Here is a 284,496-nt window from a genome sequence, read left to right as displayed (position 1 = left end):
TTGGATTAGCTGCTGACCTAATAGCTGGTAAGCTACTTGACATCTCTAAGCCTTGGTGCCCTCACTTGTGAAAGAGGGACTCAAAATCCATTTGACGAATGCATTTTGAATGTTTATCACATGCCAGGCACTGTTTCAGGCACCAGGGAAACAAGAAAGGCATGCTTCTTGCTCTCATTGAACTTATCACAAGACATGGATACTAAACAAAAGATCACATGATTAAGGAGTTAATTCCAGTTGTTACAACAGCATCTACCTCACCTCAGCAAATGTTGTGAGGATTAAAGGAGGCAGTTAGGCAAATTAAAAACGGGTGTCACAATGATATTTATTAGTTTTTTTAACAGTCCTAATTGGTATAAGTATGTGTTGAGTTTTAGTCCCCCCTAATTGTTTGCATATACAGTTGACCCTTGAACAAGGGTTTGAACTGTGGGGAGCCACTTAATACATAGATGTTTTTCAATAAATATGTACAGTACTATAAATGTATTTTCTACTCCTTATGATTTTCTTCATAACATTTTCTTTTCTCTAGCTTTATTGTAAGAATGTAGAATATAATACATGTAACACAAAATATGTGTTAGCTTTTATGTTATCAGTATGTCAGCAGTAGGTATGTAATCTGCTCAACAGTAGTAAGCTATTAGTAGTTAACTTCTGAATGAGTTAGAACTTATACACAGGTGTTCAATTGTATGGCAAGGCAGCACCCATAACCCCCATATTGTTTAAGGGTCAACCATATTTAAGTGGTTAGAAGTAACAGCCATCACATGACTTAGACGTGTGTCCCTTATAGCAAATGGGAAGACAAACTTTCCTCTTTACGTTGGGGGCATGGTCTTCCCAACCTAAGGAAAGAAGCTGAACTTGTTGTTAATTGCTATTAGGAGGAACAGTGTAGCATTAACATTAACTAGACCCTCAGTGCCTAACCTGTGAGCCCTGCGCCCACAGGGGAGCGGAGGCTGTGGGCTCAGTTTTGGGAAGGGTCTCTGAATCCTGGTGTGCACCAATTATTGCCCAGAGAATGAAAACGCATTTTGCCCACATATGGACAGGATTGTAGCCTATTTAGATGCTGATGTGATTAATGCAGCATAGAATCCTTTAAATGAATTAATGAAGTCTCACATTATTTTATTACTTATTTCTCAATAAAATCTTATCCTTCCTCTTCCTGGCTTAAACCTTTAACAGCTCTTCACTGCTCAGGATAAAGTCCAAATTCCATCCCAGGCCCTGCAAGATTCTGCTGGCTTCTCTTGGCATCTGCAGCACCCCACCCTTGTCTACGCACCAGGCTCTTACATGAAGGCTCCTCCAGGCCATGGCTTAGGGCCCTCGGCACTCAACGCAATACCTGTTCTGGCATGAATAGATCCAGGGCCCCTGCGTGGGCAAAGATGCTGTCAAAAGAGCTCAAAACAGGAGGCTTGGCTAGAAATAAATGACAAAGATCTATTCAAGAGTTTTAGGATTTGCAAATCAAAAACTCTATGGGTAACACCCAGGGTGTTTCCAAAAAGAATGAAAATTGTCTCTGTTTGTTATAGTAAGAAGCAAACATTTAAGAAAAGTCCATCCTACATTCTCAGCCTGCAGATTTGCTCAGGATGGTAATCTTCCAGGTGTCCAGTGGTCTGAATAATAGATGCTGGGGAGTCTGGGAAATAAAACATTCTTTCTTAAGCATGTCAAGTGGGAATCTATAAGAGTTATGTATAGCAGTGGCACATGAACACTTTTTCTTAAGTTCTTCAGAGGTTTGCCTGTGGAATTTATGTGCACCCAGGCACTGAGGCACATGTGAAAAGTCCAAAAGCTTAAGTTACTAGGCTGGTTAAAGCAAAAATAGAGTAATTTGCTCCTGCCTCAACCTACTTGATTTTAATAATTTAGCAGCTTGGCCATAGTGACTCCATGTCATTTCTTCACTCTTTTCCTCAATATCAACCCTTTCTACAGGCATCATGTCATTTGAGGCGGGCATGGGTCCACTTGGGCACTGAAACCAGCAAGTCTCACCTTGGTTCTCGCCTAGACCACCTCTCTCCCAGGCTTCCATTCTACTCTCTCTCTCCCTCTTTCCCTCTGGGAGTCATCAAGGCCCAGGCGGAGGTGAGATCCCTTAGCTTTCTTCCTCTGTCACTGCTCCATCAATCCTAGTTCACTGCATCCTTCCAAAGATTTGCATAAATGTCATGCTTTTGTTTAAAAGTATGATCCCATTTTTAGTAATGCTATTTGTGGGTATTTCCATGCTTTGTAAACCGATTTCTTTTTCTCACCTACACACACAAACACAAGGCTTTTTTTCATTATTCTCATTCTTATCTGTATATTTGCATATAGAAACATCTGGAATAATTGTCCTTAAATGTCAACAGTGAGTTGTCTCTGAGTGATGGTGTTGGAATCAAATTTATTTTTGTTTTTTACTTTTCTTCTTGACAATTTTTGGCATGTTTCAAATTTATATAATATAGTAAAAGTTCAATAACCAAGCATAGATCAGACTTGGGACATGTAAGATTATTAGATTTCCTGGATTATTAGACTTCTGGGGTATTAGCCTACTGCTATTCCAAGATATCATAATTTCACAAATATATTTGTAATGTACTTCATTAATTTGTTCTTTGCCTTAAGAATATAATGATTTAAGTCCTTTATATACTAAAATAGTATACTCTAGTTCAATTATATTATCAATATAATTAGTTTTAGTAAAAACACTAATTCAGTACTTGAAAATACAATGTACCATGCAGATTATAATTCAGTATGTTGCAGTAGATGCTCTACCTGTGTGGAGTTGATTTGAAAACTGAAATAATTCCTTGCAGGAGGTTTGTGTGCAGCACAGACTCTATCTTTGAAGAGGTATATTTATAAAAAATTTAGAGAAGTTACTTACAACTTAAACTGAAATTTCCTTTTATTATCAAGAGCTTTTACAGCATGCATAAGCATTTAACTTAAATTTCTATACTGTTCAAAACTCAACCAAAACGGTTTACTCGACAACAAAAAGAAAATTCACTTATGCACATAGCTACTCAAAATGTACCCTGAAACAATGGCAGATGGCCACCCTAGAGCTGGCTATGGAGTCGGTCACATCCAAACCAGGGGCTGAAGTTGTATTTCAGCACCAGGCCCAGAAAAGAAACAAAACCAGGTGGGCGACACCAGGATCAGCTGTGATGACTGATGACCCCCTGCCCTGACACTGACCAGTTAGTGAAGACTACAACCCTGAAGGAGCACACCTAGAAAACTGATGAATATTCTGCTAAAACCCTTCCCTCTCCTGAGACATCCCCTAAGATTCCCACCGGCAAGAGAGAAATAAAACCCTCAAGACAAAGCACCCAGTGTGCTCTCTCTCTGAAGAGCATCCCCCCTCCGCCCCCACCATTCTAGCAGGGCAGCAATGGGCAGAGGCAGCTCATCGCAGGCTAGTCCCTTGAACTTGACCCCAAGGCCCCCTTTTCTCTGACTTCCCAGAGAGCTAGGGCAGCCCAGCCTAGGCTATCCTGTTGTTTCTTCAGCCCTTTCTTGTTTTACTGTCCCCAGCTTTAATAAATGTTCCCTCATGATAAAACACACACACACACACACACACACACACACACACACACAAACAACTGTGGTGGATGTTAATAGCTGAAGGGATTTCCATCACATGAATTTACTTGAGAAATTCTTAACTGTTAAACAATAAGGTCATTTCTAATTTTCTGCTAATATAAACAGTTTGCTTACATCCTTAATTATTATTATTATTTTGGTAAAATTAGAGGTGGAAGAAGTAATATCTAGAAGAAATGGGCTTAGGACACAAGTTATAGAGGTTAAGGAAAGGGCCTTTGGAGCTTGGGACTGAGGAAGCTAATGACAACGTGCTTGGAGGTGGAGGGGGGGAGAGTGAAGGGGAAGGGAAGGGAAAGAAAAAGTCATGGGCATGCTCCAAAGACGGAGAGCCCTTAATTACTTCTCTGACATGGATTTCGAGAAGAACCCCTGGGTCAAGGGAACGTATAGTCCCCAGGTGTTTTATATATCGCCAAGTCGCCTTCCGGAAAGGCCTAGCGGGTTGCTCATTCCCGCCTACAGTTCAGGAAAGAGAGTTCTTCCATCCCCACACCCTCACTATCAGAGGGGGCTGTTCTAGGCCTGAGGAACTCTGAATGTGCTCAGATGCCCGGAGACCCTCACTAACGAAAGACTTAGACTACGGTGTATAGCCCTAGAGACTGGCTGGGGGAGGCGGGGCACTGGGCCTTCTAAAGAAGCTTTGGTGCAACCCGGAGTCCAAGTGACTAAACCCAAGATTGAGCCCTGCTTCCCATGCTTTGCTTTGCCACTCGTCTCCAGTCTCCCCCAGACTGCTTCTCGAAGTTGCCTCCACGTAGGGCATGACGGTACCTGGCCCCACACTGTGTTTCGATGGCTCGGTCAGTCTGTACTCCTCCCTCCCAGACATGAGTTCCATGAGGGCAGGAAGCTTCTCTGTCTCGCCCACCACTGAACTGCCAGTGCCGAGAGCAGTGCCGGGCACGTGGTGGCACCTTGTGCAAGGAAGGGGTAGGGAGCTTGAGAATCAGAAGCCCCTGCGGGGTTAACTGGGCACCTCAGAGCCCTCTAGTTTTCTCTCCTCCCCACATCCAACCTGTGCTCAGCCACCTTTTGTCTCTCAAAGCCATTCCCTCCTCTCCACCCCCATGTGACCTCCAGCCTAGTTCATTCTGTAACATAAGTCACCTGAACAGTTAGCTCGCCCCTTAACCGGTCACTTTGCTTCCCATGTGCCCTCTGCCTTAGTTCCTTATTTCTCTCATTCCATGGTTCTCTTTTGAACATAAGGATCTGATTCATAATATCCCTGCTTATAAACCTTCAAGGCTTCCTGTTCTCTCCAGAACCACCAACTCCTTTCAGTGGAGTTTTTTGGGCCCGTCACCACATTATTTTGGCCTTATTTTCTACCAGGACTCTGACAACCCTATTGAAAGACACACAAAACTCATGAAAATTACCCTTGAAGAACTCACCTGTTTTAGCATTTCTCTTTGTGCATGCTCCCTCCGGCGCCTGGGATGCTTTCGCCTCTGCTCTGAACTTCTATTCTGTTTAAGGCCCAACTCAAAGGTCACCTTCTCTATGACTCCCTGTGTCTCTAGACAAAACTCATTGCTACCTCATTTCTCCTCCCACAATTGTGTGTTTTTTTAACCCTTACCAGAGGATATTTTTTCCGTTGCTTTTCAGAGAGAGTGGAAGGGGGAGAGAGAGAGGGAGAGAGAGACACATACGCACATCGATGTGGGAAAGACACATGGATTGGTTGCCTCCCACGCGCAGATCGAGCCTGCAACTGAGGTACGTGCCCTTGGCCAGGGCTCTAACCACTGGGCCAAAGAGGCTAGGGCTCCTCCTGCAATTCTTTGTTTACATCTTTACAAAATGTTTTCTTCTAATGGTATTAGATTCAGTTGATTATTAGTGCCTCACTAACGTCTGTGAATTCCTTAAGGGCAAAGCCTGTGTCGTCTTCATCTTTGTATCTCTTGGGCCCAGAAGCATCCGCCACACAGTGAATGTTTGTAGCAGAAATTGCTAGTTGCTTACTTCAGCACTCATTCATGATCCCACTTGGGGTAGCAATGTACCTAGGTAAAAGATGATATTTCCCAGATTCCTTTGTAGCTGGGTGTGTTCATGTGATTAAGCTCAGGGTATTAAAATGTATGTGGAAGCATTATGTGGGACATCCTGGAAGTCTCCTTAAAAATAGAAGGGAAGCCTGGCGGGGCATGGCTCAGGGGTCAAGCATCAACCTAAGATCCTAGAAGATCGAGGCTCGATTCCTGGTCAGGGCTCATGCCCAGGTTGTGGGCTCGATCCCCAGTAGGGGATGTGCAGGAGGCAGCTGATCAATGAAGACCCTATCATTGATGTTTCTCTCTCTCTCTCTCTCCCTTCCTCTCTCTGAAATCAATAAAGATATATTTAAAGAAAAAAAATAGAAGGGAAATACCCTTCTCATTCTTCATCTCTACGTCTAACTAGAATGCAAGTGTGATAGCTGTAGCTTGGAAAGGAGTATTGAACAACAGGAGATCTTAGGTCCCTGATGACCAGAAAGGTGCTATACTAACTCTGGTTTCCCTACTTCCAGACTTCTTTTACCCTCAAAAGAAACGTATGTTATTACTTTTTTCTGTTATATGCAGCCAAACATAATCCAGACTGATTCAGTAGTCAATACTTGTTTTCTTAATGTGGAGTTACTCCAAATTATGTGATTTCTATTTTGTCTCACCCACCAACAAACTTGGAACAAGATTTACCACTTCATTATATCAATTTATCATCACACTGAAACATTCATTTCTCTGGTCTTTTTACTTGAGTTTTGGTCAGTCTTTATTTTATTAATTGTCTTTGCCTGTATTTTATTAATTTTGTAAAGTTGATTCAAATTTGTCTAAGATATAGGTGGGATAAAAATTATAAATAAATCAACTTGAAATTTAAAGTGTAGATGATCAAAGCTGAAAGCCCACCCTGTCAGGCATGGCTTACTGGTTGAGCATCGACCTAGGACCCAGGAGATCGTGGGGTTCAGTTCCCAGTCAGGGCACATGCCCGGGTTGCGGGCTCGATCCCCAGTCGGGAGCATGCAGGAAGCAGCCGATCAATGACGACTCTCTCATCATTGATGTTTCTATCTCTCTCTCTCCCTCTTCCTTCCTCTCTCTGAAATCAATAAAGATATATTTTTTTAAAAAGCCGAAAGTCCAAGATTGGAGAGCAATGGAATCAAATCTAAATTCTAGAAACTCAGCTCTGCTGTCCCTCCAGCCTTCTCTCAAGGGATTGTCTAGGCAGCCTTCCTCTGCTTAAGGTTTCTCAACATCTTTCACTGTGACACATATGGGCCAGGGCATGCACCCCAAAGGAAGTTGAGTTTTGGTAAATGGGTGTGGCAGATCCTGATAGGAAGGCTGACTAGGGGGAAAAGGAGGTGAATAAGTTCAACTTTGGAAAGGTGTATAAAATCAACTAGGGTGGGGGCACCAGGCCAAGGGATAGGACGTAAGTAACCAAAGATCACGTGGCGAATGTTTTAACTATGATTCTTTCAGTTTCAAGCAATAGAAGATAATCCTAGTGAGCTTAAGCAAAAAAGAGAATTCATTGGAAAACTAGTGGTGTTGTCTCTGGCACCCATGGAAGAGTTTCAGGTGCTATATGTTGACTTCTTATTATGGAAGGTGAGGAATGACTTCCCATAGACCACACCCTGTCACCCCACCCCTGCCCCAACCTCTCAGTTTCCCAATGGATATATTCCCTTTCCTGCACAATTCTATTATCCTCAGAGTTACTAAATGTCTTCCTTTTCACTCACCTGGCTTTCTGTGTGCTTATTGCTAATTCAGTCCCAGGGTGATATAAATCTCTCAGTGTGATCAAACACAGTGGATGTTCCGTCAGTTTCATCGTCTTGAAGAAAGCTCTCCCAGTGCCTCTGACCTGATTCAGTCGGTATGGGCTGGCTGCTCTTCAGGCCTGCTGTTTAGGGTGGTCATTGGGTCTCACTTGGCATCATCCTGGGGACCCTTGTCTGCACACATATTTAAGAGTGGGGCACAAAAAAAGCAATTGGAAACCCCATGTGCATAGGGGATATATGTGGGGCGGGTCAACTGGGGACTTCACTGCAGAGTGATCTGGCTGGGTCCATTCATTGGAAAACCTCTGATGTCAGTATCTGCAGGTCTTTTTCTTGGCTTGGTTGGATTTCACAGAAAAGTTTCTTCCAGTGTGCTGCGCAGAGGGAATGGGCTGCCTGGCAGTGTTCTGGCTGCAGGATGGGGAAAGAGAGATGGTGGCCTCCTCATTTAGTAGATAGGGTGTCCCTACTTAAACACCCTGTTTCCAATGGGACACCTATGCCTTTCACTGTGGCTGATGTCTCCCAGTCCAGAAAACCTGTTTCATCTTTTTTTTTTTTTTAATTAAAAAAAAATGTTTTAAATCAATTCCAGAGAGAGGAAGGGAAAGAGAAAGAGAAAGATCATATGAGAGAAAGAAACATTGTAGGGATTGAACCCACAACCAGGGTATGTGCCCTCACTGGGAGTCAAACTGGCCACCTTTTGTTGCATGGATGATGCTCAGTGGGTTCCACTGAGCCACACCAGCCAGGGCTGTTTCATTTCTTTCTTAATGAAAGTCTCTAGTGTCTTCTGCTGGGGTGGAGGAGGGACAGTCATTCACTAAAGGACAGTGGTGAGGGATTGGGGGTCCAATTGTTTCTTAAATAGACATTTAATCAGTCTTGTTTTTTGTTTTTTTGTGTGTTTTTTTAAGTTTTATTATTGTTTAAAATATTACAGATGTCCCTTTTTCTCCCCAATGACCCGTTCCACCCTGTTCCTTCCCCCTCCCCAGTCCCTCTCCCCACCATTGTCCATGTCCTTGGGTTGTGTATATATGCACATAAATTTTTTGGTTACTCTCTCCCCCTCCACCCACCCGCCCTCCTCCATCCCTCTGACATTCCTCAGTCTCATCTATGCTTCCATGTCATTGAGTCTATTCTGTTCATCAGTTTATTAAATTCTTTAGATTCCACATATAAGCGAGATCATGTGATATTTGTCTTTCGCTGCCTGGCTTATTTCACTTAGCATAATATTCTTCAGGTCCATCCATACTGTCCCAAAGGGTACGAGATTCTTCTTCTTTACAGCTGCGTAGTATTCCATGGTGTGAATGTCCCACAGCTTTTTTATCCACTCGTCTACTGATGGGCACTTGGGCTGTTTCCAGATCTTGGCTATTGTAAACTGTGCTGCTATGAACATCGGGGTGCATATATCTTTCTGATTAGTGTTTCAGGATTCTTAGGATACATTCCTAGGAGTGGAATCACTGGGTGAAACGGCAGCTCCATTTTTAATTTTTTGAGGACCCTCCATACTGTTTTCCATAGTGGCTGCCCCAGTCTGCATTCCCACCAGCAGTGTACTAGGGTTCCCCTTTCTCCACACCCTCGCCAGCACTTGTTGTTTGTTGATTTGTTGATGGCAGCCATTCTGGTAGGTGTGAAGTGATACCTCATTGTGGTCTTATTTTGCATCTCTCTGATGGTCAGCGACGTTGAGCATTTTCTCATGTGTCTCTTGGCCATCCGTACGTCCTCTTTGGAGAAGTGTCTATTCAAGTCCTTTGCCCATTTCTTAATTGGCTTGTTTGTCTTTCTCTTGCTGAGTAATATGAGTTCTTTGTACACTTTGGAAATTAGCCCCTTATTAGATACATCTTTGGTAAATATGTTTTCCCAGACTGTGGGGTTCCTTTGTATTTTGAGGCTGTTTTCTTTTGCTGTGCAGAAGCTTTTGAGTTTGATGTAGTCCCATATGTTTATTTTTCCTTTGTTTCTCTTGCCCTAGGAGATGTATCAGTGAAAAGTCCACTACGTGGGATGTCTGTGACTTTACTGCCTATGTTTTCTTCCAGGATTTTTATGGTTTCGTGACTTACATTTAAGTCTTTTATCCATTTTGAGTTTATTTTTGTGTATGGTGAAAGTTGGTGGTCTAGTTTCATTCTTTTGCATGTATCTGTCCAATTTTCCCAGCACCACTTATTGAAGAGACTGTCTTTACTCTATTGGATACTCTTTTCTCCTTTGTCAAATATTAACTGGCCATAATGATGGGGGTGTATTTCTGGGGTCTCTGTTCTGTTCCATTGATCTATAAGCCTGTTGTTGTACCAATACCAGGCCGTTTTGATTACAGTGGCTTTGTAATACAGTTTGAAGTCTGGTAATGTGATCCCTCCCACTCCGTTCTTTTTTCTCAAGATGGCTGCAGCTATTTGGGGTCTTTTTTGGTTCCATATAAATTTTCGAAATGTTTGTTCTAGGTCTGTGAAATATGCTGTTGGTATTTTCATAGGAATTGCATTAAATTTATAAATTGCTTTGGGTAGTATGCAGTGCTGTTTTTAAGCCCACCTTGAACCTTACTTTGAGTGAGTGACACCTGGTGCCTCCAATATCAAGCCTTTTGAAAGTTCTATGATGTAAATGGGCCGTTCCCTGGTTTTTCACACAGCCAGTTTAGGATTCAGTTGTCTCAAGTCTTCTAATTCAGTGATCACTCAACCATCTGCTTTCCAGCTTCCAAGACTTTATTGCTATATCTCCTCCTAGGTTCGCTTTATTTTTGTTCATTTAATGCCTTTTTATGAATTCCTCCACTGTCATTTTAGTGGATTTCAGGAGGGAAATAGTAATTGATTTTTGTCAACTTTTTGTTGTTGTTTTAAATTTTATGTAGAGAAATATATTTATTCTCTCAAACACTAGTCCCAAAACCCTGGGGACTTGAGCATTAGTCCAATTTGAGCCGGGTGTTCCTCCTAGACCAATTAATTTTGGGAAGGAGGGTAGAGCACCATGATTGGTCTGAGAGTAGACCCCTGTCTCAATCAGGACCAATAGTGGCGGGGGGGGGGGGTCATATTTTACTAACACGGCACCTCCTGCAGGTCATGGAGAAGGGGAAGGGCCATCTTAGGAAAGGGCTCTAGAGGGATGGTCCCACTAGACCTAGAAGACAGAAGATTGAAATCTGGGGCTCTTTTGGTTCTCCCTGTTTTGTTGGTTAGTCATTATGAAGGTGGGAGTGAGAGGGAGGGGACTGGAGGAAAAAGGGCCCCCTCACAGCTTCTGGGGTAGGAGAAACTTCTGAGTCTCTGCTTCCACCGACTTAGATGAGGGAGAGGATGTTCTAAAAACACAAGCTGGCGCAGGCAGAGGAACACTGGGAGGTCTCCGAGAGGCCACCAAAAGGGAAGGCTCCAGGTGAAAACACTGACTTTGAGTACCTGTTGTAAAAGTGAGACCCGCGTTTAGTTGTCCTATCTGCGGTCCCATAGCCCAAGCAAGATAGGCCTGGATGGAAACCATTTAGGAGCACAGTCTGTTTGAGAATTTTATCTGAATGACCTCTCCTGAGAATTTATTTTGGCTTCCTGGGTTGACAGAGATGTTCCCAAATGTCTAATCTTCAGTGTTCCGTTCTTTTCTCTCTATACAGATTCAGCAGTTACATCTACATGGATGTCTCTAATCCCCTCACTCTAGCTTGACCTTTCCAGTAACTCCGGTCCCTCACTTCCACCTCCCTGAGGGAAAGTTCCACTTCGCTGTCTGACCAGAGCTGACACTAAAGCTTATTGTTCCAAACTGACCTCACCATTCTTCCAACTCCCAAGGCTTGAAACCTAGGGATTATTTTCAACTCTCCCTTGGCACACGTAACAGTTAGTCACCACGGCACAACCACCAGCTGCTGGTATTGGCTTTCACATGCATCTTATTGTAACTGGCTGTGAGATGACAGCGGGTGTACAACCTGTCACACAGATCAGGCAGAACGGAACCCCATCTGGGACAGGCTGGCGTCAGCACGGAAGTCTGTCACGGACATCGTAAGTGGCGTGTAATGCCCTAGCCGATTTGCTCAGTGGTTAGAGAGTTGGCCCATGGACTGAAGGATCTCGGGTTCAATTCTCGTCAAGGGCATGTACCTCAGTTGCAGGCTCTATCCATGGCCCTGGTCAGGGCTTGTGCGGGAGGCAACCAATCAATGTCTCTCTCTCATCGATGTTTCTCTCTCTCTCTCTCTCCCCCCTTCCACTCTCTGAAAAGCAATGGAAAAAATTTCCTCAGATGAGGATTTTTTAAAAAAGTGGTGTGTAACAGTGGTGATGGGTTAATGGGACAAGATCAGGGGCGATGGGAGGAGGGAGATAGGGAGATGTGGTTAAGGTCAATGCCAGATTCCCAGGATAAGAAGGGTCAGACAAGCAGGGCAAGTATAAGAATTACAGTCATGAGCCAAGAGCTCAGTTGGTGGGGGCTCTTAGAACAGATCATGGGAGCTCCGACTGGCTCCTGGGGACAGAGTTTTGCTTGCTGGGGGTAGAGTGGGTTCCACTTGGAAAGGCCCAGGCCTGTGGAACTGTGTACTCCTAACACACTTCGTCCTTCCCACCCTCCTGCCTCCATTCCAGCTGACAGTAATCTCTTGCCTGAAATGCCGAGTGGTCTCTTTTAGAAGTCTCACCAGGCTGGGCGTGGCTCAGCGGTTGAGCATCTGCCTAGGATCCAGGCGGTCGGGGTTCGATTCCCGGTCAGGGCACATGCCCAGGTTGCGGGCTCGATCCCCAGTTGAGGGCCTGGCAGAAGGCCACCGATCAGTGAGGACTCTGAGCATCACTGATGTTTCAACTCTCTTTTACCCTTTCCTTTTCTCTCTCTGAAATCAATAAAACAACAACAACAACATATATTTAATTTTTTTAAAAAGCTGGTCTGTGTAGTTAGAGGAGGAATCTGTACTAGATAACAGCCCTTCAAGGCTAGTTTGGCCCGAGTCAGCAATGTTTAACAGAGATACCCAAGGTTACCTGCAACTCTCAGAGTCAAGCTCTGCCATCAGCAGGGAATGAAGCTGACCGAGTCAGGATTAGATGGCAAGAGAAGAATGGAAAAGGGAAGTCAAGTTAAGGGGCATTTGTGGGGGCATTGTGGGGGGACCGCTGGGGAGCAAGACATGGGAACGTCTCAGGGAAGACTGCAGCCCAGTTTAAGGGAGCCAGTTTCGTGTGTGGTGGACAGTTAGTGATGGAGAAGGTGCTGCTCCATCGGAAGTGGGAGGCCTTCCTGAATACAAGTAGGCAGGTAGTCCTGGGGTTTGGTGGGTCCTACAGACCAGGCAAGTGAGGGAAGCTCCTGCTGGTGGGCTGTGAAGGGTCCTGAGAGGGTCTTATCTGGGAAATTTCCTATGCTCATTTCTCCCACTCTGTTCCCCTCACCAGTCTCTCCTTCTCAGGGAAACATCTGTGTTTACAATCTCCCTTAGGACATTGCACAACTGCCCTTTGCCAGTTCTCAACATCCGCAACTGTCCTTCAGGCTCTGTTCCCTCTTTCTGAGTTTCAATAACAACTACCACTTTTGCCCTGGCCAGTGTTGCTCAGTGGTTAGAGCATAGGCCCATGTACCGAAGGGTCAAGTTTTGATCCCCTGTCAAGGGCACGTACTTGGGTTTCAGGTTTGAACCCTGACCCCTGGTCAGGGTGGGTGTGGGAGACAACCAATCAATGTGTCTCTCTCACATTGAGGTTTTCCTCTCTATGCCTTTCCCTCTCTCCCTTCTGCTCTCTCTGGAAATCAATGGGAAAAATATCCTGGGGTGAGGATTCACAAAAATAACAAAACAAAACAGCTACCACTTTTCACTCACTGGTTGCTTCTTGTGAGTGCCCTGACGGGAGATCAAACCTACAACCTTGGCGTATTGGGATGACACTCTAACCAACCGAGCTACCAACCAGGGCCTGACTCTTTTCTTATGACGCTCACATTTAGGTCAGTTGCCTCTGCTTCTGAATTATCTTTGATAAAAACCCTTTATCCCTAAATGGTCTCCTTATATCTGGAATCTCCACCCCACACCCAGGAATCTTTGGAAGTTTCCTTTGTTGAGTTCAAATTCCGCAGCCTCAGCTATAGTGGTAGCTCTCCACAACTTCTTTCCCCAACTACACTCACTTTCCCTGGTGCTCCTGCTGAGACAGCCGCCTCCACCCCCCACCTCCTCTCCCTCAGATCCTTCTAGCCCATTCCTGCTTGTCTGCCCCTGCCTGGGAGGATCTCTGTCTTTCTGTCTTCTACACAAAGCCCGCCTGTCTTTCTGTGACCATTACATGTATTTGCTTCTTATATTGGGATTAGTTAGAACCACGGATTTGTGACTAGTGGCCTGGATTATAATGATGATTCTATTATGCAAAAGTGTCATAGAAAGTCCTGGAATAAAATTACAACATAGTAACCACAGAGGTCTCTGGATTCTGGGCAATTGGTAATGTTTTTTCTGCTTTTAAAAAATATTTTCTTATTTTCTAGGCTGAAAGGTTGAACATGTATTATGCTATAATTATACGAAGAACATAAACTTTATTACGCTTTCAAAGAATGGATTGAAGCTAGGGAGAGGCTGAAGGGCAGGATACTGATCAGGAAGGTGGTGGTTAGGTGAATCCAGATGTTTGGCCTTGGGAGGATCCAGGGGTGGAAAGCACAGTGGTTATAGACCGATTAATTCAGACCTGGGCTTGAATCCTGGTTTTTCCCCTCTGTGACCTTGGGAAGGTTAATTAACCCTCCGAGTGTCTACGTTTGCTCGTTGGAACTAACTTAGCTTCTTTAAGCCTCATTCATTCAACAAGTTTAATAACTACCAAACTATGTGCCCGGCACTGTCCTAGATGCTGGTGTCCAGCAGTACACGGTTCAGACAAATTCTCCACCCTCACAGAGTTTTATGTTCTAAAGGGAAGAGGCAGATAATAAACAACCAAGAAATATTTTATATGTGTACACACACACACACACACACACACACACACACACACAGAGGATATGCCAGGTTGTGATAAGTGCTATAAAAAAAAAAAAAATGCATTGAGCGATCTTTCTATGGAGCGCGCCCTTGCCTTTCCTCACCCTCACCCTCACCCCCCAGGTGAGGTTTCCTTGCTTCTCTCTTTTCCCCATTTCTTCTACAGCTCACTTCTTCTACCTCTGTGACTTTCTAAATAAACTTTCTCTTATAGTTTGGAGAAGAAGAAAAAGCAATGAAGAAGGATCTAGAGCATGCAGTGTGAAAGAGTTGGCTGTCTTAAATGGGGTGGTCCAGGGAGGTCTCATGGAAAAGGTGACATTTGAGCAAAGACCAGAAGGAAATGAGAGAGCCAGTTCTGTGAGTGTCTGGGGGAGAGAACTGCAGGCCTGGAGGACAGCTGTGCAAAGGCCTCAAGGCAGGAGTAGGCTGGAGTCTCTTGGAGCAGCAAGTAGGCCAGTGTGGCAGGAACAAAGTAGGGGGGAGTGGCAGGAGATGAAATCAGGAAGGTGGCAGTGGGCCAGATGACATGGAGCCTGGTAGGCTGCATCAAGATTCAGTGGCGAGGAGTATTGGCAGCAAGGGAAGTCGTAGATATATTTTGAAGGTAGAGCCAATGGGATTTACTGATACATGTTGATTATGGAGCGTGAGTACAAGAAACACATCAAGGAAGAGTCCTTGAACTAGTTTTGGCCTGAGCACTGGTTACTAAGTTAAGAAAGGCTGCAGAAGGAGCAGGGTTGGGGAGAAAAGAGAAGTTTGATTTTGGATAGTGTCTTGGCCTATTAGGTATCCAGGTCAAGGCAGTTCAGGCCTGGAGTTCCGGGAACAGAGCAGGGATGGGAATATGAGCTTCGGAGCTGTCCCCATAGACAGGCAGACCTTAAATCTATTGATCTGGTTGAGGTCATGTGGGTGTGAGCAAGGACAGAGAAGAGAAGGACTGAGTCCTGGGACCCTCTAATGTTTAGACATCAGGAAGACGAAGAGGAATCAGAAAAATATACAGAGAAGGAGGGGTTAGTGAAATAGAAGGGGAACCAAGAAAGAGTGGGGGCCTGGAGACCAAGTGATATGTGTTCACCAGCCGTGACCCCCTGTGCTGCTACTGCAAGTCTTATCAACAGACTACATCCAGGCTTTGGGTGGGTGATTCTATTAGCACTTTATCAACTGTTTCTCTGGAGAAATGGTATCATTATGCTGTACTAAATAAAAAAAGGCTACCATTTAAAATATATATATATATTTCCATTGGTTTCAGAGAGAGGAAGGGAGAGAGAGAGAGAAACATGAATGATGAGAGAGTCATTGATCAGGTGCCTCCTGCACACCCCCCGCTGGGGATCGAGCCTGCAACCCAGGCATGTGCCCCAACCAGGAATCAAACCTGGATCACAGGTCAACCCTCAACCACTGAGCCATGGGGGCCAGGCAAGAAAGACTACCATTTTTTTTTTTTTTAATATGTCTTTATTGATTTCAGAGAGAGAAACAATGACGAGAGGATCGTTGATCGACTCCCTCCTGCACGCCCTCGACTGGGGATTGAGCCCGCAACCCAGGTGTGTGCCCTGACCAGGAACAGAACCTCGATCACCTGGATCATAGATTGATGCTCAACCTCTGAGCCACACCATCGGGGCAAGGCTACCATTTTTAATGGTCAATGGTTGACAAAAACAATTTCACCTGATTTAATGCAGCAGTCATCCCTCACTCACAATTAGGTTCAACTTGACCTCACAGCCAGCTGTGGTGGAAATTCAGAGGGAACAAGGCAATGGAGTATGGTGGGGAGCAGGGCTTGGCTGGAGGCCATGGCTGGAATTCCAGGAAGGCAGGTGGGGTCTGAGATCCCACAAAAGAGCTTTGGTCCCTGGGGAGCTTGGTGAGTCAGGTGAGATCCTGACTCCAAACTAGGTGGAGTGGCCCATCAAGATGGTGACATCTTGAGCAGAATGAGAAAGCAGGAGGGGAACCAGTTGTTGGAACAGATGAGATTTTTTATGAATACACTGATTTTCAGGTGGAGGTCTCCGTAAGCCCTGACCTGCCACACCTTGAATTCGCCCTTCCCTCACCCATCTCCATGCTCAGGACCCCCTCTCTGATTCCAGCCCCCCAACTACTACCCATTCTCCCTCCAGAAGCCCGGCCTTCAGAGTCACTCAAGTCACAGGCCGCCCTGCCAGCCCCTCCCTCCCAGGGTGCCTCACCCCTCTGATGTTCTCACACCCACCCTAGAAGTGAGCCTGGGTTCGCCAGCCAGCCATGGCAGATACTTCCTGTTCTCCGAAATAAATCGTCTCCCCTTGTTCCTGCTGCCTCACTAAACAGGCACAGCTCATACTTTCTGAAGCCACTGCCCCTTCTTATTACCCCGTTTGCTGAGAGCCTCATCGTCCTGAGCACTCTTAGAGCGAGATCTGCTTTGCTGAAGGGAGTCTTTACATAAAAGACAGAATGGGAGATGGACCAGTGCTCACCCCAAAGAAAGGATGGGAGAGGTGGGGGTGGGGAGGAGTAGGGAGGAGGAGGGGGTCACAGAGGAAGCCACCCCCTTGAGCTAGAGAACTGTACACTTCGCATGTTATGAGGGACAATCTCTTTTTGTCATCCAGTAATTTGCAACACTCTGTACAGTTCATGGGCAAGGAACAGAATGTTTCGCCTCAGGATGATTTGCCCCCAGGGGGGCCAACCCACAACCTTGGCCTTCTGAGCAAGGGCATTAACTGAGCTAACCGAGCAAGGAAAGAACGAATGAGGTCAGGCCTGCGGGGCAGTGATTTTGGTGGCCAGGATTGTGTGTGTCCAGGTAGCCAACTTCAGGGCCTTGGGTGCCCCTGGGGGAACAGTACACCTCTGCTTCTTCACTTGATTCAGGCCATTGTTGGCCACTGCCAAGGGGCTACACAAGGCCCAGCTCAGAGTCCAGCTCGGAGTCCAGCTCGGAGTGGGTAACAGAAGAAGAATCCTTGACCCTGGCCTGGAGATGTCCACAGTCTAGTTGTGGCAAAGAGACATTTAATAACTCAAGGTCATTTAGAAGGTGAGCGGAAGATATTAGGGAGGTGGGGTGATGGTGTGGGGAAAGGGGGGTGCCACAGCTCACTGTGTGAGTCTCCTTAACATCTGGGCTCCTTGGCTTCCTGTCTAAAAGAGGCCAATGTCACCTGTCCTCTTTACTTCTGCCTCAGGCACCCACCAGAGTACAGGTGGAGGGCAGGGAAAGGGAGAGAGGATGGGACGTGGGCCTGCTGTGGGAAGCTTACCTCTGGCCACCTCCTGTCCATTCTCAAGGAATGTTCACAGCAGGGGAGTTTCCCCTTCCTTATCCCAAGCAGAAAAGTTAGGCAGGATGTTCCCTGGCTCTGTGAGCTTTGGTCATCAAAAAACCAGTGGTTAATGCGGCCTATCTCTGGAAGATATACAAGAAACTGGTAACCCTGCTTTTCTCGGGGGAGAAAGGGCAGCTGAGTGAAAGGTGTGGGAGGGATACTTGCTTTTCTCCGTCTTACAATTTTATACTTTTTAAATGGAATATCCTGGGGTTGTCATATCTAATAAAAAATACATATACTTCAAACTTAGAAATGATTGCAGTGGTTCTAGGGCTTGGTTCAAGGCTGGGGCAGAGCCAGGAGCTGGCTTTACATTGGGTTTTGTTTTTTAGATCCCGCTTATCTGATCATCAGGGTCTGGAGAAAGGATAGACAGGAGAGTCAACAAACATCTGGAGGGCCCTGCAGGCCAGACCTTGTGTGGCCCTGGAGCTGTGTGTCCCATCTCTAAGTCCTTCCGATGACAAGGGCACACCTGCCTCCCTCCTTGCCTCCAGCTCCACCAGAGCCTTTCCTGCCAAGCCCAGTCGGGAAGGGGCGGGTGCAGTTGGTACAGGGTGTACCTTCCAGCACAGGGCTCTGTGTGCTCACCTGCCTGTGAGCCTGGCAGCCTGAGCTCACCAGCCTCAGACGTTGCATCAGCAACAAGAACTGCTGGGGGGGAGAGGTCATGAAGATGTGCGCGTTGTCACCCAGAGAGGGTCAGGCATGGCTGAGGGAAAGGGCAGGCCCAAGCGAGGATGAATCAGAAGCCGAGGAAGCCACCACCCAACCCTGCTATCAACAGGGAGGCCAGTGATGGCCACTGCCACTGGTCCTGGGCCAGAACTGGGAGGCCTAGTCCTAAAGCTTGCCTCAGCAGCAAGCAGCAGCCCCAACCTAGCTGGTGCCAGCCAAGGGTGGCGTGACCAAGGAGCCTTTGTCTGAGTGAGCAGCTGAGGCACGGGGGCTGCAACTCCGGCGCTCGGAGTATCTCCTCTACCTGCCCAACCACCCCCTGCTTTCTGCTCCCCAGAATGTTTCCAGGCCTCCCCAGGCAGGCTTGATCCCTGAGCCTCTACCTCAAATCCACAAATTCTTCTTCTCTTTCCCCCTAAGAAAAGTTCCTCTGGCCTGGCCAGTGTGGCTCAGCGGTTGAGCATCAACCTAAGATCCAGGAGATCCAGATTCGATTCCCCGTCAGGGCACATGCCCGGGTTGCGGGCTCAATCCCCAGGAGGGGGAGTGCAGGGGGCAGCCGATCAATGACTCTCTCATTATTGATGTTTCTGTCTCTCTCTCTGTCTCCCTTCCTCTCTCTGAAATCAATAAAGACATATTTTAAAAAAGAAAAAAGAAAAGCTCCTGTGTCTGCGTTGGATCTCCAGTGGCCAGCAAGCTGCCCCTGGAAGATCATGCCATGGAATGGGACTAAGGCAGATGAGGATGTGGGAAGACCTTCTGCCACATAAACTCCCAACTCTCAGGGTCTCAGTTTCTTCATCCAGGACCTCCGGACATCACAGCATTGTCACTAAGATCCCCTGAAGCACTAATTAGCTATGAAAGCACTTTGTGAAAGGAGGCACACATGTTACCCGTGTTATGTTGTTATTATTAACTACTTTAGTAAATAGAACCTGAATGGATCTTCATCCTGAGCTGACAATGCCTTGAGGGTCCTCGAGAAGGTGGTGGGGCCCTGACATCCCCACCTGGAGCCTGGGCACCCAGAGGGAGAGGTGTGGGCAGGTGGAGGACGGTCTACCCTTCTAATGAGATAAGGTCTGACCTCTCCCCAAAGAGGAAATGAACTCATATGGACAGAGCCTGAGGGCAGAGGGGTGCCCAGGCCCTCCAGTTCCACTGGACAGTTCTCCCCCGGAGGCAAGGCTCCAGGTCCCAGCACTACTTACAGGCTGCCCAAGCAGGGGAGCAGGGCTGACTGAGAAATGCTCAGTGCCACCCCGCCCCAAGCAGTACCTGCTCTTAGAATCTTAGGTGGCCCTGCTCTGCTTCCAGAAAGAATAGAGCTAGAGACTTAGGAAGGCCAAGGCAGAGGGGAACGAACAGGTGTGTTTTCTAGGGTGCAATGGATGCAAGAAGCTCTGCACGCTGGAGGCAGGCTGAGCTCACCCACCCCCAGCCTTGCATCAGCTGCAGAGCTAACTCCAGGCCCTGGGAATTAGGCAGGAGGCTCCCAGGAGCTTCCTGGCCTTGCCTCTTGCTCTCAGGGAGAGGATGACAAGGTGAAACAGTCAAGCCTGGGCGCCCCATTTCCAGGTCACCCAGCTGCCTCAGCTTCCAGCTTCCCAGGCAGGAAACAGCCTGTGTGATCAAGGGCAGACACAGCTGTGGGCTCTGGGAGATTGCCCAGTCTGCCCAAGGTCTCCCTGCTGGAAGCCTTCCTAAAGTTGGTGGCGTCTCCTAGGTCGATTTGGGGACTTTGGGGCTGGTTCCTCTCTGGCCCCTGACATGACCTCTTTAAAAATGACCCTCTACTAAGAGCTGCAGGGGCTACAGACATGGGTAGGAAGTGTATGGGGAGACTTCCACTGTGTCCTTTCATCTCACTCTTGATTTATTACTGATTCATCTCAGGGGTGACAAGAGGTTCACAGACAGACTCCCGGTTCTGTTTTCTCCCTTGAGCTCAGATCCAGTATTTGAGGTTTATAGCATCCATGAGAGCTGCCTGGCACCTCGTCTGCCCTTGGATCCCTTTAGGGTGCAGACGTGTATTGAGCGGAGGAGAGGAGTCTGTTCTAAGTGTAAGTGCAATGACAGTCCCTCTTCCTCTCCCTTCTTCCCACAGCATCCATCAGCCCTCCTTATGCTCTGGCCAGCGCTCTCCTGCCAGCCTCCTGCTCAAGCCTACTGGCCCCCCACACCCCCACCCGTTTGTGATGTACTGACAGCTGAGCTGAGGGCTGTGGGCAAAGGAAAGGAGACCTCACAAGAGGCCAGAGCACAGCAAGCAGGCTGGGGAACAGGGACACAAGGCTCATGAGAGGCCTAGGGCGTGGGCAAGCCCCAACTTCATGCTCTGGTCTCTTCTGGACTTGGTTTCCAAGTCTCCCTCAATTCCTTTCCATCTCCAAACCTTAGCCTCAGCTGAGGTGGTGCTAGAGAAAAATATGTACATAACCCCCACCCCATCACAGATTCCTCTTCCCTCCCTGGGCCTTAATTTCCTCTTTTTTAACAGGAGGAGACAGGACAAGATGGCCTACAGCCCCCAGCTCAGATGTTGGAGGAGTCTGTGATATCATTCTCTGGCCAGAACTTCCATCTCTTCAGATGATCTCCCTCCACCCACCCCCTAGTTGGTGTTTATTCTTGCGTTTTCGCTCCTGGTCTCTGACGTCTGTCCTTCTAACTTCCAGGCCTGCCTGATCCACTCATTATCCCATGACAAACAGGTGATTCAAAACCCACGTTTGCTTTTATAAACTGTACCTCCTGTGCTATCATTTCATCCAGAGTACACTGCGGAGGGGGCGCTTCTCCCCAAGGAGCATGCAGGAGAGCTGGGTTGAGGGCCAGCCCCGTGGGGCTGAGCAGAGCCTTAGAGGGTGAGGGAGGGGGTCGGGGTGGGAGTGGGGGTGGGGTGGGGGTGGGGGTAGAGATAGAGAGTGAGGGGGAGGCAGGCCAGGCCGTGAGGCATAATCCCAGGCAGCAGTGTACTTGGCCCAGGGCCCTAAGGATCATGGAACATTGACCCTGGAAAGGCCCCCTGAGGTTATCTAGGCCACCACCCTGCCCCTCCCACTGCATTTTATTTGTTTGTTTGTTTGTTAGTCCTCACCTGAGGACTTTCCATTGGATTTTTAAAAATTTATCTTTATTGTTGAAAGTATTACAGATGTTCCCCTTTTATGCCCCCATTGACCCCTCCACCCCACATCCACCCCCCCCAGGCCTTCCCTACACTACTGTCTGTGTCCATGGGTTATGCATATATGCATATAAGCTCTTTGATTAATCTCCCCACCCACTCCCCCACCCCTGCCTTCCCACTGAGATTTATCAGTCTGTTCCATGCTTCTGTGTCTCTGGATCTATTTTGTTCACAAGTTTATTTTGTTCATTAGATTCCACATATTAATGAGATCATGTGATACTTGTCCTTCTCTGACTGGTTTTTTTCACTTAGCATAATACTCTCCAGTTCCATGGATTTTTAGAGAGAGTGGGAGGGAGGGAGGGTGGGAGAGAGACGACAGAGAGAAAAAGAGAGACATCTATGTGGGAGAGACACATTGATTGGCTGCCTCCTGCACAAGCCTGGGCTGGAGCTGGGGACGAAACCTGCGACCGACCCCCTGGTGTGTGGGCAACGCTCTACCCACTGAACCACACCAGCCAGGGCCAACCCCATTTTAAAAATGAGGCCCAGCAAAATCAAGTGACCTGAAAGAAAGTATATATTAATACCAAAAAAGGAGGAAGAATTTGATTTCCCTTTAAAGACGGGTTCCTTTGCTTCAGGAAAAGCTCACTCCTCGGGTTGTATTTTCCTCTTTTTGTCAACGACTCGTGACACCATCTTCACAGTCCAAGCTTGTTCTAAGAATCAGACTTGGAAGCTATGACCCCGAAGTCCTGCTCCCAGCACTCCTTTTTCTTCTCAACCAGATTTGCAAAGTAAAGAAAGGGAAACATCTGGAGAATTTAGATCAAAAGCTATTTTATATTTATTTATTTATTTTTGGTTAATCTTTACCCAAGGATATTTTTTCATCGATTTTAAACAGAGTGAAAGGGAGGAAAGGAGGGAGGGAAGGAGGAAGGGGGAGAGAGAGAGAAACACGGGGGTGAGAGAGACACATCAACCCGCTGCCTCTCACATGTGCCCCGACCCGGGGCCCGGAATCGAACGTCCAACCCAGGCACCTGCCCTTGATGAGGAACCAAACCTGCAACCCCCTGGTGCATGGGCTGACACTCTAACCACTGAGAAACACCAGCCAGGGTATTTTTATTGATTGATTGATTTTAGAGAGAGAGAAGGGAGAGAAACACTGATTTGGTGTTCCACTTGTTTTGCATGCACTGGTTGATTCTTGTATGTGCCCTGACCGGAGATCGAGCCTGCATCTTGGGGTATCGGGACAATGCTCTAACTAGCTGAGCTACCCAACCAGGGCTGTCAAAAGCAATTTTAAAATAACATCAGTATCTCCATAAAGGGTCACAGTGGCCATCAGGGCAGCAGGATCATAGTGGCTCACAATGGAATGCAGGCAAGATCTCAGGATCTCTGCCAGAGGGCCCTGGGCTAGAGCTAGGACTTACTCCCTGCTGAGCAGACCATGGTAGGTAGGTAGGCAGGCAGGCAGCTGGCTCCTCTCCTATCCTTGGCACATGAGGAGGACTCTGGGAGTATTGATTCTGAGAAGATAGTGAGTATGCTAAGCCCTATTCTAGAGAAGGGTTGTTGTTTTTAACAACCCCTGAGTCCTCAGGGAGTGGGAATGAAGGTCTGCAGGGGAGTCTTTCAGTAGGTGTGGAGGAGTCATGAGATGCTAGTTTGGTGCCTGGCACAGAGTACGGCTCAATAAATACTTGTGACTGATGTGTGGTATAGTTGGATCTAGAGCCAGCCAGATAAGTCTGAATTCTGGTTTCAACACACTCTGTGCTTCAGCCTACTCCTTTAATGACCCAAACTTCAAGGACACAGCGCCTGTACAAGCAGGGGCCTTCTTTACAAATATCAGAGACCATACTCCCACTAATTTGGACCAAAAAAGAAATTTCTAGCTCACACTGCTGGGAAGGGTACAACGGCAAAAGCCAGGAACTTGGAGCAGCTCAATGTCGCCAAGGCTTTTTTTCTCCTTGTCTTTGTCTGACTTCTGCAGACAGGCTCTGTCCAAGAGGCAGGGATGGTGGCCATTTGCAGCCCAAGCTCAGCTTTGGAAACGGGGCTTCTCTCTCTCAACATTAATAAATCCATCTCAAAGGCGGCTTTGATTGGCCCTGCTTTGGTCCCAGCCAGAACTAGGTCACATGCCTGGTCCTATGGTGGGAGGAGTGGGTAGTGTTACCAGGAGAGGGGAATGGGAAAGCCAAGTGGGCAAACAAATCAACAACCACAGTACCTGTAATACCTGAAGGTCACATGTATATGTGTGTGTTGGGGAAGCCCGAGTCAGGAGGAGCTCCTGGATATGGAGTACTCAGGTGGGACCACAAACAGGCCTGGCCTATTCACCGTTAGGATTATTATTAGGTATGAATCAAGTGGCTCCACTATATGTCAGGCTCCGTGTTAGGCTAAGTGTATCTCATTTATATCATGTCTCATTCTCACAACAAACCTAAGAAATAGATATTATTGGCCCCATTTTAAAAGTGAAATGACAGAGGTCAAGCTCATGCAAGCAGTGAGTGACTGAGCCAGATTCAAACTTGGGTCCTTTGGACGCCAGAGCCCAGGTTTTCCCCAAAGTCAGGCTGCCTCTTTAGAAACTAAAGCTGAAAGCTTGCTAGATGGCTGCATTGAGCACACTCTGGCCCCAGCAGGTGTGGCCTTGCCAGGGTGGGTAACCATGGCTTCATGCCTTCCTGCTACACACTTCCTCTGCTCTCCCCAGGCCTACAAACCCTTCCGGGCCAATGGAGACAGGCAACCACTCAGTAATATATGGGCTGCTTCAGCAAATGGCATTTCTCCAAGACTTGATCCCCTAGTTGGTGACCCGACCTACAATTTTCTAGAGTTTGGCCTGCTGAGTGAAAGGAAATGGGAATGAGGTGTTTGGAGGGACACTGGCATAGCAAATAAATGAAGGGATGTCATCTCTCACCTGAATCACAGAACCATCTGCAGCTGCTGTTCCCCCTGCCTCTCTGCTGCCCTCAACCCATTCAGTACCTCACAGCTAGAGCAATCCTCGTAAAATACCATTCTTCTTGCACCCACCCCAGCTCAGAGCCTCAATGGCTCCCCTTTGCCCACTCTCATTAGGGCTGCCTCTCAGCCTCCTCCAGACCTTCCCTACCCACCTACCCAACTTCTGCAGCTTGCTTACCCACCACTGCCCCTCACGCTTGGGGAGGCAACAGACTTGGAAAAACAGTATAGCACCAACCATATGTGGTTATTTAAATTAATTAAAATTAATCACATTATTATTGAAAATTCAGCTGCTCAGTCACACTAGTCACATTTCAAGTGCTTTATAACCTCTTGTGGCTACTGTGCTGGACAACATGGATACAGAATGTGCCCGTCACCCCAGAAACTTCTATTGGGCAGCACTGGCTTTGACCTTTCTCTTACAAAGGAAGCCCTAATCAAGAAATGTTATCAGCTTTAAAGGAATCTAGGGTAGATCTGACCTATTCTGTGACTCCACAAATATTTGGCACCTACAATATTCCAGGCCCTGGACACACAGTAGTGAGAGCAGTAGGAGTAGTTGGTCCTTTCCTGGGAGTGAAAAGGCTGTTGCTAGGGAGTGTCCTAAGCGCCTGTGCCCAGGCCCGGGGGAGCCACGAAGGCTTCCTGGAAAAGGCGATATCTAGGCGCAGAGCTGTAGCCTGAGGAGCCAGGAGCCAGGCTGACTCACTCTCCAGATCATGCTCTTTTTGGCATGGGTCCTTTGGCATTCACTGTCCCCACTGCCTTGACTGCTCCCTCTCTCTTTTTCCCCAGGGAGGGAAGGCATGGAGGCTAGCTCCTTCAAGTTAGTCCCCAGGCTGGGACCAAGCGAGGGCCGCCTGGGTCAGGCTGGGCTAAGTGTCCAGGAGAGAGGCCCCTCCCACGCAGGGCCTACAGGGTCAGAGCTGGCCAGCAGAGCTGAGGGAGGCCGTCTTGGAGGGATCCCCCCCTTCTGCTACAGCCTCCAACTAATCCCCTCCCCTCATACACACAGCAGGGCTCACCTTCACCCTGCCGGTGCCCGCTGCCCCATCCTGCTCCTCTTTCTGGTGCCCTGGGGGGGGGGACACCCCTGCAGACACTGTCAAGTGGCCGGTCCCGCCCGAGCGCACGCGCTTGCCTGGGAGAGAGGAGCCGCAGGCGCAGCAGGCCCTGCACCGTGCTGGCCGCTTTCGGCGGAACGCCTCGCTTAGGCCGCCTAACGCGGGTAGCTGGGCAGGGACGGTTATCTCCGCTCTCTCACAGAAGTCAAGGCCCACGCAGGGCGACTGGCCCGCGCGGTAAGAGCAGCAGCACCTTCCACGCCCCACGGCCAGGCCCGGGCGCGAGAGCGCCCTACCCCACCCCGTCGCTCCCCGCCTCGCTGGCATCCCCACCCCCACCCGCCCCGCCCCGGGTCCTCGGCCGCCCCCCCTCCTCCCCCCCCCCGGGCTCCTGCGCCCCGAGCCCCGGCTGGTCCCGCGCCTCCCGCCCGGCCGGAGCCCAGGGCCCGCCCAGAGGCAAGGCCGAGGGCTGAAGCGGGCAGAGTGCGGGCCAGATGTGCCAGCCCGAGCGCTGGGCGGCCGCGGAGGCGCCCTTTGTTTCTGCGGAGTCACGGTCACATGGCGCTTCCGGTACCGGGTGTTCCCGGCGCGGGGCCAGGCCCGGGCGCCCCCCTCCGGCCCCGCCCCGCCCCGCCCCGCCCCGCCGCTGTCCTCCGAGCCCCGCGCCCCGCGCCCGCTGGGCCTCGCGGTCCGCGCGCCCCCGCGGAGCCAGGCTTTTTAATCCTAGGACTGGTGAGCCCAGGATCCGGGGCTCTCCTTGGGGTCCACCTGTCTCCCTGGGGGGCACCCACCGTAAACGGGCGGTGGCCGAGCACCTAACTTGACTCCCATCACTCACGGAGTGGCAGAGACAACCCTGAGCCGCCCTCCCTGCCCCTCTCCGACCACCACCGCAAGCAAAGCAAAACGAAAGCAGCCACGCAGGGGCTGGCCTCCCCCCGCCCCAGCACAGACCATCTAAGGGCAAGCGCCCCGTCTGCGTGCCGAAATGGGGCTGGCTCGTGTTGCTCCCTCCTGCCACCACTCCTCTGTCACTCCCAGGCCTAGCCTGTGCCCTGGGACAGGAGAACCTTGGAGCCTCACGGACGCCACCTCTGCTTCGCTCAGCAAATTCAAGAATTTATTCAAAACATATTTATTGAAAGCAGAATATATGCAGGGCAGCCAAGTCCCTCCCAGATGCCAGCCTTGTGTGAAGCCCCTAAAAGAATATGAGAGGATTCTCTTTGTGTCCCAGCAGCGCCCATGCTGTCCCCGAGAGGCTCAGGTTCCCCTAGGAGGCCTTCATCCAGAGCAGCTTGGAAGGCCCTAGTAGCAGGGTGGACACAGCCATTCCTGAGGGCTCTGCCTGACCCTTGCCTCTCAGCCTTGGAGAGGCCGCAGAGAGCACAGGGTCAGGCTCTGGGCGAGCATGGCATAGGGCCTCGTGGACCCTTTCTGTCCGGGCCACCTTTTGCAATGCCTCTCATCTGGGCCTGCAGGGACTGAGACAGGGATAGGGAGGGCCTGGATGGGTGAAGACCTGGGAGAGGAGAGAGGGATACAGCCGAAGGTGGACAGCTGGATGGGGCAAGGAGCAGCAACTGATGGGGCCAGAGGTGGGTGTGGACATCTGCTGGGGCGTCAGGGCTTGGTGGGGAAGAGCAAGCAGGTGAGTTGCCGGCTGCCACTGTGTCTGTCCACAAGGGGCAGAGGGTGCTGCATGTAGTGCTGGATCATGGCAGCCACAGAGGAGAAGCGCTAGACAGACAGGCAGGGCATAAGTGAGGCCCTGGAGCCTCATGCTGGGAGAAACTTCCTGCGGGAACTGCCAACCTCTGGCAAGGGGGTTTGTTGACATTTTTGTAAATATTTTCCTTCCTGTTTGGTTCATCAGGCTCCACTGCCATTTTGCTACCCAGTTTCAGGCCTGTGCAACTTTCCTGTGTCTACACCCATGGGCACGTTGTTGGACAAATCATATTTCCAGATGGGAATAACTCTGGTGACCTGCCTCTGACCCTGCCCTCCAACATGAGAGCCCAGTGGTGGGTGAATGTCTCTAGTTTGCAGCCCAGCAAGTGCTGGGCACAAATTGAGTCCTGGCACAGATAGGAGTCTGGACTATTTGAGCCCTGCGCTCCTCTCGGCTGGTTCACTACAGGTACAAATGCCCCCACCTGGGCCCTGTGCTGAGACAAGCAGGAGGAAGGGCTGCCCCCAGAGGAAGGTGGACCTCTGGGAAGGTATTCGGGTCACTGGCCATTTCCATTCCATCCACTCCAGAAAAATATAGAATGCAGGTTTTTCCCTAGGCAAGTACTCCTGGCTAGGCCCAGGGTACTTCTCTGCTGTGTCCTTATTGCCCTTTTGGTCCCCTACCTCCGCCAGCACCCACCTCCTTGTGGTTCCTGCTCTCCCGGCCCAGGGCATAGTATTGCCCACCATCTAGCCACCGGATGGGAATGTTGAAAACCCGGCCGTGAAGAAGCACTGCCAGGGTGAAGGGCTGGGAGCCATGAAGTCCTGAGCTGGGGCGCACGGTATAAGCTCCATCCTGCGGAGGAGACCCATCCATCAGCTTCATCTTCCAACTGTCCACCTGCAGCCCTGACCTCGATGGCCATCCAGCTCCCCTCGCCCTGCTGTCCCTGCCTGCTCAGCCAGCCACAGCCCATGAGCAAGAGGGGTTTCTGAGAAGGCGCACCTTTTGGCATTGGAGCAGGGCACTCTCAACAGCTTGACGGTCACAGTTCTCTGAGTACCAAGGCTGACCCAGCAGGCTGCAGTCCTGTACACACACACACACAGGAGCTCAGAGATGTTGTGTGTTAGGGCACTGGATGGGGGTGGGGTGCCGTTATTTGTGTTCACAGCTGTCTTCCTCAGATTAAGTCGGTGCAAGCTGAACAAAGGTGTGTCGGAGCCTGCTACCCAGCATGGTGCCTCACACACATGTTCCTGGCAGTGGCGGACACCAACCCAAGAGGGCTCCTTGCAGGCCTCCACCCCCAGCCCTCTCCCAGCCCCTCCTCACCTCAGCAGCTGAGGTGCTTCCTGTGGGGGCTGCAGAGGAAAGAAAGGACCTCCTTCCTGCTGGAAGAAGCAGATTATAGAACTGAGGTGGGAGGGGATTAGACAAAGGCGGCTTGGAGCCCAGCTGCGGGGGTGGGGGAGGTTGGACAGGGGTGCACATAGGGCTGAAACCCGAAGCAGGGCACCCAGTGTTTCACCCCTCCTCTCCAGGTCTTGGGCTCTAGTAGGACCACCAGCTAGGCCACATGTGACCTCCAAATGAGGGGTGACCTTGAGGTACAGGTCGGGAGCTTCCTGCTTTGCTGCAGACCCTGGAAAATGCCCGCGGGGGTCCCCTCAGGCCTGCTCTCAACTGGAGGCAGAGCTGCAGGGACCCCCTTAGCAAAGTGGGGCATGAGGGGCTGTATAGGTGTGGGCCCCACAGGACTCCCTGGGTTCTTGCTGAAGATGCCTGTACTCACCTTTAGAGCTGGCATTCGCTGCTCCCTGGGGCACAGGAGGTCTGGTCAGCAGAGACTCAGCCCTGCAGGGCTGCTTCTCTGGGCCTCAAGTTCCCCGAGACTCAGTCCCTCCCTCCCTCCCTCCCTCCCTCCCTCCCTCCCTCCCTCCCTCCCTCCCTCCCTCCCAGCTCACTCTCCCCCCCTGACCACCAGCCCCTTACATTCCAAGCTTCCTGGGAGGCTGTGGTGGGCCTGTGGGGAGAAAGTTGGGGAACACAGCTCAGGGTCTTTAGTTCCTTCAAAAAGAAAGGCCCAGGGAACACAGAGATTCCAGGGTCAGGACTGGGGAAGCCTGAGTGAGTGCATCTCTCTCTCTCTCTCTCTCTCTCTCTCTCTCTCTCTCTCACACACACACACACACACACACACACACACGCATGCACACACGCACGTGTGTACACATACACACACCCTGGAGGGCACTCACCTGCGCACTACTGATGTCCGTGGCAGAGGGACTGGGGGCTTCAGGACTTGGGAGCTCAGGGTCCGAGGCAAGGCAGGGACTAAAACAGAAGGCAGGCCCGGCCGGGCTGGGAACAGGCAAGGAAAGCCAGGCAGGCCAGGGAGGGGCCGAGGACAACTACGGGGCCTGCTGCTTCTCTGCAGCCCGGGCTTTCTGGGAATCCTTCCAGCCAGGCTGCAACAGCTGGGAAGCCCCACACACAGCCCTTGCTCTGTGGGGTCCCCTCCCTTGTAGCCACAGTGGGGGTCAACCTGGACCAAAGGTGGAAGCGTGCGTGTCTGAAAGCAAATGGGTGTTGGTGGGGTGGTGAGAAAAGACAAGGGAAGAAAATGGAGTCAGAAGAATGCTTCATGCAGCCTGTAGCAGAGTGAGAGCCTCAGGGCGGATGGATCTGGGCACACTGAGAGAGGTGTTCACCTGCACTGGGCTCACACTCCAGGTAGATGTCCTCACCTGCTTGCTTTGCAGAGTCTGGCACCTAAGATAGAGAGGGGTGTGTGGGACCAAGGATGTGACGAATGAGTGAGAGGGGGGCATCACTGGGGAGGGGAGGGCTATTGGCACTTCAGTCCCCCTCACAAGGTGAACCTCTTTCTGGGGGGCAGCTGGAATGATTAAAACTGCTCCTTTGCCTGGAAGCGGGCACCCCATGAGCACCTTCCACTTCAGAGGTGCCCACAGGCCCAGCTGTCAGAGAATGTGGGTGACCAGGAGGAACTGTGGGCAAGGCCCTCCCCAGGAGCTCTGGGTAGCACCCTCAGGATGACTGACTTATACCCCGCCAGGGGCCTGTGGCAGACAGGGAGGGACTCAGCTCTGGGCCTTCTTCCTCGGTTTCAGGGACATTTCCTGGCCCTCCCAGGCACCGCACCCCAACCTACCAACTTCCTAGCGAGAACCCTAGAGTGTGAGGGGGGATTGAGGGGCTGCTCACCACTCGGGCTGGCACACTCTGCTCTGGGAGGGAAAGGAGAGGACTGTCAGTCACAGCGTAGGGAGAAAGGAATTGAGTGAAACCTTGGCTGGAAGAGTGGAATATCCTTGGAACTTATCTGAGGGTGTCCTCAGAGCCAGCATAGAAGACCCAAGGCAAAGCCACCCTCACCACAGCACCTCTCGTCACAGCCCTAGGCTGTTGCCTGACTTGACCTTTCAGTTGATATGCCAGGCTGGGCCCCAAATGACTGGGCTGTACCAAATATCAAACCCCCTCAAGGTCATGGAGATTTTGAGCGTGTAAAAAGAAATGTGCCTCAGGGTAGCTGTATGACCTTGGGCAGGAGGAGGCTGCTCTTCCAGGGGCCACTTTAAAGACAAAAGCGTGCTGGCAGAGGTCCCTCCCTGGTGTGACATCCAGGGTCTGGGGTCACAGGCCTGCAGACATTTACTTAGGGAAAAGTCTCTGGACAGTGGTGGCAATAATGACATCAGTGGAATCAGACTGGTGGCCAAAGGGCCCTTTTATGGGGGATGACATTCATATGTCTCCATAGTGAGGGTCCTCCTGGCAGAGCAGCCGCCTTTCAGACCTCTCACCGTGGGGCCCCTCCTCTGACCCTGAGAGCACCGCAGGCTCTGCCTCTGTGTGATCCCAGCAAAGCATTTCGTGACTGGGGCCTCAGTCTACTCAACTGCCCACCTTAGTGGGATCAGCAGGTAGAAATGAGGGACAGCTGGGGGAGTGCAGTGACCAGCATGAGACCACCGTAAGGCAGCTCAGCTCTAGCCCTGTGGGGTGGATGTCCCTTCTCAGGGCAAGGGAGTGCGTGGGCCCTGGAAAGAGAGAGAACGTCCCCATTACCTTCCCTCCCAAAGGACTGTCCCTGCTCCATGGCCTGCAGGCTCAGTGCTGCCATCAGCTGTGGACACAATGAGTGGTGAGGGAGAATTGTGTGGGGTGGAGCTGGGGAGGGTAAGGATGCTAGGGCAACGTATAATCCACGCAGCTTTCAAAAAAACCCTGCCACATGGGAGTTAATGTACAAAGGGGGCAACTCTTCCCTTTGCCTCAGTTTTGTGGCTCTTCTTTGTTGTGAATCTCTCCTTGTTTTTCTTTATATTCCAATAAAGTATATGCTGAAAGCAGTAGCTTTCAAAGCCCACAGCAGGGTCTTGGCAGCAATGAGAGCTGCAGTGACTGGCCGCTGAGTGGCGAGTTTCTTCACTCTCCTGGTAGGGACGGGGGTCCAGGGAGGGGTGACAGAGTCGGTTTTGTCTCCCTCCGCCCAGCTCCCCCAGCTCTGGTGAGAGGGGTGAGTCCTGGATGGTGCTGACCGGGAGGGTGAAAGGACCAGGCCAGGCTGGTGGGAGAAGCGACTGTACACAGGGCTCAGGCTTCTGATGCATCTAACCCCAGGGGCCTCTAGAGTGCAGATGTGGGGGAATCTTGCAAATGAGGTGCCTCTTAGATTTAATCACTGGGAAATGGTAGCCTGGGCTGGGGCCGGTGGGGAAGGAGGGACTTGTGGGGAGGCTGTTCACCAACCGTCATGGGCTGGGGCTGCTGTGGCGATGACTTGGATGGGCCCAGGGGGCCAGAGCAATCTGGAAAAGACCCCAAACATTAGGAGTCGCTAGTTTCCTCCCATGTAGGTTCCCATTTTCCTCCCGCCCCCACCTAGCCTCTATATCCACCTCCCCCCCTCCCTGCCCTACCAGCTCATGATTTCCCGACAGCCCCGTCTCCATGGCAACTGAAGGTGGCCAGCTTCCCTGCCCCCATGTGGTCCTGCCTGGAGAGCCGTGGGGGCGGGATGGCAGGGGGCTCTCCTGGCACCCCTATCCTTACTCTGAGTCTGGGCTCTCAGGGTGGGAAGGACAGGCCCCAGGGACCAAGTCAGCCCTCAGGCCTCCTGCTTTCCCACTGTTGCCTTGGTTACACTGCCCCTCCACACTCCTCTCCCTTTCTCAGCTCCCGCCTTCCTTTTCCTTTTCCCTTCCTCCCTTCCTCCCTCCCTCCTTTTCTCCATCTCCCTCTCTCTCTCCCTCTCTCTCTCCCTCTCTCTCTCCCTCCCTCTCTCTCCCTCTCTCTCTCCCTCTCCCTCCCCTCGCTGCCCAGCACAGATGGAGGAGGCCAGGCCTGCACCTTCTTCCCTTGTGGGTACCCTCCTGCCCTGCCCGACCACCCAAACTTTCTGCCTCACTTCCCAGCCCTTACCCAGGTACAAAGAGTCCTCCTGGGTGCCAGGAAGGCGGGCGGGGGCTAGATTCACGGGCAGCGCCTCACAGGGGGGCAGCTCATAGGCATCCTCCTCTTCCTCCTCCTCCTGGGCCTTTGGGAAGGGGCGCTGAGCACAGGGAGGGGTGGTGGCCCCTGCCCCCCCCCACTCCCAACCCCAGGCTCAGCCACTGGACTTACCGTGTGTCTCCAGGTCCCTGGGGCAGGCAGAGGAGGTGGGGGGCGCACATCTGTTCTCCCAACTGGAGAGTCTGCACAGGAGACTGATGAGACTGCCTCACCCCCCCCAGCCCACCCCCTTTCTAGCACAATGACTTACTCTCTCTCCCCAATATAATCAGCCATCTGCAGTGCTACAGTGGGCCTCAGTGCTTCATTCAGCTCAAAGGAACCATTCATGATGGGCCTTTCCCACACTGCAGCAGGGCCGATGACACAGGCATTTTGGAAACAAGGGCGCCTCCCAGACAACTGCCTGTTGCACCTCTGCCAGTCCCCCACCCCATGCACTCCTAATTCCGACCAGGGCAGCTGGAAGGCCAGGCCCCAGTGCCTTAGCAGTGCTGGGCTATGATGGGCACAGGTGGAGAAGAGGCCACTCAGTGGAGACTCAGATTGCAAGGGACCCTGTTCTGCTGGACCCCTCTTGCCCACTGTGTTACTTACCTACATATTTGGGGGGTGGAAGGGGTGGCCCTGACCTGTAATCAGACTATAGTCAACTCTGCCCAAGGGGCCCTTGAGTTTTTGTCATTCAGACACTGCGCAACTCCAGGACATTCACATCTGTGACAGTGTGAAGGGAGCCCCATGGAGTTGTGACAGTAGCCTGGGATAGGGCACAGGAGTTAGAGTCTGGGGCCAGAGCTAGTGGCCTTGGGTACACAGCTGGATGAGTTGGTGCCCAAGGGAAGCCGGTAGTGGGTGAGCCCTAGTGCTCACGGAGTGGTGGAGGGACAGGAATGGTCTCGCTGGGTGGAGGGGAGGGCCCAAACATAGCCAGCACAGTTCCAAGGACGGCTGTGCCCAGGAGAGGGGTGGCGAGGTGTAGACAAGAGAGGAGGGCAGAAGGAAAGCAAGGAGCTGAGTACTCACCGGCGCTTGCTCCCCCTGAGCTTGTCCTGGAAAGAGTCAGGGAGGGGAATAAGGGGGTGCTAAGTGCAGCTGGATGCCTCTCCTTGCCCAGAGTCCTGTGCCCCCAGGGGCGGGCTGGTATGTGCACCTGGGCTGCCCCCAACCAAGTCTCACCATGGCCAAAGCGAAGGAGCTGTGCTTCTCTGAAACCTAGCCTCTGCCACAAATGTCCTGGGGACAGGGGCCCTATTGTTCCCATCATTTGCATCTCACAAGCACCTGGTGGGTGGGCCTGCTGTGGCTTCCGACCCCAGACCAACTCACCCATGCCACTCCCAGAGCCCAGCCCCAGCCCCCACACACACGACCTCCCACAGTTGTGATCTCCAGCCCCTCTCTGCCCCATAGGAGGGAGAGCTCTCCCCTCCAAAAGTGTTTGAGAAGCTTAAGAGAGAGAGCTCTCTCCTCCACACCCAGGCCTGCAAAGTTAGACAAGGGTTCAAAGGCTTCCTACAGATCTCTGACCAATTTCCTCTCCTCCTAGAGGCTCAGACCCGCCTGGGATCAGCCTGACCAAGCCCTTTCCGAATTCACAGAAAACATGACACTAACGGGCAGATCCAATTAATAACAGGAAACTGTCCTTGCTGACACTTTTCTTAAACTCTTTATACCTGCTGTCATTTGCTAGTGAGTTGTGATCAGTGATCAAGGAAATGGAGCTTAGTGAAAAGCTCAGAGATACACATTCATATTTAACTTGACTTCTTTTTCTGATGGATGGATTTGTTCGTTCAGTAGGTATTTATTGAATATCCACTACACGCCAGGCACTGTTCCAGGTGCTGAAGATGCTGTAGGAAAACTAAACAGGCAGGCATTACATGTGTAGTTCCTCAACGGATTCTCACAATAGCTTCACGATGTGAGGACTAGTTTTATCCCTGCTTTTCAGATGAGAAACTGAGTGTATGAGTCAGCTCAGATGGCCATCACAGAATATCATAGACCAAGAAATTTATTTCCTGTTCTGGAAGCTAGAAGTCCAAGATCAAGGTGTCATCAGGGTTGTTTTCTGGCGAGAGCTCTCTTCCTGGCTTGCAGACAACTTCTTGCCGTGTCCTCATTTGGCCTTTCCTCTGTGCGTGCATGAGACACATCTCTGGTGTCACTTCCTCTTATAAGGAAAGCAGTCCTATTGAATCAGCGCCTCATCTTTATCACCTCACTTAACCTTAATTACTCCCTTAAGATTCTATCCCCAAATGCAGTCACATTGGGGGTTAGGGCTCCAACATATGAATTTTGTGGGGACACAATTCAGTCCATGGCACTGAGAGACTGAGAAGTTGAGTGACTTTCCCAAGGTGATGCAATTAGTAAGTGTTGAAGATGGGATTCAACCCAGTGTTCTTCCAGCCCAGAACCTGTGGACAAACAACTGAGCCATCCTGTACCTCATCGAGGATTGGGTCCTGACCCAGCTTTCCTGTGATGGACTGACACATATCGGTACTCACAGGCACCCTTGAGGAGCCCACAGCTTCCAGGTGCTCTGTTACCTGGGTGAGTTTGGGAATTTTGACTTCTGAGAAGTGTGGGGCTAAAAAGAAGGGCAGAGCCTCATGTCTAATTCTGTTTAAACCAAGGAAGGGGAAAACACAAACCAGGGTCATGAATGTAAGACATTTCTATGGCACTGTAACTTCCCTGTCTTTATTATTTTGGTGAGGTCCTGCCTGTTGGCACAAAGGAGAAATGAAGGCCCTGTACTTGCATCTTTGGAGGCCACGGTGCTGGGAGCACTGGGGAGAGAGCACCAGGGTTGACACTGGCCACAGCCTTCAGGGAGAAAGACCAGATGGTTCCTGGCACCTGCAGGCAAAAGGACACTTAAGAAGCCATGAAGAGTCATTGGGGTGGCTTAACAGGGAGCCCATTTGGTGCAGTGGGAAAAAACAGAAAACGAGAACAGGAACAGTCCAGGCTTGGAGTCACGGGGTCTCCTCCTGACCTCCAGTCCCCAGATAACCTTTGTTCCACATTTGGACCATAAGGCAGGGAGCAACTAACCTCGCCCAAGGAAACCTCGTATGGGACCAGGGTCAGCAAGTCAAAGTCAGCAGGAGGCTTTCTGTACCACCCCACTGCAAACAGCAAACTTAATGGGTTTCCCGGTGCATACGGCCTTCACCTTGGCCACATCGCCCTCCATTCAGCGCTTTGCATAGGCAAATGCCAGGACGTGGGTGAGCAATGGGGCCCCAGGCAGGATGGAATCCATGTGACCTCCGTGGGGTCACTGGCCTGGACAGATCAGGAAGAAGGGGAGAGAAGGAGGCCTGCCTCGGCTTTGTGTCCTACAGGACTGCTTCTTGCTAACTGCACAGGCAGCTTGGAGCATCTTTTTTTCTGCATCGTTGGCACAGGATTGCTTTGAGCACAACCATAGCTATTCCCTTGGGATGAATTTCTAGGAGAGTTTCTGGAAATACCTTTTTAAGGTTTCAGCGCCTCACTGTCTGGCAGCATATGACTGCCTGTGTTATTGCCCTTCCAAAGAACAAAGTGAGCCTCCACATTTTTCAGATCTCAGGTACTGACCTCTACCGAGAGCAGCCCATCATTACAGGCCCAGGGTGATCTAAGTCCACCCTAAGGAAACAAACAGCCATCTAGAGGAGTATTTCCTGATTTGCAGGATCATAAGAAGGACTTGTTAAAAGTCTTAGATTCCTGAGATCTTAAGAAGTGCCCTGGCTGGTTTGGCTCAGTGGTTAGAGCATCAGCCTGTGGACTGTAGAGTCCAGGGTTCGATTCCCGCCAAGGGCATGTGCCTCAGTTGCAGGCTCGATCCCCAGCTCCAGTCGGGCGTTTGTGCTCAGAGGTGCCTCCACTAGGCCAGTTAGGCCCTCTTGGCTATAACCTTGGGACATGGTTCCTGGCCAGTTCTCTGGCCCTCCTGGAGGTGCTGTGAGCTACAGAATTCTTTTTGTAAATACTCACCTGAGGATATGTTTTTATTGATTGATTTATTTATTTTTGAGAGAGAAACATCAATCAGCTGCCTCCTGTATACTCCCTGACAGGGGATTGAACCCGAAACCTTTCGGTGTATGCGACGATGCTCCAACCACCTGACCTCCCTGGCCAGGGCCAGAATTTTTTTAATAAATTCTTTTTCAGCCTAAACTAGCTGGGGTCGGTTTCTCTTGTTTTCAGTTAGGAGCTCTAATTTAGAGAGGAAAGTGCAGCATCGGTGAGATACCACGTGGATCCCAAGAGCCTAAACCGTGCAGAGAAGGTGAATGTATCTCCGGGAAGGTGAGACCAGTCAGAAATGTGTCAGAGCTTTATATTTTTATACTCTTGAGACATTTTTATGACAAACATTAACTTTATAATTAAAAATATCAGTCGATACAGATTTCTTTTTAAATTAAAAAAAGAAGGAAGGGAAGGAGGGAGGGTGGCCTGGATTTCCAAGGCAGTAAGCACTGGGAGAATGTCCTGGGGGCAGGTGGGGCCCTGGCAGTAGGAGGCAAGGCCAAGAGCAGGGTCTGGGAGTGTTGACCAGGGAAGCAGAGTAAAGTGCTGAGAAGACAAGAATAGACATAGATTCCCACCCTCCTCCTAGGGGAGCGGGGATCTACAGGGACAAGGGGAAAGGGTGGAGTAGGAGGGAGGGAGGGGAGAACTTTCTCACCTTGAGGTGAGGGCCAGGTAGGTGGGTGGGAGAGGACTGCACAAGAGAGGACGGGGAGGGGAGACCTGGGAGGGGAGAATGCCGCCCTGTGAGTCCCTCAGAATATTTTTACCTGAGCAGGTGGTCAAGGTCCAATTGAACTCTGTCTGTGGTTGGGTTAGTTAATGTCAGGGACAATCCTTTTACTTTTTTTAAAATTTTTTTATTTATCAATTTTAGAAAGAGAGGAAGGAAGGGAGAGAGAATGGGGGGGAAGAGGAGAGAGAGAAACATCAATTTGTTTTAAATATGTTTTTATTGGTTTTAGAGAGAGAGGAAGGGAGCGGGGAGAGAAAGAGAAACATTGATGCGAGAGAGAGAAACATCCATCAGCTGCTGCCTCTCCTACAGGGCATCGAACCCGCCACCCGGCATGTGCCCCGGCTGACCGGGAACCGAACCGGCTCTCAGTGAACAGGACAGTGCTCAACCCACTGAGCCACACAGGCCAGGGTGAACCGCTGATTTGTTGTTCCTCCTACTTATGCATTCATTGGTTGATCACTGTATGTGCCTTGACCAGGGATTGTGAACCCCCATCCTTGGCGTATTGGGAGGACTCTCTAACTGAGCTACCCAGCCAGAGCTGTCAGGGACAATCTTGAAGCAAGGTGCTTGGCAACAAGGAGAGAAGGAGCCCTCCTGGGCTGATGAATGAAGGGGAATGTTGGGGCTAGATTAGCAAGAGCCGGCAGGGTCCCCTCTTCCTCTGCAGCCCACTCTCTCCTAGGCCTGCTGAGTCAGCTACTCTGGTGGCAGCCGCAATGGAGCTGAGGACCGAGGCCCAGGCCAGCTTGCTAGGAGGGTCTCGGGCTCCTGTTCTTCCTTGATGGCATTATCATTTTTTGCTGCAGCCTCAGAGGTTAGTAACAGACCCTCCCTCTACCTCCCTTGAAAGTGGATACGGAACGTGGTGTATAGCTTGTCTGTTTTTCTGGAAGGCAGCACATAAGCTTTCAAAAGATTCCAAGGGTTAGGGTTGAGGTTGAAAGTTGAGGTTGGCTTTCTCTGGCCTCCAGGGTAAAGTACAGAAGCTGGCACCACCCTGCTTCCCTCTGCCCTTCCCTGTTCTGGAACCTTTACTCGACACACTATCCTGTGACAGCTCTGCCTAAGACCCTTGAGTCACTGCCCACCACTCTGAATGGAGACCAAGTGCTTCTTGTTGCCTCGTAAGATCAGGTCCCCACCTACTTCTCCACCCCAGCTCCTCCATTTTTTTCCCTTGGACTCACTCACACACACCTTCTCTCTGTGGTTACAGCATGATTGGGGCCCCAGAGGCCCATCCTGCACCCTCCTGACATAAGGGCATTTCAGTTGGAAGGAATTTAGATCTTTATTTATTTTTTTTCTTTTAAAATATATCTTTATTGATTTCAGAGAGAGGAAAGGAAAGGGAGAGAGAGGGATAGAAACATCAATGATGAGTCATTGATCGGCTGCAGCCCATAACCTGGGCATGTGCCCTGACCGGAACCGAACCCCGATCGCCTGGATCCTAGGTCAACACTCAACCGCTGAGCCACGCCTGGCCAGGCAGAAATTTAGATCTTTAAAGGAGAGTGCTCTTAATGTACAGCAAAACAAAGTAAAAAAAAAAAAAGGTCTCTTCTATATGTATGCTGTGCTTCAAAAAAGTTTGCCACCCCTCCCAAGTTCACTCTCCTTATCTCTGCACTTGGCAATGCCCTCTTCACAGGTGGTTCAAGCACTCTTCTTCCCCCAGACCCCAGCCCTCTCCATCTCAGCTCCTTAGTATGCAGATCACCATAGCTTCTTTTTTATTTAGAATGGTAACTCTAAAACACCAACCTTTTTATTTATTTATTTATTTAAAATATATCTTTATTGACCTCAGAGAGAGGAAAGGAGAGGGGGAGAGAGAGATAAAAACATCAATGATGAGAGTCACTGATCGGCTGCCTCCTGCACGCCCCCAATTGGGGATCAAGCCCACAACCCAGGCATGTGCTCTGACCAGGAATCGAACCAAGATTTCCTGGATCATATGTCGTTGCTCAACCACTGGGCCGCGCCGGCAGGGATTTAAACTTGATCCATTAACCCACTGCCCAGATTCTACCCAGGAGAGAGCCCATGAGGTGTTCCAGTATTTGAGAAGCCTGCTTGAGGTGCAAACACATAATGTTCTATGGCTTCTTTCACCGCTTTCTAGTCTCTAACAGGCGCCTTCTTACCTGGGGGCTGTGCGCCTGCCATTCTTCTGCTGGAACACTCTGGCCCCCTTCTTCCCTCTTCCTTCAGTCCACAGCTTACACTGACCCTCGGCAGGGGTCCCAGACCAGGGCAGTGTGTCCCCCCACACCCTTGGGGATCTCATCACAAACCTACAGGTTTATTTCAGGGCTAGACTACAGACTCGAACTAAACTGTAAGCTCGTTGGACACCAGCCACCAGACCTAGACTGAGTAGTGTTCTGAGACCCTGTCTCTTTTACCTGCAAATAATCCCCTTTTCTAAATGCAGGTGGATCACCAAGGACTCTTCTCTGGGTACCTTTGATGGATCTTGCCTGCACCCTACTGGGTCCTTTCCTCAACTTGCCTTCCTGAGTGGGGGAGAGAGGCATGTATTCCTCCCTCCCCTCCCCAGCACTCCACCCCGTTTCCCTTTCCCCACCCCCAACTCCCTGGCCAGATGTAATAAGAACTTGCTTAGGCTTCCTTCTTCAGCTAGGAGCCCAGGAGCCAGGCATCTCCTAGTCCCGCTGCATCTTTGTTCCTTTCTCTTACACCTGGTGAGCCGAGAGAGACCAGAAAACCGGCCTGGCCTTCTACCTCCCCCTTTAGGAAAGACCAGACACTGACGTTCCCGGATGTGTCTCCATCCCCACATCCTTCCTTGATGGGTGTGGAGGGCCCTCCCCACCTTTTACCACAAGAAAAGCTGAGACTAAAGCAGAGTTGTATGCTGGGCCTCCGGCAAACGCCACCTGATTGTGTACACAAGACCAAAGTCCTCAGTCCCTCGCCCCAGTCCCTGACCGCTATGGGGACCTGAGCAGCGGTTCCACAGGAAAGGGCGATCCCTGGTGGTGAGGAACAGGATAGCGGCCTGTCCCTGCTCCCCAGGACAGGCTGACAGGAAGGGGCGCGGCCTGGAGAACCACCGACAAAGGCTTTATCACCTGTTATTGATAAAAAGCCCTTCCTTCCAACGGCAGAAATCTGTGGGGTCCTAGACAAATGCAAGATTTTAAAAATACATACGAACAATACTAAGGCAAAAATTCAAGCATAATTCCACTATGGAAGGTGTTATGAAAACGATGAATTTGTTTGGGATTTTTAAATGCCAGTTTTAACAAACTTATTGAAAACATTCATGTGCTAAAGATATTTCCGCTAAAATGGGCATCCTGCAGTTGCATCAGGATGTGTAAACGGTGTAGGCCCAGGCATTTCCATGTACGGAATATGGGTGTTCCTGAGTGGCTCCCAAAGTCCTGAAGGGGAAAGAACCCAACTTTTGGTACACAGTACCCTTAGCCACATTCCAGGTAATGACCTAATAAGACTGCCCTGTGACTTTAACTGCACCCTGTTGGCTGTGTGTATATTCAGAAAGCAGGGATGGCGTTAAACGGCTTCTGGCATGTCAGGAGCATGTAACACAGGCTTTTACTGACTCAAGAGTCTGGTGTTGCCCAGAAGTCACGGTTGGATTCCTGGTCAGGGCATGTGCCTGGGTTTCAGCTGGATCCCCAGTGGGGGTCATGCAGGAGGCAGCCCATCAATGACTATCTCTCATCATTGATGTTTCTCTCTTTCTCTCCTGATCCCTTCCTCTCTCTGACATCAATAAAAACATATTTTTTTAAAAAAGAGAGAAAGAGCCTGGCCGGATTAGGTCAGCGGTTGAGCGTCGGCCTAGGATCCAGGCGATCAGGGTTCGATTCCCGGTCAGGGCACATGCCCAGGTTGTGGGCTCGATCAATGACTCTCTCATCATTGATGTTTCTATCTCTCTCTCTCCCTCTCCTTTCCTCTCTCTGAAATCAATAACGATATATTAAAAAAAAAAAAAAAGACAAAGAGAGTCTGGTGCTAAGCCTTGGAATGCAGAAACTCACTGTCAGATCACTGTTGAAGGAGAAAATAGGCTCTTATGAAAGAGCCCAGGAACTGGGGCAGGGGTGTCTCCAAGTTTCTATGGTATCTATCTTTTGTGTCTAGGGGCAGAGAGGCTACTGAACAAAAGGCTGGTTGTCTTAACAGAAATGCTTGGAAAACCAAGCCTTTGAGAACATTCCAGGCAAAAATGGGCTGCTTAGAGACCACCTGATGGGTTCTGACCCAACTCCTGCTACCAAGGAAATCTGATCAGTCTACTTGGCATAGTCTCTCTGAAGTTGTTTCTAACTGTTTCAAGATTAAGTGGAATATTTCTAGGAAGTAGCTGGTCTCAACCTAACTACAGAAGAATAAATCTCACTGACATTACAGGTTCCTGGCTATAGCTTCACAAACTAGGCCTTTTCCTATCAATCTTGGTGGTCAGGGACACAGCAGTATACGGCCAGATCAGAAAGTGTAAAAGTTGAAAAATGGGGTTGGAGACACAAAGTCCAATGTGCTGCTGGCCACTGTGGTGTCACTGCTCCCGATACCGGTGTAACCTGAATCCCCACTTGGGAGCCAGAAATCAGCTGAGAAGAGGCCTCTGGAGAGAGACTGCTCTAGCACAGGAGGGCGAATGAAGTGGGGCCTCAGCACAGCTCATCCCGCCGAGCAGGCTGGACCCCGAGTTCCTGACTTGCACTGAAGGGTTGGGGTAAGTCCCTTCAGCAGCGCCACAGCGGATCCCTGGGTAACCTGGGAAGTTAGGACAAGAGTTCTGGCGCTGGACCCTGAGGTGTAAGCAGAGCACTCTGACAGAGAGCATACTAAACAAGGGGGCGCTGGTTATGACTTCGTAGCAGCCCCTCAGCCTTACCTGCCACTGTCATATAAAGCTGACGCCGATCAGATACAAAGGCCCGAACATCCCAGGACACGGAGGACCCAAGCCTTCTTTGGGCTTCTCCAGGAGACCTGAGGGCCACCCAGGGGCCCCAACAGGCTTAGTTCTGCCTCAGGGTCGGGGCTGCTCCTCCCTCCAGGAAAGGGGGTTCGCTCCTGCGATGGAGGAGAGGTCGGGGAGGCGCCCTCTGCGTCCCTCCCAGGCGAGGGGCCCGGGGCCCCCCCGACCCCCCACCCCCCCATCCCCCATTCCCCTGCGGCCCCCGCGCGCCGGGAGGGCGGGGCGGGGCTCAGGTGCGCGTTCGGAGGGCGGGGCGGCGACCCCACGGAGGAGCGGGGTGTGCAGCGGCGGGCAGCCGGGCTTGCGCGGAGAGGAGACCCCCTTCTCCACAGCAGGGGAGCCCCCACTCGGCGATGGGGATCCCACGGCGCAGGATGCTATCTTCCGGTCGCGAAACTACCGCTCCCGAGGCCCCGCCCCGCGGCGCTGCCTCCTGGGAATTGTAGTTCGCGGGGACTGGGCGGGGCGGGGGCGGGGGCGGGGCCGGCTTGGCGCGCGCGTGCGCGTGGCCGTGAGCGTGTCCTGACCTCGCTCGGGATGGTCCACTGCACCCGGCTTGGCGCAGGGGTCGCAGGCCACTCCTGTGGGATTTGGGGGGAGGTGGGGTCCCCACCCGAGCCCAGAGTGGCGTCATCCTTATTCCTCGTTTCCCCGCGTGCCCTGGATCTGGGCAGGCCTGGCGCGGGGTTCCCAATCCAGCCGGGACCCCCTGGCCCTTCCCGCCCGCCTGCCACCCTGCGTCGTGTCTGCAGGTGGATGCAGCACCAGCCCTTAGGTGGGCAAACTGAGGCACGAATAGGGGCGGAGCCAGCCCCGAGTGGAAAGGCTGGAGAAAGACCGAAGGGAGGCCTTGGCCTGGGCGGCCCAGCCCCAGCCTGGTGGGCAAGGCTGGGCTAGCAGGGGGTCCAGAGCCCTTTCAGGTCTTGAGTGTGTCATCAATGCTGTCTTAAAATGAAGAACACACCTGTCCAGGACGGGCCGGCACATTAGAGGGTTGACAGATAAAATTTTTATTTGCTAAGTTTGGCAAGGAGTTCAGGGTGGAAGAAATATATTGTGAAAACCAAGAAATGGAGAGACCCTGGCTCAGAGGTTTAGTTTGAGAGTCAGGTGGAGTTTGTGTTGGGGGTGGGGTATTTTGTAAACTGTAAAGCCAAAGGCTTGGGTGAGGTGTTATTGCCACTGGAGAAAGGGCTCTGAGCCCTCAGGAGCCCCACCTTAAAGGGGAAGGGACACTTACTATAATTAGGAGAAGCTGGGTAATAGAGACATGGGACCTCTCTATACGATTTTTCAAGAATATGTTTTTATTGATTTCAGAGAGAGGAAGGGAAAGAGAGAGAGAGAAACATCAATGATGAGAGAGAATCATCCATTGGCAGCCTACTGCGCACGCCCTACTGGGAATCATCCCCTGATGGGAATCCAACTGTGACCTCCTGGTTCATGGGTGGACGCTGAGCCACAGCTGCTGGTCTATATGATTTCTTTTAAGTGGAGTGCAAATAGGTTAGAAATGCCTTGTCACTCAAAGGTTACAAAGCCACTTTGTTTTTTGTTTGTTGACAGCTTTATTGACTGTACAATTCAATGTTTTTTTAGTATATTCACAGTGTAGCCATGACCACAATCTAATTTTAGAACATTTTCATTACCCGGGAAAGAAACCTGTATCCATTAACAGTCATCCCCTAAGACTCTCCGTCCCACCCACTCCAGCCCCAGACAACCACTAATCTTTCTATTTCTATAGATTTACCTATTCTGGATATTTCATATGAATCAAATCTTATAATATGTGGTCTTTTGTGACTGGGTTCTTTCACTTAGTGTGATGTTTAAAAATTTGTCCAGGTTAGTCCTGGCTGGTGTGACTCGGTGGGTTGGGCGTTGTCGGGCACTCCAGGAGGTTGCTGGGTTCGATTCCCAGTCAGGGGCACATGCTTGAGTTGCTGACTTGATCCTCAGTGGGGAGCATGCAGGAGGCAGCCAATCAATGTTCTGCTCTCACATCAAGGTTTCTTTCTCTCTCTCCCTCTTCCTTCCTCTCCCTCTAAAAAAAAGAAAAATGAATAAAATATTTTTTAAATGTCTAAGTTGTAGCATGTATCAGTACTCCATATTATTTTTGCAGCTTCTTGTGAGTATATTTTGAAATAAAACTTTTTTTAAGGTATCTAGAGGGTGAGCAGAGGTAGCTCCTTACGTGAGAAATGACTCAGCTGGCACTAGAATTCGATGCTGAGAGCAGGGTGGGCCTTGGGAGAGGAGGAGGGAGAGCAGCCCAGCTCCACCTCTGCAGGCTGTGTGCAGTGAGGGTGGGAGGGGAGGCACGGGGTCCCACCACCTGGCTCTCAATCCACTTACTAAGTGGGTCCTAGAGCAAGTTAGTTTGACCTCACTTTGCCTCTATCTCTTGATTTGTAAAATGAAGATTAGACAATCTACTTTAGAGGATAAATGGCAGGGTTAAGTGAGAAAATTATATATAGGGCAGTGCCTGGCATATAATGCCAGCAGTCAATAATTTTAGCTCTTATCATGACCTTACGGGAGTGATGAGGATCCGCTGTGACCCTGGCCTTGAAGGGTAAACCTGCCCTCTTGTGTCCTCCCTGGGGACCAGTCCCTCCTGCCCCAATCACTCAGGGTCCTTCCCTGCCCTCACAGTGCCCCTCCTGAGCTCCTCTTGGCCTGCTCATTCCTACTGTTTTGGACAGTCCCCCTTTTCCAAAAGGTCACCAGAATTCCAGAGTGTCACTGTCCAGGATGCCTCTGAACACCAAGCAGTGTTTAGAAAATAACAACAAACAGCTCAACCGGAGTGGCTCCGTTGGTTGAGCAACATTTGGTGCACGGAAAGGTTGCCTGTTCAATTCCCGGGAAGGGCACATACCCGGGTTGTGGGTTCGATCCCCAGTCAGGGAGTATGTGGAAGGCAACCAATCGATGTTTCTGTTTCACAATGATGTTTCTCTCTCTCTCACCCCCACCCCCCTTCCTCTCTCTAAACATGTCCTCTGGTGAGGATTAAAAACAACAACAACCAAAGATCTTTCAAATCTTGAGTTTTATGCAGAAAAAAATGGCCATCCAGACCCCTGGCCATTCCTCAGAACTAGCTGAAATGATCTAGAAAGATTCACTGCAGATCAGATTTACAGACTGGAAACATCATGAGTCGATGCCATCAAAGGAATATTCTGGGGTATTGTGACAGAGGAAATGCAACCACTCAGCCTGAACTGTGCTCGGCTGGAGCCAGAGGAGCCAGAAGGGACTCTCCTTGTCTAGCACCTGCATTTTACTGGGAAACTGAGGTTCAGAGAGGGCTGTGTGGCAGGCAGGGAACTTGCTTAGGGAGAATCCTTTACAATCTCAGGAAATTCTTAGCCCTGGAAATTAGTTCATAGCCTGGGTCCATGGACACAGAAGCAGAAAGCTGGCCATCTGGGTGCCCTCAGACGTTCGCTGGAGCCCAAGATGCCAAGCCCAGAAGTCAGTGTCTGATGCTTCCCTGTCCTGATTTCTTTCAACCTGATGTTTGTCCTAGAAGTAGGCGTTTATTAAAAATAATGGCCACTCTTTCCTTTTGCGGCCATCGCTGAAGCGCCAGTGGCCAAAATGAAGTTTAATCCCTTTGTGATTTCTGACCAGAGCAAGAACCATAAAAGACCTTTCAATGCACTTCCCCACATTTGTGGGAAGGTTATGTCTCCTCTTTCCAAAGAGCTGAGACAAAAGTACAATGTTTGATCCATGGCCATCTGAAAGGATGGTGACATTCAGTTGTGCAAGGACACTACAAAGGGTAGCAAGTTGGCAGAGTGGTCCAGGTTTACAGGAAGAAATATGCCGTCTACCTTGAATGAGTGCAGCAGCAGAGCACTAATGGCACAACTTTTCATGTGGGCATTCACCCAGCGAGGTGGTTACCACTAGACTAAAGCTGAACAAAGGCTGCAAAAAGATCTTTGAACACAAAGCAAAATCTTGCCAACTACGAAAGGAAAAGGCAAATACAAGGAAGAAGCAATTGAGAAGTTGCAGGAATAAAGTAATCTTATATATAGCTCTCATTAAAAATTGCTAAAACGAAATAATAATAATAATAATAATAATAGTCACAGCACCTTGCACATGTCCAGGCCTATTTTCAAATTGTCTCCCATAGGTTGTCTCAGTGGATCCCCACAGTTCCCCAAGGTAGGAGGGCTGGGATAGTGTCCTCACTTCATGGGCAAGGACCCTGTTTAAGCAACTTGCTCAAGGTGACAGAGGCTTGAGAAGAACTAGAATGTGGGGATTTTGCTCTCTAATCTGTCAAAATAGCAATTTAAAAAAATTGGAGTGTCTATTACCTGCAGAGTGCTCTGCTAGGTGCTGGGGTCACAAGGATAACCTTACATGCCCCTGTGCTGGAGGAGCTGTGGTGGAAGAGTCACTTTCTTTGGGTGGTAATGGAAGTATTTCATATCTTGGTAGGGATATCTTGGTTTACATAGGTGTTTGCATATATCAAAACTCATTCAACTGTACACTTACGACTTGCGCATTTACTTAAAAAATGTAGAAAATGGAAATGCTCTGGAAGGACTATGCTTAGCAAGGCTTTAGTAGCTGTCTGGAAGCAGGCCAGGGGCTGACTAGGTTGCCCATGGACACAGTTCCACCTTTGTTAGTGGGGTATGGCTGAAAAGTTTTCTCCTGGGGACTGTAGACCCAGATGGTTCAGTGGCCTTGATGCCCAGAGCATGTGAGGAGCACTGAGGAGGGACTCAGGGATCACTACATGTTTCAGAGGAGGGATTTATAAGCTGAGTCTGCAGGAGAGCAGTTGGTCAGAGGAGAGAGGACAAGGGGAGGGAGGTTGGTCTCTAAGCATTCCTCAGTGGAGCGCGGTTTGCCCAGCATCACCCAGACGGAAAGGGGTAGAACCAAGCTTCAAATCGCTTCCCTTACCCCAGGCCCCATCAGTGGGCCTTGGAGAAACTCATGCTGGTTCAAAATTTTGAAGCTGCTTCCCAAGAAGGAAAAAGTCCTATTACCACCGTGTCGGGGAGCCAGGGCCATGCCCTGATTCCGATGCCTATTGTCACCTGACATCTGATAGGGTTTGCCTGAGGCTCATTGGTCTCTCCATTTGGAAGCCAAGGTGGAAGGGCAGATCACTTGCTGTCTGACTCACTCCAGACGCCTGGACTCCTGTGCAGACAGCCGGCCTGTTTTCCTCTGAGTGAAGAGGAGGGTGAAGTGTTGCAGATCTAACACCAGCTTTGAAGCTACACTAGCCAGGGTTAGAATCCTGGTCCTACTAAACTGGCAGTGTGACCCTGGACAAGCTACCCATGTGGACAAAAGAGGGGACATGTACTATACCTGACAAGCTCGGGGAGGCCCCCATTGCAGGCCTTACAGAGACTAAAAGTAACCACATAGGATGATCTCAGCATAGAAATTCCTAACTAAGAGTAAGAGTAGTTACATCCTTGACCAAAATGGAGTTCTTTTGATACCTAAATCAATTCTTGGTGCACGCAATTAGAAAAAGCCAGCTCTAAAATTAAACGGAATGAATGAAAAGCTTATCTTGATTAGAAATTGAAGGCTTCTAGGAGGAGCACAGATAAATTCTCTTCTCTACAGGAAGTTAATAAGAAATTTTAGAGACTGTCTCTGAACTAAAGAAGGCTTCCAAAGCTGCTCAATGCTAACACCCCACTTTTCCCTCTTGTCCAACTGCCCAGCTGCACCCCTTACTTGGTGTCCAGACTTATTCTCCTTTCCTCCTTCCCCTCCTCTCTCTCCTACAGCTCTTCCACCACCGCTCCCTACTGACCTAGAAAACCAGACAAGATAGACTAGGAAAACCCCCCACAAATTCTGGCAGCTCCCTTTAGAGAAAAGCCTGTCTCAGGACAAGGAGTGTCAGCCATAATCGACTCACTTTATATAGGACAGAATTAAGGAATCTACCTAAAAACTTCCCCTACCCTCTCCAGGACCCTGATGGGCTCACAAAGGAATTTGATTTAACTGTTAGAACTTATGATCCTGGCTATTCTGACCTATTCCGATTAATGCGCCTATTGGTTTCTGAGAGCAAAGCAGCAGAATTACTAAATAAGGTTTGCTGGGAAACTCCTACAGACGAGTCTGCTTTTACTGTGAATAGTCAGGTTATCTTAAGAAGAACTGTAGAAAACTGAAATGGGATTTGGAAAAAGAAAAGAAAGCATAACAAGCTTAGGACTGCTCCAAGGACTAGGAGAGGGCATTTCCCCCTCTCCTTACTAATATTTCAGGCAAAATTGAAATGACCATAAAAGAGGAAACTACTAAGGCCCTTGTAGATACTGGGACTACTTTATCTGTTCTTAACCCTACCCTACTAAGTTGCCCTCTCCCAGGGAGTAAATCTTCTGTAGAAATGGTAGGGATATCTAACTAACCAATATCTGTTTTTAAATCAAAACCTGTTCCTGCCCAGCCGGTATGGCTCAGCGGTTGAGCATCAACCTATGACTCAGGAGATCTTGGTTGGATTCTGGTCAGGGCACATGCCCGTGTTGCGGGCTCAATCCCCAGTAGGGGTCACGCAGGAGGCAGCCTATCAATGACCCTCTCACATCGATGTTTCTTTCTCTCCCACTCCCTCCCTCTCTTCCACTCTCTCTGAAAAGCAATGGAAAGAAGTATCACCGGGTGAGAGTTAAAAAACAAAGCAGCTCAGAAGTTTCCTGAGTCTCACTGGATTCCAAATTTTTCATTAATGGCCCAACCTCTATATGTCTTATTAAAATCAGATCAACCTGATCCATTGGAACCCAGAAGGGAAACAAGCTATAATAGCTCTAAAGAAAGAATCCACTAAAGTTCCCACTCTGGGATACCTTAATTATAAACTTTATTTCTTTTTATCCATGAAAATAAAGGAAATGCTTTAGGAGTTTTAACTCAAAAACTGAGATCATCATAGACCTTTAGGATGTTACAGTCAGTAATTAGACTCAGTAGCAAAAGTGCTCTTTCCCCGCACGACAGCCATCTCTGCTATAGACATATATGCAAACAGAAAAGGTAGTTATAGGCCCTTCTTTATTTATGTTCCCCATTCTGTTGAATATCCACTGAGCTGTCATCACACTCAACACTTCTGTGAATCAACTGGCTCTTGTCTTCTGCTCTTAATATTACTTTAACTTGATGTAACAGTCTTAACCCATCAACTTTGCTACCTTCTTTGAAGGATGAAGGCACCCACAATTGTTTGCTTATTGAATCTTCTTGTTCCTAGGAATGGTTTACAGAAAACTCCTGGTAATGCTGACTTAGTTTGGTTAACAGATGGATCATATCTGAAAGAGGAACAGGGACATTATCGAGCTGGATGTGCAATAAATTCCATGAGAGACAACTGAAGGTTCTTATTGACCTGAATATGATCTGCCCCACAAGCTGAATTAATTGTTCTAACTCAAGCTTGTCAATCTGCCAAAGATCAAATAGCCAATATTTACACTGATAGCTGCTATGCCTTTGGCGTAGCTCACAACTTTGGAGTATTGCAGATGCAATGAGGTTTCTTAATTTCCTCAGGGCAGCCCGTAAAGGATGGAAAACAGGTTGCAGAATTATTAGATGTCATACGTCTATTAACTGAAACAATTGGCAATTATCAAAATTCAAGGACACTCTAAAGCAGCACCACAATTTAGCCGACGCTGCAGCTAGACAAGCAGCAATAAGCAGCCAAATTACCCAGACCTGAAAATGTTTCTTCTTCCTTATTAAAGCCACAAACAAATGAACACAAACAAAACAAAACCAAACCCCTCTCTTTTACAGCTCCCATGGACAGCTGCAAAAGAAGAAAAGAGGATATGGCAACAAAAAGGGGGAATCTTTGACCCAGACAAATAGATATGGTTTGGACCCAATCAAAAACCAATCTTACCTATAGGGGTTCAATTACCTGCACTTCAACATGTACAGGAGCTAACACATCGGGGTCATGAAAAGATGATTTCATGGAGCAAACAATATTACTGGAAACATTCTCCTACTGTAGCTTGTAAAGTATATGGCAGATGTTCTATCTGTCCAAATAGAAGCCTAGAAAATCATTCCACGGATCCCAAGGACATTTCCCACTTCCTTTAGGTCTATCTGAAGTATGTAATTGGATTTCATCCAAACAGCACCATCTCAAGGATACAAATATGTGTTATGAATTGTAAGTTTTCTCACTGGCTTGAGGTATTCCCTTGCAGGAGAGCAACAGCCTTAACAATAGGTAAATTATTAATAGGGAGAAAATTCCCAATTGGGGAATTCCCTCTGAGTTACGTAGCTTCACTGTGAAAATAATGCAATCCATTTTTAACATCTGGACCATTCGACAGCATTTTCATTGTGCTTATCACCCCAGTCCTCTGGATTGGTAGAATGTACAAATGCTCAAATGGTACAACTAAAACTCAGCTAGGTAAATTTTCAGAGGTTTTTAATCTCCCTTGGCCAAAATTGCTCCCTATAGTGCTCCTCAACCTGAGATCTACTCCTTTTGGTAAAACACAGCCTTTTTCCTCATTTAGTCACTGGTCAGCTCATGCTCTGGAGGAAGGGACTTACAAACCAATCTTACTAAAAGAAGATATCCTGCATTATTATCAAGGACTTATTAACCAGCTTACAGAAATTGATAAATTGGTAACTGATTCATTTCACAGTGTGTTCCCGGGAGACGAAGATTTTAAAGACCATAATTTAGAACCAGATCTTGTCCACTGGAAAAGACATCAATTAAAGACTCTCATTGGAAGGGACCTTATCGACAGACATCAAAGGCTCTTCAAGAACAAGAATGTGCTGCCAACATCTAAGGCAAACAGCTATCCCAAGATCAACAAGGCCCACATGCCCACAAATTGATGTTGAACTTAGAAAAACAAAGCAAGCCCGGCACGTGTGGCTCAGCAGTTGAGCATCGACCTATGCTCCAGGACATCGAGGTCTGATTCCCTGGGTCAGGGCACAGGCCTGCGTTGTGGGCTTGGTCCCCAGTAGGGGGCGTGCAGGAGGTGGCCGATCAATGACTCTCTCTTATCATTGATGTTTCTATTTCTCTCTCTCCTTTCCTTTCTCTGAAATCAATGAAGACATAGTTAAAAAAAATAAAAAATAAAAAAAATAAGTCCCTGGCCAGTTTGGCTCAGTGGTTAGGGTACTGGCCTGCATACCAAAGGGTTGAGGGTTCAATTCCCAGTCAAGGGCACGTATTTGGGTTGCAGATCCCGGGCAGGTTGGGGCACATATGAGAGGCAACCAATCCATGTGGCTCTCACATTGATGTATCTCTCTCTCTCCCTCCCTCTCTCCTTCCCTCTCTCTAAAAACGATCAATGGAAAAAATATCCTCGGGTGAGGAGTAACAACAACAAAACATTTGTTTGATTGTCTTTACCTGTCTGATAATATTAGTCATAATAATAATTATAATTGTTCTTTAGGCTTTCCTCAAACCCCATTCTTATATAGGCAAACTGTTAATAATTGCTGAAAGTATATAACTTTTGTATGATCAATAATACTCTTTTATTTCTTTTTTTAAATGTTATTGTAGAAGGAAGGAAAGGGATATGTGTGTTTTTTAGAGAAGTTAAGGCAAACTGAGGACAAGCGAAGTTGTAGAAGATTAAAGCTAAAGAAATATTGAAAAAGGAATTTTATGTATAAATGCTAGAGCCCAGTTACGGGAATGTGCTTACCCCCTAACACAACAAGGACTACTAACTATGTTCATTGAGATGGGAGCTGAAGTGGCTATTTTTAAAAAATGGCCTTCTATAGTGGCTGCTGAAACTCTTACTGTCCTCCTGGCCTCTGGAAATTTGTACATGGTCATTGTAATTTACACCTTTGTGTTTTTATATCTTTGGGCCTCATTAAACCTTAAAATTACAGTTCCCAATTGTACAACTGAAAGGAATCCAATTAATAATGAACAACACTTGAGAGCTTCCAATGAGAATTAGGCAGGCCACATTAAAATAATAATCATCACAATAATAATACTAGTAAATGAGAACCCACCTCATGGTCAGATTGTGAAAACTAAAGAGGTGTATGGTGTGCCCTCCAACTGCAAGTAAACTCTACACTAGATGCAAAATACAGAAAAGTGAGACAGTTAGCAAAACTTGGATCATGATAACTTATAGGTAGAAATGATCCAGAGGGTTTTTCTTAATGAAGGCCCATGAGACCTGACTGCCTCCCATTTACGTGCCTTTCCCTTTGGAGAAAAATTCCGCCTTGACTTCCATTCAAGGTTACCAACTTGCCCTATCCCCAGTGGTCCACTATTTCAGCAACACAAATGACACTAAAACTTCCTGGGGACAGTGGGACCACATTATACAACCAAGAGGTTGGTCATTAATGTATCCTTCAAATTGATTTATTACCCAAAGGGGGGAGTGTGGACGAAAAATGGGCCACATACTAAACAACAAGCTCAGGGGAGGCCTGCTTGGCAGGCCTTGCAGACTCAGAGACTGAGAAAGTAACCACACAGGATGATCTGAACATAAAAATTCCTAGCTAAAAGTAAGTCATGGCCTGTAGCTTCCTTGACCAAGGTCAATCTTTACCCTAAGTTAGCCTGTCCTTTGTCTTTTTGCATCTAACATCACAATTCCTTTGACATGTCAGAATAACCTCCAGACCCCTCAGGGCATACCTATGGCTACCACAGCTGAGACCACAATAACCCCTCATTGTTATCTGGTTCCCCAAATACCATCTCTATGTGCAGTATATGCCAACTATCCTGTTCCTGTTATAGGCAATCAGACATGAGCAGAGCAAGGACAATGGGTCAGGTACAGAAACTCACCAGGGAAGAAAGCCCTGGATGTCTATCAAGGGGCAAAACTGGGAAAACAAGAACTTTGCCCCCAGGGTAACCTAGCCTCCCCTAGAATATCATGGGCCATGTGGTTTGGACCCCTGACCTTTTCCTTCCTAAAGATAATGTCTAGGTCTCAGTTATATTTCAGCTCCAGGACCCAGAAAGCAGCAAAACCAGACAAATGACACAGTGGCTCCTCAGGACCAGCTGCATTGACTAGTGACCTCCTGCTCTGGCACTGACCAATCAGTGGAGACCAGGACCCTGAAAAAGCACACCTGGAAAGCTGATGAGTATTCTATTGAGACCCTCCCCCGAGACCTTCCCTAAGATTCCCAAATGCAAGAGAGAGAGAAATATGCTCAGGATGAAGGACCCAGGGTGCACTCTCCTCCAGGGGAGCATCCTCACACCATTCCCTTTCCCCTTTTTCTCTCCAAGGGACCCCAGGCAACTTGCATCCAGGGGAGCAGTGGGCAGCGGCAGGTTGTTCCGGACTAACCCCCTAAACTTTTCTCCAAGGCCCCCTTTTCTCCGACTTCTCAGTGAGCCAAAGCAACCCAGCCTAGGCTCTCCTGTTGCTTCTTCTAGGCCCTTCCTTGTTTCACTGTCCTAAGTGTGTTTCTGCTGCAGCCAATAAATTCTTGCCTGCTTTGCTGCACCTGTCTCTTTCTCTCTTTTTTTAAAATATATCTTTATTGATTTCAGAGAGAGGAAGGGAGAGGGAGAGAGAGAAACATCAATGATGAGAGTCTTCATTGATCGGCTGCCTCCTGCACACCCCCAACTGGGTTTGGAGCCCACAACCCAGGCATGTGCCCTGCCCAGGAATTGAACCTTGATCTCCTGGATCCTAGGTCAATGCTCAACCGCCGAGCCACGCCCAGCCCGGCGCTGTACTTGTCTCTTGACTAAAATCTTTCCTTCAAGAAGACAAGAACTGAGGCCTTTCTGTCTTGTGGGTAACATACCCACCAATGTAAAAGAAGTATGTGTCTCTGTTTTACTCATCCAATCTCAGCGATTTCCCCGCGGTGCTCTCCCACCTCCCTAATCTATCCCCCAATAAATTTCATGGAACCCCACCCCTTACATCTCCTTTGATTCTAGTGTATAAACTAAGCTGTAAAACTGCCATTTTCTGGCTCGTTTTCTCAACTTGTTGAGATTTTGCTTCCCAGCAATTGTCGAAAGTGTGGCTCCAATAAACTCATGAAAAATCTCTACAAGTTTGGATGTTTCTTACATTGCCATCTACCTTCTCTGAGCCTCCCGGAATCTTCATCTCTTAAGCACAATAAGGATGGTGGGTGGGAGGACCAATTGAGACCTGATTAAAGCACAAACTAAGTGGTGCACCTTCAAGGGACAGTAGTTGCTACAGCTGACCAAAGGCCGGGGTCCGCGGGCTGGGTCGCGGCCGTCGCAGCCCTCCCGCTACCTTTTCCCCAGGGCACGGCGGTCTCAGCTTCCCCAGTACCCGCCGCAACTCTACCTTTGTTTTGGTGCCTGGGACTCAGGAGGGAGGCCCGGAGGGACAGGGCACTGGCCCGTTCCCAGCAGCGCCCCCAGGCGGCTCGGCGGCCCGCCCCTCCCGCCCACTCACTCCCAGGGCAACTGCTCGCCGGCGTCCCGGGAGGGGCGGGGTCTGCCGGGCGGGGCGGGGCTGGCGGGCAAGTAGCGTTTTGGGGATTGTCCGCTGGCCCCCGGCTCCCCGTTTAGGGGTGGGAGGGCCTTGGCTGCTCCAGGGCCGCCTCCTCGGGGCGCCCCGCTCCCCCTCTCCTTATTGGGGCGCCCCTGCATGATTAATCGTGCTTCCTGGCTTCCCGTGAGGGGGGGCGGGAGGGGGCGGGTCGGTGCTAAAGAAAGTTTAGACTTGGTTTGGGACAAACTGAGCATTCCTGCTGGGGGAGACGGACAGGGAGGAGACCCGTGAGTCCAGTGAAAACAAGTTTTAGAGTCGTGTTACCAGGTAACGCCGCGGGCGTGTGCGCGGGTAGCTGGAGGCGCCGGCGATCCCGGCTGAGCGAGCTGCTCCTTTGTTTCGCTGTTAGTTTGCAAACCTCTTTTTTTTTCTCCCTGCGGTGAGTGGGCTCCCTTTAGCCAGGTGATGCTTAAGTGTGGAGAACAGTGATTCCCACTCATTCTTGCGCCCCGGGTGGGTGCACAGGGGCCAAAGCTAAGAGCCACCGAGGTTCTTGGCCGGTGCAGACCCGGGTGCGGGAGGGGGCTGCGGTGGGCGTGGGGGCGGGGCGATGGGAGGCGACCCCCCGCGCCGGAGGAGGGGGCGGGGGCTTTGCTTCCCAAGATGCGGTGCGGGTTTACTGGGGTTCTCCTAGGAAATTCTCAGGGTTGAGAAGAGAAACAAGTCCAGGTTAATTAAGCATCTATTCTGTTTGCTCCTTAACATACGATCTCATTTAACCGTCGCATTTATCTTTATGCTCATTTTACAGCTAGGGCGCTCGGAGGCTCCTGGAAGTTAAGTCCCTTGCCTCAGGAAGCACAGCCTGTAAGTACTCAAACTGTCCAACTCTTTCCACTGTACCAGTTTCTCTGCCCACCCCCTGGTTCTCCTGGGGCAAGGCCCTGCTGGGGTTCCAGCCCAGACTGCCCTATTCTTAAGGCCAGCAGTTTGGCCACGGAGACACTCAGATGCCAACTAGAGTTTGTTTCTTTGAAGAGAACATTTAACCTCCCATTTTGCTCTGGTTCAGAAATTTTAGCACATGCATTTAGTTTTACTGCTCACGCCGCTTCTGCTTGGGTGAGGCCTTGACCCGGAGGGCTGAGCCTTATCTCTAACTAGCCTGTAGACCAAGCCCTGGTCAGGGGCAGGCCGTGTCCCCGCCAGGCAGGCCAGCCCTGGCTGAGGAGCTACGGGTGTGGCTGTGTAACTGGGTGCTCACTTTCTCCTGGAGCACACATGGACTCCCCTTTTTCCTTCTGCATGGAGAAGGGAATGGGAGCTTCGCTTGCTCTGCCTCCTGCTCCCCGTGTGACCGTGGGCAAGTCACTTGTGCTCTCAGGGCCTTAGTTTCTTGGAAAGTGAGCAGGAGAGTTGGACTAGACGAGCTCTTGGGTCCTATGATGTGATGTAGGTAAGATGGTTGCCCCTGGGTCGACCCAGAACCACACTTATTGTTACCGCTGTCCCTCAGAGGGCCTGGCGAGGAGACTGTGACAGACAGTGAAGGGCTGGTGAATGTATGAGGAGCTGACTGAAGGCAGACTTGAAAGGCCTGAGCATGCCTTTCAAGTATAGAATCAGTTCACGACATGGACACATTAATTACCTGTCTGACGTGAAAAGAAAAAAAAAAATGCATTTGAGGCAAGGAATACGTGCAGTCAGGGGCGGAGAAAGAAAAAGAAAAAGTCACTGCAGAGGCAATGACCCCACCCAGGAAAAGTGACTAACCCAGTGGAGGCTGGCACTGGGCAATCGGGCCTGCCTGCGGCTGGTGAGTGGGGAACAGGGCTGGCCAGTGGTGGCTTTCCTGTCTGTGTGGCTCTTCTCGCTGGTCACTGGCTCAGAGATGCCGACCTTGGGGGAAGGGCTGGCAGCTCCCTAAGGCTGCTGCAGAGGCCCCCCCTCCCCCCCACCAGCCTCTCTGTGGGTGCCTCTCTGGGACCAGCCCAGCCTCAGCTTGAGCTGGGGTTGGAGCAGGGGTGGGGCATGTGGGTGAGGCTGCCCGGAGGAGTCTGAAGGAAGTGAGAAGCTGGGGTGGGGCAGGCTGGAAGGAAGCAGAGTCTGGAAAGCAGAAGTGGAAGCAGAGCTGCGAAAGGGAAAGGTAGGCTGGGCAGTGGCTGGCCGAGACCCTCTTAGGTGGGCAGGTGAGGGCTGGCTGCCAGGGTCTGGAAAGAGACTCACATTCTGGAAGCCACTTTGTCCAGGACCAGGTCTCGCAGCCCACAGTCCTGGCGGCTTTCTGCCAGGCTCCAGGTACGTTACCCAGTCTGAGCCTCACAGCTGCCCGGAGGACGATGGGTTGTGGTCACGATACTGATGAGTTCCTGGATGGGGGCTTGTCCTGGCATGTGAGTGGCGATGCCCAACCTCCTGACAGAGGCCACCACGCCAAGTGACTGGACTCCAGAAGGCCCTCAGCCAGCCTGGAAGTGCATTCAGATTTGAGGACACCTGTCCCTAAGACTGGACTGTGGTGTGACTCTAGAGTGGTTGGGGGAGGGACCCAAGCAGGCCAAGCATTTGAATTCCAGTTCATTATTTTACAAATTCAACAAGACTGCTGCTGAGGGTCTGCAGCTGCCTGGGGTGGGGTTGGGGAAGGGAGATGAAGGTGGAGTCAGGGAAGGGTGGGGTCCTACTTGGTGTCAGGGAAAGAGCACTGCTGAGGAGTCTCTGGACAAAGCCTCTGGACCCAGCCCCCGAGAATGACCTTTTCCCAGGTTGGGAGGATCTGGTGACATTTTGGGAGAGGGGTAGGGACTGTTTCATTTCACAACTAGGGACAAACGGACTGGGAGGTAAAGGGACCTATTAGGGATCAATGGAATCAGGGAGCAAAGATACACCAGAGGACTTATGTCATTTTGACCGCTTTCAAGCACTGCCTTAAATGAAAGCATATCAGCAAGCCCCCCGCCCCACCTCACCCCCTGTGCCCTCAAAGGCAAGCTCCAGGGCATGCACCCCCCTCCTCCCCGTCCCATGATAGTCTGACTGGATCCCTAGTCCTGCTTTCGGCCATAGCTGCTCTAGCCTATCTCAGCCTGTTGAATTCCTGTGCTCTCAGGCTCCACCTGGCCTAATCATTGGAGTCCAGCAAGTCCAGTTAATCAGACACACTCTCGGAGCCCCTGCAGGGTGTCAGGCACAGTGCAAAGTTCCAATTCGAGTGAGAGAGGCAAAATGTAGTCCGTGCCCCAAAGGCCCCCTAGTCTAGTGGGAGAGGCAGGCAGGCCCGTAGCTCACCGTACTATGGCAGAGGGGGAAGAAGCAAAGGCTGCTACGGGAGAGGTACGTATAGAAGGTGCTGCCTTGTGAGGAAGTGAGTTCCCCATCACTAGAAGTATTCAAGAAGAAGATGGATGCCCTGACTGGTGTGGCTCAGTGACTAGCGCGTCGGCCAGCACCTCGAAGGGTCTCGGGTTCGATTCCCAGTCAAGGGCATGCATCTGGGTTGCAGGTTTGATCCCTGGCCCCGTTCGGGAGGCAACCAATCAATTTGTCTCTCACATTGATGTCTCCCTCACTCCCCCCCCATTCCATTCTCTCTAAAAATCAATGGAAAAAATATCCTTGGGTGAGCGTTAACGAAAGATGACAAAGAGGAAGGAAAGGATGGAGAGGGATGCTCCTGAGGGACTGTGTGCCTGTATGCATGAGAGGCGGACATGGAGTGGGGTCTAGAGAGCATTAAGGTCCTTCCCAATGCTGACAGCTGTGATTCTGTGACATCCCCCACCCAGAGGAAGTTTGTCTGCGGTTCAGCTGGTTGTGATGGCTCCCTGCTTTATGGCCCCCTCCAGGCAGACCACAAACCACCAGTTATTGTTCCTCATTTCTGTGCCTCCCCCTTCCAAACCCCACCCCATCCTGCCCAGTGCCAGGCTCCCAGCATAGACCTTGAATGGAATCGAGTAGAGCCTTTCAGGGGCACTCGAGGATTGCAGGACTGTCAGGTATGTTCCCTCCCTTCCTCTGGTGGAGACAAGAAACTGTCAGGTCCTGCTATAAGGGACCCTGCAAGCAGGGACTGAAGTGTACGCTGCCAGGTGAGAGGGCTGGGAGAACTCCCAGAGAAGGCCGAGGCCACTGAATGTCCTCGAGGGTTTCTTGGACAGCTGGGACTTGATGTGGGCCTGGGGGTAGGGGTGGAGGGGCTTCGATGAACATGAGGAAGGAGGTGTGAAATGAGGCTCAGGAACTGTGGACTTGGGCAGAGGGGCTGAGAGGGACAGGAGAGTGAAGGGCCAGATGTGAGGTGGACCCTTGCTGTTGAGAGCCTGGAGCAGCAGGCTGAGAGGCAGGGCCCTGATGGGGCGGCAGGAGTGTGAGCTTTGAGTGCCTTAGCCTCACCTGGAATTTCTCAGTCTGATTTTAACTGGTCTGCGGTGTGGCCTGGACACTGGGATTTTTTTTTTTTTTTTACAGCCTTCCAGGTGATTCTAATGTGTAGGCAGGTGTGAGACCCAGTTCTGGACAGTTAACTGGCAGAGTCAGAATCACCTGGAACATACATTCAAAGTGCTGGCGCACAGGCCCCACTCTCAGCCTGTGGAATCCAAATCTCCAGGCTGGGGTTTGGGAAAGCCCTGTTTTTATAAGATCTTGAAGTAATTCTAATGGGCAGCCAAGGTGGAGAGCCAGGGTGATGGAGCAGGCAGCCAAAGTCCTTTCATCAAGACCCTGCTGCTAGATGGGCCAGGTACAGAAACCTGGGTACAGAGACTCACCAGGGCAGGAAGCCCTGGATGCCTAGCAAGGGGTGAAACTGGGAAAACAAGAACCTTGTCCCCAGGGTAACCTATCCTCCCCCAGCATATCTGGTGGTCATGAGGTTTAGACCCCTTGAGCGGTCCTCTCTAAAGAGAACATCTAGGCCTCAGTTGTATTTCAGCTCCAGGCCCAGATATGCAGTGAAACCAGACTGGTGGCACCCTGGCTGCCTCAGGCCTAGATACATTCACTAATGACCCCCTGCCCTGGCATCAACCCATCAGTGGAGACCACAACCCTGAAAGAGCACCTGGAAAGCTGATGAATATTCTATTGGCACTCCCCTGAGACCTCCCCTAAGATTCCCACCTGCAAGAAAGAGATACTCTCAGGACAAAGGACCCAGTGCTTGCTCCCCACCAGGGAAGCATGCCAGTGCCATCTCCATCCCTCGGAGGGGACCCTATGAGACTTGCAACCAGGGGAGCAGTGGCAGTGACAGCTCATCCAGGGCTTACCCCCTGAACCGTCTCCAAGGCCCCCTTTTCTGACTTCTCAGTGAGCCAGAGCAGCCCAGCCTGCGCTCTCCTGTGGCTTCTTCTGTGCTCTTTCGTATTTTACTGTCCCAAGTATATTTTGCTGCTCAGTGCTGTGTAGCCCTTCCCTTTGGATATCCCCAAGCCCTTCTAATAAATTTAATTTTTCTTTATTCACCGTCCTGCGATGGCTACTCAGCCTCCTCGTGCACTGTCACCACATTAACCTTTCACCTGCAGTGGCTCTCGGAGGCCTGGAGCCCCCGTCTGTGGGCTGCCTGCTTTTGAGTTGTGGCCTGAGCTCTCAGATTAGTAACTCAGAATGAAAAACAGCAAAGCTGACAATTGGCCCTCTTGCTCACACCATCTCTGTTCCCGGCTCGCCCCACTGGCTTAGGCTAGGGGGCCTCAGCCTCACCACGTCAGGCCTGAGTCACAGGCAGGGCTGTCCAGAGCAGGGGATGTGGGCACAGCATGTGACTCTCTGTGGGACCGAGAAGTGTCACAGGTTCCCGCTCCAAACCTCCCCCTCACTGCCTCCCTTCTTTGGGGAATTGTGGTTCCAAAAATTGCCTTCAGCTGTGTTGTAAGTGAAGCGTGGAAAAGGAAAGTCATAATTCACGTGGTATTTTACATCCCTTACCACTGCTCCTGTTTCTCTGTTTGCTCCTTAGACTCAGCACCCGCTGCTTTTCTACCCACCTCCCCCAAAGATTTTTCTTTGCTTCCCCAGCCCCCAAGAATCTCCTGATGGTGCCAATTTGCTTCTTCACCCTGAAATTCCCAGGCCCATACCCTGCACCGCTGGGGCTCACCTTGCAAAAATGCTGTTCTGCGCACAGCGTGCATTGTATTGCAGTACTTCCTGGTGTGGGCTCTGCATTTTAAGCAAAAAAACCCCCAAAAAACCCTCTAGTAATGGGAACATATGAAAGAGTAAAGCTGTAGCTACTGCATTTGCTGAATTTTTTGTTTTATTATTTTTTTTAAAAAGTTTATTGATTGATTGATTTTAGAGAGAGAGGAGGGGGGAGAGAGACATTGATTTGTTGTTCCACTTATTTATGCATTCATTGGTTGACTCTTGGATTCTTGTATGTGCCCTTGACCGCAGATCTAACCTGAAACCTTGGCATTTCCGGATGACACTGTAATCAACTGAGATACCCAGCTAGGGTGCATTTGCTGAATTTTTTAAATTATTGATTTTAAAAATCAACATATATAAATATATATAATATAAATATAATTATATATATAATATATATAAAATAATTGATTTCAGAGAGGGAGAGGGAGAGAGAGTGAGAAACACCAATGATGAGAGTCATTGATCGGCTGCCTCCTGCACGCCCCCTACTGGGGATGGAGCCCACATGTGTCCTGATGGGAATCGAACCATGACCTCCTGGTTCATAGGTCGACACTCAAGCACTGAGCCACGCTGGCTGGGCAAAATAATAGTTTTTAGGTGCTTGCCTTTAGCATTTTTTTCCTTGAAAAATTTTTGTCCAACAAATATTGCTGTCACTGACCTACAGAATAAAGATGAAGTTCATGATCCTGGCATTTGACGGGAGCTGGGTATATAGAAATGATAGCTGATGCCTGGGAATGGGTGAAATTCCTCAGAGGGGGTTTGGACTTAGAGAAGGTACTGAGTTTAATGTTAGCTTTAGGGGGTTTTTGTTTTTCTAGGTTTTGTTTTTGGTAGATGCCTTTTATCAGGCTAAGGAAGTTTGCTGAAAGTTTTTGTTTCTTTTTTGTTCACTTGTTTGTGCCTCGAAAGTTCTTGTTTTTAAAAAAAATCAGGAATGGATGTAGAATTTCGCTGTCTTTTGTGCATCTGTTGAGATAAAAAGAAAGAGATAGTTAATAGGGTGTATTACATTGATTGATTTTCACAAGTTAGGCCAGCTTTGCATTCCTGGGATAAACCCCATTTAATCATATGTTTTATCTTCTATATTATTGAATTCCATGTGCTAAAATTTTGTTAATATTTTTTGTACCTAGTGTTCATGAGTGATACTGGTCTAGTTTTCTTTGCTGTAATATATCTGATTTTGTTATATCAGGATAATGCTGGCAGCAGGGATAAATTGAGAAAAGCTTGTTTCCATTTTCTGGAAGAGTTTGTATAGAATTGGTATTACGTCTTCTTTAAATTTTTGGTAGAACGTATCTGGACTTGGATATTTTTTTGGGTCCGGGGAAGACTCTACAAGTACAAATTCAGTTTCTTTAATAGATATTAGAACTGTGCAGGTAATCTACTTTCTTAAGTGAACTTTCATAACTTGTATCCTTCAAGAAACTTGCCCCCATTTTATATAAATTGTTGAATATATCAGCATACAATTTTTATAATATTTTCTTTATCCTTTTACTATCTGTAGAATCTAGAGTAATATCATCTTTTTTCTGTACTGGGAATTTGTCTTTTCTTTTTCCTAATCAATTTTTTTCCCCCCCAAATACCAGTGTCAACGATTTTCTCTTTTTTTTGTTTTGTTTTTGTTCATTTTCTATTAATTTCTGCTCTCATTTTTATGATTTATTTTCTTTGATTATTTTGGGTTTAATTTGCTTTTTATTTTTTTATGGTGGAAACTTATGGCATCGATGCTAGACTTTTCTAATATAATCACTTACTGCTTAGAGAGCTGTATTCCAGCCTCATGCAATGCCCAGAGTTACAGGTCCGGAAGCAGAAGAGAGGTGTGGCTCAGTGGTCACAGCATGGCAAAGACACTGGCCCAGGAGCCAGAGACCTGGTTTTCTCTAGCCACTCACTAGCTGTGTGACTTTGGACTTAGGCTCTCTGAGCTTCAGTTTCTTTGCCAGCATAATGGAGCCAGGGATAATCTCTTGAACTCTTGGAGATGAAGTAGCTGGTGAACAGGAAAGCACCTGGCCACCTGGAAGGGCCTCCCCAGACCAATGTGAAGGGTGGTTGTCATGACATTTGTAATAATAAGGGCTTCTTCTGTCTTTCCAGATCCGGAAACAGCATGTACACACCCATCCCCCAGAGGTAGGCTGTGCACCCCAGCCCCTCCCCTCCCCTCCCCTCCCCTCCCCTCCCCTCCCCTCCCCTCCCCTCCCCTCCCCTCCCCTCCCCTCCTTCATTTCCAAAGGCCGCCTCTCCTCCCAGTACCCTCTCCCCATGCCGAAGTCCCCAGGCCCTGCCTAGGCCCGTCTGCTCCAGGCCACTCCTCCTGGGCCCTGGCTGCTCCAACCCCCTTCCTCCCACAGCAGTTCTCCATTCTCGGCATCAGTGCAGGACCCTGGCCTGCACGTGTGGCGGGTGGAAAAGCTGAAGCCGGTGCCCGTGGCCCGCGAGAACCAGGGCGTTTTCTTCTCGGGGGACTCCTACCTGGTGCTGTACAATGGCCCAGAAGAGCTCTCCCACCTGCACCTGTGGATAGGTGAGGGGCTGCAGGGCGGGGGAGGGTGCGAGGGGGGGTTGGGGGGGGCCCTTCCCCGCAGGCTGACCTGGGTCTCACGGGCCTGGCCCTGCCCCTTCCCCCGCCCCAGGCCAGCAGTCCTCTCGGGATGAGCAGGGGGCCTGCGCTGTGCTGGCCGTGCACCTCAACACCCTGCTGGGGGAGCGGCCTGTGCAGCACCGAGAGGCGCAGGGCAACGAGTCCGACCTCTTCATGAGCTACTTCCCGAGGGGCCTCAAGTACCAGGTCAGCTCGCCCTATGGCTTCTCTCAGAGCCCGCGCCCCTTCCAGCTGGTTCGCACCCTGCAAAAGGCCCGGGTGTCCTGGGGCTGGGTCCTCTGCCCCTCTCCGCCCCTCTCCCAGTGGGATGGGGTATGGAGGGCCCCGGGCCCCCCGCCAGGCCCTCAGGCTGACCATCTGGGCTGCAGGAAGGCGGAGTGGAGTCAGCGTTTCACAAGACCTCGGCAGAGGCCACCCCAGCTGCCATCAGGAAACTCTACCAGGTGAAGGGGAAGAGGAACATCCGCGCCACGGAGCGGGCGCTGAGCTGGGACAGCTTCAACACTGGGGACTGCTTCATCCTGGACCTGGGCCAGGTGGGTAGGCAGGGAGGGACTGAGCACTCCGTGTTGGTGCCTCTTTTTTTTTTTTTTAATATATTTTTACTGATTTTTAGAGAAAGGGAGGGAGAGAGAGAGAAACATTGATCTGAGAGCGTAACATCGATACGCTGCCTCCTGCATGCCTCCTACCAGGAATCGAGCCCACAACCCGAGCATGTGCCCTGACCCGGAGTCACACTGACAGCCTTTTGGTGCACGGGACAACGCTCAGCCAACTGAGCCACACCGGCCAGGGCTTGGCGTGTCTTTTGAAAGGGCAGGGACCAGGAGGCCAGGGAAGAGGGAGAGAAGCTGAGAAGCTGTTAAGTCCACTCCAAGTGGGACCACTCCGGCTATTAGAAACAGCTGTGTGTTCCGGACGGAAACCTCCCTCTGCAATCTGGCCACGCCTCTAACACCGGAGCCTGCCGGCTACCTTCTCTTAGAGCCACTGTACCTCTGGGTTAGTTGCTGCCTCGTTCATTCATTCACTCACTCACTCACTCACTCACTCACTCACTCACTCACTCACTCATCCTTTCACTCAGTGAATCATGGTGCCTGCTCTGAGCCAGCACGGGGACCACTAATGGCTCACCTTGGGGAGGCAGCTGTGTCAGGCCTGGCCTGTCACTTGCTATAATCCATGGCAGGATGTGATGAGGGCTCTAAGAGAGGCAGTGACACGTGCTGGGGGAGCTTGGGCTCTTAAACCTGAGCCAAAGCCATTGTCCCAGGAAGGCGCCTTCATGGAGGGCAAGTGCCATTCCAGGCCAAGGGACAGGTGAACGGAGGCACTGAGGTGGGGAAGGGTGTGGACATGCATGTTGATAGCAGGGACAGGGTGGGGAGAGGTGCTACAGGATCGAAAATTACTGAGGGTGAGACCTCGGTTATAAGGAGACTGACTGTGGTCTTAGGAGACTGACTGTGGTCTGAGGAGTCTAGATCACCTCTTGGGCTGCCAAAGATTTTGGGCAGGAAGATCCACCCAGGGGCTTTTTGGAAGGAGGCCTAGAAGCAGTGAGATGGAGGCAGGAGGACCAGCTCAGGAGAGATGAGGGCTGTGCCTGGCCAGGCTGCAGGTGTGATGCTCAAGGATGGCATTCACCCATTCACCCATGCACTCATGCATTCATTCATTCAATAAATATTTATTTTATGCCTAAATAGGTGTCAGTCTCTGTTTTAGCATTGGGCATACATCAACCAACAAAGCAAAGCAAAACAAAACACTCCTGCCCTAAAGAAGCTTACTTTCTAGTCAGGGGAGGTAGATAATACGTGAGATAGAGACGTTGAAACATAAACTGATAAGCAGTGTGATTAAAATAAAGCAGGAGGGAGACCGGGGTGGGGGGGTTGGGCAAAGAAACACTCTTGTAGGGTGTTGTCATTACCATTCTCAGAGAAGCCTTCTTTGTTTAACCTGGGCCTCCTGCTTCCCTTCAGAACATCTTCACCTGGTGTGGTGGAAAGTCCAATATCCTGGAGCGCAACAAGGCTCGGGACCTGGCCTTGGCCATCCGGGACAGTGAGCGGCAGGGCAAGGCCCAGGTGGAGATCGTCACTGACGGCGAGGAGCCTGCAGAGATGATCCAGGTGGAGGGGAGGGGATGTTGGGGTGGGCGGCCCCTGCTTGGAAGCTGCTGAGAGAGGCAGTGATCAGCTGGGGGCATGAGGGCGGTTAGTGGAGAATTGGGCGGGGGCATCTGGGCCACTGCTCAGGGCTGTAACTAGTTCATAGGGTGCCTTGGTGTGATTCAGAGTAAGTACCCCTGTGGGTGCCTGGCAGGTGGGGTGGCCTGGACCCAGACCTCACTCCCCTCTGCTGGGTCCCCCTTGTGCAGGACAGTTTGCCTCACCAGAGGCAGTGGCCCTGGGTGTAATGGGTTGGGAAGGTCTGGGACAGGTGCCAGCAATCCTTGGAAACCCGGTCTGCCCTGACTCCTGCAGGTCCTGGGCTCCAAGCCTGCTCTGAAGGAGGGCAACCCTGAGGAAGACCTCACAGCTGACCAGACCAACGCCCAGGCTGCGGCTCTGTATAAGGTGGGCATTCCGGGCCTGCCCTGGGACCGGGCAGGGGGTGGGAGCCTGGTGCAGCAGGGGCTGAAGGGAGAGGAGAGAGCAGTGGGAAGTTTGGACCGGGCACCAGGGTGTTTACCCAGGGCTAGGAAAAAGGGGAAGGCGGGGAGTGGGCGGATGTGGGGCCCTCCTCAAGAGAGAAATACTGCTTCACTTCCCGCCCATTCTTGGAGAGGGAGGTTTGAAGATGTTGAACTTTACTTTTTGAGTTCTTTGCATTTATTTGTAATGTGGAATCCACTTAATTTCCAAATGGATTTGGGGCCTCCAGGCTGCAGTGATGAGGGTGATGGGAGGGGTGGGGGCTGCCTAGGATTTGCTCGTCAGAGCCTCCCTCCCTGTCCCCTCTGCTCCTTGGGCCTGGGCACTGAAGTGAAGTGAGGAGCCCACTCCTTGGACGGAGGTTAGGACTGTGTGTTGGGGCAAGGAGGGTGATCCAGCACTACTCATCTGTTAACCTAAAAATATAAAGGCCTTTTAAACTGAGGCAAGAAGCATTTATTTGAGGTCAAAAGAATAGCTATTTGGGATACACTGATTCAGGCAGAAGCCCAAATAGTGTTCCGATTAGGAGACAAAGGGTGTTCATGAGAAAGGAAAGGTGAACAATTACATCAATAGAAGGAAGGTATTTCTGTTGGAACAGATAACACAGTGATGCTAATTGTGAATGTTTTTCATCTTCAGTCTTGTCATCCTATCTGCTTTCTTGTTATCTTTGCACAGAGTTCTTTGAAACAGTGTTGCTTAGGCCCAATCTAAAGGTTGCTTTGTCCTATTTAACATTCCAAAGGTTTGAGGTACATGTGCAGGCAGTTCCTCTGGGATCTCAGCTTCAGCTCCATTACAGTGGCTGTGTTTCTATTATTGTGACACATTCTCCCCAAGGTCTCTGATGCCACTGGACAGATGAACCTGACCAAGGTGGCTGACTCTAGCCCCTTTGCCCTCGAGTCGCTGATACCTGATGACTGTTTTGTGCTGGACAACGGGCTCTGTGGCAAGATCTACATCTGGAAGGGTATGTGAGACTTCTCCACGCCAACCTGAGACCTGTGACAGCTCTGACCTCAGCAGGCTTTCAAAAGACGGCCTCTGGGACCTGGATACTCCAGACCTGACCTCCAGGCTCAGGGTTTTTTCTCTTTTCTGTTCCCATACCCTAAATTCTAGGCAAACGTTCTGAAACTCTAGCATGCCTCAGAATTACCCGAGGGCTGAGGGCCTGTAAAAACAGATAGAACCGCTGATCCTGCCATTCTGCCTTGTGGTGTAACAGAAATTTTAGATACATTGATTCTCACTTTATGCTGTGGGTAGAACTGGTAGAACTTGTTTTTCCAAGAGATTGTTTTGTTTGGACATAGAAACACTTGTGCAGAAGCCTGTTCCTTGGTCTGACTGAAATGCTGAAACAGAACTGTGTCTGAGTGACTCAGGGAGCTTCTCCACACTTGGCTTTGCATGAGCATGTCTTACCTCCCTGACCAGGTTATAAACTTCTTTTTTTGTCAACCCTCACCCAAGGATATTTTTTCCGTTGCTTTTCAGAGAGAGTGGAAGGAAGAGAGAGAGAGAGGGAGAAAGAGAGAGAGAAAAAAACATCGACATGAGACACACATTGATTGGTTGCCTCCCGCATGCACCCCGACTGGGGCCAGGGATTGAACAGCAACCCAGGTACATGCCCTTGACTGGGAATCGAATCTGAGACCCTTCAGTGGGTGGGCCACCACTGTAACCACTGAGCCACACCAGCCATGGCCAGGTTATAAACTTCTTGAAAGCAGGAACCATATCATCTCTAGTGTCCTGATGGTATAGTATATTTGCTCAATAAATATCTGTGGGGTCAACCAGGGCCAAGAGAAATTCACAGCCCCAGCCTGGTCAGGAAGTGTTATGTGTTATAAGTGTGGCTGCCACTAGGTAGTAATACTGTTGCTTCAGGGAAAGGCCGGGAGCAGCAAGCAGCCTGGAGGTTTCTAAGAGTTAAAGAGTATGTGTGTGTGTTGGGGGGGAGGGCTTGTGCTACGGGGGTTGCCTTTTCCCTTCTGCCACAGGGCACCTTCCCATGAAACCGATCCCAAGCATGGAGGGGGTTGTAGATGTCCATGGAAGTGTATTTAACCCCAAGCAAAGAATCAAACCATTTAGTGAAAAGAAACCAGAGGAGATAAAACAGGAAACTCGGGAACCAGGAAGAGAAGTATCTCGAAGGTAGCTGGTCAAATCACAGAAAGGATAGAGCATGTTAATTTAGATATATTGTAGCTAACTGGATTTTATAGCCTGGTTCGAGTTGTTACCAAGCAGGAACTTGCTGCCCAACATGCAAAGAAGCCAATACTGTGGCTTTTGAGAAAAGAAAAAGCTTTATTGGGAAGTGGACCAGTAAGGAGACAGGAAACAAACCTCAAATCTGCCTCCCAGATCAGGGTTTGGGGTGGTAAGGGGCTAGGGATGGACAGGCTGGTATGTGGAAGTGCTGGCAGGGCAGGTTTCAGTTGGAGGCTTCAGCACAACAGACCCTTTGATTCTGAAAGGATTCTGATGATCAATTTCCGTTCAAGTCTCAGCTTTTTGGTTCCATGAAGTTTGCTTCCTGGTGTTATTGAAGGTCAGAATTCTCTCCTCTGCCCTGCTCTGGCTGCATGACTTAATGATTTTGTTTTGTTGTCCCTGAAAAACAACTCAGTATCTTGTTAGAAAGAAAGGCCAGTTTGAGCTGGTTCTGCGGCTACAATGTTAATGAACAAATTCAACTCAGTGTGAAGATCATGAGTCAGGCTGCATCCCAGCTAGTAAACAAAAGGGTACCGAGAGGAGCTGTACAAATGCAAGGCTCCTGTAGGCAGCAAGAGGTGGGACAGCGAAGTGAAAGGAGTATTTCAGGCAAGGCCTCCTTCCCTTAGCGGGAGGCAGAGGTCTTATCAGGAAGATTACCTCCCTGGTGCTGACCAGGAAATTCTAGATGATTGGTTTAAAAATTCCACTCCTGGGAAAGGCTGAAGCTGCAGTATCAAGTCTTGGTGGGACTTACCACAAGTGATTCCGTTTTGGGTCTGTTTTTTGCACTGGAGAGCCAACCACAGTTTAGAACATTGTTGCCTTGGAAAAATGCCTTAAGCTGGAGCCCACTGTCTTAAGGGACTGCCTACAGGAGAGAATGGATAACTCCAGGGTCTTCCTTACATGCTCTTAGTTGGCATAACTGTTAGGCCTGTGTCTGCTACCTGCCATTATGGGAGTAAGATTGGAATAAATCACATCCTTCGTCCTAGTCAGTTGTACAAAGGCTTGTTAACAGTATGGCAGGCTCAGGAGGCCTTGGTTCTAACGTCTGATGCCAGGAGAACACTCGTTCTCCTGAGTATCCCTGGGCCCTGGTCTGAACAGGAGATTTTGATGATTAGAGCAGGCAAAAGAGCAGTTTTCATCTGGCTCGAGCTGCTAGGTTGGGAGAAGTCTCACGGGGCTGACTTCATACCTCCAGAGCTCCTCAGCATTCTTAGTTGCCAGCTGTTCTGTGGACCCCCTTCAAGTTCCTCAGGAGAAACAGCATGTGGGCTAGAAAGGGTTCCTGCTCTTTTGAAAAATCTCCTTCCTATGATCCAGGGCGAAAAGCTAATGAGAAGGAGCGGCAGGCGGCGCTCAAAGTGGCTGAGGACTTCATCTCCCGCATGCAGTACGCCCCAAACACTCAGGTAAGGAGACACCCCGTGTCCCTGACCTTCCTCCTGGGGTTCTTCCCAGGGCCTCCTGCCCCTCACAATGGACATGAAGGACAGGAAAGCCTCAGGCACAGTCAGGAATAGTCAGGCCTCCCTACCAGGCCCACCCATTGGGGAAGCCCTTCTAGATCCTTAAAAATTTGTAAGTGTATGTTATTTTCTAAGAGGATGTTGGGTAGCACTCCCCTGGGAGCCTAGGGAGCCTGTGTATCTTTGGACAGCTTGTGCACTTTTGGGCCATTGTCCCAAGCTGGTACCACCCCTTCTCGCCCCAGCACGGGGACTCCACAGGTCATTTTCAGGGGAGCTGATAAGGCTCATCTATAATTGCTGCATCTATCAAACTGTTCACCTATGTCCTGGAAGCAGTCTGTTTCCTCAGCCATGTCCCTGTAATCTTGCTCATCTCTTGTCTTATCTGGAGGAGCATCTTGGCCTGGATGGCATGTGGGCTCAGGCCTGGTACCCAGCACCCTCCCCCATGGCCTTGCCCTTCCCTGGCAGAGGCAGAGGTGGCATCCTTGTGAGCAAGACTTCTCCCCTGCTGCCCCTACAGGTGGAGATTCTGCCCCAGGGCCGTGAGAGTGCCATCTTCAAGCAATTCTTCAAGAACTGGAAATGAGGGGGGCATCTTGCTGCGCCCACCCACCGCCTGCTTGCTCTTCCTCCTGCTGCCTGGTCAGTGCCCAGGTGCCCCTGCAGATGTTCAATAAAGGAGACAAGTGCTTTCCCCACTTTCTGCCTGCCCCGCCTACTCACCTGAGCTGATTCTCATGCTGGGGTGGAGTAGGACCCAGGTGACAATTCCCCCTCTCCAAGGGGCCAGAGCTGGCTTTGCATGATTAAGGCAGAGGGGCCAGGAGTCCCAGTGGGCCTGGCGGGTACTGCTGTGAACCCAATAGGGAGGTGGCACAGCGCCAGGCCTCAGGATCGTTTTCAGACGGGTTCAGATCAGTCTCACGTTCCCAGCTGGGAGAAGGTTGTGGCAACAGGCCTCTCTGTTCGAGCCAGCATTTCCTCAGCTGCCCTAATAAACCATTGCAAGGCACCTTCCAAGTGACGGATGCTTGCCAAGCAGAAGTACCACTTTTCACCCTTGTGCAGGAGCCTGGTTTGTCACTTTGCAGGCACATTGTGTCGTGTGTTACTAGGCTGGTGAGCCCAGGACCACTGTGGGGCTGTAAGAAAAGCACAGGAGTCACGGCTTCTCGTTCTCACTCTGCTTCCATTCCATCCTGGGCAAGTTGCTTTTCCTTGTCTAGGCCTTAGTTCATGCTCTTGGGTAATAGGGTGCTGGCTGGAACATCAGAGGTTAGATAGCTAAATAGGGGGAGAATGGAGTAGCCCCAAAGCAGCCCCATCCTGAGGCCATGACCCAGGGGAACAAGAGCAAGCGGGGGGGAGGGGGGCTGTGTGAGCCTAGACCAGAGTCTGCGAGGCCTGGCAGGGCCACGGCTGTCCTGACCCACCCTCACCCTTGGGCTCTCGGGTGTGTGGATTCTGAGCTCTGACGTGCTTGACCCTTCCATCCCAAACAGGAATTCCGATCAAGTTCATCTTGTTGATTTTTTTTCCAAGGGGCATAAAAATCAGCTCTCTGGATATCCATCTTTCTGCACAAGATGCCTACACAGAGCAGGTACCAGGCATGGTTGTTTTAAGAACACCACTCTGCCATTTGACCAGAAGCTCCAGGGATGGTTTGTAAAAGGAGACTAAGGGCTGCACCAAATCCCTGGTTCTGACATTTTTAGGGTTGTGAAGCGTTTTAATTCTCCCATGAAAGGCCCAGGCAGGCCTTTCCCTGCCAAAAAATGCAGATTAAGATTTTTGCATCTACTTTCAGAGGGTTTAGACCCCCCCCCCAACAATCCATCGACAGAACCGCAACTTAATCCCTGGACGGTGTCGTTGCTGGTGTCCTGAGGTGTGAAGCTGTGCGCACTCTGCAGTCTAGAGAGCTTTTATACAGGGAGATGAGGGAGAAAGGGCCCCTGCAGAGCCATTGGCCTCCCCTCCAGCTAGAGGCCCACCTGGCCCAGGCCCTGGCTGTGCATTCACGGTCTGCTCTGCTAAGAAGCCGCCTGGTATCAGAGCAAGTGAAAGGAATCTGCAGGAAAGGAACCCCTGAACCCAACACCAAAGTGGAGGCTGGGCTGCTGCCTTGCTGCATTCCAGCTGCACCAGTCCCCCTGCCATCTCTGCTGGTCAGCGAAGCACTTGGATTGGAGGAAGTGAGGTGGACCAAGGATTAGTTCAGGTTGAGCAAAGATGACACAGGCAAACTGCAGGGTCCATACCAGCCCCCACCCGAGGCATCCTGCTGACAAGTACCCTTCCCTCCGGGGGGGGGTCGGGGGGGGCGGCTGTGTGCCATCCCCACCTCTGTGCCGGCCCTACGTCCAGAGAGTCAGACTTGGAGAGGCCTGCAGGGGCTAGAGTGGTCATCCACGGCTCTACTTGAGGGCAGAGGACAGGAGGGCAGTGTAGTGGGGCTCTCGCCGGCCCACTCCCCTCCCCAGCTCAGGATACCTGGAGGCCCTTTTGTGAATGGAGCAACAGAGCCAGCTTCCCCAGAAACAAATGTAGGAAAAACCCAATGGATGCTTCACACTAGTCAATCTTAACAAGAGCCAGGGTCACTTCGCCCACTGGCAAGAGTATCCAAGAGTCTCTGGACCTACAAGTGCAGGTGGATACCACATGAACTCAGGGGGAGTTTAGCAAGGGCAGAGCAACCTCTCCTGGAGCCCATGACCAGTGCCTTCCCCCGGTTAGAGTGCCTGGCTCTAACAGGGCCCCAGGAAGGCACAAGGCTTGTCTTAGAGGAAAACACGTGGCACCCTTAACCCAGAACGATTATTTTATTCAATAACTGCTGATGAGTGAATTTCCTCCTTCCCTCAACCAGGCTAGAAAAACATCTGATGGGAACTGCACGGCCTCCATGGGGGAAGCCCAGCTGGTAGGCAGTTAGGTCGGCAGCAATGGAGACATAGCCCAAGGCCCTGTTCTGTATCATACACAGGGGGGAGGAGAGACTAGAGAGATGAGAGTGGGATAAACACAAGGCCAGAAACCCCACAGGGGCCCTGATACTGGCCTGGTGGGTGGAGGAGAGGAAGGCAGTCCCAGCTGCGGCCTCAGGTATCTTGCTCTGGTTCATGCTGCCCCCTGTTGGCTGCTGCCACTGCTATCATATCCCTTCAAATTCTAACTACTATATGTCCCTGTCTGGTCCCTGTCTTAGGACCACCAGGGGCCTGAAAGCCCTACTTGGGAACATCCTTCAATGTGGGGGCATGTGGAACATCCTGATGGGACTCTCCCACCTCACAATCCATTCACTCTCATCAAGATAACCTGGAGCCCAACTTGGTGAGCTATAGCCCAGCTAAGATGACAGCAAAGTTCTTGCTCTGGAGGCAGATCTGCAGAGAGTGGGTCAAGTCTAACTGCTCCCGATGTCTCATGAGGATGAGGATCCTTGGTTCCCCAGACCAGGCCCAGGAGCTTCCTACGTCCCTTCTGCTGAGGTGTGAAGGGGCTTGGCCCAGCCACGGTGTTCTGGACACATTTGCCATGTGCCCTCTGAAACCCCTGTGGCCCAGCCCTTCAGTCTATCAGTCAGCCTTGGATGATCAGACCAGCCATGTGCCTTCAGATGAGGGTGGCGGCAGGTCACACACGCCTGTGAAGGTGAGATCCTTGGAGTGAGGGGCTGGTGCCTCACAGCACTTCTGTGCTCCCAGCAAGGTCTGTGCCTTTGATACTCCAGCCAAGTAGATCTCCAGGGTCTTGAGCAGCCGCCTTGGGCTCTTCTTGGCCAACACTTCCAAGTCTGGAAAAGAGAGCACTGGGAACACAGTCCAGGACCTAGCAGCTCTAAGGAGTACCCCCACCCCAGATCCTATGAAGAAAAGGTGAAGGAGACTTCCAAGATGGGGCGCTTATCACAGAAGGAGATCAAGGAACCAGAGAGACCACACACACTACCTTGTCGAGGGCAACTGCGACTTTGAATAGTCTACTGTCCGACCCAGCTTTTGATTCAGAAAATACGATTACCGTAGGTTTAAGTGCAGAAAGCAGGGAGAGGGTGGCAGAGAAAGGAGAACTAGCTCCAGAGGGTGGGCTGGAAGGGAACTGTAGCCAAAACCAGCGTAGCCACCACTCTGAGGTCGCTGGGCCTGCAGACACCAGGAGTTCTGGAGCTAGGCCTCCCGGGAGAAAGAGCATACCTTTGAGGACAAAGCCTGAATCTAAGATGGTCTTCTGCTGTGTCCTCCAGACATGAGCGAGGTGGAGGAAAGTGGCGGCATAGAAGCTGTTCACCACTGGGATCACCTTCTGCTGCCGATTGCACTCCCTGCAGGATAAGGGAGGTGATCAGCTCAGCAGTGGACAAAGGCTGACATTGGACACCCTCCCCAACTATTCCCCCAGGGGAGCCATTCCCCAGGCAGCCTTTACATCTGAGGTCAGGGCTGGGGAGGAGGGATGGGCTAGGATGCACCACTCGTACTACTGGTGGTGCATGGGGACTTTGCCTAGTGCCCACAGAAGCCTGCAGGTGGGGAAGAAAGCTGGGGAGAATGAGACACGCAGGGAGGGAACCAGGCTCTGCTGGGTCCCTCTATTCAGCTGGTGGGGGGGGTAAGTGTGGGGACTCACCTGGAGAGACACTCCTCTCTTAAGGCCTGGATTGCAATGCGGGTGATATTCACGGACATCAAACAGAAGGGGAATTGCTGGAATGGAAGTGGTACCAGGTCAGTGGCAACCTATGTCTTGCCCTCTGTGTTTCCCAACTTCCACAGCCTAGCCTGGCCTGCAGGCGATAACAAGTCATAGCCCAGCAGTAGCAATATTATGGATGCTTATACTTGATTTTCACAGGGATCTTCTTCCCATCTTACAGATGAGGATACTGAGGCTTGGTGACCTTAAATATCTTTCCTGCCCTAGCTGGTTTGGCTCAGTGATTAGAGCGTTGGCCCGTGGACTGAAGGGTCTTGGGTTCAATTCCGTCCAAGGGCATGTACCTCGGCTGCAGCCTCAATCCCGGGCCCTGGTTGGTGCGCAAGCATGAAGCAACCAATTAATGTCTCTCACATCGATGTTTTTCTCTTTCTCTCCCTTCCACTCTCTCTGGAAAAAATATCCTTGGGTAAGGATTAAAAAAAAAAAATCCTTCCTATGGCAGTGCAACCAGTATTCCAACTAGGTTAATTCACTCCAAAGCTGGTTTGCATAACCCCTGGGAGAGCTCTCCTGCCTCTTCAACATCCCGACCCATTAGCTCTCCTTGGCCTCCCCCAGAGCTACCCATGTGCCACCCATGGACCACAACGAATGCCCCCTGGGGTTAGGATGAACACAAGAGAGTGAGGCCCAGGTATCTAACTAACTATATAGGTTCTTCAAATCTCTTCCTCCCTTCTCTAGGCTTCTGGTTATTTGACTGTTCATAAGTACTTCATCCCGAATCAGACAGAGAAGGTGCCAGTAATTGGAAAGTTAGCCTTGACTTGCTGGCCAGCCCATCTCTCAGTAACAGAGAGGCTGAGAACCAGCTGTGCAGGCCAAACTCCTGAGAGGGGAAAGCATGAAGTCCAGCCGGGCACTTCACCAGGATGAGCCCCAGGCTCCCTTGCAGGGTCCACCTCAATGCTTTATTTTTAGAGGACCAAATTCCTTCCTATTTAAAAACAACAATGCACACAAAAGTAAGCAAAGGAAAGCTTTTTGCAGGGAATTTGCAGATATTACATGTTTGCACTGTTGCACAAGGGCATCCACTGAGAGTGACCCACAGGTCACTGCACTCCGTAGCGTAGAACAGGAGTCAGTCTCTTCATCCCATCTACTTCCCCCAGGAAGAAAACTCATTACGTTATGATGTACTGTGCTGCTGAGTATGGTAGCAACTAGCCACATGTACCTATTTAAATTAATTGAAAATTAAATAAAATTTTAGCCCGGCTGGGCATGGCTCAGCGGTTGAGCGTCGACCTAGGTGATCGGGGTTCGATTCCTGGTCAGGGCACATGCCCGGGTTGTGGGCTTGATCAATGACTCTCTCATCATTGATGTTTCTCTCTCTCTCCCTCTCCTTTCCTCTCTCTGAAATCAAAGATATATTTAAAAAAATAAATAAAATAAAATTTTAAAAGCAACTCTTAGTCATCCTAGCAGTATTTCAAGTGCTCAGTAGCTACTTGTGCTTTGCTGCTGTATTGGACAGTGCAGATCTTGAGTATTTCCATCACTGCAGAAGGTTTTGACAGCACAGACTGAACTATAGAGGAACCTTCTGGTTCCACAAAGATTTTTCTCAGGGTCTTCCATGTCACCTGGATTCCAGATCTTGGCCTGGCCACCTGCTAGCTGTATGTCCTCAGGAAGGCAACCCAAATTCTATGAGACTCAGCTTTCCTATCTCTCAAAATCAAAAAGGAAATACACTTTGCGTTAATACAGTGGGCCTGAGACTGCTGTCCTTAGAAAGGCCTATGTACAAGGTTAGCCCTTGGCTGGCATCTGGGAACTTGGATTTCGAGAGACTCTCACCATTCCCTCAGGATGACTCACTGTGCTTAAACTCTTTGTGCAAATAATATAGTTTATGTTAAACACCTGCTTTCCCTCTGTGATTCTGCAATTCTGGTATATGCTAGACAGATGGGGCCTGAATGACCAGCCCTCAATAAAAACCTTAGGTACTGAATTTCTAATGAGCTCCCCTGGTTGGCACCATTTCATTTGTTGCACAATTTGATGCTGGAGGAATTAAGTGTGTTTTGTGGATTCCACTGGGAGAGGACTCTTGGAAGCTCACACCTGGTTTCCTATGGACTTTGTTCCCTGCACTTGTTCCCGTTGCTGATTTTGCTTTGGCTGTACTAAATCTAACTGTGAGTACGACTCACTGCCAAGTCCTGTGAGTCCTCCCAGTGAATCAGAACCTGGGGGCTCCTGGGGACCCTGATACAAGTGCCATGCTGGATGGAGTCAAGGTGATAATCATTACAAAAATTCTACAAGATAGGTTTTATTATCTATGGTTTACATTTTCTATTATCCCACAACCTACCTCACAGAGCTGTTCTAAGGAGTAATTTAGACCACATATGCAAAATACTAAGCACAGCACCAGCCTAAGTAGGTGCCCCTGACTAAATAGGAATGGCATGTTTTAAAAATTCTTGTGCTGCCCTGCTAGTGTGGCTCAGCGGTTGAGCATCAACCTATGATCCAGGAGATCGCAGTTCGATTCCCAGTCAGGGCACATGCCCGGGTTACAGGCTCGATACCTGGGTTGCAGGCTCGATCCCCAGTGAGGGGCATGCAAGAGGCAGCTGATCCATGACTCTCTCATCACTGATGTTTCTATTTCTCTCTCCACCTCCCTTCCTCTCTTTGAAATCAATAAAGATATATTTAAAAAAAAAAATTCTTAATGGTAACGGTTGAAAATTGCTGCCCTAGACTATTCTCAATATGGCAGCTCATAGGATCCATTTAAAAAATTTTAGTTGGATCATGTGTTCCAAGCTGCTGAAAACCCTCATTTTGCTCAGGGAAAAATCAAAAGTCCTTATCATACCTACTAAGCACTACATCATCTGGTCCCTGTTACCCTCCAACCTCCTTTCCTACTGCATTCCCATTTTTCTTCTGCTCCAGCTGGCTTCCCTGCTATTCCTTCACATGCCAGACACACTGTCTCCTCAGGCCCTGTGCTGTAGCTGCTCCCTCTGTATGGAATACTCTTCCCCCAGAAACCAGCTTGGCTAACATCTTCACCTCTTCAAGGTTTGGTTTAAGTCTCGCCCTCTCATGAGAGCTAACCTTGACCACCCCATAAAATACAGTACCCCCCACCCCACATTCTCCAAACCACCCCACCTGTGCTTTTTCCCTAGCACTCATCACCTTCTAACATATCCTATAGTGTATTATGTGTTATGCTTACTGTCTTGTCTTCTCTGCTGAAAGTATCTTTGTCTTTTGCTCACTGATGTGTCTCAAGCATCAACAGCAATAACTAGCACAAGAGGTGCTGAATATTTAGTTAATGAATTCCAGGTCTCACAAATCTGGGAGATGCATGACAAGAAACAGGTCAAATTCATTTTCTAAAATGGAGGGACTACCTACCACCTTTTACTAACTGGGAAAACCATCAAACCCAAGCCCAGAGAGCAGGCCTGGACAGAGACTGAGGGCTACAGAAGCCACTTCTGGCCTGTCAGTAACTCCACGTGTCACCTGACCCTTGGAGGCAAACATTCTTCTATGGGGCACACAAAGGTGGACTCTCCTCCTTCAGGCTCAGGTATTTCCTCAGAGAGGGTGGCGAGTAGAAACACTAACATCACAATTGTGCCCAGTGCTTTTGTACATCATCTCCTTTAATTTTCCCAACCATCCAGCTGAGGTTTCCATGATTTCCATTCAAAAGATGAGGCAACCGAGGCTCTGGGGAATTGAGGTAATGCTTGAAACAAATGCTAATGAGTTGTAGAGCTCAGATTCCAGCACTGACAGGGGAGACCATTCTTAGTTTGCCTCAGCCCTCCTAGAGCTCTCAGCAATTAGAGATATTTACCCACGAGGCCCGCTGGCTTCTCAAAGAGCCCTGTGCCCAGGTCCTAGCTCCACAGCCCTCTCTGCTGGCTTTCTGCCAAAGCCCCACCTGGATATGGTGATGAGACAGGCGGAAAATCTCCTGGGCCATCAGCAAGGTCTTTGAGTCCATCACCAGGTACAGCAGATGCAGTAGGGCAAGGAAGCCTGCTCCTCTCAGGTCTGTAGCTGGATTTGCTCCTATAACAGAAACCATAAGGAAATTGAGGGTGATGGGGAACAATAATGAAATTCCTGTGAGCTTCAATGACTTAGTTATTGGCCAAGTGGAGAGCCTAGGCTTCCTCTGACTGTAACAAGATGCCCCTTAGCAGGGCAGTCAGAAAAGTGAGGCTTTATTCTTTCCTGGTGCTATGTAGCCCCCCATCCACTCTGGGAGTGTCAGTGGAAGTGAAGTGGATGTCAGTGGAGGCTACATGGGAACAGTAATGAGACACCCCTGCCCTTCCCAGCCAGTGGTATTAGTGGAGGCCAAGTGGGGTAACTGGGTTTCCTACCTGGCAGTAATGAGGTGACACCCCTTCCCCCCTGGCTCAATATCAGCGGAGGCCTGCTAAAATAGAAGACTTAAAGAAGATCCAGAGTCTCACTACACAATACCCAAAATGTCCAGGACACAATTAAAAAATCACTTGTTAAACAAAGAACTAGAAAAATCTCAATTTAGGTGAGAAAAGACAATCAGTAGATAGCAACACTGAGATAACAGAGAGGTTGGAATTATCTGATGATTTTAAAGCAGGTGCTGTAGGCAGAATAATGGCCCCTCCAAAGATGCCGGTCCTCATCCCCAGAACCTATGTATCTGTAATGTTGCAGGCCAAGGGGCAATTAAGAAGCAGGTAGAATTAAAGTTGCTAATTAGTAGATAAGAAGATTATTCTGGATTATCTGGTGGGCCCAATGTAAAAAGTGAAAGAGGGAGGCAGAAAAAGAGATATGAGAACAGAATCAGGCTCAGAGAGATGCTATGAAGGAGGAATGCAGGCAACCTCTAGAAAAAGGAAGGGAAACAGATTCTCTCCTGAAGTCCCCCAAAAGAATGCAGCTCTGCTGCCACCTTCATCTTACCCCAGTGAGACCTGGTTCGGACTTCTGAACTACAGGACTAACCAATTTGTATTGTTATAGCTACTAAACTTGCAGTAATTTGTTGCAGCAACAATAGAAAACTACCATTGCAGCTATAATAAAAATGCCTTTGGTAAGAAATTACTAACACACTTAGAAAAGAAATGAAAAACTGAAAGTCTCAGTAAAGGAGTATCAGATATAAAGAACCAAATAGAAACTTTAGAACTAAAAACATAACTAAAATTAAAAACTCACTGGATGGGATCAACAGCAGAACAGAGATAACTGGAAAGAATCGGTGATCTTGAAGATGGAACCATTTAAATTAACTAATCTGAACAACAGAGAGGAAAAAACAAAACAAAATGAACAGCACCTCAGAGATCTATGAGCTATGGACAGCGCCTGTGGGACCTGTGGAACAATAACAAAAGACGTAGCATTTGTGTCATCAGAGTCCCACAAAAGAGGAGAAAGTGTGGTGATGAAAAAGTACTCAAAGTAATAATGGATGATAATTTATCAAATTTGGCAAAAGACATAAACGTACAGATCTAAGAAACTAAGCAATCCCTAAATGGAATAAGCTGAAAGATATCCACACCAAGCAAGACACATCATCATCAAACTGCGGCAAACTAAACACCAAAAAAACAGAGAAAAACAACTTAACTATCAGGCAGAAATAATTCAAATGGCAGGAGCCCATGAAGGCCAAATGGAGATAGCACACTTTTCAAGTGCTGAAAAAGAACTGTCAATCTGGAAGTCTATATCCAGAGAAAATACCCTTTATGAGTAGGGGAAAAATCAAGCCATTCTCAGATGAAGGAAAACTAAGAGAATCTATCCCCAGTAGACCTACGTAAGAAAATGGCTAAAGAATGTTTTGAACAGAAAGGAAATGATAAAAGAAGGTATCCTGGAATATCAGAAAGGAAGAACGAACAGTGGAAAGAGTAAATATATGTGTAAATACAACGGACTTTGCTCCTCCTCTTGAGATTTTTAAGTTGTTTAATGGCTGACACAAAAATCAAACACTCATGTGATTTTCGACATATACGAGGAAATATTTAAGACAATTACATATGAGGGAGGAAAAAGGGACTTAAGCATATTGTCAGTGCCAACAGACTGTCAATTAATTATGGGCATATAAAGTTTCCTTTAAAATTAAGATATTTTCCTATTCTATGCAAGTATAATTTTGCATGATTTTGAAAAAAGGTAGCACAATCCAAAAGCAGGTGAAATCATTTTGTTTCACTCAAAAATAAAATAAAATCAATATTCATCAATATTAATGGAAAAGAGGAAAAAGAAAAAACCAGATTTCAAATCATATCACTCAATGGCTTCCACCTCACTTAGAGTATTTTCCAATGGTCTGCAAGACCACAAGTGAACCTTTCTATTGCCCTCTTCTCCACTTCAGCCACACTATTTCTCTAACAGAGTCATGCTTGTCAGGGCTTTTGCATTTGCTCTACCCTCTTCCTGGAATGCTTTCCCAGACATCCTGTCTCATGGTGATGGCATGACAGGGAGACCCTGGGATCTCACTCTAGTCCTGGAATCAGGGGTCCAGAAAAAGAAGATGAACCGTTCCTCTCTTACCCTGAAAGCCCAGATCTTCCCAGTGATCTCCTTGGAGGGCACAGTCAAACTTGGAGCCAGTCAGCTTCTTATAGATGGTCTGGAGGACTCGGCCATGCACTGGGTCTTGGCTATCCAGGCCACCTGCTCCAAAACACACCCATGCTCTCTGTTGGACTGCCCTTCAGGAGAGGACTGAGTGCTTCTCAAGGTAGATCTAGACTGTACTCAAGACACCCTGTTCTCCCAGACTTTTACCCCTCAGTTCCTGCTCCCCACGCCAGCATGGAAAATGCAAGACCCTTGGGTGAGGCTTAGTAACAGGGTAGGCAAACAGTGCACTCTGCCTGACCTCATATGCAGCACCTGCTCTGTTGCAGCACCAGTGCACTCACACTGAGCAATAGTGAGGACCAAGTCCCTTTCTTCACGGAGACCCTGGTGGAGCTTTGGAGGACCGAAGAGGCAGTGCCGGAGGGCAGCAAGCCCAGTCCTTCGAATTGTTGGCTGGATTCTTTTCTGGGGAGAAAGTTGCAGGTAATGGGTAGTGTGTAGGGTTCACCTGCTTTAATGAACTTGTCATTGGGCTGAGTACAGAGACCATTCTTGCACAAAGAAGTAGATCCCCTAATTAAGTGGCTGGTCTCCAGGCCAGGGAAAGAGGGCAGAAACTATGAAGCATCTCTGGAATCTCTGGAGACAGGCTCTCCCAGCTCCCAGGTTCTTTGTAAACAGAGAGAGATGTCCCCAAGCATAGGCATTATCTGTCAGTTGTCTACATTTGGTCCTTTGGGCTCTTCCAGAACTAGCTATTCCATTGACTGGCTGTGGGGAATCCCCCATGTGGTCCCACAACCACCAGACTAGGTTTCTCAGCAGGGCTTCTTCTGAGTAGCCTTTGTATGTTTGTCTCTGTCTCTTTTCACAAAGGACATAATTTATAAAGTCTAACAGCATTCTCAAATTCCAGGATGAGAGAGCCAGTGGGGATGGGAGTTTAGTGGAGACTTTTTATGGAGCTAGATACCTCTGAGGGGAGCTAAAGCCTCTGCCACTACCACAACCAGCACTTCCTAAATCAGGTCATGTGGACTTATTGCTAAGGGCCACTGCCACCTGCCTTAAAACAAACTTGGGTAACTTCTAGCAACCTGATTCCTGTCTTTTCAGCCTCTCTCTTGAGCCAGATTAAGGTAGAAGATCTGAAATCACATTCCTCTAAACTCTACTGGTTACTCAAGATGTTCCAGAAAGCTTGCCAGCTTTTATTCTCAATATTCTTTCTTTTCCCAATCTTACATATTTTTTACATTCCTAGGGAGTTCCTGATACCTTGAGAAAATGGAAGATTTTCCTACATTAGCCATGAATTAATTACTCAGCTCTCTGGGCAAGCTGTCTTGCTTCCCCAAGGAACTATCTAGCATTTGATTCCAGACCTCCCCATCCCTAAGAGGGAAGAACAGGGAGCAGCTATGGGGACCTCTGTATGACAGGGCCACGGGAGATCTGGGGCACAGTCCCAGAAAGGCCATTGGGGCTCTCCATGAAACACAGGTCTTTGGCCACCATGATCCTGTGCCCCACGACCTTTTTTAAGTGAGGTAGCACCCTCAACTGGAAGCTTCCATCTTACTTGCCCAGTGCCCTATCCTGGTGGGATAGAAACTTGGCTCCTGGGAAGAAGGTGCTTTGCTTGAGATACCGAACCTCTCTACTGTCATACCTTGAAGGAGGAGAGGTCTACAGTCTGGAAATGTTGCAGGGCTTCACTGAAGGAGATCAGCTGCCCAGGCTGGTCTGAGCTGGTCTGGTTCCCTGTGGCAAAAGAGGAAGACACCCCAGGATTTGTAACAGTAGTCACTGTGTCAGCAACCATTCACTGAGGCCTTCCAGTTGTCACCCCTAAGCCCAGAACTGGCTTCCAGCTATCAACATCAGACACCCAAAGCTATTACAACCAATCCTCTTTCAAGAGGCTGGCGTAATTTGCTGGGCCAACTCCCTTTTCGAATTGGGCTGTTCAGCAGCTTGAGCCGACGTATGCAGTGAGCATGGATAGATCTGCCCCTCAGGGTTCCCTAAATTCCACTCATCTGTGAGGGGGCAAGTCACTGACTAGAGTAGGTACCCACATAAGCACATGCCACAGGTTTGCCTAGAGGTCTTTCCTAATTTCTACTTTGCCCCTTCTCACAATCTGTATATGAATGACCCCCTCTCCATTCTTTGTTCCAGTCCACAGGGAATTAACTTGTCATTTAACAATAACATCTCTCCAGGGCTCAAGCTAGATATGGGTTCTAGTTCTGCTTTCCTATAACTCTCAGAAAGGGATGTGAGAGTTTTCATCAAGCCCTCAGAGCCTTCCAGCAGATGGCTTCAGCCCTCAACTCCAGGGATTTCCTTGTAGAGTGAACAACCTGCTCAACCTTATGCAGGGCCCTGGCTCCTGCCTCCATCCTTATACCTAACCTCATCACCCTACAGAAGCTGACCCAGGCCAACGTCCTCCCTGTCATCTCTCAAGGTCGGGTAGATGGCAGCCCTTCCCCCATGGCATTTATTCCCATTTCCTCCAGAATGTCATCTTTGGATTTGGAAAGAGATTTTATTCAATGTCACACAGCTAAAATAAGAAGACTCAGGAAGTCTGTCTCCTAATCCCAGTCACAGAAACATGAGCCTCACATGTGGACAGTACCTTTACCAGTAGCAGATTGTATGGAGATAGTGCCATTCTTGCAGTTACCTGTCTCTGGCTGGATGCTGTTCACAGCTTCCCATTCTTCTTGGGCTCTGAGCACCTCTGGGCTCACAACTGCAACAGTGAGGAAAGGAGACCCTCTGAGATCTGGGTGGTCTGGGTTACTGTCAGCTCCCAGCCTTATCTGCCTGCCCTGGGTCTTGCTGCCCTCAGATACCCTCTTCACACAGCTGCCAGAGTGAGATTTTAGAAAGGGAGATCTGATGTCCTCTCGTGGCCCCCTTGGTCAAAACCCACCAGGGATTCTCCATAACTCTTAAGGTATAACCCAAGTGTTCACTACAGTATCTAAGTATCTTCACAATCTGGACCCTTTATACCTCTTTAGCTCTGTCCTAGGACATACAGAATAGCTAAAGTTTTTCTATACTTCCCACCTTCAGTGCCGTGGCACAGACTGCTCTCCCTCCGCTGACTGTCAGTACCCCAGGTGCTCTTGCCATCAGTTCCAACCCCTTCTGGTGTAGCTCCTTCTCATCCTGCAGTTAATTCTGATTTCACCCTCACCTGGATGCCTCATCGCAGTGTTGTGACTATCTTTCCCACTGCACTGAGCTACATGAGGGCAGGGCTCTCTAGAACCTAGCATAGTGCCTGACACATGATACTTGCTCAACAAACATTTGATGAGTGAATGAAAGCTCAACAAAAGGGGGGAAAAAGCAGAAGAAAAACAGCTCTCTATAGCCACTACATGGCCCTTTTCTCCAAACCACAGCTGTTGCTCTCTAGCCCAAATTGCCAGTGGTGTGTCCTGTCACTGGCTTTTCCCATTTGCTGTGGAGGACTTCAACAAATAGTGGAAAGGATGACTGGACTTCAGTTAAATACCAAAAATCATGATCCCTCCAGCCTCAGTGGTAAAGCAGTTTAGGACAGTTCCTCTCTGCCTTGAACTCTTGGCTGAGAACATCACATGACAATACACTGTTGTGAAAATATACTTGCTAATTAAATGAAATTCTATCAAAACCTCAAAACACTACTGGGTAATGAGGAAAAGAAAGCAGCTGGGAAGCAGTAGCTGATAGTTCCTGAAAGCACACTCTATAGCAGGGGTGGGGAATGTCCGGCCCTCAGGTTGTATCATTTGGTCTGGCCCAGCCAAGGCAACTGCAGGTGGGACTAAAAATTCAATAAATTCAATTAAATGTTTGACCAAATATAGCAGGCTAATTTTTAAGTTGATAATTTTGTATGGCCCATGAATGATGTTATAAATATCCAACTGGCCCTTGGCAGAAAAAAAGTTCCCCATCCCGGCTCTAGAGTTTACAGTTCATGAATGTTTCATCTCTACCACTTACTAGCTCTTTTCCTTTGGGGGAGTTACTTAACCACCTGTAATCAATCATGGGACTCCTGTGACGATGATGTAACTCTTCGAATTCTTTGGGGAGTATGTGGCCCAAAGGAAAATGCTCAATACATGTAGCTAGTGTTGAAGACAGAGTCATGGGCTTGGGTCTAGCAGCGCAATGAATAGTGGCGGCAGATGAGATGGGTTCAGAGTCCTAAATGTCTGGACCTCTGGGAAATTCAGTCTTGCCAGCCGCAAACTCTAGGTGGGGCAGCAGACACAGAACCTCAGGGCTTCCAAGATGGATAACTTCAACAGACTACAGAATACTTAACCATGAATGGTAAAAAACAAACAAAACACTTCCCTCATTTCCCTGCATGCTGGACCCTTGGGAGATAAAAAGGAGGGACAAAGTGGCTGAACAAAAAGAGAAGAGTGGAACAGCAGCAATGAATGCTTAAGACGCTAAAGAGGGGCTCCTCACCCTTCATTTCTCACTTACACCCAGGTTTACTGACTCTTCACACTTCAGATCCTCATTACAAGCAACCTGACTGATCTTTCACCCCACACAACTCACCAACAAATAACTCGATCAAAGACTGTGATCAAGGAGCAGAAATGTCACCAGCAAGGGTGTAGAAATTTGCTGTGACAGCAGATTAGTCAACCGAAAGTACAGATCTCACCCTGGCCAGGTAGTTCAGGTGGTTAGAGTGTCATCCCAATACTCCAAAATTGAAGGTTCAATCCCCAGTCAGGGCACATACAAGAATCAACCAATGAATGCAATGGAACAACAAACTGATGTTTCTCTCTCTCTCTCTCTTTCAAAAAATCAATCAATCAATAAAAAGAAAGTACAGGTCCCAACTAGCAATTGCAATCTGGGGCCTATAAACTGGAGACAAAGAGCACAAACTGTGGAAGAGTGTCTTTCCTTTCCTTTTGGAACCAGGTAGACTCCTTCCCCATCTGAAGATGATACTTACATGAATACTAATTTCCACCAACAGAAGATTATAGAGGCAAAACGGAAGTTTTCAGGATAATAAACACATTAGTATGGTTCTCTGTCTTTTTTCAACTGCCTCTTTCTTTAGGCTCTCTTCCACTTATTCACCTAGTAAACATCACTGCTGATTTAGTCAGCCTACTGCTTTAAATTAGCTGAGAGCAATCTCAAAATAAATTGTAATTGTTTAATACAATTAAAAATATCGGGCACATAATGCCAGTGGTACTGAAATATAAAATATTTTTTTAATTTAAGGTAACAAAATGCTATTAAAAGACATTTCATCGACTTCCAAATAATTTTTCTACCTTGGAATATTTTTAATAAGCCCCCTATTTTTGGAGATTAAAATTTCAGTTTGCAGAATGTAAAGATAACAATACATATCAACAAGTTCTCTCCGTGATTTACATTCTGCATGCTAAGCCCTTGACATTATCTCATTTAATCCTTTTAAAATCCCCATCATACCTGTTCTGGTACAATCCATTCTACAGATGAGAAGTGAGGGTTAGAAAGATTAACTAACTAGCTGGAGGGTGAGAGCCAGTACCTAAATCAAAGCTGTATGGCTCCAGAACTGGTGTTTCTGAATTGGTGAGGGTGTCTTTCTGTGGAATGAGCTTTAAATATACAGGGTGGGGCAAAAGTAGGTTTACAGTTAAGAGTACTCGAAACACAGAGTTTATTCTTATATTACTATTTATTGTATTATTTTTGCATACAAACAACTGTAAACCTACTTTTGTCCCATCCTGTAATATAGGAAAGAACCATGTAAAGCAGATAAAATAGGGTGCTTTTTCAAAGCCTTTTTGCATATACTGTCTTATTTCATTATTATTGTATCTTTTTAAGGATAAAGGAAGTATTACTATTTCCATTGTAGACACAGAGATTATATGATTTGCCCAAAGGCACACAGTAAGTCACTAGCAGGGCTAGTGGAGCTAGATTAGAACTCAGATCTTGTGACTCCTCCAGGTTGATTCAAATTTTCCCTGAATAATGATAAATCTACAAAATTCTGTGGGACAAGTAGTGAGAAATTCAAATGATGAATATCAGGTCCACAGAGAGCTCTGACTTGGGCCCCACCCAGGCTCCAAGGGCCCTGAAGTGGACCTTACCGCCTGTTGCCCATCCATTAGCTTCTGTTGTCAGGGACCGGAGGACGCTGTGGTTCTTCAAATCCGAGATCTGCAGGGGCAGTGATCTTTAGTGTCAGGGTAGAATCAATGTCCCCCCAACCACACAAGCACATCCTACCCATTGTACTGAATGTCCTTCAAATTGGAGGCCAGAAGGATCTAGTCTACCCTGATGGGTAGATTAAAGCCATTCTTAAAGAGAGGCACCTGGAAAACTTCAGCTATGATGTAGAGGTTGGGTGATGTGGGGAAGTATATGCCTTCCATGAATAGTAAACTATCAAAAATTCACACAACTCAGCTGAGACTGTGGTGTGCCTTTGGTATTACAGTTGCACCTTATATTCTGCTTCACTATAGCAATTATTTTATTAGAGGTTGTTTTGCTTGTTTGTGCCCCACACCCCTTCTCCTGAGTGTGAGCTTCTGGAGGGCAGGATCTATGCCATCCTGTGTCATGGGTTCCTGGCACTACACAGCAGCATGCAACAAAAACTTGTATTGGCAGAGGTACTAAGGTGTGGGCAATATGTACATGAATTCCTCTGAAAGCCAGAAGAGCACTGTTGTCCTTGTCATATGGTGGAGAGTTCCCAGCAGACACACTATCAACCTGAAAGACAAACCAGAGTCAGGTTCCCAGGCACATGTCAGCCCCCAAAGATTACAGTTTAAATGTCACACCTTTTCCCAGTACCACACACACACACAAATGGATGAACTCCTAAGAAGTTAACTACAGGGAATACTACAAGGGAAAGCCTCTGTTTAATCTAGTTTTAAGAAAAACTGCAAAAAGATGAGTTAACGTTATCTCAAAAATCTTATACGATTTCCTGGCTTTGTTAAAGGTCTCAGGGCTCTAAATAAGTGAAGTTCAGTGAGGCAGTTCCCTCACTTTTGGCTTTTTTGCTCAGCCAAACCTTTTCCCCTATTAGAGCTTAAAAAAGCCACCTGGCCAACTTTTTGCAACTCATATCACCAAAATAGGGCTAATTTACCTAATACGTTAAAAATTAGTCCTATAAACCAGTAAGGAAAAAAAACCCAACCCAGTAGAAAAACAGACATAGATATGGACAGTTTAACACAAAAGGAAACACAAATAGTTCTTAAACATATGAAAAAATGCTCAACCTTACTCATGACAAGAGAAATGTCAAATAAAACTACTCTGAGATAATATTTTCACTTAGGATATTATCAAAGACCAAATACTGGAGAGTAAATTGTTACCACCTCTATAGCTTGACAATACCTGACAAAATCATACATGCTTTGTACATTCTGGGCCTGCAACTGCATTCTAGGATTCATCTAACAGATATACTCATTCATGTGCAAAATGAAATGCTTACAGTGTCATTCGTAGTAGTACTGTTTATAATAGCAAAAAGGTAAAAAACCCCATAAATGTCCACTAATGAACTAATTAAATAAATTAAAGCATATCCACTCAATGAGAGCCTATATAGACATAACAAAGAATAAGAAAGTGCTTTATGGACAATATGAAACAATCATCACAATATATTAAGTAAAAATGCAAAGGGCTGATTATATACACTATTTTACCATTTGTATTTTTAAAAAATACATAAACATAATTGCTTGTCTCTGCAGAGGCTATTTCCAGAATTACACCCAAGGAAGTAGTAACTTTGCCTCCAACATAAAAACTAGGTGGCCAGGGAACAAGGGTAGAAGGCAATTTTTTCACAGCATATCCTCTATACTTCTGAATTTTGAACTATGTGAATGTATTATGTTCTGTAAAATACATAAAATAAAAAATAATAATTAAAGAACAGTAACTAATAAAGGAATCATTGCTTAAGCCAAGGCCCTGGAATCCCAGATTATCCCATTACTCTAATCCCTCCTACGAATTTTTGCTAACACTCCTTAAATTCAGTTTTGATTTTTTATGCCTGGAACACAAGAATGGACACCCTAAACACACCACAGCTGAGCCAACTCCTCCATACCGGCCTCATGATGCCTAAGCACTAGTGTTTCCCACTTCAATCCAATGAACACACTGTTGCAATTCTTTTCACTTCTATTCCTGGGGTCATGTCATTTTCCTCTAGAATACACACCCACCTCCAACTTCTCTGTGTCCTCTGTTCCCTTCAAAATTAGTTCCATCTCCTCAAGGTGGCCTACCTTACCAACCAGGGCTACAATGGTCTCTCACTTCTCTAAGTCTGAAAGCCCTTCTAAATGTACCACAAGTTTCTCTGCAGCAGCCTATCTCCCCAACCAGAACCTGCTGCTTTGAGCGTAGGGACCTTCTCTTACACAGTCAAACCTTGGTTCTCAAACGTCTCCCATCTTGAACAATTCCCTTCTCAACCTGACAACCCTTTCACGCTGATACCTGTATGATCAGCCACACATCTCTCAGGCAACAAAGGAAAGAATGAGAGAGTATGAGTCAGTTTACCACTACATGTTGTTAACATCTCAGGAAACTGTGTTGTGAATATTTTCATGTTTTTTTGCTTTTGTTGCTTATTATTAAATTCTCATTTTTTACTATACATTTCATGTCCTTTTTGTTTTTAAAGCATTTATTTATAGATTAAACAGTACATTAGACATATACTGTATATAAGAAAGGTTAAAATGGAATCATTTTGGGATCTGGGATGGACTGATTCAATTTACATTATTTCTAATGGGAAAAAATGATTCCATTTTCAAACAGCCTTCTGGAACGAATTAAGTTCGAGAACTGAGGTTCCGCTGTACTTCTTTTCTATTTCCCATATTCATTCACATAGTACTAATTCACAAAGTATGTTATCAAAAATATTTGGTGATTCATCATACTGAACAACTCCCTGCAGGGATCTGTGTACTCAGGATTCATTTCATCCTTCCTTCTCCTCTCCAGTTCAGTCCCCTCCAGGGTCCAAAGACTTTCCTTTCGAAATACAGTTCACCTGTCTTAGTACAGTGAAGAAATCTTCCTGGGCACCCAAAGCAAAGGCTTTGTCCTAGTTCCAGCCACTAAATCCCACAGGCTCCATTTAAAATACATTTCTGGTCAGGGCACATACAAGAATCAACCAATGTGTGCATAAAGGAGTGGAACAACAAACTAATGTCTCTTTCTCTCCCCCTCTCTCTCTAAAAAGAATATATTTCTGGTAAAAATCATGGGAAAGGTAAGGTTCACACAAAGACAGGTCACATTGAAGCAACAGCCCTGAGGATAATCAGGCCCAAGCAGTGTGTGACAGAAAGGGCCAATAAGGTAATAATCCAAACTGATGAAATACTGTACAAATTTCTGGGAAGATTCCTCATTGAAATTCTCCTTCCACCTAAGCAAATTCAAATCCAAATCCCATAACCCACTTAGAAAATAAGCTCTCAGGAAAGGCATCGACCCAGAGGTGAAAAAACTTCTTCTAATAGAACAAAGAGAATGATAATGAGGGTTTTTCCTAAACATTTTTCTAAACATAAAGCTCCAAATTCTCTTGATATATGCTCTTATTACTATTAATGATGTATCCCAAACCAACACCTTTTTTCCCCAAACAGAAGTGCTTGCCCGGCCGGGCGTGGCTCAGCAGTTGAGCGTCGACCTGGGATCCAGGTGATCAGGGTTCGATTCCCGGTCAGGGCACATGCCCGGGTTGCGGGTTTGATCAATGACTCTCTCATCATTGATGTTTCTGTCTCTCTCTCCCCCTCTCCTTTCCTCTCTCTGAAATCAATAAAGATATATTAAAAAAAAAAAAAGAAGTGGTTGCTTACCTGTCCATCTCGTAATTCTTTCTCACTCTGGAAAGAGCAAGATTTTTCACTCATGACTCAAAATCATTTGTTCAAGTGAGCTATGTCCTTGGGCTCAGAAAGGAGTTTAATCTCAGTCTGAGATTAGATGCTATGGGCAGAGTCAGAGATCCAACTGCTCTACTTTTGCCTTCCTTTTTGGCAGTCATTCAGACTTAGAGCAAGAAAACAGTCCCAATGTGCCATCACCAGGGTGTAGGAGGTTTCTGTGAGCACTGAAAGAAGTCCCTGAGGTCTTGGTGCCTCCGCCCTTTAAAAAAAAAAAAATTAAAGAGAAAACTGGTTTCATCATTCAGTTATGCCTCTTGAGAAAAACTCTTAAAATCTTTAGGCAGCTGTAAATTTATTCTGAATAAATAAACTGCTTTAGCCAAATGCCTACCTCTTACTACCCATGCCACTGGATGGAAAGAAGGGGACCCTGCAGGAGTCTGAGGGCTGGATTCTTAGTATCCACAAGGTAGCAGCACCACTGTGAGTGGTGGGGTTCTGTTTCTGACAATGAAGTTAATGGGATCTGGGTGAGCTTATCAAAGGGATGAGGATAATGAGTGGCACCTTGAGGGGTGATCTTAGCTGAAGTGCTCAGGCTTGGGTCTGGGGGCTTATAATACTATGTCTGGTTCCTATGACGGTAGAAACTCAAAATGCAACACAATGCCTAGCCTTCTTCAGTTGTCACCAATATTGTACATGTTGCAGCTGCTTAGCCCATTTGGCTTAGTCTTTCATTCCACATCCACCTTAGGAAGAGGGCTGGACAGGCCTATACTTCATCATGGGGGAACTGGACCCATGGATGTGTCACAACAAAAAGTCAGATCAGCCCTGGCTGGTATTCTCAGTGGTTAGAGCATCGTCCTGCACACCAAAGGGTCTTGAAATCAATTCCCGGTCAGGGAACATACCCAGGTTTTAGGTTCCATCCCTGTTCAGGACTTGTACAGGAGGCAAGTGATCGATCTCTCTCATAAATGAAAAAAGAAGCATATCCTCAGGTGAGGATTTTTAAAAAGCCAGATCAACCCTGGCCGGTGTGGCTTAGTTGGCTGAATGTCATCCCATGCACCTAAAGGTTGCCAGTTTGATTCCCGGTCAAGGCACATGCCCGGGTTGCTGACTCAATCCTCAGTATGGGGCGTGCAGGAAGCAGCTGATCTCATCTATGTTTGTATCCCTCTCCTTCCGCTTTCTCTCTAAAATCAATAAAAACATATTTAAAAAACAAAACAAAACTGCCTTTGATCTGGGCTTCATATCATCCTCCCTCCATTATTTAAAAAAAAAGCCAGATCAGAATAGACAGATGGCCTACACACAACTGACAATCATACTTCACAGACTAGGGTGACTAAGGAAGGAGGGTGTCATCTCTATGAGCCCTCCACTGTGGTAATATTATCTGGACTCCCTAAGAACTGGCTGCCAGTCACAGACAGGAATCTTTGTTGGGGTAGGTCACACTGATTCCTCAAACCAAGAGCAGGAATACTTCCAGGCTCTTGGACTGGGCATCTGGCTCACTGTAATTTAAAAAGGAGGGCAGAGCCCCTTACTCATGGCACTTCAGGAACCAGCTCTCTCTCACTATGTCCTCTGGGGCCTCAGCATCTGTTTCCCTTTTCCCCCTCCTCCTTGACCTCCATGACAGCAAAACAGTCATACAGCGGCCAGCCTTGGGAAGGTGACAGGCAGGTATGGTGACAGCAATCTCAGGAAGGCCCTTCCGTTACTGCGCACGAAGTGAGTCACGCAGAGAAGCACGCGAAGCTTTACACACCTGCTAGCTAGCGCCTCCCTTGTGGCTGGAGCACCGCTGGGGGCTTCAATAGCGACAGTTACTGTCTGTACTAGAGAAAGAAAAGAGCAAACTGTCAAACAAGCGAGTACTCGAAGTTCTTAAGTCACTCCCACTGGACTGGAGGAAACGGCCTCCCTAAAAAGAGGAATCCTTTTTAAGTGATTTACGGTGCCTCCACTTTAGGGGTTCCATCACCGGTATGATTTTCTAACTGCTTGCTGGAGCTTAAACTCTCTGGATAGGTATTTAATTTAGAAACGGAGTTCATACCGCAAATACAAATGCGTATATAGGTAGGACAGTTCCCTGATCCTCTCTCATCAGGCTCGTCGCTGGCCGGCCCCGGTCCCCTCACGGCCCCCGGAGGGAGGTGCCACGGGGACCCGCCCCCGCCGCAGGCAACGCCATTCCCGGGCGGGGGGGTGGCGGGGGCGCGGCCAAAACTACTGGCCAAGTTTGGGGGCACGGGGCCAGGCGCTCGCCAGCTGCGATGCGCACATCTCAAGAGAGATCTCCATCTAGCAAGCCAGCCGGCCGGCCAGGCTGTGAGGAGTCCCGACGGACGTGTTCTGTCCGGTGAGGAAAATTGAGCAAAGCGACTTGCCTCAGGTCCTCGGCCGAGCGCGGACCGGAACCCACGTCTCCGGCCTCCCCGTCGGGGTTCTCTCTCAATCCTGAAACTCCCAGCCTTGCCTCGCCCCAGGACCATCATTTGCACCCCACATTCCCCCTCCTTAAGGGCCCCGGGGCTCGCCCGACGCGCCCCCAGAGCTCCCAGAGCTTTCCCACCGCGGTCCCGCCGCCGCCGGGCCCCCTGCGCGCATGCGCAGCGCCCTCCCGCGGCTGTTCGGGCGGAAGAGCGCACCGCGCAGCCCGGCCGGCGCCGCCCGCTGCCGCCCGGCCGTACGGAGAGCCGGGAGGGTCAATCTGCGCTGGAGTTGGGGCTTCTGGGCGGACAGACCAGTTCTGCTCGTCGGGCAAAAGGGCAAAGGGGCAAAGCTGCCCTGCCTCCCGGCTGGGCAGGACTAACCAACAGGGTGCAACCAAGGCCACAAATCTGGGCGCCATCGGCGCGAACCCAGTCGGCGGCCAGGCGCCATGTGGCTCACAGTGGTGCTGCTGCTGCTGCTGCTGCTGCTGGCCCTCCTCAGCAAGGTGTACCTGGGGCTGTTCTCAGGCAGCTCCCCGAGTCCCTTTGCCGAGGACGCCAGACGGCCACCCGCGCCCCTGGTGACCGACAAGGAGGCCCGGAAGAGGGTTCTGAAACAAGGTCAGCGGCAGGGACCTTGGGCTCTGAGGCTGCGCTGGTTTGTGGTTTCTTTCTGGCAGGGCGAGGTGCTGTCGGACCTGGGCCTCAGTTTCCCCGAATGTAAAATGCTGGGAGGGCTTGATGCACTTGGAGGCGCCCCGCTTTAGTGGCGGCCACCCACGAGAGCCTTTGCCTGGCCGGGCTGGAGAGTCGCGCCCCGTGGACGCGCGCAACGTCCTCTGCGCCAAGGTCTTGAAGGTCAAGTCCAGGCCCCGTCTTTCTTTGTTTTTCCCCCAAGCCAAACTCTCCAGCTTTATTAAAGATACAATCATGGTGTTTCAGACAAGACATGGGTAGATAGCCCTTACAGTATACAACAACTTTCAAACTCCCTTCTTCGATGGACTACCGAAACCAGAAAGCTGCTATGAAACCCAATGAAGTCTCTACCTGGTGCTCCGAACACGGAAAGTTCAGAGTGACGGTTGATTTTTCACATTATGTTGTTTAATAACTTAACAAGCCGACCCTGACTTTCAGGAAATGGAAGGAAAATGGCAGAATTACCCATCTCTAGATCCCACAGTCTAAAAAACTGCTTTTTTGAGGGACGCCATCTCAATGACACTGGAAGGTCCAGATTGCCCAACATACTGGTAACCAATTTTATTGGGTCAGGTCCCAACAGGTCTGTGGGCTTAAGGGAGTCAAGCCTATGCTTAAAGTAGATGGGGGGGGGGAAATGACATAAAAACAATTTTTGTTTTCCCACACTACAAGGGGTTTATGCCAAGGTGGCTAATGTGTGTCAACATCAAGGGATCCCTCCTCTCAGGAAGCAAGAGGAAGGCTCTCAAAACTAGAAGAGAAAGGTGCTTTTTCCCCATGTCAGTCCAACTTTGGAGACGTTGTATTAGTACTATATGTCCTTCACACCCAAAAAACAATGAAGTGTTCTGTGTGCTAACAACATCGCTTAAAAAAAAGGTAAAACAAAATTCTGCATTTTTGTAAAACTTGATAAAAAATAGTATTTCAGACTATAGAGTCAGCGGGAATACACAAAAATGCACACACTTCACTTGGCATCTCCAGCACCTTCAGCTTTCTCTGCCTGGTCTGTTTTGGCATCTCCATGTTCTGTAGGATTTTTCCCAACCTTGCCAGCATCAGCTTTTCCCCTTTTCCCTGTGGGTACCTTCTCTCCCTTCTTTGTTAGGCTTGGCCTCTGGCTTTGGAGGAGCAGGTTTAGCCGATAACCTTCTCTGTGGCTCGTCCTTCATCTGGGCTTCATCTCCTTTAGCATCCCCTTCAGCCTTCCTCTGGGCTTGATGGTGATGGTGGCGGGACTTACAGTCGTGGGGTCGTTCTCATCTCTTCACACTGCTCCAAAATCTGTCATTTTATATGACAATGACTGTTGCCCAACTGAAGGGGTTTGCTGCTTGGGTGTTTCCACCCAAGTTGTCGCAAGGTAGTTTTATTTACTTTCAGCAAGTAAAGGAGAGGGAACTCCTAACCAACGCCGGGCCTCACCTCTTCTCTTTGGCTGTAGGCGCCCACAGTGGCAGAGTCACCTCCTACTGCAGTCCAGGTTCCTCTCAGCCCTCTAGCTTCTAGACTCCTAGAGAAGATGGGCTGAGAAGGCCTCCCCAAGGCTTGTCCCCCTGTTCCAGGCAGGTGGGACTGAGAGGCAGAGGACAGGTCCTGGATGCCTTGTTTAATAGTGTGACTAACATGCCACAATTCAGACCCAATCTGCTAAAAAGAGGTTGTGGGCGGTGTGGCCTCCCAGCACCTGTCTGCCTTCCAGCTCACACCTTAGCAGTGCCGTATTCTGTTCCTCAACTTCCATAACTGCCTCTGGCTGTGACAAATCACTGGGCTGCTCCACCTGGCTGCTTCCACAGCAGGGCAGGTGCCTGGGTCAGCCCATTCCACCACCAGTCAGCAGACTCCCAAAGCCATAGGGGCCTGTGCCCAGGCTGAGTGGGGGCCACTCCTCAACAAGGGGACACAGCTTAGAAGCACCTAGTCCTGCCTGTGGATGCAGAGAGCAAGTTCTCTCACCTCAACCTGCTCCACGCCTAGCTACCCACAGCTTTGGAGGAGAGAGGGGGAGCTAATAGACTGTTGCTCAGAAAAGAAGCTGAGGTCTCAGGAGTTTTTTTGACTTGATTGGGCTCTGACAGGAGGGAATGCATGACGGCACCTCTGCCCAGAGTCAGTGATCTCAAAACCATCCTTGCAGATGAATGGATGGAGAATACTTTTTAAGACCACTCTAAAGTCATACTTAAAAAGCAGTTTGTTTCCCTGTGTCATTTCCAACCTCCACACCATGTGGCTGGGGAGCCCAACCTTACTCTACCTCCTTCATTTTTCAAGTGCAGTGAAGGGGACTCAAACTACATTTTGTAAAATGTAGTTTTTCAACACTCCTAGGGTATTTGGCCTGTGTTACTACACCTTTGGTAAAATTTCTGAAATCACACCTGCCAAAAGAACATCTGTTTATATCAGTGAAACTCTTTGAAGAGATGAGGCATGTAAATTTTTTCCCCTTTTCATTCAGAGGAAGAAAAGCAGTAGGAATTCAAAACAGCTCATTCAAACAGCTCATAGATAAAACCAGTAATTCTTTCCATATACCTCCAAGCAATATATCTTGAAACCATTAGCTAAGACTAGTTCTGAGTTCCACAGCCAAACCTCAGTGAAGGTGGTGCAGCCTGTCTGATGGGAACCTCATTGTTGTTGAAACTGCTGGGGTGCCATTCCCATTTTTCCTCATGAGTACCACCCTGGCTGCAGGTGCTCCAAAAAGTGCACTCCTTGGATGAAAGGAAGCAGGTTAGGGTTGCAGAGGAGAAGCTTATATGCGGTTAGTAAATGCTGAACCCTAGGAAGCAAAGAAGCTGACATTAGAAAACAGTGCCTCCTGAATCCACAGCCTAAAGCAAGGCTGCCTTGGACAGGGCAGGCAGTTTCCTACAATTGACCCATTTGTTATATTAATTTGTATAAGCACTTAATTTCTTTTTTTAAGAAAAATATGTTTTTATTGATTTCAGAGAGAGGAAGGAAGAGGGAGAGAGAGAGAGAAACATCAGTGATGAGAGAGTCATTGATCAGCTGCCTCCTGCACACCCCCTACTGGGGATCACACCTTCAACCAGGGCATGTGCCCTCACCGGGAATCGGACAATGATTTCCTGGTTCATAGGTCGATGCTCTACTGCTGAACCACACTGGTCGGGCAGCACTTAATTTCTTTAGGTAAATAAACAGAGCTCTTTTTATCCAGTTCTGGAGGATGCACCCCAAGGGCTGCATTCGGGATTGAATTTGAGTTTCCCATAGCTGCACATTTACATATAAGTCAAAGCAAATGCACAAAGAGTACCAGACAACCAGACCAGAGATCATTATACAGGGACGTCTTGGATTTTCCCGTAGGTGTTCCTCAGTCCTCCAGAGTTAGACCTAGATGGGGCCCTGAATCCAGCTTCCCGGAGGCAATTCCTGCCCAACCAATCAGAAACCAAGCACGCACCAGAACTGAGACTACCTTCCGACAAGCCTATACCCAAAATGGAACAGAAACACTAATTAAAATAACCCCAGGGGCTATTTTAACCCCAGGGACTGACCCACCTCCCTTCCAGAGCGCTCAAGGAGACAGGGTCAGGTGGCCACTTCCCTTTGCTGTGGAGGCAGGCCAGGCAGCTGTTCTGGTGGTCAGCACTGAGCGGGAGTCCCCTATAGAACAGATCCTCCGTTCAGTGGGGACACCGTCCAGCAGGCCTCAGATGAGCTGCCACTGCTGACTGCTTCACTAAGAGTGCACACCAAGCCAAAAGGGAGTCCCTTTAGGAGAGTTCCAACTGGAATCAAATTTGTCACCATACTCAAGGGGTTTGCTGCATACTCGAGGGGGTGCTCGTTTCAAGAATGAGATGTGGTTGTCACAAGGTGTGTCTCCTTTAAACTATGTTGTGACAACCATGTCTCTGACTTGAATAGAGCACCCCAAGCAGCAAACCCCTTGAGTTACTAATAACATGGCTACGTTAACAAGAGCAAAGAGACCTTTCCCCTACTTAGCTCTAAGACCTTAACTTTTTCACTTACCTTTCCACATGCACCCAGGGGTCTGGGGGAGCTTCACAGAAATCTCTTTCAACCTGTATAGGAAATGTCATTTTGCCCACTAAGTGATTTGGCTGATTATGCCTAGACCCAACTCATGGTTGAACCCTGGTTCTGACACTTGGGAGAGGCTCAATGGGGTGCCTCAGGATCAGAACTTGCTCTTCTATCAATCAGGGTACCTCCTCTGTCAGCTTTAAAACATATTTTGGGGTTCCTCTTAAGGTTGAAAGAAAGAGTTCTGCTGCTTTTTTTAAACAACGGATCCCCTGTTTGATCTCCAGGGTCCCTGTCACTTGACATTTTTAGAATTCTGTGTGACACACCTTGCCTCACAGTCAGAGACTGCACTGTCCTAAGTGGAAGGACTATTAGTCTGAACTTCTGAGATCAGAGTTGTAGCTTGGACTCTTGTCACTAATTTACTGCACAATCATTAGCAAGTCATTCCACTTACCTGGGTTGGTCTAAAAATGAGATGACTAGTTTAACTCTTTCAGACCAAGTTGTGATCTATTAGTGGGTCATGAAATCAAGTTAGTGGGTTGCAACTAGCATTTTGAAATGCAGTAGAATAGAAAATACCAGACATAGTTCTGGTAAGTATGGTATTATGAAACTTTTGTTTCAGGTATTTTATATTATATACTAACATATACTCTGGGTTGTGATATAAATATATTTTTCAATGTAGGTCTTTCTAAAAATGTTTGAAAAGTTAGAAGTTTACCAAGTTCTCTTGCAGCTTGAAAAATTTCAAATCTTATTCTTCAAAAGTGATCTTTAAAGAGCAGACCTTGTGTTGGAAGTGCCCATATGGTACCTCCTGCTGTCCAGTTTGTCTCATTTAGGTGCTGCCCTCCTCAGCAGTGCCTCCAGACTTCCCTGAAGTGAGGAAGTGCTGCAGTGATTTCTCAGAGTAACAGCCTCCCAGCAGCTCTGTCCCGCCCAAGCCTCTACATCTGGATCTTTTTAAAAAATATATATATTTTTATTGATTTCATAGAAAGGACAGGAGAGAGAGAGAAACATCAATGATGAGAGAGAATCATTGATTGGCTGCCTCCTGCACACCCTGTGTTAGGGATGGCGCCTGCAACCCAGGCATGTGCCTGGACTGGGAATCAAACAGTGATCTCCTGGTTCATGGGTTGACACCCAACCACTGAGCCACACCAGTCTGGCTGCATCTGGATCTTAAAGATCCATCATCATACAACCAGGCTGCTCCGCTGTGCCTGAAGGCCCCTGCATGCATTTTCCAAAGATAATGGGCTTGTGAATGGACAGTTCTATGAGCCAGCAGCCTGCCCCACAGCATTCTTCTGTTTCCCAACTTCTTGTTTTCTTTCTTCCCTAGGTCTCTCTTTGTCTGCACTTAAGGTTCTCAGCTTATATTATCAGCTTTCTGTTTTTATTCCTATCATAGTGTACTGATACATACTGTCTTTGAAACCCCTATGTACATACCAACTTTGGTTAAGTCAGTTCAGATCAAACCAAATCACTTTGTTTAATGTGCTTGGCTGGTCCTGAGCATGTCCCAGGTAAAATGTTTGTGGTATTCTAGTAAGGGCCTCTGTGCCAAGCTGCTGGAGACTTCTCTAGCTTTGTACCAGCCAGAGAAGTCTTCCCTGGTTTCCATATATTTGCTCTTTGCTGTCCCTGCCTGAGAGGCCTGCGCTCCATCTCCTCCCTGTGCTGCAGCTTTCTCAGCCAGCCGAGTGCCAGAGAAGCTGGATGTGGTGGTGATTGGCAGTGGCATTGGGGGCCTGGCTGCAGCCGCGATTCTGGCCAAAGCTGGCAAACGAGTTCTGGTGCTGGAACAGCATACCAAGGCAGGAGGCTGTTGTCATACCTTTGGAAAGGATGGCCTTGAATTTGACACAGGTAAGGGTTATGTAGAAAGGGGTTGGGAGCATGACTGTATCTTCAGAAGGCTTGGAGCAGCCATCGTGGGATGGTACTGGGCATTTCTGTCATTTTGGAGGCTCCGTTTTCTCTCTGGGCACCTCTTTCTTTGTCTTATAGCCACGCCCACTGGGAGCTGAAATGGCAGGAAGGGTGGGTAGACTCTGCTGGGTGTGGATTCAGCCATGCAAGACAACCTCTCTCACCTTGCCTCCTTGCCCCCCTTTCCAGGGCTCAATCCCCTTATCCCTAAGACACCTCATTTGTCTCCCCACAGGAATCCATTATATTGGGAGGATGCAGGAAGGCAGCTTTGACCGTTTTATCTTGGACCAGATCACTGAGGGGCAGCTGGACTGGGCTGCCTTGTCCTCTCCCTTTGACATCATGGTGCTAGAAGGGCCCAGTGGCCGAAAGGAGTTCCCCATGTACAGTGGGAAGAAAGCCTACACTCAGGGTCTCAAGGAGAAGTTTCCCCAGGAAGAAGCTGCCATTGACAAGTATATAAAGCTGGTTAAGGTAACGTGGACGTGCTAAGGATCCCCTTGTTTATCACGGACAAGGCTGACCACCTTTGTTAGTGGAGTGACTGGTGAGGAGGCAGGAAGGGAGGAACAGTCATGTCTGTCCGGAACTCAGTCCCCACCGGAGTTGGCCTCTGTGCTTCTGGAGCGTGGGCTCGGCAGCTGCCACTCTCACTCTGGCCTCTGGGGGCGCCACGCTCTACTCCCCAACCAGGCTGGCTTCTTGTGTCCTCAGATTATTACCCTTTTTTACTTCATCAGAGACCAGTTTGGGATTTTTCAAAAGGAATTTGGGCAGGAAATGGAAAAGCAAAAAGACTCATCTGAGTGTAGAATGGGAAGAATTCACAGAGAACAGGTTTTTAAAAATCCAAATTCAGCCCAAGTTCCCCCTGGGGTAAGTGTTGCAGGGCCGCAGCTGATGCTGGTGAATGGAATGGTGATTTGTCACAGCAGTTCTAGAAATGAGACCTGTTCCTCCCTGCTCATTTTCTCCCCCAGCTGGTGTCCAGGGGAGCCTTTCATTACATCTTATTGAAGACCCTCCCACTGCCTGTGGCTCAGCTCCTCAACAAGTGTGGGCTCCTCACCAGGTTCTCTCCGTTCCTTCGTGCGTCCACCCAGAGCCTGGCCGAGGCCCTGCGGCAGCTGCCCGCCTCCCGGGAGCTCCAGGCGGTGCTCAGCTACATCTACCCCACATATGGTGGGTACTGGCCTTGGGCCTTGGGCAGCTCCTGGAGGAGGTGCCACCTCCTAGCTCTCAGTCTGTCTTCCTGAATGTGCTTGGCTGACTGAAATGCAGTAGAAACCCCAGGCCCTCTGGAGCTTATGGACAAGAAGTCTGCCCACCTACCTGCTGCACTCCCTGGTAAAATTCCTTCATCCACACCCTGGATGACTGTCCTTTTCTTCCAGCACTGTCCTCCTGGGTCTTGGCCACATGGCAGTATGCAGGGAGGACATTCCCAGTGGCCCCAAGATCTGTAAAGTACCTCCTATTTGTATGGAGACCGGCCCTCTGGCTGCCTGGGGGATCATTTGGAAGGAGAGACTCAGGCTGCGTGTTTTCTGCCAGGACCATGTTTCCTTCTGAGCAGAGCTGCTGCAGCACTTGCCTCATCGCCCCTCCTTCCTTCCGTAGGCGTGACCCCCAGCCACACCACCTTTTCCATGCATGCGCTGCTGGTTAACCACTACATGGAAGGGGCCTTTTATCCTCGAGGGGGTTCTAGTGAAATCGCCTTTCACACCATCCCTGTGATTCAGCGGGCCGGGGGTGCTGTCCTGACGAAGGCCTCTGTGCAGAGTGTGTTGCTGGACTCAGCTGGGAAAGCCTGTGGTGAGAGTCCCATGTCATGCTTCACGGGCCCTGGGCTGGGGTGGTAGAGACCTGGGCTTCAGGGAAAAGAAGGCTCTGAGGGCAGAAGGTGTAGCAGAACCGACTTCCTCATGGGGGTTAAAGGCTGGAATCTGCCCCAGAGCAGGGCTCAGGGAGAGCGATTAGTCTAGAGGTAAGGAGGACACAGGAAGGAAAAAGGATTGCGTGGTTTGCAAACAACAGTATTTAATCATTTATTCAAAAGATAAGAATAGTTATCCAGTAATCCATGACCTCCTTGAGTGTCTTTTAATCTTTGTCTATAGATTTTAGCACGGAATAGAGGCTCAATAAATGTTTGTTCAGTGATGGATGGAATGAATAAGTAACCTGGGCACTCTCTATGGCAGCATGGAGGCAGCAGGGTACCCTGCCCTCAATCTGTAAGTGGCAGAGTGGGGCCTAGAATCTTGTTACTCTGGCTCAGGTTTTTGCTGTTATCTGCACAGAGAGTCAAAATCTCACTATGGCAGAACTTCATGAGCAGAGGGTCAATGCAAGGAAGGACTCTGGGAAACAGAGCAGGCCATTCATGACTCGTGGGTGTTTAAGAAACATCAGGAAAGGGGACAGAGAGAGGCCTGAAGAAAATAGGGCTGGTGTGACAGTGAATTCACCAAAGGAATCTTTCGAGGAGGAGACAGTGAGTGGGTGACCCAGTGCACTGAAAAAAATCAAGGGAGAGAAGGCCATCAGCGATCTCTGAGAATGCATTTGTAGACAAGAGTAGGAAGCTGCCGGTGGTAAGACAGAGGTGGCTGTCAGTAGTGGGAGATTTTCTCCCATCTTCTTGAGCAAGTTCTCTTTCCAGCCTCTAGGGGTCCATGAAGCAATGTGGATCTATCAGTTCAATTAAATTCAGTTCAGAATATATGTGTATACTTGTGTTTTTCATGTGCTAGGCGGTAAAAGATGAAAATAAAAAGACAAGTCCTAATGTCTAACTCAGGAAATTTCCAATCTCATAGGGAAGGTCACTGTGATATAATTTAACTACCATATAGAGGTGCACGCTAAAACTGGAGGTGAAATAAAGGCTGGTGGAATAGGGAGGGCCTCAGTGGGAAGGCAGAGGTGCTCGAGCCAGGTCATAAAGGGTCAGAAGAATCGAGCCAGAGGTTGGGGTAGGTTATTCCAGGCAAAGGGAACAGAATGTGCAAAGGCACAGAAGTATGAAAGAGCTGAGTATTTTTATGCATATGAAATTAGGTTGAGCCATTAGAAACTGCCGTTTTTATAGGTCAAAAATGGTTTACTATCAGTTGTTTCATATGGTTGTACCTACGGTTTAGTGAGTGGCCAGAGAAGAGGTGGACACACAGCAGGGACCAGATTGTGGAAGTCTGATACAAGGGGTCAGTGTGAAGGTTGGGTTTGGCTAAAGAAAAGGGAGTCCACCCAGGGTGGGGAGGAAGCTAAGGAAGATGAGTGCAGAGCAATTGGGGGACACGCTGAGAGTGCTCAAGGATATTTCACTCATTTTGCATTTTGCCCCAGGGCGTGCCCGTCTGGGCCTAGGTGGCCCGGACGCCCAGGACTGAGAAAATAAAGCGTAGGCTGGGAGAGACCTGTGTGGGATATGAGCCTTTGTTTTCCTCCTGGGGCGCACAGAACCTCATCAAGCCCTTGTGCCTACAGGTGTCAGTGTGAAGAAGGGTCAGGAGCTGGTGAACATCCATTGCCCCATCGTGATCTCTGACGCAGGCCTGTTCAATACCTATAAGAACTTATTGCCAGAGACCGCCCGCTGTCTGCCGGGTAAGACAGGGCTGTGGGGCTCTCCCGAGTTCCCCAGCATTGCCGCTCTAGAGCCAGCTCGCTCAGCCTGGCTGATGCTTTTCCCAGGGTGATGGCTGCCCTTAAGCAGAAAAGGTGAACACACTGGTCTCTGACTTGTTCCCAGCAAGGCCTCTGTGCGGGGGGTTGGGAAGCAACTTCCTTTGTATCACATCACCACAGAGACCCTTTGGTCCTTATTTATCTCTTCATTCTTGGCATATGCACTCCCTCAACCACTTCCCCTCTCCTAAGTTTCCATTCCAAGTTGCCTGTTTCCGGTTTTCTTAGCTCTTGGGTCATCTAATGCTTAGTGATGGTGGGTAGAGTAAGAAAGGAACATTTCTTGGGTTTTCACTAAGTTTGTGGTGTGAATCCTGCTTCCTTCCTTAATTTCTCACTTATTTTGAGTGGGAAGACTGGTCTGACATTACCAGGAAGGGAAGCCAAGCCTGGCGTGGCGAAGGCTCTACATAATTGTTGTGTGCCCTACTGGGAGCCAAGGTAATATTTTTTTCTGCCTCTTTTGGGAACCAGCTCCTTATTGGGGCTGAGGCTGCGGGCGTACCCTTTTGGCTTTCTTCTGTTCCTTGAACCCTATGCCCAAAATCTGGGTGCCAGGCAGAAATAAGCCTCAATGCAGTTATCTCTTCTGATAGGCCTTGTCTAAAAAGGAGAGCCTGGTTTTGCAGAGGAGGAGGGAGACCTATTTGTGATTGGCTCTGGGTAGGACTGTGTGCAAGGCTTTACCTTTGTCATTGCATTTGATTCTTATAGCCACCTGGGAGAGAGCCACCCTCATCCTAATGTTTATGGCTGGGGAAACTGAGGCCGTGCATGTGAAGTAACTTCTCCAGGCCACCTCTCTGAAGGTGGCTGAGCTGAGATGAGAGTGCTGGTACACCTGGGCTCTGGGCCCCCTCTAGGCCTAGAGGCTTGGGGCTTCCAGAGAAGAAGCCTCACTAAAAGGGGCGAGAGCAGGTCAGCCCATGAGGAACAAAGTGGCTCAGCCAAAGTTAGGTGAGAGGTAATTGTTTTGAAATAAACTTTAGGATGTTGTGTAACTAGAAGCTGTTGGAGTGATCTGAGGAAAAGAGTCTGCTGGCCTGGAGGGGACCAGTAACCCAGGAGGGTAAGAAAGGGGTGTAGCTACAGGCCTCTTGCTTGGGCTGGGGGTGGAGAGAAAGGAGCTGTCTAGATGGAAAGGCACAGAGGAGGAGCCCAGAGAGCAGTGGGAGGAGCTCTCCACCCCAGAGTGGGGGCCATGGCTGCTCTTTGAGGAGCTGGGGAAGGTGAGGCGCAGAACAATTTCAGAAGAAAAGTGAGGGCCTGGATTTCGTCATGTGGGAGAGGGTGGGTGGCAGCTGTAATTGTCTCTAAGGTATGTGTTCTAGTGAGAACCAGCCTTCTCATTCCTTTGCCTCACTTAGCTGGGCCTCAGCCAGCATCTGCTGCCAGTGAAGGCCTCCTCCTTCAGACTGGGTAAGATGAGTGGGGTGAGGCTGAGACTGCCTGGCACAGGGCAATGGTGTGGGCTGGGTGGACTGACCAACAGACTTTGCCTTTGGTACTTCCTGCCTCCCTCCTCTCTTCCAGGACCTCTAATCCCTGACACTGTCCTGTAATAGGTCCCAGGGTCCCACTCAGGCCTGCCTTCTCTCCAGGCCACATGCTACCTTTCCAGCTTGCCTCCCTTCACTATACAGTTATAACTTTCACTGCTCTTAGGCAGCTCAGCCCTGAAACAGGCTAATGGCACCAGCCCCCACCGAGCTGAAGGACCAGTTGCCCCTTGGGTGGGGAGTTGGATGCTGCCCCAGATGGATCCCAGTTTGAGAACATTTCAGTCAGTGGCAGGGATAATGCTTAATTCAGAGACCCCAGTGCTGGGACTCCTTTGTTTCTAGCTGTTTGGGGTTGGATATTTCATACTTCTGTGTACATCTCAGAGATGGGAACCAGATATCTGCTGGCCTGTGGGACAGGTAGAGCCATGTGGGGTCGAGGGTGGAGGTGGGATGGTGAGGCAGAGGGAACCTTTGTGAATGGGAGTGCCTTTCTTAAATCCCACTTCTGAGCCTTGGGGAGGTGTGGGATGGTTTGGAGAGGAAATTTTTTGAGTGAGAAAGATTGGCCTCATAATATCAGTAAGGAAAGCTAAGGCTGGCACGAAGAAGAAAGGCTTGGCATATTGTACCTTCTTTGGCACCCTAGGTTATATTTTTCTGCCAGGTATTGGTCCCTGGACCTCTTCCTTGTAGCAGGGGTGAGGGAAAACAGGCTAAGTGGAGGTAGTCACTGTTCTAGGGGGCTTTAGAAGACCTAGAAGGTTTCACTTTTGGGCCCCTGGTTCTCTCTATGCCCACCCACCTGGAGAAGGAGTGCCAGCAGTGTGATTACCCCTGGAGGCCGGGACCCGGGTAATAGGTGCTCCTGCAGCTCCAGGGCAGTCCACTGCTCCTTTCTGTGGCTGTGGAAGCCCACATTCCCCTTCCCTCCTCGTGGCTGGGTGTCTGTAAATCTTACACCAGTTGTCCTACTGTAATTGTTATAATGCTCCCTTTTGCTCTCAAAAGTGGCCTGTTTTAGATTCTATGGTCATGCTGCCCATAGCACTCATTCTTTGCAGCCTTTGCAGCCTCTGTGTGGGTGTCCAGCTTATTTCAGGAAGGTCTCTTTTCCAGTAGAACAGCAGCATATGATTCCTTGTAGCATCCCCAGGCCCTGCAGAGGAGTCAGCACATTCTAGATCCCCCACAAGCAGTTGTTACATGAACTAAGAGCAGCCAATGTCATCCCTCAAGCAGGTGCTGGTGATGGTCCTGGGAACTGGAACAAAGGATAAGAATTTGTAGGAGCAATTTCTGGAAAACTAGTCTGAGTGCTTTGTTGAGAGGTAGGGAAGCCCAGCTGCTTAGGTCCGGGGGACGTCAGATGGCTCTTGCCTCCCTCCACAGTGCTGTTCTTCCCTCTTCCTGGCTGAACCCTGAAACCCCAGGTGCCGGGAATGCTGTTTGCATTTGTTCACCTGCATTGCTGACCTTTTGAGGCCCTGTACTGACTGTACTGCACATTATGACTTGTGTATATTCATTTATTAGGTGGCTTACATTAAAGTTCATACTGAAATTAAGGCTTGTAAAAAAACTACTGTTCATATCTGTGGTCTTTATAGCATGGAGCCCAGCTATCCACTAACTAAGATGTTAGGGGAAGATTACAGGCAGTTAGCCTAAGACAGTCCTGCAGGTGCTGTGAGTCAGCTTAGGGAGGCTGGGCGTCCCCTGCTTCTAAAGGTGCTTAGAGCAGAAGTGGGTGAAGGTGGAGAGTAGGAGTCTGGCGTTGTCTGGAGTGGGTGAAGGTGGAGAGTAGGAGTCTGGCGTTGTGCCCAATTAATTGTTATTTCAACAGTTGCAGTTGAAGTAATGCTATAAAAATGGCCCAGGCGCTAGGCTGGCCGCCGAGGATAGGCTGCAGACACAGCGAGCAGCCTCACTCAGCAGGCTCTCCCGGGGCAGGGCGCCACCTCTGGCCACAGTGCGCGCAGCACTCACCAGCTCTTTGGCAGGTGTGAAGCAGCAGCTGGGGATGGTGCGGCCTGGCTTGGGCGTGTTCTCTGTCTTCATCTGCCTACGAGGCACCAAGAAGGACCTGGGGCTGCAGTCCACCAACTACTATGTTTATTTCGACACAGACATGGACAAGGCGTAAGACGTGCATGTGGGGGAAGGGGTGTCAGCATGAGCCCTCAGCCTGCAGAACCCTGGCTTCCTCCCTGGATGCTGGGGAGTCAGCAGCAGGAGATGGGATGGGAGGAAGTGAGCAAGAATTTCCTCTGGGAAGGGCTTTTTCACACTTAGGGTGTGCCTCAGCTTCATCCCTGAGGGTTAGGGGGTGTCCCTGGGGGTGAATGTCCTTGGGGTGGTGCTGGTGGCTGTGAGGACCAAGGCCTTGGGCTGGGCAGCCACACTCCTCTCACCCTCAGGATGGAGCACTACCTGTCTATGCCCAGGGAAAAGGCTTCGGCACACATGCCCTTTCTCTTCATCGCCTCCTCCTCGGCTAAGGACCCGACTTGGGAAGACCGATTCCCAGGTGGGGCTTGGAGTCCCAGGGGAGAGGGGTGAGGTGGGAAGGAGCTGGCCGCAGTAACCCCGGCTCTGCATCCCCAGGCCGATCCACAATGATAGTGCTGGTGCCCACCCCCTATGAATGGTTTGAGGAGTGGCGGGAGGAGCCAAAGGGAAAGCGGAGCAGCGACTATGAGACCCTCAAAACCTCCTTTGCTGAAGCCTCTCTGTCGGTTGTCCTGACACTGTTCCCACAGCTGGAGGGAAAGGTAGGTGGACCATGTGATGGTGGCAAAAGAACTCTTGGTGCCATTTCTCCCTTTTATTTGCAGCAGGGAAATAAAACTCTGAGATAACTGAACTCCAGGGAAGGCAGGGAACCCACCCAGGCCGTCAGCTCGTTCAAGGAGAGCAGAAGGGGAAGAGATGAGGACCTCACAAGGTCTCACTCCCACCCTGTGGCTGCCTTTTTTGCCTCTCAGGTGGACAGTGTGACTGGAGGATCCCCGCTGACCAGTCAGTTCTACCTGGGTGCTTTCCAGGGTGCCTGCTATGGGGCTGACCATGATCTGGGCCGCCTGCATCCTCATGTGATAGCCTCCATCAGGGCCCAAAGCCCCATCCCCAACCTCTACCTGACAGGTATACCGACTGCCCCATTTTGCCGGGAGCTGAGCCCCTGGGCCTCCCTATCACCCACAGTACTCTGTTCCTGTCCTCAGGTCCTCTGCCTCCACAGTCCTGCACACCGTTAGCTGGGCTGCCTCGGCAGGCTGTGGACCTGAGCCTGATCTGAAACCATCTCTGGGTGCCCTAGCATAGAGGGAAGGACATGAGAACCCTCACCCTCTCCCCCACTTGCGGAACTGCTCATGGGTCTCTGCTCTTGTCTCCTAGGCCAGGATCTCATCACCTGCGGGCTGATGGGGGCTATGCACGGGGCCCTTCTGTGTAGCAGCACTATCCTGAAGCGGAACTTGTACTTAGACCTTAAGAAGCTTGGTTCAAGGGTCCGGGCACAGAAGAAGAAGAATTAGTTCAGTCAGGGATGTGCCAGAGGAATTTGGCCAGGGCTGTGGCACAGCCCCTGACTTAGCCGTATGTCCTTCAGCATTAGTTTCTGCTCAAATGAGCACTCTCATTCGTTTTTGACTTCTGAATGGAGATCTGACCCACAGGCCTTGCACAGATCAGTTCTTTAACTGATACTTTTCCAACTGGGGCAGGGGGTGAGCTTTCACACCTTTTAACATACTAGCTACTAAATTGCCCAGTATGGGCTGATTTGGATGGCCTTAATGTCTCACCAGTAGCGCTCTGTACCCCATACCCATACCTCCTAACTCAGAACAAGCAAACTTAATATTCTTGAAAGTGTTGGTCCAGCTGTCCCAAGGCTTCTCCTCTCATCACTCAAAGTGCCGTGCTGCAGTCTACAAGGTTAAGGAAAAGGGGTGCCTGAAGTTAAAGGGTGCCTAGTGAGGTTCTAGTCAAAACCCAGGCATGGTTTTGGTTATAGTTTCATAGGTTCAGAGGCCTCCAGATCCCATTTTTTGGGGTTCCAATGGCTCTTTCAGGGGGTGGAGACATGCCTGGGATAGGTTCATTGTGGTCGTTGGGGGCTGGAGTAATGACAACACATTAGTCAACAAGATGTGTGCTAGATGATAATATCCAGTTCAGATGCAGCCAAGGCCTTAGGTGTGTCTTCCTTATAACTGGGTTCTCAGTGTGCCAGCACCAAGACACACCCTCATGGAGCTTAGTAGCTGGGCCTCAAGGTTTATCTTTCAAAGATACACAGCAAAGGGTGACGTTGATAGTCAGGACACAGGAGTGGAAAGGTGACACCACTGGAGTTGAAGCAGGCTCAAGAGCATTCAGGCCAAGGGCACAGCAGAGGACAAGTGCCAAGAGGTAACTGAATGAATAATGACGAACAGCCCCGCTACCTCCTAGACCTGGACCATGGGCTGCCTGGTGGGGAGGAGTGGGGCTGGAAATCAGTCATGATCACAACAGGGAAAGCTACAGAATGTGTACAAAGCCCAGAATGGCGTTTCCCGTTTATTGGAGGTTGGATGGGAAGGTGAATGAAGACTAAAGGTTAAAAATAAAATGACCTTTCACTTATGTTAGGCCTCATTTCAGTCAATTTTAACCCAATATTAATAAATTTAAAGATTTTATAGCTTTAATATTTGAAATTTATTTCAGTTTCTGTGCAACAATACAAAATTACATCAAGTGGCATTCACAGCTCAGTAAAACATTAGGTACTGAAAAATACTTATCATTAGACCAAATAAGCTTTAAAAAAAATTAAGAGTTCAAGTTACAAAAGCTGAAAATATAAAACACTGCAAAACAGTGGCAATCTATTAATTGGGTAAACAAAAAAGAAGGGACAGGATATCAACAATCACTTATTTAACACGGCAGATTTCTGAATTAAAGGAATATCTATCAGGCATTATATATACATCTATCAGTGTGAGGAGGCTGGCTTTGCTGGCAGCCTGAAAATATACAGCTCAGACTCCCTTTAACAGAGGAGTTTCTAACTTGGGATATTTAGGAAATTCACATGTGGCTTGTGGAACTAGTTGAGTTGAAATTCAGTCTTGGCTCTGGATATACAGTTCAATTAAACCTGAAAATCTCTTCCTAGGATCCTTACTTACGCCAGGCCATGCCAAACACAACCGTCCCAGTTAAGTCTTCAGAAAACACCTGGCAGAACTACAAGGTCTGGTATATAGCACACTCCTCCCTGTTCAAACGATTCAGCATGTGCAAAGCGTGCTAGCTTTTATCACACAGGTGGCACTATGTATCAAGTTACCCTGTAGAAACAAGGGGCAGGCTTCCTTTTTTTTTTATTTAAATGACATGAACTGGAGAACAAAATGAGAAACACCATCAGGGTAATTTTAGAGGTTTAGAATTCTACCACCAAACATTTCATTAAAAGCCATCATGGGAAAAGAAATGTCGAAGTATTTATAACTAATTGTCAGGTTGTTCTAAGCTGTCTTAGCCTTTTGAGATAAGACCAGTCTTCATTACCCTGGCTGGGTAGCTCAGTCGTTTAGAGCACTGTCCCCATATACTAAGTTGCAGGTTCGATCCCCAGTCAGGGCACATACAAGCAACCAATGGATGCATAAATAAATGGAACAACAAACTGATGTTCTCTCTCACACTCTCTTTCCTTTCTTACCTAAAAAGCAATTTAAAAAAAATTAAAGACTGGCCTTCCACTCCCCCAGAGTCCAGAAATGAACTCTTTAAATATTCTACTCAGTAATAGCAGGAAAACAAGCTCCTCTATTAACATCCATGACAGAACCACAGATTCCTCCTAATAAAAATCACCCTTCAACCAAAGGCTGGGGGCAGGAAAGGAAGCACACAGCTGTTTAGAGAGGGGTGCCTCTCTTGGCTCCCTGGCTTCACTGCCTGCCCCCTACCCCACCCCCGGCTTGAGAGATGCTGCAGCCAGCTCACCCTCATCCACACAAGCTCTAGGAAAACATGCTTCAAATAAACATGTCTTTAAAAAGACAACTGCCCAGGAAACAAGGTTTCCTTTGGTATGAGAGATTTCCGTCAGTGCAATTTCTAAAGTGAAACTTGAATTCTACTGTACTCTTTTTCACCACAAGAAACGGTATTTCTCAGAGGCTCAAAAAGTGGAACTACGTGGACTCTACAATACCAACCCTCTTGGTTCTTGAAACCAACCTTTCTTTCTGCTCTCCTCTTTACGAGCAAAACCCATCAATCAGGGACAGCAACCAATAGCCAGAAAGAGCTGTGGGAGGTTGAGTCGCAGCCAGATGTCTTGGAACAAAGAAAACGTCTCCTTTGCGAGAAGAAACTAAACTCCTGAAGTACCTAAGGAATGTCACTATGTTAGGCAGATGGCACTCCCACAAAGAGCTTGGTTTTCTTGGGGAGACCAGAGACATCAGATACTAACTGCTCTGTTCTGCTAAAATTCCAAAATTTGTGATTGACATTAAGAGCTCTTAGCGTAGAGGAGGAAGAGCCAATCACAGGGTTCGGGAAGTTAGGAAGGTACATGGGAAAACCTGAGCTGGGCCCTGAGGAAACAAATTTTGGGGAGGTAAGGGAAAGAGAAGGGAGAGCAACCATGGGAGGCAGGGGAATGGAGGACAGAGCAAGAACAGAAAAGCACAGAGGCCCAGATGGGCACCGAACAAGAGGGGCCTTTGGCCTGGCTAGGAAGCACAGAAAGACAGGCAGGAAAATGCCCATGTGCAGAGTCCTAAATACTAAAGAGCCTATAAACCTGACTCTCTAAGCCATGAGGGACACAGACAGAAGCTTCAGATCAGGGCAAGCGCTTTAGAAAGATCAATCTGGTCTCTTTATGTACACAACAGAAGACAGACAGGAGAACCAATGAAGGCGGCTCCTGAAAGAGATCCGGGAGAAAGGTAAAATGGGTATGGGTGTGGGACAGGGAAGCAAGGAAAATGGAAAGAAAGATCGTAGCTGGAGACATTTTTTAAAAAATGGATAGGACTTTTGTGAGAAGAGATAAAAATGGTAAAAATTTATAGTTTGAAGTTGAGAGAATTAAAGAGATTGGGCAGTTGAGAGGGGCAGCTTAACCGGTAGAAAAAATTCAGTTTTTAGTGACAACAGGACAACCATGCTGAAATAATCAGCACACGACAGGATGGTTTCTTTGGGAACTAGGCCAAAGATAAAGATGAAGAATGAATGAATTTCTGAGGAGACGAAGGAGTTCTTGACATGAGGACAGTTTGTCAGAGAAATCAAAAGAGGGGAATTTCTATTTGGATGGTTAATAATGTCCAATTCTATCAAGGTCAAGACTAAGTTTTGGTAACAAGCCATTGGATTTGGTGACCCGAACCTATGGAAAAACACTTAGTAGAAAGGCAGGGACCAAAGTGAGCTTGTGAAGGTTATCAAGAGAAAGAGTAACAAGAGAATGGCAAAGTCACAGGAGCAACACTTACTGGAGAAGTTGAACAGCAGACTAACAAACAGGATGGATGGGGGCCGGGCGGGGGAATCTGGGTAAGCATGAGGGTTGGAGGAAAAGTGCTAGTGTAGAGAGGCAGAAACAGAAGACATCTGGGAGGCAGAGGAAAGGCAGGGACGGGGGAGACACAACAGGGAGTACAATAACCATGGTCTCAGGGAACGCGAGGGGAGCCTGACAGATTCCTCAGATTGGAGGAAAGTGTGAGACTGGTGCACACGGAGAGGGAATGATGCCAAGAAGAGCATTCATTCATTCTTCATCTCCACAAACAGGGACCTACAACGAGTGAAAAACTCAGCTCAAAGCCACGAACCGTCTTAAGCAAGGCGGAAGACAGTATGACAAAGAAGATGGCCTTTCTTTAGACTTGATCTTCAACAGCGCAGAATTCACCATATTGCCCTCACTTCCCATATTCTTTGTATTTCGAGATCAGTTATTCTATTTCAGTTTTCCCTTTGCAGAAACAACTCTTTCTAGGCTTTCTGTAGTAGGTTAGCAGGACTAAAACAGACCTACATAAAACTTCAAACAGCAATTTCCAAGACACTGCCCTGCTAGCCCAGGGGAACTCTGTGACTTTCTTAAATTTTAATAACCCCTCGTATGGGATGGAAGAATTGTTACTAACTACCCTTAGCATTTTATATTAGATGAGAGGACAATTAGGTTAAGGTAAAAGAAAGAGTATGGTTAGTTTCTAAATGTCTACTTTGTTTTAGGCAACAAAAGCAAAATAGAGTTTGTGGAAAACCTATTTCATAAAAGGCCTTTGAAAAACACGCAGACCCAATCCAAAACCCTCCTACGTGTTTTCTTGCACAAAGCACGAAGCTACCCTATTTTAAAAAGTTCCTGTTACAATTGTAAGGGAAAAGTGTTTCAATAATCATAACTTTATTTTTCAAAATCTGCGACGAGGACAGTGGCTTTATAGCTTTACTCCCAGAACCCCCAAGTTCAGTTTTATGCCCAGTACAACCAAATGGAAGTTGATTCACTTTGTCTTAATATGAAAATATCATTAAACCATCAAGAACTTGTGCTAGACAGGTGGAACTTACAGGCAGTAAAGCATTATTAAGCTGCTGTTTTGGTTTGCTGCTGAAGCCTTTGAAAAGAATTGTGTGTACAATGTAGTCCTTTGCCCATCAGCATTAACCTTGTGTATCTCTTGTAGGGCACATCCCCCCAAAGTAAGAGGCCCTGGTGAAAAAGTACCTCAAGCTGCTGAGTCTTCTCCTAGATCTGCAAAGATAGTGACAAGTGCAATGCTATTTTCAAGGGGTAACTCACTATAGAGCCAAGAGCCAAGGCCCAAGGCAGGGCAGTCAGCAACATGAGCCTGGGTTCTCCCTTTGGTCAAAGCTGGGTTCCAACATGCTCACTCCTTCTACTCACACTCAGAGGAGGAAAGGATGGAAGACACCAGTGTAAATAACGCGAACACAGGAGTACAAGGTCACTAAAGTGCAGGTGCAAAAACCAAAGCAATGCTCCCACCCGCTCCACCTCTGCCAGCCCGGACTCGCCACCAAACCCTAGAGGGTATCTTTTAGTTCACAGTACTCTTCTCTTCATTTCTCTTGATTTAAAAACAATCAGCAGGGAGGACGAGGTTCTCAAAAACAGGAAAATCAAATCTGAAATGAGAGTAACACAACGCATTGGTAACGTTTGTCTTCTTCCACAGGAATATACCTTACTGCTATGATTTTTTTGGGGGAAAAAACAGAATTAAGACAAACTGGCCTTCTACCATACAAACAGCAATTGATAAAAGCACATAAAATTATTTTTAAATTCCATTTGAAATAAAACATACACTAGAGAGGTCTACACTTGGTGGAGGGAATATGGGAATCTTTGCTTCTGCTTTGTACCATTCTGTATTGTTCTGAATTGTTTACATGAGCATTTTTTTTAAATCAGAAAAAGATTATAATGACAATCCTTAAAATCAATTATCTGGAAAGGTACTTGACCAGGGCTATGCTGTGAAGCTGACCTACTGGGCCAGTCACCAAAGATATTCTGAGGTGAGTGGCTTATTCTATAGCTGATAAGCGCTGTAAGGTGAACTGTGTTCCCTGTAGGAGTCTCGGAACAACTCAGTCGGGCTGCCAGCAACTCTTCACTAATGCCCTTGCTGTTACACAGAAAGGGAAAGGAAGGGTGCATGCTGGCAGCAAGGCCGTGGGAGCACACTGCGCTTAGGGAAGAACCTTACTCAGCTCCTGCTGCTGTGGGGTAAAGGGGGCTTTGCTTTCTGGCAGAGGCATGGGTTGGCTGCACTCAGGAAATCTAGTCGACAGTGCTTAACAGGGCTGATCTGGGAAGCTGGAGGCCTATGTTTCTGGACTTAATTATTTGCAGGGAGTATAGTGCTTTCCTCCCTAACATGTGGTTCCAGAGTATTTGGCATCACCTGGGAACCTCCTAGAAATATAGAAGCACAGGCTTCAACCCACAGCTAGTGAATCAGATTTTGCTTTCTATCACAATGCCTATGAAAATTTGTGAAATGCTGGTGTAGTAAGTACAGAAAGCACAGGATGGGAGCCTAGGGAGTTGCAAGCACAGATCTTGATTTTGCCATGAACTTGAGGTGGGAATTTAAGGGGAGGGGGGGAATCAGGATTTCTGGGGCTAAGTTTCCTCACCTGTCAAGGGAGGGAGCTGTTGTAAAGTACTTAAAGGTCTCTATAGCTCTAACACTACAGACATGTATACATGATGTCTCTACTTTGGGGTCTGAAAAGGGCAGGGGCAATGGTAGCAGCACCCCCAGAACCAGCTGCTGCTTCTGTGCCAGCCCACTGCCAGGCCCAGCTGAAACTGCATAGCCCTCCCATGGACCTGGGTCTTCCTTCCTTACCTTCTGGTCCAAAAGCTGGTAGTCGCTGGCCTTTGGCCGCCGAGTAGGTTTGGATTTTTTCCCTTCCAGGGCAAAAGCAATAATCTGGGGAAAGGAAAAAGAAAATGATTAACAAGTGACTCTATACTGACATACTTCAGTCTCTGAAATCAGAGGTAATCACCTAGCAGTACATTTGTTAATAACTCTGACAGTAAAAAGAACAGTACACTCATGAAGAGGCCTATTTAAATTATAACAATTTTAAAGAGGACAGGGCTTAGTTCCATTAGAATCCTGTATACTGCTAAATAGGAAATGACAGAGGAAAGAAGGCTGTTCTGAGCTCTAGCTTGTGGGAATCTGTTGATTTACTCGAGTCTCAGTCAAAGATCTGACAACTTTTCCCTGGAGAGCTCCAGACTAAGACATTTCTTTTGTTAAAAAACACACAAACAAAAAACCATAAGCAATTCTTCTTTTCTGCAAATGCACTCTTTCACCCCATATTTTGCCTCATCTTAACCTTACCACTCATTTCATGCCTAAGGTTACTTACTCTCCATGATGCAGGATGTAGAATAAGGAACCCACTGTTTTACCTAAATGTCTTCCCTCATTCCTTATGGCCACAGGCCCTATGGCCATCAAGAACTGAACTCTCCAATTTTAACCAGGCTATAGAAACAACTCAATTCTTAGAGCTCAATAAGAAATGCAATCATTTTGTCATTGGAGTGATTGCTAAGTGACATAGATGTTACTTCACACCAAATCCTGCTAAAGAAATAAAAGATAGTACATCCACACAATTTCTGGTCTTTCTTCTAATCAGAAATTCAATTGACTGCAGAAGATCGTCCCTGGGCTCTTTGCTGTTGATGTCAAAGACAACATAACTGTTCTTGCTGCCACTGCAGATGGAAGACAAAACTTAGCAAAGGAAGCAAGAAATGAGAGTGGAAACAGGAAGATAAGTGCTCTAACTACTTACAAACTGTCAGGTACTCAGGTCCTCTGAGGCTGTGAAGGATCTAAGTTCACGATTACAGGAAGAGACCCCCAATTCAGGTCAGTTCCTAATAACATCCTAACTTGGCACCTAATGCAGCAGAAAACAACCAGAGGAAACAGACACGAAAACAAATGATTTCTAAAACAGGCGAGCCCTAGCAGGGTCTGGAAAAAACCTGACATGTCTTGAAATCCCCAGTGCTCACAGGCAGGTAAGTGAAGAATACTGGCCCATACACCAAACATTCAGAGTGGAAGGCATCCCATTCCTCTTCCTAAGGTAACTGTTGCCTTACCTTCCGCTTGTTGTGATAGGCAATATAGAGGACAGCAACAAGAATGGCTGCAGTCACCAGATATGCAAAGAAGTGGCTGCTCTCTGCACTTCCAAGATTGTCCTTATAAAGGTCATCCTTCTTCCTACTTATGGAATTCCAAAGGGTCCCTTCATGGTTCTCCCTTGAGGCAGAGCCAGGGATTTCTTTCTCTTCTTTGGGCAGAGAACCTCCTTCAGGTTCAGAACTGTTTTCCGTGGACTGTTGCCCCGAGTAAGGCTTATCAGAGCCGCCTTTGGTGGGCGGCGCGTCCGCCTTAGCAGGGTCGCCTTTCCCCGGCCGCGCGCCTGGCTTAGCAGAGTCGCCTTTCCCGGGCCGCTCAGTGGGCTTAGCGGGTGGCGCGTCCGCCTTAGCAGGGTCGCCTTTCCCCGGCCGCGCGCCTGGCTTAGCAGAGTCGCCTTTCCCGGGCCGCTCAGTGGGCTTAGCGGCTGGCGCGTCCGCCTTAGCAGAGCCGCCTTTAGTGGGCGGCGCATCTGGCTTAGCAGACTCGCCTTCCGTGGGCCGCGCAGTGCTGCCTTTAGCGGGTGGCGCGTCCGGCTTAACAGTGTGGCGTTTCCCCGGCGGCGGGCTTGGCTTAGCAGGGTCGCCTTCCGCCGGCGGCGCACCTGCTTCAACAGGGTCGCTTTCCTCGGGCCGCGTAGAGCTGCCTTTAGTGGGCGGCGACGTGCCTGGCTTAGCAGCGTCGCCTGCCGTGGGCTTCAGTTTCAGGGAGGACGGATCCTCCTCAGGCGGGACGCTCGAGCGGACTTGATCGGAGACTCCATCTTCGTTCTTTCCATCATTCGTACGGGTAAGCCGTGTTTCGTCGGCTGATGGAAGAGGAGGGGGCTGCTCGGCTCCTGAAAGAGAGAAACCAGTTGGCCCTCAAGAGCGGCAGGCCGGGATAAAGACACCCCCAGAGCTGGAAGAGACGGGGCAAACGGTGGTGGTGGGAGGGTGTGTGTGATGGCGAGGTGCGGGGTGGGACGGGCAGGGAAGAAGCCAGCTCAGATGGACACCAGCCACGGTGAGGAGGCTGTGCCTGGGGGGCGAGAGTGGGATTTCCTTGGGGCGGTCTTACCCGCTGCTGCGACCCACAGCAAGACCAACGCAACCAGCAACCGCATCCTGCAGACTGTGCTTCCGCTGTCTACCGCTCTCGCGAGATCGCGCGCCGACTCAGTACATTGCCCCGCCCTCCCCTTGCGGAAGTCTCCAGCAGCTCCGCCCGGAAGAGGGGAGGGTTGGGGGAAGGCCGGGAAGGCCGGGGAGGTGCGTGGCCTCACCACTGACTTTTCGCTGTGACAGTTCTTCTCGGTGGCGGGACTTTACGGTCCCTTATGGAAGGCGCGTCCACCTTTTCCTGATTTTTTTGCTCCGTCACACCTGCAACAGAACGTCCCTCCCCGTTTCCTTCTTTGCCGTCGTGCTTCCGAGGCAGGCCAGGCCGAGCCGGAGCGCCCCGGCCTGTGGGCCCACGGCAGGGACGTGGCGGCCGGCGCCCCCTCGCCGGTCCTCGGCTCGCCGTTTTAACTTCTCCCTTTCCCGTGGTTCTTTCTCCGTAGGGCTGTGCTCGGGGCTCTCCCGCGGAAGCAGAACCCGTCCAACTCCACGACCTGCCTGCGAAGTCGCCAAAGGTCTGCCCTGAAAGTGCATCCTTTCCTGACCATAAAAGCCGTTCATACAAATGTAGGGAACTTAGCGAACATGGAGAAGTAGGAAACAAAATCTTGGCCTCACAATTCCGAGATAACTACTATAAATGTTTTAGTGTGTTTTCTGTCTTGCATACATTAAACATTTTTTTTTGTGTCAGGCAATACATTCTAATGATTCAAAAAATCAAAACGGATTTTTTTTTTAAAGTATACATTAGAAAATTACCCCTCCACAGGGTACCACTTACATTAGTTTCTCGTGTTTCCATTTAGTGTCTGTTTAAAAAAACACAAATACAGATGTACGTATTTTCCCCTCCTTAAATGTATTTTCTTGGTCTTTTTTCTATGCCTATTCATTTTCTCCCAAACTAGATTCATTGGGTAAATAGTTTTGTGTCCCACTGTTTATAGTAACTGTTATGTTTCTACATTAGTTGTTGCCTGAAATCATTTTATGGACGTTGGCCAGGCTAGGTGCTTTGTAGACCGTGATTTAAAAAAAAAAAAGATAGGACTCTGGCAGGTGTGGCCCAGTGGTTAGAGCACGGCCTTCACACCAGAAGGTCCTGCGTTTGATTCCTGGTCAAGGGCACACACCTGGGTTGCAGGTTCAATCCCCAACGTGTCGGGGCACATTCCGGAGGCAACTAATCAATGCATCTCTCTTCAATCAATGTTTCTCTCTTTCCTCCTCCCTCCCTTCTTCCCTTCTCTCTAAAAATCAATGGAAAAAATATCCTCGGGTGAGGGTTAACAATAAATAAATAAATTTTAGAAATTATAGGCCCTAATGTAATCCAGCAGGACTCAACAAATATTAAATGTTTACACAAATGTGTGTGTGTGTGTGTGTGTGTTCAAAGAACTAAAGTACAGAAACTGAACTTCAGGAGAAAGCACCTTTGAGCTGAGGACCAGGTGAGGTTGAAGGGAAGAGGAGGAGCAGCGTTCCTGGCTGAGTGTCCATGATGGGCAAAGGCCTGGAGGCAGACGGGAACCTGATAGTTTGTGTAAATCTAAAGATGAGGATTGGATTATCAGAGAACAAAAAGAATGGCAGGGGAGAGCCAAATTAAAGAGTAAATGACCTGGGAGTTGTCCAGAACATAAATCTTTATGGGACACAAAAGTGCGTCAGAAAATATACTGGTAAACTCAGACTGAAATGTAATCCCACCAAAAAGGACTACAGCTGCCAGGGGCAATAACATTCCTCTGTAGTCTGTTGAGTACAATATTTGGGTTACATTGCATGCAGTTCTAGTTGAATTGAAGTCCCGAAGACTGTACATAGCATACAGTTTGTTATTTAAAAACCCTTTAACGTGCTTCTCAGTGTTTCTCTGTTGGAAGAAAATCCCTCTTACGCATACCCTCATACTGAGGAGAGAATGAGGATCAGAGAAAAGTGAGAAATCTTTTAACTAGTTATTTCAGAACCGTGACTCTCCTTTGGCAAAAGGAAGTGAATTGGTAAATGAATCTGTATCTAAAAGAAAATTCTTTCCAAGTCCCGTAAATATTTGACTAACATTAAAGGATATTGGTTTAGTAGAGGTATGTGTAGGTTAATGCAAATCAAAATCACAATGAGATACCACTTCACACCTACTAGGATGGCTGTAATAACAATAAAACCCAGAAAATGTGTCAATGAGGGTGTAGAGAAATTGGTACATCTGCACATTGCTGGTTGGGATATAAAATGTTGCAGCTACTATGGAAAAGTTTGGCAGTTCCTCAGAAAGTTAAAAGAAATACCATATAACCAAGGAATTCCACTCATAAGCGTATATACCCCAAGGAATTGAAAGCAGGGTCTCAAACATTATACTGTATGTGAATGTTCATAGCAGCATTGTTTACAATAGCCAAAAGGTGGAAATAACCCTTGCATTCATCAATAGATGGACAAACAAAATGTCACACACACACACACACTCTCTCTCTCTCTCTCTCTGTCTCTCTGGAATATTGTTCAGCTATAAGGTGTGAAGCCCTGACCACATGGCTCTGTTGGGCATCATCCCTTACACCCAGGGGATGCCAGCGGATTCCCTGGTCAGGGCACCTGTCTAGGTTGTGGACTTGATCCCCAGTAGGGGGTGTGCAGGAGGCAGCTGACTGATGCTTTGTTCTCTCTCTCCCTACCCCTTCCTTTCTCTCTCAAAATCAGTTAAAAATCTTTTTAAAAATATTAAGGTACAGATCAGTATGTCTAATTGAAATACAATTTGAGGGAGGGAAAGGGAGAGAAACATCATTGTGAGAGCAGAACATCAATCGGCTGCCTCCTGTACGCCCCCTACCAGGGATTGAGTCCACAACCTAGGCATATCCCATGACCTGGAATTGAATCAGCAACCTCTCTGAGTACGGGATGAAGCCCAACCAACTGAGCCACACTGGCCAGGCCCAATAAAAAAAAACCTTAAAAGCATAAAAAGGAATGAAATTCTGATACACACTACAATATTGATGAACCATGAAAACATGCTAAGTGAAATAAGCCGGACACCAAAGGACAAATATTGTACGAATCTATTTATATGAGGTACCTAGAATAGGCGAATTCATAGATAGTAGGTAGCTTAAAAGTTCTTAAGGTCTGGGAGGAGAAGGGATTGGGGAGTTATTACTTAATGGGTAGTTTCTGTTTGGGGTGATGAGATCTGGAAATCAATAGTGGTTATGTTTGCATGACATTGTAAATGTACTTAATACCACTAAATTGTCCACTTAAAAATAGTTAAAACAGTGAATTTTATATGTATTTTACCAATTTTAAAAAACTTTGTATCTGAGTAAAAAACCTGGCAAGTACTCATAAAAAGAAGGAAGACTAAATTATTTTATCAAGGCTTAAAATTTAAAAAAATTCTGATACATGTGACAATATGGATGAACTTTGAAAAGTTATGCTAAGTTATATAAGCCAGGCACAAAAGGACAAGTGTTTCAATTCCAAAAATAATTAGAGTAGGCAGATTCATAGAAACAGAAAGCAGATTAGAGGTACCAGGCTGGGTGGAGGGGGAACGAGAGAGTTACTGCTTAAAGGTTATAGAGATTCTGTTTGGGATGGTGAAAAGTTTTGGAAATAGTTTGTGATAATGGTTGCAACATTACGCATATAATTAATGCTACTGAATTGTATGCTTAAAATGGTTAAAAGGGCAAATTTTGTTACATATACTTACCATAATTTTTAAAAAGTACTGACATATACTACACAAAATGGATGAACATGAAGGCTGAAAGGAGTCAGAAAGAACCGCATATTGTATTATTCTACTCAAATGAAATGTCTGTAATAGACAAATTCAGAGAAAGTAGAAGTGGTTGCCTAGGGCTGGAGGAAATGGGGGGTGACTTCTAAAGGGTATGCATGGGTTTCTTCTGAGGTGACAAAAATGTTCTAAAATTGACAGTGATGGGTACACAGCTCTGAACATAACTAAAACCCAGTTTGTATACTTTCAATGGGTAAGTTATATGAATTATATCTCAGTAAAGCTGTTATAGAAAAATTAATTGCAGTGCTAGATACTATGAAGAGCAGACAAAGGATGCCCCTCACATCTGGGCAGTTACAGGCAAATGGAAGCTAAGGATTCCTCCCTTTGGATCTATTATTGATACTCACTGGTTGATGTACATTCCGGGCTGGGTTGGATTTGTCTAATTGTGTCAGGCATGTTTTATGTCCCTCTCAATAAGTGCTAATTCTCTCTGCATATCCACAAAAATCTAGCAGGGGGCTTGATTCAACACATGCATTAAAACACTCAGAAAAGGTCTTGCAACTGCAATTTTATTTTCTTTTGTGAAAATAGACAGCTTATTGGGAGTTCAACTTGCTCCAAAAACCCCATAAAAACAAAAAGGAATACACACAGAAGCATGTGAGGTGATGGGGGAGGGACGAGGGTCCTTAGAACTTTGGCAGACTGTGCTAGCACTGAGCCAGGCGACAGGAGCCAGTCCTCGGAGCAGGTCCTGTCTGCCACTCTGGGACTGTGAGGGGGAGATCTGGACTGGTAAAGGGGCGGAACACAGACTTTGTCACTAAGGAAGTGGCAGGCACCTTGAGTCCCTTTAAGTGTAGGAAGAACCGTTTCAGAGGACCTGTCCCCCATCAGAAGCTGGAGGCTGGAGGTCGGGGCCCGCTGGGGGAAGGGGATGCTGGTGGAGACAAACCAGGCAGTGTCTTCTCACATGGTGACAGCCTTACACTGGGCAGAGGACCAGAAGATGAAGGCAGAAGCCCATGGAGCTGAGCAAAGGAGAAAAACTTAGGCGAGATCAAAGGAAATGTCCAGGAATGGGGTCTAGGTGAAGCAGCAACAGGCTAGAAATGGCAGCAGTGGCCGCCGTGCCGCCTGGGTGTGGGAGCTGGGGCACAGGGGACTCGAGAAGAGGGAGGAGGCAGTCTCAGAGGTAGAGAGAAGGGGTCTTTTGCCCAGGTCCGTCCACCACTGCACGCACGGGAAGGATGACACACTACTCTTCAGTTCTCTTTCTTTTAAAGATTTTTTTTGTGGGTTTTGTTTTGTTTTTTAAAAAAGCCTTAAGATCAGCTACTGGTTACATCTACAAAACGTAAAGTGCTGTTGTTACCAGTCACTTTACAGAACAGTCCAGGTGGTCAAATATTGACCAATAAAGTTTCCTTTTTTTTTTTTTCCTCTTCTGAATCATTACTACTCGATGGGTCACTTGACAGCCTGCAGGTCACAGGGCAGCTTAGTGGGCAGACTTGGTGACCAAGGAAAGAGGCTGGGCCTGGAGTACTGGGAGGGCCTGGTGGGCATGGAGCGTGGCAGGGAAGGAAGGGGGAGAAGTCAGCAGAGCTGTGGGCATGGACCCGAGTGGGAGGGGCCGGGAGAGGAGCGGGGGCTGGCTGCCCATCTGGCCAGAGGACGTGGCTGCAGCCTTAGCTGACAGGAAGGCAGCCGAGTGAAGAGCCAGCTGGGCCCGGGTCTCTGGCTTGGTGGTGAGGGAGAGGGGCTGGGCTTGCTCCGAGTGGGTTGCAGCAGGGGCAGCCGGCGAGGCCAAGGCTGCGGAGGGGGTGGCCGGGGAGTCCAGCATGCTGCCATGGGAAGAGGCAGGGCTGTCACAGGGCTTCTCAGGGGGCAGGTACTGAACACACGGCTTCTTGCTTTTGGAGGCCAGAGCACCTAGGGGAAAAAACACAAGAAACAGTGAGCAGCTAGTAGCTCTGGTGAGGCAGAGGCTGCAGAAGAGGGCTGGCTGTGCATATCGTCTCTGGAAACACAAGAATCCTTCCGGGGAGGGAAGTGAGGACCTGAAATTGCACCTAAGGCTTTCAAGGCTAGGCAGCTGCATTCAGGGTGCCTGGAGCATAGAGGAGGCGCAATGCCAAAGAGCACGAAAGACTCAGCATGGGACTGGAGGGAAGACAGCTCAGCCTACCGCACCTTCACCTTCCTCGCCTACATCTCATTTTGGGATGGACCCCACTCAATTTCCTTGAAAAACCTTTAGCTTATGGTACTATGGGGGAGAGTGTAGCACCTGCTAAGCAGCGTGGTTTACTGTGGGTTTTGAAGCACATACATTATTTATGTGTGCTCATATGTAGACAAATTATACGGAAGAAAGGGAGGGAGGGAGGGAGGGAGGGAGGGAGGGAGGGAGGGAGGAAGGAAGGAAGGAAGGAAGGAAGGAAGGAAGGAAGGAAGGAAGGAAGGAAGGAAGGAAGGAAGGAAGGAAAAGAGAAAGTAGAGCAAAGTGCTTTAGCTGGTGGTAGCTCTTTACACCTGTCCTGGAGTAAGCATGAGACGAGGAGTGTGACTAAGTGACTAAATGCTTGTCACTGTGTGAATATCTTCGCCAGGTGTGATTCTGGTGTACATGTTTTTGGTACAAAGTGGCCCCCAAACTCAAGCAAACTATTTCTTCTTGTGTTCGACCAACCAGACACTGTGGCAAAGCTGATTTTCCTGGATCCCCTGACAGGCGGTACGTCGGTCTTGAACATGCCGCTTCCTTAAAGGAATTTCAACTACGTTGTTTTTACCTTATGCACTGATTTTAGAACTTAATCCTCAAATAAGACGCAACTGAAGTGAATTCCAAAGCGCCTAAGCCTCAAAGTGAGAAAGTGCTGGGATCCAATCCCGCGTCCACCATTTAATAAGCACAGTGATGGGGAAAATCCCTTCCCTTCCCTGGGCCTCAGTTGGTCATCTCTACCAAGGGGATAGTAATAGCACCCACTGAGTACACATTGAGGCAGAGGCCCTGGAAACAGCAGCTGTTACAATCCAGCTCTGTCACTGTGTCCGTCACAGACCCAGGGGTGATGCATGGGCAGGTGCAGCTGGGACAGTGGGAAGGCAGAGAAAAGGGGCAGCGCCTCCTCAAGACTCACCTTCTGCCTCTTGGACTTGCTGCTGGGACTGTGTCTGCGACAGCTGCTTTTCTCTCTTCCTTTTCTTTTTCTTACCCTAAAAAATATGGCCAAAGGAAGAGGCCACAGAGACAGAACAACTGGCTTTTCAGGGGGAGCCGCTCAGGTCAGACCCCCCCCCCACCGGGAGTCTCAGAAGTGAGTGAGTCTTCCGGAGTGCCGCCTCGCCTCCCCTTCAACTCTCCCCCTCCCACTCAGGTGCCTGGTCCTGGAAGGCCTCACACTGTCACTGCACTTCAGGCGTGTTTGTCCATTTCTCGCCCTAGAACAGGTTCTTGGTCTTTTTTGGAGGAGTCCTAGGTCCCACTGAAAAATCTAATACAGCTATGAATCCTCTTACCAGAAAAAAGCAAGTAAGAACATACATACAGAACCTGCCTAGTTTCAGGGAATCATCAGACGTGCCGGCTAAGGCTCACGTGTTGGTCTCTGAGCCCCAGGTCAGGGACCCCTGGCTAAAGACATTCTACCCAGTGGGGGCTCACGTGGCTCCCACTGCTCCCTGAAGTGGGGAGTCGAAGGCCAGTCCAGACAAACGGGGGGGGGGGGGGGGGCACAAATTTAAGTCTGTCGTCAGGGCACCAGAACTGTGTCTTTGTTGACATCCTGAGAACTGAGATGGCTTCTTTGTAGAGAAATACAGACTTCTCCCTAGCCTTAAGAGTCCTCTGTCCATGTCGTCAACTTCCCTCTCCCCCTTCCTCGTGCTGATGCTGTCCTTGGGGCCTGAGCGGGCACTTACATAGTTGTCGCGGGCCGACCAGGTCGGGTAGAGCTGGGAGTGAAGCTGCCGCTCCTTCCGGGCCAGTTCATAGTACTTGGCCTGTTCTTCTCGGGACAGGTTGTGCCACTGTGGGGGAGAGGGTCAGAGACAGGAAACAAAGGATGCAGGGGACGCCGGCTCCACAGCCTGGCGGGTGAGGGCAGGTCTTACCTTTCTGCCCAGGATTTGATTGATGGCGGCGCTTTCCTTCAGGGTGCACTCGGCCACCACCTTGGCCCTCATCTCCTTCATGTATAACATGAAGGCATTCAGGGGCTTCTTCACGTGGGGTTTCTTTTCTTCCTCCTTTTTCACCGTGACTGGTGATTTCCTGGGAAGCAGGTCAGCATGTGTCAGCTGTCATCCAGCTCACCAATCCCTGCCCCTCACTGCCACTAAGGGCCCGTGGCTCTGGGGACGGGGGTGCGCTGCGGGCGCTAATCCCAGCGGCCTGTGGCTGTTCTCGGCACCTGAGCCCCTTCTACTTGTAGTCCTAGCCCTCTGGATCACCAAGGCCCTGTCCTATGAAAGGGTTTCCTGATGAAGGAGCACAGGATGGGGATGACGGCTGGATGTACTGGCCACAGGTGATGAAGAGGAAGCGGGGCAGGGTGCTCTGGGCAGGAACAAGGGGTGGGGCTCTCCTGGGCCATGAGGCATGCACTGGTTTTCTGGGTGCCAGTCTCAGCTCTGCCACCAGTCAGCCATGTGACCATGAGAAAACTCTTTCCTGGGCCTCACATTTTCATGTGCATTATGGGTGCACATTTCACGTGCCTATTAAAGTTCTTTTTTAATGTGAGAAAAGATGCGGAATGTCTCAGAGTCAAAGGGAACAATTCCCAGGGGAGAGGACTTGGCAGAGGGAGACTGCTGGGCTGCCTGCTAAATGCCACCAGGAGAGAAAAATAAACAGCAATTGCTGTGCAGAGACTGGTGACCCAGTCTACGCTGCCTGTTACTCACGCGCTCACGGCCGGGCTCAGGCTGGGGGGTGCCGGCTCCTGCTTGACGATGGGGGAGACGATGGCGGGGTGGGGAATCCCTGAGGTGGGCAAACCAGGATGGGCCGGAGCCACCATGTGAGGGGAGAACCGACTGGAAACCAGGCTGTGGAACAGGTAGAAAGGACAGAAGAGGGATTCAGGCTGAGTGCTCGTCACCCAGCAGAGGACATGGGTGGCCCCTGCCTTTGGTGCAGAAGCAGGTCAGCACCTCTGCTGTGGCCAAGTTTGAGGAACAGAAGGCCATCCTTGACCTTGCCAGACACATCAGGAACTACATAGGGAAAAAAAGCTTCAGGGCCACAAAGCCCAGTGTGTGGGACGGAGGGACCAGGGGGGTCGGTTCTAGGGCTCTGAAATGCTCTTAGAGACTGCGGCAGAATGAACCTGTGGGCACAGGGCCCTTCCCACCACGGGGCATGAACCTCATCAGAGAGGTGGGAGGAAAGGTGGGCCTGGGCCTCCTCATTTGCTGCCAAGAGACAGCTGCTTAATGGTCAGAAACGGCAAGGACACTAGCAGACAATCAGTCCCTGAACTGCCACTTCACGTTCACAGCCTGTCCCTGGACTCACCTGGACATTGAGGCGTTCATGGCGAGGGCAGGGTAGGGGTGCCGGAAGCCACCCGGAGGAAGGGAGTACATGGGCTGTCCTTGCCTGCAGGGGTTAGGGGCAAGGAAACCGGGTCAGTATATTGGCGAAAATGGGAATGTGCAGGGCAGGGAAGGAAAGGGGTTGGGACGAAAGGGTGAGGCATGAAGGGCAGGGAGTAGGAAGTAAGGGCTGGGAGGAAGCTGGGATGGGGGTCTGAGCCCTGGGCTCTGGTGAGAGGGCACCCCATGGGGGCGGGGCAGCTGGAGGCACAGAAGGCAGAGCTCAGCATAGGGAAGGGACGAGGGTGAGAGAGCCTTCAGGTTTCCTTACTGTGGGACGAGCCAGCCGAGGGGGTGGGGGATCTGTCCGACAGCTCCAGGAGACAGTGGGTAATACGGGGACAGTTCAGATGGGTGAGGAGGCCGGGGGATTCCTGCTTCCAAAGAGAGATGCGTCAGGCTGTTCCGGCCCTACCGTAACACCTTAAAATAACATCATCTGGGAGGTTCCTTGCCCTATGTCCCTCTGGTGGTCTGGAGCTTGGAAGACCCTCTTTCGTTATCCCTGCCCTCTGCCACCTCTCCGGCTCTACCGGCCTGTTGGTCAAGGACATATTCAGGAAGGTAGGACTAATGCAGAATCTCCAGCTACATGGATCCATTTCTCTCGGCAGGATTAACTTCTAGCTGCTTATACAGGAGTATCCAGAACAGGGATAGGAAATTCTGGACCAGCAGACCCCAGGTATCCAGAGTCATCAACTAACTACCTCTCTAGAAAAGCTGCCTCGTCTATGGAGAAACAAATGTTGGATTCCAAATCCACGTTTGTCTTTATTATCTGTAACTGGTAGTAACTCTTTCTCTAAAGAGGACTCCCCAAGTACTCTGAGCCATGGTAAATGGGAATTTTATGAAGACTACGGCTCCCTGGGATAGACAGGTCTAGTAAACAAGCTAAAAAAAAAAAAAAAAGCTCCACCTTGCTGCCTTGTAGCCTGGCTAGAAGTGATTACTCCACTTGAAATGTGCAGTTTAGGGTCAAGGTCTCACTTAGGGAGGCACAGCCTGCCCTGTGCTAGACTGCAAAGTTAATAAAGATTTTTTTTTTCCCTGCCAGCTTGTTCCACCCCCAAAATATTAAAAGATTCTAAAGTAGAAGAAACAGACAGAGAAATATCCAGTGCTCACTGTGGAGTCAGGCCCTGTGCACTATCTCATTTAATTTCCTTTCACCCTGACAATAACTCTGTGGTGTAGAATGTACAGATAATGTACAGGTGAAAGAACCGAAGAGGCTAAACTTAGTGGCTAAGGCAACAGATAACTGAGAGGTGGAGACATGATCTGGCCCCATGTCAAATGGGTGGTCTGAGAAGAGAAGCCTCCCCCCCTCGGAGCTCTGCATGGGGTCCGGGCCAAGCAGCAGCAGACTCACCTGTCTTTGGATCAATCTCTGGGGAGAGGTGGGTGGGAGGGGAGCCAGGGGAAAAGTGGTCGCTGCTGTAGGTGATGAGGGGTGTCAACGGGTGCATGTGATGAGGGTGTTGAACGACAGGAACTTTGTTAGACTGAAAGACAGAGAGAAAGAGACTAGGGACAGTTGCCAAGGAGATGGAGAGTAAAATCAGCTGATATTTACTGAGTCGAATGTCTGCCAGGTATTTTCCATGCACCATCCCATTCAGTCCTCATACAGCCCTTGAGAGAAAGGGGAAGTCTATTCAGCTGGAGCAGAGGAGCGATGATGCCCACCCTCCAACATACCCTCTTCAAAACCACCCACCAGGAGACCTCCCATAGCCCGTGTCGCTTTCAGATGTATAGACACAACTCCAGAGCACTCAGGGTACTTCTCCCAGTCACCCTTCACTATGCTGACCTAATGACCCGCTGTATCATCTGAAACACTAGCGAATGTAAGGAGTCCCATTATTTTATATAACTATTAAGAAAGAAAAACCCTGGCATATCATCTTCGTATCCTGATTTCAGAAATGTTAAAACGGGAAAAACCTGTGCGTCCTAGAATTGGTAAAGTGAATTAATTTTTTAAATGCTTTAAAGTATCTAACTTAACCACAGGATCTTTCTTATAAAAAACAGCTATCATTTATCTACAAGCACAGGGCTAGGCATAATGCCTAGTCCCTATGATAACCTAGCAAAGCAGCTATGACTGTTACCATCTGAAGGACGAAGAAACTGAGTTCAGGAAGGTTAAGTGACTTAGCCCTGGACACAGAGCTGGTAAATGGCAGAACTGGATTCATATCCCCCTTTATTCTCGTACTACTGGCCACCCCAAGAACCTGACCAAAACATCTCGTTCAGAGAGAAAGAATGGACATACATTTTCTTTTTAAGGTAAATTTTAAAAATAAGGTAAACTGGTTACCAGTAGAGATTTAATAAAGAGATTTGTAAAAGAGATCTGTAAAAGGGATGGTGATTTAGAGGCAGCCCAAGGGCTAGAACCCCAGACTGCTGTCTTATGGCTTGAACTTCTCATTTCACAGATTCCACAGGCCTTTTTCCTTGCTCATGGTATGTCTAATGCAAACTCCGGCCTGTGTACTGATGGTGGCCGTGTTCCGTTTTCAGTAGGCTAAGCAGAGATGAGGGCCAGAGAACCAGAGCAAGGCTGGGTCCCAGGGCCCCTGCGCCCAGACCCAATGTGAGGCTGAGAATTCAGGCCGTTCTGAACCACAACCGCTAGGTGGCGCTGGTACCTGGCCTTGAACAACTATCACCTCACAACAGACTCCTAATGACAGAATGGTAGCGATAAAATAAAATAAAAAATACATAAACTCCATGATGAAAAAAGACGACTAAATAGAAGCCCACCAAAATGTAAACAGTAGTATGTTTGAGTGGTGGAACTATGGGTGATTTTGTTCTCTTTCTGTATTTTCCAACTTTATTACCTACTTAAAATATACACTTACGATGAGCACACATTTTCTAAGAAAGAAATAGAAACTATGTTACAAAGCATCAGGAAACACAATCACACCAGCCTAATCCAGTCACTATTATTGTTTTGGTGTGTCTCCATTCATTTAGACTCCTTGCCCATGCTTTTGTTTACACTTACATCATTTAAAAATACTTAATACTTAATGGCATTCTGAAATCTTGACTGCCCATGTGCTGTTGAGTTTGGCTCTGAAGGAGCAGCAGAGCTAAGTGCAAAGCAGGAGAATGTAGGTATCCTCACTTAAACACCATTACTATTGGTTCCCAGTAGGTGGCAGCATTGTCCAGAGCAAGGAAGGTAAACTTTTCCTTGGTCAGTCTCAGAAGATGTGGCCCCTGGGGCTGGTAAGTGAGAATGGCTCTTTAGGGCTGATTCAGGATAGGCTCTCTGGAGGCTGCCATCCCCCCAAAATGTCCCAGCTCTTTTTCTACTCAGCCGCCTTCAGGGCAAGGATGTCCACAGCATAATCGCAGGCCCAGGGTAGAAACGCTGGGAACTCTCTCCGCCTCACAGTGGATTACCCCAGTAGAAACCACACACACAAGCAAAGGCTAGGGTGTCTACCCAGTAAGGCAGCCGAGGCCAAGTTTCTCTAAAGAAGAGCATCTCAGAGCCATCTTGGACCTAAATCCTTCTGTCTAGTCAAGCACACCCAGCTCTGTCCTAGTTCAAGTGTTTCATATCTACTTCAGTCTGTTTCTAGAGTTGGTTCAAGCCAAAGTTCTTCAAACTCCCACCCGTGAGGAAGAAATGCACCCTCTCTCCCAGTTTAGAACTTACTTTCAAGCTTGAAGTATAACCAACAGCCCTCAACTCCACTGCAGACCAGGAGCAGCCTCTCCTGAACAGCCCCGCCGCTCTCCTCTAGCTGCTGCTCTCAGCAGTTTGTCTGGGGCCCCTACAAAGTTTCCACTGCTATTGTTCACTGACTATTCCCTTTTCTTCCTGATCCTGATTTCAGGGGTCAGAAGGGTAAGGGGTTTGCAGCTCAGGCAAAGGTGAGCCTTAACTCCATGGCATCACTCACAAAGCAGTCAGGCCAGCAGGCTGCCCAGGGAACACACTCGGAGTTTCAGTGGATCGCTAGCTATACCTGATTTTAGATATTTAAGTAACCCATTCGATCTGCATTCAATTGTCTATTTACTGATAGAAGCAACCAGAACTGTTTTCAAGAGTCTATGGTTAAACGCAGGGCTGGGGTGGGAGGGAGGACAGCATGGGAAGGTGACCAGAACTGTTTCTAATGCACCTGGGAGAAGGGTGGGATCTGAAGCAGCCAGAGGCCAGGAGGGGACCTGCTTCCCACAGTTTGCTGAGAACGCTCAACTGACAAGAATGAGCACTTCCAAGGGCTTTCGGGCTCCAGCTGCAACGTCCCTGTTACTCTGGTTCTAATATCTGGGACATGTCATCAGCGAGGCCAGGGGGCTCTCAATGTTTCTGATCATGCAACTCAATCAATAAAAAGTGTCAGTTTGGCCGTGTTCTTCTTGGCTTGTGCTGTTATTAGTATTTTCAAAATAGGGTTTGTTACAGGAATCTTTGAAGCTACTGGTACATTTGCTTTTGGGTTAATTTAGGTAAAACTGAGCAATCTGTAAATCCACGTAGCAGGGATCAGGTAACCCGAAAGCCAGTAAATAAGTGAATTCCCTGTAACTGATCCCCCCATATTCCATACAGCAAAGGCTAAGTTCTTCCAAATGTTTTAGATTAAAACATATGCATGACAGTGTCTCCCCACCCTCACCCCATACCTCAGTAGAACATCCTGTGCCTGTACCCCTTTTTAGAGATCATCACACTCACTGCTCAGAGAACAACCTTCTTTGAACGCATCCCATTCTAGCTCCTAGAAAGTTCTTACTTAAATTCCTTAGCTGTCTCCTTCCTGGACTCATACCTTGGTGTATCACCTCAACAACTGTTCCCCTCTACCTAATGAGAACTCATCAAGTATTGGAAGACAGGCCCTTGTTCCCCAAGGCATCTGTTTTCCTCATATGCCACAGTTTCTGGACTCCCCCCTTTTGTCTGGCTACCTGTTTCTAAATTACCCCCATGTCTCTCTTGAAATTTAGCAGAATATTCCAGAGGGAGCTGGCTGGTTGGCTGGTGCAGAAAATAAGGTCAAAGGATTTACATGTAATTGAAGGGGAGCAAATAGGAACTTAAAGTTGGGGGGGGGAACCCCCACCCAAGTCTCTCTCTGTATACACACACCACCCTCTAACACTGCTTTACAGGCAAAATGTAAACTCTTTACTGATGCTGTCATCCTATTAAAGGAAGGAAATTTGAACATTATGTCCCCTCCACTGAGAGAAGTGGAGAGCCACACTTTTATTTTTGGGTAAATGTGGAGACTGTTTATGCCACAGGGACCAAGCTGCGCGGCCAGAAGGCTGATGGCTGACAATACACGTGGACAGAATCCACATCTGCTAACAGGGCTGGACTAACTGGCCCTGCAGATACTTGATCCAGGACAGCAGACGTGTCTTCTCCACCGGGGAGGTTCAGACTGCATGTGCCAGGACGTGGTCCTTTCCTGGCTAGCATGTGGTTCAGTAAAATCCTTTCTTTCAGGAGCGCCTTTGGCTGTGAAAGTTTTTGTTTAACATACTCATGGTGACGGATGTTAACCAGACTCAATGTGATGATCACTTTGCAGTATATACAAGCATCGAATCACTGTGCCACCTGAACCAAGTGAGCAAGGCGAGAATCACTGCTACTGGGGCAAACAGGACAAATGGACACCGTGGACCTGCCTCCTGACACGATGCACTCAGGACCAACCTCAGAGCAGTGGTGTCCTTGCCAAACTCATACAGCCTGAATCTAAACACAAACATTAGATAAACCCAAATTGTGGGACATTCTCAAAACATATCAGGGTCAGGTCAGGAAAGACAAAGGCTAAGGAACTCACTAAAGGAGACCCAAGGGGAGAGGCAACTAAATGCAATGTGTGATCTTGGACAGCAGTCCAGGAAACAACACTTGGCTAGAACAATTAATTATTGGGACATTTACCAACATTTGGGGAAAAAAAAAAAAATATATATATATATATATATATAGTGAGTTAGATAACAATATGAAATGTTAATTTCTTGATTTTGATAACAGTACTGTGGTTGCTATAAGAGAGTATCTTTGTTAATAGGAAATACATCTAAAGTATTCAGGGTTAAAGGGGCACAATGTTCCCAACTTACTCTTAAATTGTTTTTAAAAAACCATGTGTGTGCGCGCACACGCCCGGGGGGGGGAAGCATGGGGCAAAACTTCTGAATCTGGATAAGGTGTACATGGGAGCTCCTTGGATTCTTCTTACAATTTTACCAGATGTTTAAAATTATTTCCAAATAAAAAGTCAATACTGTGTAATAAGAACTGAAATCAGTACTGGAGGTAAAACAGAGCAGTAACAGGCTATGTGATGAGTTTTGGAATGTTTTTTGAGTCTATACAGGTATACTGCTAAGAGGATAGAGAAACTACGATTTTACAGTGTTTCTACCTAAGAACTGGCCTGCCAGGCGCTCAGGTGGCCCAGCTCAGCAGCTGAGCAGCAACACGGCGTTTCTTCAGCAGGAGGGTTTCCAGGCACTGGGTTGACATCGCTCACAGGACACAATGCTCTGCAAGGCGCTTCTGACAGTGGCCCAGTGCCTAACGCTAAAACGGGGTGCTTACTATCATTAAAGGAAGTATGTGGTCATCTAGAAAACAAGTTCCGAGTGCACATGCACATGAGCACACACAGAAACAAGGTGGAAATGCTGTGTAACACAATGTGAGTTGTGGGGTCACAGGTCTCTTTCTGTGCACTCTGGCATTTCCCCAAGATCTTTTTTAAAAAGATCTAATTTTAAAAAATCCTGAGTGAGAAGAGGGATTGGACCAGGGGTAGAGAGGGGTTTAGAAGGACGTATCAACCTTACCCCAGACCATTTATTCTTCCAGCCATTCAACAAATGCTCCTCGAGCATCTCCTCTGCGCCAGGCATTGTGACAGGTGCTGGGTGGAACAAATGTGAAGAAAACAGGTGCGATTCCTATCTTGGAGTCGGTTACACTCTGGAAGTGTGTCTATTTGTTTTGCAGGGTTGGGCGTAGAGCTCCAGGGAGAGAGTAGAGGGAAGATAGGGGCGGGCACAGGGGGCCATGTTGAGGGGTCTGGTGAGGGGTTCGAGAAAATTTCATTGTTGCTTAGCTTTTAGAGCTCGTTTTGAAGGCATAAAATCCAAGCCGTAATGACACTGAGCTCCATCCCCACACTGGCCCCTTATGACTTGTTTCAACACATCTCCATGAGACGCAGCTTTGTCCTGACTCGCTGAGTCTCGGCAGCTGTGCAGGCTCTCTCCTCCTCCTGCCCTTCTCCCAGGGCAGACCTCGTCTTAGAATGCTTTGAACATGATTCTAAAACAAATTTAATAATCAAGTATTTTCGCTTTTCTGATAAAAAAAAGCGAGTGCCCAAGCTCCATGACTACTTCAGTAACCTCCAAGTCCTGCTTCTGCCTCAGCCTAGAGAAACCGCACTGAGCGCACTGGGATCATCTCTCAACTCCTTCCCCTTCTGTCCTGGATTTGCAACCAGGGCAAAGGTTCTCAACTCTGACAGCCCCTGAGAATCTCCTGCGGAGCTTGTGAAACTAAGATACCACCCCTACCCCAGACAATGAACTCATATCCTTGGAAGAGTAGATGCTAAATTCCACAGGCTAGTTATCTCTATTACCTTTGCAATCCACCCATTTGATCTGGCACCTAACTCAGGACCTCATTGCCCCTCCGTCTACTAATTAAATGGTATTTTAATTGTCTTTCCTTCTCTTAGCACCAGCAGTGGTGGTGGTAGTGAGCTCACAGTTACTGAGGGCTTACTTCACGCCAGGCACAACTGCAAACTCATTACAACGCACTGGCTCACGTTCACACAACTCTAAGAGGTCAAGTCCTTGTCTGATTCCCATTTTATAGATGAAGAAACCAAGGTAAAGAGAGATGAGGTAATCTGCCTGAAGCTGCACAAATAAAGGCGGAGCTGGGGTTCAAGCCCGCTGTATTACACAGCTGCAGCACATACACCACCCTCCCCATGTAGCCCGGGCTTTGCACCTACGCTCACAGGGGGGAATGAGACACTCGGATTCGAAAACTGAAAATGGTGTTCTTTTTCCAACCTGCAGAATCTCAAGTTAATGCTAAGGTTTTATCTCATAAATGTTCCTTAAGCTTTTGAGGCCTGTTTCTGGGCTCCCATATGAGAATGCAGAGTATGATAATATACAGTTTACTAGAAAATCACCCGCTTCGCTAGCTGCAGGGGAATTTATCGCCTGCCCATGCTTCTCCACGCGTGAGGAGCCCCGTAAGGCGCAGCGCTGAGTGCGGATCTGCGGAGCACACAGCTGCAGTGGCTGAGCTTTGCTTGGCAACAGAGCTATGCGCACAGGACCTTGTGGAGCGTTTAGGGACTTCATGTATTTTTGTGTCACACTAAGATAGTAAGTGGGGATGAGCAGCTGATTTATTGAGGAAAAGAGTCTAGAAAGAGAACAGAGGCTTAGGGCAAATAACTGATACTAGGATTACAGAAAGCAGAGGGTTGTAAATACTGCCAGGTGTCACCCGTGCTGAGAAAAAGCAGGGGGAATGATTAGACTGAGGTATTAGGTGGCAACTGGCAAGCTGAGCCGGGCTGCAAGGGACTGGCAGACCGCATGATGCAGGCACGGAGGGGGAAGGGCGAACTCTTGTGTGAAAAGCTGAGCAGGGGTTGCACAGGGAGGGCAACGGGGTAAGGCTCACAGGCAGAGGAGGCCGGACGCAGGTTTCGTATTTTATTTTTCAGAGATGGGTTGGTCTGTGCAACAGGAAGGATGGGAAACTCAGAGCCCATCTGCTAGTTTTAAAGGGAACTCGCTTCCTCTAAAAGTGGGTGGAGATTTTAGACAGTGTGTAGAGACACGGTATGTGGAGGGAAGGGAGGAGAGAGGGCCCTGCCATCTCGGGGTCGCTGGAGTGGGCTGGAGGATGCCACACGATGGGCGATGGGCGGGCCAGCAAGATTTGAAACAGGTAGAGAGCTGTGCTGGGAGGGGACAGCCAGGTTTGGGGGAGGGTGGATGCGGGATGCCCTGTTCTCCACCAGGACCCCGCCACTAGAGGGCGCCTGTACCCTGCGCCTGGCCACCTGAAGGAGGGCTCTGAAGGGGTAGTCACCACCATGGCCTATTCCTGGGATGCTTGTTCAGTGGCCTGCTCATGTCCTAGTGACCGGCCACAGAATCTCAGGAGCACCCTGCCCCGGACGGCTGGTCCTGCCACTCACTGTTCCCTAGTCACTAGTGTCTCCTAGAGCCTGTGTGGAACAGTAGCCTCCAGTTGTCTCCTCAGTGAATGACCATGACAGTTGTCTGAGAACTACGCCTGACATTGCTCTGGCACCGCTCCTGTGAGTGGTCTCAAGATTACCTGAAATCAGAAAGACTCACTGCACCATCCTTTCTCTCTCTATGCATCTCGGCTTTTTTAAAAAATATGTCTTTTATTGATTTCAGAGAGAGGAAGGGAGAGAGAAAGAAACATGAGTAATGAGGGTCATTGATCGGCTGCCTCCTACATGCCCCCTACTGGGGATTGAGCCCGAAACCCGGGCATGTGCCCTGACTGGGAATCGAACCATGACCTTCTGGCTCATGGGATGACACTCAACCACTGAGCCACGCTGGCTGGGCTAGACTCCAAGTTTATAATGAAAAAGTACTATCAGGATATAATCATGTCCTGAGTGCGATGAAATAATATATCTGGGATTTGCTTTAAAACAACCTGGTGTGGTGGGAGGAGGAGTGTGGGTGAAGGGAAGAGATGAACTTTTACACAGTAAAGTTTTTAAAAAATCACACATTCCCAGGTCTCCGAGTGTCAATGGACAGTTCATGCCAGCTGGGCTTCCTTCTAGCTGCACCTGCTATGATTTTGACACTCACTGTACAGTGGGTAACACCAGGTAGCTTGTGGGGTACGTTGTCTTAAGGCAAGGGTTGTTTTTCTTCAGTGGTTTTTTTTTTTTTTAAATATGTCTTTATTGATTTCAGAGAGAGGAAGGGAGAGGGTGAGAGAGAAACATCAATGATGAAAGAGTCATTGATCGGCTGCCTCCTGCACGCCCCTCACTGGGGGTTGAGCCTGCAACCCGGGCATGTGCCCTGACTGGGAATCAAACCACAATCTCCTGGATCATAGGTCGATGCTCAACTGCTGAGCCACACCAGCCAGGCAACGGTTGCTCTTAAGTCCAGGAAAGGAGATGCAAGGTTCCAGGATCATCTCTTATTTGCACTTAATTTCAGGCCATTGCAAGTGCTGAGGAGGTGAGGAGACCTGCTTGGGCCCCATAGCTCCAGCCTCCCAGGACCATCCAGATCACCCTCTGCAGCCTGGGGTAGCCACAGGGCTTGGTAGAAGAGCCTTGGCTGCCCTGCGGGGTTTCTGCTTGCACGTGTCTTACTTCATTCTTTCCTAGAACATCCTGTACTGAACAGCCTCTTCAACTGCTGCCTGCAGCTCCGAGGGAGCAGCAGAGGCTGAATGAGCTCCGACAGGAGAGGAGGCACCGCAGGCAGAGGGGCTCCAGCAGCAGTGGGGAAGGACCAGGGTTACAGCTCAGGGTGCTCATACACTGAAGGTGACCCACCAGACCCCAGCAGCGCCAGGAAGGTGGAGGAGAGGCAGTCACAGATGAGGTGAGCAAGACTGTTCCTTCAGCACTTTCAGGAGAAACAGACTTACCAAGTGTGCTGGGGACGGTGACCTGGTATCCTTGACTGTAGCACTGGAGGGGACATCAAGGAGGGGCCATTTCATCTGCAGGTACTGTACAGGAGACAGAAAACACAAACAGCTGGTGAGAAGAGGCCTCAGGTGCCCAGTGGGATCAGAGGAGGAGCTCTGTGGTTGGGCTGCTGGTGAGTCAGAGACATGATTCATTTTCACCACACATGTTCCTTACTGTCCAAATGGCATCACAAGGCAGAGCATACATGTATAATCACCACTGCCACCCACAGTCTCCTCTGTTATTTTGGTGGAACACACACAACCCTAGGAGTGGCCAAAGTATTCAAAGGACCTGTTGGTGAGGGTCAAGTCCTGCCTGCTGCAGTCATGGGGCAAACAGGGCTGATCAAGGGAGCAAAGGCTCCCAGATGGCGATCCTACCCCATTCGTTTCCATGTCCTACAGCATCACACACTGCTTCCTAAGAAATAGCCTCACCAGAAGAATCTAGTGAGTGAATGAATAAAAACCATCTGCCTGACACTTGCAATATCTGTTCATATTCAAGGTGCTTAACTTTTTTTTTAAATAAAGTTAATTATTTATTTACTGAATTGAGAGAGAAACATTGATGTGTTGTGTTGTTTCACATATTTACGTATTTATTGGTTGGATCCTTATGCGCGCCTGACTGGGAGGTCAAACCTGCGTCCTTGGTGTATGGGGGAAATGCTCCAGCCAACTGAACTACTCGGCCAGCACTCAGGTGCTGAACTTTACTTCATTACAGTGTTTCTCAACCTTGAACAGATAATCCAATACACACCCTGCCTTTTTCTGCGCATCATTGCAGAAAATCCAAACAAAATAGTAAATCAGCGCAAGTGTGCACACAGACACACACTCTCTCTGTCTAAATGAAGCACTTTTCCTTAACCCCAGCATGGCACAGTCTTTGGCAAGAGCCAGTGCAGAGGCACTGAGGGCCCTGGGAGAGCCACCTGGGGCCTGGACTCTGGAGTTGAGCGCTCACGGGTTTAGGTTCTTGCTCTGCCAGTGTAGGCGGTGTGACCCCGGACAAGCGTTGTAACTGAGTCTCAGTTCCTAACTCTGTAGGGCAAGGCTATGATCATTAACTCTACTGGTTGCTGGAAGGATTAGGGAAAATGTCAAGTATTGAACACGGTGCTTTGCATGTGGGAGACATTTGATAAATGGCAGCTATAATTTTCATAAGCAAACCATTAGTCTTTGCCAGGAGCAAGAGCACACATGTTGTCTTAGTGTCAACACTGATATGGTGCTTCTGGGCAGCAGACCAGCTATGCAGACTCTGTCGAGTTCTTGAGGCTACTCTGAAAATTAAATCTCTCATAGGAAATGGTGGCTCCAGGAAGAGTTTCATAGAGACACAAAAAGAAGTCTTTGACTCATCCCTTGCTCTGGCCATACAATTCCAGGAAAAGAATCATGACTTGGCCTTGACTGTGTACACAGGCTCAGGAGAGGAGGCCTGACTGGGCCCCAGCAGGCCCCTTGGCTTTTCATCGACCACGAAGATTGACTGAAAGGCAGGGGCTGGGATTTCAGAAGGGCGTCCATGGGCGAGAGTAACAATCCAAGGACACATCTACCAAGGGCCAGGGAGTGGCACAGGCAGCAGGTGGGACGGGCCACAAAAGCCTGGCTGCAGGAGGCCTGGGAAGTGGGCATGAAAGAAGGCACTGGGCCCGGCCCACATGGCTCAGTGGCTGAGTGTTGACCTATGAACCAGGAGGTCTCGGTTCCATTCCCAGTCAGGGCACATGCCTGGGTTTCAGGCTCGATCCCCACTACTCTCATCATTGATGTTTCTCTCTCTCTCTCTCCCTCTCCCTTCCTCTCTCTGAAATCAATGAAAACATATTAGGTAGGAAGGAAGGAAGGGGGCATTGGGGACCACACGAATAAGGACAGTCTTTCCACTCTGGGTCCTCTGGTACCCCCACACCTCACATTGAGTCTCACCACTGTCCCTGTCTGCTGATGATCTTTTTCCACTCTTCCCACCCCACCCAGAGCCTAACTGGGATTGAAACATTTTGGGTGAGTTAAAAAAACCCTTGACAGCTCTGGCTGGGTAGCTCAGTTGGTTAGAGCATCGTCCCAAAACGTCAAGGTTGTGGGTTCAATCCCTGGTTGGGGTACATACAAGAAGCAACCTATGAATGCATGGATAGATGGAGCAGCAGATCAATGTCTCTCTCTCTTGCTCTCTAAAAAATAAATTAAAAATAAATAAGCCCTCGATAAATATTGGCATCATTAGTTACAACTAATTTCCTCAGCGAGTAACATTTGTGCAGCACTGGCAGTTTTCTGAGCACTTTGATACACATAACCGAGGTTAGTCTTCACAGTAACCCTGCTGTGACAGGTACGAACAACTGTCCCAAATCTTCAGGTGAGCTGATGGAGGTAAGTAGAGGGTAAATGGCTCCCCCAACTTCACTATGGGAGCTGAAGCAAAGGTCTCCTGACTCAAATCCCCCACTTCTTACGACAACACGAGTCATAAAGCTTTTGAAAACACCAACTTCTTGAACACCCGACCCTGACTCCCAGCTTTTTCTTTGCTCTGGTGGGTTTTTCTCTCTCCTTTTGTGCCTCAAACACAGCTGGCCACCCAGAAGCCGCAGGAAGACATACACATCAGTGTTCTGTAGGGACTTACACCCGAGTGCTAAACATCACACTCACTGCTCTAGAAGCAACAACCAGAATATTTGTTTTTTAAAGTTGAATGACAATCACAAATTGCTGGTGCTAAAGAGAAGTGTCCCCAACCCCCTCTCCCCCCAAGACATAGCACAAGTCTCCAGAATCCATCAGCTCTCCCAGCGCCTGGTTCCCTACTGAGTCATAACGACACACACTGAACAGTCTTCATTCTGGCTGGCTCGTGAAGGGTGTTCCTTTGTTGTAAGGGGATGGCCCAAAGGAGTCTGCCTGAATGCTGGTTTGGGACAATGCTAGAGTTCTGGGTTGTATCAGTTGACCTTCTGGAGTGTCAGGCACAGGGGCTTGTAGGATTCTAACGCCGGGTTTCTCAGCTTTGGACTATGGACGTTTGGGGCTGGACAATTCCTTGTTGTGGGAGCAGTCCTGAGCATTGTCGAATGTCTAGCAGCATCCCTGGCCTCTACCTACTAAATGCCAGGAGCCCCTACCCTCTTGTCCATTTGTGATGACTTTGCCAAATGTCTCCTGGAGGGGCAAACCCGCCCCTGATGAGAACTACAGCTCATCAGGTTGAGGAGCTGGTACCCAACATACCATGTGTTGCATGACGACCGTCTGCCTTGGTACTGGAGCTATCAAGGTACGAACATGTAATGAATCACACACACACACCACTCACAGTAAGGCTAAGAGCTACTGTTTTGGGTTATCATGTGCTTGGTGTTTCACCCATCTACCAAGGTGTGTGGAATTCTGGTGGGAGGAGGTGGCCTCACTGGCCTCTTCTCTCTTCAGGGTCTACTCACATTCACTGACTATTTTTTAAATTTTTATTAAATTTAAGGGGTGACACTGGTCAATAAAATTGTATAGGTTTCAAGTGTACAATTCTATAATACATCACCTGTATATTGCATTGTGTGTTCACACACTGACTTTACCTGAGGCCTGGAAGCTTGGAAGGTGGGTGGAAATCTTTAGCCCTGTCTGCCCCTTAAGTCTGGCCCCTTACAGACCTGTCAGGCGGTTCTGGGAATGCTGCACATCTGGCCCAGGACCCTTCCTGCTCCAGCCCATCCTTAGGGCTGGGTGTACAGAGGGATGCATTCTTGCAGGTAGGGAAACAGAAGACTGTCACTTTCCCCTTTGTACTTTTCTGCCTCTTTAAGATTTTGAAACAACAGAAGGTGGTGGTGGGCTGGGAGTGGGAGAGGGACCTATAAAAACGGCGCCCCCTGCAGCGTGGCCATGGAACTGCAGTTCTGAGGGAAGGGGGTATTTAAAGGCACAGCTGAGCTTCCCAGAACCATGAACTGGGGCAGGAGGAGCTAGCAACACCCCTTGTACTCCTCTCCCACCTCAGCACCAGAAATTTGGAGCTGGCTGGGCAGTTCTGAATCCCTAGGTCAGGTCCAGCCCAATGTTTAGTGAAAATAAAATTCTTCCTCATTGTAATTCTCAGGTGAGCCAGTCCCACAATTACCCCAGGGGAGTCACTCATTAGTGGGAGCATGTCCTCGGGGATTGAGACATGTGTGGCTGAGACTAGGCTGTTTTCACGGTAATAGCATGTGGGCAAATTAAAACCACTGGTTTCTCCAAGACCAGTCTAAGCTCCATCCAACTGGCCACACACACTAGCTCTGAGCAGTGTATTGTGGCCGGGCTGCAACATGTAGTAGAGATGGTCCAGCCACCTCCCTCCTGAGATGCTCTGTGGAATGTAAAACATGGGGCCTGTGTGGCATCGATGCAACCGATGGCCAAGCAGGAGCAACGGCCACCACATATGTGATGTCGTCAGTGGGACAAGTACTCTCTCTGATACCCAAAATCTGACTCTCTGAGACAGGACAGTTTCCCAGTCTTATTGAACCTGGGAAACTCTTTCTGGGGACAGGGGTTCCATGGAACACACCTGGGGAAATTCTGCTACTGTGGTTCACAGTGAGGACCCTGTTAAGGATGCTTCTGTTCCTATTTTTAAATAATTTTCACTGAAACAGTTGGTGAATTCCCTCATCGTCCACTGAAACGGCTGTGTCGTTTCTCTATTTGACTGAGTCATGAGGTGTGTGCCTAGTGGTGGATTTTCTAACACTAAAGCACCTGGTGTTCCCCAGGTGAACCCTCTTTGGTCATGGTGGCTTGTTGGCTCATGTAGTATTTTGTGGAACGCTAACCACGAGTGCTTTAAGATTTTTGCTTCAACATTCCTAAGAAAGAACGAACAAAAGTTTTCTTTTTCATGTGACATCTTTATCAAGTGTTGCTATTGGTGTTATTTTGGCTTTGTTATTTATAAGGGGGTGCTGCTCCTCTTTTACTTAATGTTCTGGGTCCCTTTCTGCGTCTCAGGCGCCTGCCCAGGGCCCTCCTTGGGGTGAGCACTTGGCCAGGTGGGCTGCTTCTGCTGGACTCAGGCCTGGGGAAGGGTCCCTCTGAAGGGAGCTGCCGTGGGAGCCAGACCCCCTTTCCTGCAGGGAGGCAGAGACTCGGTCCTACAGAATTCCCTGCTTAGCTTGAAGGCTGTGCAGCAGATTAATTGCAGCTGTGCCCTGGAATTTCCCCAACATACAAATCTCCATGATGTAAAACAGCTGGGAGGAAATCCCAGCATGCCCTGGACAGAGGCAGAACTGCCAATGAGCTCGGGAGATTAACCCTCCGCCTCCCAGGGGGTAGGGTCAGCCCCTCCCCCAGCCGGCTCGGTGTGGACGGGGCGTTGGGGAAGATGCATATATTCTCCCCATTCACAGGTGCCCACAGAACCCTCTAGGCAGGGCCTGGGCAGGAGGAAGCAAGGCTCCATGTGACAGAATCAACGGCAGTGGTCCCTGAAGGGGAGTGGGACAGTGGAAGCAAGGAAACAAGTCACCCCCAAAGCTTCCCAGGTGAGAACACTCTGCCCCGCAGAAACCCTTTTGCTGCTTTTTGGTGGGAGGGACAGGCCTGGTGCAGAAAGAAAGGGCCCTTGTCTCTAGCTTTCGGGTCTTTCCTGCCTCTCTGGCCCCAATGGTAAACAGGCTCTGGGAGCCCAGAACCAGGACCCCTTTAATAAAGAGAGGCTTTCCCAGAACTGCCTCTCAGGAAATCATGGGGTGCACGCAGCCATCCAGGAAAACAGGCTAGAAACCCAACCTCTCAGACAGACAGACAGACAGACACCACCACCACCACCACCACCATCACACAGCCGTGAGGACATATGCAAAATGACCTCCACCTCCTTTTAAAGGCAACTTTTAACATCGAGAATTGTATTATAAATGACAGCGTGAACAAATGATCAGTTTCTCCTTACCCTCTATTTTGCCACAATTGGGGACGAAATCATTTCTCACCAAGACTACTGAAATGGTTTCCAAACTCTTAAAGAGTTTAGACTTCTAAAAACCAACGTATCAGATCTCTTCCCTGCTTAAAATGCTTCCCTGGTTGGCCGCTGGGTCAAGGGGTACTCACCTGAGACTGGCCCAGCCTACCCTTCAGCGTCAACCCTCCTGGCTCCCCAGGCCAATACCAGCTGCACTCAAGTTCTTACAACACTCGGAAGGAGCCACATGACTGGCTGATCCCTGGCCTAGTGTATCCTTTACAGGTGGGTTTTGAACTCCTTCAAAACCCAGCGCCAAGGTCTCTTCCTGGACAAGCCTTCTCCAGCTCACCCTGGGAGCCTGTCACTCTCCCCTCTGTGCCACAGCTGTGCTGGGTGTTCCCCTAGCACTCCGCATGTGGTAGTGTTATCCATTTACAAATTTTGTCAGTCCTTTGGACTGTAAGCTCCTCAGGGTCACGTCTGCAAACCCCATTCCTCACCCAGAAGCCAACACTCAGGATGTGTCCCACCTTGACCTTCAGCAAGTTATCAATGTCAGAAGCCCGTTTCCGCACCATAACACTGGACCGTCCAGCCTCTTCCCGAATCCTTTACAGAGTGTGAGTGATTGGCTCTCGCATTTATTGGCTTAGTATTGCCAAGAATTTGTAAACGCAGCCTGGAGGCCATGCCCCCCCCTACCCTGCCAGTTCCTGGAGGCCTGTTTAAGATCCTATCCTCTGTCAAAATGGACATAAGTTGACTTAAATTTGAAAATATACCAAAAAGAAAAAAAAAATATCAACACCGAGCAATAAACTCATCAGTGAGAGACAGAAAGGCCTTCCTAAGTGAGACCAAGAGTTTGGTTCTCAGGAGTCACTGAAGGAGATGAAATATTTGGAGAACTGGTTCCCAAACCAAGTTCCAGGAGCAAGTGCATAAAAAGCAAGGTTTCCATTCCTGTCTCTTACTTCCTTTCCTAAAGGCGAGTATTTTTTGCATTTGCTTAGTTTGTGGCACTAAATCCCTACACGGCCACCCTCTTTGTTTTTCCTCAGGTGTAGAGGTTGGGCTCCTTCTTGAGGTTTTGTTGATCAGGGGGTTGTTACAAATAAACCTGCTCAATAAGCCCGGAATGCCCTTAAAATAAGCTACTTTTCCATTTAATACAACACTAATCTCTTTCCTTGAAAAAGTTACTTAGAGCCATGTTTTCTGTAATGACTTTTTCTCTCTGGCACCGGTCATAGCACTTAGTCACTGGCAGCAGGGGGACTCCAAACATTTCATGACTGAACAGTAAACTCAAAAGGAAGAGTAGGGCTGGTTGGATTTCAGTCTCCCCCTAAGCTTGTATTTCCTCCCCTTTCTCCCAGTGACTCCCTTTCTTTCCCAGGTGACCTTAAAGTATTCTCGTTTCAGAGAATCTGCCAACTTTGCCTACCAGACTTGACCAAAGGTTTGTTTTTAAAAATTGGCTTCCCCCATAGGCCAGTTTCTTGTGGTGGAAGGAGGCGAGAGACCAGGGTTCCAGGCTCTGGGCTTGATCATCTCACCTGTACAATGGGGCATTTACTTCATCGGCCTGGAGGCAGGGGCCTGGACCAGATGGCCTCCGATGGAGGAAAAAAACCAAATGCAGCTGTGTCTGCACCACAGTGGGCTCCTGGGAGTGGAGACTGTGTTGAGGTGCTCAGTAAATACAGAATCAGGAGTCCTAGCTGGTCCCCACATACAAACCGTCTACCTGAGGAAGCTTCCTCACCTTCTAGCACTTCTGGTGTCTCACCTGTAACATGAGAGTAACAAGACCTACCACCTGGCAGGGTAATAATCTCAAGAATGTCAGCCACTCAGGAGAGGACCAAGCAGAGTGCTGGGCGTGTGGTGAGCTCTTAAGAAATAACGTGTTTAGACCCTGGGCGTGTAGCTCAGTTGGTTAGAGCATTGTCCCTATATGCCAAGGTTGTGGGTTCGATCTCTGGTCAGGGCACACACAACAATCAACCAATGAATGCATAAATAAGTGGAACAACAAATCGATGCTTCTCTCTCCCTCTCTTTGTTTTTTTACTCCTTACGTGTGGATATGTTTATTGATTTTAGAGAGAGAAGGGAGAGAAACATCTATCGGTTGCTTCCCACATGCTCCCCGACCAGGATCGAACCCACAACCTAGGGCATGTGCCCTGACTGGAAATCGAACCTGCACCCTTCTGGTGCGTGGGACGACATTCCAACCAACCGAACCACCTGGCCAGGGCCTCTTAAAAAAGAAAATGCCAGGCCAGCATGGCTCAGTGGTTGAGCATCAACCTATGATCCAGGAGAGCTCGATTCGATTCCTGGTCATGGCACATGCCCAGGTTGTGGGCTCCATCTCTGGTGGTGGCCGTGCAGGAGGCAGCCGATCAATGACTCTCATCACTGATGTTTCTCTGTCGCCCCCTCCCCCTTTCCTTCCTCTCTCTGAAATCAATAAGGATTTATTAAAAAAGAAAAGAAAAAAGAAATATATGTTTAGTCACTAAAACTTATTTTTGTTCAACAAGCTTATGGCCTGCGCTTGATTCCAGGATAGGGAATTGCTGACTGACATACAGTTTGGCCACTCACTCGTCTCTAGGTGCTTTTTGCTGCGCGAGGTCCTGTTCAGCGGTGTGTTGGTAAATGCTTAACAACTGGCTTTCTAAGCAAAAACACAAACAGGACCCCTGCTTTGTAACACGTGCTGGTGTCCACGGGGTAAATATTCCCACCATGGATGAATTCCAGCTCCCATGGGAGCTCCTGACGGCAGTGCTGGGGAGAGATGCTAACCACTGGCTGGGTGGCAGCTGGCTCTGGCACAGCAAAGTACCGCCTGTGGGCAGGAGCTGGGGTGGGAGGGTCTCAGGTCCTGCTGCTGAGACTGCTGGCTCTGTTCAGATGGCTTTGGAAGGCTGACACATGGTCCGCAGCCTTCCTGGCAGTCTCTGTGCTCACTGGCCTACAATGAACACACCACAGAGAAGCTTCTTGGTAGGAACTGGCCATGGCTGCCTGGCCCTTTCTCCTCTCCCTCTGACTTGGGCCTTGTCAAGGCCATGTCTGGTGACATCAGGTGAGCCCATCTTCCCTGACCCCTGCTGGCCTCCGCCCTGTACACACGCCCCATCTTGTTCACCTGGCAACATATTAGAGCTGATGCCACAGAGTATACAGGGGGCTGCCTCACTCTGACAACAGCGCCACAGTACCCACCATGGCGGTGCCAGAGCTATCGGACAGTTCCATATTCAGGGACAGGGAGGCGCTTCCCAGGCTTTGGCTGCGATGAATATCCTCACTCACTCACTTTGTTCATGTATGAATACAGCTGTAGGATACACTTCCGGCTGTGAGGGGAACTGCTAAGTCAAAGGTCGGTCCATTTAGGTTTTGAGAAGTGTTACCAAATACCTCACAGTCTACCCTGCCACCAGCAACACGAGAGAGCTTATTCCCATAACTATGCCCACACGGGGTTATTCAACTCACTGATCTTTGCCAAACGGACAGGTGGGAAACCATAACTCACTGTAGTCCCAATTCCCGTTTCTCTTATTTTAACTGAGGCTGGGAATTGTCAAATGTACAGGTTCTGATTTGAAGGCTAGAAAAAAAGATGTGAGTGGGCTTACAATCTACTGGGGTCAGGGACAGGGTGAGAATGAAATCTGTAGGCGTTGCCCTGGCCGGGTAGTTCAGGTGGTTGGAGCGTTGTCCCGATACACCAAGGTTGTGGGTTCGACCCCAGTCAGGGCACATACAATAATCAACCAATGAATGCATAAGTAAGTGGGACAACAAATCAATGTTTCTCTCTCCCTTCCTTTCTCTCCAATCAATCAATCAATCAATCAAAATTTTTAAAAAGAAATCTGCAGGTGTAGAAGCAGGCTGGGCTGATTCACAGGGGAGGGCATCTCGGTGGCTCCTCACACTTTACAAAGGACTGTGCGACCTCTGCTGCATCTGTCCTGAGCTCAGGTGGAAGAAGGGCAGGTCTGATAGGCGTCTGGGGGGAGGAGAGCCCAGGAAGCCATGCCGTGCCGGGTGCACAGCCGCCCTTTCTCCGTCTCCCCCCTTCCCTGCCCCGTTCCTTACACCGCCCTCCCATCCATTCCTCAGCCCTCCCCACTGGCTTCCATTCCAGTCACTCTGCCTCCATTACTGAAGACCACTGAGGACCTGAGAAAGAAAGAAAAAGGCAATTGGCCTTTTATTTGCCAAATCCTACGGGCACCTGTCAGGCCTCATCTTATCTGCAGCTCTGGAGAAACCCATTTCCCGCCTGGAAGCCCTCTCGTCCTTGCCAACTGTGTCCTTGTCAACTGTGGTTTCAGGTTCCGTGGGCATTCCTGGCTGGTCAGCATTTGCTGACCTGACTAAATCTCAGGCAAACTGTCCAGTTAGAAAAGCCAGTTGCAGAACTTGGAACGACAGTCACCACAATGTTCCCACTGGGTTTTAGCATTTCAGGTAGTTTTCTCGCTTTCTTCTATGTGCTTTTCTTCTTCATCTGAAATTTTTACAATGCCCATCGCAACAGCAAGCAAAGCGATTAAAAGTCAGCCCCAGATCAGTTATTTTCATCCCCCAACCCGTGCTTTCAGTTTGCCCAACAAGAAACCTCCAAATCGACCTTAATGTCTCTTAGCTGCCTCCTTTACCTCCTGTTGGCCACCCAGTGTGTGGATTGTCAGCATCTTTCTCAAGTCTAGGGGTTCAGGCCCTCCCTATTTCCTGGCTGGGCCACCACAGCAGCCTTCTGCATGTATCTGGTCTCCCGACTCCAGACTTTCTATCCAGGAAGCCCTGTGGGTAACCAGCAGGTTTGACGGGGGTGGGTGGTGGGCTGCAGGTCACCCTGCCTCAGAATGAATGTCCGCTGTCACATCAAGAACAGACCAGGTGGTAGATGGGAAGTAAGGGGCCTCAAATTCATTCCTGCACTGTCACCCCTGCTCCTCTCTCTCCCCCTATGTCTTCGGCCCACCCTTCACCTGCCCCTAGAAATATCTTTCTGAAACATAAATCTATGCTACTTAAAGCTGCTAGGTGGCTTCCCGTTTTACTGCCTGCTCATACACAGAACTGGTCACAACAGATACAGCGAATGCTCTGGACAGAGCACTCCATACATGTTTAGTGGGTGCCTCCTACTTAAGGTGGCTGTTTATGTACATGATATGCCACAGGAAAGATTTATTTTTTTTTTGAAGTGCTTAAATAGACTGTATGTAAGTCAGCAAATGGCAGGTTAGAGAAGGGAGAGATCAGAGTGAGTAGGGTTCTCATGGGAAAACCAGAGATTTTATACAGGGGGTAGAATCTGAGCTGCATAATACAGGCAAGATACACTCCTGTAGTCATTTCAGTTTTAAAAGCATCGTATGTTAATCGCCCCATTTGATGTAACTGACCCCTAGATATAGATAAAGGAGGTATTATCCTCATCTGGGGGGAAACTGAGCTGACTGGGAGCTCCTGGACTTACACAAGGACACGAATTAGCTGATGGTCCAGTTGGTGTTAGAGCTTTAGACTTTTATGGTATGATTCACAGTACAGGGCCTGCTTTTTGTCTTCTAGAAGCTTCGATTTCATCTTGGAATAGCAAATACAGGGCATAAGTGCTCCACACACCATGACAGCCACTTGTCCCCAGTAATGTTGGGAAGGCCATAGAATCCTTGTCCCTGTATACTAGGCAGCCAGCCACCGACAGTTGGCTAAACCAGATCTGTGAGGTACAATCTATTTACTCCCTGATTTAAGCGTGAAGATAGATACAGACACTCCAGCTGGTGAGCAGGAGGCTCAGAGCCAGCCTCGAGCACTTCTCTCCTGGCTGGCACGTGAGGACTACCTTCCTAGCCGGACGTGAGGAGTCACAAAGAACGTGACTGGACAGCAAAACCAGCGATCTGCAGAAGCCCCATTGACCGGGAGCGGGCCTGGGAATTCTGAAGCGGACTTTCCCCTGTGGGAGGAGAAGCTGGAAAGCATCCCAGGTATTGAGGAGAAAGGAAGCAGGATCTGTGTATAATCAATGGGGAACAGGAAGTGCTTATCTTGGGCCAGTAAAATACACAAAGACCTGCCAGGCGGCCTGGAGCTGCGCCCCCCTCCCCGGGACACAGAGGTGGAAGGGCCTCTCTCCAGAGCCCTGCTCCGTCGGGCCGCAGGCCTAGCCGCTGGCCAAAGTCAACAACTCCTGGGCACCAGGAAATGGGAAATGTCTGAGGAGGTCCCTCAATAGATGGGCAGTTCTGGGAGAGAACTCTGACCCAACAGGCAGGAGAGGACACTGAGAACAAGGCCACGCCAGCCACCTCTACACAGGGCCATCCCTCCTGATAAAGAAGCCTGGAGTACAGGTTCCTGCACCCTCCCTGAGTGCGAGCGCAAATGCATGCACACGAGTGGGTGGGTCGCTTACAGGGAACAAGAGGATTCTGCATTCATGCTGAAGTAAGGGCACAGGAAATCAGGACAGGATAGTGGAAGAAGGGCTAGGAAATTAACAGTTGAGTATTCTGTAAGTAGACACTTTAGATATATTATCACAACCCTCAAATTCATCATGCCTCCTTCTCGCTTCATGGACAGGTGTTGTACCAAAGTCTCAATTCCCACCTCAATTCCACTACGTAGCATCTATTTTTTAGTATTTAAACTATTCACTGTAATAAGCATTAAAATATATATGTATTATATATACACACACACACACACACATATAAAAGGACGACTTTGATTTTCTGGACACTTGCTTACAGTGAAGCTCCATTTTATTAAAAGTGAGAAAAAGTGAGTCAGTTCAAATAAAAATATTAATAGTATAGGTTCTACAACGTGAGGAACACTGTTGTAGAACCACGTGTTTATGGCCATCCAGAGGCTGCAGCAAATTATGGGTCAGTGTATCCCTGGGAACCGGAAGAGGTTCCACATACAAACCCAGAAGTCAGCATGTCCCAAGACACACCATTATTTCTTCCCAAAGGCTTCTTCCCAGACCCACCACCCTCTCGTGCATGCCTAGGTGAGAACCTCAGAAATCTGCCCTCCACGCTCTTCCTCACTGTTTGCTGCCCAGCCAGCCACGAAGTCCTGCCCACTGGCTGCCACAGCATTCTCTCCACCTCTCCCGCCCCTGACCTTGGGGTGGCTCCCCAACCCCTCCCTCCTGGCCTTAGCTAAGCCCCGCCTTCATGCTGTTTGCACACCTGCTGCCCCACTGACTTCCCTGTTCAGAGCCAGACTCATGCACCTCCCCCATCTCCCTCTAAGCTTCTTGGCCACAGGAACCAAATCTTATCTGTCCCTTGGGTCCCCACAGCCCTTGGCCTGGCACATCATTTGTGAAAGGTGCTTGATGACTACTGCAGGGCATTTTAGAGCTCACTGAATCAGAGGCACGAGTGTCCCTCCCAGCCAGCTCTAGGTGGAAATACAGTGGTACCTTGGTTTTCGAACGTCTCCGTGGACGAACATTTCGGTTTACGAACGCCGTAAACCCAGAAGGCAGTGCTTTGGTTTTCGAACACACCTCGGAAGTGGAACATGCCACAGGGCTTCTGCTGAGGGCTAGAGCCTGAGGCCCAGCTGTCGGCTGTTGATCCCTTGGTTTTCGAACGTTTCAGAGCTTGAACGGTCTTCCAGAACAGATTACATTAGAAAACGGAGGTACCACTGTATATCCAAAGACCAAAGGCCAGAAGCAATCAGTGGCCATGCTCTTGGGGTTGTCCCCAGACTCTAATCTTGCTCGCCTAGGGTGAGAGCAGTGATAACAGAGCCTTCTGGGAAGGCGATGATGGGTAGAGTGAATGGGTCTGCCCACTGCCAGTGGGTAGTCTACCAGTCAATAAAGACTCCATTTACTTAAATCAGTAAGATTGATCAAATCAAACAAACGTTCACTGATACCATATCTGCTTCTGTTTAAATATTTCCCCCTACAGTTTATTTCTTGATTACAAAAAATAACCTGATACATCCTATCTCTTCTATAGCTGAGGCCACAACACTGGGATTGTGCTGTTCGGCTCTGCTGTGAGAGGTACCGTTTCTAAAATTCACACTCTGTCTGATATTGGTATCATTTCAGGTAAGCAGATAAATAGGTGCCAAGGATGGCAAACTGTCTGCATAGAAGAGTAAACAGATTTCTTTAAAGATAACACTGACTGATTAGTGTGCCAAGCTGTTTCCATTTAACCCTCACAGCCTAGTAAGTCGATGCTATTATTTTCTGCATTGAACAGATGAAGAGACTAAGGCCGAGATAGGTAAGTAATGTGTTCAAATCCTGTCTCATCCCAAAGACTACACTTGTAACCCTTTCATTATATTAGTGCTGGTAGAGAGAAAAAAAAAAAAAAAACCCACACCACTCCTCCAGCCCATCCTGGCATTTCTCAGAGAACAGCACTCAGGCCATTGGCAGCCCTGGGATTGGAACAACCCAGGTGTCCTGGCCCCTAGTTGCAGAAGAGCTAGGTTGGATCAGGTTATATTTTGCAACCGACATATAAACTATAGGGGAAAATATAAAAATAACGAAGGGGATGAAATATTGCCCTAAGCAAATCAATATTATGAATGCCAATCAGCAACTCATATAACACACAACAAAGGAATAACTGCATCATTCAAGATCTCATTGTGGAGAAACTGAAGACCTGAGTGCGGTCATGGCTCCACATTGCCCCCTGGTGGTTCTCATGCACAGACAGGAAGCGGGCTAGGCCAACGCCAGGAACAAAGGCCCTGGATTAGGACTTTTGCCATATTTCAAACCACATCAGGGAGGGGAAATATTCCAGAGGCAGTGACCTAGTGGGTAAAGATCCTTCAGGGCTAGGCACTTACCCAAACACTTAAGGAAAGTCTCTGAGCTCCACTTCCATTTGTTCGCAGAATTTAAGATAAAGAAGTTATGAAATCAGTAATGAGTTAAATACTTTTTTTAGTCTGTCAAATTGGCAAAGGCTTTTCTCCCCTTTAATTACCATGGACACTTGTTCATACCCTGCTCGAGGGAGAGTAAATTAGCAAACCTTTCTTGCACAATTTGGAGGTATGTATCAAGCCTCCCAAAGGCTTACCTCCCCTGGAATGTATCCTAAGGAAGTAATTAAGGATGTGAGCAAAATCTAGCTGCAAGAATGCTCACTGAAGAGGTGTTTAGATTAAATAGCCAAAAGGTATTAAGTCTATTATGCTACAATTAGGATATCTGAATCTATGAAGTAGGTGAATAGTTACAGACATGGAAAGGTGTTTACTATATACTATTAAGTGAAAAAGCAGGATACAAAGCATGTTAGAGTCTCACTTTTGTAAAATATGTATCTTTATAAATGTGTGGAAGAGAGGTCTGGAAGGGAACACACTAAAAGGTGAGCTGAACTTATCTCCGATGACAAGGTTATGGGTGTTTCTTTTTCTTCTTCTTTTGGCTAAACCTATATTGCTTTTAAAAACAAATATATATAATAAAAATCAATTTTTAATTAGAAAATTTAAAGACAGATAAAACTAATCAGGAAAAAAAAATCAGTAAAGTCTATATTCGAATCTCTATTCTGTCATTCCTGAGCTTCTAAGTGCTTTTTCCCCTTGACTGCTGTCCTGCCCCAACAACTGTCTTCAACCATCTCCATTAGGACCTAGAAAAGGGTGACCTCAGCTGCTTGGGAATGTCCAGTGGTCCCCCAGCAGTGCTGTGACCACCAGCTGCCCGGGCCCCTCCTCAGCTGAGGGAGGGTCTACTCTGCAGGCCATGAGCTCTCCTCCAGTTCTTCCCCTTCCCTGACTGAACTTGGATGGGTGCCCCAAAGGGGGAAAAGTTTGGGTACCATTTTGACGAGAGGGGAAGGGTCATGGAGATAACCCAGTCTGTTGGAGCTCAGACCTCACTGGGCATCAGAGTTGCCTGGAGGAGCTTTATAAACACTGATTCCCGTGCCCCTTCCCCGTTATGATCTAACCGTTCCAGGGCAGGGCTTGAGCATCTTTTTTTAAAATCCTCACTGGAGGACATTTTTTCCATTGCTTTTCAGAGAGAGAGAGAGAGAGAGAGAGAGAGAGAAAGGGAAAGGGAAACATCGATGTGAGAGATACACACCCTAACTGGGGGCAAGGGATTGAGCCTGCAACCGAGGTACGTGCCCTTGGCTGGAATTGAACCCAGGACCCCTCAATCCATAGGCTGATGCTCTAACCACTGAGCAAAACCAGCTAGGGCTTAAGCATCTTTTTATTTATTTATTTATTTTGTTAAATATATCTTCATTGATTTCGGAGAGAGGAAAGGAGAGGGAGAGAGAGAGAAACATCAATGATGAGGGAGTCATTGATCGGCTGCAGCCTGCAAATCGGGCATGTGCCCTGACCGGGAATCGAACCTCGATCGCCTGGATCCTAGGTAGGCGCTCAACCGCTGAGCCACGCCCAGCCAGGCAAGCACCTTTTTAAATACTCCCCAGGTGATGTTAATGTGAGCTCTGAGTTGACCCCAGATACTAACAACCCCTCTCCCCCAATAACTTTCAGCAGTTTCTCCACACTCTTTGAGCTTCTTGTTCAGAGATGACCTCCAAGGATCCTTTTACACTCTAATCACCCAGAGCTCACTGAATGTTTAAAAAAATCTTATTTACTGATGGGGGGGGGGGGGGAGGAGATTTGTTGTTCCACTTATTTATGCATTCACTGGTTGCTTCTTGTATGTGCCTTCACCAGGGATTGAACCCACAATCTTGAAATATCGGGACGATGCACTGACCAACTGGCTACCTGGTCAGGACTTTCATTGAACATTTTTTAGTGCTGCCATGTGCCAGGTACCACGGTTTGCCCCTGCCTACATCCTTGACCAGAATACTATCTTTTTTTTTTACAGAGGAATGATTATATTGATAAGGCTCAAAGTGGAAGTTTCTGGTAAACATGGAGAATCCTCAACCCGAGAGCCGCACTTGCAGGGTCTCATAGATTAACCATTAGAGGGGAGATAGAAAACGTCTGCATGGTGATTCCTGCTGGAGTTATTGAGCAAGTTCACCCTCACAGCCAGCACTCCTTTAACAGCCCTAGTGGCGTCAGCACATTACATGCCTTATTTCTGGGGTAGGAGAGGGGCTGCAATGCATTTCCCAACCTCTCCAACCAAATCCAGGGATTGGTTTTAATGGAATTTCAAGCATCCAGGCTAGGCTAGTTGGGTTGGGGAGAGGGGTACATTACAGAGCACAGAAGCCCTAAAAACATTTCTTGAATCTCATGTCATTTCCCCAAGTGGCCTGGTAGCACAGCAACTTAGGCACAGCTCGCGTAGGAGCCTGGTCGCAGAACTCAACTTTCACAGCAGCTGTTTGAGAAGCAGGACTGGAAGGTGACCAGGCCTTGCTCAGTCCCTGGGTCTGACGACCCCAAGATCCCACACCTCTGCCACTTCCTTCCTGAGACCCTGGTTCTTAACCACTGACTCTGAAAGGCAACCACTGAATTGAGAGTCAACTCCATGCTCAGGTCCCAAGATCCGGGATGCACACAGAGCCAGATTGGGTCAGTGTGTGGCTCATCTGAAAGACTTTCTAAGTTCAACCGACCAAACTCTCTATTCAATCCCCTTTGATTTTCCATGCTGCATTCTTAAACGCCCCACACTACTTATCAATTCCTTGAGGTCATGGGTGCTCACTTAGAGTCATTCAAACACATGTTGAATTAAACTCAAAGTCATGGGTTGAGTGGGTCATTAATTTCTTCCTCCTCAATTTCCATTTTCCCCAACAAAGAAAGAAAATCAGAGCAATTGGGCAGAGTCGCACAGCTGGGTGGCCCTCTGTGCCCCTCTCTCTCTCTCTTATACAGGCTTTTTACAAAAAACCCAAAATACTCACTGTGGTCCCTTCCCCTCCTTCCGATACCTTGGCCCCTTGCAATCTGGCCTCCACTGTTCTCGTTAAGGTTACTGCTGACCTCCTTACTACGGAATTCGACGTCACCTTTCAGGGCTCTTCCCTAAGTGCCCTCAGCTTCCGCGACACCCCTTCCAGCCGGTTTTCCACCTCACTCCCTTAGTGTCTCGGCCTACACCCCTCGAAATGCTGGTGTTGGCAGTCGTCCTCTCTCTGTAATCCTGTCCTCTCCCAGGCTGGTTAGGGCCCACATGGTGATCGCTCTCATCTCTGTGGCTGGCCCCAGCCTCTCCGCCTCACCCCTCACCCCTCACCGCCTCCTCTACATCTCACCACAGGCAGCTCCATCCCACACATGCTCATCAAAACCCAGCTCTGGTCCAGTTTCCTAATATCCCACAAACCAGGACTCTTTTGAAAGCAAAGGGGAACATTTTTAACAATTACACTGGGTGTGATGGTTTATTTTATGTGTCAATTTGACTGGACCACGGGGTGCCCAGGTACTTAGTTAACATTATTCTGGGGGTTTCTGGATGAGATTAAATCTGAACCGGGAGACGGCAAAGCAGATTGCCCTCTGGAATGCAGGTGGGGCCCATACAATAAGCTGGAGGCCTGACTAGCACAAAAAGGCTGACCCTCTCACAGGTAAGAGATAAGAGAGATTTCTGCCTGTCTAATGACCTTTGAATTGGGACATGGGCTTTTCCCCTGCTTTTGGACTCAAAAAAGAACTGAAACATCAGCTCTTTCTGGGTCTTGAGCCTGTTAGCCTACAGAAATCATTGTCTCTCCTGGTTCTCAGGTCCATGGCCTCAAACTGAAATTAAGCCATCGGCTCTCCAAATTGTCAAGGCATCCTACAGATTTTGGGACTTGCCAGTCTCCGTAACTGCGTGTTTACACACACACACACCCTCCCTATTGGTCCTTTTTACCCCTGGAGGACCCTGACTAATACAACAGACAACCAATGTCAACCAGGACACATGGTCACCCTACCCTATCGTGTGCTCTTGGGGATAATTTTGGTTTCTTCTTTCCTTCCCTCACCCCTACACCTGATGGAGGGCCAAGCTGCTCATTCTAACTCTGGACTGTCTCTCAACTCACTCCCCCTCTTCTACTCTCCTTACTGCCCCGACCTCTGCAGTGACTCTTAACTTACCTCCTGCCCGGGCCCTTGCCCAGGCCAGCCCACCCCTCATGCTACAGATCGTGTCACTGCCTTGCCGAGAGCTGGCAGCTCCCAAATGCTTGCAGAAGAAAACCTGCCTGCTCTCTGCGGGCATTAAGGCCCTGGCCTACCTTCCTCATCTCCAGCCACCTGTCCCCAACCTCCACCACCACCCTCCAGCTATGTTCTAGCCACCCCACATTACCCCGTTCTCTGTTTCACTGTCCGTACCCCTTTGGTCAGTGGTCCAAGTGCCAGCAAGGGGCTCCTGAGTGACCTCAGCTCTCCCCAGTTGCATCTGGAAGATATGTAGCCATCAAAACATACGTGAGAGAGGGAGAAGAGGAGAGAGCGCGGGACGCCAATGCCCTTCTCATACAGAAGACAGGCCTCACAGTGGCCTGTTATTTCTGGAGTTCCGAGTTAAGGGTGAGAACAGGGTGATCTGAAGCCACAGCAAGTACCGAGCGTTACTCTCCAGTTCCCGGCCCTCAAGCATAACGCTCCACTGGCCCCAGGTACCTACGCAAAGGGGATATGCAAGAGGACTGCTCAGTGATAAAGTGGGGCACTAACTCCAGGCTCCACAACCCAAATCTTTGCTCTCCAGTTGCTTCCAGGGTTCCCAGGACACTCAGATTTGGCTGCTGGGTATCCCCCATTACTCTTCCGTTTGTTTTCTTTCCATTTCGGCAATATCTTTGGGGGGGGGGGGGGAATCTTCCTGGGAGACTTTGAACCTGGATTTTAACAAGTCTGTGATGACAGTGCCTGCAACCACCACATCTTTACTGGGGACTTGAGACTCACAACTTGTTCCAAGCCACAGTCTCTGAGCCCCGCAGACCGCTCGCTCTCTCTCTTCCTCCACTTGGCTTGTCGGAGCCCCAAGGGACCCGAGAGACTTTCTCAGGACAGGAGGCCCCAACCCACATCATGAGCCTTTTAGCTTCAACAGCATCTACTTCTGCTCACCCTGACTGTGAGGCTGGCTTTTGGTCACAGCTCAAGTACCTTTGCTTGTCCTCACAACCTGTCAAGACCCACGAGTGTGGTGGAATCATACACAGCCCTCACTTCGCACCTTCCTCTCCCATGCCGGCAGGAGCTGTCAATGGCACACCCTTCAGCAGGTTCATTCAGCTCAGCTCAGCCTGAGCTCCTGAGTGTCACAATCACAAATCCACTGAAAATCTCCTTTCCTTTAATGCCTGTGTGGAGAGTGGCTGTAGAGCAGGGCATCCAGGTTTGGGGTGTCTGATGCATCTCAATAGAAACCAAATGCCCCACATACAGAACTGCGGGCCTTCTGGTATTATAGTTAACCTTGATGGTGGGTTTTAGGGGCTTAAATAAATCTACTATTATTAGAAGTACACTTTATAACTTGGCTTTGGAACACACACACACACACACACACACACACCCCAACAATAATTCTGTACATAGTAAAAAACTGTAACAGTGCTCAAGTATATATTCAGCAACTACACAGTAAATCTAAACCACACAGATGCTAGTTTAAAGTAGCAGAAAGGTTACTGCAGGGCCTATCACAAGTAGATACCATGATCAAGGATAAGCAAATGCTTAGTAATTATAATAAAACCCCCAAATCCCAGAAGAATTACTTTGACATTCTCGAGTTGAGGACCACTGTGTCAGAGTTTTGCCACTTGGATGTAACTGTTCTTTTTAGAAAAGGCTGAGGTGATATTGAGCTTCCTGAAGGCAAGAGGGATTTTTTTGAAAAAACGTTTATCTGTGGTATCTGATCACAGCAAAATATTCAACACATTTGTTAAATGACCACTGAACCATCTTTTAGATAGGTGTTAACAAATGCCCAGGCCTGAATCTGAGCTTCACATTAAATGATGAACCAGGAGCCCTGGCCGGAGTGGCTCAGTTGGTTGTGCACTGAAAGGCTGCTGGTTTGATTCCTGGTCAGGGTACATGCCCGGGTTGCGGGCTCAATCCCCCAGTGGGTGGTGTGCAGGAGTTAGCTGATCGATGCTGCACTCTCACATCGACATTTCTTTCTCTCCCCCCTTTCCCTTCCTCTCTCTAAAAATCAATAAAAATATTTAAAAAAAATGATGAATCGGGAATGTCAGTATCTTTTCGGTTTAAATTCCAGCCTCCCTACATGCAAAACGGAGGCACTGACATTGCCTACTGCACAGGCCTGTGTGGAGGTTTCAATGAGGAAATACACTTGAAGGGCTGGCTCCGGGCAGGCACTCAAAAGCCATTAGCAATTATCATCCTGTCTCTTTGTTGATGTTATTATAACACGGTGGACAGAGCAGTGTTTGCTTTAATGAATGAGGGAGAGTTTGCAAGGCCTGCCCTCCAGGGATGTCTTAGTTCCAGGTACTCTAATTTGCCTCCAGGAAATGGAGAAGCTAATCCTACAGTTTGGTGCAAGTCCTGTAAGTCGGCTGGGGTGCTGAGGTGCGTGTCCCCCCCTCTGAGGCCCCTGCGTCGCCCCCCCCACCCCCAATGTCTGATGTCTGGGCCGGTGCTCAGAAACACTCCCAGCAAACCCTGCCCCTCCCGTCTCCTCATTCAACATCCCGGTATTCACAGTTCTCCATCAGCATTTATCATTGTCCATTGTTCAGCAAAAAAAATGAATCAAGCTGGGACTTGAGGCTTGAATTCAACTTAAAAAATTGCGAGGTTCTAAGGGTCCAACTGTTCTCCAAAAGATTATTCTCTAAGGAAAAAAGAAAAGAGAGTGGCTAAATCTCAAAATTTTTCAGTCCCCATTATCCCACAGACCTCTGTACCCCTGGAGACACAATTTTCAATAGCAAACTGGGCTGAAGTTTGAGGGCAAGGCCTAGAGAAGCTGTTTAATTCCTACCGCCAAAGACAAACTCAAATTCTTTCACAATTTTCCCTCAGGCTGGCCCTCCGCTTTATAGGGCCAAACCACCTAAATAAATGAATGCAAAAAATTTGCCTCACAGCAGCGAACACTAAGATTTTCTACAGATAAATTCCCAAGCGAACCCACCCCAAAGATAATAAAAATGAGGGCCGGGTTTATTGGGCTTGTTAAAGGCTGGCTGCCTGATTTTCTTTAGGGTCTGGGTATGTTTACGCCGAGGGAGGCCTTACTGACACAGCAGTTTGGGAAAATCAACACGGGCCCACAGAACACTAATTAGTCTGCAGCGAGCGCAGCCTCTCATTCCACAAATACTCGCTGTGCATCCAGCGTGCTCGCGCGCTGCGTGAGGTGACGCGGGGGCCAGAAAGACAATGTGGCTTAGGAGGTGGCCTCAGACAGGACTTGTGCCCAAGTGACAAATGCCGTAGAGTGTGAGTGTGCAGTGCGGCTAAGCGGAGGGATCTGACCTGGACGCTGAAGAATGCAGAGTCCAGGTTGCCACCTGGACAATTCACACAGAGCAGGGCTCTGTTCCTAAACTAATGTATTAATAAATAAGCAAAGGTTCATGTTTTCTAGGACAGCTACGAGGGGTGTCCGAGGCCAGCGCTTGTGATCAGGGAAGGAGGGGCACACAGGCAGGCCCACACCTAGGATCCGCGGTGCCCGGGACGAGGGTACAGATGTGAGCCCATGTGCTGGCATATTTGTTACAGTTTGAGCTAACCAACTGTCCTACACACCGTCCTCCTACTTTCACAAATATACCTTTCCGATGATATGAAAAGGCTAGGTTCAAATTTAGAATTCCTGGACTTCCGAGTTCTGGACCAGGATGTGCTTTCCGGACCTTTCTCTTCCATTCCCAGCTCCATCCTGTACCATGACGTCTACAGCCACACATGGGAGCAGTCCCAGGGCCCCCCTCAACTGGAGGAAGAGACTGGCACTGGCTTTGGAGTCTCAGAACCCCTCATTGCCTGCTGGGCCCCATGGGTGCTGCACCTTGTGGGGAAGGCAGGGGCTGACGTGGCACAGCGGGCCCACTAAAGTGGGGGGGGGTGTCCAATGTAGGGGCCCCTCCTGCTCAGGCTTAAGAGTGACCATGTGTACAGGAAAGGACTCGATGCACCAGATGGCGATGCGCAGTGCTGTGTGGTTTTGATTACGGTGACGCCGGAGGCCAACCTCTACCCCAGATCACAAACACAACAACATCAGTGTCCACCGAGTCCTCTCTGCCAGCCTATGAGTTCAGTACAGTTGTTACTCCCATTTCACGTGCGAGAAAACTAAGATCAGAGAGATTTTCATTTCGACAAGGCCACACAGCTAGGATCTGAACATCATACTGAGTCTCGTGGCCTAAAAATACTCAGAGGAAAATAATTTCCTGATCCTGAGTCATGGAACCAGAGCCAGAGGGAACCACGAAAGTCATTATGTCGAACCCTCCAAACATGGATCTGCTGGTGGGCAGAGCCGAGGAGGAACCGGGGGCTCTGTCTGCTGGGCGGACCCCTGTGCCGGGGTAAACGGGAAGCCAGGCGGGGCGGGCAGGCATGTGTGGCCCACAGCTGGCCCGGTGGCCCTCCATGGCCCCGGGAGCCCTTCCCTAAAGCCCCGGCCTTTGAAGCTTTCTCCAAATCCGCTGCTCCACAACTTCATTCTGCTTCCGAGCACAGTGCAGAGCTCATATGCCTACGCTTGTCCGGGCGCTCGGAGGTGCCCAAGCCGCTGGGCAGCCCTGTCCTGCTCCCCACAGCTGTGTGGGCCAGGCAAGGCCTTGCTGGTGGGAAGGAAGATTTTTTTTTTCCTGTAACTTTTTAAACTAAAGTATAAAATTTATTTAGGGAAGTGCACAAATCCTGTGGACATGTAGCTCAGTGACGTTTTAATATGCTCACATCAGAACCACTACCCAGACCAAGATATTTTAAAAACTGATGGTAAATTGTAGAAGTAATACATGAACACATTTTCTTTCTGAAGCATGAATATTCAACACATAAGCTGACCCCCCTTTGACCTCCCTCCTAGCACCCCACCCACCCAGCCATCCACCCACAAGGCCCCACTACTGCAATTCAGAGTGTCCGCCCCTCGGCATTCCCAAGCCTTCAGGCAGCAAGGCAGCCTGACCAAACAGGTTTGGGATCTTCTGGAACAGTTATTTTCTTATGTCCACTCCTACCCCCATCTAATTCCTGCAACAGATGCACAGCTGCCTCACGGAGCATCCTCCTGAGGCCTGGGGTACGGGGAGTCTCCCCATCCTTTCAACTGCACGAAGTCTAACTTGGACCCCTCTAACATTTGGCCGCTGCAAACAAAGAGGGGCCTCCGGGCTCCTGGGCTGCTGGGCCTGCACAAGGTAGAGGGGACTGGGGGCACGCCTAAGCCAGAAACTGCCCGAACTGGTTACATTCCAGCAAGATTAGCACAAGGCCCAGCCTGCTCCAGAGCCCACCCCTCCCTCCTCTCCCAGACCATGAAAAGGATTTTTTAACTATTTCCCTCCTACTTGTTGTCCAGCTTCACAGGCTGACAATGCTCCCTGCTGTCTGCACATTAACCTCCCATTTGCCAGGCAGCTTCTCAGGGGCAGCAGATTAACACCCCCAACCAGACAATGGAATCCAGACAAAGGCTCCAGGCCCAGTCAGTCACTGCGAAGCAACCACTGCCCAGGGGACAGTGTGAGGGCTGGGTGTGCTCCCTAAGACACGCTCAGTCCAATCAGGATAGTCCAGCCTTGTGGTGACCAAGTTCAGGCCTGAAAGGATTCCCCACTCCTAGGAGAGGCCTGCAGGGACCAGGGACTCCAGCACTGGGATGGGGAGCCCTCGGGCAGGCTGGTACTGCAGGTGTAGTTTTTCTCCTTTCTCCTGGTAAAATCGAGCCCTCAGGGGATGCTGCAGCCCTGACTGAAGTCACTGGTAGACAGGACTCCACGTCAAAGCCATTTTCTTACTCTCTTGAGTGCAGGTGCACACACACACACACACACACACGCATGAACCTGGAAAAGCAGCAACAGGGCAGAGGGGAGGGGAAGGGGAAAACCAGAGTATTAGGTGCAGGGATGTCCTTCAGTGCCTGGACCAGTGGCTCCTCAGCGCCAGCTGCATGATAAAGGCCTGGCCTCAGTATTTCCAGTCTCTCCTCCAGGTGATTCTCATGCTGCCGGTCCTGAAGCAGAGCCTCTCAAAGCGAGAAAGTGCCTATGAATCAGACAGGAGCTCCTTACAATGCAGATTCTGGGTCACTAGGTCTGGGGTGGGGCCTGAGATGCTTAGTTCCTAACAAGCCCCAAGGTGGAGCTTGTCCCAGGCCCACTTTGTGTACGAGGCACTGCGACAAGGGCATCCATCAGGAGGCCAAGTCCTCTCCATGCTCCAAGTGGTGGTCTGGCTTCAGTTTCGACCCTTTTCTCAAGGCAGCCAGCCCAGCTATGCACAGTTCTGCTGGGCGTTGTTCTTTCTATCAAGACGACCCCCATGACAGTCTAAAGTCCCTCTTCTCCTGACCTGGAAATTCTGGGCCCTCATGAGAAAAACTTTCGACTTCCACGCCCGCCCATGCCTCGTTTAGGGCCAACGAGACCATTTTTCTGATCCTCACTGTGTTCATAGCAGTATTACCAGATGTGTGAAAGGGGGCGGGGTGCAGATTGGTGAGGCTATTGGGGGTACGGGTGGGAACAGGGCCCCAACGGAAACAGAAACCAGAGTTCCAACCCTGGGGCAGTTAACATACAAGAAACTTAAGGACAATTAAAAAGCAACCACCACAATTAATATGGTTTACACAGGCAAAACTCATTAGTGTGGGTCAGGGTGCTGGGGGTAACCATTACCTGGCAAACCCTTTCTTTACAGATAGCACAAATTAATTGCAAACAAGGCTGCAATGAGGATGTTTAAAAGGCTGTGAAACAACCTTTGAGCCCACAGTGAGGTGAGAGCCGCTGACCTGCGATGGACACACACAGGCCCTCGCTTAGGGGGCCTCAGCCAGCCTGGCTCAGATTCCTGGTGAAGTTCAGATGCAATAAACCTGTGCTCCTTTGGAAAGGTTTTATAATTCAGAAGACTCCCTAATTCGCAGTGAACCCACCCCAAGTCTGGAGGAACTGCCAGGGCCCTGTATACTGCTAAGGGCATCACTACGTAGTCGTTGCTGCAGAGGAAACCTGAGCAGGGCTTATGTTTGCAGCGGCAGCAGGTCTACAGACGATTGCTCCAAATGGTATAATGGAGGAGCAATCTCCAATCAAGCCCTCATCAGGCCACTCCCCACTCGGAGGGCTTCTGCCCCTCCACCTGCTCCAGGACCCTCGGTTTCCTCACAGCAAGAGGGGGCCCAAAGCTTCTGAGGGCTAAACTTCCCCAAAGACCCCAGGGCTCCTGCTGCCACTTTCTGCCCCCTGCAGGGTCACAGACTGGGGCCTGGCCAGGCTAGTACTAATTCCGACTGTTACCTAGGTCTAAAGGCACCCCTCCTGAGCCTTGGTTTCCACTTGTTAAAAAGATATTAGTATAACTCAGGTTGTGCTGAGGTTTAACTGAGCTCATGTTTACAAGCACAGGGCCTGGACTAAGTAAGCCCTTAAAATGGTAATACGAAGTAGAAACTTTTTTTAAACATCCGTTTTCTTTTAAATGTTTTTATTGATTTCAGAGAGAGAAGAAGGGAGAAGGAGAGAGAGAGAAACATTGATGTGAGAAAGAAACATTGATTGGTTGTCTCCCATATGGATCAAACCTGCAATGTGGGTATGTGTCCTGACCAGGAATCAAACCGGTGACCTTTTGGTGCACAGGACAACACTCAGCTGGGCCACACCGGCCAGGGCAGGAACTTTTTTTTAAGGTACGGGAGATGGTCTAACGCCCCTCTGCCTTCTTCGAGGCTCCAAAGCACATCAGGGATCTCTTGAGAGACTGACCTTTCTCTGTCTGGGGGTCAGTTCTGCTACTAGTCTGTTGCCTTGATAGGGGCAGGCAGACAGAAAGCACAAGGTCACGTGCACAAGGTCACGGTCTTACTCATCTTTGCACCTCCTGCCATGCTCAGCCTGACGCGTGCAATCAGGAAAAACCTGGTTGGTACTTTTGCAGATTTTCCAGCACGGACAGTCAACACTGAACAGAACGCGGAACAGTAGCTCCATTACACACATTCTTTCAAGGCCTCTCTCTTCCTCCTCTTGGCTCTGTTCTGCCATTATCTCCCTGGAGCCAGGGACTCCCCAAACTTCCCTGGAAGAGCTGAGCTGGGACATCTTGGAGGGGTTGCACTGAGACTTGGATCAGGGTGTAAAGGGAAGTGAACTCATTTCGAGTTGCCTGCCTGGAGAGCTGCCTGCCCACTGTGACAAGGGTGTAACTGCCTGCAACGTGGATGAGAATTATCTCGAAGTCCTGCCCTTACACAGGAGCCAGTCCCTGCAGCTGCCAAGTCAGGCCCATGGCTAAGGCTTCAACAGAAGGGAGCCACTGAAGCCAGCGGTGCAGCCTACCCTGGGGGCGGGTGCCCACCCAGGGGCTTCCTGCTCCCTGGGCGATCCCTCACTCCTCAGTCCTTTCTGTTACACTACCTCCGTCCAGCCCCTGCTCACTCCCCTCTCCCCCCACTTCACGCACCACCCGAACACAGTGGGAAGCTTCTAGAGTTTCTCTTCACTGCAATCTGAACTAGAGTGAGAAACAGCTAGTTTAAGGGGCAAGCAGAACACAGCTCCTTATTATGACATTTTCTGAGTCAGATGTCAGTCACAGGAAACAATCAAGAAGCAGTCGTGCAAGAGTGATCCTAGAGGTGAAGGGCGAGCGTCTAATACAAAGCTGTTGTCTGATCCTCCCCCGTTAGCTCCTGTGTCCAGCTGACCCCTTATGAGGTCCTGAGAGAAGTAACCAGCACCAGGCCAGAGACTTGGGTTTGGTCAGCTCTGCCCAGACTAGCACGTGACTTAGGCAGGTCCCTCCTCTTGCTGAGCACAGCTGCTAGAAAAAGCCTTTATTGAAACACTCATGTATTAAGCACCCACTGCTTACACTATACGCATTGCATAACTAAAGGCAGAGGTTTTTTATTTCTTCCTCACATACTCTCTGTGTGATGAAAACGAGTGCTGATCATCACTCTAGACAAAAATACTATCCAGACATGGGTCATTAAGTAGGGCAATGACCTACCCACTTGTTAGGTCCTCTTCTTACTTATTCCAAAACATTATTCAGACGGCACGGTAAATTTCTTAATTTTCCTTTCCGCTCCTAAATTGTTAAATTAGACCCAACCCCCAAAATAAACAAACCACACAAACCTAATTCCAAAGTGGGACCCTGATGCTAACATCTGTTTCACTCCTGCAGAGCGGCCGGGGAGGCTCTCGCCCCCTGCTGGTGGCCTCAGGCCAAGGTCTCTGCATTTGGCCCCTAACGCTTACCTCCTAGTTAATCACTTCTTTACCACCTTTTTGCTGCTCAGACTGAACAATGAACACCTTTCAGAGACTAGCTTCTGTTTTCCCTTTTGTAAAGTCTCCCAAAGGTTATTTACCTGTGGCCCAGATGTTGCTAAGTCCCTGTATTCAGAGCCTCCTTTGGAGAGGACAGCACAAGTAGGGGGCTTTTTAACACACACGCAAAACACAAATAGTGTACTACAAAGTCAGGCAGGCTTATTAAAAGTTCCACTTTTGAACGAGGCTATGTTTAAGATCTTATCCTTGAGTGTTCTAAAATTAAAAAAAAAAGGCCAAATTACCCATTCATGTGTGGTGGGGCAGAAGGCCAGGGGTGGAGGTGGCCTTGTGGCTTCCCTCTATCACAGATGCCTCCAGGGGCATCTCTTCCTAACTTGGTGTTCAGTGCTGCCATGCTGGTAGCTTGAAATTGGTCATGGTGGGAGTATTTACATCATGAAAATGACAAACACTACAGGTTAGGGCACCTTCCACCGGTGGAGCAGGTTGCTAAACATCTGCTAGAGCAATACTGCTTGTAACCTCTCCCCCTCCTTTCTATCATTAACTTAAAAGAAGCATTTATTGAGCACACATTTATTTAGACAGTGAAACCCAGAGACAAGTTGCATAAGCTCAAAATATAGAAAAAAATAATGCTGATGCCCCACAAAAACATTCTGTCTAGCACTGCCCTAACTCTGCATATGTAACCTCACTCAATCCACACATCAAACACTGTGGGTAAAGAATTCTTATGTCTCCTTTTCACAGATGAGGAAACTGAGGGCTCTTCCCCACCCCTGGAGCCTCTGGGTTTTCTACTGTCCCATGAAAAGGCCTGGGTGAGGCTCATGTGCAGAAACCTCAGGAAAATGCTCCACCAGAGCTCAGAACCTAAAGCAAATGATTTTATGGGGGCTTTGTGCCAGGAAGAGGTCTTAAAATTCTGTAAACTCTGAGGAAGGTTCCAGAGACCCCAGGAAAAGCAGCTTGAGAAGAGGGTTTTTGCATGTAACAGGTCCCTTATAACAACACCCTGCTCCTGGCACACTCCATGAAGCCAGGGAAACCCCTTCTGTCTCTGGAAGAGAGAAGGAAGGAGGCGCAGTCTGCAATTATGAGAAAACAACACAGCCTTAGATTCTCACAGCTGAACAACCAGGGAAAACCCAAGCCTTAAACCACCAAGGGCCTGGGGGTCACCACAGCAAATACCCTGAAGGTCTCTGCTCACCCTCCCAAGAGTGACTGCACAAGAAACAGGGCCCACACTGTCACAGGACAGTGAGGGGTGGCAGCCAGGTTCCCAGTTGGAAATTCTGGAGGGAACTGCTTTCTAACTTCAGTATCCAAAGAAAGAAACTGCAATTAGTGGATCACAAAAATTAAACTTCTTAATGCTACTCCATAGGATGAAAACAGCCATACCCTGCAAACAATCAGACACTAGGCTGGGCCTTGCATTATATACTTAGGAGAGAGAAATCCAAGTCCACTCCCCTTTTCCCTACTTCCTGCCCCCCTTTTTTTTGCCCAGGGAATGAGTCAAGTCAGTCAACAAGTATTTATGGAGCACCCACAGGATTGCAGAGTCTGGGAGGAGACAGGGGTTGCTGGAAGAAGCCCAGGATAGTTCTCACTTAAGACAGTAAAAGGAAATGTCAGTCCTCAGGCCAGGTCTAAACAGGGCAATAAAGAACAGACTGCCACGCTGGGTGGGTTTATTCTGGACCAATCCCTCACTTTAGGCTCAGTAGCCTCAGTTATCTTGAGGCCAAAGTGGGTGGATCCACCATGAGCCATAATCATGAACATTTTTGGAAATACACAGCACAATGCAACAATCTTGATGGTTCTGGGGTAGAGACTGTCGTTTGACTGAGATGCTCCCCCCCCCCCAAACTCCCAAAGGACCCTGCAACAATCAAAACTAAACAAATGTTGTCAAATGTTCACCATTTGCTCCTTTGCAAAGGTAAACGTGTGCGAGTCAGAGGGGAGAGGGGAAGTAAATCTAGGGGCAATGGAAACTGCCTTCTGGGGGCCTGACCTCTGTAGTTTGGAAACTGGGTCGAATTTACTTGGGTCAGAGCCTTCTACTTGAACTGTGCTCCATGGGCCAGCAGCAGCAGTGTCACCTGGGGTTAAGTTAGAAATGCAAAGTCTCAGGCCCCACCCAGACCTGAAGTGGAATCTGCATTTCAGCAAGCTGCTCAGGTGACTCCCGGGTACCTGTGAGTCTGACACGCAGTTCAGATAACAGGCAACTGTTTGTTATTAAAGCCTGCAGATGCCCCACGGCCACATTTGGGGAACACCTGTCCTCCATATCGAAGGGGGCCAGCTAGCAGGCTCCTTAGATTTTTCTGTTCACAAAAAGCAAATATTAGTAAAGCCTAAAGATTTGTAACTATGATTCCTGATTTAAAAATAAGTCACCTAGAAGGATCCAGATCAACTGCGCATTTGTTTCATCAACATAGGAAGATACATTCTTGGGTGCCTATTAGAACTAAATGCAACCAGCCTCAAGGCACCTGGTTTCACGTCTACATCACACTCAAATAACAGTGCACCCTGGCCTAGATTCTCTTGTCTTAAATAGCCAAGTAAATGTGAATAATTTGCATGGTTACAATTAGGGTCACCACATCTGGGGAAGTCACTGCAAACCCCCACACATAAATATGGTGATTTTAATAACAAACAACACATTTGCAGACTGGTACATAAGTCTGCAGGCAGGAGAGCCACTGAAGATGTTAATTTGCATGTCCACAAAGGAACAAAATCCAGCTGCAACATTAATGCTTAATTTGGCAGAGCCACGGGACACAGAACCACCTCACCATGGGCATGCTCTAAATTTAAAGCTGATTTTCAAACCCTCGCAATGTTGACAAAAACTTAAATTTAGCTGCTCGAGGAGATTGGATTTTATTTTATTTTTTCCTGTGAATCCTGAAACAGTGCAAATAGAAAAAGTCCATGTTTAAGTTTTGCAAGTTAAATACAAGTATCTGAATAGATTTGGTGCAAAGTTGCTCAAAATAGTCACCTTGGCACAGAAAAAAATGAAAAAAGTGTCTAATTGGAAGAGATTTCTTCTCATAAGGCACTGGAGTTTAAGGACTCGGTTTTAGCTTAGCTGTTGCTTTCTGGCCTCCTATACTTGTCAGTGTTTAAAGTAAAATGCGAGAAGCATAGTAGCCTTTAGGAAAATAAAGCTTCTGAAATAGGATGTATGGGTGGGTGTGTAGGGGGACGGATTATAACAGTGGTTGTATTTGTATACTATAGTAATATACTACTATAATGCACTACATATACTATACTATATGTAATACGTGTAATAGCAACAGGTAGTGTGTGAATTTGAACGTCTCTGGGGAAACATGGTCCTGGGAAGCCTTGCTCACTTTATCTCCAGGAATAGGGAGTCTATTGAACCGCTCACAGCATGTGGACTTGCCCAAACATTTGCAGAAAGACAGGAGGAGCCTGGTGGGGAGACGCAAACCCAGTGGGGCAAGCAAACAGAACTTGGTACTAGCATAATCAACTGTTTCAGTTATAAGAAAACAGCTACCAAGTTCTCCAACTTAAATGGCATTCACACCTTACAGAGAATGGTGGGGTGGCAGCACCTATGGTGACAACAGCCACAGGGCAATGTTCTGGTCCTACAAGGGACCAAGAGGGAAGGAAGGTCGTTAGTGACCCTGATCTACCAATCAGATGGTGGTGAAACTCTTCTTGGGGGAGCATGTATCAGATAACGACTGGACAGCATAATTTCATGAGATACAAAAACACCTTGTTAAACGCTTGGGAGCCCTTAGGATTCCAGTTCGACCGAGTCTTTGGCCCATCTGTTATTAATAAATGCCAGTGGCAGTATCCATGAATACACTTGTCAAAGGGGCTACTTCCTTTCCTCTTCCCCCTATTGCCCCCTGCCCCTGGCAAAGGCCAGATGTCGAAATCAGGAGACCTGGGTTGAGAGCCTGGCCCTGCCAGGGGCAAATCTATCACCTCAATAAAACCTCAGCTTGTCGTCTATTAAACAGGGGTGATTAAACCAGCTTCACTTAATTCTTAGAACTATTTTGAGGATCAAATGAGATAATGGATTGAATCCTTAGGTATATCAACCAGCCAATAACCCAAGCACATATTATATAATCTGGGACATCTGTGGTTGAGGCTGTGTATGTTGGGGGGTGTTTCCTTCTTCACTGTCATAAAAGGCATGTGACACTCCACACAGTACTCCCCCCTCCCAGGCCCCCAAACAAGCTTGCCTTTAAATTTTTACACATTTAGAATTCATTAAGCAATTAAATCCATTCTGATCTAATTGAGTTTTCCTTTGTGGGCAGCGTAAGGTTCCTCTAAGCCTGTAAAGCGTATGTGTAACTGGAAGCTGAAACTCCACCCTGCTCCCTTGTGTTGAGATGTCCATCATCAATTTTCTCCCAATGCATGATTTAAACCCCCTGGATGGCTGTGACATCTGGAGGCCAGAACCAAGCCAGTCTCCACCATCAGCAGCAGCAGCAATAAATAACACCACTGCATCGAGTCAACAGTGTGGATGGTCCTGCCCTAAGCCACCCGTCAGAAGGAACACCTGACTGCTATTCAGATGGAGAACATCCTGCAGGAAGGCCAGCTGGCCAGTCACTCAATGACCAAAGCCAGCACGGCACTGCCCACGGGGGCATGGCTGTCCCCCAACAGTTTCCATCGGACAAGCCCCCTTCAGTGCGTGGACAGCCGTGGGTTCATTTTAAAGAGGCCCGATCCTTGCAGCTCCAAGATTCGCCATTGTGGTTCCTTGTACTATGGCAATGACTCTTTTGAGGGTGGTGAGGAGCTCCACTTATTAAATCCTCACCTCATGTGGTCCTTCAGCAGCACCCAACTCAGGTGATCCCCTCCTTTTCCCTTCATGTGCTGGTTGCCTTGGCTTCGGGGACTCCAGCCCCTCCAGGTCTCCTCCTACTTTTCTAGCTGCTGCTACCCAGGCTCCTTGGCCAGCTCCTGCTCTTTTCCCCAGTGTGTGGAAGCTGCAGTGCCCGGGGCTCAGCCTCCTGGCTTCCAAACCATCCACATGCTGAGGACTTGAAAGTCTCTCTCTCTCCCCCAGACCTCTCCCCTGAAATCTAGACTCAATTACCCATTACTACCCGCCCCTGGAGGCCCAAAAAGCAGCCCAAATGCCAACTTGTCCTCAACGGAGCTCCTGGTTATTCCCTCCCCGAATGTGTTCCTCCCGTCTCCCCCATTTCAGTTAATGGCATGTCCATCCTTCCTGCTGCTCAGGAGCTTTCCCCCCTCCTCCTCTTGCACCCCATCAGCAAATCTTGCCAATTCCCCTTCAAAACAGATCTGGAATCTGACAGCTTTCCCCACCTGCATTTCTGCTGCCACCATCGAAAGCATCTTGATCCCCTAACTTATCTCCAGTTTTCTACCCTTGCCCCCCTGTTGGCCCATTTTTAATCACAGCAGCCTTAGAGCTCTGTTAAAATGTTAATCACATCAGGTCAGCTCTCTGCTCAGACCCTGGGACGCTCCCCATCTTGCTCAGAGTAGAGAGGCCCGAGTCCTCCCCACGCTCTGCAAGGCCTCCGTGACTGGCTCCTGGCTGCTCTCTGACCACATTTCCCTCAATGCTTCCCGCGCTGACCCTGCCCATTCAGCTCCAGTCACACTGGTTCCCTTGTTTCCTTGGACAAGTCAGGCACTATCCTGCCTGGAGACCTTTGCACTTGCTGTTCCCTCTGCCTTGAATGCTCTTCCCCCATGTGTATAGACAGCTGGTTCCCTTTGGTTTTTACTGAAAAGTCATCTCCCAATGAGGCTTTCAATAAACATTTGTTAAATGAATGAATGAAAGAATGAACTGGCGGCTTTACCCCGAGCCCTCAGTGGTAGGTCTGGTTTCACACTTTGCTGGCCCATTAGATCTTTCCCCGGGGCTGGATTCTGAACCCTCTACCACCACATCTCACACCTCCAGGGGGTGCTGTTCACAATGGCCCACGATTGGCAGGCGTCTGTCTCTGGAGACCAATGCTGCTGGCCCATACGCTTCCTGCAGACAGGGAGTGTATCTCATGTGTCATATGTGTATTTGGCTCCTCATATGGTGCAGGGCACACAGAGTGGGTGGATCAATATATATCTACCGAATGAATGAGTGAACCAAACGTGGCTTCACCTGTCACGGCGAATAAGAATCCTGCCCCCTCAGACCCCTAGACCTGTGCCTCGGGCCCGTCTCTTTGGCCAGGCAGCTCTCCTCTCCCCACCTCCATCCCGGACGTCTTCCCCAGTCTCCCTCCCACCCTCCCTTTCCTTGCTGAGCTTCCAGCACCTCTTAGGCTGTTCAGACACAGACAGTGGTTTCACAGGAGAAATGAGTTCTCTCTCCATTCAGTTTCAAAACCAGCTGGATCCCCTGTGGACAGCGTATAAACACAGCTTCCCCATGTGCAGTCAAGTCACCAGGCAGGTCGCGATCCCTTTCTCCTCACACAGGTGCAGAGGTGGGCACTCTGTCACAGGATGCCTCCTCATGAGTCAGGTACAACATGGCCCTTTAGGAACTCAAACCAAAGTGTGGAAGCCCCATCTGAGTTAGTAAAAAGCCTACATTCAGCTTCGCCATTCCTGGCAGTAAGTTACAGTAGCCAAATCTTCTGTACTGCTGGGTAAAATCTAAAGACACCAAGTGTTCCCTCTCATCGAAACAGAGACAGCAAGGGGGTCTTCAGCACTCGGTGACACCAAGGAGCAGCCACAACACGTTAAAGAACTAGTTCTTCTGAAAGAGCATGCCAACTGCGAAAATGAGCTGATGGTGGAAAAACTGGAGCTGAATGCCTAGCAACTCCGCATGTTATCTAAGACACGTGAGGCTCAACTAGAAGCCGGTGCAAGTTCCTCACTGTCGAATAACTACCAGGCGCTGATACTTAGCTGTGCTGAGGTCTCTAAGACTTGTAGGAGGCGCCACCTCGAGAGGCCAGCAATCCAAATGGGGAAAGGAAAGAAAAACATGCCCTTTCACTCAGGGCTTTTAAAAATGCAGTGGCATACCAGGAAAGTCTGGGGCTAAAAGGCTGCTTCTAACACCCGGGAGGCAGAGAAACGGGGGAGAGAGAAGTGTCAGGGGAGAGTTCTTGAAGGAGACAGAAACTAGAAATTCGCAGAGAAGTAGAGGGAAGCAACACATCCTGAGAGGGCTGGGCAGAAGGTGCTGCAAGCAGGAGGCTCAAGGGAGAATGTCTTCAGGAAGCATGAGCCTGGGGGAAAGCATCAGCCTCTCACTTGCAATCTGCACACTGTCACTAAAAGCTGTGATGCTGAGCCCCATTCAAGGAGAGGGAGGACGGCCGGAGACAAACCTCAGTGACCCATCCCTGGAGGAGAAGTGGACACAGAGTACAGTGCAGCTTCTGAGGCCAAAAGAGATAGTGTTTGTCTCTTTATAATGGTTGAGGTCCGGCTTGGATGTGGAAGTTAAGCTGTCAAAATCTCGAGGCCATGTAGGACCATTCTTTCCCTTTTTGGGGGGCATCCCACAGAAAAAGGAGGGAAAGAAATTATTTTTGAAAAATTTGATTTGAGCCTGGCCGGGCGTGGCTCAGAGGTTGAGTGTCAACCTAGGATTCAGGCAATCAGGGTTCGATTCCCGGTCAGGGCACATGCCTGGGTTGCGGGCTCGATCCCCAGTTGGGGGCATGCAGGAGGCAGCCAATCAATGACTCTCTCATCGATGTTTCTCTCTCTCTCTCTCCCTCTCCTTTCCTCTATGAAATCAATAAAGATATTTTTAAAAAAATTTTTTTGATTTGAGAGCAAGGAAGGGAAAGGGAGGGAGGGAGAAAGAAAAATACCAATATGTTGTTCCACTTATTTATGCATTCACTGGTTGTTTCTTGTATGTGCCCTGATGGGGATCGAACTCGCAACCTTGGTGTATCAGGAAAACACTCTAACCGAGCTACTGGCTCACCCAGAGCGTGGGAAAGAAATTCTTAGGCACCAAGTGGCATATGTTCACAAATGGACAAGTTTGGATTTGGCCAGATGCTGGAATTTTACTGGGCTGGTTCTTCCTCTGACATGGGTTCTACACTGGCAGGTGGCAGCCCAGGGCTGGCGGGAATGCCTGGGGAAGGCAGCAGCCACAGGTTTCCAGCCTCGTGGTACCCAGGAAAGAATATGGGATCATCTCAAGGATGGGAAAGACCTGCTAAGTTTCCCTTCCCCTGGAATCCTGGAGGTAAATGTTTGGTTTGATTTGAAATGATCCAGATAGTGGAAGTTATCGTCAGCTTCTGAAAGCTACATGTTTTTAGACTCTAGGTAATTAAAAAGATTTCCTTGTCAGAAAAAAAGCAAAGCAAAAAGGAACCTGAAAGGAATATTTAAAAAGAAACAGAAACAAGCTATTCCTAGACCCATGTAGTTGTCCAGCCCCTAAAGCACAAATAGAGTCCTAATAGAGAGTTTAGTTAAAATGCTAAAAACAGTGGCTGTATTTAATGTCTTTTTTAAAGTTTCTAAGGGAGTCAATAAAAATACACTTGAGTCCTGAATTATCTTACACGAACAAGGACTGCTTAAAAAACGCATCCCGTAGTCTGGGCCAAAGAAAGGGAAGAGCACCCTCCCTACCGCTCCTCCTCCTCCAGGCTCGATCTGTGAGTCAGTCAACAAACTTCTACTGAGTGCTACCATGGAGAAGGCCAAGGACAGTGCACTTGCAGAGGCAAGTGAGAAAACCCCAGTGTTCCAACTTCGGTTTCCACACCGAAAAAGACAGACCAAAAAAATGCTGAGCTCCAAAAGACATGCTGTGTAAAAATGTTGAAAAGGAAGACAAACCCTTTAAAAGGGTGACCTTGGGCGTGCCCTTCCCAATCGAGTTAAATGTCACTACTCTGAGAACTTGTACTTTCTGATTTCCTGATTTTGCAGAATCCAAAGCTAGCATAACGAATTAAAACCCTCCAGTTTCCTTCCTTTCTCCATTTCCTTAAAAACAAAAACAAAAGCCCCAGATTTAATATTTCCATTAAAATACAACTTAACAGAAAGCATCACACACTTTTACTGTAACCATGGTAAGGGGAAAAAAAAAATACATTTCTCTCTTATTTTCTGCAGAAAGATTTTTTTTTCAAATTTCAGACACTAAATTCTGCCAGTGCATACTTTAGTCCATAAGTAATATGCACTATTTTAGGCAATTTGTGGTTTTAATTGTTGATGTGGTTCTCAGTTATCTCTTGCTTGTAATGTGGTAACTGTTAGAGTCAGGAGGGATATTCCCACATCAGCCCTTTCACTCCCAACCACACCTTTTGGGATGAGAGCCTAGGGTTTAAAACCTCCAAAAGTCTCCCTAGCAGCCCTCAGGCTTCCTCTCTTGGGAGGGAGGAGGGAAAAGGGAGGGAGGGAGGGAGGGAGGGAGGGAGGTGCAGGCACATTAACCTCCACAGTGTGAAGATGAAGGGGAGGCTCCCAGGGCTGCCACTCACATGCGGTTTCTGGGCACAGACAGTGCTGCACATGTAAGACACACAGAGGAAACTTAGTACGGAAGAAAAATGTGAAGCTTCAGTAATACATTTTTGTATTGATTCTATGTTGAAATAATACTGGTAAACTGGGTTAAATACATTATTAAAATTAATTTACTTGTTTCCTTTTAATTCTTTTTTAATGTGGCTACTAGGTAATTGAAAATTACCTCTGTGGCTCACGTTATATTTTTATTGGATAGCACTGCCCTAGAGGAGTCGATTCAAAATCTTGCAGCGGGCCAGCGGCAGACCTGCGCTAAACCGCTGCTCCTATTGCATTTGAGGGACAGAGTTCCGACAGGCTTGGGGAACTGCGGAGAGCTTCACGCACACAGATGACAAATGGTCTGCACTGTGCCCAGGAGGAGGGCAAGGGTGCTGCCTGTCCGGCTGTGACCATGGCGGGGCAGGGCTCCAACCCTCACGCAGCAGGGGGAAGTGGGTACAAGGACCCTAGGAAGGGCAGGGGCCCCGACCGCCTGCCTGGGCTGGAGCCTGCACAGGCTGGCACCTCAGCCTGGCAGCAGGGTCCAGAGCAGGTGGTGAGGTACACACGCCTCCGAAATAGGCATCCCCTATAGACCCAATTCCTGTCCTTTCCTTCCATCCCTCTTCTATGCAGCAGTTGGAGAATTATTTTAAAATTTATGTCAGAACTTATTAACCCCCTCCCCTTAAATCCTCCAATCAATTCCTCCGCACTTAGAATAAAATCCAAACTCTACCATTTGATCTGGCCTCTGTCCTCCTCTCTGATTTCATCTCCTACCTCCGCCTGCATCCCATGGTCTTTTAACTCTTCCCTCTGCCAGAGACGCCCTCACCTTGGATCTCCCATCTCAACTTTCGAGTCTCCGCCACAGCAGCCACCCGTCTCTGACTCTAAAGTAGCTCCTCTAATACCACCATGCCATCCCGGTTTAGTTGTCTGCACTTACTTGTTCGCTGTCTCCCCCAGTAGACAGTAATGTCCCTGAGGGCCAAGAGCATGGGCCTTAGATCCTATAACAGTGAGTGGCTCACAGAAGGCAATCCCTAAACTAACGCTGAATGAAGACTGCATGGAGAGGCGTGGGGACCCTTCCTACCACAGGTGCAATGTACTTGGTAAGATGCTGCACTTCATACCTCACATCCTCATGATCTGCATTTCTGAGGACAGTGAAGTCCAGCTTAACAGTGCGGGGGGTGGGGGTTGTTGCTGAGGTTCTAACCCGCCTGGCTCTAAGGCAATGCTCCTCCCTCCATTGTCACAGTGTCTGGCCTTTCGGCTCCAGCACTTCCCAGGTACCTGGAAGACACGCCCCAGTGAAAGCTCCTGGGCCCTCCTACCTCTTAGAGGCTCCAGCAGCGCTGATTCACAGCTCTGCCCCTTCCTCCCCAAACCTCTCCCAGGACACAAAGGGCGAGGACAGGGGTCATTTCTTCTCCACTGGCTGATGGACTCTTGGTGAATAGGCTCAATCCTGCAACTGAACCTTGCCCCCCTCACCCCTGCAGTTGCACAAAACTATCTCAGGTATATAGCAGGGGCCTAATAATAGTTTGCTGCTTGAAAAAACGTATGGGTCAGGAAGGAGAGCCTTTCCTTACTGACCCCGATGGTGTGTGTGTGGGGACAACGACTCTCACCTGGAATGCCACCACCTGCCTCTCATTTCGTTTTCCATCAGTCAAGTAGGCCCAGACGGGTTACACTTTCCATCCCTCAGCATTGCCCCTGCTTTTGTGAAAGTGCGTCCTCAGTATGTGGAAAACCTGTCGGCCTGTGTACTGCCTCCTGCCCCCCACGCTCTTGCCAGCCCCTCCCCCACCCCTCAGAATCCTGGGAGGGCCCCCGTGGAGGCCCCTGGATCGGGCAGCCCCTGCACACAGCACCCCCTCCTCCCCCTGAACTGTTTACACAGCTGCGGAATGAAGGGACGCTCATTTCTCCCCTCCCCAAGCCCAGGGTTAATATGTGTATTTCCGGCAGCCCCACAACTTGGGGCAATGGGAATGCTACCCCAACCCAATCTCCAGTAAACAGTCCCTGTGCGGACAATGGCACTTTCTGGGGACTGGTAGCGCACGTTGAATCGCTTACAGAAAACGATCTTGTGGACACCTCCAGGGATTGCACGAGCCCTTCTGCAGGCCAAGACAGGAGCAGCTGCTCTACAGCACATAAGCCCCATAAAACAAGCATTGAGAGGTGCCCACATACAGATGGCCAGTTGACAGGGCTTCCGCCCAGGGACAATTACAATGGGCACCCACGATTTGAGAATCCTAGAGTCCAAGGCTTGACCAAGTACTGTAAGTTGCAGGAAATTAAAAAATAAAAATAAATTGCCACAAGATAAACTGTCCAGTTCTAACAAATATTTTAGAACTAAAGACCCTGAAAGTATGTTCAGCCTCTCCAATCCTAAAAAGTGCCCTAAACCATTAATTACCTCTTCGACCACACTCCAGGCCAGATGGGAAAATAAAACTAAACACCTAGAAAGCACCGCTCATTAGCCCATGATGGTGATGGAGGTAACCCAGACTGATATGGATTCTGTGGGATCAGAGAACTTATACTTGTAAACGAACTCAGTCAGTGCCTTGTTTGAACAATACAATGTAGGATGAAAGCTGACGCTCTGACGCCCCCATAGTGGTTGACAGGTTTAGGGAACAAAGCATTTGGAAATCTCAATCACTGCAAATGTCCCTTGTAGTCAGTCCAGCCTCCTCCCCCTCACTCTGCAATTCCTGGAAAGCAGAGGAACTTCTGAGGGGCCCCTCTCTAAAGAAGGAATTGTTAGTTCTGTATCCTAACTTTCTCCAATGAGGAACTCAGACCGGGGCTCTTGTTACCAATGTGTCTCGTCCTGTCCCCGCCTCCCTGGCCATGACACACAGTCAAAAAGATAAATACATACAACAACCCCTCCCCTGGGCCCCCACAGGTCTTAGTGGAACCAAAGGTCATTTTCCTTTTCGGTTTGAGGAATGAAAAGTATTCCACAAGAGACTACCTGACTTGTCTTATGGGGTGGCCCCAGCCAGACACCTGACAAGCCCAGCACCTGCCTGTAAGCCTTCTGTTGAAATACTCACTCTTACACTCTGGACTCCAGGGACACACCAGCATGTACACTATCCCATATCCAGAGGCCTCCAACCACACACCTAGAAGATGAGCCCCCAAGGCCAGGGTGGGCCCCTCTGCAGCAAAACCTGGGGTGACAGACCTGACTCTGCAAAAGGAGTCTGGGGAGAACAAAAAAAAACTTCTTCTTCTATGCCAAGAACAGGGACTGAAATACTTGCCTTGTAAAGGACAGGGCTGGAGCTGAGAAATCATACCGAAGCCACTGTGGCTGACCTGAGCTTGCTGTGTGGCCAAGTTTTTATCACTGCCGAAAAGGTGCGCTTGGCGGAGAACCTCCCAGTCGCGATGTTCTGGCCACATCTCCTCACCGGGTTTTGCAAGGCTTCTTTCTGGGTTACAGGTAGAGCCCATGGTCACACCACGGAGACCCCCGGGCCAGGTGCCCGGCCCGCTCCACACTGCCCCTGGGGAACCTACGCGCCCAGGCATCTCCAGGGGCTGAGGCCGCACCGACCCTGCCGCCCGCCACCCGCGGCCCAGCGCTGCATTCCCGGCAAGGAGGCGGCGTGGGGGAGCGCAGGGGACCACAGGCGGCTAGACAATTAAACTAAACTCACGCTATCCAAGCGCTTTGGATTAATATTGGTGCTGTTTCCATTTAGTGCGGTCCAGGCCTAAAACAAGGGAAAACGAAAACAACCTTGACAGCCATTTCCTTGCTTTCTCTCCCCACCCAAGGGGCACCAGTGGTTAACAGTATGGTGGCAACCAGTGGGTCAAAGGTCAGCCCCGGCGCCAGCCCCGGTTTCCATGGAGATGGGGCCTATTCATCCAGCACACAGAGCCTCTTCACAGCCACTTACACACAATTGAGCTATTACTGAGAGCCCAGGAGAGCTGTGTCTGGAGCACAGTGCACTAGACAGGGCAGGATTTAATGGAGCTGATTAAATGGTAGTGGGCGAATTATCCCAGAGCGGGATTCGGGAATGCCCTTCGGAAACAAGTTAACCCCCGGGCCTCATCCCATTCCCAACACTCCTCCCTTGGATTAGAATAATGCCCATGTCTGCACACTCCTGCGCATCTCGCTTTTCTTCCCACACATCCAAAGTGGAGGGAACAAACTGGGTTCTGAGGTTCCTTGGACCTTTGGCATCTTCATTTGCTCACGATCACTGTGTTTTTGTGATTTAGAAAGGCATCAACTCAGACAGAATAAAAATCTAAGGGGGGCGCTATACTTCGGGCATAAAATAAATTCCAGTAGATGGAGAATATGTTTTGAAACCAATAGTCTCTGAGCTAAGACATTCTTTGATATTTGTTTATTGGGAAGCCCTGAAATCCCCTTTTCTGAAAGAATGAGGACATTCCTTTAAAAAAATTGCACTGCCACCTGTCATTTACCAGACATAGATTCTACCCAAATTCCCACAGCCTTCGAATCAGAGTGGAACAACAGAGGCGCACAGTGAAACTGCTAGAGAAGTAAAAGCCCTTATGAAAAGGTAATTCTCTCACGGAAAAACTTGAGGTGAATGTCTTATACATAACCACCCCAAACTGGAGACAATCCAAACGTCCTTCAACAGGTGAGTGGATCAGCAAACACTGGTTCATGCATACGGTGGGCCACCACCGGGAAGGGAAAGGGAAAGGAACTACGGATACACGCAGCAGCACGGGGGAATCTCAAATGCATTTCACCAAGTGAGTGAAGCCAGACTCGAAAGGCTACACACCGCATGAATCCACTTACATGTCATTCTGGAAAAGGCAAAACTATGGAAACAGAGACCAGATCGGTGGCTGTCGGGGTTGGGGACTGACTCTAGGGAAGGGGTTGACGACAGAGGGAACACCAGAGAAATTTTGAGAGGTGAGGTGGTTGGACTTAGTCGATACCATGACTGCAATGGGTTCAATTTGTCAAAACTCACAGAACTGTACTCTACAAAAAGCAAATTTTATGGTATGTAAAACAACACACCCCTGCATTTAGTCTTTTAGAAGACAAGCAAGGAAACTGTGTTTTATCCTGACTCTTCAGGCCAGGATAAAACAATATTGCTTTATTCTACTGAATTATACCTGCCAAGCTCTAAGGGCAGCCCATGCCTTTCCACCCCTGCTACTGTGACCTCTAACCAAGGTAAGGTAAAGATGCACATGTCCAAGAACTGAAGCATCAGATGGACAATGGATGCCCTGATGGCAACCAGGACGGGTGAAGAACATCAATAGTTATATTTTTTGAGGCCTTGCTCTCTCTCTCAGGATGCTACGGGAAGAAAAAAATAATGTTCCTCAATGGGTAGAAGAGAACATAGTGGAAGAAAAGATGAAGATAGCAGTTATGATCTCAAGTGGGTTAAATGCCCATATGCTGAACAGGGGTGAGCAGATTCAAGGTCTTCATGTAAATGGTCAACGCGACCTCACAGGGGACGCTCGGACTTAGAGGATGAGACATACAGATGTCAGCCTGTATCCTTGGAACGTCAGCTTCACCAGGGACACTCACGCCACTGCTGTGGCCCCAGTGTTCAGAACAAGGACTCCACGGGAGGTGCGTAATCAGCATCTGTTGAGTAATGAGCAAGTCTGGGGGTAAAGGCGCAAGGAGAATCGGTGATGAAAGAGAAATGAAGGGGACCTGGAGGGTTTACACAGATCACCTGGTCAAGCTGAGAATCATGAAGAGTGCTGAGAGAGAGTTAAAGTAACAATCATAAAGCCAAACACACATAAAGTAAAAAACAAAAACACGAAACACCCCACAAAATAACCCCTCAAAGCAAAAGACAGAACGAGTGGCATGGAAGCTTGAACTCTCCAGCCCAGAGCTGCTGCAGCTGTTTGCCACGTTGGCTGTGGATCCAGGAGGTTCCCTGGTTAGACCTGGAGGGAACACAATGAAGATCCCAAAGAATCTCAAAAGGGCAACAATGAGCGACGCTAGCTAACATTTCTATCGTCTTACAAACACCCAGGCGCTGTTCTAAGTACTTTACTAACACTAACTCACTTAATCCTCAAAACACCTGAGGTCAGGGCTGTTAGAGCCCCATTTTACAGAGGAGAAAACTGAGGCACAAGGAAGCTATCTGAGTAGCCCAGAGTAGGATATGAAACTACCCTGACCCTAGGATGTGCAGCATGCATAACCTCTACACTACTTTGGAAAAAATGGGATAAACCCATGAAGAAAAAGGTTAGCAGAGATAAAGTCCCACACGGAGACATGCCACCACTAAGGGTGAGGATGGGCATGAAGGGTATGGCTGAACTGACAGCTACATGGTGACAATAACTTGGGGAAAGTCGATTCTGGCCTGTGGGTGCCTGTAAAATAGGCTGCTTCAATGGCTAACCTCTTCCATGGTGCCCAGAGCATGCTGTTTGGCCTTGAACGCACCCTTCCAGGCAATCCCGAGCAGAGCACAGGCTGAGGACATTCAGAACTATGCTGTTTGGCGGCGAGCAGCGTGAAGATGACTACAGAAGGCTATCTTCTGAAGCGTGAAAGGCTGTCATGTGGACAAGGAGGGATCCAATTTGCTCTGGGCGGCCCCCATCCCTGTAGGTGTCCAGGCGGAGACCAGACAACAAACTGTTGGGCCAGAGAGCCCTGTGATCTTAGCCAACGAAGGATTATTCTCAGATGTGAAGTGATCCTTAGGTCTTCAAGTGGAATTTGGGAATGGAAAAGCACAGTTTCAACTCAAAGGAGAAACAAATGAGGCAGCTGGGGGAAGTGTCCGACAGCTGTGTTTGTGTGGCCAAGACAGGCTGCAGCCCTGTGGCCCAGGTACCCTAACAGGCCCAATTTCTCTCGGCAGGTGACCGCTCAAGCTGGTGGCAGGAGTGGCTTCTCTGGTCAGCTTAGCAACCTTGTCCCATCAGCAAGTTTCCTGCAGATGATTCAAAGGCTTTTACAAGTATCCCACAGCGTTTCCTGAAACATTTATATGTTCTTACCCCCTAAAGAGAGCACTAATCCTGGGGGAACCAAGATTTAAGAAGTAGAGGGATCTATCCAAGCTCAGACTAAGTTGTGAAAAGCCTATGACAAAAGGAACAGAGTGTGTTCCTTTATGATAAACTAAGAGCAATTAAATGCGATATCCACCCATCCCCTCAGGCATTTCTGCTGGAAGCACAATCAGATGACTATAATCTGTGCCGGGCCTAGGAAAAAAGTGACAACTTGAAGTTATTACTTTTTCTTCTTTTCTTTTCTTTTTTTAAAGACTTGTACTTCTGTTTCTGCCCCACAGAAAAAAGAGTGTCATGTAGGGGTGCAGGAGAAATGGGTCCTTTGCAGTAGCCCAGGGTATAAACTGGTTCAGCCCACTGCAAGGAAATTCACCGAGATTTAAATGTTCCTGCCTTGCACTTACTCAATAGGCCCATGTCTGTGAATCTACTCGAGGGTAATAATCCTAAATTCAGAAATAGCTTTATACATGAGAGACGTGCGCTGCACTATTGTTTACAGAGTGAAATATCAGAAAAACCCGAGTTTCTAAGAATAAAGGGAATAGTTAAGATACCGATGTTTGAAAAGAGAAAAAAGTATGTAAATTATACACCAGGAGAAAGGTCTGGGAGAAACTGGACCAACACATTGAAATGGTTATCTTTGGGTGACAAGATTATTAAGTGACATTAAAAAAATATCTTCCCCCAATCTCCAAATTCTCTTCAATAAACATACTTCTCTCTGCCTTTCACTCTCTTCTGGATGCGCAATTAACACGAAGAAATACCATCCTGTACATGCTTCCCCCAGTCTCGTGGGAATCTTCCCTGTCTCATGAGAATGCACATGAGCCATACATGAACATATGGCATGTTCACATCTTCCTCTCCCTCCCTCCTCTGTCGCCTGGGCAGCCCATACTTCAACATTGCCCTCCTTGCTGCTTCTAACTTCAAACAATTCTGAACTCCTTGGGGACCCACCTTGAAGGGGGCCAGGCTGTGTTTCACCCCAGCACCATGTCCTTAGCTATAACTGACTGACTGCCTCACTCAGTTGAAACGCAGTGCCCCCAGGACGGAGACCCTGTCCGTTTTTATATCTCAGTCTCTAAGACATTGCCCGACTGCTAGGAGCTGCGCAATAATTATTCATTGAATGAAAAACAAATAACCAAATACCACCATACTGTTTATGACTGATTTTAAGCCAATAAAATATTTACTGAGAAATGTCTCAATAAAGACAAATTCCAAGAACCCAAAGTGCTTACAACGAGGATTGGAAATAAGTCATACACTGCATTCAGATATGTGGCACACATCAGTGGCTTCTGTGAAAATGGTAGAATTAAGGGCTAAGAGACAAACTGTTCCTGAAGCTAAATGTATACAATTGGGAAAGACACTCAGTGGATGAGTTTTATAGAGAGCTCTTATAAGGTGGGTCCTGGAAAAGCAGCAAAACAGCTTCGGAGTGAAAATTACGCATTCACTCACTCTGGGCCCATGAGCTTGTCTTGTCCTGGGCGCCTGATGTATGTTTTTGCACATTTGACCATCCTGAAGCTCCCATTTTGTGGAGAGATTACCACTCATTAGGTTCAGGGTAAAGTAAGTGGTAGAGGTGGCATTCAAACCCAGGCGGCCACCTCCCAAACCTTTGTACCCACTGCCCTAGAAGCAAGACCCTGTGTTCACGGTATGGTCAATGCGGGGCCTTTGGAGGCTTGTACGCGGGCCAGTGATATGAAGAAAGCAGGGCATTAGGAAGTTTTAAAAAGGGGGATAAGCAGAAAAGAGCTGGAGTCAGGGCACTACTGCAGGGAGCCAGGCTTCAAGTCCACAGACCGCGTCCCCTGGAGGTGGCTCTGTGACTGGAAGATAGTCCTGGACAATCCGTAGGTCCTGGGGATCAGATGATGATTATAGAACGAGAGAGGAAAAGAGAAGCTGAAGACAGCAAGCTTGGGTTCTCAGGACAATGGGAAGTATGGTAGAATAGAGAAGGTGGGAGGAGAAACTTTTAGTCTTCCATTTCCACCAAAATAGGGATTAAATCAGCACACCCCACGTAGGGGGTTCTTTAAGGACTAAAGGCTTGACTTGTAAAGTCCCAAAAAGAGTGCACTGTCTAGTATTAAATTGCACAGTTTCCCACATCTCACTGTCAATGGTCCCTTGGGTACCTTCTCCTGGGCCCTCCTTCCCATCCTCAGCATGTCTAACCCCCGTTTTACCTGGGGAAGCCCGCACCCACACACCGCTTCTCGGGGACCCTTTTCCTGCCACTCTCCTAAGCTGGCCTTGCCCACCGGCCAGGCTCTTCGCTGCCTCCCTGGTCCTGCCGGGTCCTACTCAAATACTCAACTGTTGAGCAAGCACTTCAACAATTCCCTTGGATTCTTCCAGGTGAATAAAAATGAAATAAAGCCTTTTATTTTGGTAAGTTTCAAACATATACAAAAGTAGAGTGAATATAATGAAGCTGGTTAGGCCCTCACCCAGGTCATAGCTACTTCATGGCCGACACTGGTTCACTGTCCCCCCAGCCACTGTCTGCCCACCTGCCCACCACTCTGCGTCCCAAAACACTTTGAAGCAAATCCCAGATAGCTTATCTTTCACTGGGAAGTATTTCAGTATGTATTTCTAGAAGAAAAGTTTTTAATTCCTATAAAATGATTATCTTGTCTTTAAAATTGAACAATTTTCTAATATTATGGACTATCTAGTGATGCTTTCATATTTATTTTCCTGATTATAAATAATTCTCCCCTCTACAATTTATTTCAATCAGGCTCCAGATGCCATCCTGGTCCATACACTGGTGTAGGTCACTATATGTCTCTCTCTTTCTTTAGCCTTCTGAGCTTTAGGGGTCTCTCATTCCCGCCTTCCTTTCCCTGTCTCTGTATTATCTGTAGAAGAAACCAAGTTATTGGTCCTATAGAGTTTTCTCCAGTCTGGATTTGGCTACTCACAGTCTCCTGCTGTCATTTAACATGTTCCTCTGAACACTTTATTTCTTATAAATCAATAATTATATCTAGAGGCTGATCCAATTCAGCTTTAGTTTAGTGTTATTTTATTTGGGGGAAAAGGAACAAGGCTATTTCTCCCTCACTTATTAGCTGGGATACTTCTGTAAAGAAAAACGTTCCCAACTATTTGGTGGTGTAGCAACTCAGGCAGGACAAACTGAGTTACCAGGTTTAAAATAATGGCTGAGCTCCCTGCCATCCTCCAAAGGATACCAGTGTGACTGCTTGTTTGATTTTGTTTTTAGAGCCATTGTGCACTTGAGGGTTTAAATAAATATGATGTTACTGATACGCAAATGGTTTCACCTTTCCCTGGAATTCAGGTTGGCTGAGTCCTTTTGACCTAGTAGTCCTACTACCCAGTTCCCTGACAGTCCACCAAGTCTCTTGCGGTCTTGGATCACTTTCATGCTTTCTTACGTAACAGTATACTCTGGGCTTGTCTTGTACAATAAATCACCAATCCCTCGTAGGAGCCTTGTTTTAAGTGGTATTAAAAGACCACAATCTGAGCACTAGAGTTGGTCATTGCTATGAGATTGTTTCTAGGCCTTTTCAGTAGAGAGAGTTAGAAAAGACTCTCTGTCTCTACATATATATATATATGTAAAGTATGGTATGAGTTTATATTGGGGCCCTTCCAATTTGCATTCAGGACCTAGTACAAGATTTTTTCTTAGCCCCCTTGATCTTCCATCTGTATCTTCTTTCTCCCACACTGAAAATTCTCATTCTCAGTGACGATAACATAATTACTCATTTACTCCCTACCTATACAGCAGACTCAGAAAACCATTACAACCACCATTAACATGGTTAATGAAAGCAGTTTAAGTGTTTTTAGGCAGGGGGTGGGGGGCACTTCTTCCAGTCCTTATGTTATGTCACACTATATACAAATAATTGTGTTTGTACAACTGAGTTCTACCTAGATCTCCTGGTTGCCAATCCAGTTCTATCCTTCAGACTTGAGCTTGTCCAGCCTTTAGCCGGAGGTGTGATATTCTGCCTGCTCAGGCCAGCTCCAGCCCAGAGGTGGACCTGGTGCAAACCAGAGAGGTAGCCCAGACCACGGCAGACACCTGACTTCAACTGTGTTCCTCTAGAAACTCTACATGCTCAGACTGGCTTGGATCTGGGTTGGGGTGAAGCCTGAGCGTGCCGTGCCCTTTTGACAGCGATTTGGGTGGATGGCTGTTCCTCATGGGTGCCAGGCCTAAAGCTGACTGGTTTCACTGAAGTCCTGTTTACTCCAGTCTGGCTCTGGGAACCTCTGAAATCCCAGTATGCTATGAGACAACGCCCAGGCGGGCATCTGACGTGGCTACCAGACAGAAGGAGGTGGTCCACAATTCTTGAAGCACCAAAATACTTTCTAATAATAACTTCTAATTTAAAAATGAAACCAAATCATTTACCTACTTCATTGCAGTTTTTAAAAATACTGTGTTTATTTATGGAACTCTATCTATAAATAACACTATATATACATATTTTAAAAAGTAGAAAAAATAAATGGCAACACTTAATACCCATTACCCATATTAGATAATTTAACATTTTCCCAGTCATTTCAGAGCTCTCCCCTGATCTCTTTTAACAAAGAAATAAAGTATTGCTGACACAGCTAAAGGACCCAACATCAGCCATCCATGTCCCCATCTTCCACCAGAAGTAACCAGCGTCCAAAAATGCTGTTTATCATGCCTCTGCATCTTTCTATATTTTCATTACATCTGTATTATCCACAAATTACAGACTCAATGTGTTTCCTCCAACACTTTAAAATTCCTAATTTATTGGAAAGTTGTAGAACAATGAAAACCCACCCATCTCTCAACCAGATATACCATCAGCGTATTCCTAAATCTGCTTGTTTACCTCCCTCCCCTATATATGTACACACACACACACACACCCTTTTATTTTGCTGAACCACTTGAAAGTAATTTGTAGATATCGTGACACCCTACTCTATAATACCAGGACATTCTCCTGCGTGACCACAATGCAATTACTCTCTGGAGAGTTTTAAACACTTATATAAATGGTGCCACATTTTAGATATTGTTTAGCAACTTGCTTTTTCCAGTTAACACTGCCTTTGGAATTTATTCATGCTAATACACATAGACCTGATTAGTTCACTGTATTCTATTATATGTCTGGATTGATTTGTCTATTTATTTCATATATTGATTATACATATGGTGTTCCAGTTTATGCTACTGCATACAACCCAGCAATGATTACTCTTGTGCCACGTGGAGGAGGTTTGCTGGGTGATATTTCCATCTTCAATTTTAGCAGATATCCTAAGTTAAGCATCATTTATTAACCTATATTCTCCCCAGCACCCTGTATTCTTAGACTTTAATTTTTGCCAGTTCATTGCTATTTTAATTAGCATTTCCCTGAAAGCATAGAGCACATTTAACCTTTTCTGAACAGCCTATGTTACAAAGCACCCTTCTGAATTATTACTTCACATCTTTCCTTCAGCCTAGATGGTCAGCTGCCACTTAATGTGCAGATGACCAGGCCATCCAATGACCAAACAGCTTAAGCAAGTCTGTAAATCCTGGTTAAAGGTCCAGGGACCCCTCTTATAAAGAGCAAGCCGTCTACCAAAGAACAATATGATCAAATTTTTTTTCTTCCAGTGTAACGAGAGCCTATTTTAACTACATTAGTTCCTAGTTCTTGATTTTAATACACGTTTGAAAGCAGTAGAAGTCTAATACCTAGGTAAGTAGCACAGACTTCCACCTCTGGGAACTAGCAAAAAATGGACAAGACAGAGGTCACAGAGCTAATCGCCTTCCCTCAACCGAAAAGTGAGCAGCCCCCCAGCACTAAGTCGGTCAACTGCAGGTGAGACAAAGCAGCCTTACTTCAGTCACTAAAGAGGTGGAAAGGGGGGCGGGGGGCAGGGGGCAGAGGGCATGTGATGACAGGAAAAACCAACACCCAACTGCAAGTCAGACCCGGGCTGCTGGTTCCAGCTCTTTTTCCTGGTCTGGAAAAGGAAATAAACTAGGTGGTTTAAAATCTTTGTTCTTTCAACTCCAACATTTAATGGTTCTACAGCACCATAAAAGTCTGTGGAAAATTCATCTTATTTCATCCCTACACAAATTGGGGTTCATAAAGCTGACCCCGAGTTATCAAAACCAAAATGACATGGAACAAAAAGGACTCTAACTTCATTATGTAAGAAGTTAGAAAAGTGTAGGTTGCATTTTAGGATACTTCCACCCCAAAAATGGCTGAAGTTCATTTTAGCATTTGGAAAGGGGAGCATTTATTGTCTGGAAAACTAAATTTCATACGGGATGAAAGACACAGGCATGAAATTTGTACCCCATCAATAAACAGTGAACACCTCCCAGGTACTCTTCTAGGTGTGGGGAGGGAACACCATTTCTGATCCCAAGGAATTCATGATCTAATGGTGGAGACAAACAAGAAAATAAGTGTTTTAATATAAACTGACTGGTGGGCATTTAATGCTAGTGTAGGGCCCTGGGGGAGGGGCACATAATCATGATCAAGAACAGGAAGTTCACGGGCTTCTCAGGTCATGTCACTGAGGAACATTCACTACTGTTACGCATTTATGCAACACATCAGTGTGTCCTAAGTTGAGGATATCAGTGTCTAGACGTGGTTCGGGCAGGAGGTGTCAGCATCAAGCTCAACACACCCGTGACTCACCTTCTGAACTGGAAGAGGGTTAGCCTCTGAAGACATCTGGGACAACGGGATCACATTAAGAAGGCAACTCCCCCCACCCCCCACCCCCACCGGGCTTCCAGTCACGGGGATGGAAGGCAGGCTAGCAGTGCGCTCCTGGGAGGCAAGGCTCAAACATCTCTGTGCCAGGCCTCCCCTCAGTCCTCTGGCCTAGAGCTACTTCGTTCTCGGGTATTCCAGGTGATGTTCTCTGCTTTATCAGCCACTTGCCGCATGTGGCATAAGGACTGCCTTTCCTGTTTGTTCCCCAGCACTACAAGCTCCTGAGGACCCGGCCCCTACCCCACTCTACTTGGTAACCCCAGAAGGTGTTCAGCAGTTGTTAGATGGATGGATGGATGCGTGCCCACCAGGCATTCTTTCAAGGCAGACCGGGGGGGGGGGCGCTCATAATGTTGGTCTGATTAATTTCACAACATGTTAGGCATTCTAGAAGAAGAAAAAAAAAGCATGGAAAATGTGGGCTCGTATGTTTGTTTTATTTTCTGAGGCAAAACTAAGAGGGTAGGATGAACCGAGTTAACTTAACATGACTGACCGCTCACTGGAAGTTGTTTGGAATCCAGTTTCCAAAACTCCCAGCACAGCAGGGCGCAAAGTTCCCAAATGGCAAGTGGGCTGCCGGGTCTTCACGGGCAGCGGAAACAGGCAAATTGCATTTTGCACAGTCACATACCTTCTCAACTGATCCCAACTATTATTTCCCCACCAGCCAAGTAATTCAGGGGCGGGGGTGGGGGGAGATAAAAAAGTGCCTGGAGCCAGGGTGAGGGGAAGGCTGAGCAGAGAGGGCCCAAACTGGCCCTTACTCAGCCTTCTTTCATCCATTTTGAATAAAATCCACATTCCTTTTCTCAGAGAAGGACAGTCCTGCTCCCCACCTAACACAGCCCTGGATGTAGTGGACTCAGTGCCCCCAAGCCGACTCCACAAGGCAGCTGAACCCAGGCCAGTGTCAGAAGGGGAGAAAAAGAGAGATTGTCCCCCTTGCCCAGCTCAAGCATTTCATTCTCTTCCTAGGCCTCAAAACCCTAATTTGACCACAAAAACCTGGCCTCTGGTGTTTCTGTTATGAGTATCGGATTCCTTCGGCTGAACTTGGCTGTTCACTGCCTGAACAAATTACATTAACAATACAGAGAAATGTATACAGGGCCTTAAAAACACTGCTGAGCAGGGACCAAAACAAAGACTGTGGTGTCCTAGCAACAAACCTCACCCCCCAGCAGCCTCGGGCCCTGCCAGGGATTGTGAGCCATTGAGCTCCTCTCTTCTCTGCAAACAATTAGGGACAGAGAAGTCACAATTACAGATGGGATTTACAGCCAGAGGAGCAATCTATAAATCACGGGGCTCCCACCCCCAGCCATTCCCAGCCAGATAATCAGAGCCAGATGTTCACCACAGCTGCTTTAACATGGGTACACTGTCGTCCAACTTGACCATGCTCCTACTCTGAGAACTAGCAGAGGATCCAGCCAAAGAATCCTGCCAAGCCAGAGGGGGCCTCTGCACCCTGGAGCCGGCCCAACTGTAGGAAAAGTTGGGTCGTGTGGGAACTGTGTGTTAGAGCCACTGCAGAGGCTCAAGGCACTACCGCTGGCGAGCACTGTGGATCCTGAGTTCCCTTGAACCTTGCACAGTTTAGTGACAGTGACAAACATCATTAACATTCCCTGATCACTTGTGAAGTACCAAGCACCACGCTGAGTACTTTTTACAGGTGCTCCCTCACTGAGCAACACTCTTAGATCACCCAGCTCACAAAGGAACCTAGCCCTAGAGAGGTCAACAGTTTTCTAGGTCAGCAGCAGAGCAGCAACTCAAAGCTGGGTCAGCTTGACCTGGGCACCCCAAAAGCCTCGTAATAATTAAACTGTGGAACGGAGAGACTCTGATTCAGGATGTGAGGCTGGCAGTGTCCAAATTACTCTGACTGTCAAACTTGGAAGAGACTTGTCATTGTTTTACTTCTCCACTGAACCAAGTCAGGGTTTTAGGACCCGGGGCCATGGAAGAGCAAACTCCCAGTGTGGAAAAATCTGGGCTATTCAAGTACTGGCAAGGTGTTTTTCTTCACAGTCCTCCTTGTTATGCATGTGTTTTTCTTCATTTTTAATTAATTTATTAAGATGTGACATACATATGTATGGCAGCATGCACACATCTTAAATGTACAGCTCAATTAACTTTTACATACGTATAAGCCCATGTAAGATCAAGATTTGGAACATTCTAGAACTCACTCTAGAAGGGTTCTTGCATGCATCCTCCCTGTTAATATTCCTCTGCCCCCAAGGGAGCCACTGTTCCAACCTTTATCACCACAGAGAGTTTTGCTGGTGTTTGAGCAGAAGGAACCACACAGACATGTTTGTGCAGTTTTGGTTACTCTCAGGGTCAAACCAAGGCTCTCAAGTCAACATCACCAACAATGAAAACATGAGCTGACACACTTAGTCCCGTCTGCCGCACCAGCTTCGCGCCTGCCTATTCCACGACCTTCCTAACAACTCTTCTCCCCAGAACCCTGCTCGTGGTGTCTGAGACGCCCCTGTCCTCAAAGGGGGATGAGCCCCTGGCCATTTGTCTTTGAGCACTTTGCCTGGTAACGAAATCCGGGAGTAACAAGCTGTGCTTACCCCACTTGTCACCCTTCACCCGCTGACAGCCACCGTCTTTCTCTCCTCAGGAAGGGCAGCAGGGCATGGAGGGTGTGACTGAGACTTGTCACAGCAGGGGGGTTAACCAGGCTGGAACGTCTGCTCAGAGTGCCCTCCAGCTCCAGGTCAGGTCCAGGTCCAGGCTCAGGCTGCTGAGGCAAAGGCTCCCCTATCGTCCCTCACACCTCTCACCACCAGGAAGTCCGCAGTGGGAGAGCCCCACCTTGGCAAGGAGGCCCCCCACTTGCCATCCATGCAGAGCAGGACCCCCTGTTGGGTTGGGCCTTTCACTCAGAAATAGGGCAGAAAAGCTGTGCGAGGTGGCGGTGGGCTGGGGTTGCAAGAAGTTTCCGTTTGGATGATGCAGAAATGAGAATCTGAGAGAAGCAAAAGCACTCCTGACACTGGGAGGGGCTTTCTCCCCACAGTCTTGACCTTCCCCCCTAAGGCACAGTGCTGTTCACCTTAACCCCTTGGCACTGCCCCCAATTTCGCTTCCCAGGGTGGCTATTTTTGGCTGCACCCAGCACCTGTTTTGTTTCCATGGCTGTCATAAAATTCTAAATCTGTTGGCATATTATGACACAGGACACCCTCCAGAGGATCTAATGCTACCAGCCGGAAGTGGCAGATCCTTAGGAATTCTTACTCTCAGCTAAGTATTTATGGCTGACACATAAGTACAGTGACCCTACCTTCCAAACAAAACACTGGGCATGAGAGTCCACAAAGGTTATTTCTGGGTATGACTTCTACACGAGACGATCGAAGAGGTGTCACGTGGATGCGGAAATAGTGGGGTTATAGCAAATTCTCGATTCGTGGGGCTGTTTTATTATGGACTCCTAGAAAACCATGGAACTTGAAATTGACACAGACACAGGCCATACCCAAGTTCAGCATGTCAAAGCCCAACCCAGGCTCCTGTCACTGACGCTCAGGTCCCAAAAGGAGCTGGGGTCCAGCCTCACAGCCAGCCCTAAAACCCACTCCTTCCTGCTCTATGTTCTCCTCCCCCTTCCGGGCTTTCGTTGGGTCACCCCATTTCCCCAGTCTCGGCCTGTGTACCCTTTCCCCCCACCACCTACCTTACCAGCTTCTAAGGGCTCTTCCATTCAAACAGGGAATGAGTTCTTCCCTCTTCTAGTCCTGAGGGTTCTAACAGCCAGTCTATTTTCTGATCCTGTAACTTTTCACGACTCTGTTTGGACCCCAGTGACCCTGGCCACAGGCTGCTCAGCAGGTTAGTGCTGCGGTCAGAGAACTGTGCACACCCAGAGCTCACCCTTCCTCAGGGGCTGAAGATGCTACGTGCACCTAGGCCCAAAGCTATCTGAACTCACACAAAAGCGGCTGAGAAAACTCTCAACAGGTGATAAGAGTGACACGTGTCTGCAGCCACTTAAAAGTAGCAGCCCTTTCCTAGCTCCCAACTTTACTCTTGCTGTTCCCCCTTCCAGCCATTCTCTCCTCCCTCTCCCAGGTCAGGCTCAACTTAAAAGAGAACTCCCTGAATAAAAACATCAAGACCCCAGACTGCAATGAGCCTTCCTTCCTGGGTACCACAGTGAAACACAAGATGCTTCCCAGGGCCAGGCAGAGAGTATGCATGACAGTAACAGCAGCTACAATTAGAACTGGACGCTTCCTAAGAGGCGGGCCCTGTGCCCAGGCCTTGGCATGGCCTCACCCGCTGAATCCTCAGGACAAGCCTGTGAGATGGGTACCGTCACTGCCCAGGCATACAGAGGTGAGGCACCTGCTCAGTCATGCCCGCTGCTAAGTGATGGGGGCCAGGGTTTGAACCCAGCCCTGCTCTTGGCCCCAACACAAGTTTTCCAGGAGGGGTGGGTGCAGCCTGTGGAGGGGGGCCGCTGTTACCATGCAGGAATTTGAGTCCAGCCTTGCTACATCTCTGATTTTTTCAAGAGAAGCTGGAAGTCTGGATCTTTACATGACCTTTTCTAACTTTGTAAAATCACTGTTCCAGCCCCACACCACATCTGAAGGGGGCTTGGGCCAGTGGGCACAGGTCATGCCTGCTATGAACAACACACCATGCCCCTGACCGGGCACTGCTACGTGGGGTTTCTCCTTCCGTGGCCTGGATTATGACTCAAACGTCTATGGGTTCAGGCAGCCCTTCTAACATCACAAGATAAGTGAGGACAAGGGATAGGTCTTAGAATCCATTGTGTTTTATGAAATCCTACACAGCCTCTTGGCCTCCTGGAAGAACAGGGGAGAGACTCACCTTCACGGAGACCCTCTCACATGTCGCCGATGTTCTAGACCCTTCCGTGTATCAGCTCATTTAATCCTCACTTGCTGAGGTTGGTGATACTGGCCAAGCTTATCTTTTTAAACAAATAACGATCGTGAAGGGTTAAGAGAAGTCTCTTACTTAAGTCACAGACTTTGGAGGCAGAGCCATGCACACTCCTTTCAGCTCATGGAACAGTTAGTTGTAAATATTGTTGAGATGCTTCATCTTGGTAGTTCCAGGCAGGAAAATCAATTCTTAAATTAATTAATTAATGAGGGGGCTGTTTATGTCTGAAAGGCTCTCAGTAAACAATAAAGCACATGGACCCCTGGACACCTAAATTCACAGAGCTCTCAGGGCCAGGTCCTCTGTGCTGAAGACTGAGCACCGCCCTGGAGATAAAGGCTTACTTGGCTGTGTTTACTAAGTCCCTGCTTGAGGTGGGGCGGGCTGAAGGGGGCAGGGAGCGAAGGGGGTACTGGTCTCAAACTGGAAAAAGCAAAGCTGTCTCTGGGGAACAGACCATCATGCTGTGTGGCAAGAGGCAGAACAGCATGGGTGGAGCCGGTGTGGACTCCTGGGCTCTGCTACTCATGAACTGTGTGACCCTCGGGCCAGGTTCCTTGCTTCTCCACACTTGGGAAGATGAATATGGTACTAATAGGGGTCACTACCTCCCAGGACTGGTGTGAGGGTTTAATTAGTGGACACAGATGTTTAGAATCATTTCTAGCACATGGCAAGAACACTAGAAGTGGTGTTATTTAGAACCCCAAGCTGTGGCTCCTTGTCACCCCTCATAGAAGGACGAGGTCCTAACAGACAAGGACATGGAATCAGGAACCACCTGGATGGACCAAGCCCCCTACCCTGTCCTCTGATGCTTCCTCCAGTGGCCTAGTGAAAACCGTCCCTGCCCTAGAGGAGTCTCGGGATGTATGTGGTGGGTTTTCACTTGATCTTGACCCTCTTGGATCTTCTGGGTAGACAATCTGCAAAGAGTGGTTGCTTTTCCTCTGCCAATCTTTGTCTTGGCTACTGAGACAATGCAAATCCCTTCTCCCCCTTCCTAGCCCTTTGCACTTGGTCCTTTGCTGAAAGGAGAAGGCAGTGACCCTGAGGTACTGCTAGAGATGCTGTAGAGGAGAAGCTATAGGGCTCCAGCAGGGGCTGCAGCTGTGCTAGGACCAAGCCCCCCCCTAGCAGGGCAGGCAGCACCCAGGAGAAGCTAGAATGGAGCTGGGATGCTCAGCAGGTATGGGAAAGGGAGCAGGTAGGGGAGAGGGCCTCTCTGGAGGCCAGGGGAGAGCAGAGCTGAGGATACTAAAAGGAGCCAGGAATGGTCATATCATTGGGAGTGTCCTCCACGGGGCCTGACACAAGGCTGGGACTCAAGGAATCCTGTTGAATCAAAGTGGGCCTGTGAAGATTATGTCCTGCTCCCAAAGGTACAACCTAGGACAGGCCCTTCTAGGTCCTCCTCTAGGACTTCACGTATATAGAGCTCTAAATGCTGGATTTTCTTACCAAGAGACACCGAGGTCTCCAACGGAGGTCCCTTCAAGAGGGCAAACGGTTTCCTGACTCATTAATATCCTAACCAATTTTCCTGTCTGGAAACACCCTACATCTGCTAAACTAGACTCCTTGGGAATAGGCATATAGGATACACCTGGGGGGGCAATCGTCCCATAATTCTGAAGTGCAACATTTGTAGCAGTAGGTTTCTGAGCAAAGCTAGTGCTTCCCATTAGCTGGGCCTGCTCCCCTGGGAGACAGCCCTTCAGTGCCAATGCTGCACTTATGCTCCTTGGGATGACCCAGGAGTCTGCATTTCAACAAGCACCTGGGGAGATTCTGAAGCAGTTTTGCAGAGCACTCTCTGAGACTCAGTGCCCTGATGGTCCTGCACTTGGGAGATTTGGAGCTTGTAGTTCCCCACTCCCTCTTCTCACTGAAGAGCCCCTCTGGACATTCAAGGCTGGAGCAGCTCCTTTTAGGAACATAGGCAATGGGCAGCCACAGGAAGAGTGGCAGATTTGCCAACAACTCCTGGCACTGCACCCCCACCCCCAGACTGTGGAGGACAGAGGGGCCGAACACCCCACTGAGCTCTGTTTCATTCATGTGCCCAGATAGGACAAGCGCCAATGGCCTCATGTGTAACTGTGTTCAGAGCCTCAAGCAAAGGAAGGTGAAGAAGTCTCTTGGGTTTCCACGTCCTGCGGGCCCTTCCCCGCAGCCCCCAATCACCTTCCTGCTTGGGCTGCTCCTGGGGATTTACTTGCTTTTCCATGAGCTAGGCAGGCCCTTCCCGGGTGGCTTGCCTGCTAGTTGAACCAAATGTTCACATTCAGCTGCCCGACCTGGAGAGACTCTCAACGTTAGACTACCCAGTTTTAAGGCGGTGCCTTATAGATTAAGAGAAATATTTGACCCCATTATTCAGTGACTATTGGAAAATTCTCAAAAAGATGTGGGGGGGAAAAGGTATCAATGACATACAAATGGGATAAGCCTGCCAAGCCCAGACGATTCTGAAAAGTAACCTTGCTCTTATTAACTTCATATGGACTCCTAAGGAAAAGAAAAAAAATATCATTTTTTTATGGTCCACCACTTCGAGATAGTAAAAACTGAAGATACAAAAACTGTGACCAACTTTTACTTTTCTTCCTAGAATCGTCCCTGCCACAAAAACGGCAGCGCCTACCATCCCAGAGGCTCCCCCTCCACTGGACTTGGAGTCGAGCTCCAGATGTATGGCAAAAACTAAACCTGCCTGTATGACAAGATAAACAGATACCTAAAAATCAGCCTGAAGGAATGGCAAGAATTCAGCTTTCCTGCCATGAATTAGATAGGGCTCACTCCCTCACTTCCTTCAGGTCTCTGGCTCAAACTACGAGGCCTTCCCCGACACCCACGTCCAACAGCCCCACCTTTCCTCTCTATACGCCTTGCTCCCTCTAATTTTTCATCACCGCCACCTGACACACTGTAGATGAGTTCACTGTCTGTCCCAACCAGAGGGTAAGCAACTTGAGAACTGACATGTTACTCATGGCCACATGCCCAGTACCTTGAAAGTGCCCGTCATATCCTCGGACTCAAGTATTTGTTCCATGAAGGCATCCACCCACCTGCCCATCTGTCTGTCAGTCTATACGTCCACCCAAATACCCACCTACCATTCAGTAAATGTCAACCACAATCTAGACACCATGACGGATGGTCTACAAACGGGTAGGAGACAAGAAGACATGGGTTTTGTCCTTGGAGAGAGGTCCCAGGCAAATGTGTATATACAAGATAAAGAGCTATGTTTGAGCCAAGTGCCCACGGAGACTGGGCAGAATGCTATGAGAAAGAGAAAGGCAGGGCCTGTGTAAGATTAGGGGCCAAGGGAAGCTCTCCCGAGCAAGTGACGTCTCAGCTGAGACCTGGAGGCCAAGAAGGGGTTTCAAGATGAAGAGTGGAGTGGACAGGAAACACGCGGGAAGGTCCACGGTGGGAAGAGCCTGGTGGTCGTGAATGAGGGAGAAAGTAGCCTGAAGGACAAAAGGCGGTCAGACCACGCCTGGCTGCCCATCACCACGGTGTGCACACGACAGGCGGGCAAGTAACAGGAATCATATCAGCCACAATCAAGCATCAACTTTGTAAGATTTATAGGATCAAGGAACAGACGAGCCTGAAATGTTCATTCCCACACCAGTTCTAAGAGTTCTAAGAGTAATTATTAAAATATGGATTAAATGCCCCATTTGTTTCGGTATCATTAAACATGCTTCTCAAACATCTGAGAAAACCTTGGTAGGATATCATTAAACATGCTTCTCAAACATCTGAGAAAACCTTGGTAGGAGTAAGTGTAGCTAAACACGTTTTGGTGATAGACTATCACACAGCCCCCTCACACTGACTCCAAAATGACATTTTTGACTACAGGGGAGTCATGGTTCATGTCCAGGGGACTGGATTTAATGTGCATTGTCCTTAACACAAATCCTTAGCAGACAGAATGCTTCATTAGAGCAATAGATCTCATGTGAGTTTGTTTCCTGGGATTTCCTCCTCCTAAAATTACAATACAGGCAACAATTTTATGCTGCGTAAAACAAATGAGGGTCTCCTTACTGAACTCTCAGCTCCTTGGAAGGAGCCACTATCTGTGGATTCCCAGCACCAAGGGCAGTGCCTCGCCCATAGAGATCCTCTGAACAAATTTAACAATACGAACAGTCTTTAAATTTAACAGTTTAAAGACTTCGCTGGTTTGGTTTAGCACAAGCCCTGCAGTCAATCCAGTGTCTGCTGCACGCTATCTGTAGGATTACAGGCTCTGGAACTGGCTTTCTGGAAAATTAAATAAAATGATGATTTATGACTACGGGTAGCCATTCCAAAGCATGGGATTTGGCAGTCAATCAGCGAGTGGCTGGGATTACCGTTTTGTCCCTAAAATGTAAGAAGTAATCATATGGAAAATAATACAATAACAAGTAATAATACAAGAATAAACTGTGTTTTGCATACTCACAACTATAAACCTACTTTTGCCCCACCCTGATGAATAATATGATCCTCTGTGCTAAAAATATACAAAATAATACGCAGTAGTTGTTTATGTACATATTCAAACCAGCCTAGAAGGACACATGCCAATCAATAGTTAAAGAGTGTAGAGGGCAGTGCACCTAGGCAGAGGGGAAGGGAGGGTCAAGATAGAATTTCATTGTACTTGTATTGTTGGAATGTTTAACTCCAATTAGCACACATTTCTGCAGTAAGTATAAAAGGAGTGATGAAATAAAATCTTTAATCCAGCTGATGAACTTGAATATAGTGTGAGGGAGGAGTCCCTCCTTCCAAGCCATCCTTTCCTTTATATAAGCTTGAGCCTGTTTGAAGTCTCTGCTTTGGTCCTTTGGTCTATTAGTGAACCATTATAAAAACTTTTAGAAGTGTCTTTTTAATTTTTTTAACCTCCTAAACTTTTGAATCTATTTGGAATTAATTTTCTCTCATGATAATTTCCCATTTGAGTCTGATGTATGCATAATCTGAACTTGCATTTCAAGTACTCAACTATCTATCTATTCAAAATTTAATATCTTTGAAACTATGATACTGAGTTGGCATTTCATCTGTAGTAGGGACATGCAGTATTCTGGTCATTTTAGTTGATCTGGTGTTAAAATATACATAGCATGTCAGAGATAAGTTCCAGCTTTCAAATGTTAGAAATGCTATTAAAATTCACTGAAACCATCGAGAATACACTCTAACCTTTCATAAAAGAAGTATAAGGTTCCTATAAGACCCTAGGGTCAGTGTTTGCCCCTCAATTGAAAGCATGCAGTACTTTAACTTCACCATTACATTAAGGGGGCTGGAGCCCCCACATCCAATGGCCTGCTCTAATATTCTAAGATTACCAAATTATCTTGCACAGAACGAAGCTGGACCCCTAATTTTTACGGGTGATGAAATCTGCCTCATGTTATATACAAAAACTGACTTAAATTTGACCAAAGACCTAAAATGTAAGAGGCAAAACTATAAAACTCTTAGAAGGAAGCATAGTCATTAATTTTCATAACGTAGGATTAGGCAGAGGATCCTTAGATCTGACACCTAAAGCAAAACAAACAAACAAAACAACTTGTTCATCAAAATTAAAAACTTGTGCCTCAAAGGGCACTATCAAGAAAGTGAAAAGACAACCCACAAAACATGAGAAAATATTTACAAATTGTATGTTTGATCAGAATCTAGTGTCCAGGATACATAAAGAACTCTTACAACTCAACAATAAAAAGATAAAAAACACAACTTAAAAATATTAGAGACTTAAATAGACACGTCTCTAAAGACGACAAACCAGTGGTCAATAAGCACATAAAAAGATGCTAAACATCATCAGCCATCAAGAAAATGCAAATCAACCCAGCCAGGTATGGCTCAGCGGTTCAGCATCGACCTAGGATCCAGAAGATTGTGGTTTGATTCCCGAGAAGGGCACATGCCTGGGTTGGGGGGGTATGCAAGAGGCAGCCGATCAATAATGACTCTCATCACTGATGTTTCTCTCTCTTCCTTCCTCTCTCTGAAATCAATAAAAATACATTTTTTTAAAAAGAAAACATAAAACAAAACCACAATGAGATACCAGTTTACACCCACTAAGATGGTTATAATCAAAAGGACAGAAAATAATAAGTGTTGGCAAACGCAGAAATTGGCATCCTCACACTGCCATGGGCAATGTAAAATGATGCACCCACTTTGGGAAATAGGCTGGCAGTCCCTCAGACATTTAAACATAGAAAGTTTACCACATAACCCAGTAATTCCAGTCCTAGGTATGTACCCAAGATAATAAAAAATGTATGTGCACATAACAGCACTATTCATAATAGCCAAGAAGTGGGAACAACCCAAATGTCCACTGACTGATGAATGAATAAACACCAAGTGGTATATCCATGTAACGAAACAGTTATTCTGCCATAAAAAGAAATGTGTGCTAAGTGAAAGACACCAATCACACGTGTTGTATCATTCATTCCATTATGTGAAATGTTAAGAATTGGCAACTCCACAGTCAGAACGCAGATTAGTGGTTTGCCAGAGGTTGGAGGGAGGAGACAAGGCAGAGTAACTGCTCATGAGAAAGGGTTTCTTTCTGGGGTGGTGAAATGCTTTCGAATTAGAGGGGTGATGGTTGTACAACTCTGCGAATCTACTAAAATCACTGAGTTGTTCACTTTAATAAGAGGGTGAATTTTATGGTATGTAAATTACATCTCAACAAAGTAAACAATAAACTGGAAGCCACTAAAGAAATTAAAAAATAAAAATAAAAAAAGATCTTGCACAATATTTCTGAAAATAAGCCTGAATCTTTACATCCAACTGGCAATACCTTGGCTGCCCAACAGAATCACCCAGGGAACTTTTTAAAACACATGGATGCTTGGACCTCCTTCCCAGAGGTTATGATTTAACTGGTCTGGGTGGGGCTTGGGGGACTCGTGTTTTTCAAAAGTTCCCCAGCTGATGCTAATGTGCAGCCAGAATTGCGAACTGCTGCCCTAGAATTTGAGCTTTTAAAAGAGTCCCTGGTGTTGATTTAGATATGTTACTTTATCCTTTCTCATAAACATGAGACAAACAAAATTTTAAATGGCTCGCCATTTCTGGTTGTTAGAACCGGCATTTTATTTTACTGTGTCTTCCACGTATTTTTTTTAAAAAGATCAGCAGGTTGCCTTTTTATACACAGAATCTCAAGTAAAAAACGGCCAAGATACACACTGAGGTCACCACAGTTGGGGTAAGGATCACATTACAATTTGGCCCTTGGGAACCTAACTCGGTTCTTTTTCTAGTTACTCTGGTTGAACCCCTGGGAACATCATCCACACAGCACAAGTGGTGGGGACAGTCAGTGCCATCGCTGGCACGACAGACAGAAAAAAAGGACGGATAGAGCCTCCGTCCGGGAAAACTGCAAACTCTCAAACCCACTCTTTTCACCTTCTGATTTGGTAAAATGGAACCACCCCTCGCCCCCCCCCCCCCCCAGCTCCCAAATAACAAACCTGTTGTCCTTACAGGGTTGAGGAGAATTTCCCCCTGAGCTGGTGAAACCCACATCAGGTCTGCATTAGGATCCACATCATTTCAGAGCCCCAAAGCTGTTTCCAATTGGCAAGGTGATGGCCAGTGCGTGTTGTTCATTAGTATATTTGTGGGAGGCTGTCCGAGCCCCAACCCAGCCGCTGCCCGTGGGAAACTTTTCCCCAGATCAGAGGAACCACCGGGCCGCCCCCAGGACCAGAAATGAGGGAGCTACCTACCCCTCTCCCTGCTCCTGCTCTGCACCCCTTCCCCTCTGCATGAGAGGAACACACACAGACAGCCGTTGTTTGGGTTCTGATTTTGTTGCGTAATCTCCCAAAGATTTTCTGTGCAGTTCCCTGGCTCCTCAATCCCACTTTCTCTCTCACCCGGCTGTTTTATAGGTTGAATTCTAATCTGGGTTTCTTCACAAAGTCGCCTTTGACTAAAAGCTAATAAAACCCCAAACGAGAAATTCAGGAGTAGTGGAGATGCCACGTGACTGTAAGCTAAGGTTGATTTGGTTTTCAAGCTTGTACACCATCTGGGGGCTTCAGTCCCACCCGCCTCTGTGGCAATAAAGAAGGTCTTTGTCTTTCCTCGCATGGAACTTGGGGCCTGAACCTTTCGGAGGAGCCTTGCAGACAGCCTTACAATGCTCTGGAACCACAGGACACCGGGCTCTCTCCGCCTGCCACCGTGCCCAAGTCTCTGGACAGAGGCACCCAGCTCTGATCACCAAAGCAGGCGCCTGTACAAGAGCCAGGGAACTGCCCGGACCACAGGCAGGCTCCTCAGAGCTCTGCATCACACCTGCCACCTGACCAGGCAGGGGTCACAGTGCTGGCCACTCTGCACAAACAGGGGGCTGCTCGAACTCTCAGCAGAGGAAGCCCTTTTGTTAATGAGCATACAGATGCTGGACATAAAAATCTGATAAATCAATAAGAAGAACAAAGGTCACCGGTGTGCTGTCTCCTGAAACCCATGGTCAAGGTTGAGAGCTGTCTTTTATCAGCCACATCATCGGGTAATTTATTTCTGAATTTTGTTTTTAATTGCAGCGAACTGAGAAAAATCTTGATTTCCACAAATGAGTGGTGGCAAATGCTAGCAGGCTTTTATCTTAGGATGGTCTTTAGTTAAATTGGTGTTTCTTGCCTTTCTTTCATTATTGCCCCCCTCAGGAGCCTTGGTAGACGTTTTTGCCTAACTATGCTCTCCCCCTCCGTTAACCTTAATGCCACTGGTACGCTGTGTATGTGTGTACTGACTCCTTGGAGGGCCATACATCGCTGTCATAGCTAGGTTTTTTCACACCCTTGGGAGCAATACCACCCTGGTTGAGAATACCTGAGATCAACAGATGTAGATTTTTGTTTCAAAGTAGAATCATTAATATAGTAATACTAGAAACAACAATGGAAAATTCTTAACTGGTTATTATTTGTCAGACACCTTTCTAATCATTTTACCTATATTTACTTGTGTAATCCTCAAGGTACTATTATCCTCATTTAATAGATAAAGCGAGGCACAGAGAGGTTAGATGACTTGACCAAGTCCACACAGGTGGCACATGGCAAAGCTGGGAGTCAGGCCCACGGGCCACACCCTGAACCACTAGAAATACCTAGCCTTCCCATGCTACTGAATGACCGCTCATTTCCTTATCACAAACATAAAAATCAAGCAAGATTCATCCAAAACTTGCAATAAGCCTGAAACCACCCATCATAACAGTTCCACAAAGCAACAGATTAGCAAACTGGCCACTGAGCCGTGAAGACAGCCCAAGCCAGGCCCACCAGGGGCATGCATGAGCATCTGGATAATGGCATGAGAGACTATACATGCTTGAGTATTTAGCAAAACTGGTGCTCAGATACAAGCTTCCTAACCAAAACCACATTTTCAAGAAAATCCAACACAGTTGGGACTCACACCCCAATAGGAGCCACCCTGGCAGCTCCAGTGAATGCACCGGTGGTCTCCAGTATGTTGAAATGTGGGATATCTAATCAGACATGTTTTATTTTGGTTGCACATTTTTACATGGTGAAAACAGAATTAAAAGAAAAAAAAAGATCCAGTCCAACATTTGAGAAACCCCCAAAGCACTGGACCCACAGTAGAGAATCACCCAATGACCTTCCCGAGCTCTCTGGTCTGACGGAGGGTGCTGCTCCCACAGTTGAGACAGCTTCAGTTCAGCCTCTTGCACGATCCCAGCACCCAGCTCCTGCTGCAACTTCCCACCCCTGCCCTCTGACCTTCCAGTCTACGTCCCTCAGCCTCAGCCTCACCTCCCACCAAAGAACCAGGCAGCACTAGTTCTTGAGCTCCCTGAGCGACTCTGATGTGCAGCGGGCTTGAAGCTACACTCTAGTCCTGTTTGTCATCTCCATTTGAGACAGTAACCCCAACTCTGAGCATGATCATATCCAGCTTGCTGGTCCAAGCCCCTCATTATTTGCACCTGAAAAATACGACCCTCTTATGTCTGTTCTTTCTCCCCATCTGTCAGAGAAGGGAGTGCTCTCGACTTTCCTCTTGTCCAGGTGCCCTGTTCATTGTTACTTTCTTGCCATTCATCTCTTATTTACTGAATGACTACTCTGTGCCAGCAACTGGGGAATCAAGGCAGATAAACACTTAAACACGTGCTATTACGGGCCGTTTCTAGTGTTTCAAAGGAAAAAGAGCAGGAGGCTCAATTTGGGGTGGGGTGGGCGAGTGGAAACCGAGTGAGGAGTGAAGCTAACAACATTCTAGGCAGAGCAAACCCCAAGCACGGGATCCAGAGACGCCAGTGGAGTCTGGGCCATTGAAAGCAGGCCACTGAGGGAGAGGCAGGGGGCCTCCTCCTTGGAGGGGCTGGCTTCTTCCCCTTCTCATCCAGGGAGTCACTGCAGTTAGGTGTATGGGCTGGGAGGTGAGAACCTCATTCACTTTGGCTTGGTTTCCTATCCGTAAATCAGGAATGATCATAATCCCTCCCCCAGATGGGGGTGGAAATTAAATGCAGCTATCCTCTAGATGCACTGGGCACCGGACTGTCAAAGCTCCCCAGGTGATTCTAATGCACAGCTGAGGCCACAGCCACTGCCACAGAAAACCAGCAGAATTCCAGGCACAAGGGACATGCCCCCCAAAATGTGAGCTATTATTAGGAGTGGCGTCTCCAGTCCTCCCTCCCACCCATCTTTGCAAATGCTGAAGCTCCCAGTCAAAACCATCTCTTAGCCCTTCCATTCTCATGCCTGTGCAGGTAACTTGTGACAAAAACTGTAAAAACTGCTTCACATCCAAATTCAGAGAGATACAAAGTAGAACGGGAGCTGCAGGAGGGAGAAATGGGGAGTTTTTGCTTAATGCACATAGAATTTTCATTTGGGAAGGTAAAGCTCTGGATATGGGTGGTGGCGATGGTCTCCCAACAACGTGAACGTATTTAACTGAACTGTACACTTAAGAATGGTTAACATGGCAAATGTTGGGTTTATTTTACCACAATTTTTTTTTTTATAAACTGCATAAAGTACTATTTAGCTTATATTCAAAATATCTTTCGGTGTCATAGAAAACAGGTGTGGAGGTACTGTGTGTTTGGTTCCAGCTACCGAAGTGTACTGCAATAGAGGTTACCTTTTTATTTTATTTTAATTTTTGTTTAAAATATTACAAATGCCCCTTTTTCTCCCCAATGACCCATTCCGCTCCCTCCCATCCCCCTCCCCAGTCCCTCTCCCCACCATTGCCCGTGTCTTTGAGTTGTGCATATATGCATATACATTCTTTGGTTAATCGAGAGAGGTTATCTTTTTGCTGGTCTTGCCTTCAATTTATAAAAACCGCAGCATCTGTGAAGCACAATAAAGCAAAGAGCAACAAAACGAGGTGTGCCTACAGGAGAAACAGTGTTAACTTGAAAAATAATTAAAAGAACACATTTACACTTTTCCATTTCTAAGAATCTATCCAACAGAAATGCCACATCTGTGTAAAGACGTATGTAATAAGCATGTCCAGTGGGGCATGTTGAAATGGGACAAAAAGCAAAACCACCCACCACTTCATCACGAGGGAAGTGGTTAAAAGTCAAGTCCTTCTTGGGAATGCTCTGCAGCCATGAAGAGTGAGACTCAGACACGGCCTGCTCCAGTGAGTAACAGTATCCAGGGAGAACCTGGCCCAGGGCCTCTGACCTCCATTCCCATATTAAGGAATCTGTGCCCCCTTTCAGTCCGGGTGGGAGGTAGGGCCCACCTCCCACTCGGAAGCTGCAAATGCCAGCAACATCAACAGCGGCAGCACTCTCGCCATTCCGGTTTTGTGGCATAATTGTGGCCAGGGTCTGGGCTGCTGCCTAGTTCCCACAGGCTGACTTCACGGCCTTCCCAGAGAGCCTGGGAACCACCCTGATGTCCCTTAAAGGAATTCCTTTTCTGCTTCGATCAGTCAGTTGACATCTACTGCTTTACAACGAACAACCCTACTGATGATGATATTCAGATTAGGACCCTGGCTTTTAGAGAAGAAAACAGGCCCTTATATGTCAACAGATAATGACAACTAACATTTCTTGAGCACTTACTATGTGGGGACACTATTCTAAGCACTTTTCACGTACCAGCTCTTTCAGTCTTCACAACCCTGCTGGGTCTGTACTATCATTCTCCTCTTACAGTTGAGACAATGGAGGCATCGGAAACGGTACATGACTTGCCCAAAGTTACAAAGTTTGTAGGTAGTGGAAGCGGCTGAACCCACAAAGTCTGGCTCCAGAGCTCACAATCCCAGCTATATGCAAATAGGGCAATGCAAACACTTGGAAAAAGGGCGCAGGAAGACCAACTGTCCACACCTGCTACCTCTGGGATGGGACTGGGGGTGGGGCTGAAGGAGGCCTCTGATGTGTTTCTTCTGTTTGGTTTGAATATTTTGCAACAAGAACCATTCACGTGCTACTTTCCAATAGAGCAGTGTTTTTGTAACATTAAATTCGAACCACGGTGCTTGCAAACTAAAGGCCCTTGCAAATGAGACCTCACTACTCCTGCCCTGGCTTCCTGCCTCCCTTGCAACCCCCTTCCCCCAAAGACTTGAAGATTCAGCTCCCAATCTCATGCCTGGGGTTTCCTCCTGTTTTGCCTGGGGTGTCAACTGTGATGCAGCAGACACTATTTGCCCTGGGCTCAAGGGCACCCGGGAGCCCAAATGCTAACAACACTCTTCCAGTTTGGCCTTAAAGCACCATGTGGTCCTGCTCATCCTTATAGGCTCTTCTCACCTACCCATTCACCCACCCTGCCCAATTCTCTTACAATTCTCTCTCTCCAAGGCCCAATTTCTCCTGGCAGCCTTGGTTTCTCCTGTCCTCTGCCCACGTCATTTCCTGAGCATAATCCCTCCGTTGTTGGTGGAAAGGTACCGTGATGGGCCACTTCGTTCTCAGTTTATTCACCCTCTTCCCCTTTACTGAGATGGTCTTCACCCCCTCCGTACCCCAGGGCCACTCCTGGGCTCCTCGCCCCCATTCTTTCACACTAACTCCCCACTACCACAATCAGGGCAAGTCCTTCTAGAAACACTGCCTTGATTACTAGTTTATTCTGCAATAACTCTGAAAAACAAGTGGTGTTTTTTCACAGGAGCCCCAGCCACATGACAATTTTTTTAAAAAATCTTATTTTGAAATAATTTCAAACCTACAGAAAAGTTGCAAGAATAATAAAATGAACTCCTGTTAGCCCAGTACCTCAAATGTTAACATTTAATTTGCTTTAACCTTCTCCATAGGTTTTCTTCCTAAACTATTTGAGACTAAATTGCACACAAGATACCCTTTCCCTCTAAATACTTAGTATGCATTTCCTAAAAAAGACATTCTCTTCCATTACCAGTTTAATTACCTGATCAGGATATTAACACTGATACAATAATATTATCCAATCTACAGACTTTACTCAAATGTTGCCAATGGTGCAGGATCCAATCCAGGCTGAACACTGCTTAGATTGAATTTGCCAGCTCCTGATATGTCTGAAACCTTTGATCCCATTTGTGGAGAGTCCTGAAGAGAGAACTGCCCCATTCATCCAGAGTGGACAGACAAGTCACTTTCCTCTCTGGGCTCCTCCCTCCATCACCCATGAGAGTGAAAGGACAGAGTAGCCCAATTGCTTTATATATCGAAGGTGATCAGCCAGTGAGGTTACAGCTACTGTGGCAACCTCCGGCTTCCCCCAGGCATAGTCCCATTCATTCAACTGGAAATAGAGCAGCTCGTTTGATTGCATGATTACCTGGTGTGAGAGCTTGACATGTTCTACATGCATCATCTCATCGAAGCCCCACCGTTTCCACTGTTATCCCATTTTGTAGATGAAGAAATTGAGTCTGCAGGGGTTGAATAATTTGCTCAAGGTCTCTCCAACACTTAAACTCAGGATTAGAAATGAGGGTAGAAAACACACCTTGTCATTCACAGTCTGGCAAATCTTCTCTAGGTTGAAATACAGCCCCCAGATCAGAGGGAAGCAGAAGCTCCGAGAGAGACCACCGAGACCACAGCAGCCACCAGGCACAGGGCCCGCACGGCTACCTGACCCTGGACAGTCTCGTCACATGAGGCACAGTCCTCTCAGTAGAGGAGAAATGAATTCTGCAACCAGTGAAAGCAAAACGACACCAAGTTCCATGCTGCAAACTGCTTTCTCTTCGTGGCACGGAGATGAATTTTTGTCTCCACCCTATGAAGAGCTTTTTCCCTATGGAGCTGAATATGAGGTCTAGTTCCTTTGTATGAAATTGGCCACAGTCAATGAAGAAATCAACCTCGAATGCAATAAGTAAAGAGTACTGAGCACACACGTGTGTCAAGTGCCGACTAACCCTCGGTGGGGTGACATCCCGTTTCACAGCTGGGTTCCGTGACTAGCCCTGGGACGAGCTGGCACAGGACCAGGTCTGTGTGACCTTATGCTGTGCCTGTGCCTGTCCACAGTGAGGACACAAGCCAGAGCTGAAAGCCAGAGGTTTCGAGGGTCCTGGCTGCCAAATGGCACAAGCTACAGGGAGTCAAGTCCATGCTCCCAAATCCACATCCACCACCAAGTGGTCCCAAGTAGGCCCAGGGTACCACCTCCTCCTGCAAAGGTGAGGCCAAGCTCTGCAGAGGCCTCAAGCACCCTCCTCAAAGCCTTTCAAATTCCAGATGTAGGACTCTGGCTGGCAAAAGGCCTCCTCTACGGCCACATTTAATTTGCTTTAACCCTCTCTCTCCATGGTTTTTTTTCTCTGAACCATTTGAGACTAAGTTGCACACAAGATACCCTTTTCCTCTAAAGGGTAAACATCTTGAAAACATCCTCTGTCCCTTCAAGGTCAAATCTCTAGTCCTCCCAAACATGAGGTGATCCCACTTTTCAGGAGGCTGCTCGAAGCCTCAGAGGAAAAGCCTCTTCAAAGGAAAAGTCAAGTACACCAGTGCACCCAGGCCTAAAAGGGAGGAGCACAACTTAGTTCACCCCATCAAAGGCACTTATTGAGTGCCTCAGGTATGCAGGACTATGAAGATAAAAAAGACAAGATCTCGAGTCTTAAGCAGGGGATCAGATGGGTGGTACACAAAGATAAAAGCTGGGGGTCGGAGTCGAAGATAAACTGGTGCAGGCCCAAGCCTGAACATTCCTTCGCCCTGTAACGCATTCCCATCCCTCCCTTCCAGAGCCCCCAAGTGCACCGAATGAATGCGCCCCAAATGACTTTCCAGAGTCACCCCTCTGGATGCACTCCTGGGCCCCGGGCTCCGCCGAACAATCGGGGGCTTCTGGAGGCAGGCCGAGCCGGCCCATTCTCATGTGCGGGGCCCGCAGCGCCCCTCTCAGCTGATTGTGTGCAGGCGGCCGGGGTCTCCGAGGCGCATGAATGCCCCTGAATGGGCCCATTCAGGCTGATGGACAGCAGCTGAAAGCTGCACACACACAAAAGCCACCGGGCAGCCGGGAGGGCTGCAGCCCAGGGGTTGCCCACGGGAAGGGAGGCCGTCCCACCACAAAGGGCAGTGTGAAGACTTCTCTGTGGACTCAGTGGCATCCTCCGGGTGCCAACTGCACAGCGCAGCCTACCCCAAAGGGGGTAACAGAAGCAGACGATGGCACTACATGCAGAAGGCCGAGAGGGCTAGAGGCAATTAAAATCCAACAAACAACATATAAGCAGAATACCCTTTTCTTTACTAGCACGATGGGGCTCTGGACCAAGGAGCTTGATGGGTGCGTCCCTGTGCCTATCTTGTACATGATTAGGGCTGCATTCCTGACACCCGTGGTGACCTTTAAGGACTCCGACTGACCTGAGATTGTTTAACGTGTCACTAAGAAAAATGATCTCGAAAGGACGCGGCCAATATTTAAATGAGGAGTGGAGAGACACGGTCCCATTCTTATGTCACTCACTTGATGTTTTCCAGGAAAAAAAAAAATCTCTCTGAAACAACATTTGTATTTTTAAATAGAACCAGGAAGGGGAGAACCACCCACCTGGAATTGTTTTAATTGCTCCAAGGGGAGGGCAGGCTCTGCTGGTCAGAGGAGTGAGAAGTTTACACTGTTGCACACAAATATTTTAAGTTCACAGTCAGGTGGCTACTTTGGAAAGGATGCTTCTCAGCTCCTGAGATCACATTACTTTAGAAACAACCCCCCAAAAAGATAATTAAAGATAGTTCCTCCTCATAATGCAATACTATAATGAGCAATTAAAATTAAATTAGTTTGTCATAATAAAAAAGATGGATTACATTCTTAGGCTTCCCAACCCAGAGTTAGTAATTCATGGGAGCAGTCTGTGACTGACTAGCAGTTTTACTAAGGAAATACTAAATGCTCAGACCAATTCTGTGAACAGGTCAAGATAACATAGGGATAGATATGCACCCTGGCACAATTGTTTTGTTTATATTTTATTTTTAAGTACTATAATAATTTAAACGTATAAAAAAGGACAGAGAAAAATATAAACATCTGTAAGTCCATCATTCCAAATTCACAAATGTTAACATTTTATCATATTCGCTTCAGGTCCTGTTCTTTTTAATAAGAAAAAAAATGTTTTTTTAATCCTCACTTGAGGATATTTTTTCCATTGCTTTTCAGAGAGAGTGGAAGGGGGAGAGAGAGGGAGGGAGGGAGAGTGAAACATCAACATGAGAAAGACACATTAATTGGTTGCCTCCCTCACCTACCCCGGCATCATCGAGCCTGGAGCCTGCAACCAAGGTACGTCCCCTTGGCCCAATCAAACCCAGGTCCCTTCAGTCTGCAGGCTGACGCTCTAACCACTGAGCCAAACCGGCCAGGGCGAGGTCCTGTTCTTTTTAAAGAAAACATTATGGAACAAGAAGCAGCCACTGACGTCCTTACACAGAGGCAACCCCATGTCTGTATTTTTATAGGTTTGCCATTAGTGATGCAACATAAACAGATTATAATACTGCTTTGTGTTTTTTAAACTTTTTATTTTGAAATAATTATAGATTCACAGGAAATTGAAAAGAAATGTACAGGGAGGTCCTATGAAACCTTCAACCAGCTACCCCAGCATTAATGTTCTGCATTTCTATAAAAAAACAGGATATGGACATTGGCACGATCCACAGAGCTTATTCAGATTTTACCAGTTTTACAAGCATTCCTCTGTGTGTGCATGTGTGTAGTGTGTGTGTGTGTGTGTGTGTGTGTGATTTTTATCACATGTAGCTTTGTGTAACTACTACAATCAAGATACTACCTGGTTTTCTCCCCATCAGGCTCCCTCATGCTACCCTTTTATAAAGATACCAATCCCTAACCCCTGTCAACTCTATTGTTCCCTACCTCTATAATTTTATTATTTCAAGAATATTATATAAATGGAATAGTGCAACATGTAACCACTGGAGATTGGCTTTTTTACTCAGCATAATTTCCTTGAGGTTCATTCATGTTGTTGTATGTACTGCTAATATGTTCCTTTTTTACTGCTGAGTAGTATTCCATGGTATGGATGGACCACTGTTTGTTCAACCATTCACCACGGAAGGATATCTGGGCAGTTTCTAATTTGTGGCTATTCTGAATAATGGTGCTATGAACATTCATGTATGAATTTCTTTGTGAATTCACATAGAGAAAAGCCGTTAGAAGAGCCCAAATAATTTTGAAATATAAATGAATCTCTCTTTCCAATGTTAAGGATTACTATGTAGCTACAGTAATGCTGGCATCACGGATATTGGTAGAGGGATACATAACACGTAGATCAAAGGATGCTGGCCCAATTAAACATCCGTAACAAAAAAGATCAACCTCAACTTCACACCTTATACAACAAGTCAGTCAAAATGGACCATAGACTTAAATGTAAAACATAAAACTTTTAGGAAAAAGTAGGACACATGGAGATACCCGATTTCTGTAATTCACATAACACCAGGAAGCACCTTTTAACACATCTTCTCCTCTGGTCTGTCCCACATGACTGAAATTCCACTATTAGACAGTCATACCTTTGGCTTAGCGTCTCATCCAGAAAATTTCTTTGGGAGAGATAAGATATGGGCTTTCAATCATGGGGTGAATCAGAGTCTTAAGTCCTCTCCAGCAGATAGCTGAGAGGGGGCAAGTAAAATGGAAAAGGTACTAATAAGCACTTGGTGGATAGAGGAGGGTGGAAAGGAGTAAGAGGAAAAATATAATGTTCTGACAAGTCCCACCTACTTGATAATGCCAAGGTCAGTCCTTTCAAAACCTCTAACTGGTTCAGTATCACTGGTGGTAGTGATCGTGGGCTTTCACCAAACTACACTCACTCAACATGAACAGACAGTCATACAAGCTGTCTACCAATTCATATGCAAAGAAAAGGAGAGTGTACATACAGGGATAAGAGAACCGGAGGCTCCTGATGCTTCCTCATTAGTACCTAGCACAAAACAAAGAATTTATATTCCAAACAGGTTAACGGTATGGAAAAGATATTACCTATCTAATAGTTTCCTTCCTGGGATTATTATTTCTTTTACGTGGATGTTTTATGGAACTACTTAGGCAAATGCCTTTTTTAAGACTCGCTTTTAACTCTGTGTGCAACATGGTTGAGGAATGCAGCATTCCAGTTACAGACATATTGGGCATATTACCAACTTCCAAAGAATCAAAAACAATCAAGGGCTTTTAACCCTAAAACTTTGTAGAACAAAATTCTTCATCTGTGCTAATTTAAATCTGTGTCATATAATCCGAGGAACAAGCATCATGGAAACAACCGGAATGAAAAATTTAAATCCAGGAAGTGTGGTCCCAAGGTATCTATGCTTGACTTTTCCATCCACAGTGGGAAGTGTACAGAGGCAGCATGAAGTCTCCACAGCGCCCCCCGAGGGTAAGGAGGAGCCACAGCAGCTCAGAGCCAGCCCTCAGCTTTTGCACGTTTGTGGGGGTGGTTGTTTTTTTTTGAGAGAGAGAAACATCGATTAGTTGTTCCACTGATTTATGCACTCATTGGTTAGTTCTTGTATGTGCCCTGACCAGAGATCAAACCGGCAACCTTGGCGGATCGGGACCATGCTCTAACCCACTGAGCTACGCAGCCAGGGCCCCATGTTACTTTCAATGGGCCCCGAAAACATTTCCCATTTTCTCTTTTGATTGGGAGCTAACCCTTTACCTCCTGGCCAGACTGCTTAGAGTTAAAATGAGGCAGAACATACAAACAGACCAGGAGGCAGGGCCTCAGCCAACCTGGGCCACCCATACAATGAGGGCCCTCCCAGTTCTGACGATCTTCCTTTTTACCAGTTAGTCACAAACACCCACCACGGCCTCAGTTCAGGGTGACACCTCAGGCTGAGACACGGTCATGCTCTCACTCAAGGCGAGAAAACTCAAAAGCACAGACAGAAAAGTCCTCTCCAGGCTGAAGCCACACTGAGCCATGCGAGCTTCTGCGAGGTGCCCTGGCTGCCCCAAAGTTAAGTGTGAGGCTCTAATGTCTGACTCCTGCTTGGAAGTGGCAACCTACTTAGCCTTTCCCTGCCTCAGTTGTCTCATCTGAAAATGCAGTGACACGAGCTCCCGAGTCAATCTGCAGGTCTGGTCAAGTCAGCCCTCAGTACAAGCTGTTATGATTTCAGTTCTTGTTCCTAGTGAGCACTTACCTAATCTCCCAATTGTGCCTGTGCAGGCAGTCACATTCGTAAGGAACATAAAATTCTTTATCCAGAGCTATGAAGGATCCTGTATGCTGGAGTCAAGCTCCAGACGTGTATTTGGAAAACAAACACAGGCAGAACCTGTCACTCAACTTCACTGCGACAACCTTGGGGCAGGCCCTTGACCTCTGAGATGCTATGAGTCTTTGCCTTACAGGGGTGCTGAGAGGATCAGAAGCGAGGGCTCGTGTGAAAGCCCAGCACGGCTGGCTACAGCAGGAGCTCATGGGCCGAGTCAAACAGCAAAGGCCCGCTTCCTGACATGGGCAGGCCGGGGAGAGCAGCACAGGAGCGGGCACGCACACAGAGGGGAGCAGTCACTCAGCCCGCCTTGCCCCATCCCACCCCGGCCACAAGGGCAGGAAACATGAATAGCAGCACGCTCTCAGCCCAGGCAGAGCAGCACCCACGGAGGGCTCAGTGCTGCGGCCCTGTCCTGACATCCTCCAGGGGACTCCGTTCTCCAGGTGAGGCCACCTCCAACCTTCACGCTCTGAGGACGGGAGCTGCAGGGAGGCCTCATAGTCACCACCACACAGATGCCGGAACTACCAAGGGATTCCATAGAGGAAGGACCTTTTTCCTGCAAGCTGGCTCTTAAATTTGCCCCCTGGCCCACTCATTCTCTTCCAACACCCATCTGGCACACACCACCAAACTCCTTCAGTCTGGAAGATCCCACAGTCCTTAGGCAGACTCCCCTTTCCAGAATGCTGCCCCTGCCAGGCCTGGGCCAGCCCCTCTTCCAGGCTGCCAAGCCCTTCCTCAGGCCATTCCTCCCGCCCTCTCCACTGTGCCCACCCTCAGTGCCCCTCTCCTTTTGATCACCCCAGCTACAGGAAGATGTAATTGCCACATAACAATGGGTAAGGTGGAGGTGCACGACCTGATGTTTGATGCAAGTATATATTATGAAACCCTCCCCTCCTATCTCCCAGGTCCTGCCTGGCTTTCACAGCTTGGCTGAAGACCTGCTCCACGCTAAAGCTACTTCCAGACTTCTAGCCCATACAGACTTCATTTTTCTTCTAGTCCAATTTCTCTCCCAAAGACACTGCCTTACCATGGAATCTGCCAATCTCCAGGTGATCAGTTCTGGGGCCTGTGCAAGGCAGGAGTGCACTGTGCTTTCAGAATGTCACAATGGTTCAAAAATTCTCCTTCCACACCCCAAGTCAAAGATCCACCTCACTCCCCCTAACAATATCCCCCCAGCCTCGGAACCACACATTACCTCGACTCTTCCCACAACCACAGCCCAACTTTGCAAAGGTCACTCCCCATCACACTCTTCTCCAGGCCAGGGCCTCCCACAGCCCCCTCACTATCATGTGTGTGTCTAAGTCCTGGTGGAACTATGGCTCCCAGAGCTGGGCCTAAAGCTCCAGAAGTGGGCTGAGCAGGACAGAGTTGTCAGGGCTACTCTCTACCTTGAGCTGGGCTCTCTAATTTAACAATTGGCCGATACACCTGCGGTCCTCAACTCAGCCCTCACTTACTGTATTAGAGTTGCTTTGGCCACTATGACAAGTTCATTGAAAATGGCCTGGAGCCGTGATCTCTTGCAGCTTCTGGAGTGAAGACAGGCAAGTACCTGCTGACCGACCCACTGATTTTGCCCCAAGTCAGTCCTGAACTATATGACACACCTATGCACCATGGCTACAATGCTGACTGGAAAACACCTCCTGCCCTACATAACCAAGCAGGGTTATCAGGCAACAAAGATGGAGACAGAGACCAAAAGGAACTGGGAACACCCAAAACCAAGCCCATCATTGTACAACAACTGTTTGACACGTGTTTGCAGCATTCTTTCCCTAGGCCTGAGATACAAAGGTTGGACTGGAGATGCCATGGACCATCCATCGCAGGAGCCTGAGTCTCAAATGACTGCATCTGTACCACCATGGGGGACACATTGGCGATCAAGCTCCATTAAGGTTCTGCCTTCTTGAAAGGCATGTCATGAGCAAATGCAAATCCTGGTTGACTTTCTCCACACATCTGAAGTGTATTTTGAAATCTAGCATTTCAGGCAGAAATCAGGGGCAACCAGGATCTGTGCTGCCCTTTTTAACTGTGGCAGAGACAACACCCCTTTATATTCCTCCTGGGCCAGCAAGAGGACCACATTTCTCAGACTCCCTTGGAGATAAGTGGAGCCACTGTGACTGACATCTGCTCTCTGTCATCCCTCATCTCCTGGTTGGATGCAGAAGCTCCCGTGGAGAACTACAAAGCCCCAGAACAGTGGTTTTCAAAGTGCAGGCCCTGGACAGCCAGCAGCTGGAACTTGTTAGAAATGCAAATTCTCAGGCCCACTACTGTGGGAGTGGGGCCCAGCAACCTGTTTTAATAAGCCCCGGGGTAATTCAGATACCCACGCAAAGTTGGGAACCACTGCTCCAGAAGACCGTAGAACCCTAAGATAGATCTGGGTCCCTGAACAAGCTGAGTGGTGCTGCAGACCTCCACTGAAGACAGGAATAAATTTCCATTGTGTTCAGCCATTTGGGGGTTATTTTGTAAAACAGGTATTCTGTCCCAACTAAAACACTAATAACCACTGAGCTTTGGGTCTAGTCTACTCTTTAAGGCCATTTCCCACCTGGAGCTTTCCTAATGTCAAAGGCTGGCAGGCCAAGCTCTCTGGAGAGCAGCGAGCTGGGGTTATTTTTTATTCCGGCGGTCACAGCCTGCACAGGAACCCTTTCTACCCACTCATTCATTCGTTCACAGTCTGGCTGGTATGTTAACAATGGGGGAAGCGGAAGTCACTGCAGGGCCAGGATCAGATAGCAGCCAGCTGCTGCTGTTAACACATTCCTGCCGCCCTCCAGCACTCCTGCCTGCCACAGGCTGCCTGGCATCCCGGGCCAGCACCTGCCTGCTTGTCAGTTAAAGGCATCCAGAGCCGGAATCTGGGCCCTAACTCGAGTAAAAGGGACCCTGTCCCTGCAGCTCCCACAGGCCAGCAGCTGTGGCTGCAAAATGAACCAAGTCCCAGGCTGTCCTAAAAGGCTTGACTGTCCATCTTTTCCATCTGTGACATGCAAGTTCAGTTTTGAGGACCTTGTCTCTCCTTGCCACCTTTCCCTTTCCTCTCCAAATGAAATCCCTCTTATTCCTAAAGGCCCTCCCCCCACACCCTGCCTCTTCCACAGTCCACTGACTGCTCCCTCCTCCTGTGTCCTCAAGCACTCTATGGCCTTAGACATCGTAGGGCCCACCCCATAACAGCTTTACACAAAGTTCTGTGCCTCCCTATTAAAACACAGTTCTTAAGGCCAGGGGCTATGTTCTGCTTGCCCCCCACATACCCTGAGCCTTGGCACCAGGCAGGGCACTCATCACATTGGCACTCACTGAATGCTTGATTAGTGATTGGCGAGTGAGGGACTTGGGAGGCCAGTAACATCCAGGCGAGTGCCCTGAGGATACTGTACATACACCAGCAGGACCAGTACACTGAGACGTGACACACAGACCAGTCTTCCCTGCTGGGGACACACTCTGGCCCCAGACTCTCTCCTCCAAGCAGAGTTCCCCCTTCCTTCTCCTCCAGCCAGTCTCTCCCGCTATGATTATTTAATCACAAAAAAGAACTCTTCCCTTTGGCTCTGGAAGCTGCCAGGCCTTCCCTGCTGTCTCGAACTCTCTCCCCACCACACATTCTTTTTGCCATGGACTATTTATTTCCTTTGCTGTCCTCAGCAAGCAGGGCCCAGGGCCAACACAGAAGCACACAGAGCTCTGTAAGCCTCCCACACCTGCTACCTTCCCAAGCAGGGCCCTTCCCTGGGCAGGTTTAAAGGAGATGTGCCTGACTTACTTACACTGAGTTCTTGGCCATACATCAAACTGGACAAGGTACGCAGTCCCTCCACGCTCCCCTGCCCCCGGGCATGCTGGCCACTTTAGTCAGGTCTGCTCACGGGGTGACTCGGCCCTCTCTCCGAAGCCCCCTGCTCACTGCTCCTCTCTCTTTTGTTAATCTCTTCCCCAATCCCCCAAAAGAAGCCCCAAGCCAATCGGGGCCACAGGGCAGCCTGTTCTCAGAAATGTATGAAACCTGAAACCACCAGCCTCCCCTCTCTCCTCTCCTTCCTTCAGGAGCAACAGTTGACTCTCCGTTGGGCAGCAGCTATTCTGCAAGCGTCTGTCAGGAGCCCCTAGCAAGCTGGGACCTGGGGCTGGCCTGGGAACCACGTGCTTCATACCAGCAAGTGATGAGGCCCGGCTAAGCTACTTTTTATTTGTTGCCCATGTCGGTCATTGAGCAAATCACAAAACCTCACAGCGTCTCAGTTTCCCCACCTGTAAACAGGGCTAATAGGTACTAACCTCTTAGGGTGGCTGTAAAGATTATATGAGCAAAGAAATACAGACACTTGGAACATCGCCCAGGTGCATAGGAAACACTCCACAGGGGTCAGCTCTTGCCATTATTATGGTGATAAATCCTTCGGGCCTCACTTTAGGAGGTCACTAACCTCTGAAGAACGTGTAGGACCAGCAGTAGACCATTGTGAGGTAGAAGAGAAAGGCCAAGGGGGAGCTCATGACCACAGAACCTTCCAGAACCCATGACCCCCGTGGAAGAATATCTGGAAAACTTCACGATGATGACGTTGGACGGACCTCAGGTCTTTTGAATCCCTCACCCAGGACCTGGGTAGATTAGTAACTGGCTAAGCTGGCAATGAAGACCTCATACTTAGAAGCCATTTAAGTAAACATTCAATTTAATTAAATACTTATTCATTTCAATTTTGCAGATCTCTTTAGTTTTAAAAATGTATGTATATGTATAGTCATACATATATATTTTTTGAGCTTGCAAATATTTTTCACTGATAAGCACCAAGAAGGGCACCTAGATGTTAAAGAATGTTCCAGTCTGAGAGAAGCCCACAAGGGCCCCTCTCTCTCCTTTGTGGGGACACAGGAGAGGGTTTCTAGGAAGACCTGTTAAAGGGGTAGCACCTGTGACAAGCTGGCTAGAAGGGTTACTGGCACCCAGCACAGAGCTCACCACACTGTCCGTGTGCAACAAAAACATGAACCTTTTGTAGCAGAAAAAGCAGAGCGGTCCAGGCTGAGGAAACAGTGGGAGCAAAGGCTGGGTGCAGTGAACCTATGTGGTGTTTAAGAGCAGGACAGAGTAGGGTTGGCCTCACTGTAGACGACATGGAAGAAGGTAGTAGGAGAGATCAGGGCAATTATGTCAGCCCCCGTCAGCACATGGACTGAGCAAAAGCTTGTCGAGCTCCCACTGTGTGGAAGGCACTGGGTACCCAGCAATGAACACGCAAGGCAGGGTCCCGGCAGGATGTGGTGAGGGTTCTCCCAGGGGTATTGGGCAGACCAGCTGCGTGAGAGCCCTAGACATGCTCATTTAGCCGGTCTAAGCAAGCCCCCCAAAACACTGAATATTTTTAAAGCACCCACATAATTCTGATACACATCTGGGAAACACCTATCTAGATCCTTGTAAGTCTCAGGAGGGTGGGCCTGAATCCCCCGAGTCCCAACATGCCTCCATGAATTTAAATCCCTCCAGAGAAAGTGGGCTCACCACCTCCTATGCACATGCTTTGCAAACCGTAGAGTGCTCCACAAAAAAAATATCCCCCAGGTGATCTGACGGGTAAGAGAACACTGAGGCCCCTCCCACAACCCTCCCAGATCAAGGGCCCTGGCTCCCCTCTGTCCTGGTTTCAGTCTCCCTCCTTTACAGAGGAGCCAGAGACTTTGGGAAGCTTCTATTTTCTCTTTCAAAATGACATCATGGGCCCCAAGCATCAGGAACACTTACTCAAAACAAAACTAAAAAGCCCATTTATTGTCTTCAGCTACGTTTCTCAAACTCGATAAATCTTCTAGAGCTAAGTAAAGTTAGAGAAAACTGTTTAGAAGAACAGAACATTACTGTCTTCTTTTTTTTCATTCAGCATCTAATAATAGTTATGACTCAGGAGAAAAGTTTTATTTCTTTCTTTCAAAAAAGGGTAAGAAATCTTTTTGTGCACTTACCACGGAAAACGCTTAGCTCGTCAAATTCCACACGAAAAAAGGAGCGACTGACACTGCAGCAGAGCCCTGTGGGCACCAGGGCAGCACACTCAGCCCTGGTCTAATCCCCATTACTGGGTGGCAGGTAATGGCAGGGTTCAGCGGGGAGAGAGGGTGTGGGGAGGGTCAGGGGGCAATTCGGAAGTCTCTCGACTATACTGAAAAGAAATCCCTTTTTAGACCAAACTTACTGTGTTGGTTCTGGGGGTGCAGAAAGTCACAAAGGCTCCAATCTTAGGGGTGCTCTTAGACAGAGGTTCTCAAAGTGAAGTCCTGGACCAACAGCAGCGGCATCAGTGAGAACTTGTCAGAAATGAACCTTCTCAGGGCCCCACCCCACACCTACAGAACCAGCAGCTGTGGGGTGGAGCCCAGCACGTGCGACCGAGCCCCGCAGGTGACTCCGAGACACGTGAGAACCATTACTCCAGCACTGGGGCTGGTTCCATTCCGACGAAGATCAGAAACCATTCTGTGCCCAACTGGTAGGAAACAAACTCCAGGTGTTCCCAATTTCATTTGAAAGGTCAACATCTTTTTGAGTTCAAGGTGAGTGGTTCTATTGATTTTAACATGGCAATAAAGGCAACTGCTCTCTTTCCGCTGTTTTATGGAGGAAAAGAAGACACTGCTGCCTGCAGAATATGAGGCTTTGGAGGGAGTGCAGCTCAAAGGTGCCAGCAACATCAGCTCGGCCTTCCATGACCTCTGCTTTTCCCAACGGGGGCCTCACCCCAGCTGGTGGCCACTTTCTCTCTCCTGGGGTTAACCAGCCCTTTCTCTTTCTATCCACCCTCTTCTTGACTGCTTCCTCCACCCAAACGCCACCCACCCACAACAGGCTGCAAGCAAGGAGACCCAAACCCCAGTGGCGCCAGCTGAGGGCCTGCAGTAAGCCCTAAGTTGAGGCACCCAAGACAACAGTGTTTAAAACTGCAGCCCCGGCCATGTCTCTATGGTTCTCGAAGCTCAGGCAATGGGTGGCAGTGAGAGCCACACTAGGTCTTTAGTGAGGCCAAGGTGACCTGCAATTCTAGTGACTCAACTAGGCCCCAATTTCCCTATCTACAAAATGGAAAAATCACAATCTAATAAGTGCTCATTAAATGTCAGCATTCCTGGTCTGAAGAGAGTGAGTCCTCTGGGAGGGCAGGTGGAAGCATCTAGATGCTGGGATTCCAGCACCCAATGCCCTCCTACACGGCTGCCCCTTTTCCCTCACCCCCTACCCCCCTCCACAGCCCCTTCTGGAATCTTCAGTGCATAGCAGGAGCTCAATATATGGAGTGAATGGAGGAGAGAGGGATGGAAGGAAAGAGACATGTGAATGTATGTCAGGCAAAGGCCGAATTGATCAGTGATGGTATCTGAGGCGGAAGAAAATTGCTAAACAAAACAGTTTACCATGAAAGGAAGCCAAAACAGTAACCAGCTAGTATGAAACATAGGGAATTCTGAAAAGTGTGTAAAAAGAACACTGTTTTCTTTTCTAAAAGATTAAAAGGATTCAAACACTTATTCCTTCTCACCCAGCCAGCGTGGCTTAGCAGCTGAACATCAACCTAGGATCCAGGAGACCGAGGTTCGATTCCCGGTCAGGGCACATGCCTGGGTTGCAGGCTCAATCCCAAGCAGGAGGTGTGCAGGAGGCAGCTGATCAATGACTCTCTCATCATTGATGTTTCTATCTCTCTCTCTCCTTCTCCCTTCTTCTCTCTGAAATTAATAAATACTTAAAAAAAAAAAAATTCCTTCTCTAAAGAGCACACTGTCCAATACCTTGTGTTGCCTGGTGTTGCTGGGAGCACCAGATGTGGCCCTACATCACACCACTCCCCTTCTCCTCCGCACAGGTCCCCTGCCTTCTCTGGGGGTCGGGGGCCAGGACATCCCTGATTTGTCCAGTCAGATCTAGTCAGTGTCACTGGTTAAGAAATGAGTCTGTAAATGTCCACAGAATGAGGTGCAACCATCCCAGTGCTTACTGCAGCCCCAAGATGTTTGTGTTCTTTAGTCTTCGACTGACGGTGCCTAGAACACAGTGCCTAGAACTGGGGGGAAACTGGTGTATAGTGAATGGAGCAACCTCCAAAACTGTGTGTATATACTCTGATTATAACTCTATAATGTGGAGTCCTCAGAATAAAGACAAAGGAAATACTCAAATGGAAGCAGGCTTGTTAGGCGACGCAAAGATGATCATCTTTTTTCTTTTTCATGTATGATAAACGTATTGGGCTTCAGGATGGTGAGGGGTGAGAAGGGCAGAGCGACCAGTCACCCTGAGACACCGAGGCCTGAGAGGCAGGAATATGGGAGAGGGTGCAACCTACCCTGGGGGGCTCCAGAGGGAGAACTGGAGGAGGTGATAGCTGAAGAAATTTCCCCACAGGTGGAGCTGTCCAATATCAGAAGTAACTGCCAGGCCCTGGTGTCCTGACCATGCAGAAGCGTGGGGAGGGAAGTACTGAATAAACCATCGACCTGCAGGAACTGGTGGGCTCCGGTGCTTCCAGATCCCACTGCTTAACACTATGTGCTGTAAGGTAAAGATGTGGTCAGTGGAGCATGGGAGCCTCAGTCCCAGATCTCCCAGGGCCTGGGCCACCACACCACAGCTTCCAATCCCATTGGTGCTTCTCGGTCTGGAAATGGGCTGGGGGGTGCCCGAGACCAGTGGAGGCCCTACTCCCAGCACCTGCAGGGTGGGCTGCCTCTGGTGATTTTGCACTGCCCAGTATGCCTTACAGATATCATCTTACACCTTTGCCATGACAGGGAAAGGTGGAGAACGCCTCCCCCCACAGCAAAGAGAAAGACAGATTCCTACAAAAGCTAGTAAATATTTTATCAGAAAAAAAGTCTGTCTTCATAGGAATTGCCCCATCTAGCCTTCCAATCTCTAACTCCAATTCTCAGAGATGCATCTGATTATGTCTTTTTCTTCAGAAACAAAGGAGCCCCCACCAAAAAAAAGAAAAAAAAAAAGACTGACCTAAACATGCCTGGTAACAGTGAGACAGGGAGGTGAGCCAGGCAAAATGAAAACGCTGAGGGCTTGCACGGAGATAGTCAAAAGTACTTGGTCACGCTTCCATATCCTGGTTCGGGTTACAGCCAACTTTTGTTTACTGGCCTACAGATTCTCTTCCTGCCCTTCCCAGCTTCCTATTTTAATTTTCTTCTTTCTCTGGTCACTATTATCTCGGCACACAATGAACACAGACAACAGAGAAGCAGTGAAAAAAACTCAACTAAGTTACCTGCTAATGCTGACTACCTGATCCATCTGGAAAACAGAGAATGACAAGCTGACAAAGAATGGGGCGTACCTCACTGCTATTGATTTGGTTATCTCAAGTCAAACCCCACCCCCCCAATCCTATCGTGGAAGGCTCAAGTCTGTGACCTGTGGGGAAGGAAATGGGAGTTCTCAAAGGTCCCACTGAAGGGAGGCCTGGCACCGGCTGACACAGATGCGCACGGTCAGAAAGAAAAGCAAGGGTTTAACATTGGATCAAACTTCAGGTTATTTTTCAGCCAGTTCAGCTACGCACTTTCAGGAATTAACAATGGGAGGTTAAAGCGGGATTGGAAATGATTTAAACCTGATCCCTCCTCTGAAGGCCATTGTACAGCTGAGCAGGTGCCTCCATTCACACATTCCACCCTCTCTAGTTACATGGCAAAGGGCTCAGAACTCCCACACCCCCAGCCAGCCTGCACTCAGAGAGCCCACTGTGAGCTGCACTGGGCGGGCCCGGGCTCAGGGATGTTATAAGACACTGTCTGTGTCATATCGCAGCTCTCGTTTGGCTGAGGCCATAAGGCAAGGCAACATCCAAGGAGGAAAACCACACCTATAAACAAGAAAACATACACTTACACACAGGTAACAGTTTGAGGTCATAACTGCAAAAAGGCCTGAGGAGCTGGCCTAATATTAGGGTCCCGAGGAGGAGGTGGGTCTGGGCAGGGACAGGATGTGACTGTGGCAGTTCAGGGTGCCCAGGAGAAACAGCAAGCTGGAGCTGGAGGTCTCGAAGCAGACTGTGAAGAAACCAGTGGGGCAGGAGTGGAGGCTGGGGGGACGCGGGGAAGCTACACAGCTCAGATCTGACTCGCGGGTCAGAGGAGAGGAACGCTGGGAGAGTCGCACATTGTACACCAGCGCCGAAAGGCCACAGGAGTGGGGAAGGTCCCCTCCTGAGCGGACAACAACCAGCGAGATGAGATGTCTGCACCTTTGCAGAGGCCCGCACCCACCTGGGAGGTGGCAACACTGCCTCCATTTCATTTATTTATTTTTAATCTTCACCTGAGGACCTGCTTAGAGAGAGGAAGGGAGAGAGAGGAAGGAAGGGGGGGAGGGAAAGAGAGAGAGATCAATGTGAGAGAGAAACGTGGATTGGTTGCCTTCCGTACTCACCCCAACTGGGGGGCTTGAACCCAAAACCCAGGTATGTACCATGACCAGGAATCGAACTGGCACCTACTGGTGCACGGGATGAAGCTCCGAGCAACACTCTGGCCAGGCCCCTGGCTCCATTTTAGGAGTGAGGAAACCCCATTAGCATCAAGTTTTTCTTTACATTTCGAAATGGCTAAGTGGTAGCCAAAAAGTAGAAAAACCCCAAATGTTCGTCAGTAGACGAATGGATAAACAAAAAATGTGGCACAGTCCTTGGATGGAATATTATTCAGCCGTAAAAAAGCAATGAAGTACTGATCCATGCCACACCATGCATGAACCTTGAAAACATTACACTACATGAAAGAAACCAGTCATGACAACCATATGTCGCCTGATTCCTCTGATATGAAATGTCCAGAACAGAGAAAGAAATTAGATTAGTGGTTGCCAGAGGTGGGGAGGAGGGGAGAATGGAGAGTGACCACTTGTAGGGTGATGAAACTGTACTAAATGTATATAGTAGTTATGGCTGCACAACTCTGAATAGACTACAAACCACTGATTTGCACCTTTAAAAGGATGAATTTTATCGTATAGGAATCATCTCAGTAAAGTTGTTTTTTTTAAAACTGGCTTGATGGGAGTTTTTAATAAATATTTGCCAGTCCCCTATCTTCACACAGAAAGTATATCTGATTCAACTTAATCTTTGTTAATAATCCAAGGTCACCGTTTTGACTACCAATCAATGGGCAGCATTAATTATAATTAAAATCACGTGCCCCTCACTGAAATGCTTCTGAATACCCCGCACGGTGGCCTTCTTGTTTCTGTCTCCTGCCTCACTGCTCACCGTCCGTCTGTCAGCAACACCTACCTGCTGCCGGGCGCCTCCTCTCTCCCCCCTCCCCCCAGCTGCGCAAGTCAAGTCGGCACTTGTGTCACCGCTCAGGAAGAGCTGTCCCAAGCAGGCACCTGGGTGAGGCCCCTCTGCCGAAACTGAGCAGAAGAAGATGGGCAGGAGATAACTCTGTTACCTTCATTTCCCTTCTGAACGGAGGGTTTATTTGGCGAGTTTAATCTTTCTCTGGAAACAAGGTTTGTGTGGGGAAAGTAGGCAAATTTGGATTTAGAGGATCACATAGGGGATAGAGAGGGCTGGGGCAGAGGGTGCTACAAGTTTATTTTCCTTTTTCCTTTTTTTTTAATCCTCCCTCAAGGATATTTTTTCCATTGCCTTTGCAGAGAGATTGGAAGGGAGAGAGAGAAACATTGATGTGAGGGAGACATATCCATTGTGGGGTTTTTTTGGTTTTTAAAAAAATCCTCGCCCGAGGGTATTTTTTTCATTGCTTTTCAGAGAGAGTGGAAGGGAAGGAGGGAGGGAGGAAGGGGGGGCAGAGAGAGAGATAGAGAAACGTCAATGTGAGAGGGACACATTGATTGGTTGCCTCCCGCAGGCACCCCGACAGGGGCCAAGGATCGAGCATGCAACTGAGGTACGTGCCCTTGGCCAAGACTGAACCCGGGACCCTTCAGTGGGAGGGCTGAAGCTCTGACCACTGAGCCAAACCAGCTGGGGCTAAAATTTTAAATAGTGTGGGCAAGGAAGGCTGAGCTTCAGAAGTGAAGATCAAACCGGAGGGGAGGGAACAGGCCGTGCAGTTACGGGAAAGAATGTTCCAGGTGAAGGGAGTACAGGACAAGTGCAAAGGCCCTGAGACAAGAGAGTGAGAGCCAGGTGGGCTTGGGAACAAGAAACAGGGATCCAACAAAGTAGGTGAGGGAGCGGAGGCCAGAGGGGTCTTGGGGAGGTCAGCTAAGGTAGCAAGAACCCTGGTTTCACACTGAGTGACAGGACTATTACCTCATTACCTCAACGGTACCTTGCTCCTGGAACACCATTCATTATCTGGTGCCTGTCATGCAACCCTGTTGGGTGAACCTTGCTGGGCACAGCTGAGCGTGCCCTGAGGTAGAAAAGTATCTCAGGGTCTCCTGGTGGGTACATGACTAAGATCCGCCTTCTGGAGGCAACATCGAGGAAACATTTCTAGTGGGTTGTGAGGGACAGCACTGCCCACCTCGCTGGACGGTCCAGGAGAACACACGGGAGCACTGATGACTGAGAAACTGGTCTCCCCAAGATACTACCAGGACTCAAGCAGTAATAAAGGACGTGTGTTAGAGTGAGAAGTGGGATGGGAGGAAACGGGAAGGCTACCCCAATAGGATAAAACAGCCTACTGAGGGCCAGAGATGCTCCACATGTGTGATCTCCAATAATCTGGCGGTGATTATTGATCTACAGATGACAATATTCTACAGATGACAAGACGGAGAACTGGAAAGGGCCAGTGACTTGGCCAAAGCTACAAAGCTGGCAGACAGGCGATGCTCGATCCCAAGCCCAGGTCAGCCTCAGTTCATGGCTCTTGCCATCGGTCCAATCACATGGAATTGCTGATCAGCAACTATTTCTGAACTACAAGCATGGCTGCTTCATCTGGACCCTATGGAGAGGCCTGGCACCCCCGATGTTCACCCACAGCAGAAGCTCGGAAGGTTCTGGACGGAGGCAGAACTTATTAAAGTCTACTGTCGGGCCCTATGAGTTGGGAGCACTTAGAACAAGGTTTCCAAGCCTTGCTGGAGTCAGAGTCACCCCAGGGACCCTTACAGATTCCCAGTCCTGGCCTTTCTGGATCAAAACATCCAGGAGTGAAGTTCAGGAATCTGCATTTTAAAATGGAACCCTCCCCCCACTGTGCCACATCATTCTGACACAATCCTTCCCATAATAAAGAGAATCTGAAAAACCAACTGCCTCACTATTCCTTTGGCAAATGCAAACAAAAATAATTTCAAGGTGTGCATTTTCTGAAATGTTCCTAGGTGGGAAAATCCCAGGGAATTCTCTGTCCACAGGCTGCCTGCATGTCCCCCTGCTGAGGCTCCCGTCGGGGAGCAACTGCAGAAGAGCTACCTCCATACCTACTGTGCGCAGGATTCCTACACAGGGAGAAAAAGGAATTTCCAAGGCTCCACTCTGGGCAAGTTTCCTGGGCACAGCTGTTCTTTCTAGAGACATTCAGTACTAAGACCTGCATGAAAGAGAAGCTATTCCAATTACAGACAGAGAGGTAAAACAAATCAGAGAGAACTCTGTCATTTACAAGAAGGGAAGTCTGGAAAGTGGCAAGAAGGCAGTGGCAAAAGTAGCCAAGTAACTCTTAGAGGAAATCCTGGCTTGTGTTAGAACAGGGCTTGATGGCATCCAGGAACCACCCATGATTTGGCACTAAAATCATGAGCAGAGTTATTTGCTTACGTTTTTAAAATATTTCAATTCTCTATGTTGCTCAATTTTCTTTCTTTTTTAAAATATATTTCTATTGATTTCAGAGAGAGGTAGGGAGAGGGAGAGAGATAGAAACATCAATGATGAGAGTCATTAATTGGCTGCCTCCTGCACGCCCCCTGCTGGGGATCAAGCTGCAACCCCGGCATGTGCCCTGACTGGGAATCGAACCACAATCTCCTGGATCATAGCTCGATGCTCAACCCGAGCCACGCGGGCCGGGCTCAATTTTCTTTTAATGAATATGTATGACATTCCCCCCAAATGCCTTAATCTTATAGTCAGATTGCTAACTTTGTTGAAAATGCTAGACTTGATAAAGGGTAGACTTCACCTCTCACTGGCTGAGGGAGTCCCCCAAGAGAATGAACTCTTGGCCCTTGGGATCTCATCTTCCTCTCTCTGAAACACTTATCTTTCAAGCCCAGCTTGTTATGCTCTAGAAAAGGTTTCAGCTACCTCAACTTTTAATTACAAGAAAATACTGTTATTTTTCTTCAATTCTGATCTTTCAGTTATCTCAAAGTGAGTTTAACTGACTATCTCATGCTCAGGTAAAACCTAACCATTCAGTAAACTATCTTGACTGCCAGTCCCTTGCATTTCAGGCTAATAACTATTAATCAGGGAGCCTGTAGTTATAAATTCCAGTCTGCTGTGGAAGAGTCTGCAGAATGAGAACCCGGTCCGGAGCTGCCTGGCATTACATGATGGAAACTGGCTGAATCCTTCACTCAGCTGGTACTGATGGCACATGTACTCAGCCACACTGGGTGCCCAGTGTGGACAAAATATAGCACAAGGTCCCTGCCCTGCCCCTTGTTAGGAAGACAAGGCCTACACACAGAAACAAAAAGGGAGCACAATATGCTCTGCCTTGTTCATTAATTACATATCATAAGTAATATACAGGAGTGATAAGACAATACCATTATATAACAAACCAATTGTGTTTGATTGTGAAGTGCACAAAGAAGAAAGTGTGACAGTGGGCTAATCTGGAGTTCAGGTCATCAAAGCCAATGCTGTTAGAAGAGGGACAGATGCTGCACGGTGGAGTCTGGAAGGGTAGATGCACACTATGAGTGGAAGGAGTCAGTTCAGACTGTCGAATGATGGGGCTCATCTCACTGGCTGAGGCCAGATGTAGGAACCCCTAAGAATGAGGTCGGTAAGTTTAGACTTGGTGTGTGAAGTGAAAGGGAGCAGTGGCTGACTTCCTAGAAGTGTTATAAGTTATAAGATGACAGTGTTTTTGGAAGCTATACAAGACGACACCAGGTGGGCAACTGTGGGAAGATTTCCCAGGATTCTTTTTTTTCCCCCTCTAAATATGTTTTATTGATTTTAGAGAGAGAGGAAGGGAGAGGGAAAGAGAGAAACAATTGATGCGAGAGAGAAACAGATTGGTTGCCTCTGGCACACACCCCAACCGGGGTCAAACCTGAAACCTGGGCATGTGCCCTGACCAGGAATCGAACCAGCAACCTTTCAGTGCACAGGATGACACTCAACCAACTGAGCCACACAGGCCAGGGCTCCAGGGCTCTTATGTACTATTTTTGCAACTATCCGTGAGTCTAATTATTTCAAAAGAAAAGTAAAAAGCAAACCAAAACAGAACAAAAAAAAACCAAACTCATAAACCCAATCATTTTCACACCCACCAGGGCCTGGGAGCTGGCACATTTTTCCAGGCCATCTGGAATGAGTCCTCGGAGCCCAGCTTTTGCTTCTAACATGGGCAGCTCAGGCACCAGAGCAAAGCTTGCACATTTCCAGAGTGACCAAGAAAAGCATGTCCCAGTGCATTTGGCTGTGGGAGGAGTAGGTGGTTATTCTGTCAAAAGTCCCTGTTGGAAGCCCTACTTACTGGAAACTGATTGGCCAAAAATGGGGACCAGCTTTCCCAAGCAGAACCCAAAAAGCCTGGAAGGGCAGGTTTAAGGCTGGGTTTCTCCTAAAAATGTCTACCTACTAATCTTTGACATCTTTGGAAAGAAGACAAGTGCAAGTCAATGAGAATACATATGCATATGCCTACACACATACACATGCATACATGCATACACATACATGTGCAGACAGACAGACACACAGCTTAGACCCAAGGGGCAAAATATAAGTTACCAATATTAACTAAGTCACTGATTGTCACAAACTAAGTCAATACTGTAATCTAGAATTATCTCCATTGACAGGGACAGGAAAGGGTTATTACAAAAACAAGCCAAGGCTTCCTCTTCAGTGCCACAGACCCCCTTAGCAGCCTGGGAAAGCTTATGGATCCTCAGAATGCTATTAAGTGCACAAATTAAACATACAGCATTGCAAAGGAAACCAATTACAGTAAAATGCTGTTATCAAAATATTTTTAAATGTTTCGCTGGTAATATTTAACATATTAAATAAGAGATAGCAGCCCTCGCCAGGTCGCTCAGTTGGCTGGAGCATTATCCGGATATGCCAAGGTTGCAGGTTCAATCCCTGGTTAGGGAACATACAAGAATCAACCAATGAATGCATAAATAAGTGGAACAACAAATTGATGTTTCTCTCTCTCTCTCTCCAAAATCAATAAATTAAAAAAAAAAAAAAAAAGAAAAAAGGAAAAAAAAAGACCTAGCAGTAGGTTTCATAAGCACCTTAATTTTGTTTTGTTTTTTGTTAATCCTTACCTGAGGATATTTTTTCCATTGCTTTTTCAGAGAGAGTGGAAGGGAGGGAGGGGGAAAGAAAGGGGGTGGGGGAAGAGAGAGAGAGAAACCTTGATGTGAGAGAGACACACTGACTGGTTGCCTCCCACACACACCCTGACTGGGGGCAGGAAGCGAACCCAAAACCCAGGTACCTGGCCTTGACTGGAAATTGAACCCAGGGCCCTTTGGTGTGCGGGGTGACACTCTAACCATTTAGCCACACCAGCCAGGGTGATATGCACCTTAATTTTGAAGTAGTGATGAGGATAATAATACTTTGAGACATCTACGATGACGTTTAAAGTGTTGTAAAAGAAGAAAAAAAATCTCAGCCATTCCTACTGGTGGCCGTCACAGGTACTGCTAATACAGTACGGTTTGCAGTCTACATTCATCATCAAAGGAAATGCGAAATTTCAGTTAGTGAAATTTAAACATGATTTTTTCAGTCTAAGTTTTTGGAGCCCCCTGAATTGTCTGTGGGTCAACTCACGTGAAAAACTCTGGAGTGAGCAGCTGAGATACAACTTCCTTGGGATTGAAACACGGCTTCCTCTCCGTACTGTGTCCCTCCCTCCCACTTACCAATGGTTACATACATTCCACAGGTGCGCCCTCACCCACCACCAGCCCCCGAATCCGTTTTCACAAATCCACTCGAACAGATATTTAACATCAGAGCCTGACTCAGGCCTTTATCTTGGGCAGGGGAGCCCCATCTGGTAGCTTACCTCTCCTTTCAGCCTCTCATCTGCTCCTGCTACTGTGAGGAAATCAGGGGAGTATCTCCATCTCTGGGGGAGCCTGAATGTAAACCACCCTCCTCCAAGTGTAACCAGAATCAGGGAATATAACCCAGCGTGGGAGCAAGTTAGTGCTGCCTGCTGATGAGAAACCAGACCTGGGTCCCGTGTCTGAGTGATCTGCTGGTGAGAGTGCGGGTAAAGAAAAAACAGACATGTGGCCCCACCCATTAAGGTGGAGAGCTTGGACGGCATTAGTAAAAGGCATCTGCCCCCCAAAATATGTGGAAGTCCTAACCCCCAGCCCTCAGATTTGACCTGATTTAGAGACAGGATCTTTACAGAGGAAATCAAGTTAAAATGAGATCATCAGGTGGGCCCTAATCGAATGACTGGTGTCCTTATGGAAGGGGGAAACTTGGACACAGACACACCCAGAGGAAAGCAGATGTGAAGAGACACGAGAAGACTCCTCTATAAGCCAAGGAGAGGGGCCTGGAACAGATCCTTCCCCCACAGCCCTCAGAAGGAACCAGCCCTTGCCAACAACACCTTGGTTTCAGACTTCTAGTCTCCAGACTGTGAGACAATACATTTCTGTTATTTAAGCTACTCAACCTGTGGTACTTCGTTACAGCAGCCTTAACAAATTAATACAATATTCAAAGTCAGACACATGGCCTGAAAAAAGGAGATCTTAATTCACAGTCCATCACACTCTGTCTCTTCGTTTTCCACTAATCAGTTTAAAATTAGATTCTGTTCAGTCTGCCTCTGGCCTCAGGGCAGAAAGGGATGGTCAAAGGCCAATTCTGTTAGATGACAGAACTGGATGATGGAGGGGATTAGAGAATCCAAGGTGCACTGTTGGCGACTCTACCACTAGCCCATGGTCTCGCTGGGGGGCCAACACCTCACCAGGCAGGGCCAGTTTTAATCCTTTCATTCAAACGTTCAGCTAGGAGCTCTGGACTAGAGCAGTGGTTCACAAACTTGGCTGCATATCAAGAAGCCCCTGGGGAGCTTTAAGAAAATTCCACCCAAGCCTGCGCCCCACCCCAGACCAGCTGGATCAAAATCTCTGGGGGTGGGGGCTGGGCATGAGCATTTTTTAAAAGCTCCCCAGATGATTCTAATGTGCAGCCAGGGTTGAGAGCCACTGGACCCTCTGGCCTTTGAGGGCCCTGCCTTTTCAGAATTCGGCGAGAGTGCATTTTGTGTTTATCTTAGTGGTTCTCAGGAGCGTGCTGGACTGTGCCTCAGTCTGGTTTCTTACAGGTCCAGTCTACAGTGGCCTTTATTGGGTATGAGTGGAGGAGTAATTCTGATGAACGGGGGGATGGTGGCAACGAGGGGACAGAGTAAAAAATGCCTTTCTCCCTTTCATTACAAAACCAATTCAATAAGCTTTGGTTACAAAGCTCCTACATGCCAGGGAACTCAAAGATGAACCAGAAACAAATACCTAGACCTCCAGAAGCACAGTCTCATTCCAGAAACAAGCTGACAGCTGTTAAAGTGAAAAGTACCACACGGGAGGTACATATGGGAGCAGGGAGCCAAGCTGCCACCCCACAAGGTAACAGAAGGTGAAACAAGAATGTCTTCCATGAGTATGAGAAGGCTTGATCTGTGATGGGACTGAAATGATTTTGCTCAGCTAGAAATAGAGATGATACGTCTGCAGAGACCAAGAAAACGTGAGAACCGCTATTCGGTGAATCTGGTATTTAACAAGGGGTGGTCTGGTTTGGGTAAGGCCGTGTCCCCATGCTGTTCTCTGCCCTTCCAGCTGGGGCTGGCTTCTGCCTGTATCTGCAGAGCAGCCTCCAGACCCCACTGCTGCTGCCCGAGGCAGGGTCCAGAGTGGGGGAGCAGGGTCTAAATCCTAGCTATGCTCCAACTTGTTTTTCTTCTTCCATTGCTTTTCAGAAAGGGGGGCAGACAGAGAGAGAGCCACATTGATTGGTTGCCTTCCCCACGCACCCCGATCCCGGCCAGAATCAAACCTGGGACCCTTCAGTCCACGGGCCAACGCTCTAACTACTGAGCCAAACGGGCTAGGGCTATGCTCCAACTTTTAAAAGGGATATTTTAATAATGCTCTAGGCCCCAGGGGTCAGGCATGTGCACTAAAAAAACAACCCACAAAAAACATGGTCCAGGTTATTATGATGGGTAATTCTCAACCTCTGGGGTACCTCCAGTTTTTATCTCCAAATCTCTGTTTCTGAGGGCACTCTGCCAGGTTGGTGGTCCACCACTGGCTGGCCTTGCCGGGCCTACCTAATGAGACCCTCAGTCTCCATCTCCCATGTGGGGCTCCTCACCCGGCTCCCACACCAGTATGTGGACCACCAAGAACCTAAGTTCTTTCTCCCTCTAAGGACCCAGCCAGGCCTAGCCCCTCTTCCAGCTCTGGCTTTTGTTCTAAGACCAGGATCCTGGGACCAACCTAGCTAAGGGGGCCACCCTCAGAGTGCAGGCCCTACCACAAGTTAATCACCACAAATCCTCAGCCCACAGTGTAGAAAATCATTCTCACCCTTTCACACGGACTGAGTCCATGCAAGGGTACAAATAGGGACTTCTTCCATGTCCCCTGTGTTTCACGAATTAATCTGCTCTGCAGACGGAAGACGGAAACCACGGGGGCGTATTCATCCCCTGCACACTGCCTGTGCCCTCATTCCCTTCCTCTTAAGTCAAGGATCTGCTCCCAGGAGGCACGAGGGGCGAACCAGGCCCCCCCACCCCGGGGTGCACCTCCCCGCTCTCCCAGCTCAGAACCCAGCTTCTCACCTTCGAGAAAACTACAGCCTACAGACTGACTTCTGTTCCCTGCTCACAAGGGCCAATCACTTCAAGTTCTGACACCGAAAACCAAGTACCCAAATCACATTTTATAGACTTTGCCCTAAAAAAAAATATCTTGAGTTCATTCATGCCTCCAAACCACCAGAGAATCTGAAAATTTACCAGAAAAACTGGGCAACTGCAACTTATCTTGGAGGCTCCAGAGTCAACACTTCATTAAATGAGAAAAATCTCTCTCCTGGGTTGAAGCAGTTACAGTGCTCAGGAGGGAGTGGGCAGGGGAAGTAGATTTTTTTCCCCCCCAGGGCAAGGTGGATGGTAAATCCTTAGCTAAAGGGACACATGTCCCAAAGACAGCCCAGTGGGGGCATTCATACATTTGTGGGCTGATGGATCCCACATCTGTGGACCTAATTCTTCCACCCCAGCAAGGAGCCCAGTCAGATCTCGACAGTCATCCCTTGTCTTATTCCAATTAAACAGGAATGATTTGTGGGTTCTCGCTGAGGTTTGCAAATGATCTATTGGAACAAAATTAAGCCTCTTGACTTTTTTTTTTTTTTTTTAAAGATATACCACAACTTTAAAAGATGGGCTTAAATCCATTGTCAAGATTTTCCTGTGCACTTTTCTTCAACCCATCTTTCTCCCCTGGGCAACCTCCAGCTTAGGGTTATTATTACAGACAGCATTCCTTGAAACAGAATTCATCTGTGTCTTCGTATAACGCATAATTTCGAAGCACTGGGCTAAGGGAAGCATTTCACTATGAGCAGGAAAACAGGGATAAAAAAGATAAAAATATGGGACTGGAAACACGGCTGAGGGGATGGAGAGGAAGAACTCTGGGTGAGTTAACACTGACCCGTCCATACGGAAGGAGCTCTGAGGTGTCAGAGCTCAGCACAGTTAGGATCAGGACAAACGATGGCGGGAGGCTTTTAGGTGGGCTTGATTTTTGTTTTTATCTTACGCTAATAGGTACCAATAAAAATTTCTGGGAAGATGCACAAAATGTGGCTGACGAGTCCTTGGGGAGAGTTGGAGGACAGAGCCTTGTCACCAGGGGAGAAAAGAGGTGGGAGGAAGGGCATGACCACAGACAGGTGGCACCAGGGATTTGGGGGACTTGGGACTGTACTGGCGGTTACACAGATCTGTATGTTAAACCTCTTATATAAAACCATGCACCAAAGGGAGTCCATTTTTCTGTATGTTAATTTTTTTAGATTAAAAAAAAAATCAACAACAAAGTCTTTAGGTAGAAGGAGAAAAGTGCTCTCAGGAGATAGGACATGGCGGCTAACGCCCTTCCTCCCTCGGACAATGTGACAGTGTCCCGGGGCTCCACCTGGGCTCACCGGGCAAAGCTCTCCTCCAGCCAAGGGGCTCTGAAACCCAGGGAACCAAGCAGCCATCAGTCAGAGCTGCTGGAAGGAGTGAGCCAAGGTACCGAGATGCTGTGGGAGGAAGCTGGGCCCCTACGCAGCGATGGAGAGAGAGCAAACAAGGACCCGGCGAGGGACACAGGAAACTGGGGGGCATGGCAGGGGGGGCTGCCAGGGCGGTGCGACCAGCAGGATATTTGGTTCAGGACCAGGCCTGCTGCGAGGGGGCCTTGAAGAGCCAGATGTCACACTTCTCCCTTGGCACCCCCTTCATCGAGGCTTCCACCGGCGTCGGGCCAACAAGGCCTGAATGTGATCTTTAGTTTCTTCGGGCTCCTCCCATGTCTGATGTCAAGGGGCCCACACCCCAAACCAGCCAGGGGCAGGCAGGGTATGGAAGGCGGTAGGAATGGTCGCACCTGTCTCTCTTCACCCCGCACCAGCTCTTCCAGAGACCTGCAGATGCCCCTCAGGGTCCCCAGATTCGTTGTGAAGAGGACACCCCTGGGCAGCAGACAGTGACCAACACGTAAGGACTAGAGAGAAGCCAAGGGGGGGGTGTCTGCCTGACTGTTTCCTGAGTGACCAGAGCAGCCAAGCTCGGGATGTGCCTCACAAGGGGCAAAGCGTGTCTCCGTGGATGACAACAGGGTGCAGACCAGGTCCCCGAGGGTCACTCTGGTCCAGGGCAGCTCCAAGGAGAAGGGCAGGCTTTCCCGTAGGCCACGCGGAAGGACAACAGGGCTAGAAGAAGCTGCAGAGGCTGCAGAAAAGCCAGGAAGAGTTTCCTGTCTTGAGCGCCAGTCTCTCTCATTCCAGGAATCCCCTTTTCCTGAAGCTAGGGCCTGCTGCTATTTATTTATACAAGGCTGAACCCCACCTTCCAGGGAGCTGCAAAGCCCTCCTCTGCCACAAAGCCCGATTGTACTTCCACATCCTCACAGCCAACTCGAGACAGAAACTTGCCTAAGGGAAGACACTCTGTACCACAGATGGAAACACAGTCGGATTTAAAGGCCCAGTGCGCCCATAACGGAGACCTTTGTTAGGGTGCGACCAACCTTCTAAGGACAGTGGGAAAGGCGTGGCAGGGCCTCCGGCCCGTCTCGGTGCCAGGAGGCCCTTCTGCAGGTGAGCTGTGGCTATTTAGTTCTGGACCATTTCCAAAGAGCCTTCCTGCAGCCCGACCCGGAGATAAATTAGCATTCTGCTCAATTATCCACTTACAGAGAAGCATAATAACATTTTATTAAAGAGGGACACGTAGATAAAAGATACATCTATAGCAGAAAACCCTAGAATTTTCCCCCCCAAAAATAGACAGGAAACTTTATCATCCCCCAAAACTAATCTAGCCTCAACTATAGTGATTTTGGTACTTCAAACACAGTCTTTCTCAGGACTTAGAATGTGGGCTTTCTCTCTGCCTGCAAACCTCTCTCAGTAAAAGATTTGGTCAGACACTATTTCTCAACAGGCTCCTATCTCCCCACAATGAAATACATCTAAAAAGTGCTAAAACAGTGCATGGGAAAGTTGGAACCTCAAAGCTGTGGATGGGTTTTAATGGTCTCCTGGACACCAAACTCAAAAGGACAGAGGGGTTTCAGGCAGAGGGGAAAGGATCGCCTGTGTCCTAAAGTGCCCACTCCAGAGGGGACAGGGAGCCAATGAAATGTGTCCGTGGGTGAGTGCCTTGGGTTTGGCTCCAGGAGCAGGAGTCCCGGACGAGGCTGAGGGTGGCTCTGGCCGATGTCGTGGGCCACACCTCACCTCGCTTCCCAGCAGCTCGCCCAGCTGCTATCCCTGCCTTCCGCTCAGGTAGCCAGCGCTTAGCTTCCACAGCTGAGGGGCTGGTTCCTTGTTTATACCTGGAAGTATCTAAAGCTGATCTCCTTAAGACTCTCCACCTTCCCTCCTTCCCAAGGAATGTTCCCTTTCCTCTGGGTCCTCCATGCCTGCAGTCTGCACAAATGATGAGCAATTACCACTAATTGCCCCTCACCTCTTACTAACCCCAAGACCTCCCCTGAGAAGGGAAGGAGGCAAAGGCAGAAAAGCCAATGGGGGTCTCTTCCATCAGGCCCCCCTCCAGCCCCCCCCCCCCCCGCGGGCCCATGCAGGCTGATTTGCCACCACAGTTCCTACTCTCCACCAGAGGCCTCCTCAGCAGGTGCCAGGGACCCAGCAGAGGGCAGTAGGACTGGGAACTGCAGATTCTGGGGAGCTGGGTTTCTTAGAGACAAAGTTCAGCATTATCAACCACTTCCAAAGTGGAACCTCAGAACACAACCACTGAAAGGAATCTCCGGGTCACCTAGTTCAACACCTTCGCCTGTATAGGCCACGTCCCTCAAGCTCACACAAGCCGTCAGCGTGGCCCAGGGGAAGGTGGCAGGAGCTGGGCGAATCAGGGTTCTGAGTCTGTCACTGCCCTGGACAGCTGAGTGGACTTGGGCAAGGATGCTGAGCTCTCTGCACCTTGACGTCCTCTAGAATAAAGCAGGAATAACCGCAGTTCCACCTGCAGGTCATTCTGAGGATGAAATGAGTTAGTGTACACAACACTCCTGTGGGACACAAACACTCAAAAGAATAAAATTGTTATCACTGCAAAAAATCCTGTTCAGAGAGAAGAGACTCGGGTACGAGTCCTGCTGTGTTTCTCACTAGCTCAGTGATGTTAGGAATTCTCTTCGCCTTTCTGGGCCTGTTTCCTCAACTGTAACTAAAATCCAACTAGTATCTCTAAGGTCCCTTGTTTTAAAAAAAAAATAGACACACATATGGAATAATACGATGTGTCCTTTGACAGTGAAGAGGTAAGCAGACTGAGAACAGAGGCACTAAATTTCTGTGTACAGAGCCCTTGCAATGCGCTCATGGAAACTTTACAGGGATTGAGACTACAAACACACACAGTACTTTTGAGCTTCCTTACATCTGTAAAACGGTTACTGTGCTCGTAAAGACTGCCTGCAGGCTTAATTTGGCTTATACATACAGAGTCCCATTTAGTGCCTAAACCTGCCAGGCCCCGGGCTCCCAACTCCAGTCAAGAATGTGCTGGGGAACTCGGCCCCGGGGAGAACACAGGGGGGTTCTGTGTGCTCCCTCCCCAACACTCGAACACTCGCCTGGAGCACGCCTGAGGAAGAGGGAGCCGCCTTGGGCAGCAGGCCACTGGGGGTCATTCCTAAGAGAGTATTTTGCCAAACGGGTTAGCGGATTTGACTATTTTCCCAGTCCAGGAGAGCTAGTAGCTTGGTGAACAAGGCTTGTGCACACTGACATAACACCATAGGTCCATATCTATCCACCCTGCTAATTTAATTAAAAATGAAGAGTCATCATAAAAAGAAAACACAGAGGTAAAGTGGAGGAGGTGAGATGAACGTTTGCTTTAAAAGAGAGTTCTGTTTACCTCGAGCTTTTAAAAATAAGAATCCTGAACTCCCTTTCTACCTCATTATGACTTCTTTCACATTTGTTTTTAATTTATCCAGATCATAATCTTCACTGAGGACCACATGAGCCAAACTTGAACTTGAAAACCACGCTAGGCCTTTTGTTCTGCCTGCGTTAATTAGTGTACAAAGGGGCATCTGATTTCCCCCGCCCCCAACAGTCTCAAACACTAGTTCCTATTGATGTAAAATGGGCTACAGCAGGGCCTCTGGGTAATAGGCCCTAAGACAGGTATCAGGAAACTAAGGTCCTAATACCGGCTGATTCACTGTGGACCACTAAGATGAGCTACTTCAAGCACTGAGCCTCATCTTTATCTTTAAATACACTGACAGGTCCCTTCTAGCTGGATGCCCTGAGTAAATTAAGTAGAATTATGAAGACCTACAGAATATTAATTATTCGCATTGAAAAAAAAATGACAACAAAGTACCAAGAGTAGGGCAGTGCCATAGATAAATCTACAGTTCCCAAGGGGGTTTTGCGGAGCACTACTTGGACATAAAGGGTTCTAGGGTTCCTTCATTCATCCAACAAATATTTATTGAGGACCTTCCATATGCCTGGTGCTGAGAATACAATAGAGAACAAAACAGACCCTCTCCCTGACTTCTTCAGCGAGTTTAGGATCTAGAGGAAACAGAGTGTGTATCAGGTAATCACTAGGTCACGTATTTACCAGCAGTGAAACGTGCTCACGGACAGGGAGCTGAGAATTTGCAGCAGGAAACTGCCTCTAAGCTGGGGGGCAGGGAGTGTAAAGAGAGACTTCTGTATGGGGTAGGGGGAGGGGGGGAGGGTAGTGTTCTAAACACAGGGAAAGCCTTGGTCAATAAGTCCAAAGAATCCTGCACAGTATGCTCCCCTCTGAGAGATTCCCGGTGCATGTTGGCACGCTAAAGGCTCGAGAAGCCCTGCAGAAATGGAGCCTGGGATGTCCTATCTATTAACATCCCAAGGATGTTACTCTGAGAAACGCTGATAGAGGCACTATTGTTCTCATAGCCTATAAGAAACTTCTGTATAAAACAAAAGCTCTTGTTCGTATAACTGGAAAACTATCATGTGTCCTCTCAGAACAGCCAAAATACCTTGGAGTTGCTAATGTAATCGAAAGTATTTTCCTTGGCACAGGCCTGTAAAAACATATGGCGTCCACATCTCGCAGTATCACAGATGAAGTCAAGTCCCCAGCTACAAACTAGTGAGCCAGACTCAAAGTTGTACCTCGAGCACAGACATCTGCTGTATTTTTAAAAGGAGGCACAAGCCTCAATACTGGGATGAACCGAGAACACGTTCATAGGAAGTAAGACAAAAATGATCAGCTATCAATGATGAATGTATCAAAGATTATACCTGAAAGAGACTAGACATGAACAACAATTTCCCTTGTTAGCCTAAAAATGTCCAAGAGGAAGACAGGTTTTTCCTGTTTATTACATACTATGCATAAAAGAGGGGAATGTAAATAAAAAATAACAAATATTCATACATGTGCAAGGGACTGTGCCAGGGGTGACAGTAAGCAAAAGGAAAATATGACAGTCAGGGTCCTTAAGAGTATGGGTCCTAGAGAACCAGAAATCCAAAACTGAATATAAGCAAGTGCCCAGGGAATGGTAGAGTGTAAAGACTGAACTTTATAGGGGCTAGGGACATCCTGAAAACCCAGGGCCAAAGCTAGTAAGAACTTTCCCTTAACAAAGGCCTTACTGTGTGCTAGGCGCTGTTCTACATGCTTGTGTACGACCTTATTTAGTCCTTGCAACTATGAGATAGGTCCTAGGGATATATCAAAATATGGCCTCTGACTCAGCATTCAGTGGAAATCTGTTACTCAGCTATGGGTTCAGTCTTGAGAGGGCCTGGACTTCTGCCTGTTCGATCACCATGTGGTCACAGAGGTGACCAACTTATCTACTTAATGGAACCGTGTGAGAAGTAAGGAAATGAAGCACGTCTGATTTGCTGTAATGATCTGAACATGCCCTTTCAAAAATAGGGAAGCATTCTACATGTATCTTCAGTGGAAATCTCCTTATGAGCTTTATCTGCTGAAATGCTATCAGTTGGCAGAAGTATATATCTGCATTTTAATTGAAAGAATAAAATATAAGCATGCAAGACATTAATTTTATATAGAAAGCAATTGTAATGTACAGCTACAATTATTAAATAAATAGGATTCACTAACAAGGTTACTAATATTAAGAGTACATTTAGCCCTGGCTGGTGTGCTCGGTGGTTAGAGCATTGGCCTGCGCACCAAAGGGTCTGGGTTCGATTCCCTCCCACCCTCCCTTTCACGCTCTCTAAAAATCAATGGAAAAAATATCCTTCGGTGAAGAGTAACAAAAACAAACAAAAAAGAGTACATTTATTTAATTTTAGAGGGAGGAAAGAACGAAGGGAATGAGAGACACACACATCGATGTAAGAGGGATACATGGCTCGGTTGCCTCCCACACGCTCTCTGACTGAGGATCAAACCCGAAACCCAGGTAAGTGCCCTGACTGGGAATCGAACCCGCAAACTTCTGGTGCAGAGGACAATGCTCCAACCAACTGAGCCCATAATGGCCGGGGTACAGAAAGCAATTGTAATGTACTGCTACAATTATTAAATAAATAGGATTAATTAACAGGGTTACTAATGTTAAAAGTACATTTAAAAAGAGAACATTATATACTTTTAGAGCAAGTAAGTGTTTATGAAATGTTTTTAAATTTCAATAGGCGCCCTGGCCCGGTAGTTCAGTTGGCTAGAGCATCGTCCAGACAGGCCAAGGTGCTGATTCGATCCCCAGTCAGGGCACAAACAAGAATCAACCAATGGGGAAGTAAATAAGTAGAACAAATAGATGTCTCTCTGTCTAAAATCAATAAATAAAAAATTTTAAAAATTACAATAGGCATATTACATTCTACAGTTAACTCTTGAACACCTCGAGTTTGAACTGCACAGGTCTACCTATTTGCGGGTCTGCATATAAATACGTAGACCCTCTCAGTCCAGACTTGTGTGGTTCAAGGGTCAACTGTACTTCTAAACTCTATGGAATTGCTTGGTGAACTCCTAACAGTAACAGAATAACATTTAGGAGCTGTACATGCACCCCTAGCATTCAGACTATGGTTTCTAAGTAACATATTTCACTAAAAAAGGAATCAGAGCTCCTTCTAGAAATGGCTGGCTCCAGGTCTGGGACAGGAAACGCACAAAAAGATCCTGGAACATCCTGCCATTCCAGGAGGCAGGGAAGCATCGAAGACACGAGGACTTGAAGAGGTTTCCACTGACTACTAAGGATGCGGCAATCTGAATATCAATAAGGATAATAATATAAATGCATTTAAATACACTGAATAGATTTAAACACAGGAATTTACAATGATACTTTAAAAAATAATTTCATTGGTTACCTTTGCAGGGTAATAGAAAACCAACTGAAAACTTGTAAATAAATAAAGGGAAAGAATCATGCGTTTAAATTGCTTTTTCCAAGTGATCTAGAGCAGAGGTCAGAAAACTTTTCCTATAAAGTGTCAGATCTTTTCAACTCTGTAGGCCACTTATGGCCTCATCACAACTACTCAACTTTGCCCTTGTAGTGCCAAAGCAGCCACAGGCAATATGCAAATGAATGTGAAGGCTGTGTTCTAATAAAACTTTATTTACAAAAATAAGTAATGAGTTGGATTTAGTCCATGGATCTTAGTTTGCTGACTTCTGATCAAAGGTAACTAATGGTTCATAAGGGGCAGTTTCTCTTTTAAAAAATATTACAGCTGACACATGAGAAAGCAATGATACAAATAGACTATCACCATTTTTGAAACTGCTAATGAAGTAATGGTTGTGGGTGGTGATCATCACTGGCTGCTAATACCACAGAGACAACCAGACATTAAGTGTCTCATGATGTAAGAATGACATCAATGAAAGAGTCTTGCAAAAATAAATTTAAAAGGAGAGAGAAAGACAGAATCCTGAAGCTTGATCAAAAATCTAATCCAGCTAACACTTTTCAAGAACTACAGGGGATAGAAAAACATGTTGAAAGACTTCTTGGGGTTGCATTTAACAAAATACAGACAGTGAGAAACTCCACAGGAGGCATCAGATAAAAAACTAAAAACCTAACTAGGAAGTTTACATCCTATTTACAGTGCAGAGCAGTATGTCCATTGCTACCTCAGTATTTCAAAGATGTACCATAATTCTGTGATAAATCATCTTTGATCCATACATAATAAAGACTATAAAAAAAACTATGAAAATAAACTTTTATAAAAAAATGAGGGACCAAAAATATTTTGTTCCTTCATCTTATTTAATATTCACAAATATACTATAAAGTGTCAGAGAAACAATCTAGCAACTTATATAGCACTGAAAGGTAACTGTTCCTGCACTACAACGTCAAACTTTAAAAATTTGCTCATCAATTTGGCCAGTACCACAGAAATAATTGTTTCTGGCAAGAAACACCACTTAATAATAAAACCAGTGGGTGCAAGGTTGGTCAGAAATGGGAAATTAGTATAGTCACAAAGGACCTCCCCACAGATACTTACTAATTACAAAGAGGAAAAAATAATAACTTTCTTGCAGAAACCTGGCAGATGTCACTTTAACCAAGTGATCAAAATGAACATCACCTGTAATGGGAAAACAGATGGCTCCTCCAGAGAAGCACAGAGCAGTACATCGAAACACCTCATCAACTATGCAGTGTTCTAGCCCAAAATACACAACCAGAATCTGCTCATGAAGAACCTTCTGAAAAAAGCAGAATTCAAGGTCCTTTACAAAATAGCTTGTAATCTTCAAAAGTCAAGAACATAGGAGACATTATGCTGACTGAAAACTATTCTGGACGGAAGGAGACTAAAGAGACAACGAAGTGTAACCCGTGACCCTGGACTCATCCTGGACCTCCCCCCACACCAATTTTTTTATTTATTTAAAAATACCCTCGAGGAGTGAGGATATTTTTTCCATTGATTTTTTAGAGAGAGGGGAGGGGAGGAGGGGGGAAGGGGAGAGAGAGAGGAGAGAGAAACATCAATGTGACAGACAGATCAACCGGTTGCCTTCTGCATGGGCCCTGGGGCTTGGATTGAACCTGCAACCCAGGCACATGCCCTTACCCAGGAATCGTACTCTTGACCTTCAAGGGCACAGGTCTACACTCTAACCACTGAGCCATGCTGGCCAGGGCGGACCAAAAATTTTTTAATGTTTTCTTTTGCTACAAAAGGAAGACAATGGCAAAATCTGAATAAGGTATGTAGATGAGACAATAGGATTACTCTGTGTTAATTTCCTGACTGTACAACTATATTGCGGTAAATATTCTTGGTTTTAGCCATGGCTGGTGTGGCTCAGTTGGTTGGAGCATGGTTCCATACCCCAAGAGGTGGCGGTTTTGATCCTTGGTCAGGGCATATACCGAAGCTGCAGGTTCAATCCCAGGTCCGGGAGCAAGTGGAGGCAAGCAACAGATGTTTCTCTCTCACATTGATATTGATGTTTCTCTCTCTCTCTCTTTACCTTAAATTGATAATAATAAAAACAAATATCTTTGGTTTTAGAATATACACATGGGTGTGGGGGAAGGTCAAAGAGGGTAAAAGTGGGATAAATGGTGATGGAAGGAGACCTGACTTGGGGTAGTGAACACACAATATATACAGATGATGTATTATAGAATTGTACACCTGAAACCTGTATAGTTTTATTAACCAATGGAACCTCAATAAATTCAATAAATAAAAAATAAAAAACCCAAACATAATTAAAAAAAACAACAAACATGCACATGAAGTTATCTAAGAGTAAAGGGGCATTGTATCTGCAACTTATTCTCAAAAGTTATAGGACAGAAAGATAAAGAAAATACAGCCAATGTTAACATTTTGGGAAATCTAGAGAAAATTACATGGGAATTCTTCATACTATTTCACATTTTTTTCTGTGTCTGAAATTACTCCAAAATAAAAAGTTAAATTAATTTATACACATACAGGGTGGGGTACAAGTAGATTTACAGTTGTGAGTATGTGAAACAGTTTATTCTTGTATTGTTATTTATTAATTATTGTATTATTTTCCGCACGAACAACTGTAAACCTACTTTTGCCCCACCTTGTATATATACATTTGAGCGTTGAACAATACAGGTTGGAACTGTGCAAGTCCACTTACACGCGGATTTTTAAAAATAAATACAGCTGGCCCTTTGTATCTGTAGGTTTTCCATCTGAGGAGTCAACCAACCACAGGGTGAAAACAGTATTTTCGCAATACAACCCGCAATTGCGAAGGGCCAACTGTAGTTAAGTTTTGGGGGAGTCAAAAGTTATACCTGGATTTTTTTTTTAAATATGGTTTTTTTTAATTTTAATGATTGTTTAGAGAGAGGAAGGGAGAGGGATAGAGAGACAGAAACATCGACCTCCTGCACACCCCCACTGGGAATCAAGCCCCCAACCTGGGCATATGCCCTGACTGGGAATTGAACTGATGACTTCTTGGTTCATAGGTCAATGCTCAACCACTGAGCAACACCAGCTGGGCAAAAGTTATACCTGGATTTTTTCTGCACGGGAATCAGGGCCTCTAACCCCCGTGTTGTTGAAGGATCAAATGTATATAAATTCCTACATATATAAATTGTGTGTGTGTGTGTGTGTGTGTGTATACATGTATATATCATCCTGTTGATAGTCATTTGATTAGGAACTCACACAAACTGGCAATTCTGTTGAAATGATATGTAAATCTTTGCAAAGGAAATTGATAGCCATGTAAATTCAAAGCTTGCATTAAGAACTGAAGTTGATGTACTAATTACTTTTGTTTAAGCATTTCTGGTTTCCCCTGACTATACCATTCAATCATTTCCTATAAAAATATTTCTAAATACTGCAAGAAAAGCCACTTATTAAAATATTGGTTTAAATTTTTTGGCCACCAAACATCTTAATAAAATTTTAATAATATTGTACATTATTTTTTATGACATTTATTATTTCTCTGTTTTCTTTTTTTAAAATCCTCACCCAAGGATATGTTTTTATTAATTTTTTTTTAGAGAGAGAAAGGGAAAAAGAGAAAGAAATATGGATGTGAGAAACATCGACCAGTTGCCTCCCATACTTGCCCCAACCAGGGATCGAACCCACAACCTAGCTATATGCCCTGATTGGGAATCAAACTTGCCTGCCACCTTTTTGGTGTACGGGATGACATTCCAACCAATTGAGCCACCAAGCCAGGGCTATTCTTACTTTTTATATCCCAGAGATTCCTTCTATGATGTTGATACTTAGTTTTAGCCTTGGACAAATCCTGGTTTTAAAACAGTCCATTCAGCCAAAATGTTAATTCAGTGACCCTCAAATACTAACATCATCCCCATTTTGCCAAAGAGGGCCCTGGAGCAAAGAGGCACAGAGCCAGACAATGGCTGGGCTGGGATTCAAGGCCTGGCCGACTGTGGCCAAGTCTCAGGCCCTTAGACATACTGGAACCCCAAGGGGAAGGGGAGGCCTGTCAGTGGAGTATGCTCCTCCATTCCTCAGGCCTTGGGCTTCTCTCTGCCCATGTTCCTCTCTTCTCTCTTTCAGTGCAACTGCGTACTAAGCATCACTCCCCCCGCAACTCCAGACTCACCACCACAGCCCCTTCCTGCATTAATTTCTCCCTAAGAAGGCCTGGGAACACCCTTCCAAAGACAATCTACAGGGTGTCCCCAGCAAAATGTCTGTAGATTCCATTACATTTTGGAAATGAAATGTATTTTAATAAACACTGCCTTTATAATTATTCAAAGTGTGTATACATTTTTTGGACACCCCATATTTCCCACTCCAAAGCTTCAGCACTAGTGTCTCTCTCAGCAAGCATTTTATAACAGAAAAGCTTACATTGTAAAGTAGAAGTATAAAGTGTTTTTATTTCACGTATCTCTTTCCTCCTATACCTCTCCTCTATACATCCCACCTAGAAAACAGCTTAAATAGATAATATAATTAATAAGCAATGATTGTATCCAATTTACGTATGAAATCATATTCATACATGTACAAGAAAGCGGCTGGTCAGGAGTAGTAAGTAGGCAACAGATCGAGTCAACAGGTGTACATAACATTATACATCGTGATACCTAAGAAACCAAGTTTACTACCTCAAGATGTCAGAAGAAAAGCACAAGGAAAACTTAAGGGAAAAATAGATTAAATGGAGCTGCAGAACACAGAAAAGCAAAGATAGATTAAGACTGCAATGATCACCATCTCTAGAACTGTAGCGAGACTGGCCATTAAAAGGGTCTGAATCTACCCCAGGCAGAAGCAGCGATTTTAAAAGTGCCTCCTAAGTCAAAGGGCTGCAAATACCAGGGAAAAGAATGAATAGAGGGATGTTACTCAATATTCCTCCTTTACTGTACTTGTACACACCATTTCATTGTATCTTGCTCCAAACGGCATTTTCACATTAATTTGGCTGTCAACTTCCAGTAGAAGGGGAATTGCAGCACTGTGGATGGGATAATGGCTCCACCACCTTTTGGAGAGGTGACTCTAGGTCCCTCACATCCACTCTCTGTCTCAGCTTCTTCATGGGTAAAACAGATTATAATGTCAGATGTGCATGTGTTCAATGTGGGAAGAATTGTAGGTGCCAGAGTGCCCTGGAACACTGCAGGTGCCCACGGGGCTGTTTTGAAAAACACTGATGTTTAAATATTCATTCAACATTCAACAAATGTCTGTGAATCACTTCTCCTGGGTCAGGTGTTACAGTTTCATCAGGAAATATTCTGAGGTGCAGTTTTTCTGTAGCTCTGCTTTTTGCCGGGCCTGCTGAGGGTGTCCCCAAGTAGTAAAGATGGTAATGTTCCCATCATTCGCAACTGTTTGATCCGGGGCAAGTCCACCACCTCTCGGAGCCTGTGCTCCTCACCAGTGGGGTGGCTGGATGGTCCCCCTTCCAGCTGTGAGGGCGACAGGGCACCCAAGCCGGGGCCCTGTATAAGACTCTCAGAAAGGAACAGGCAACCCACCCCCAGAAGGCATGTGTTATAAAATCCAACTGATATTCGTGACTCTGATATATTCTTTTTGGAATTTATGGAGAATGGTGTGGTTCCAAACATCAGAAATCTCTCCTGCCAACAAATCTGGACTTGATTAGCTCTTCATACCACTCATTCTTACTTCTGTTTTTCTTCTTTATCATCAGATCCACCGATTTCTTAATCACAGTCACTATCGCTCATATTTACACCTTCCTGTTTTCCCACACATTTTCCATAGGCATTCGTACAAATAGAGGCCCCATCCACTTTATGAGGAATAAGACATGGATCTCACTAAGGTTTAGTGCCTCGCAATATCCAGATTTCCAGGAGGGCTTAGGCAGGCCCCAAGTACCTCCCTCAACCACACTCAAAGGCCCTCTTGGTAATCTTTCTACCATGGCTACTGTTTTCAGAAAGAGGCCATCTGGAAGATAATCTGGGAAGGGAAGGGAAAAGCACTGAATTACCTGATTCCTTTCCTAATTGCAAACCATCTTAACCATACAAACACACACACACACACACACACACACACACACAGAAAGGGAGGGGACTAATACATTCTCTGCAATTCCCAAAATAATCCTGTGTATATATTTAGTATTTATTTCTTTAATAGTCAATTTACTGGAGTAGTTAGAGATTGGGACTGGTTTTTAACTTAGAGAACTTTTAAAAAAGCAACCAAGCCCTGGCGGTATGCTCAGTGGTTAGAGCGCTGGCCTGTGCACCCAAAAGTCACGGGTTCAAATCCTGGTAAAGGGCATGTGGGAAGCAACCAATTAATGTGTCTCTCTAGCACTGATGTTTCTCTCTCTCTCTCTCTCCTCCCCTCCTTCCTCCCTCCCATCCTTCCACTCTTTCTAAAAATCAATGGGGAAAAAAGCCTCGAGTGAGGATTAACAACAAAAAAATTTTTAAAAATTTGTCAAATGTTTTATAAAATGAATAAGGAAATAATATTTGCACACTTGGTTCACCAGAGCTCGGTTTGTTAACCAAACTACGTTGTTATCCAAACTGCGGAGGCAGCGAGCCAATCTATTCCTCCCACCTTCCTGCACACCAAAGACACACTTGTGTGTTCTTCCAACCCTTACCGAGTTAAGCAACAAAAAACAGCCCCCACGTTCAAAACAGTTCACATGCTAGTAGATGACCACTTATTCCTCTGAAAGAGGGGAATGTGGTGCCGTTCCTGGGGCCACCCACTAAAAGCTGCTTCCCTCCCCTGGAGTATGGTGCTGGAGGAACAACTTAAACCGCAGCCACTCACTCACTTATAAAACTGTTTATTTGGGAAGGTACATTCCCAGGTCCACTCTGTAAAGTTGGAACAAATCTACCCAGCTTCCGACCCAACTGATAACTCTCATCAGGATTTCTGAGCTGGGAAACAAAGGTCAGCGGCCCTGCTCCCAAAAGAAGGAGGAGCCAGTTATATCAGGCACTTGTGTAAAGTCACAAGGGTGAAATGGGAAGACTAGACTTTGGACTCACAACCAAGTTCAAATCTCTGTATTGTCAATTACCAGTAGTGTGACCTTGAGCAAGATACTTGACCTCTACAAGTCTGCACAACAGCAAAATGGGAATAACAAGTACCTACTTCCTAGCAGGTCAGAAGCTATGAAAAATATTCAGGTTTTCATAGCCATTGCCAAGGGCTTTCCACATGGAGTGGAGCTATCAACACCCTTCCAGAACAGCCAGTGAGGGCACCCACTTTACCAGCATACATCTGCCAGTATTAATGTCTTATTAAGACAAACTCTGTTAATTTGGTGGGCCAAAAAACGAGTCTTGTTTTTATCAGCATTTTTTAATTACCTGGGAGGTTGAACATAGTTTTACATCTTTGGTAGTCATTTGTAGTTTCTTCTTTTGTGAATTTTTTATTTCTACTTTACATTTACTTTCTACAGTTAGGGTGAACACTTGGGACCTTGTTTCTCCTCTTAAAAAACATTTCTGCCTGGCTGGGCGTGGCTCAGCGGTTGAGCGTCGACCTAGGATCCAGGCGATCAGGGTTCGATTCCCGGTCAGGGCACATGCCCGGGTTATGGGCTCAATCAATGGCTCTCTCATCATTGATGTTTCTATCTCTCTCTCTCCCTCTCCTTTCCTCTCTCTGAAATCAATAAAGATATATAAAAAAAAACATTTCTAAAATGCTATGCCAGCTTAGAGTATGAGTTCATTTCTGTTCTGAGGATTCCAGGTAACTACAGTGATCACCCACCCTTCATCACTTCCACAAAAACTCTTGAAAAGGCCATGTTTAGGGTTCCTTTTTTTAAAAAAATTTTATTTACTGATTTGAAAGAGCAGAAGGGAGGAAGGGAAGGAAGGAGGGAGGGAGGGAGGGAGGGAGGGAGGGAGGGAGGGAGGGAGGGAGGGAGGGAGGGAGGGAGGGAGGGAGGGAGGGAGGGAGGGAAACACTGATTTGTTGTTCTACCCATCCATGAATTCATTGGTTGTTTCTTGCATGTGCCCTGATGGGGGATCGAACCTACAACCCTGGTGTATTGGGACGACACTCTAACCAACTGAGCTACCTGGCCAGGGCAGAAAGACATTTTTATAGTTTTTGAACTTTGAAGTGCACTTCTAAAACTAAATGTTCATTCTCCCATGAAAATCTGTGGGCTATATACATATAATAAAAAGGAAAGATTTAAAATTCTGAAATTTATTTTAGGACCTTAAAGGTATTTATCTGTAAACTGAGATAACTCAGAGCACCTCTAACACCTGTGAGTCTCATAAAGAAGTTGCACAATACCTCAGAGGTGTTCACTGAGCAACACACACAGTACAGAGGAAAAGGCAAGTCCCCTCATTCCTCTTATGTTCCCTTCATTTCGGAATGCCAAGGTTTTGGGAACTGTATTTATTTCACTATTCATTCCCTAAATCCAATCCTGCTTGAAAGAAGATAAAAAAGCATGGGACACATAAAAACCTCCTCCAAAAATACAGTAGCCAATCTGGGGCAGTTTTCCACATGCTTTTAAGCGGTTAGTCCTTCCTTTCCCATCCCCAATTACTTATCATAACCCAGTATCTGTCCCTGATTGCAAATGAGTTGTATTCTGATTCCCATCTCCCTTCTCATTCAAAATCAGCCAGCTCCAGACAACTGAGAGAGGAAAATTTATCCAAATATGGCATATCTTTCAACCAATGCACAAGTGTTTCATTATTTAACATGTAGCTAAGAGGTTCCCAACATTTCCAGATTTATAATGGGGGTACAGAGAAGGGACCTGTGGCCTTCCTACTGCAAACAAAATTCCAAGACCCCCACCCCAGCCAACTTGCCCTTGGTTTTACTGAGACTCTCAAAGCCATGTAGCCATGCAATGAATCTGTCCTCAATTTCTGCTAACTCCGCCTCTGCATCTCTCTACACCCTTACCTTCAACTCTTGGGCTAGTCTACAGAACTAGGACACCTGCTCTCAAGCATCCTCCATCAGTGAAGGAAGACGACTGCCTTCCTCCCTAAGTTCTCAGGCTCATCTCCTCTTCCTTCGCATTTTCTCTGCCATTCATCTTCCACGCTTACCTCCTTGCCCCTACAAACAGGCTCCCACTCTAGCATCCTAAGTATGCTTTCAAAGCCTGGGGCTCCTCCCTTTTCCCTTCATGCCACAGCCATTCTTTTTCTTTTTTTTGTATTTCTCACAGAGGGTATTTTTTCCATTCACTTTTTTTTTTTTTTAAGACAGAGTGGAAAGGAGGGAGGGAGAGAGAAACATCGATGTGAGAAACACATCGAATGGTTGCCTCTGCACGCACCCCAACCAGGGCGTGGGATGAACCTGCAACCCAGGTAACGTGGCCTTGACTAGAAATCGAACTCATGACCCTCCGGTGCAGGGGGGAGGAGATGATGCTCTAACCACTGAGCCCACCGGCCAGGAACAGCCATTTTTCTTAAATGGTTGTCTGGAGTCCAGTTTTCCAACATCTTCCAGGTTACGGCAGGATGGAAAGTGAAACGTGTAAGGTACACGGGTAGAGAGCAGGCTGCTCCCCACTGTGGGAGTCTGGTCTGGGGTTCCGGCCGAGAAGTGAGGGATGGGCCACACCCAGGACCAGTCCAGTGCACAGTGCCTTGGCACCTGAGGGGGAATCCCTAAGCTCCTGTCTCTGCCTCCCTATCTTCATCACTGCACTTGCCTGGAATACTTCTCGCTGTGGGCACCAAAAACTTCCTAATTAGTGAATTCCCAAAGGCCCTCTTGACTCCTCCATCTTCTTGTCCCCTCTGTGGCATCTGTCACTGAGGACACCCCTCCCTTTTCTTTTCCCTCTAGCTCCCATGATGTCACAGTACCTAAGCTCTCCTCCCACCGTGGCAAGCGCTCCTTTCCATTCCCCTTCAGTGACTTCTTTCTCCACTCTGAGCATCTTCTCCTCTCCTCCTCTTGCTCCCCTGCATCACCCAGTTGCTGCAGTTTCAACTATTCCCTCAATATCCCCTCAAACCCAAGCTGTCTCCAATGAAACAGCAGTTTCTCCAAGTGAGAGCCTCTTACAGACCATGGGGGCCCTGATATTGCCAAAATAGTCAAGAGCATCTGTCCAGCACGGGGTAGGCAAAGACGGTAGGCCAGGGCCTCACCTGCAAGAAGTCATCCCCCCAGGTCACCCAGGCTCAGACACCAGGGGTTCACTGTGACATCAGCCACTTTCTACCTACAGTATCGTCTCTCCCTGAACAAATTCAACCAGTCATCCCAGTCTCTCCCATCCTTTCCATTTGGATACTCTTAAGCCTTTTTTCATCTCACCCTTGGAATCCTGTGAGTCTTCAAACCGTTCTAGCCCCTTCCAGGTCCTCTCCCTCCAATCACTAATAGCTTTCTAAGCACATGTATGAGTCACATCACTTCCCAGTATAACTTTCAATGGTTGTCTGCTGCTTCTTGAGTAAGGCCAGATTCCTTCACTGGCATTCAAGGTCTGGCCCCTTATCCTTTCAGGCAAACAGAATCATTACCCCAAATAGCCCCGAACTTTTTTCCTTCCTCCACACCTCTGCTCTCCCTGTGTTGGCTTCGACCTCAAGATGAGGGTGAAGGTGGACTTCCACTTTTCACTATAAACACCTCTGTACTATTTACATTTATTATTAACAAGAATTACTTTTAAATATATTTTTTAATTTTTCTATTACAGTTGATATTCAATATTATGTTAGTAGTTTTTTTTAATATGTGTTTATTGATTTCGGAGAGAGGAAGGGAGAGGGAGAGAGATAGAAACACCAAAGATGAGAGAGTCATTGATCGGCTGCCTCCCGCACGTCCCCTACTGGGGATGTAGCCCGCAACCCGGGCATGTGGCCCGACCGGGAACCGAACCGGTCGATGCTCAACTGCTGAGCCACTCTGGCTGGGCTTTGTATTAGGTTTAGTGGTTAGACAATGAACAAGAATTACTTTGAATTAAAGAATGACTGAGTTGTGGGACTAGTTTAAAACAACTTCCTCACCCCAGCAGGTGTGGCTCAGTTGGTTGAGAGTCATCCCATGCACTGAGAGGTTGCCGGTTCGATTCCCAGTCAGGGCACATGCCTGGGTTTCAGGCTCTATCCCCAGGACAGGGTGTGCAGGAGGCAGCTGATCTATGTTTTACTCTCACATCAATGTTTCTCTCTCTCCCTTCCTCTCTCTCTAAAAATCAATTAAAAAAACAAAACAAAAAAACCCACAAAATTTCCTCTACTTGCCTTCCTTGATCTTGATGGCCCAAAACAATCCTTCTGTTCTCAAAATTTCTTCTCTGGACTTTATGAACTCCTAACACAGACTTCCTATTATAGTGGTTTGTGCTAACATTACCTTTTTTTTTCTTTCCATCCTCACCTGAGGACACGCTTAGAGCGAGGGAGGGAGAGCGAGCGAGCGAGAGAGAACATGGATGAGAGAGAAGTATCGATCGGTTGCCTTCAGAATGCTCCCTGGCTAGGGATCAAACCCACAACCCTGGTATGTGCCCTTATCTGGAATCAAACCAGCAACTTTTTGGTGTTTGGGACAATACTCAACCAACAGAGCCACTCCCATTGGGCAGTTACTTCTTCCTAACTCATTTTTTAAATCCTTTAGGGCAAAGTTGGGTCTAATTCATCCCTTCTCCCACAGTCCCTTAGTCATTGCCCATAATGTGCCCTCAATAAACATCTTATAGATGCCAGTCTAAAGTTCTCCAGTTTAGCAAGTAAAAGTTGGCTCTAAATTGGAATATAAGTAGGATCTTTGCATTACAGGTTTTCCAATCTATTATGCAAAGTTAAAACAATGTGTGGCATGAATTCTTTTTTATGTCACAAATGTTTCTGTTAACTTTGCACATCACTGTAAAGGCTGGAATATGCTATTAAAGGTTAGGTTTATGTTGTTGATGGAAGCATGCGTGTGTGTGTGCATGTGTGTGTGTGCGCACTAGCCTACTTTCTCCTCAAGAATCAGAGAAGTGAGATCAATGAAGAATGAGACCAACCTATAACTTTCTAAAATTATAACAGAGCAAGCAGATATTCCCACCCATCCAAAAAAGAAAACCTGACAGGGTTTGAGACCCTCTAGAGGGTCTGTCACCCCAGCAATCCAAGTGCCAAAACTTCAACAATGCAGGCAGGGCCCTCGCAACAAAAGCTTGTTCCATGTGGAAAGCCCTCATTAAACCCTCAGTTATATTTAGAAAAAAATGGAACAGAAGTTATATTTAGATAAAATGGCTTAAAAGAATTTTTACCGAGAGCAGCATGTTTATCCTATCTCCCATAAGAAAGGTTTTCCTTAGCTTTTACATACAACTCCTAAAAACAGACAACTTCTCTAAACATACAGAAAGATTTCTGCTTGGGTTCTTTGTGTCAGAAAGAAATCAGGAGCACCCAGGATATCGGCAAGACTGCCTTTGGAAAGCAGTGGAATAGGAAGGACTTAAAAAGAAACAGGTTTGGTGAACAAAAAACCATTTCATACAGAAACCTGAGTTGAGATGGTCTGAGAAAGGTGTGAGGATATGGTACTGAGCTGTGCGAGAAAAGCTGTTAAACTTATAAACTGGACACAAAACCTATAGATTTCCTCAGCAATCTACCTAGAAGTGGCGCTCTTTTCCAAAATGTCATTAGCGCTCTAGTCGTGGTCACAGTCAAACTATTCTCCATTGCTTTGTAGCTAGCTCGCTGAACCACAGTCAGCATTTTCCTTTTGGCTCTGATTAGTCAAACTATTTTTATTAGTCAAACTATTTTTGACATTCACTTTCTTCTGTGTTGACTTACATTTTCCTAACAAAATCCTAGTCAACAGCGCCAAGGTGGTTTAGCAAACTTGTGAAGCCTTTTCAGGAATGAATGTATCATTTTGGGGTGACTATTTGAAGAAGTGAAAGATGGTTTGTGACAGTTATTCCTTTCTTCCTAGGCCACAAGGTCCCCAGGGCTCCAGATGGGAATGAATCATGGCTCGGAGGCTTGGCACACACCCCAGGTTAAGGGGACCTCTTCTCTAAAGAGCCTCAGGAAGAGGCCACTTCCCAGCCTCCCAGCCAAACCAGAGTGGAGGCCAAAGGTAATGCCTGGGGAGGAGATGGCCGACAGCAGGACTGGCCAGCCCCCAGTCATCCTAGCAGGAATTATGCCAGTGCTAAGGGTGTTACAGCCCTGCTGCTTGCTATTCCTAGGGTCAATTAACACCCTGAAAACACTCCAGCTAATCCCTACTTTTGCTTCTGGCTTGGTATTTCCAGAAAGTGTTGGCACAACAGAGAACTGAAGTCACCAATTTTATACCACTTGCAGGCCTTACAGCAACAAAGCCTAAAGCTGTGAAATTAGATATGAAACAAATACAGACCTAGACACCAGAAGAGACCAGATTATTCCAGACACTTCCCTCCCCCCTTCCCTTTCTTCCATCCCATATCTATCCACATCCATTTTAAGAGGATGGGACCCCAAAAGAGGGTCTACAGTTTGAATCACATTAGTTACATTAATATAATCACCCAGAAGAAAGCATCATCTCAACCTTCTAGTCCACGCAAGTGATTAAGGGTTTCCTCACTTGCTTTCCTAACAGCCCATGATACCAAGGATAGGGTCAAAGAGCAGGTTCTATTGAGCTGACTGAACTGCAGGAAACGTCCCCAAACATCAATGAACTTCGTAAGCAGGCAGGCCTAACACAGTGATAGGCACTTAAAGATCACAGAAACAATAGGGAAACTGAACTTCTGCAACAACAAATCACCAGGGAGACAAAACGTAGGTATGAGAGTGTGCTAAGATATACTAAGTCCCTTATGAAGCGTCGAGAGAGAGGGTGAGTGTCCTCGGAGGCTTGAAAAGAGGGCTGGCGACATGGGCCAGGGCAGGGAACAGCTGCGGGGATGAGTATGAACAGGCAGGCAGAGGCATGCAGAGGGGGAAAGGTCGACTTCCCCAAGGAGGGCTCTGAAAATCCCACACAGGCCTAGATTTAGTAATCAGGAGTCAGTATCACCAAGAACCTGCCTTGGAAGTTTTGAGGCAAAAGAACATGTAAGATAGTAGAAAGAAGGAAGGGTGGTAGAAGGTGGTAGAAGGGAGGAAGGACAGGACTGACACAAACAGGAAATCTATCCCACTGGATCTCTTCCCTGGGGGGCAACTGTCACAGTCACCATTCAAAGAGGAAGAACCCAAATGTCCCAATGAGAAATGGGTAGCTAGAAGGAATAGCCTGTTGGAGGGAAATAACTGGTTCTGTTTGGGACACGTCTAGTGACTTTATCTGCACCAGATCCTGGATCAGTGATCACTCACAGGCTCATGCCTACAGACTCCTCTTTTCAGGCATCTTACTGGGAAATGGGAAAATGAGACTTTGGTAGCATAACCCCCTCACACGCACAGTTACAGGAACCCTACCAAAACTTTCAGAACCGAGCTACATCTGCGGACATGGCAGGGAATCAGCGAAAACCTAAACAAAGTTGCTACAGCTTATACTGCTCAACTTTTACTCACACCTTTTTTTCTTTTAATATGAATGAGAAAAAGTAACCGCCAGATGCCCATATCCAGTTTATATTCAGGACTTCCTGGGATGCTCCAGAGCAGGGCCAAAGCCACAGACCTCCCCGGCCTGACCGACTGGGTTCTTCAGAGCCCCCACCTCCACCCCTACATGTCAACTGGCCAGCAAAGCGCACCACTGAACCCACAGTAGAGGTCTCGGCTCTCCACCGACCCTGACAGCAGGGATCGTCCATTTAGCAACGAGCGTTTCTCAGGCGCCCCTTGAATTATGACCCTTATGTAAGGACAGACTGAACATACAGTAAGTTTGTCCGGCTCTGCTCCTCAGGCACCAACACCGCCCGCCCCCTAATCAAGAACCAACTGGCAGGCACTGGGAAGCTGGGCGGGAAGCAGAGAACCACTACCGTGCCCGCGATGCCCAAGGGGCAGCACGCAAAAGCCTGGCACGTAGTGGACAGGCGCTCGCCCAAATCTGTCATCGGACCTAGCACCTGGGCAGAGGCCCCCTGCTTGGGGTGGCGGCTCCGGGGACACAAAGCCTGCCCAGCCCCGGCTACGCCCCTCGCGACTCCGCGGGGGGGGGGTCAGAGCCAGCGAGGGGGAGATGGAATCCGCCCTCATTTGCACTTCGTCTGGGGCCGGGTCAATTTGCTTAATCACGGCTCTAAATGCCAGCGCGCAGCACACAATGCGCGCCCATTAACAGGTTTAAAGTGTCGCAGCGCCCGCTTTAAATGAGAAAAGTCGGCCACAAAGGAGGGAAAAGCCAAGTTCCTCAACTTCAAGAATGCCGCGGGATGCCCTCGAAATCGTCTCCGCGAGTTTAAAACCCCGAGCTGCACGGAGAGGTTGAGGCCCCCGCGCGAGGGCTGAGGGCGCGAAGACGGGGGTGTGAATAACCCGCCACCAACACTGGGTGTCTTAGGAACCGACTCGCAGCGGCCCCACGAAACTGAGGTCTGGGGGCAACGTCGCCAGCCCCGCTCCCCGGGCCCACTGCCCAACTGCCAGGGAAAGCTGACCCACTTCCAGGAAGGAAAACGAGACCCACCCGCCCCCGGCCCAAAGCCGGCAAAAATCCAAGTTTTCCTTAGTGGGAGCAAAGAATTTTGGAAGCCAAAGGAGATCCCAGACGTGGACCCCCAAAGCCTCTCCCCAGAAAAAGGGGGGATTTAAAGGGTTTTTTACTTTCATCCAGGCACTGGCGAACGCAGCCTAAACGCTCGGCCGCCACAGAGTCGTTCAACTCGGCAAAAAAGTTCCGCCGGGAATCCTCCCGGGACGGCCCCATCCCCCACCCGGTCGCGAGCTCCGGGGCGCATCCCGCCGGCCCGGCGTCCCACCCGCCCCGGCGCAGCCCGACAGGCGCTCACCGTGCGCGCTCCTCCGGGAGACAGGGGTCCGTTGGGGAGATACGGGCTGCTCAGGTCCGGGATCATCAGGAACGGATACCCAGGGTACGGGGGCCCCTTAAAGAACGCGCCGTCCTGGGGCCTTCTCACTGCGGACGAGACCGAGGCAGGGTGAGGCCGGGCCCCCGCGACAGCGCCGCGGCAGGGGCCCTTGGACGGGGACCCGGGACCCGAGAGCCCTCCCGCGCGCCCCAGGACGGCTGCCGCCTAGAGGGGCGGAGAGCAGGGGCACGGCCACGGGAGCCTGGGGAGCTTGGGGAGCCGGGGGCGGCCCGAACTGAGGCTCAGAGCCCCGCGGGGCCCGGGATTGGGGGCTGCCCCGACCAGCACGTACCTTCGGCGAAATAGTCCCGCGGCTTCTGGAAGGCGTCCCGAGAGGGCTGCGGGCGCCTCTCCGCCTGCAGAGGAGACACAAAGGCGAGGGCGGGTGAGCGGGCGCCGAGCAGGGGTCCTCGGGGTCGGCCGCCGGAGCCTCCTTACCTCCGAGTCCGAGCTGCTGCTCTGGTTCTCCGACTCGTTGACCAGGGACGACTTAACCTCGTCCAGGTCCCGCTGCGCCGAGGCGCTGTCGCTGCTCGGCTCCTGCTCCTCGCCCCCTTCGTCCTGGAAGGGGATCAGCTCGTCGTTCGCCCCGAGGTCGTCCCCTCCACCGGCCGCCCCGGCACCCGAGCCGCCGCCGCCGCCGCCGAGCTGGGGCATGGTGGGGCCGCGGGCCGGGGCCACCGCTCTCCGAGCCCCGCGCCGCGCGCGCCCGGCCCGACCCGGCCCGGCGCCCCTCCCTCCCGCTCGCCCGGCTGCTCCGCTCGCTCCCGCAGCGGCCGCAGCAACAAAGTTTGACAGGGCGTGGTCCGGCGGGAAGTGGGGCCGGCGCGGCCGGGCCGAGCGGGGGCGGCTCGGCTCGGGCCCCTCCGGCAGCGCCGAGCCCAGGGCTCCCCAACTCGCCGCCACCGCCTGCTCCGCCGGGGCGTCCCAGCGCCTGGCCCGCCGGGGAGGGGCGAGCGGGGCAGGAAGGAGGGCCCGCCGGGCTGGGCAGGGGGGCCGGAGGGAGGAGCCCGGCTGCAAGCTGACACCCGCGCGCCGCGCGGAACCCCGCCAGCCCCGGCGCGCACACACTCACTCGCATTCACACTCGCCCACCGCTCGCTCACACCTTCCGGGGGCTGCACCTCCCCGCCGCGCGCCCCGCCCTCACCCCCAGGCTCGTCCAGACCCCCCTCCCCGGCGCCCCACCTCGCACCCCCGGCGGCCCTCCCCCCACCGACCCTCGGACCGCTGGAGTCCCACCCCCACCCCTAGGCAGCCCCTAACTTTCTTCCAAATAACCCCCAGAACTCGGCACGGATTCCACACCCCCTCCCACCGGCGCCGCGCGCTGGCGGGCGGCACTGCCCCCTGTGGGAAAGCCTCGGACACGCAGACCTGCGGGCGACACTCACTGCCCGGGGTTCTTCGGGCGCGGGACACCGCGCGGCCTGGTCGCCCCGGCGGCACGGAGCAGACGACGGGGAGCATGTGTGGCACTGGCGAGTATGCCGCGCGGCCTGCCGCTCCTCTTTGCTGTGGGCTTCCAAGGTGCCCCCCGCCCTAGGCCACTTTTTTTTACCTTGTTCAGGTGTCTGGAGTCATCTGAAATCCCAAAGACCATTTTCACCTCAAGGTTCCGTACTAGGTCCTTAACCAAGTAACTCAGGGTCCTGGGTTCAGACAGGATTCGGATTTGGTTCGTTGAGAGGAAAATTCTCTGCCAGTGACCATTCAAAAATCTGCCTCGGTGACCAATGAGTGTATGAAATATGCCCAACCAGCCTCATACTTAAAGAAATGCCTGTTCCAATAACATTAAGATAACATCCCTCTCCAACTAGTTTGGTAAAGTTTGAAAAAGTCCATCTTGTGTTATCCACAGTGGGGAACTATCAGGTGGGAGCATAAATTTTAAAAGCAGACTGGAAGGCAGTATGGAAATACCTAAAACCATTTAAAACACAACTGGCAGAGGAGTTTTCTACAGATGCAAGAAAGTTCAAAGCATCAGGGAGGTCTGTAAAATGAGTTTTGGGTCTTTCTTACCAGCTCAAAAGAATGAGGTCCCTGCCCATACAGACCCTGGAATAATTTTGGAGAGACACCCTTTAAGGAAAAACGGTATATATGGCACTATTTCTTTCTTTTTTTTTTTTTTTAATCGCCCTGGTGAGTTAGCTCGGTCTGTCCCAGTATGCCAAGGTTGTGGGTTTGATCCCCTGTCCAGGCGCATACATGCAGCAACAAATGAATGCACAAATAAGTAGAACAACAAACCCCTCTCTCTCTTCCCCCTCCCTCCCTAAAATCAATATATTTTTTTAAATTACATATATTTGTTTCTGCACAGAAAAAGTCTGAGAAGATGCACACCAAATTATTATCAATATTTCTGGGAAAAAGATAGGCCAGAGGAGAGGGGCAGTTTTGTTTTCTACTTCCTACATATTTTACAAGCAGATATGCCTTATCTAGTTTTTTACACAATACATGAATATAGTCTGACAAAGCTTTTTTCAAACAATATAGATGTATCTTGAGTAGTATCTTGAGTAAAAAGTAAAATTTCTTTTCCCTCTTCCCACGTCTCCCTCCAGTTAACCTCCTTCCTGTTACTAGTTTGGTGTATTTCCTCCCAGACATTCTCCTAGGCAGTTATCTACATGTGCAAACACATACAACGTTCAGATTTACTTTCACATAAATAGAATTATACTGTTCATATTATTGCACGATTTTTCATTTTTATAAGTTTTAAAAGTCAAAAGGCTTTTTTCATGTATTCCATAACATGAAGACTTTTGTATTAGCTTCCCATCGTTACTCTAACAAATCACTGCAAATTTGGTGGCTTAAAACACCAGAAATGCTTTCTCTTACTATTGTGGAGGCCCGAAGTCTGAAATGAGTGTCACTAAATCAAAATCAAGGTGTTGGCAGGGCCATATTCCCTCCTGAGGCTCTAGGGAGAATATATTCCTTGTCTCTTCCAGCTTCTGGTGGCTGCCAACATTCCTTGAGATCTCACCACTCCAACTTCTGTCTTGGTGGTCACGTTGCCTTCTTTGTCAGACCTCTGTCCGCCTTCTTGTAAGGAAGAACACTTGCGTTGTCATTTAGGACCCACTCAGGTAATCTTGGATAATCTCCCCACTCAAGAGCCTTGACTTCAGCACATCTGCACAGACCCCTTTTCCTTACGTGGACCCTGAGAAAGAAGATACTTACTGAGAAGGGTTCCTGGTGTCTAATTGGGCTCAAATTTTAAAAACAGAACCTAACAGCCATTTCTACACAGGGGCCTCCCACCTGAAGTACACTTCAAGGAGAAGCCCTTCCCCAGCTCCCTGCCTCCTGCACTGGGCTCCTGCCATCTGAGCCAGCCCTTATAAAGGAGTTCCTGGAATTCTGTTTCAACCAATATGACTGAAACTTTCCCCTTCCAATCGCAGCTGCACAGCTCCAGCCCCAGCTATTGGTTCACCAACCAATCAGACCAGCTCCATCCTGACGAATCAGGACAGTGACTTTGGATCAATCAAACTGAAAGGTTTGGAATCCTCCTTTGCATGAAGAGGGACCAATCAGGGACTAGGGGTAGGGGCTTCTGTCTGTATAAATCAACTCCCCCCTGGCTGGGGGAGTACACTTTCTCTTTGCTCCAGAGGCTGTCTCTCTCAGCGGGTGCTAACCTGGCTTGACTGGAACAGGTGGAATAGTACAGAGCTATCTAGTTGCAGAATCATGCCCTAGGGCTTCCTCGACCCAGGGCCACTTCACAGACATGCAGTTTCACAACTGTGCTGCTTCATAATTGAACTCTAACACTGCTGCGCTGTTCCACAGCCCTGCTGTATCACAATTGAGCTGTTTGCACTGAATAGTTTCCTTCTTCACCACACCCCAAATTGGGGATTCCTGTTGGCATTGAACTGGCACCACGATATCGGTTGACATTTATAAGGTAACATTCACAGGTTCTGGAAATTAGTACGGGGGCATATCTTCAGAGTGAGCCATTATTGGTTTACCAAACCTATCAACCTGAAAGAACTGCAAATTGAAACAACACAGAGATACTGTTTTTCATCTATCAGATTGGCCAAGGTAGCATCAAATATTAACACCCAGCACTGGCCCTTGTGCAGAGAAGAAATAAGCTTCCGGGCATGCCATTGTGTAACACTTCTGAAGGAAAGTTTGCCAATGCCTATGAAAAACCTTTGAAAGTGTGAACTTCTGACTCACCTATGCACGTCTAGGATTTTATACTAAGAAATAACCAGATACACAAGGAAGCCTATAGATGTCTTCATCACCGTGAAAAGCTGGAAACAATTTCAATGTCCCCAAATAAGAAATCGGTGTTTTTTTAATCATGGTGCATTTATCGAGTGTCATGCTGTGACATTATGAAAATGTTTACCTATGTGGAAAGAGGCTCATGATAGAGAAACATTAAAATGAACTTGCATAGACTTTGCTTTTCATTAAAATGGAGTATGGAGGTCAGACTGTCCTTTCCATCAAGAACAACTATAAATGATGGGAAAACACCCAAATACAACAACACACCGAGCTGATTTGAAGACATTAGAGTCAACCAAATCAGCCGGGACTTCGGTCAAGATACCAAAGAGAAGGGAAGTTCATTGAAGTGAATTTGTATTTACTGCTGTTTCCTTTGGTGGTCTGCAACATCAGGCATAGTGTCCAAACAAAAAGCAACTGTCTAGAGCAGGCAAACGCTAGCCTGCTGCCTGTATCTGTAGGGCCTGTCAGCTAAGAATGTCTCTTATATTTTTAAATGGTTCCCCCCAAATCAAAGAAGGATAATAGTTTATCATATGAAAATTCTATGAAATTCAAACTTTAGTGTTGATAAAGTTTTATTGGAAGATAGCCACACTCATTAGTTTCCATAATGCCTATGGCTGCTTTAACACTATAATGCTAGTGTTTAAAAGGTGCAACAAAGACTGTATGTGGTGCTTTCATTGTGTTACACCACCACAGATTGTAGTGATGCAGAGTTTTGAGTGTCATGTATATTACTGTGCCATGACATTTTATTTTATTTCTTCTGTTATCAAATGCATACTCATTATTTCAGAACAAGAAAAGAAAAGTGGACTATGAATGTTGTGCTTTTAAGACATAGTAGGATGTGGATTATTTTATTATCAAATTAGATGGTAACGCATTGTGTTTATTATGCAACAGCACCAGCTATACTAAAAATATATATGTCAACATTCAAAAATTAAGCAAGCAATTTTTCCAACTGAGAAGGGTCAGAAAAATTAGAAAATTGAAAACACAAAAATTTCTTCACCAAGTGAGTTTCCCAGAGTCTCATTAGTTAGTCAAGCAAAGAAAGCTACTTACAAATGGTAAGTTAATTACATTGCATTTGATTCAATAGTGGGGGGAAAATGTGTCTAGAGAAAGTAAACTTGCGTAGGACTGTTAAACTTTCAGTATTGCTTAAAGAGTTGAGGACACTGGGGAAAACATTAATATTCAATTAGAAAACAAGGCAAATGATTTCAAGTGGTTTCCCTTGGCTTTTGATGAATTGACATATGGTGACAGTACTATTCAATTATTGTTTATTTACAGAGTCAATCGCAAATTTGAAGTGAGTGAAGAACTAGCCTTTATGAATAGTCTGTGTGGAACAGCTACAAGCAAGAATATTTTCAAAGAAGTTGAGAAAACACTAATTCAGTGCAACCTGAAGTGGAATCTGCTAAGATGTATTACAACCAATAGAGGTAAAAATATGTGTTGCAGAAAAAGGCTTCCCTGGAGAAATTTACAAAGCAAGGTGTCTGTGGCCATGGTGTTCATTATATTATTTACCAGCAAGTACTTTGCAGAAAATACTTGACTCTATTACTTGTTACTGAGCCAGTAGTATTGATTAACTTTATTTGTTCTTGTGGACTTATCATCAGTTTTGTGACTTTTAGCCAGAAATAGAAGCTGAATATCCCTGACATGCCTTATCACATAGCAGTTTAATGACTTCAGAGAGAGGAAGGGAGAGGGAGAGAGAGAGAGAGAAAAAAAACATCAATGATGGGAGAGTCATTGATTGGCTGCCTCCTGCACACCCCGGACCAGGGATCCAGCTCGCAACCCAGGCATGTGCCCTGACTGGGAATTAAAACTTGATCTCCCGGATCCAAGGTCGACACTCAACCACTGAGCCACGCCCGGCCAGGCCCTTCCTTTAAATTTCACAGAAATTTAATGGAACTACATAGCAACACAGACAATACTAACCAAAAAATAGCAGTTTGAGACTGTTGGTACCAGATCATTAAAATTTTACATATAGACTGTCTTCAAGGAAAATGCAAATGTCCTCATGTGGTAGAGAAAGTGGGTGATTTCCCCATCTATTTTCAAAATATCTTTTATTATTCTCTTGGTGATGCTTCAGCAGTACATAAAAGTCACACAGAAATTTGATAGAGCATGAACATAGTGGAATGCCAATTTGAAACTACTCCTGAGCCCGATTTTGTGTTGCTAACTTTTGGAGTGTTATTTTCTAGTAAGTAGAATATATGTATAAGTCTGCATTTTGTTTTGTCCATTTGACCACATATTTTAGCATCATCTGCAAACTGACAGATGAAGTGTAAAGCATAACAAATGTGTTTTTTTCCTTCTAACCTGGGATAGTTTCTTGCAACAACCACTGGCGGTGGTTCTGATAATACACCATGAGTGGAAGTAGTGAGGGTGGTGACTACAAAGTCCAAGGTTATTTTTGGTTTTGGATTCCTTTCACACAGCATTAACTACCTAGAAAAAGGTTTTCCCAAATTCTATTTTTGGGGTAACCATTTTTGAAGGAATAAATAATCCTTCCAGGTGGTCCAAAAGTTTCTTAGCTTTTAAGTTCTGTTCACCTTGTGACACATCTGTTCATGACAAATCTACTGTGGTCATAATGAATTTTTCCAGTTATGTCACTTAGTCTTTTTGCAAATATGGAGTTAAATCATTTCATGGATGGGCTAATATTTGAGCGAGAGTACACAGCCTACTCATTCCATGAGTTAAAGAATTTCCCACCTATAAAATCCCACTGAATCATCCTAGTAATGATTGTTAAACATTCTTTGGATTTTGAAAATAAAGTTGTGCAATAAACCCATTTTTCCGATGGGTATCAGGATGGAGAACATGGTAAATCTAAATCATAAGGATCTGTGTTTGCATTTGGGTTCTGGTAATGACCAATGTAACTCTGGACAAGTCAACTTCATGTCAGGAAGCTTTGGTTCCCTCATCTATGAAACAGGGAAACGGAACCATAAGATGCCTGGTCTGGTCCAGATTATACAGACAGATCAGCTGTAAAGGATACTTTGGGTCCAGTTGTGGAAATCTGAACATGGTTGAGATATAGAGGAGACAACAATGTATCATAATATGTCTTACTATTTCGTATTTTCCTCCAAGTTCACTTTCCTTTCTTAGTTTACTATGGACTTTCTGGCTTCTGATCGTTTTGTGTTATTGTTCCTGGCAAAATTACACATGCTTTATTTTCTTTTCTCTCTGATTTTGAAAAAGGAGCTGGCACTCTAGCCCTTTAATCACAGCTTAAAAACTACTTCAATATCTTGAAGCTCGCCCAGCTGAGCGTGGCTCAACGGTTGAACGTCAACCTAGGATCCAGAAGATCAAGGTTCGATTCCAGGTCAGGGCACATGCCCGGGTTGAGGGCTCCATCTCCAATGACTCTCTCATCATTGATGTTTCTCTCTTTCTCTCCCTCTCCTTTCCTCTCTCTGAAATCAATAAAGATATAAAAAAATATTTTTTTTAATTAAAAAAAATAAATATCTTGAAGCTCACTTCAAGTGAACACACCAGTTTTGATAAAAGGAGTTAAATTTTGCTCCCAAGAGTCCTTCAATGAACCAAATTCTGGTATTAAGTTTCCAATCCCATTTTTTATCATCTTTTGTTTTTTATTTATTTTTTTAAATATATCTTTATTGATTTCAGAGAGAGGAAAGGAGAGGGAGAGAGACAGACAGAAACATCAATGATGAGAGAGTCATCGATCAAGCCCACAATCGGGCATGTGCCCTGACCCGGAATCGAACCCTGATCGCCTGGATCCCAGGTTGACGCTCAAGCGCTGGCTACGCCCAGCCGGGCCATCTTTTGTTTTTTAAAGTAGTATTATTCTATTATTATTTTTTCAAATTATGAAAGGAATATTGGCTACATAAAAAAGAAATCTGGCCCGGCCGGATGTGGCTCAGTGGTTGAGCGTCGACCTAGGATCCAGGCAAACAGGGTTTGATTCCTGGTCAGGGCACATGCCCGGGTTGTGGGCTCGATCAACGACTCTCTCATCATTGATGTTTCTATCTCGTCCTCTCCCTTCCTCTCTCTGAAATCAATAAAAATATTTTTTTAAAAAGAAAAAAGAAATCTGACGCAAAACCGATCAAGCAGTGAACAGTGCTATTTGCTGAAGATGAGCTAATAGGGGACTTTTTAGCTTCTACATTTCATATGTGTTTGTATATATATATACACACATGTATTAGGTTCATAAACAAAAATATATACATATTTTTAATTTTTTGTGCTTATTACAGAAAATGGACAATTCATAAAATGTTGAAAGAACAGTGAAAGATAAAAATCTGCAAAAGCAAATGCAAGACATTTGCCATGGTTGGCATTGTACACCAGGTTCCCACCACACACATTGCTGACTCTAAACACTGGCGGGTGCTGCTGCCCTGCCCCCAGGGGAACTCTGCCAGGCTGCAACCACCAGTGCACCAAAGAGCATGTGCTTTGGTTCTGCTTCTTTGCTTCATTAACTCCTGATTCAAAGTCCAAAGTGAATATGTCTGTTCTTCAAGGCCTAGGTCGTTTAACCTGTATGATAGCTGCAAGGGAGCCTGGGAGAGTGAGAGCAACAATAGCTGCTCTAGGTCACACCCCCAGGAAACATTCTGAGACAGAGATCTGTCTGCAGTTTTATTGGGTAATGGTCTCAGGAACATCCGTAGAAGAGTGAGGGAGGCAAGGGATAGATGGAAAAGTTGAACTGCGAAACCGTTGCAACAGGACAACTTGATTGATCTCAAGGGAACTTTGGAGTTGGAATGTTCCTTTAGACTTGCCCCAAATTAAGGCATAGGGCCTAATGTTTGTACTCCTACAATGACTAGTCACTGACTATGGGTGCCACCAGAGTAGGGGGCACAATCTTGGGCAAAACTGTTCTCTTTTGCTCAGAGCAATTTCTAGAGAACGATTCAGCTGTGAGCCATTGGCAGCCAATACTCCTGGCAGCTGAAGAAATGAGTACCTCAGTCCCAATGGGGGAATTCAGTGTGCACACCACAGCATCAACTACAGTCTGTCCCTGTGCCACTTAGATCCGCTGCCTTTCTATAGGTAGCCCACTCCACCTAGAAATAGCTTCAGGATCTGAATGATCTCCTTGCCTGGAAAAACTTTTGAGAGAAAGGTTAGTGGGACAAGCTATAGCCCTCAGTGCTTCAGCTGGCCTTAAGGTATAATCTCCCTCCCCTAATACATATTTTAGTCTAGAATTCCAGATTTCTCCCATCTTCAATCTAGATGGGCAGGGAATACCAAGAGATTTCTCAGGGAATCAGTTGGGTACAAAATGCATTCTTCCCTACCCTCGCTGAGTAACAGCAATCCTACCTCCTTCTGATGATCACAATTAACAGTTACCCATGACAACATGTTTATTCCTTTCTTTTCTTGCTAGTCTCGGCATGAGTTGCCCAAAGTGACAGGGCAGCAGCTGTAGGGAGCTTTTACTATGGCTCCTGGTGAAAGCATTCCCTTTTGGGAGCCAAGATCTCTGGAACTTAAAATTGAGGGGATAGTGCCCGGCTGGAGTGACTCAGTTGGTTGAGCTCATCCTGTGCACTGAAAGGTTGCTGGTTCGATTCCCAGTCGGGGCGCATACCTGGATTGCGGGTTCAATTCCTGGTTGGGGCACGAACTAAAGGCAACCAATCAACGTTTCTCTCTCACATCGATGTCCCCTGTCTCTCCCTCTCTCTCTGTCTCTCCCTGTTTTCCTCTCTCTAAGCATGTCCTCAGGTGAGGATTAATAAAGTAATAATTATTAATAATAATAATGATAATATTGAGAGGCTAGGAAGCTCAAGTTCCCCAAGTGACCAATGGGAGTGATGAGACCACTCCTACTTACATTCTTTGGTTTCCAACCTCACGCAGTCTGTCTGTTGTGGACACAACACCACATAATGGGCATTGATTTAGGGTGTATATTGCACCCTAGAGGATGATCCATTCTTGTTGACTATCATCTTTAAACTGGTACCTCAGCTACACTTTCAAAACGCTATTCCATCACTTTATTAGTCCAGAAGCTTCTGAGTGATATGGTACATGATAGGATCAGTGGATCCCATTATCATGAAGCCATTGCCACACCTCCCTTGCTGTAGGTTGGGTTTCTTGGTCAGAGGTGCTGTGATGCAGAATTCCCTAACGGTAGATAACTCTGTAAGTCCTCAGCTAGGGTGTTGCCAAGGCACTGCAGGCAGAAAAGCAAGGCTATCTCTAGAACATGTGCTAATTCAAGATGAAATCAATGCTCCTTCCAGAGGGTCTCAATAATCAGCTTGGCAGCAAGAGGCTGGCTGGTCTCCTTAAGGAATTGGCACTGTATTGGGGACTCGGGATTGGCCTCTGCTGCTGGCAGGCTGCACATTGCATAGCAGTAGGAGCTAGATCAGCTTTGGTGGGTGGGAGCTGATGTTTTTGGGCCCATTCAGAGACTCCAACCCTGACACAATGACTATTCCACTTCTGAGCCAATTGTGCCTGCCCTGGAATGGGTGATAACAGAGGCTGGCTGCCATCAACTGACTGAGTCATTCTGTTTGCTTGGTTTCCGGTGGCTCTTCTGTGGGTGGACACTCTCCCATGGTCATTGAAATGTAGCACAAAGATGCTCATACTTTTTGCTCACTTCCTCAGGTTCATCAATACCAGAAATTGGCAAATTAAAGCCCTCAGGCCAAATCCTCCAACTGCCTGTTTTACACATAAAGCTTTGTGGGAACAAATCCATGCTCATTTATTTACATATCGTGGGACTGCTTTTGCACAACAACAGAGTTGAACAGCTGCAACAGCAGCCATATGGCCCATGAGCCTAAAATATTTCTCTCACCCTTTACAGGAAAAATTTTCAGATCCTTAATCTACATGCTTCTTTCCAGTACCTCCTTGACCACAATCTTCCAACCTGTTTCCTCTTTTTTTTTTTTTTTTAATGTATCTTCATTGATTTCAGAGAGAGTAAGGGAGAGGGAGAGAGATAGAAACATCAATGATGAGAGTCATTAATTGGCTGCCTCCTGCACGCCCCGACCAGGGATCAAACCTGCAGCCCGGGCATGTACCCTGACTGTGAATCTAACCGCGATCTGCTGGATCTTAGGTCGATGCTCAACCGCTGAGCCACGCCTGGCCAGGCCAACCTGTTTCCTCTTAAGCCCTTGATCAATTACTCCATTTACCACTGCCTTCAAGTCCGTGTACATTTTTACCTGGGCCACCTCTCCTTCTACACAAAGCAAATGACCAAATCTACTGCCCAAAGCTCTGACTGTTGGAAGGATTTTCCCTCAACACTCTTTCAGGGTCACCCCTAAAGGGGACACTACTGTAACAGCTAACACTAACGTATCAGGCAAGTCATCCATGAATCAACCTTGGCCTTTTGCTCCTCTATCAGCTAGTAATCTTGGGAGGTAGCATCAATGTGACAGTGGGGGAAGACACAGTGCAATAGGCCACTTGCTTGCGTAGCTCACTTTGGCCTCTAGCCCTACTGGATATACACTACTTCAATTTTGCTGTTGGGCTCACTCATCCTTATGACTAGGTAGGTCTGACAGAAACCAGCTCATGATAGGCAGCTCTGGCCACACGATACTTGATGTCTTGTAGTCTGATGTTCCACCTCCATCATGGCCCAGGAGTTGTTTTTTAAATGGCATATAGTTTCTGGGGCTTGTTGTCCACTCCTCACAGGTCTTTTTTTACCATAAAAACCTCCACCGTCACAAAGTCTCCTGGATTACATGGCCCAAGTAGCGGAGTTGCTTGTAATGTCACATGAACCAGTTGCAAAGCCTTTTCTTGCTCTGGACCCCGTTCAAGTTGTCACCCTTTCATGTGATCCAGTAAGTAGGTCAGAATAGCTTTCCCTAGTAGGAAACATGTGATCTACACAACCCAAGGAGGCTACCAAGTATTGTGCTTCCTTTTTTTCCGGTGGATCCCTAAACACTTTACAAATGTGGTGGGCCCCAGAGTCTTCCTAGGATTTATTTCCCATTCTCTGGAGAGCATGTACAACATACCTGCCACTTCTGGCTCATGTGATCCAATTCACATGATGCTATTGACATACAGAACCCACATGATATTCTTCAGGAAGTTCAGTTAATCCAGATCTATTTGGACTGTATTAGGATGGTGAGCTGAATTTAAAATATGTCCACAAATTCTTTAATATTTCTTGCTTTGGGAGTTAGAGCCTAATTTCTCTCCCCTGTAGATCACTTGTTCTCAGGGAAATGAGCTGCCATGTTGTGAGGACCCTCAAGCAACCAATAGAGAGGCCCATGTGAGGCTTCCTGGTAATACCCATGTGAAGGAGTCATCTAGAATGTGAATCCTCCAGCGCCAATTAGGCCTTCAAATAACTGCAGGAACTGTGGATGTCCTGACTATAATCGCACGGGAGATCCTGAGCGAGAAGCGCCCAGCTAAGTCACTCTTGCATTTCTGACCCATAGACACTGTGAGATAATACATTACTGTCTGCTCCAGGGCTTCTGTGCCATGGCATGTCTGCAAAAATCTTCTCAGCACTCATATGTGTGCAGCCCTGAAGTATGACGTATCTTGATCAGTGGGGGATAAAAGCTACTTTCATTACCTGGCAAACAGTTCTGAAGGACATTTCATAAGGGTATTTCTCAGATGGTCCCATAGAATCACCCACTAGTTACCCCCAGTGGTGGTCAATTTATTTATTATTATTATTTTTAAAATATGCTTTTATTGATTTCAGAGAGGAAGGGAGAGGGAGAGAGAGAGAAACATCAATGATGAGAGTCATTGATCGACCGCCTCCTGCACGCCCCCTACTGGAGATCGAGCCCGAAACCCGGGCATGTGCCCTGACCAGGAATCAAACTGTGACCTCCTGGTTCATAGGTCGATGCTCAACTGCTGAGCCACGCCGGCCAGGCAAGTGGTGATCAATTGATTAACATGTCCTTGTATCATTGGCTTTTCCTTTTTCCCTGGTTCCCTCTCTTTTATTCCTCACTCTTATTTCCTGGTATCACTTTCCCCAAAAAACTGTCTACATAAAATCCTTTGTCTGCTTTCAGGGAAACCCACAAGATAATGTAAAAAAGGATGTGACAGAACTCAAATCTGATTATATATATAACTGCCCAACATTAGCATCTTATCTTACTTAATGTAGAAATACTGAAATCAGGAATAATGCTATTCTCTCTACAGTGATTTAACATCATTTTGGAAGTATTAGCCAACACATATTAATCAAGAGGAAGCATATTAGATAAGAGATATAATAATTGAAAGGGTGATATAAAATGCCTCTTTTTTAGCAGCGTGCCCAGCTGTCCTAAAGATCTACCTCTTGTTTCAATAGTTTTTGGACAGAACAGACCTGTGGACTCCCCTTCTTGAATATCAAGGCAAGATCCTCTACCAGAAAAAAAAAAAAAAGACTCACTGAAGGCTCAGAAGCTTTTTTAGAATAAACTATTTAATTAAGGTACATACATGGGTTTTTTAAAGATAAAATATCATTGCACACTTAATAGACTATAGTATAGTGTAAACATAACTTTTATATACACTTGGAAACCAAAAAATTTGTCATTCTTTATTACAACAGTCACTTTATTGCAGTCTTCTAGAACCAAAGCCACCGTATCTGTGAGGCATGTCTACATGCTTTTACAGGACAGAGAGACAGAGCGATCACCATAAATTTTCAGAAGTCAAATTGACAAACTGGGAAAAGGTATTTACAACTTATATCACAAAGGGCTGATATTCCTAATATAGGAAATGTTCCTAATTTTTAAAATGAGAAAAATATATGAACATAGTTAGTAGAAAGAGAAATATAAGTGACAAAGATGCTCAATGTTTTTCATAATAAGGGAAGTGCATGTTAAAATTACCCTGAGATTACTTTTCTCCCCTATCAGATTGGCAAAACCCAAAAGCTTGACAACCTGCTCTGATGGTGAGATGCAGGGAGTTGGGTTCTCTCATACATTCCTCGTGCAATATAAAGTGATACAATCTTTTTGGAAGGTAATTTGGCAATATCTAGCAAAATTAATTATATTTACCCTTTTATTTAGCAATTCTACTTCTAAAAATCTATCCCAAAGACAGGTTAAATTATGAAATGACATGCAAATAAGGAGTTTATTGAAGAACCCTTTGTAATTATAAAAAAGACTATAAAAACTGCAAATGTCCCTCAAAAGGGACTGGTTGAATGTTACAGCCATGCAATGGAGTAATAGATCAATGTAAAAAGCAATGAGAAGATTCCCTGTTGTTACATCCAGACTGAATCATATCCCCTCAAAGTTCTTATGTTGAAGTCCCAACCCCTGATGTGATGGTATTTGGACCTAGGGCCTCTGGGAAGTAGATAGGTTTAGATGAGTTCATGAGGATGGGGCCCTCATGATGGGATTAGTGCCTTTATAAGAAGAGACACCAGAAAGCTTACTTTGTCTCCACACCTTGTGAGGATATAGAGAGCAGATGGTAATCTATAAGATAGGAAGAGAGTCCTCAACAGAAACCAACCATGCTGGCATCTGGTGTGTTTTTTAAATATGTCTTTATTGATTTCAGAGAAAAGAAGGGAGGGAGAGAGAGACAGAAACATCAATGATGAGAGTCATTGATCTGCTGCCTCCTGCATGGCCCTCACTGGGGATCGAGCCCACAACCTGGGCATGTGCCCTGACCAGGAATCGAACCATGACCTCTTGGTTCATAGGTTGACACTCAATCACTGACCCAGGCCAGCTGGGCTCTTATCTGTCTTTTTAAAAATATATATATGTTTTTATTGATTTTAGAGAGGAAGGGAGCGGGAGAGAGAGAGAGAAACATTGATGTGAGAGAGAAACATCAATCAGCATCCCGACCAGGGATCGAGCCCTCAACCGGGGCATGTGCCCTGACCAGGAATCAAACCAGCCTCCTTTTGGTGCATGGGACAAGCTCAACCAACTGAGCCACACTGGCCAGGGCACATTATCTGTCTTTTTTTATTATAGCCATACTAGTCGGTGTGCAGTGCTATCTCATTTGTGATATTGATTGGTATTTCCCCCATGGCTAATGATGCAGAGCATCTTTTTACCTGCTGGTTGGCCATTTCTATATCTTCTTTGGGGAAAAGTTCTATTCAGAACCTTTGTTGACTGAAAAAAGTTTTAAAATTGTGCTATAATACACATAAAACTTACCATCTTAACCATTTTAAGTGTACAGTTCAGTAGTGTTAAGTACATTCACATTGTTGTTCTGTGCCCATTTTTAAATTCAGTTATTTGTATTTCATTACTGAGTTGAGTTTTAAGAGTTCTTTATATGTTCTAGATACAAATCCCTTACTAGATATATGGTTAACAAATATTTTCTCCCATTTCGTGGGTTGTCTTTTTACTTTCTTGATAGTATTTTTGGAAACACAGAAGTTTTAAATTTGGGTGAAGACCAATTTATTTACTTTTCTTGCTTGTGCTTTTAGTGCCATATCTATTTTCTTCTAAGACTTTAATAGTTTTAGCTCTCATATTTAGGCCTTGGATCCATTTTGAGTTAATTTTTTAAATGGTGTGATTCTTGCATGTGCCCTGACCAGGGATCAAACCTGCAACATTGGTGTGTGGGAACGATGTTCTAACCAACTGAGCTACCTGGCCTGGGTATTCTTATAATTTTTATTTATGTAAGTTGTTAGTAATGTCTCCTTTTTCATTCCTAATTTTAGTAATTTTAATCTCTTTTTTTTTTTCTTGGCCAGTCTTAGCTAAATGTTTGTAAATTTTGTTGATCTTTTCAAAGAATTAACTTTCAGTTTTATTGATTTTCTGTATTTAAAAAAATTCTTATTTCATTTATCTCCATTCTAATCTTTATTAATTTCTTCCTTCTATATGCTTTGGATTTAGTTTGCACTCTCTTTCTAGTTTATAAAGTAGAAAGTTAAGTTATTCATTTAAGATCCTTCTTTTTAATGCAGGCACTGCTCTAACAACTGTTTTCACTGCATCTCGTAAGTCTTAGTACGTTGTATCTTAGTTTTCATTCATCTCAAAGTATTTTCTGATTTTCCTTTTCATTTCTTCTTTGATCCAATTGTTGTGTAGGGCTGTTGTTTAATTTGCACATATTTTGATGTGCACCAAATTTCTTTCTGCTACTGATTTCTAATTCCATTTCATTGTGGTTGGAGAGCATATTTCATATTATTTCTATCCTTTTAAATGCATCAACATTTGTTTTATGGTCTAGCATATAGTGTTTCGTGAGTGTTCCATGTGCAGAGGAGAAGTTCTGTTTTGTTGTTGTTAGGTCCACCTAATGTTCCATAGATTTCTGTTAGGTCCTGTTGATTTAAAGTGCTGTTCAAATCTTCTGTTTCTTTGTTGATCTTCGTCTAATTGTTCCATCCATTATTGAAAACAAACTTTTGAAGTTTTCAACTATTATTGTTGAATTGTCTATATTTCTCTTTAATTCTGTCATCTGTTGCTTCTGTATTTGGGGGTTTTGTTGTTAGCTGCATATTATTTATAATTATTATATCTTTTTGATGAATTGTGCAGCAGCTCTGGACAGCAGAAATAGTGGTGTTGAATTTACAAATATCACAAATTTTAAGGTGTGATATTTATTGATGAAATCTGTTGACTCATCAGCTTGGATAGAGATGTTGTTGGTTTGAGCATATTACATAAAACCTCTTTGTCACATGCCATCAACATGTGACATGCCATCAACACAATGCCTTATTTTATTTTGGGGGGGGAAACCTTTCCATTTTCTCACACTGTATCTTCTTGTTGTTTTTAATTTTATTGATTGATTTTTTTTTTTTTTTTTTAGGGATAGAGAAAAAGAAACATCAATTTATTGTTCCCCTTATTTATGCATTCATTGATTGATTCTTGTATGTGCCCTCACTGGGAATTGAACCTGCAACCTTGGCATATGGGTATAACGCTCTAACCAAAGGAGCTACCCGGCCAGGGATGAGCTATTCTTGTTAATTTGCCTAATGAATAGCACATGGCAGAAGTTACAGTGTGTGATGTTTAAGATCAGGAAATTCAAGGCATTGTGGCTTCCTCCTTGTTCAATCCCTTGGATCACACACTCTGGGGAAAACTAGCAGCCATGTTGTAAGGATACTCAAGCAGCCCTATGAAGAGTCCCACGTGATGAGGAACTAATACTCTTTCCAATAGCCTAGTGAGGAGGCTGTCTTGGAGATGAATCTTCCATCTCCTGTCCAGCATTTAGATGACAATTCCTAAGTACATATTGACTGCAACCCCATGAGAGACCCTAAGCCAGAACCACCTCTCTAAGCTGACCCACAGAAACTCCGACATGATAAACGTTGGTTGTTTATTTCAGAGTAATTTGTTGTGCAGCAATAGATAACAAATATCGAGATCACCCTCTACCAGTGGTCTCCCCTATTTTCAAAATTGAGAGTGGCCTCAGTCAAATGAACTCAGTATTACTACAGATGTCCATAATGCCCCATGGACTAAAGCAAGTCGCATGGTCAAGCCCAGACCCAAAAGGAGATGGCTGGACGCCACCTCTTGATGGGAGAAGCTGTAAAGTCATAATGCAATAGAGCGTGTGTACAGGAGCAAGAGGCATTCGTTACCATATCAAAAAATCTCGCCCGGCCTGCACAGCTCAGTGGTTGAGCATCAGCCCATGAACCAGGAACTCACAGTTTAATTTATGGTCAGGAGGGCAGGCAGGAGGCAGCCGATCAATGATTCTCTCTCATCCTTGATGTTTCTATCTCTCTCTCCCTCTCCTTTCCTCTCTCTGAAATCAATAAAAAACATATTTTTAAAAAACCTACTACAGGCAGGGACCTCTTATTGTATCAGAAAGCACAGATGCTATCAAAGACCAGTGGAGGCATTTCAAAAGGACACAGGAGACAATCTGAAGGAGCTTCCACTGTTTAAGATGAAATGATTGGGATTTGCTTTAAAATACTCCAGGAAAAAAAAGTTGGGGTATGAAGAGATGATATAAGATTGACAGAATGTTGAGAATAGTTGAAACAGACTGATGGACACGTGAAGGTTCATTTAAGTGGTCTCTTTACTTTTGGTATATTTGAATTTTCCTTAATAAGAATTTTTTAAAAGTGATATATATTCGGGATAAAAAATTTAGAAAATACATAAATATAAAAAGTATAAAATTAATCAGTTAATACCACCACTCAGAGATACTACTGGAGACACTGAATCGTTCTTCTAGGCTGTTCCTAGCCATATCTGCAAACCCTGACCACTCTGGCCTTGCCCAGGGGTGCTACTAACCATTGTTGAGTGAACACAGCCCTCTGCTGCTCTCCAGGGAGATGCACCTCATGGTTCCCCAGGAGAGAAGCAACTTGCTTGCAACTTGGCACCTGTGATCCAGAGGCTCTGACCTTGGCACTGCGGTTTTGGAGCACATGTCCGGAACCAGTTTTTTTGCCGTGACTCAGGATCTTACTTGGGCAGGTCCCTTCTAGCCCTCACACAGGCCTCTTCTTGAACTTGTTTAGCTGCCTATCTCTGCACAGTTGGCTGGCCCTCACACCCACAGAGAGAATTGTGAGTGTGCCTTAAACCTTATTTGAATTCAGCCTTTCCTAAACATACCCCACACATTTGGAGAGACTCTGTCACTCCTTTTTATATGATTGGGTAATGAGAAGACTGAAATTTAAAAAAACTTATTTGTATTTCTTTTGCCAATTTTACCAAATCAGAATGAGACCCTATTTTTCCACTTTACATATTCTGAAAATATCTTCATGTGCCACGAAATGTACTTTATAATGTGATTTTTAGTGCTGGCATGATTTTCTGAAGTCTGCATGTGATACATTCAGATGATTTTTCCACAGTATTTTTCACAGCTCTAAGTAATGCTGCAATGAGTGATCTTGTAAATAAGCTTTCCACAACCGCTGCATTTCTTCAGGACAGGTTTCTAGAAACGGCATTACATTTTAAAACTCCTCACACGCATGTGTGTGATATTTTTAAGTTGTCCATTTGAAACGCTGCATTGAATGATAACATTTGAAGCAGTGACGACACATGATTGCCCACGTGTTATATGAGAAATGATCTCCCTTTGAATTGCTTTTCTTTGATTTCTGGTAAACTATGGAAGCATTTTAATGATTTGGGGGAAGGTCAAGCAATATTAAGGGAAAGACACTGTGGAAGACCTTTTGAAGGACTGTACCTTTACCGCCCACCGCAGCTGCTTCAGGGGTCGGTGGGTGCGGACAGGAGAGCAGGGGGCCAGGCAGACTTGGGCTTGAAGTCTCGCACCTTCAGGTAGCAACCTCGGCAGCTTCTCGCCCGTTTCCTCCCCTGAAGTGGAACTGGATGAATACTTACCTCCCTGTGTCCTGTGGCGATCTCACAGGTAATCCGTGCGAGGCTCAGCTTTTGCCTGCCCTGGAGTAAACACTCAACAGTGTCACTGTCAGGGTCATGACATGTGCAGATATTTGGAAATATTCCAAAAGGTTAACCGAGATTATTGCTGGATGGTAGTCTTTTGTGTGATTTGGGGTGGTTCTTTGTTTCTTACCTTGTTCTGTGTTTTTGAAGTTTTTTTATATTGGTTGTGTGTTACTTTAATGAATTTAAAAGACTCTTACTAATGTTCTTTTTTTTAATGCAGCACCTTCTAGTTGGAAGCCCTTACTCCAAGAGGTTTGTAAACGTGTTTTTGCAGTGAGCCCCCCCCCGACAGCTGTCCCCCTACCCCACCTGCAGCTGGCTGCCCGAAGGCTCAGTGGGCTGCACGGATCAGTGTCTCAGGGCCGCCTGCCAGGTGCACAGCTGTGACCCTTACAGCTTGAGCTGCACTCACTTCAGAGAATTGAGGGCCTGGTGGGCCGGGGAGAGGGTCCTGCTGACGCTGAGCGGAGATGAGGGAGCCAAGAACTGCTGTGGTAGCCCCAGCCCATCCGGCCCCACCATCTGTGCCTCTGGCCCGGGAATCCCCAGCAGGCCTTGGATATTTTTAGAATTAACGGAGGCTTTCCAGATCACCTAGCCGGTGGGTCAACCTGGGCTGCACGTGAGAATCACCCAAGAAGCATCTTAAAACAAACATGCTCAGGCCCCACTGCAGACCTATGAGATCAGGATCTTGGGAGGTGGATTCAGCCATCAGCAGAGGATTCTGATGGGCTGAGGCCCAGGGGTCAAGCAGCACCACATGGCACAGGGTAGGCCTTGGACACAGACCTCAGCGGGCAATGTGGCACAAATGGGCATAGTCCTCCCTTACGCACTGAGAGGGCCGAGTGGTTTACGAAGCTTCCCTCAGACGTCATCTCAGGCCACATACCTGAGGTGAGGAGGGCAGGTAGATACTATCTGTGTTTTGGAGACAAGGAATCTCAAGCCCAGAAGGGTGAAGTGAATTGCAAGTCTGAGGTGGAGCCAGAACTATAACCTGATTTAATTCCCAAGACACCCAGAGGCAGGACTCCTTCCAGGAGAGCCTCTCGGGCAGCGGGAGTGCCTTTGGGGGGCTTGTGCTCCCGAGCCCTGCCCCAGGCCCACTGTATCAGCACATCTGGGGGTGGGAGAGAGTGGGCAGTTTTCAGAAACTCCTCAGGGGGTTGTAATGGACTCTAAAGTTTGAGCACCTCCACTGTGGTGACCTGAGGCTAACTAGCAACAGTATATGCTGATTTTTTAAAAAAGAAGAAAAAGCCCAGGGTTCGATTCCCGGTCAGGGGTTGCCGGCTCGATCCCCAGTAGGGGGCGTACATGAGGCAGCAGATCAATGATTCTCACCATTGATGTTTCTGTCTCTCTCTCCCCCTCCTTTTCTCTCTCTGAAATCAATAAAGACATATTTTTTTAAACGCAAACAGTATATGCTCCTTTAAAATTTCATTTTTATTGTGGGAGGTGGGACTTCTAAATTCAAGCTGGAGAAAACCTCAAAGAAATTGTAATCGATAATCTTAGTGAAATAAGATGCTACACTTATTAAGCTAGAATAAGGTGGTATTTAATTTTTTTTAAACAACAACACATTGAAAAATAAAACGTAATGGAGATACGTTTACAAAATTCTGGGTGACAATGCTTTTTAACCTGAGAACTCTGCAGAGCCGAACTATCAGTTAAATATCCATAAAACATAAAGGTGTTTTCAAATTTCCACAGTAAAAAATGAACCAGTCAGCAAATAAGCACAAAAAAATGTGTCTTTTCTCAGGAAGCTTCTGTTCATCACACCTAGAAACAACCAGTTGAGATGGAGCAAGAGGTCAGAGGACAGGAGACTCTAGGGAGGCCTTGGGAGAAACAATGGATGGGATACATTCAACCCTATGGAAAATCTCACTAAGAGGCTTTGTATAGTTGTTATAATGTGGGGGAAGACTGGCCAGAGATTTGGAGCTAAACAAATAAGAAAAGACCATAAAAATCCTAGAAGAAAGCATAAGCAGCAAAATATCAGGCATCTCACATAGCAGAATTTTCACTGATACAAAGCCCAGGATAAGAGAAACAAAGGGAAATATAAATAAATGGGACTACATCAAAATAAAAAGCTTCTGCACAACAAAAGAAATCAGCATCAAAATGAAAAGGGAGCCCACTGTATGGGAGAACATATTTGCCAATGATACGTCTGATAAGGGGTTAATTTCAAAAATATATAAAGTACTCATACAACTCAACAAAAGGAAGACAAACAACCCAATTAAAAAATTGGCAGAGGACCTGAACAGACACTTCTCCAAAGAGGACATACAGATGGCCAAGAGACATGAAAAAATGCTTGCCTGGCCGGGCGTGGCTCAGCGGTGGAGCATCGACCTAGGATCCAGGCCATTGGGGTTCGGTTCCCGGTCAGGGCACAGGCCCGGGTTGTGGGCTCGATCCCCAGTCGGGGGCGTGCAGGAGGCAGCCGATCAATGGCTCTCTCATCACTGATGTTTCTCTCTCTCTCTCTCCCTCTCCCTTCCTCTCTCTGAAATCAATAAAGATATATTTTTTAAAAAAAAGAAAAGAAAAAAATGCTCAACATCACTAATCATCAGAGAGATGCAAATTAAAACCACAATGAGGTATCACCTCACACCTGTCAGAATGGCTCCATCAACACATCAACAAATGACAAGTGCTGGCGAGGGTGTGGAGAAAGGGGACCCCGAGTACACTGCTGGTGGGAATGCAGACTGGGGCAGCCACTATGGAAACAGTATGGAGCTTCCTCAAAAAATTAAAAATGAAACTTCCATTTGACCCAGTGATCCCACTTCTAGGAATATACCCTAAGAAATCCGAAACACCCATCAGAAAGAATATATGCACCCCCATGTTCATAGCAGCGCAATTTACAATAGCTAAGATCTGGAAACAGCCCAAGTGCCCATCAGTAGACGAGTGGATAAAAAAGCTGTGGGACATTCACACCGTGGAATACTACACAGCTGTAAAGAAGGATCTCGTACCCTTTGGGACAACATGGAGGGACAGCATGAAGGGACCTGGAGAGTATTATTCTAAGGGAAATAAGCCAGTCAGAGAAAGACAAGAATCATGTGATCTCACTTATATGTGGAATCTAGTGAACAAAATAAACTGACAAACAAAAAAGATCCAGAGACACTGAAGCATGCAACAGTCTGACATATTTCAGAGGGAAGAGGGGAGAAATGGGAAGAGATTAACCAATGGACTTACATGCATATATGGGTAACCCACGGACACAGACAATAGTGTGGGGAAGGCCTGGGAAGGGTATGGGAGTGGGGTGGAGGGGTCAATGGTGGGGGAAAAGGAGACATCTGTAATACAATAAAGATAAATTTTTTAAAAAAAGAAAAAAGAATGAGGCAAACACAAAAAGTTATGTTAGAAAGAAAATGCAATTATCATACTCCACCTGGCTTAGTTGTAAACAGTGTTTAATAGGCGTAATAATGGAATAACTGATCATTGATTTAATAAAAAATTGTGATATATTTAAGGCTAGAGGGATGAGGGGAAGGGCGGATTGAGAGAGCTAATGTCTCTTTCTGCCACAGTAGGAAGTCAGTGAAGAATGAATGAATGAATGAATGAATGAATGAATGAGATAGATTACTAAAAGACAACAGAATGTATCATTTAAAAATAATGAGGTAGCCCTGGCCAGTGTGGCTCAGTTGGTTGGAGCATTGTCCTGTGCAGCAGAAGGTCGCTGGTTCAGTGCCAGTCAGGGCGCACACCCAGGTTGCGGGTTCGATCCCCGGTTCAGCTGCCTACAGAAGGCAACAGCGATCGATGTTTCTCTCTCACATCGATGTTTCTCTCTCTCTCCCTCTCCCTTCCTCTCTCTCTTAAAAATAAATAAATAAAACATTTAAAAATATAGATGGAAATGCTAACAAAAACCG

At 47.8% G+C, this 284,496-nt stretch overlaps 6 protein-coding genes, 2 long non-coding RNA genes and 2 pseudogenes across 8 annotated transcripts; 3 read left to right on the top strand and 7 right to left on the bottom strand.

The window, feature by feature from the left end:
• Positions 1–27,400: 27,400 nt before the first annotated feature.
• On the bottom strand, positions 27,401–34,278 carry SH2D6 (SH2 domain containing 6). Its single transcript, XM_087823863.1, is given in 20 exon segments — positions 27,401–27,517; positions 28,155–28,313; positions 28,464–28,547; positions 28,794–28,852; positions 28,941–28,986; positions 28,989–29,020; positions 29,023–29,103; positions 29,254–29,278; positions 29,454–29,484; positions 29,720–29,798; positions 30,176–30,236; positions 30,693–30,715; positions 31,560–31,617; positions 32,244–32,302; positions 32,916–33,045; positions 33,117–33,187; positions 33,603–33,637; positions 34,032–34,057; positions 34,185–34,218; positions 34,220–34,278. Coding segments are annotated over 20 exon segments (1,269 nt in total).
• A 12,148-nt stretch (positions 34,279–46,426) lies between these two features.
• On the top strand, positions 46,427–46,893 carry LOC107528638 (large ribosomal subunit protein uL24 pseudogene; annotated as a pseudogene).
• A 9,290-nt stretch (positions 46,894–56,183) lies between these two features.
• On the top strand, positions 56,184–71,263 carry CAPG (capping actin protein, gelsolin like). Its single transcript, XM_087823667.1, has 10 exons — positions 56,184–56,229; positions 63,661–63,696; positions 63,918–64,090; positions 64,200–64,354; positions 64,537–64,704; positions 66,163–66,312; positions 66,667–66,759; positions 67,684–67,816; positions 70,414–70,502; positions 71,086–71,263. The coding sequence occupies exons 2-10, from the start codon at positions 63,674–63,676 to the stop codon at positions 71,149–71,151; spliced, it is 1,050 nt and encodes a 349-aa protein (XP_087679793.1). The 5' UTR covers positions 56,184–56,229; positions 63,661–63,673; the 3' UTR covers positions 71,152–71,263.
• LOC148091673 (uncharacterized) lies at positions 62,430–63,402 on the bottom strand. Its single transcript, XR_015715539.1, has 2 exons — positions 63,315–63,402; positions 62,430–62,505 (listed from the first exon to the last, which is right to left on the bottom strand). It is a non-coding gene; the product is annotated as an uncharacterized LOC148091673 (long non-coding RNA).
• A 2,115-nt stretch (positions 71,264–73,378) lies between the features above and the next one.
• On the bottom strand, positions 73,379–92,028 carry ELMOD3 (ELMO domain containing 3). Its single transcript, XM_016201789.2, has 11 exons — positions 91,868–92,028; positions 88,629–88,706; positions 88,073–88,142; positions 84,607–84,675; positions 83,581–83,672; positions 82,250–82,373; positions 81,876–81,998; positions 79,231–79,361; positions 75,204–75,280; positions 74,771–74,898; positions 73,379–74,370 (listed from the first exon to the last, which is right to left on the bottom strand). The coding sequence occupies exons 1-11, from the start codon at positions 91,919–91,921 to the stop codon at positions 74,171–74,173; spliced, it is 1,146 nt and encodes a 381-aa protein (XP_016057275.2). The 5' UTR covers positions 91,922–92,028; the 3' UTR covers positions 73,379–74,170.
• Positions 92,029–92,044: 16 nt separating this feature from the next.
• On the bottom strand, positions 92,045–94,462 carry LOC148091672 (uncharacterized). The gene is made up of 3 exons (XR_015715538.1): positions 94,312–94,462; positions 93,687–93,756; positions 92,045–92,156 (listed from the first exon to the last, which is right to left on the bottom strand). It is a non-coding gene; the product is annotated as an uncharacterized LOC148091672 (long non-coding RNA).
• Positions 94,463–94,665: 203 nt separating this feature from the next.
• On the top strand, positions 94,666–110,273 carry RETSAT (retinol saturase). Its single transcript, XM_016201788.2, has 11 exons — positions 94,666–94,977; positions 100,816–100,998; positions 101,297–101,538; positions 102,045–102,246; positions 102,685–102,882; positions 104,560–104,679; positions 108,266–108,404; positions 108,683–108,792; positions 108,870–109,036; positions 109,250–109,409; positions 109,665–110,273. Exons 1-11 carry the CDS (start codon positions 94,806–94,808, stop codon positions 109,802–109,804), a joined length of 1,833 nt encoding a protein of 610 aa, XP_016057274.2. The 5' UTR covers positions 94,666–94,805; the 3' UTR covers positions 109,805–110,273.
• LOC107528615 (non-histone chromosomal protein HMG-17 pseudogene) lies at positions 96,029–99,100 on the bottom strand (annotated as a pseudogene).
• A 678-nt stretch (positions 110,274–110,951) lies between the features above and the next one.
• On the bottom strand, positions 110,952–119,131 carry TGOLN2 (trans-golgi network protein 2). Its single transcript, XM_087823666.1, has 4 exons — positions 119,081–119,131; positions 117,982–118,859; positions 116,693–116,776; positions 110,952–115,457 (listed from the first exon to the last, which is right to left on the bottom strand). The coding sequence occupies exons 1-4, from the start codon at positions 119,124–119,126 to the stop codon at positions 115,452–115,454; spliced, it is 1,014 nt and encodes a 337-aa protein (XP_087679792.1). The 5' UTR covers positions 119,127–119,131; the 3' UTR covers positions 110,952–115,451.
• A 4,326-nt stretch (positions 119,132–123,457) lies between these two features.
• On the bottom strand, positions 123,458–261,323 carry TCF7L1 (transcription factor 7 like 1). The gene is made up of 12 exons (XM_016201753.2): positions 261,105–261,323; positions 260,959–261,022; positions 260,586–260,713; positions 139,260–139,343; positions 129,897–130,029; positions 128,790–128,892; positions 128,439–128,522; positions 127,826–127,969; positions 127,031–127,190; positions 126,839–126,946; positions 126,058–126,133; positions 123,458–124,840 (listed from the first exon to the last, which is right to left on the bottom strand). Exons 1-12 carry the CDS (start codon positions 261,321–261,323, stop codon positions 124,407–124,409), a joined length of 1,737 nt encoding a protein of 578 aa, XP_016057239.2. The 3' UTR covers positions 123,458–124,406.
• Positions 261,324–284,496: the final 23,173 nt, after the last annotated feature.

Source organism: Miniopterus natalensis, chromosome 13, assembly GCF_054644295.1.
Source record: "Miniopterus natalensis isolate mMinNat1 chromosome 13, mMinNat1.hap1, whole genome shotgun sequence".
NCBI classification, from domain to species: Eukaryota; Metazoa; Chordata; class Mammalia; order Chiroptera; family Miniopteridae; genus Miniopterus; species Miniopterus natalensis.
This window is presented reverse-complemented; position numbering and strand designations above follow the sequence as displayed.

Bases quoted from the DNA above. Each gene is read 5' to 3' on its own strand.
- CAPG (XM_087823667.1), top strand. From the start codon at position 63,674: ATGTACACACCCATCCCCCAGAG. The intron at 64,355-64,536 runs GTCAGCTCGCCC...TCTGGGCTGCAG, and splicing joins CGAGGGGCCTCAAGTACCAG to GAAGGCGGAGTGGAGTCAGC. The intron at 66,760-67,683 runs GTGGGCATTCCG...ATTCTCCCCAAG, and splicing joins AGGCTGCGGCTCTGTATAAG to GTCTCTGATGCCACTGGACA.
- ELMOD3 (XM_016201789.2), bottom strand. From the start codon at position 91,921: ATGAGTGAAAAATCTTGCTCTTTCCAGAGTGAGAAAGAATTACGAGAT. The intron at 75,281-79,230 runs GTGGGGCTTTGG...CTTCCATTCCAG, and splicing joins TGTCTCATCACCATATCCAG to CAATTCCCCTTCTGTTTGAT. The intron at 74,899-75,203 runs GTGAGTCCCCAC...CTTATCCTGCAG, and splicing joins AGAGAGGAGTGTCTCTCCAG to GGAGTGCAATCGGCAGCAGA.
- RETSAT (XM_016201788.2), top strand. From the start codon at position 94,806: ATGTGGCTCACAGTGGTGCTGCTGCTGCTGCTGCTGCTGCTGGCCCTC. The intron at 102,247-102,684 runs GTGGGTACTGGC...TTCCTTCCGTAG, and splicing joins CTACATCTACCCCACATATG to GCGTGACCCCCAGCCACACC. The intron at 108,793-108,869 runs GTGGGGCTTGGA...CTGCATCCCCAG, and splicing joins TTGGGAAGACCGATTCCCAG to GCCGATCCACAATGATAGTG.
- TGOLN2 (XM_087823666.1), bottom strand. From the start codon at position 119,126: ATGCGGTTGCTGGTTGCGTTGGTCTTGCTGTGGGTCGCAGCAGCGG. The intron at 118,860-119,080 runs GTAAGACCGCCC...TCTCTCTTTCAG, and splicing joins GCTGTGGGTCGCAGCAGCGG to GAGCCGAGCAGCCCCCTCCT. The intron at 116,777-117,981 runs GTAAGGCAACAG...TCCTTTCCCCAG, and splicing joins CCTATCACAACAAGCGGAAG to ATTATTGCTTTTGCCCTGGA.
- TCF7L1 (XM_016201753.2), bottom strand. From the start codon at position 261,323: ATGCCCCAGCTCGGCGGCGGCGGCGGCGGCTCGGGTGCCGGGGCGGCC. The intron at 126,947-127,030 runs GTAAGACCTGCC...TCTCCCCCACAG, and splicing joins ATCAAATCCTGGGCAGAAAG to TGGCACAACCTGTCCCGAGA. The intron at 126,134-126,838 runs GTAAGTGCCCGC...CATATTTTTTAG, and splicing joins GGTCGGCCCGCGACAACTAT to GGTAAGAAAAAGAAAAGGAA.